Source organism: Myodes glareolus, chromosome 7, assembly GCF_982192425.1.
Source record: "Myodes glareolus chromosome 7, mMyoGla1.1, whole genome shotgun sequence".
NCBI lineage: Eukaryota > Metazoa > Chordata > Mammalia > Rodentia > Cricetidae > Myodes > Myodes glareolus.
Genome location: NC_142032.1, coordinates 7,834,786 through 8,090,062, shown reverse-complemented (window position 1 = coordinate 8,090,062; position 255,277 = coordinate 7,834,786). Strand labels below are relative to the sequence as shown.

The window sequence follows — 255,277 nt, the reverse complement described above, 5'->3', positions numbered from 1 at the left end:
ACATTCTTAATTTGGTTTATCACCAATCCTAGTCACTTTAATCTGCCCACAAGTACTGAGTTTCTCCATTGTAGCTTGAGCTTTACTCCTTTGTGCTGTGATTCTTCCAGGTGTGCCGCTGGACAGCTACACTGCTGGTCTCCTGTGACCCTGGAAAAACTCTTGGTAGAATATTTGAGATTTTCTGTGTGAAATGTTATTTACAAAGGAAGAGTTTTGTTTATTTTTTCCACCATACTTAACTGCTTTGCTTGCTGATATTTCCGATGACTTGAAGTCATTAACCTATGGGAGGATCTGTTTTAATAGGCACTCGTCCATCAATAGAACCAGAGCACCAAAAAAGCCGCTTCGAGTCATTCTGATTTCACAGAATCTATAGATTTTATATGTTTAGTCATTACTGATACTCATGGCTTAAATGAGTTGGGATAACAATTTGCTATGGGCTGGATGCCCCCAATCTGCAAATCTTTAAATATTAAAAGTCGTAGATGCACATATAACTGTGCGTGTGTGTGCGTGCACACACGCACGCTTTCATGCTCCCGTGCACATGAGAGGTCAAACAAATTTGTGGAGTCTGTCCTCTCCTTACACCTATAGGTGGGTTCCAGGAATCAAGCTTGGGGTGTGAGACTTGTACCTTTATCTTGCTGAGCCATCTTGCCAGCCCCAAACTCTCAAACTTTGTGGGTGGCACGTTGGTTCCCGAGAAATTTAGAATTTGGGGATATGTTTTTTGGGGAACTTGATCTGGTACTAGGCACTAACTTGGGTTTTGTGCACGTATTCCACCAGTGAGCTATATATCCCTAACCCACAATCCCATCCTCAGTTATGTGACCACAATATGTCTGAGCATCTGAACCTGGGGTTTTTATTTATTTGAGTGGGAACTTAGCTCAGGTGCACAAGCTAGTCTCAAATTCTTGTTCAAGTGACTCTTCTGACTTGACCTTCACAGTAACTCAGACCATAGGTGTGTGCCGCTGTGCTGGGCCTAATGTCACGAAACCCAGGAAATCAGTAAATCAACTGTGAGATTAGTTAGTGAAAAGTATAAAAGTATTTAGAAATGGGAAAAGGCAGAAGCTGATTTTCAAGTGATCTCTTTAAATTAAGCATCATTAAAGGTGGTTTTCAAGTACTTGTTTATTTAAGGTTTATTTTAAAGGGTTTTATATATAATAACATATATATAATATTGTTTATACACAGACATTATTGTTATTATATAAGGGGGTTTTCTCATAACTCTAGAAAGAACTAATTCTCCATTCAGTTCATAAGAGCTGGTGTTCTGGAAGGGACCTCACTGCCCAGACTAACAGTCCTAATAGTTCTTACAGATAGATCACTGCAACAAGCTGCTAGCTTCACAGAGGAGTGGACCGCTGCCTGTAGGAGGGTCCTTCTACCTTTTTGAGGATTTCCTTTTCTCTTAATTATTTTTAAAAAGATTTATAATGTACAGTGTTGTGCCTGCATGTCTGCTTGTGTGACAGAAGACTCCATTATGGATGGTTGTGAGCTTGGGAATTGAACTCAGGTCCTCTGGAAGAGCAGCCACTGCTCTTAGCGTCTCTCCAGCCCCCCTTTCTCTTTAATGCTGCGTCATTGGGTAGCATTGTGCTGTTGGGAGGGTGGAGCCCTGGTGCCTGTGCCTTTAATTTCACCTAGAAAAGGTAGCACCAACAGAATCTGTTTTAGTAGCTTTTCTAGGAATGAATGTACTATGTATGGCCTTGGGGTTAGAATGCATTTAGTTCCAGAGTTGTTCTAGTTTAAAACTTTTATTTTCACAGATGAAGAAATTTGAAGCTGAAATCAGGGAAGTGACCCAAATGAATACATAAGCATATTTAGGAACTAGATTAACCAGAACTAACTAAGCTGTGGGTTCCCTTCTCTGAAGCTCAGCATATCTGTGTGGTGTTGGTTGATACTGCACGTTACACAAAGGCAGGTTTTAAGGGTGTAGATTGTAGCCACCTTCAGTTTGTCCTTTCTCTCTCTCTTTTTTTTTTTTTTTTTTTTTTTTTAGGGACGCTCAGGTCACTTTTCCCCATGTCTCAGGGGGACGGGGTTACTCTGAGCTGCCAGGCTTCTGTGTGGAAGGTGCCAGTGTTCTCCATAAATCTGCCACCATGTGGCCGTCAGTCTCTCTTCCTAGAGACAGAGTGTCTGCTGGGTGCAAGAGGCCTTGTGGCAGCCAGTAGCTACACAGGATATGAGGAGGCAGCATGGAGATTAGGTTTGCAAAGAGAACGTGGATATATTTACTCTGTCACATTGGCACACTGTGGTATGAGTCCTCCAGGGACATGGATGTTTGAACATTATCTTGGATGGGTTCAGTGGAATTGAGTATCTGCAAGCTGATTACCAAGCACATCTCAAAAAGCAGTGATACCGAGATCTCTGCCTGCAATTATTCAGCCATTAAAAATGATAACTCAGCTGTTAAGAGTGCTTGTTGATAGGGTTCCCGGAGTCCACATCAGGTGGCTCACAAAACATACCGCTGTGAAAAACTGAGCCTGAAGGTCACGGGTTTAAATTATTTGGGACTAGTGTTATGGAGCCGTTAATGTGTAATGCAAAGGTCAGTGCTAGCAGGCAGAGGTTGCTGGGAGCAGTTTCCAGTCTATTCTGCCTCCCCAGAAACCATGGTTTCCTCAGCTTTGTCGTGTTGGCTGCATTTTCTCAGAGTCCTCTAAAACCCAAGTTATTTCGCCCACAGCCACTAGAGGGGGCCCTTACTACATGCCATCCCCTCCTACTTTGGGTCTAATTTTTTTTCAGACTGGCCCCTTGCTGGAGTTGCAGAAGTGAGGTCAAGGTGTGGTATAACTGAGACCTCAGGGGCAGCGCTTTATGAGCTAAGTGTTAACTGCTTGCAGCTCACTCATGAGTTGAATGCTTTTGGGCAAAGGTGCCCAGTGTTCGCAGGTTAGGTCACTGTTCCGAAAACAGCACAACAGTTCGGGTGCTAGGAAGATGGCAGAGCAGAGGCTTTCTTGTTTGTTCTTCAGCTTGTGCCTTCTGAGTCCTCATTTAAGCTCAGAGAGGTGTCCTGGTTCTTGTTTCTGTCTGTAGCCTGGCATTCCTAAATCAACCGTGTTCCCTGGTGGCTGTGGTGGGAGGCAGAGGTGGATAGACTATCTGTCTGAGTTGAAGGCAAGCCTGGTCTACATAGTTGCAGGTCAGCCAACCCTACATAGAAGTGCCCTGTCTCAAAAAAGAAAAAAAAAAAAAAGGAAAAAAAAGAAGAAAGAAAAACCTAAATAAGTAAATACAGGGCCTAGGCTGAGGCTGGAGATAGAGCTCGGTGGTTAAGAGCTCCTTTTGAGATAGGGGATCTCACAATGTATCCCTGGCTGGCCTCCAGCTCACAGAGATCCACATATCTTCTCAAGCATGGGGATAAAGGCTTGTGCTGCCATACCTCCCCACTCTTTCTTTTTTTACTTGCTCTACAGAGGACCTGGTTCGATTCCTAGCACCCACAGCTCACAACCACCTGAAATTCCGCTTGAAGGGGATTTGACATCCTCTTTTGGACCCAGGAACTGTACACAGATGGATATGCAGGCCGACACCCGTGCACATGCCTTTTAAAAAAAGGAATAAGGATTCCCTCCATGGGAAACCTTTCCAGAGACGTGTGTGCATGTGTGTGCCAACCTAGTCCTGTGTGAGTGCCCCAGCTGCAGTCACAGTGGCCTCAACTCGTTTTCTAGAATAATGACTGTTCTGAACTTGTGAAGTTTGTTTCTGAGGAACCCTGTGGAGGAGAGATCGCTAACGCTGTGTGTCAAGAGGGCTGCTTCAGTGACTTTACCCTCTGTTTTTCTCATGGACACACTTCTAAGATGCCTGTATTTGGTTAGGGAGAAAAGATGTTTGGTTAGAACTGATTTCTTGCCCACTGGGGCTGAAGCATCAGGATCCAATCTTTCAGAGTGGTGCTGTACTGTCTTAATGGATGTGAGCCAGCCTGTGTACTTACACGGTAAGATGGGCTTCTGTATTTCATGAAAGGGACGGACTTTAAGTGGGCGATGGTAGCCCCAGGATGCTGAAGGAACCCTCATCCCTCAGTGGGGAGTGGCTTGCCATACATGCTGAGAGTAGTGGGGCAGAGAGCAGAGCCACAAGGAAAAGAGAGGGTGTCTTGGGACAGCTGGTTTCCAAACTGGTGTTGTGTATGGAGCTTTGGTTCCTGCTGCTGGCCTCCCCTCTCCCGGAAATGCCAAACAACCAAGGCTCCTGGGGAGTTGAGGCTCTTCCACAGGGTGCCTTCTCTCCGTTGGACCCTGTGCTGTGGGCAGTGAGCAGGTGGGAAGGGTCTTTGGCCCTGCCGCACCTTCAGTTCCTCCCATCTACCTTGGCCTTGTCTCTTCCCACTTAAAGACAAAGGTTGTACAGTGGGCTCTGCGACTTGACCCCTGCGCCTGCCGCTTAGAGCCTGACTTTCCTGAGCAAGCTTAGGCTGAGCTCTGACTTGCAGCTCTGGAACAGGACTCGGGTTCTACCCACATCTGTCGTCCGCCGCCCCTCCCCCCACCGAGATCTATTGTAATTCACCTTGTAGTGAGCGTGGTGGCACAAGTCTATAATCCAAGATCTTGGGAGGTGGGAAGAATTCAAGGTCATCATCAGCTATATAGCAAGCTCAAAATAGAAACTTGGGACATTTGAGGTAGAGGGTAATTGGGGGGGGGGTCAGCAGAGCTGAGAACAGTTCCCGATTGTCAAGGCGGGGGCTCGAGAGACAACCTGGGTTGTCTACAACACTGTCCATTCCTGAGACTTCCAGTCTCTTAAGACAGACAGGGATGGAGGAAAGGTGGGACCGAGCTCTGGTCCGAGTGCACCTGTGCTTCCCCTCTGCTCTTCCCCTTAAAAGTCTTCTCTTTAGAGCGGACTGTTGGGTGACCTACCTTGTAGTTCTGTGTTGGGTGACGTTTCACCGTTTCTTGGTTTTGACACTTTAATTCAGTCGGTGTTTGGGAGTAATTCTGCACTTACATACACTGTGTGGTCTGTCCGGGCAGCCCTGGAAGACCTCTTCCTGTTTTCCAAAGAGAGGAACTGAGCCTCCCAAGCCATACAGAAGTCACCCTAAAAGACCATGCCACTTCCAAGTTCCACAAGATGTGGCTCCTCTCTGTGGATGGGTCAGCTCAAGCAGCACTGCCGCTTTCCCCCAGTGCCTTCTCCCGCAAACGCTTGTTGCCGTGATTCACTCTGGCCACAGACCCAGGGAGGGTGGGCAGCTGGTGACGGATAGGACTGCAGATCCTTGCTGATGCTGTAGATGGGCAGGGCACACATCCTGGCCCGTTAGTTAGCAAAGCAGGAAGGTTTTCATCTGAGCCTGCTGCGGTTTTTGCACTTGGAGGGTTTTGCTTTGGATCTGGAATGGTCCCATGGGCTTAACTCCTGTTCTGTTCCCTGGTCTCCAGCTGTGCCCTGAAGGGGTGAACCCTGAAGTAGGGTGAAGTCACGGGAGGGCAAGTCTTTGAAGATTATAACATTCCTGCTTCCTGGTCCATTAGAATGTGAACAGCTGCCCTGCCTCAAGCTCCTGCCCTGACAGCCACTTTACCCTGCCTGCCCCTCTGAAACTGAGCTAAAATAAACATTCCCTTCCTCAGTTTGTCTCAAGTATTTTAGTCACTGGGATGAAAAGGTCGCTAATACAGGCCTTGGAGAGATGGCTCAGATGTTATCACTGGCTACTCTTGCAGAGGACCACAGTTCTGCTCCCAGCACCCACATACCCACATATGGCAGCTCATGGCCACCTGTAACTCCAGCTCTGGGGATCGGGCACCCACATTCACAAGAACATACCCATCAATAAAAATTTATTTTTTAAAAAAACTGATTTTTAAAATACTTATTTAAATAACTAATACACTGGTTGGTGAAGTGTGGTATCTGTCCCCGCGCCCCCCCCCCCCCCCCCCCCCCCCCGCAAGGCCTAGGGATTCATAGGTAAGCCTGACTAGCCACGGGATCTGTTGGCCTCAGCATGGTCAGGCATACAACCTTGGCCATTAGAGCAAACACTGGTTGCAAAATAGAAGAAATCTTTCCAGTGGTTTCTAGAGCACTGTTGCTAAAGCTAACAACTCCAGCCAGCGTGAGCCTCTGGCTGGTGTGAGCCTTGCTCAGGAAGCCACAGTAGCCTTAAGAATCTAGGCTATTGGAGGAGTGGCCTTCATTCTTAGACCAGATGGCTCTGGCCTTCGTCCACTGTTTCCATGTTTGCGGGCACACCGTCCTCAAGCCCTTACCAGTAAGTGACCTCCACCCCACTAAATCTTCCTTTTGCCTCCTAAGGACTTGGGTTGGTCTCTCAAAACTTTTGATGGAGACCAGGTTTTCCTTTTTTTAATATGTTACTTATGTGTGCGTCTGTGAGGATAATGCACTGTGTACTGGTGTGTGTGTCTTCATGCATGCGGATGCCAGGAGCGAGTGTTCAGTTTGTTCCATTGAGGCAGGTCTCCCTGAATCTGGGGCTCATTGTTGCTCCGCTGGGCTGGAAGCCAGCAATTGCCCTGTCTCCACCCTCCTCGGAACTGGGGCTACAGGTATTTGTGGGGATGTTCTACTCGTTAAATGATTTTTGGGATTTGATCTGGGTTCTCATGATTGTAGGGCACATGCTCTTAACCACTGAGCCATCGGTCAGCCCTGAGACCAGGTTTTCTTATTCACCTCTCAGATTTAGAAGAAAGTCCAGCAAAGCAGGGTGACTGATACTTTGCCTTCCCACTTGTCAGCAATGACACGTGTGGTTTTGCTGTTCCTCCAAACATGCACACACCCCTCTACACTCACACACCTGCCCATTAACCACCACACCTTGCACGGCACTACCCAGGGCATAGGCGCACATCCCTCACTCAAGCATAGTCCTTACCATCCATGGTAGCTTCAACTTCTTCCCAAGTCTCACCCTCAAGAGTCCTCCCACCTCAGCTCCACTTCCCAAGATTTGAGGTCTTTATTGAGGTGCACTTCTGAAAGAACAATCTCAACTGCAGGGATTGTATGTCAGCGATTTACTTATTAATGTTGGGGACCAGAAGATTGATCAAAGTTCTATAGGACGATAAGGCTACAATCTCTTCTCATTGACAAGAACCATTTCCAATCAACAGCTCCTTTTACTGAGTCCAGATTGATCAGGAAATAGTGGATCAAACAATTATCTTTCAGGAGGTCGGGGTGGGGGAAGGGTCTGCTCCCGGTGTCTGGTTATAGGAGTTTGTGGTATAGATGTGCCTTGCTTCAGGAGGTTGGATGCTTTCTAAACACACAAAGCCGTTCTGAAGTACGACATGGAGTAAGTAGCTGCTGGGCTCATAGGAATGGCAGACAAGGAGGCCACAGGGTTCTTTAGGCCAAATGTAGTCCGACAGGTGAGGGATGGGGAAGGGAGGCCAATGGTGGAGAGAAGGGGTTACCATTTGTGCCAGAACAGTGCAAGAGCAGGGGTTGATCGGGAGATGGAGTTGTTAAGGATCTGGAATAGAAAATCTATGATAAATTGATTTTTCAGATAGAGAATCCTAAGTTTAGTTTAAGACAAGACCCAAAGCCCCCAAACTAAGTGAAGTAGCCCATGGTTAGTTCATCTCTGTGTCTCTTCATTCTGTAATGCATGGGAGGCCTGAGTGGGAGGTGGAGGTGCCGCGTGTTGTGTGTGTGTGTGTGTGTGTGAACACACTGGGCGGGAAGTAGGTGACGGTGCTTGCGTACCTGAACTAGGTGGGAAGTAGAGGAGTGGATGGGAAGCAGGAGGTGACTTCCTCGGCAGCAGGTGCAGAGCCCAGGCCTGGTACACATCCGGAGAAAGCCACTGTGGGATTCCACACATCCCCACGGCAGGACCCTCTCCAGCACCAGCGGCTGAGACACCAGGGAACGAGCTCAGAATGGGTGGCATGATGTCAGCAGCTGGCAGGGCCTTTGACAGATTTGAGCTCTGCTTCCATGTTCCCAGGAAAGACGGGTCCCTGCCTTCCTGTGGACTAGAAGGGGGAGGGGCGATGGGGGCCCTGGGTCTGTAATTGTATCAGAGACCATGATGGTGACAGCTGTGGCAGGGGCCTGAGGAGGGGGCTTGAGCTGGTGAAGAGCGGCTGGCTTAGTCCTCATTTATTTTCCTGGGGGCAAACAGCTTTTGTGGGGCTTTGGGACCTCACTCACAACGCATCTCCACCACAGTGTCTACTGTGGCCAGCACAGCCTGAGCAGCAGGCAAACCCCCATGAGTAGAGAAGGATGGGCTTTGGACCTCGGTTTTGTTGCTTGTTCACATGGACTTGGGAAGTTTGCTAAATCTGTGTCCCATTTCCTCTCTGGCACCATGGAGACATCACACGAGTCTGTCTGCAAAGACAGTTCAAGAATCAAGACTTGAGGGGCTGGAGAGATGGCTCAGAGGTTAAGAGCATTGACTGCTCTTCCAGAGGTCCTGAGTTCAATTCCCAGCCACCACAGGTAGCTCACAACCATCTGTAATGGGGTCTGGTTCCCCTTTCTGGCCTGCAGGCATACACACAGACAGAATATTGTATACATAATAAAAATATTAAAAAAAAAAAAGAATCAAGACTTGAGGGGCTGGAGAGATGGCTCAGTGGTTAAGAGCATTGACTGCTCTTCCAGAGGTCCTGAGTTCAATTCCCAGCCACCATATGTGGCTCACAACCACCGGTAATAAGATCTGCTGCCAACTTCTGTCTGTATCCAGGCAGACCATTGTATATATAACAAATAAATAAATCTTAAAAAAAACAAAGAATCAAGACTTGAGTAAGAGTAAACTTCCAGAATGCAGCACTTATTCCATGAAGCTGTATTCTCCACCTGTGTGTATGTGTGCACGTGCATGTATGTGTGTGCCTGTATATGCCTATGTGTGGGTGTCCCTGTGCGTGCCTGTGTGTGTGTGTTTGGCCATCTAAGATTTAGCGTATCATATTTGTAGTGTAGGGAAAGTTGTTTTGTTTTTAGTTTTTCAGGCAGGGTCTCTCTCTGGCCCTGGCTGGCCTAGAACTCATAGAGATCTGCTTCTGCCTCCTGAGTGTGATTAATGGTATGTGCTATTTTAGGGGAGGGTGGCAGGGGGTGCAATTCTAACAGAAGGGCTTTTTGTTTGTTTGTTTTTGTTGTCTTTTTACAAATCCAGCTAGAGTTAGGTCAGCCTAAGAAAGCCTTGAGTAAGGGGAGAAATCCTGTCCTCTAAATGATAAATAAGCCAAGTAAGTAATTCAAGCTTAGAATGAGTCTAAAACCTGGGAGTATATGAGCTCACTCTAGAAAGAGCCCAGCAGTCAGCTTTTCAAGATAATTATCACACTGTGTCTATTTTTGTGTGACAAATGGAACCAGAACGCAGATCAGAACACCCAGCATCTTATCACATCTGTGATTCTGTGGGTCAGGGATCTGGGCAGGGCTCAGCTAAGTGGCTCTTCTCAGCATGTGGCGTCAGCAGTGGTCACTTAAGTGTGACTGAGTTGTCAGATGTCCAAAGTAACTTCACTCTGAGGGTTGTCAGGCCACTTAGAAGCCTGGCCAGGCCGGCAGCACAGGCAGCCAGAGAGAGCAAGTGATTTCTCCGACAATGAACTGGATTTACAGAAGAGCCCAGAGATGCAAGAGCGCTAATGCATGGCTGAGGTCCGGGCTTCTCACGACCTCGCTAGGAAGTTCCAGATTCTCACTTCCACCTCACCCAGTTGGCCTAAGTCGCAATGCCCAGCCTTGTTCCTGGGATGCGGTGCGGAGCCAAATCTCCGTGGAGGAACAGCAGACATTTAGCGGTCATCATTAACCCAGTATAGTTACCCCAAGAGAGGACCATTTTGTTTGTTTTGTCTTGGGAGATAGGGTCTTATGATGTAGTCTAGACTGGCCTTGAATTTGACACCCTCTTTCTGGGCCCCAGAGTGCTGTGTTACAGCTGTGTGCCATGCCTGACTTCAAAACGTATCTTAGCAAAGATTTTCTGCTTGTAAAGCCTTCCTAGTGGCATCCTGGGGGAGTAGAAAGAGTCCTGCATTGGCCGTCAGGAAGCCTGGGTTCCAGTACAGCCGACCATCACTTTGAGCAAGGATTTCTGTTAGCTGGGCTGGGAACACACAGGGAGACAATACAAATATTCCCGAGTTATATGTCTCAGACATCATCTCGTGCCTGTTCTTATTGCCGTGACCTTGGGCACATCACATCCCTCCTTAGTGCCCAAGACGAGGAGGTTGGACGTGATCCTCTTGCCAGCACCCAGCTTCCTGGGTTGGGAACTTGGCGGCTTAGGATCCTGAGAGAGACGTCCTGGATGTACGCCGCTGGCCAACACTGGAGATGTGGAGACAGACATTCCGGGCCTTTCTTCTTTAGCAAGGTCACAGAAAAGCAGCTCTACGAAGCTCGTTTGGCACATGATTACCTACTTAGAAATAAACTCACAGGAAGAGAGAGACTTTTAATTTTCCACTTTTCCAGAGTCCAGGGACAGGAATGGGCCTATTGGAAGGAATTCTGTTCCTTTCTCAGGAACACAAAGCCTCACTTGTTCTGTAACTCGTGTGATAGGGATTGGGGAACTGCACACCCAGCTAAGCCAACAGGTGTGGCTGCCGTCCATTGGCTCTGTGTCGGTCTTTCTACCTAAGAGGTCCTCAGTAGGCAAGCAGTCCACACAGAGTCTCCGGAAAGCCCAGCGCACCGCAAAGGTCCGAGCCTCCTCCCGTCGGACCACCCTGGTGTGTATTCCTTCGGGTGTTGGTGCTCCAGGCTATCGGGAGGAAAGAGGGAGGCAGCCAGGCTCTGGCCACCAGTGGAGCTGGGGGAGGGAGAGCAAAGAATATTCTGGCCAGGGTCCAGGGCTGTGGGATTTACAATCATCCTGGGGCCTGTAAGTACTTCAAGCGGCTTTTTTATTTTGAGGCCATGAGTAATTGAGCCAACTGTGCTCTGTCTCCCACAGCCTGGCCCTGCCTCCTCCCACTCACAAACACACACTCCTTTACACCTGTTACACACACACACACACACACACACACACGCACAGAGCCACCTGTACGCAAGTGGGCCCACAGGAGTTTTGTGTGGAGGACTTGTGATCTGTTACACAGGGATGCGTGGCGCGTTGGAGTGTTCTTCTGGTGCTACCTCATTTCATTCCAACACCAGCTCCTCGAGGGGGCCTTTGACCCTGTCTTTGTGGGTGTGATGGTTAATCATAATTGCTTGCCAATCGGAATTAGCTAAAGGGCACTCTGCTGGGTGCTCCTGTGAGGAATTTTCTTAATCAGATTGGTCTTCGAAGATCCATTTAACGATGGGCAGCTTTTCCCGGTGGCAGCCTAGATAAAGGAAAGGAAAGAAGTTTCTCGCCCGCTCGCCTCCACTGTGAAGGCGCGTTCTGTTCAGTTGTTCGCTCTCCTTCCTCTATGTCCCTTCACTGATGTAAGGACCCAGCTTCTGGCTTCCAAAGCGTGCTGAAGAACCCTCTGGACCTTCCTGGCAGACTGGGACTGTGGAGGCATCTGGTCTTATGGGCCACCAAACAACCAGCAGGTTCTCTGCCTCTCCAGCGTGAGGCAGTCACTGTAGGACCACCCTGACCACAGTGTGTGTGTCTATAATAAATCCCCCTGCCACAAATATTCATTGTCTTGGTTCTGCTCCTCTAGAGGACCCTGACTAAGGGTAAAGGGGGTAAAGGAGCTGATAAGCCAAGGGGAAGCGAATTGCCTACCCAGAGACCCACTGCTAAGGAGTAGCCAAGAGGGAACCTAGGCCCTTCCGGATCCCTGCCAGCTCAGGTCCCCTGCTGGCAGGTGGCAAGGCCGAACTTGCTGCTATCATCTCCCTTTGGTATCTGGTAGGGAAATTGGACTTAAGACAATTATATGTCATAAAAGATGGGTAAATGCAGCAAATTAAAAACAAAACAAAAAATAGGTGATGGTTCATCCCCTTAATCCCAGCACTTGGGAGTTAGAGGCAGGCAGGTCTCTGAGTTTGAGGCTAGCCTGGTCTACAGGTCAAGTTCCAGGACAGCCAGGGCTACACAGAGAGACCCTGTCTTGAAAGAACAAAACAAACACTACAACCCTCTGTGCCCCCAAAAGCACATAATCATCAAAGACTCAAAGCTGTGTCAATATTAGGCACAAGGCCAAGCTCCATAACGTACAAAGCAAAAGGGGCTGGCAAGATGGCTTAGCAGGTAGAGGGGCTTGCTGTCATCCGCGATGGCCTGGGTTCTATTCCCAGGACCATGTGGGAGAGGAGAGAACCAGCAATAGTTCTCTGGCCGCCACGCTCTGTGCTCACACACAAACATGCACAAAAATTCTAAATGTCATTCAATTCCCCCCCTCTTTTTTTTAAGGTAAAAGCTAATACCCAATTTTAAAATGAGCAAAAGATGAAGACCGAATTTAGGGAAAAAAGGCATAGCCCAGCATGGTGACTCATGCCTCTAATTCCAGTCCTTGGGAGACAGAGGCAGGGCTACACAGAGAAACCCTATTTTGAAACAAAGCAAACAAACAAGGGGTTCAGATAAATCATAGGCAACACAAGGAGCTCGAATGAGTGACACAAGCTAAGCTCCCTATCCGACTGGGAAGCTGCAACCACACAACTTGAGTTTTAAGAATATGGGTGACAGGTTTCAACAGGTACTTGGCAAAGGCCGAGACCCACAGAGGACTCAAACAGAAACCCCGTGTTACCATTCCCCGCCTACCAGTGTAGCCAAATAAAAGACTCACAATCCGCCACTCCTCCCTCATCTATGAGTTCATTGTCTGTGCTTTTGGATACGTGCAATTAATTGTGATCTGAAAATATAAAACTGAAAACTCTAGAAATAATAATTTGTAAGTTTGAGATTACATGCTTGTAACATGTCTGTTGGGGGTTTTCTGTCCTGCCCGGTTTCCCACAGCTGTTTAGCCCCAAATAAAATCATACAGAGGACTCCATAAGATTATAAACTGATTGGCTCATTAGCTCAGGCTACTTATTAGCTCTTATAACTTATGTTAGCCCATTATTTTTATCTATGTTAGCCATATGGCTCAGTACCTTTCTCAGTGGGGCAGCTTACATCTTGCTTCTCGGTGGTCTGGGCAGGAATGGTGGAGGGAGCTTCCTGCTTCCCAGGATTCTCCTGTTCTCATTGCATCACCTCTACTTCCTGTCTGGTTTTCCCGCCTATACTTCCTGCCTGGCCAATCAGTGTTTATTTAAAATATGATTGACAGATTACAGACAATTCTCCCACACCACATGCTGTTCTGAGTAACAGGAAATGTCACACGGTCTTGTACCCTCCTGTCTCACAGGCAGATCCTCCCACTGTGCTGTCTATGGGGTATACACTACCCCACTTTTGATTCACCAAGCAGCCATTTTGGTTCTCAGAGGGACTGTTGGGTGTCCCCTGGTGCTCCAGTCACTCTTGTTTTACTTAGTATTTCTAGCTCTACCACATTAGGAGTGACGATGGCAATTTGGACACACCCAAGAAAAGCCTGAAAGTGCTTCCTTTAAGTTGAAAGTTCTCGAGAAAGAAAAAAAAGTCTTTCAAGGTTGCTAAGGTCTGTGGTGAGTCTGACTCTTCTATCCGGGGAACTGTGAAGAAGGGAGAGGGCGTTGGTGTCAGCTTCGCGCTCACACCTCAGCCTGTGATTGCCCTCCCCCCAGCATGTGATAAGGGTTTAATTAGAGTGGGGAGGTCTTCGTTTTCTGGCTGGAAGACAAGAATGGGAAATGAGACCCAGCTGGTGACATTGGGAGGCCAGAGCGACTTCATCTCTTTTAGACTGTGCCACCCATCCTGCATCCTCACGACATTTGTGTGCTCTCGGAAGAACCAGTTTCACCTTTACTACAACTCTTGGTTATGGTTCTGTTATTATCATATCTATTTTTACACCTAACCTATAAATGAACTTTGCAGTATGTATGCGGGGGTGGAGGCGTTCTGTTTAGGGTTTAATACTCCTGAGGCTTCAGCTACCTCCTTGGTCCTTGATTGCATCCTCATGCATGGGGAGGTTGCTGTAGGTGGGAGCTGTCACAAAAGCAAACCTCAGAAGGTGGCCAGGGCAGCAAGGGGGCCTTGCTAAGCCTGACAGAGTCTAGAGATGGTGCAGGTTAGCCTGGTCGTGTTCCTGAGGTGTGCAGGGCCACTTCTGCTGGTCCTAAGCAGGACTTCTCGATTACCAAGGTCAATCACATGGCCATCAGAACATTTTAGTAGGATCATCAAAGGGAGCTGGCATCTGCTAGCAAGTTCTAGCATACAGGAAGTGCTCCCTCTTGGAACACAGAGGACTTTGGGGTTCCTCTCCTCTCATGGGTGTTAGAGAGGTGGACCTAGAAGTAAGATCATCTACTCTTGGTGAGGTGAAGGGGCCCTTTATAAGTTCCTCCACGGTGCCAGCTTGCAGAGCCCAGGCTTTCTGACACCCAGTTCCTAAGGGTGCTAGCCTTAATGTGAGAGTTTCTATTTCCTTCACTGGGCCCCTTAGCACCAGGAGCCAGGCAAGTGGGTCAAGAATGGGGCCTCTTCACTGGCTGCACAGACATCCCTGGTTGTGTGTGCTCGCCAGGGGAAGGCTGACCCTGTGACCACTTTTCTGCTCCTGCCATTGAGGTCTAAGCAGATAAAGAAAAGTCACAATCTCCAAGTCCACATAGCCTTGATCTTTAGCTTTGTGTGGCTGGGCTAAGTTCCCTCTCCTCCCAGGCCCCGGCTTCTTCATTGACAAACTGAAACCAGTGGTGCCTGTCTCAAGCATCCCTTACGGTTCATTCAGCTGGCATTTGCCAGTGCTTGCTGGGGCTAAGTCGTTTTTAAATCTTGGCTGTGCCGCTCGTTGGCTGGGGAATCTTATGAAAACTTGCTTTAGTATCTCCTATAGTGTGGGTCTGGTGAATTAGTTCAACTGCAGGTGTCTAGAAGCGACGTCTTCCTTCTCTTCTCCCTCCTCGCCCTCCCCATCGGTCCTCTTTTTTAAGGTGCCAGGGGAGAACCCAGAGCCTCGCTCATGCTGCACAAACACTCCCACTGAGCTCTACAGCCCGCCTGTATTTTCGGTTTTGGAAGACATTCTCACAGGAGGTCGGATTGGGAGGTAGCAGGGGGCCCTTTTTCAGTCCTTACAGATATCAGCTGAATTTCCTCAAACACATTGTATGTTTCCTCTTCCTCTTTGAGAGTTCCAATCATGCATTCATTTTTCTAATTCTATCCTTCTTTCCTTCGCTCCTTCCTTTGTTCCTTCTGTCCTTCCTTCCTTCCTTCCTTCCTTCCTTCCTTTCTTTCTTTCTTTCTTTTTTTTTTTACAAGGTCTCATGGATTCCAGGCTGGCCTGGAGCTTACTATATAAGATATATAAGAATGATTTTGAACGTTAGCCCCTCCTGCCTCCACTTCTCAAGTGCTAAGATTACAGGCATGTGTCACTTTGGCCGGTTGTATGTAGTACTGGACAGAACTCCACCAACTGAGTTATCTCCCAACCTTCCTTTCCTTTCTGGATTTCCTTTCAGTTTCTATTGCTCCTATGCCTTCGAGCTCACTCGCCTTTTCTCTCATAATGTCCAGTTGGTCATAAGTCACATGGCATTTATTGTCTTAGTCGTTGTACCTTATCTCTCTCCAAGTCCTATGTGAGGCTTCAAATGCATTTTTACATCTCTGTTTAATTCTTTGAACCAGTGGGATGAAGTTAGGACCTTCATTTCCTGTTCTCTACTAATCCTGACAAACGTGTCACTTCTGCACTTGGCTCAACTGGTTGGTTATTGTCCTCTTTGTGGGTTGTGTGTTTTCTGCCTCCACCCGCCTAGAAATCCATCAGGTGGGTGTCAGACACTGTGAACTTTATCTCTGCAGTGAGTCCTACAAGACTTGTTCCTTGGAATCATCCTGATTCTTGATGCTTCTGGGATCCAGGGTGGGGCTCTGTTTGATTCGTTTGATTACTCCTCACTGGAAAGTCAGGATCTTTCTTTCCGAGAATTCTGTCCAGTGCTTTGTGGGTCAGTTTTCCCAGTCTGCCTAGTGGGATCGGGCTTCTGTACAGTCCTGAGTGGGAGGTAGACTGTTCTCTCTAGTCTTGTCGGACGGATCTGCCCAAGGAGCCTCTTCTCTCGCACTCATAGGTTAACTCTGTTGAATACTTCAGGGGCCATCTATGATCCCAGAGTTTCTCCTTCCATGCCCTCTAGCTTTTCAGACTGCCAGCTCTGTGTCCCCACCTCAGAGACTTTACCGGGCTCCACTCTAATGCCCCCAATCTCCTAGTTAGCTTCAGCTGTCAACTTGACACAGCCGGTTATGTGAGAGATTACCCTGATCAGTTGGCAAATGGCAATGTCTGTGGGAGATAGAGATGATGTCGGAGGCCCCGCCCACTGTGGGTGGTACCATTCCTGGGCAAGAGTGTCCCGGTGCCTGAGAGAGCAAGGCAGTGAGTGAGTTGCTTTCTTCCAAGCTTCTTGCTCTGCTCCTGCTTGAGCCCTGACTTCCCTCAGCGATAAACTGTGACCCGGAAGTGTAAGCTAAAATAGCTCTTTCTTCTCAAAGTTGCTTTTGGGCATGGTGTATTACAAGAAGAAAGTAATTAGAGCGCACTCCCTGGATAGTGGTGCAGAGACCTCCTTACGGCATTGAGGTTTAGCAGTGATGGGCTCATCCACAGTACCTCCCATTGTTCAAGGACCCTTGCTCTTTGGTCCCTCGTGTCAAATGTCTTACGCCCTATTGCTCTTTACAGCAGAGGCTAAATCTTGTCCCTGTTATTCTGTGTTGACCACAAACAGAATTCTGATTTTTGTCATTTTGCTTACATTATTAATTTGTTCTTTTCATTTCTCACATCTATTTTTTGTTATTCTTTGGAGATACATACCTACATGCATATATACATGCATGAGCAGCCTCAACACATTATTGGATAATTTTGTCAGATAGCATTATTTTATTTATATTAAATCATCTTTTCTGTAGTTTGATTTTGTTGGCTTTCTTCATTAGTGTTAAATTTCTTTCTCTTTTTTTTTTAGATTTTATTTATTGTTATATGTTTGTAAGTATTTACCTCCATGTATGTCTGTGCACCACCTGTCCTTGGAGGCTAGAAGAAGGTGTTGTAACCCCTGGATGGTTTTGAGCTACCATGTGTGTACTGAGAATTGAACCAGGGTCCTCTGGAAGAGCAGCCAAGGCTCTTAACTGCTGAGCCATCTCTCCAGTCCAGGGCTAGGTTTCTTTTCTGTTTGTTTGTTTGTTTATTTTCTGTTTTTTTATTTCCCCCGAGACAGGGTTTCTTTGTGTAACAGCCCTGGCTGTCTTGGAACTCTTTCTAGACCAGGCTGGCCTCGGACTCACAGAGATCTGCCGGTCTCTGCCTCTCAAGTGCCACCGCCCCCTAGCTTAGATTTCTTTACATGCTTAAAACTGTTGGTTTCAGGCTCATTTGGAATAGCTGGGGAGAGATTTACTGTGTTTTCAAGCACAGACTGGTTTTTGTCATCTGCGTGATTCCTAGGCTTTCGGAGTGGCGGTGGTACCCCAAAGTCTGAACTCGCAAACCCACCTTTAAACTATGTGTCCCAAAAGCCAGGCTCTGAGAGGACCCGGACCCTTGTTCTCAACCCTAACCCCGCTGTGCCATTTCTTCAACTGTATGAACTTCTCTGAGACTCAATTCTCACCTCTCCAAAACCGGCACGGTACTCTCGGAGGTTTTGGGAGCCTGAAGCAACGTGGCTTGCCCGTAATTGGAACAAAGACAGGCTGTCCCCTGCAGCCTGAACGAAGGGAAGGAAGTTGATACTAAACCAACAGGTGCAGAGGAGGCCGCTGGACCTTGAAAACAAATGGACTGCTGAGTGTTTACATTGATCAGAACGCTGCCTTAATCCATCTCTGTCTGTGTTCTCTGAGGGAGTGGGCAGAGCGCGCAGAGGCAGGGAATGCGCGCTATTTCTGGAGGCAGAAAGGGACTAAACGAGCAGCAGTAGTCTTCCTGGGGCTGACCTGTTACTGTGCCTGGAAAGAGAGACCTGTTTCTTTCTCAGCCCTGGGAGACGGAGTCGGAAGCCCCTCTCGCCGGGATTCAGCCGGGCGTGTGTGGGCTGAGGCTAGTGGAGGATTTAGGCGCTTGGGGTGGGAAGCAAGAGCTAATTTTGGGCGAATGCCTCTGGAGCCCTAGGGAGGATCAAAGGGTGCTTCTTCCTGCCCCCGATCTAACCCCATTCTGGATATCACCGACTCTGAGCCCTTTCTAACCAGGAGCTAACGCGATGGATTTGTTTCTTTTATTTAGTTGTTTTCTTCCGCTTCTTCCCCACCTCCTCCTCATTCTCGGGTTTATTTTTACATTTTGATTATATGTTTGTGTGTGTGGGGGGGGGGTTGCACATGTCTAGTGCCTCTGGAGGTCAGAAGATGTTGGAGGTCCATCCTGAAGCTAGGATTACAGCTGATTTCCATATACAATCCACGATATTTTTCACCTCATTGACCTTGGTACAACTTTCCTTTCCTTTGGCAGGTGTGACGATTAAAACGGCTTGGGGAGGAATGGGCAGTAGTCATTCAGGCTCTTGAGGGAAAAAAAAAGCGCATGCCTTCCCAACCATATGGGGCTGCAGGGAAGAAAGGCACATGGCTTCCCAACCTCATAATTCGGCGTTTGCTAGCACCCTCTGTGCTGTTAGGAGCTGGTCCAGGAGCTTGAGGGAAGAAAGGCTCATGGCTTCCCAACCTCATGGGGCCACAGCCAGCGAATGGCAACGACCAAACAGGTGGGAACTGCAGAGCTCTGGGCACTGTGGGAACAGAGAGGAAGCCTGCCCCACCCTGGTCACGCCTGAAGGACAGCTGCCAATTAAGACAGAGGAAGACAATGCCAGAAGACGGAAATTATCTGAATGGCCACCAGTTGTGCCATATGCAAAACCTATGATGGCCTTTGCGTGTGAATCACCAAGACATTTTTAAATTTATTTGTTTTTGAGACAGGTCTCATGTATTAAAGGCCGGACACAAACTCATTGTATAAGTTAACATGACCTTGAACTTCTGATCTTCCTGCCTCCGACCCTCAAATGCTGGAATTACGAGTGTGTACCACCGTGCCTGGCTTGCAGGATACAAGATTCACACACAGGACTTTGTGCATGTTGTAAACTATCACCTGAGTTACATCCCTTGCCTACGTTTTTTGTTTGTTTAAAGGGGGAATGATTTGTTTTTAATTTTTAAATTTTTATTTTATCTGTATTATGCATCATGAGTGTGCCTAGTGCCTGTGGAGGTCAGCATAAGGATCCAATGTCTGGAACTAGAGTTACAGACAATTGTGAGCGCCGTATTGATGCTGGGAATTGGACCAACGCCCTCTGCAAGAGCAACAAACGCTTTTAACCACCAAGTTGATTTTCTAATCTTTCTTTTGTTTTTGTGTTTTTAAGACATATTCACTTGTAGGCCAGGCTGATGACAAACTCTACGTGGTCAAGGATGACCTTGAATTTTTGATGGTCTAGGAATTAAATGCAGTGCTTCACGCCTGCTAAGCAAGTGCTCCGCCCTCTGAACTGAAGCCCCAGTTCCAAAGGATTTGCTTGGCTGTGGGAGCCCACAGAAGTGGATCTGCTCCATTTTGACCAAAGGTCAGAGAGTTCAAGCCTGTTCTTGCTCCTTCAAGGTTATGACAGGAGATTTGACCCAGAGTGCGGCTGCCTACAGGATGCTTTGACCTAGGAGATGGTTACTTGGTGGTTTGAGTATTGAGAAGGTGATTACTTTGTTCCTTGCACCTTGGAAAAGAAGCCTCTTGCCTTCCCCCTCCTATTTGAATTGGGGTTTATTAAAGCCTATGAGAAATAAATGTGGGCACATTCAGTATTCACTGGGTTGACCTTCTGACTCTACCCCGTGTCTCTGTCTTTTCTTTTGCATCTCTGTTTTTTCTACTCTCCATTTCTTAATCCTCACGCTTCCCTCCAAGCAGGGGTGAGTAAACTGGGCAGGACCCTGCTTGTTCCCCAGATGTGGGATATAGCATTTGGACTCTAGGCTTCACAGATCCCAGCTCATGGTCACTGGGCTCCAGTGTTCTGAACTGTGGTGATGAGGAACATGGTAATGAGGAACGCAAGGTTGCTTACTGCACCGTGGGCAGGAACAGCATGAGAGTGGCCACCAAAGAGCCTTAGATGGATCTCCAAAGACCCTGAGTTGTTACTCCCCAGGAATAAAGGTCTAAAACAGTAGTGCTTGTGCTGTGGTGGTGGTAGTGGTGATGCTGGTGATTGTGGTGGTGGTGGTGGTGGTGGTGGTGGTGATGGTGGTGATTGTGGTGGTGGTAATGAAAGACCCCTGGAGCTGGGAGACTCTCACTCAAGTCTTGGGATAACACAACCCCCCAGGAACTCACGAGAGACTGTCCTTGCTGCAATCACATGAGGTTTATTGACAAGACAGGAACCAGTGCACTGGGGCCTGTATTTAAGGGAAGAAACCATAACCCAAACACTCAAAAGTGGTAGGGAGGGTGTCATTGGAAAATTCCAAAAATATTAGTGATAATCACAAGGGGGTAACTCCCTGTTTCTCAAGATTATTCTCAAGATTATAGTCTAACTTTATGGTTAGCTAGTTCCTGGAACAGAGTCACTGAACTGGCTAACCTAGATTTTTGGTTCTTTTTTCCCTGCTAGATTTTTTTTTGGCTCTATTCTTTCTGCTAGAGGTGTCTGAATTTATCTGGGTCTTTCAGTAAAGACTGTGTTGGAGGTAATATCTTCATTGATTAAGCTTTTCTTCATGGGTCAGATAATTTATAAATATTATCATTATTATTTTGAGATGGGGTCTTATTATATTCCATACTGTGCTTGAACTCCCGGTCCTACATCTGGAGTGCTGTCTTTCACCTAAATATGCTTGTGATGGGTCACCATGCTTAGTTTATATATAGGAATCAAACGCAGGGCTTTATGCATGCCCTTTAAAAAATGACCTTTTGCTGACCGGTGGTGGTCCACACTTTAATCCCAGCACTCGGTAGGGTAGACAGAGGCAGGTGGATCTCTATGAGTTCAAGGTCAGTCTGGTCTATAGAGCAAGTTCCAGGACAGGTTCCAAAGAAACCCTGTCTCGAAATACAAACAAACAAACAAAAATTGCCTTTTAAACAATGGTCTTGTGTAACCCAGGCTGGTCTTGAACTTGATACATAGCGAACTCTGGTTTTGAACTGTGCATTTTCTATATCTACCTCCTGAGTTATGGGATTACAGGCATGCACCATCACACCTGATTGGCATGCCCTTTCCAATAAAGGACTTTAGATAGCATACAGTGAAATATCCTAACATGGCTGGAGCATTTAAAACGTGATATTACTATGTGGGACTAAAACCCAGTAAGTTAACTGTAAGCCTGAATTGGTCTGCTGTTTCCTGGGGTAGAATGCTGAGCTTCCTGGCAGTCATGGCTAAATGGAGGTGTTGTAAGTTACAAAACTACTTCTGTGATGGTTGATAATGACTGCAAACTTGTCAGCATCTAGAATCCCCTAGAAGACAAATGTCTGGGCAGGTCTGTGAGGGTTGTCTAAGATCGGTTAATTGAGGGGAGAAGACCCCTACCCTCAATATAGGGGACCTCTGAGCAAGATGGCCATCTAGACTAACCCTGTAGAGCTCTGGAATTGATTGAAAGATTATGGGCCCAGTACATACGTGTAGCATGAGGGCCGGCTTGTTGGGGTATCTGTCCCGCCCAGTACCCCACAACCGGCAAATCCCAAAGACAATCATACATAGTCTACATTAGGTTATAAACTGATTGGCCCATTAGGTCAGGCTACTTATTAGCTCTTATAACTTATGTTACCCCATTATCCTTATCTACATTAGCACATGGCTCAGTACCTTTTCCAGCGGGGCAGCTTACATCTTTCCTCTCCAGAGGTCTGGGCAGAACTGGCAGAGGGAGCTTCCTAGAATACTCCCAGTCTCTTTGCTCCACCTGTCTGGCTTTCCTGCCTATACTGCCTGCCTGGCCAATCAGCGTTTTATTAAAATATGTTTGACAGAATACAGATAATTCTCCCGCACCATTTCCCTCTTTTTTTTTTTTAAACAAAGGAAAATACCCATAATCCATTTGTTGGGAATGTGGGCGTAGTATTTCAGGCTACTTCCTGCTGGTTGGGGACGCTGATAATCTTATGGGGGACTAAGGAAAATTATCAAGTCCTAACTGGAGTATCCTGTGAGTTTGATCATCTCAGGCAGCAGTCCTGAATCTGTTCTGGATGTAGAACTCAGGCATCCGGGCCATCTGTTCCTACCGGAGATTTCTCAGGTGGCCTCCCTTGTTCAAATCTGATTTTTCTTAGCTCAGAATGAATCCACAGCCTCTCATTTTCTGTGGAAACAAAAGCAAAATCTCTTCTCCAAAGTAATATACCTGTTGACTTCAGTTTTGAAGCCAAGGTATTTTCAAAATTCCTATCTTGGGTTAGTTCAGCAGCATTTATAAACAAAAGTCCTTTAGCAGCTGTTGTTCCTTTCTCAGCATTCAAACAATTCAAGGAGAGCATAATAGCATACAGTATCAAGATTCTCTGTGTATTTCCCATCTTTATGTGGCTTTATTTTAACCTCTATTTCTTTTATTTTTTCTTTTAACTTTTGGCTTTTTGAGACAGGTTCTCTGTATATATCTTTGTCCTGGAACAACTCTGTAGACCAGGCTGTTCTTGAACTCACAGAGATCCCTCTGTCTCTGCCTCCCCAGTGCTGGGCTCAAAGGTGTATGCTACCACACCTTGAACTCAGAGATCTGTTTGTCCCTGCCTCCCAGGCATTGGGATTAAAGGTGTGTGCTACCACACCTTGAAGTCACAGAGGTCAATCTACCTCTGCCCCTTGAAGTCACAGAGGTCAATATGCCTCTGCCTCTCAGGCATTGGGATTAAAGGTGTGTACCACCACACCCAACTACTCTCTTTCTTTCCTTTTAACTTTAAGAACTTTAACTTTCAGCTTGCATATATTTTTAACACACTGTAAACCATTTAGAGGTTTTCTTCAACTTTGAATCTTTCTTTTACTATATATCTCTCTTTTTCTGACTACAGAAGTCTTTAAGGAGAGGATGAAAGCTGTGGCTTTGACGGCTGGATCCAGCCCATTCCTTAGCTTTCCAGCCTTGTGGCTGAGGTACTGGCTGTAGCCATGTTTATCACCACAACTCTACATTGTTTCAAGGTCCCTGCCAGCAAGCAAGCTGCAGCATTCTGCTCACAGACCACACTCAGTCAGACTGCCTACCTGAAAGAGTCAGAGTTTGCCCTGGCAGGACAGTCCAGAAAGCCGGCATTTTAAAACAGCGCAGCTTTTATCCTGCTACGGCTGAAAGCTGAAAAGCATGCGGTCAGCTTTTTATCAACACCGGTTAAGTGTTTCGTGGCAGGACCTCTTAGTGAACTGCAAGGTTTTGCAGCTAAGGCTGAGTCAGGAAGCCTCTCAGATGAGACCACTTGCTTGCCTCTCGCAAGCAGAGCAGACCCGAGAAATTGCTGCTACCAACAAAACATGCTTTACTCTATTCTTTCCCAAGCTTTCTCGAGCTTTCTGTGGATTCAGTTATCCACGTGGGCGCCATATGTAACATGAGGGGCCAGCTTGTTGGGGTTTCTGTCCCGCCCAGTACCCCAAAGCCGGCAAATCCCAAGGAAAATCACAGACGGGACTCCATAAGATTATAAACTGATTGGCCCATTAGGTCAGGCTACTTATTAGCTCTTATAACTTATGTTACCCCATTTTCCTTATCTACATTAGCACATGGCTCAGTACCTTTCTCAGCTGGGCAGCTTACATCTTTCCTCTCCGGTGGTCTGGGCAGAACTGGCAGAGGAAGCTTCCTAGAATACTCCCAGTCTCTTTGCTCCACCTCTACTTCCTGTCTGGCTTTCCTGTCTATACTCCCTGCCTGGCCAATCAGTGTTTTATTAAAATATGATTGACAGAATACAGATAATTCTCCCGCACCACATACAGTGGGAAATGATGGGAAAAGACACCCGGCATCAACCTCAGGCCTCTGTGCACACAAACATCCCCACACATAAACACAGGCACACAGACTCAGGCACACATGTGTCTTCACACACACACACAAAGAAGATAAAATCGGTGTGTAATAGGAGAGTTTGGTGGTACAAGTGGCCACTGGCTGGAATCTCTGGGGTACCAGCATCCCCAGAGCTGTAGGGTAGTGTCTGCTCCCAGGAGAGGTGCTGCTCTCTGCCTTGGCAGGTTGTCTGTGCAGCTGCAGGTCCCGGCCCACACTGAACGAGTGTGGCAGCTGGTAGCAGCATGCTGATTTGCTTGGTTCTGCCCTCCCTCCTGGTATCATTTCTTGCTGTAATAAAACCTTTGCTTTGATCTGCTGGGATTTCAAGTGTTTTATTTGCCACCCCTGAAGTCATGAAAATGTCTCGGAGGAAAGCTTTCAAACGCCCTCAGAGACATAACGCGAACTGGACAGGCAAACAGCACCTCTGCTTTTTGATGGAACAACTCAATACCATAAAAGTTTAGTTTTCCCTAAGATGATATTTGACTTATTATGTATTTCACTTAATGGGATTGTTGGGTTTTTTGTTTTTCAGGACAGAGTTTCTCTGTGTAGCCCTGCTCTCCTAGAACTAGCTTTGTAGATCAGGCTGGCTGCGAACTCAGAGATCTGCTTGTCTCTTCCTCTTGAGTGCTGCGATTAAAGGCATACACCACTGCCACCTCATTTAATGAGATCTTAAGGAAGATGTCCTTTTTTTTTTTCTAGAAAAGTTGTTCTGGAGCTTAGATAAAAAAATACACATACACACACACACAAACATACACACATATATATGTATATCTCCGTCTCTTGATATATACTTATATCTGTATAGTATATATACTTATATCTATATAGTATATCTATATAGTATATATACTTTTATCTATGTAGATATATACTTATATCTATATAGATATATACTCATATTATATGTATATCTAGAGACGGAGATATACATATATGTGTGTGTACATATAAGCATATACCCATATATATATGTGTGTGTGTGTATATATATGTATAGATAAGTGTATATCTAGAGACGGAGATACAGAAATACATCTCCCTCCCCAAAAGAGCTGTGAGGAGAGGATTGTCAAGCAATAGATCATGTTATAAAGGGTCTATAAATAAAACTGGTAAATGCAGAGACTATTAGAATAAAATGGAAAGTCCAGAAATAGACATAAGTCCACTTGAAATTCACCATCGGATAAACAGCACATCTGAGACATTGAAAGAAAAGCTGCTTCTTTAACAATTGCTGTGGGGACAACTGGACAGTCATTTGGAGAAGGTTAAAACTGGATCCATGCCTCACACTGTACACCAGAATAACTCCAAACAGACAGACATCTTAGTGTGAAAATAAATCACATAGACACTAATGGAGATGTGAGAATTTAAAAAGATAGTTTTAATGGGGGAACTTCTGTAACTCTGACTCAAGTTCCAAATTCAACAACAGTGAGAAACCAATGAATTTCCCTACATAAAAATAAAATGGGCGTGGGAACAACAAAGTCAAAAGAAAATGAACACAGATTATCTATAAATTCTGCTCTTCCTGATGTATAAAGAACTCCTAAAATTGGAGGAGGAGAGGCTGATAAAACAGTTTTCACATTATTCAGGAGTACTTTTAGAGACAAGTTCACTGAAAAAAGATACGGGATTCTTTTAAACCTTTTTGTGAAAAGAGAAATGATTGGAGGGAGGAGTTGAGCTTTTCTTCAGTGTTTTCCTTCTAAACTTTAGATTGGGTCTCTTCATATGGGTTAGGTTGATTTGGAATTGGTAACCCTCTTGCCCAGTCTCCTGAGTGCTGGGATTACAATTATATACCATTGCACTGTGTATATAAATTCTTTCTTTACAAAGAGAAATCAAATAATAAGCTCAGACCGATATAATTAGACAAACATTTGGAAGGAATGGAAATGATCATTAATAAATAATAAAATGATTATTGGCGGATATCCTACTTAAATGGTTCCAAATTTTAAATACACTATTTGGGAGGTTGAGACAGCAGGAGTTTAAGGTTAAGGGCAGCCTGGTCCATTTAAGGAAAATGCTGTCTCAAAATTAAGAATGTTGGTGACACAGATCAATGGTACAATGCTTGCCGACCGACACACACAAGGCCCTAGGTTCAATTCCCAACACTGACAGAAACAAAAACAAAAAACCAAAAAGCATCAGTGGAAGGCTTTCAGTGATGAAGAGGGAAGACAAGACCCACTGTAATCAATGAGACAGCTGACCTTAGATGGAACAAACCAGTAGGAAACACACATCTCCTACATAATTTTCCTCTGTGGAAGATTTCATTTTTATTTTTAATTATGTGTGTGGGGGGGGGTATGTGCACATCTGTGTGTGTTTAGGTGGAAGAGGAGGAGTTACAGTAATTGTGAGCCATGCATTGTAGGTGCTGGGAAATGAACTGAAATCTTGTCGAGAGCGGTCCCTACTCTTAACCACTGAGCCTATCTCCAGTCCCAGTCTTGGGGGTTTTGATGCCATCCTGGGTTTGGAGGTTCTCTGAGAACCTTTGGTTTTCATGAATGAACAGTCATGGTGTCTACAACTTTCTTTCAGGTAGAAAAAGAAAATGGGGTCGGCCGATGCTTGCCTAGTATGCACAAGAGTCCTGGGTTCAATTCCTGGCAGCACAAATATTGGTCATGGTGGTCCATGCTTGTAATCCCAGTGCTTGGGAGATAGAGTCAGGAGGATCAGGAGGACGAGAAGTTCAAGATTATCCTCAACTGGACAGCAAAGTCTGGAAGCCTGGGCTTGGTGAGATCCTGTCTCAAAAACAAAAGATTATCTGAGTATTTAGGATACAAAGCATTCATGCTTTAATGATGATGGTCATAACTCATGCTTAAAAATCTAAATCTTGAGCAGGTGATGGTGGCACACGCCTTTAATCTCAGCACTCTGGAGGCAGAGCCAGGTGGATCCCTGTGAGCTTGAGGCCAGCCTGGTCTACAGAACAAGTTCCAGGACAGCCTGGGCTACACAGAGAACCCGTCTCAAAAAATCAAAAACAGAGTCGGGCAGTGGTGGTGCATGCCTTTAATCTCATCACTCAGGAGGCAGAGGCAGGTGGATCTCTGTGAGTTCGAGGCCAGCCTGGTCTACAAAAGCTAGTTCCAGAACAGGGTCCAAAGCCACAGAGAAACTCTGTCTTGAAAAACAAAAAACAGAAAAACAAGACAAAAAAAAAAAAAGAAAAAGAAAAGAAAATCACAAAAAAGCAACAACAAAAACACTGACTCTTAACTTTTTGCTACTGGGGAAGTCATCTGGCTTTGTATTATTATAAAAACCAACCTTCTGAAAATGGTTCTGTGGGCAATAAGCACCCAGCAGAGTGAAGGTTGTAATGTGCCCGAGACTATGGATGGAAAGAAAAGACCCAACAAGAGGAAGGAAAGTGACTTTACTACTGTGCCTTACTTAGCTAGACTGTGTGAGAGCCTGTGTATCTTTTCTTTCTTTAATTCTTAGGGAAATGTTCATTGAAATGTACAGATGCATGCAGACAAGAAAGGACCTTACTGCACAGCCTGACTGATTTCTCCAAAGTAAATGTATCCACAACCACCATTCAGTTCAAGAGGCAGAACTTTCCAGAGCCCAGAGTCTCTCCAGGACTAAGCCTGGGCTCAGTCTGAGGATCACCCCATGCATGCTTTTTTTTTCCTGTATACATATTTATTTCATCTTTTTTTTTAAATTTCAAATATTTTTATTGTGTGCCAAGTGTTCTGAAATGCTTGTTGCTCTCTGTCCTTTGAGCTCCGGGCACACCTGCTATGACAAACCCTGGGGACATGTTAAACTTATTTTTCCAGCTAGAAACAGAGTCTAGTCAGGCCCAGAAGCTGCTCACCCTGTAGGCTGAAGATGGATACCCCAATGTAACAAAAAACTTTTTGTGACTGCAAAATGTCTCCAGGCAGCAAAATGTCTCTGCCAATTCTAGAGGTTTGGAAGTTGCTTACGATGCACTTCCTATTTACTTAGGTAATATTATATCCTTCTGGAGTCTTTGATGGAGTTAAAGAATAGGTGGTTATAGTTTTCCTTAGTTATAATAAAAAATAAAGTAGATATAAGTATTATAATACTTGCTTGATACCTGTTTTGTTATATGTAATTTTATTGTGTTCTAGTTAAAACTTTCCTTTTTGTTTAAACAGAAAAAGGGAAATGGTGTGGGACGTTCTTCTGTCTATGTGTTGCTTTTATTGGCTAATGAATAAAGCTATTTTGGCCATGGCTTAGCAGAATAGGGCAAGGTGGGAATTCTAAGCAGATAGAGGAGAAGAGAGTAGGTAGAGTCAAGGGGAAGCCGTGGAGCAGCCACAGGAGACAGACACTACCTTACTGGTAGGCCACAACCATGTGGTGACACAGATTAATAAAAATGGGCTAATTTAAGATATAAGAGCTAGCTATAAATATGCATAAATAGTATTGCAATTAATATAGTTTCTGTGTGGTTATTTGTATCTGGGTTTCTGGAAGCGAACGAGCAGATTCTGTCAACAAGGAAAGTCAAGAAATACAAAGAATTCAGGTAACACTCATTAGCTTGATGACAGTGGCAGAGCCAGGACCCAGACCCAGGTCTGTGGGTTCTTTGGTCACCATCAGTTCCTCTGACGACATTCCTGCTTCTCATTTGCCTGTTTTCTGTGACGTTGTCTTTTCACCCAGGGCTTGTACATACAGAGGTCACCCAGAGGAGGAGGGTGTGATATTTAATAACCTTTCTCTCACAGGAAGTCCATGAATCACAGGAAAATCAGTCCACAGTGGCTTTCTGAGTCCCACCAGAAGCCAGGTGACACTGGCTTGTTTCTTCTTTTAACCCCTACAGTAACCCCATTGTTTTCTGAGTGGGTCTCATGTGATTGAGGCCTGCCTCAAACTCCCTAAGTAACCAAAAATGACTTTGAAATTCTAATTCTCCTGCCTCCAGCTCCCGAATGCTGAAGTTTCAGGCGTGTGCCACCACACCCGGCTCTGTTTCTTTAAGAAGGTGACACAGAGGTCCAAAGGGGCAAAGGGACTGACCTACTAGCCCGTAGGTGTTTCTGCCACCGTCTGTACAGAGAGGGCACCCCAGGGTTTTCTGTGCCTGTGGGCTGCCCAGGGATGATCAGAGAGATTATGCCAGGGAACAGCATTCCTCCAGGCCAGTTGCGTGGGTGCCCACTCTGTGAGGTCAGCACATCACAGGCTCTCGCTGTTCCTGGCCACACGCTGGCATGCAGAGGCCTCCGGTGTAGTCTTCCATAATGGTCACCTGATCCCAGAGCTGGTGGGCACACAGCCTGAAATGTTTATGCTCTGACAACCAACTGGCCTGACAGACAGACAGGCAGGCAGGTGATAAAAAGGAGACAGGGAAGGCGCTGGGGGAGGGCTGGGATGAAGGAATCACCTCTCTCCCAGAAGCACTGATTGCCGGGCTGTGGCCTCTGAGTGACAGTGACATTCTCCAGGGATTAAGCATGTAGTGTGGAAGTCGGGTCTCCCCAGGGGGTGCAGAGCCCTATGGAACTTAAATCACGCAATTAGCCACCAGCTGGTATTTCTCCCACATGCATGTCATGCCTCCATCGCTTCCCATCCTCCTCCTACCCATGAGAAATTCCGTAGTGACTGACTTTTTAACACAAATCCATGCTGGACCCTGCCTTGTAACCAGCAAACGAGAGAACGTCTTTTCTGGCTCAACCACACCTACCTCAGAGCCCTGTTTGCCCAGGAAGTCAGATCCAGACAAGTCTGAGCTCTGCTGAATTCTGAGACCGAGCCACCGGAATTCTGGACTCAGCCTGCACTGGGGTTTGTTGCCAAGTCCTGAACAAGTGGCAGAAGAAAGCACTGTACCCCCGCTGCTAGAGACAATGGTGCTTTTGCAGGAGGCAAAGATGCTGATGTCACTGGTATGGGATAACGGCTTTTCTGCCAGGGACATGGGGTGTGCCCTGCGCTCTAGGACCTGGATTTCTGGACTCCCAACCTGCAGCCACTTTGACCACAATAGAGTACCTGCGCGGGCTGATCAGAAGACAAAGGGCCTGGTTGGTAAATTCCCAGCCAATGAGATGGAGCTGGAGCTCTCTCCCGCAGCCAATGAGAGATGTTCTCTGAGTTGTTAGGCAGAAAAGAGTCTAACATGGGTCATGTCCTCACCGGTCCTCAGCTAAAGTTCCCTGCCTGTCTCCTTCACATTCAAATGTGCATCCAGTCCCATGAGTAACCACATTATTTTTAAACAGCATCTTCAGCCAGTCTCTCCTGTTCGTTGTTGTTTCAAAGAGGTGGTTCTCTGTGAAGCCGGGATGGAGCTCTCCATTACTTAAAACATCTCCAAGGATGACAGGGAGAGGAGCTTGGCCAACAAGTAATGCTGCCGCAGGGCCTAGACCAAAGAATCGATGAGGTGGCACAGACAGCTGGGAGGGTCAGGACCTGAGGGCAGAGAGAAGTAAGCTGAGTCCTAGGCTCCCATTTTGCCAGGACTCCTTACGCAGAATAAACGCTCAACTCTGAGAAGACCTTATTTATATCCACCAACCATTTGCCCCTGTTCCTTTGGTTGTTTCTAGCTATTGCCACCCTGAACAACACCAGTCCATTCTCCTCAAAGTATGGCTTTGACCCTGGCTACATAGATACTCAGAGAATGTTTCCTGTGCTGAAATGTAAAACTATGTATTTTCAGTTAGCATACAAAGTGTCGGGTTTCACTATGGTGTTTCCATACTTGTCAGTCTTTGCATCTTGCCCACATTCCTCACTGTCCCTCCCTGGGCCTCCTCCTATCCCTCCTCTCCAACCTTGTGGCAATGTTATTAGACAATTCCAGCTCACACGCAGAGAGTGCTGCAGCTTGCGTTGCTCCTTGCAGCAGAGAACGTGGAGGTCTGAGTCTCCCAGCCTTGCTGGCTCTGGGAGCACAAAACTTGCCCATCTGCTGGTTTGGTGTACATATCGTAGGGGTGGCGCATCTGAAATGGTCCTTTCTGCGGAGGACTGACTGCATCAGCCTTCAAGGTAGGTGACGTCCCCTTTGAGTCCAGGACAGAGTGTGACAGAGATGCAGAGTGAGCACTGAGCCTTAGCCTTGGAGCTCAGCATCCCAGAGACCTTGCACACCAAGCTTCTCTGTCTGCAGGGTAGTAGCATTAAATGAACAGGCATGAGAAAAGAGAGTCTGAAACCCAGTAATAACTATTACTCAGGCTAACAATACAAGGCAGAGTGCCAGGGTCAGAGATTTTGAGAATGGTTGAGCCTGGAATAAAAGAGACTGGGTTTATCTCCCCCCCCCTTTCTACCACCTCCCCAAGGTTGCTTCATTTCTTTAAATGTTCCCAATACAATTTGGATACCACCTACTAATTTACAGGTTTGGGGAGGTCCGTGTGGCAGGTTGAATCGCAGTGCAGTGGTGCTGCGCTCTAGGCAGTGGAGGGTGCAGCAGCATCAGACAGTGATCGCTCAGCTCACGTCCATTACCCAGGCAGGTGCGGAGAAGGCTGGGGGGGGGGGGGGATGAGATTTGATGGTGGACAGACCTATCAGTGGTCTTGCTTCTGCCCCTCCCGAGCTGGCTGACCTTGAGCAAGGTCCTTACAGCTGTCTGAGAGACTCAATTTCCTTGGTTGTAAAACACAGGCGATGCCAGGGTTGCTATGGGAAGGCAGCAATGAGACCACGTCACAGCTATCTCCTGTTAAATGTCCATGCACAACAGAAGCTCCACTGCCTGATCTCGGTGGGCCGAGGAGGGCAGGACGCCTCCGCAGAGGGGAGCAAAGGGCTGCCGCCAGCCCTCCCTTGCAGTCACACCCCCCACTGTGAAGAGGATGACTCAGCCGTTCTCGTTTACTGACCAGGAAGCACACTCATAATGGATGGTGTGTGTGTGTGGGGGGGCGGTGTCAGGATCCTAGATAATTACCTTTGTTATTTTGTTGTTGTTGGTTGTTGTTGTTGCTGCTGTTGTTGTTGTTGTTACTTCTGGACAAAAAGTGAGGAAAAGCAAACTCATCCCCAGCTGTCTAGTGTGTTTGAAGCTTGACTCGGAAACTAGAAATGCTGTTCACTATCACCCCAGGCATCTCTGGGGGGATCTGGCTCCATTAACTTATGGCTCCTTCCTCAGCGCTGTCCCCCAACTTCTGCTCTGCATCATAAATGACAAATATTAGGCTATAATCATGGAAATAGGATTTCTGGGAAAAATGCCTGTGAATCATGTCCCCCCCCCCCAACTCACAGAAAAGAAGCAAGAAAATTCCAGTGAGTGTTCAATGTCCCTTTGCTCTGTTGCCAGGGTCTGCACTTTTGCAACCCCTCCCCCATCTCTCTCCACTCATTCCCCTAGGGAGGAGTCCATAAAATTTCACGTTATTAAGTCCTTAATAACAGCACTAGCATGGCTTCCACTCGCTCATTTTCCCGGGTTTTTAAAAATACCTCGTTCAAGTCAGCTAAGATTGGACTGTAGAACCACACCTGTAAAATACCATGACTCTAACTCCTCCTGCGTGCCACAAACAGTATCGCTACCTCTCCCCGTAGTAACCTGGAACCAGAGTCTCCTAACTCCTACTTTACTTAGCTTTTGCTAGCTAACCCTCAGAGAGGACGCCTCTCCATCCACAAGCTGGTCTGTCTCCGTGACTGCAACCCCCTGCCAGAGCTCTCAGAGGAGTCTCCGGCAGCATTTCATTCATTCTCATTTCAAGAAGAGCTGCAATGTTAGTTTTAGTTAATTTCCCTCCAGGGTCAAGGGAATGTGTGTGTGTTGTGTAGAGCAGGGAGGGTTAAGATGGAGTGTTTGGAAGCCCAGTCAAGGGTTCAGAGAAAGAAATCAATCACAGAAAACTGGACAAAACTTGCTGGACGCATGTCCTCAGACAATGTGCTCTTGACTCAGAGGACCAGCAAGCAAGCAGTGTTTACTTGAGAGGTCCCCCCCTCCCTTAGCTGTGTGAATTGTGAATGACGTGATGTTTAAGAATACAAATACTAGACGCCAGGCAATGGTGGTGAACAAGAGGCAGGTGGATCTCTGTGAGTTCGAGGCCAGCCTGATCTTGCCAGGCTGAGTTTCAGGACAACGAGGGCTGTTGCACAGAGAAACCCCGGCTGGAAGAAGGAAGATGAAGAAGAGGAGGAGGAGGAGGAGGAGGAAGAAAAAAATACTAATTGTTATTGACAACATAAGTTTATACGACACACACACACACACACACACACACACACACACAGAGAGAGAGAGAGAGAGAGAGAGAGAGAGAGAGAGAGAGAGAGAAAGAGGGAGAGTGCTCCCTGCAGAAGTAGGCAGTTTCCTGGTAGGTAGGGGAATTGACGAAGAGCCAGGAGGGAGGGGGAAAAATCATCTTTCAGAGAATTCAAGTAATTGTCAGGTTTGCGAGAAGCCGTCTTTACAGTTTCCCGGTGTGTGCAGTGGGTAGACAGGACTTAAGGCGGTGGGGACAGCTCGATGCCCTCTGGCTTGTGAAGCACGGAAGAGGAGCTTGGCTGCCCGCATCCATGTCTGGAACACCGGGGAACCGCACCCCAGAAGGAGCTCGGGGCATCCACACCCCCGGTCTTTGCTCAGGTACTAGGAACTGCTGGACCAGGTGTTTCCTTCACGCATGTTATCTGAGCCTGCAGCTGCCCTGTCTTCAAAGCCTCACTCTGTGGGGTGTGCACAGCTGCGACCCTGGTGCACACAGGTGTCTGGCGCAGGCGGGCTCGGGGCAGTCAGTGAGCAGAGTCCGTGAACTTTGTCCTTCTCATTCTTTAAATGTCGACGGGAGTCAATAAATACGAATGAAACGTCTGCCTGGTTTTGTTTTTGTTCTCATGGTGTGGGGGGCGGTCTCAGTAGGTGAAAAGGAAAAAGAAATGAACCCACCGCAACCTCATCGGCTGCCTTTGGGACCCCCGAAGCGGCAGTTTGGAACTTCTGGGTCTGATAATCTCAGCCCCGAGATTGCTGTCCCACCCATCCACCCAGGGAAAAATGTGACGGGATCGGGTCCCTCCAAGTGGCACTGGCAGTGCTCCAGCCGCAAAAGGATGTCAAAGCCTGGGGCGCGCTTTGCGCTGGCGATGATCGCGGGGCTCAGTAGGTGCCGGTCAGGCTGTGCGCTCCGGAAAAAGCGACAGGGCTCGCGGAGGGTGACTAGCGGGCCGGCGTGCCACCCTCTCACGCGGGTGTCGCGCTGCGGAGCGCCTGGCTGGCCACCCCGGAGGGCTCGCGGTGACTGGCCGGCTGAGCGGTGTCCCAGCTCACTGCGCCTCGGGTGGGCAGGCGCAGCTGTTTCGATCACCCTGAGCGCTGCAGTTCCTGGGCTCCCCTCGGCTCCCGTGGGCCAGGAGACGCCCCCTGTCCCTGTCCTCCACCCCCCTCGGTAGCCGCACCAGCGGGAGCGGCGGGAGGAGGAGGAGGCGGCGCCGCGGGGACTGTCTCCTCCCCGTCCCTCGCGTCTCCTCCCCGCGCCACCGAGAAGGACAAGGGGACTGGGCACAAGGACCCCGGCCAGGGAGCTCCTGTGCTCCGGTACCGCCCCTCCCGTGCGCTCTTTCGCTGCGAGCCCCGGCCGGTGTCGCCGCGCATGGTACTGGCAGCAGCCATGAGCCAGGACGCGGATCCCAGCGGTCCGGAGCAACCCGACAGAGATGCCTGCGTTGTGCCTAGTGTTCAGGGGGGCCCTGCGCCCCAGGGCCAGCGAGGGATGCAGCCCCTGCCGCCACCGCCACCACCACCGCCACCGCCTCAAGCCAGCCTGCCTCAAATTATCCAAAAGTAAGAGGAAGAAGGGAGCAGGGCCTGGGTACGCCTGGGACACACCCCAGGGGTCCCCTTTTGTGGCTTCATTTTTCATTTCCTGCTAAACTTTGCTCGCCTCTCTGTGTTTGAAGTGTTGTTGGTCCTCTGGGCAGGGTCGGTGTCATTTTGGCTTTGCTGGTGAAATTAAATAGAAGGCAGTAAGTTATTCGGGGGGAAAATAATTTCTGTTTTTCTGTATGCTCTCTTTTCTTCTCTTTGGAATGTTACCGGATCTTTTTAACTAAATAAGCTCAAAGTTGGGGAAAATGGCCCAGAAACTCTTTTTCATCCTTCTGGTCCTTAGAGACCACTGGAATGTCAAGCGTGAGAGTGCGCTCCTAGCGAGAGATGTCACCACTGAGGACAAAACCACCTTTAGTGGAGACAACTAGAGACTTTGGGGCAAAAGGGAGAGAAGGCCTGTGAAGGGCGCGCTTGGCTTTATCTAAGGGCAGGGCCCTTGCAGAGTCCTCAGCCGCAGAAGGGCGAACCTTGTCGTTTAGGTTGAGAATTTTTCTCGTCTGTTCATAGGCTGGGTGGTCAGGGGGTTCCAAACCTCTTAGTCTGTCTGGCGAGTGTGAAAGTAAGGCGCTGGCGTTCTGTTTTCTCCATTCCTTAAAAGTTTTGTTTTTGAAAGTTTGAGGCCTAGAATGTTGGATTATTTGAAGGCTCGTTATTTTGTTTAAGGTTTGGTCAGCCTGCGACAAAGTTCTGAAAAATGGTTTAAGAAAGACTGCTTCCACAAAACCAGCCGGCACTCAACGCATGTAAATTCAGGAAAACCTGCATGGGGAGCCAAAGGTTTTTAGATTGGCTCTGCTGATGTTGGGGATTATGTAAACTCATTGTGATGCTCTAAGAGGAACAACAAACGTGGGAATGTAAATGGAGGCAAATATGAATGAGTTTAAAAACCGAGTTACATAAGAGAAAGAGTAAAAATCCAAGTTTGCCATTAATAACGGTGGAGTCAGGTTTCAGGACAAAATGGTTCCCTGTCTGTCGGCTAGTCAAGTCCTAAAGTACTGTTTTGCCTAGAAAGCTTTGGACCTTCAACTTGGATGTTTCACATGACTTTCAGCCGCTTGCAATCTGCAACTTTTCTCAAAGCGAAAATATTTCCTAACGTTGTTCTTCCCCCTTACTTTGCAAAGCGTTTCACCAAATCCTAACGATTCTGTGACTCTTTAACTGAAGATTTTCTTTATTTCAAGTTTCTCATCTGTCCTCGACATAAATATAAATCAACAGAGAAAAGCTATTTAAATCTAAAGTTTACTTCCTAAAACCTCCAAGTTGATCGGTTATCAATCTGAAACAACTTTCTCCGAGAGCTAGTGACTTGTATACTGAAATCAGCCTGCATGCTAAATTTATCAAAACTGCTTTGTTTTTGTAATCAGCCTGCATTTCCCCTTAGTTTGAAGTAGATAAAAACTCAGAACTTTGTATTCCCGGGGCGGGGAACAACTTCATAGATGGCTGTTTGAAGTATTACCAGGTAGAGAAAATAAAGTCAACTGTAGAAATGGATAATTTAACATATACTGTGGTTCCTTCATGTAGTTGATAATGTATATCATATATTTATTCCACCATTTGGGAAATGCTATCTCTGGAATATGTTGTTTTTGAAAGACAAGAGGAAACCTTTCAAAGATGGCCCCTTCTGCTTGTAGGCCAGCATGGAGTACCCATGACCTGGTGACAGATCTGTGTTCAGGGACAAGGTCCAAGGCGGGTGAATGTGCCCGTGGGATTTGATGTTCGTGCTCTTAGATTTCAGAGCTTTTCTTTATAGGGATGATTTGGGGTTTGCGTGTCCCTCTGTGCCCACAGAAATTCCGCTGGAACGGTGCGCCACACGGCGTGAGCTTTGCAGGCCCATCTGTAATGCGCTGAAACCTGAGTGGGCTATTTTGAAACTACGTTTGCATAATTTAATCTGGGCAACCATTTTTATGCTGTTCTGAGGCGCTGTTTGCACCAACCATCTTTGAGAAGGGTAGCGGATTGCCTGCCTTTGGATGAAAATGAGTTTTCTGTCCTCGGACTTGGAGGCATTTGTGAACTAAGTGAATCTTTTGACTTTTGTAGTTAGTTCAGTGAGGTCATTAAGTCTTCTCCAAGTTCCGCTCTCTTCCAAAATGAGGGAGACAGCAATCCTGAGCTGCGTGACGTTTAGGGATTACGGGAATCTTTTCACCTTTCAGGTCTGCGTTGGTTGATTAGCAATGGTTTTCATTTTGAACGAGGTCAATCACACTGGTAAAACCGCGGAGAAGATGAAAACAGGTTTTGTTCTTATGCTTTATGTTGGGTCCTAGAGCTGCACTTAACTAAAGCAACACTTGAGATGTGGTGATGAATGACGGGCCCTATGGTTGTTTGTTTTCCTGGAGTCTTTGGGCCACTTGGGCAGGTTGCATCCCAGCGCGTCTGTGGAGGCCTTCTGTTGTGACCAGGTGTACGCGGTTCTCTTACTGTGTGTTCTTAGCTTTAGTTGAGTTACAGCCATGCCCTTGTTGCTCCTGTCTGTCCCTGACATGAGAAGTGTTACGATCTATCAGGCGGTTTACAATCACACCAAACTAGGATCTGGGGACATTCTGTTTTAAACATCAATCCTGCACGTTAGTCAATGTGGAACTGTCGTTGTATTACAGAAAGCACTATCTAAGCCCATCGGGAAACAAAAATATAAAAATTCCTTAAGAAAAGATTTGGGACGACTTTAGGAAATCAAAATAATTTGAAGACTAAAAAAAAAAAAGACATGGATTTATTTTTCATGTCAGCAGAAGAAAACGATGGTTTTTGGTGAATGTTTTTTATCAGCATTTATATTCTCAAATGTTGACGCTTGTTGCTAGTTTACCTCCAAAATTTATTTTAATTGTGTGCTCTAAAATTGAAGATAATCTTTGATTTATAAGACATTATAAACATTATTGGACAACAGACATTTAAATTTTAGATTACAAATCTTTAAACTTCCATCAGAGCAAGGACAGAGTTGCGGTTGTGTGACATGTGAATGCCGGTGGACAGATGGGACTGCAAAAGCTCCGACTAAGTCTAAGGAAAGATACCAAATGCACATATGTTTATCAAGTAAATCACAAAGGTGATTTTCCTAAATTATTTGACTTGTTGCAAGATTTTCTTATTAACGTGAGGCATCAGACTGTGTGTCCGAGTGTGAATGAGCTACTTTCTACTTTCCGCGTCACATTCACAAGGAAATAAAACCAACTGGCTTAGCGTTTGATAGCTAGCGTCGCCAGCATGGGAGTGTTGCTTTGTGAAGACGGGGTCCAGCCTTGAATTCCACTTTAGTGTTTGCCTAGCGCTAGTCTGCCGCTCTCTGTGTTCCAAGGCTAAGAACTCAGAAAATGTTACAAGTAGCCGCTGCAATAGCAGACAATAGACAGCCTCCATTTTAAGGGAGCTCCATGTAACGTTTAGGGATACATGATCTGTAACCTTATGTGATACGGTTAGGGATACATGATCTGTAACCTTATGTGACATCCACCCACTTTGATGGGCCTGCTGATAATTCTGTCTACGACCAGGGGAGAAATTAAGAACTTGTTAAAAAGGGTTATGACCTCGGACGTATTTGGTCCTTTTCTGGAAAGAGGACGGAATTGCTAACACCTGTGGCGGTTTCTAGCATCCATGTGAGCTCATTTTCTAGGGGAAATCACAATACACTTGTAGAAGGAATTTTGGAAATTTTAAACACCATCTTAGACTACATGGAAGACAAGTATTTGGCAGGAAAAACATCTGTGAGGATTAAATCAGCCCAGGCAGGGGAGAGAGAGCAAAGGCTGAGTTAGCGCCTCGGAGTCCCTTCTTCTCCAGACAGCCTCTTCAAGGGATTGTTTTTAAATGAAATCTTACTGGAAAGCTCCCCTTCCCCCTTAAGTGCTTCTAGATAACACGGAGGGCTGTGTAGTTCTTAGTTTTTCTCAAATTGCCTAAGAGATCAGCATTATGAAACAGAACAGGATTTCCATTAGTCATGGTAAAGGACTGTACACATGGTACACACTGGCTGCTCAAATGCCCGTGCTGGGGGTGGGCGAGCAGGAAAATTTGATTTTTGTCTTTAATTCTTCTATCCACCGCATCATTTATTGTCACTTTAGAAGTTTATAAAATGATTTAACTGGGGCTTCTTCTGTCCATTGGAAGGAAACTCTGGCTGGTTAAAAAATCTCTTCACCTGCCCCATTAGTCTGGGGTTGGGGGTTCTCAGCCAACATGGCAAATGACCCTACATTATCCAGTTTCTCTCTCTCCCCTGATTTATTTTTCCTGTGGCTGTAAGGTTCTTGATGGTAGTTTACATGGATTTCTCTTCCCTGGCCACATGGCCAATCCTCAAGCACACAAACCAATATGATTGCCATTTACAGCGTTGATAACACAAATACACAAACATGCTGGTAACCCGTTGGGTGTCATCAAGAGATAGGAATTAAAAGGGGCTACCCTGACTGTGGACACTAAAGCTAGGATAAGCCTGGGCCAGTGGTGTGGGAGATTTGCAAGGCAGACCCTAGGCAAGGGGTACTGTAGAGCCGGGGTTTTATTTCCCATCCTGTGGTGATCTTGTTGGGGATGGCCTGACTGACGTTATTTTGTAGATTTTAACAAAGTTTCTATAGCTCCATTTCGGGTCGAAGGGGCTGCTGGGAGAATCTGAGTGATGAGAAGTTTTCCCGAAAGTAAAACGATCTACAATACAGGATTAGAGCAAAGACAATAATGAACAGTCAGCTGGAAACAGCATGTGGCATTTCCTCCCCAGTTAATGAACAGGGGTGATCTTGGTACCAAATATGCCACCATGCCTCATGTGGCCTGTTCCCACCTGTCACCGGCAGGGACTTCCTGATTTTAATTAAGAAGCACATTTTTGAATCTGGAATGCACACTGGATTTCCAGGCTACTGGTGGGCTGAGCCGGACTGGCTCAGTGGGTGGTCATTTTTTACATTTCACCCAACTGGGATGCTAGGGAAGTTTCAGTCTTTGACACGGCTAGCTTGGAGACTACCTACCATCGCCCCCGCTTTGAGGAGGAGGTTGAAGAGAAGGACACCCCCTCCACACAAGTTTTCTTCCTGTGTTTCAGATACTTTACAAATACCTAATACATAAAGCCTTCCTCAACTGCCACAGCTACTGCTGGATTTTACAAGAGAGGTCCCCTGATGCTTTACAAGGCATGTTTCCATCTTGCCGACAGCAGACCTGCAGGGTGTTGGCACACACTGATACTAAATGTGCTTTGTGGGTAAGAAGGGAGCAGCGAGGCGCCTTGCATAAGGACGTGTTAATAACTCGCAGCTCAGTTTGCAAAATAAATCTTTCCATATGTTCAGACACCAAAGCGGGGGGTCATGCATGTGTTCGGGAGTGCCGTTATTCCATCAAGACCGCTTTCACGCCACTTTCCCCTCTTTAATGTGGGTATTTGCGTTAAGGATGGACCAGGACCATTTGCTTCTGTCTTTTTTTTTCTTTCTTCCTTTTTTTTTGCACCTGCTTTCTCGGGATCACATTTAACCCGTCAGCTCTCAGTTGCCGCTTTCTGAGAAGACTCTACTCAAGGCTACCTAGACAGTACAAATGTTTTTCAGCATTGTGCCTTCTCTGCAGAGTGGTTCCTAAATATGGTCCTGAATTTCCTGAGTTAACTCAGGCTTTTTAAACAAACAAACAAACAAACAAACAAACAAGATACTACATCGCTTAGGATACCCAGAACTTACTCTATAGCCAAGGCTGACCTTGAACTCCTGACCCTCTGGCTTCTACCTCCTGAGTGCTGAGATTCTGAGCATGTATCACTATATCTCGGCTCATGAGACCCACTTTTGAGCCTGACCTCTAGTGTTTGGAATAGAAAAGATGCACGTGTGTATGGGCTCTCTCTCTCTCTCTCTCTCTCTCTCTCTCTCTCTCTCTCTCTCTGTATTTTTTCTTTAAATTTCTCTTTTTTTAGGAGGGGTTATTTATTTTTAGTTTAGCACTAAGCAGATTGACTTATGATCAACCTAACACCATTGAGTGTTTCTGTCTAAGGTCATAGAGGAAGAAAAACCCTGACCCGGGAGTAGGTGACCTGGACAAGCCAATTAACCTTTCTAATCCAGCCTCTCTGGGGATGGGGAATGAAGGACAGCTCTGTCCTGACCAGATTCGGTGGAAAATATTGCTGAGAGATCATTAATGTAGATTCCCTTCCTACCCACCCAGTCCCTCATCTGACAAGGAGTTTGTCCCACTTTGGTTAAGGTTTAGCTGTGAGCATAGGCACATAATCTGTGAGGCAAACAACAGCCATGGGAAGAGATCCTTTCCTCAGCATTTGCAGAAATATTTGCCTCAGTGATGTACTTTAAAGTCAGAAGAATGCCAATGTTAGTGAAAAAGAGGAGGTTAAAAGCTGTTGTCTTTAATCTTTAAAATGCAGGTTACAAATAGATTATTTTAGATTTTGTTAATGATTAAAGTGAATCTTTGGGCTTTGGGGGCAGTGGGGTTCAGGGGCTCACACTTTGTCTGGACTGGAGGTATTTCACACAGGCAGGAGGGACTACATTCAGCAATGGCATTGGTTTCCCTGGGACAGATGTAAACGTAAGGGCAGGGGGAGGGGCTGAGCCCGAACGCTCAGTGGGGATGTGCAGTGCAGTCAGTCTGCAAGGCTGTCGGGACCCAGGCAGTGCTCGACCTGATAAAACTATTGTTCATCTTGTAGAGGTTATGATTGTCTCAAAATTATGATTATCCCCAGGTTTTCATGTGACCTCACTAACCACAGACCAGAGAAATGTTCCCAGTGTCTCAGAAAAGACATGGGTGCCTCAGCCGGAGTCATGTCTTCCCATCAGCTAGGAGAGGGCAGAGCTATGTTTGAAAAAGTATGTGTGTGTGGCGGGTGTATGCTTGGGAGCCCACGTATGTGGAGGCCTGAGGTCAACGTCAGGTGTTTTCTTCAGTCTCTCCCGACCTTAGTTTTGAGACACGGTCTCTCACTGAACGTGGAGCTGAAGGTGCTGTCAGCTAGACTAGCTCTCTGAACCCTGGCTCCAAGTGCTGTGGTTACAGATGTGTGCCTCTGCCTGTTACACACAGGAACTGGCAGTCCGGACTCAAGTCCTCAAGCTTTAGCACCAAGCACTTTGCCGGCTAAGCTGTCTCCCCAGCCCCAGAAGACAAGCTTTAGCCTTGCTTGGAAAGGGTGTTGAAATAGCTGGATGTGGTGGCGCACGCCTTCAATTCCAGCACTTAGGAGGCAGACAGAGGTGGGTGGATCTCTGTGAGATCTGGTCTACATAGTTAGTTAGTTCTAAGACGGCCAGGTCTGTGTAGTGAGATCCTGTCTGGAAAAAAAACAACCAACCAAACAAAATCTTGGAATATATAGTTTATATGCATGCATAGAATGAGCCAAAATCTTATTACTGAGAAGACAAAAAACTGGAAACTGCCCAAATATTTCTTATTTGGGAACACAAATTATGTTTTTACATAAATCTCATTTAAATTTTATATGTACATATTTAATTTTAAGACAACAGAATGAAAGTCTTATAAAGTGAGTTCCATATATTATTAACTAGAGGAGCATGCTGGTGTGCACTTTTAATCCCAGCATTCAAGAGGCAGAGGCAGGAGGATCCATGAGTTTGAGGCCAGCTTGGTCTACATAGTGAGTTCCAGGGCAGCCAGGGCTACATAGGGAGACCCTGCCTCAACAAACAAACAAACAAACAAACAAACAAACAAACACTGTGTGTGGATCAAGAGGGTCAGTGCTGACAAGGCTGAGAAAAAAAAATCTCGAGTGCACACGTCCAGATGGCAGCAGTGGCTCTGGCTCTCGACAACACAACTGCAGTCTGTGTTTTCCTTTTTCCCCGTTTCATTTTCTTCTTCAGTTGAGTGTATGTATTCTATCGCAATTAGGAAATGCGCTGCAATGATGCCCCCTTAAAAAACAGCAGGGAATTTAATTGAATTATGAAAGGCCACACAGTGAGGCAGTGGTCACATGGGGTGCAAATCCCTAACTCTATTCTTTCTGTCTTCTGTGAGGATATCTTTTTGTTACTGTGATGAAGGAAAGAAACGAAAGCCATCTGTGATCTAACCCTTATCTGACGGCTCCCAGCTGTTACTCCCTCCCACCTGACTGAGAAGAGCAGCGTTCTGGTGTGTATCTCCTCGCTGAGTCTGGATTCCCTGTCTCTGGTGAGGTGGGCTCTCTCCAGGGCATCTCATGTTTGCTTCCTGCCAAGCAAAAGCCAGACCTTGCATTTTCTTCTCCACTTGCTTCAATATTACTTCATTACAGGTCCTTAATAGTGAAACCTAAATTTCTGGATACCTTTCATACCCAGGAACACTCTTCAGGCTAGGCTGTAAAGAGGGACTGTTGGGGACCATGTTCAATAAGTTAGGGGCATGGGGATTAGAAAAATAAGTAAAGAGTATGAAGGTACGAGTGAAAATAAAAAGCAGAAACAGGATAGTATTGGGAGGGAATTTCAGTGACTACTGGAATCACCGCATTTAATTTTCCATATACTTCTATACCCCAATACAACAGGGGGAAAAGACAAAAACCTGCTCTAACATGATCCAGAGGACAATTGGAATAGTTCCTTGCTTCAGAACTTTGAGCCATCAAGCAATTCATCCATGAGAAAAACATTCTATTGTTTAGGCAGTGAGCCTACCTTAGACCAAGTAACCTGAAGGCAGCCACTCCCAAGGTCAAACCTCCTATTTCAAAAGAAGTGTAAGTATGCTTGAATATCCTGACCGTTGGTCAGGGTGGAGAGGATCTACCTGTATGGGCCATCTTAATGTCAAAAAGGCAAAGTAACCACATCCTAGGTCAGGATGTGTAGCCACATATATTGTCAACAACTCTGAACAAGCTAAAACTCTCTGACCTTCAGACAAGGTGGAAATAGGCTTACATTTTTGGTCCTCCACATATTTTTCCCTTTTTATTAATTTTAATAGAGCCTAAGCTTCCGCTACAGGACAGATGATCATGTCTGCCTTAGGTGGACACTTTTCCCTTTTCCAGACTTACCAGTCTTTGGAACATGCATTCCAATCATACATGCCCATGTCTTAGGTGCCTGGGGCGGGAAGGATCATATCCATCTCTGACTGCTGACCTCTGTAATCGAAGGGTTAAGGGAGACACCATCTCTAGGTGCTTTGTGCCTTTGAGCCAATTTTTTTGTCAAGAGAGTTTAAGAGTAACAGGATAATCATGTGTAGGCAGATAATGCTTTGTGATACACATGCTCCTATGACTTCAGTATCTCCTAATTAAAGGAGTGGAGGATCACCGGGGGTGGGAATGCCCCTTTGAATTGGTCTAGGCTGCTTCTTAACAGTTTTCAGCTGTATCAAAATCTAAATTTATCTTTAAATCCAAGAACTCATCGGCAATGTCAGTCTTCTCTTAGACAAGTCTTAATCTTTTTCTAATCAGAACATGTTATCATGAACTAAAGTTGTTCCAAACATTAATGGTTAATATCATAATTCTAGTGTGGAAATTAACAATAAATACACAATTTGTCAAATCATAATTTTCTTAAATCTGTTCTAATCAAAGGACAAGAAAAGGTTTCTATGCTGGGTGGTAGTCCAACTGCATTGTAACTATTAAGTAACTGGCCCAGTCTGTGAGCGGCAGAAAAACCTTTAGACTACGCTCCTCATCTCTGAAGAGAGGCTTCAGTCACTCTTTGTAATGAGTCTTTTTCCCCCAGAGGGGAAAATTGAGGACTCGGTTCTCAGGTCCTTTATTTCAACAGCAGATTGCCCCACATTGGGGCCAGTTTGTGCCAAAGGGTTCCACAATAGCCTGGAGTGGAGTATAAGAAAGGCTTATTTATTTGGGGATAAACTCACCGTAAGGGTGACGACCCATAGTCCTTCACATGTGCTGGGAACTGGAACTGAACCCAGCAGAAAAAAGTGGCCGTGCATACTTTTCATCTACATTTATAGTACATGGGACTACATCCAAAGTGGGCTGGTATCTTAAAGGCTATTGGCTGAAGGAGTTCCCACAACAAGGGACTCTATAATGTATCAAATAATACTTACTATTTGAATTTAAAGTGAGCAATACACACTTTACTTCTCCCTTCCACAGAGAAAGGAAGAATGCCTATTGTCATTTGGGGCACCCCATCTCTCTCTCTGCTGCAAATTTGTTTTAACAAAGACATGCATTTGAGTATGCTATAGTGTAGTTTGCTTTTGGAGGGAACATTTGTGTTCTTGTTTGCTCTTATGTATTTCTCTCTTCTTTCATCCCTCTTGAAATATTGAAAGTACTTGCATCGTCATATTAGCATATCTAAGGAAATTAGTCTCATAAAATATTTCTTTCTAAAAAAATACATTGTGTGTCTGAGTGTTTGAGTGTATGTGAGTGTGTGTACATGAGTGTGTGTGTGTGCACATGTTGCTGGAGATTGAATCCAGGACCTAGTACATGCTAAGCAGATGATCTACTATTGAGCTACATCTCCAGGTTCAGAAAATGTTCAGAAAATTGTCTTATAGCTGGCTTGGAACCCCCTCCTCCATTGGGTTTACAAATGCATTTACTTACATTATGTGCCAAGGCTACCCATTTCTTTCTTGGAGTATGACCTGGCTATCACTCTGGTTTCATGTGTAGCGTCGAGGTAGGCCTTTTGGCAAAGGTGCACTACAAGTGATTGGTGCTCAGCCAAGATTGTCGGCATGGCTTGGTGACGACCACTAGGGACTTTCCCTTTCTATCTGACAAGTACCTGTGAGGCGGTTCCCTGAGGTCCCGTCGATACCCTGTTTTCCAACACCTTTTAGTGGTTTTGTTATTTTTAAAAAAGGTTTGTTATCCTTTTTAAAAATTTGTGTGTATATATGTGTGTCTGAAAGTATAGGTTCCTTTGGAGTCCAGAAGAGGGTGTTATATTCCCTGTAGCTGGAGTTTTGGGTGGTTGTGAGCAGCCTGGCATGTGTGCTGTGAACCAAACTTGGGTCCTCCCCAAGAGCAGTATGTGTCCTTAACTTTAGAGTTATCCCTCCAGCCCTGGTTTTATCTTCTAATTTGACCAGATTTTGAAGAAATTCTGCCTGTGAAATATGTGGAATTAGAAAGATAAGTAAGTATTCCTTTTAGAATAGGTGAGCTTGGACCCAGACTAAATCAGGTGGCTTGGAAGATATGATTTCAGACTCACAGAACATAGATGCTGTCTTGAGCCCTGGGTGTTCTAGATCTGACTTCATAGGCCTTACTTCCCACAAGGAAGCTTTTTTATTGATTGATTGATTGATTGATTGACTGATTTTGTGATTAAATATGTGTGTCTATATTTGCATGTGGAAGTCAGGGGCCAACTTGCTGGAATTGATTCTCTTTTTCCACCATGTGGGTTCTGGGGATGAAACTCGGGTTGTCAGGCCTGGCAGTAGGTGCCTTTGCCTGCTGAGCAGTCTCACTAGCCAACCAGGGCATCTTTGTGATACTCATCCAAGGTTTGGTGCCAATGGAAGCCACTAGTGTGATTTTCATTAGGTTATGAAATGTGTTTTTCGGTATTTTCTTGGAGGTCTTGGCTCTGTGTGGAAAACATTTATTTCTCTTTCTTTTTCATTTCCCCTTCCCTTTCATTCCCTTTTCTCTTCTCTGCGAGCGAGCATCTTGCTTTGCCACCCGGGCCCATGGCAACTCCCCCTGCCTTACTCTTAGCCCCTTTCTGTAAATAACTATATGAAGGTGACTTTAAAAATGGGCTGGTGACTTGCCCTGCCCTGGCTGAGTCAGGGGCTGGCTGTGCACCACCCTGTTCAGGTCTCTCAGATTTAAGTTACAGTCTATTTTTGCCTGTTCTGGTTTGGAATGCTTGTTTTCATACACAAACCGCGAATGGGAGGGGATGTGGTAGGGAGTAGTGAAAGGAACGGGGAGTGTGCCTGTGTGTTCTGTGTTCAGCACTGCCACCACTGGCCCCGGACCTCAGTGTTCTCCTCTGTGAAAGGGGACAGCAGCAGTAAAGGAAGCAGAAACACTCTCATAGGGCGCTTCTTATAGGCTGGCTTCTTCTCTAAGTACTGGATGTGTTTTAAGTCCAACAATAATGCTGGAAAATAAATACTGTTATTCACCCCATTTTACAGATAAGGAAACTGAGTCACAGCTTTATATAGGAATACTCAGAGGAGAGCTAAGAAAGAAGTATTTAGGCAATAACCAGTGGAGCATAGCTTAGAATGGAGAATCTTGTGCAACTTTACATGACCTTATACCCCCCGCAAAAAACAACCAAAAAAAAAAACTTCAAAAGAATTTATAAAAAATATTTACCTCTAAAAAATCTTCAAAATAATTTATAGAAAAATATGGCTGAAATAAACTTGCAAGTAGATCAGATTTAATCTGAGACAGTGATCCAGATTAAAGCTTTCTTCTTTCTTTCGCTCCCATTTCTGTTTTCTTTTTGTAGGCTCTACCTTTTGGTGTAAGGTGGAGTCCACATCTCAGTTTAAATTCCGTGAGTAAACCCAAGCAGTACTGGCTGTCCTGGAACTCACTCTGTAGACCAGGTTGGCCTCGAAATCACCGAGACCTGCCTGCCTCTGCTTCCCGAGTGCTGGAAATCAGGCGTGCGCCACCACCACGCAGTGGCCTGATTCACTGTCTTATTCTGTTTGCTCTGCACGTCAGGCAAGACCTGAATTTGATGCCTGTAGAGGGAATGTACACACTCCTAATCCTCCCAGCATGTGCTAAGATAATAACAGATATGATAGTTTGATTTGTAAAGTGAGCATATGCCAAGTTCTACCAGACCAGTTTTGAACCAATTCAGAAAACCCGGATTCAGCAATGATCAAAGTGTCTCGGACTCCTATTAATAGCAAAAGGAATTCCTGACTTGAAACCTGGCACATGGCCCTGGGCGCTTCTGCCAGATGAGCGTCTTGACAGTCTTTGCAGACACGATTGCAGGTGTTCTCCAGCCTTAGGAGACCGCAGGCAGTGAAGGGACAGCCAGTAGAATCTGTAAGGCAGACAGAGACATGCAGGAAGGTTTAAGGAAAGGCCACAGAAGCAGCCACTTCCTCCTTTCAAGCTGAACTTTTAAAAATTCCATGGTTTGGAGGTGCAAGGACAATTTGTAAAACTTTAGACATTATCCCTCAGTTCTAGGGGGGCAATGATGGAAGTACATTAAACTGCACATAAAGTGTTCATCCTCAGCTGCCAAGTTCGAACGGCCAAGATGAGAATAAACACACTTACTATCCTTGGCAGTTTCTTCCTGATGCCTTGTAATTTATCCTAACATTTTTCTGATCCTCTAACTCCTGAAACCACTAATTCAGTTTATATTGTAGATTAGCTTGTATTTTCCTAGAATTTTATGTAGAATAAAAAGATATATGTACACACACATGCACACACACACACACACACACACACACACACATACTTTGATGGCTACACCCTCTTTTACTCATCAAAACTATTTCCTTTGGAATAGTTCCTTTGCGTTTGTCTTGTCTTCTGTTTCTATCACAAAACAAGTGGAGACACATGCTTTATGAAGATAAAAGAGTTTTATTTATATCTAGAGGTAGAAAGTCCATGATCTAGAGGCCATGTGAGTCTGGCTTCAGGTGAGGGCCTCCTTGGCTGCTTTGCCAAACAGAAGAGACGTGGGAATGAAAAGAACAGCCCGTGGAAGACAGTGAATGCAGGAAGTGGCCTCGATTCCTAACAACTTGTTCTTGAGGTCTCGGGAGAACTTAATTTAACTCCTTTGGGGGAATGACCCCCAATGACCTAAATACCTTCTGCTAAGCCCCGCCTGTAAGGGCTTCACACCAAAACTGCCGCACATCCCGAATGACCAAGCACCCAGCACATGAAGCCATGAAGAGCAAACCACACCCAAACCATGGCAATAACATTTACCCTTTAACTATTTTAAAGTGGCATCAGGAACATTCATGGTGTTGTGCAACTCTCAGCACTATCCTGTTCCAGAACATTTGTGTCACTTCTGAGGGACACTTGGCATCCATTTCGAGCCCAGGCGTGTCCAATGCACAGCTCGAAGGCCCGCCTGTGGCCGAGAACAGCTATAGATGTGTCCCAACACAAAACAGTCATTTTTAGATTTATTTTGGTGGCTTGATTGCACAGCTAAGAGCGTTGACTGTGTAGGTGACAAGTGCCACATCACAGGGTCAGAAGCCTGCACATTCCTAAGTTAAGCAGTTATTTTTCACTCAGTGATCCCAGCACCTGAAAATCTCTGCCCTATTTTCTGCTTCTGTGGATTTGTCTATTCTGTATGGTTAATGTAAATCGAATCATTTTTATCTGATTCCCTTATGCAATGATTTCAAGATTTGTCTGTCTTGTGTTATGTATTGACTCTTTATGCATTTAATATCAATAGTGCATTGTGTATTTAGATAACATTTGTTTGTATATTCATCTTTCGAGGGACATTTGGGTTGTTGTTGCCTTTGACTATTATAATAGTGCTGCACTATTAATGTACAAAGTATTTTCTTTTTCCTGTATGTGTGTGTGGGGACATGCATGCACGCATGTATGCACATGCATATGTGTGTAGGTATGTGTGGAGGGTGAAAGTTGTTTTTGTCAATCCCCGCCTTAGTTTTTGACACAGGGCTTCTCACTAAACTCATGGATTCATCTAGACTGTCTGAGCAGAGAGCCCCAGGAATCTCCGGCCACTGCCTCCCGAGCTTTGGGATTACAGAAGCGCTACTGTGCCTAGCCTTTATGTGGATGCTGAATGAGAGGCCCCGTCGACACACACGTTTGAAAGCTTGGTCAACAGTTGGTGAAACTCTTTGGAAAGGAACTGGAGGTGTGGCCTTGTTGGAGTAAGTGTGTCACTGAAGAGTAGTGGGCTTTGAGGTTTCAGAAGCCCATGCCGGGCCCTGTGTTCTCTCTGCCCGCTCCTTGTGGATCAGGGTGTAAAGCTCCCAGCTATTGCTCCAGCAGCATGCCTGTCTGCTTTCCCCCACAGTGATCGTGGACTACCCATCTAAAACTGTAAGCAAGGCCCCAGTTAAAGGCTTTCTTTCATAAGACTGCCTTGGTCATGGTGTCTCTGCACAGCAATAGACCAGGGACTAAGACACGGCAAGCACTTTACAGACCGAGCTGTTTTCCCAGCACCTGGTGCACAGGTGCTCCAGGTGAGCAGCCTTTCTTCTGAGTATGCATTATGGAGTGGAATTAATGAGACATATGATAATTCTTTGTTTAGTGTATTGAAGAACCTCCCAATTGCTTTCTAAAATTCTGTGCCATTTTACACCCTTCCCATCTACGCTCACATTCATTATTTTCCTTTATTGTTATTTTTATGGCTGTTCCAGCGTGTATGGAGTGCTATTTCTCTCTAGTTTTGATGTATATTTCACTGATGACTAATGTGCTGCCTTCTTGTCATGTGGTCACATGGTCATTGCCCATTCTTACATCTTTAAAGAAGTTTCTAGGCAAGACCATCACTCATGTTTAAGTAGAATTGTTTATACTTTTGCTGTAGAGCTGTATGTGTATTTTGTAAGCTCTGCATACTTTATTCTTATCAAATATATGATTTTATAAGTATTTCCCCCACTTGCTTTGGATTTTCTTTTAGTGTAATGATTTTGAAGTTCACCTATGTGGCCAGTATCAACAATTTGGGTGTTCTGGGCTGGGAAGTGGCACAGTGGTTAGGAGCGCAGGGACTCTGCCAAAGGCCATAAGTTTTGTTCTCAGGATCCTTGCCAGGTGCCCGTGACTGCCTGTGACTCTGGCTGCAGGGATCAGACTCCCTCTGCTGGCTTCTGTGGGAACCACACGTACACAGACACACACACACAGACACACACACACACACACACAGACACACACACCATCACCACTGACACGCTCATCTGTTTACAGACTCAGGTTCTCTACAGTTTGACAGCTGGTAAAACAAAGCTGGTTCAGAACATCCCTTTGCAGAACGTCACCTGTACTTCACCTAGACGTCGTCTTGGGTAAATATCAAGGCCAAATGACAATTTTCCCTTTTAGACGCATCAATATTATATGTGGTAATCACTTTTTGGATGGAATTTCTTTGAACTGTTTCCTGACATCTTCGAATAAAGCGTATTAGCATAGCTCGTCAGGGTGCTCAAATCACACTTGCATTTTGTCTTAGTTTTTGGTAATCGGTCCCTCATTAGCTTAGTCCTTTCTTCTGTTGACGAATCTTCTAATATTTTCTTCTTTTGCATGTAAGTGTTAGCACAGAAGATGGAGTGCACGGTGGCTGAGGCCACAAAGACACAGAAACTTCGGCTGGAAGGGACCCAGAAAATCATCTAACTCTTGTTTTAGAGAAGAAAGCTGGGGTCAGTTAGATGACTCAGCCGGTGAAGGCATTTGCTGTCAGGCTGATAACCCAAGTATGATCCTCAGAACCCACATGGTGGAAGGAGAGATGACTTCTACAGGTGTGTCATGTCATGCGTGTATACAGACAATCACACACACACAAACATGTCATACATGCACAAAACATGTATACAAACATGTCACACATGTACACAACATGTACACAAACATGTCATACATGTATACAACAAAACATGTATACAAACATGTCATACCTGGACAAGACAAACACACAGACTCATACACAAATACACACACCCTCAATAAAAACAAATTAAAGAAAAAATCTAAGAAAAGAGACTGGATTGTCCAACAGCTATGCATCACTAAAGGCATTACAGGGAGCAGGGACGAGGCCTGTGCCTGTGCGGATAGTTTGACGTCCCCAGCCTGCAGGTTCTGCTGGGGTGATGCCAGCACTGTGCCCTTGTGGTGCTGGAGCATCTGCAGGGAGCTTTGGTTCCTCCGGGTCATCCATCTTAGTCCTCTCACAGCCCTGGGAAGTAGGTGGGGATTCGGGAAGGCGGAGCAGCTTGGGGTGCTCTGCTGTGACTGGAATGTCCCGGCTCAGAGCCAGGATCCAGACTGTGCCTGCTCCAGTGTGCTCCCTCCGCCCTTTCTATTGGACCCCACTGCCCTTTCTTTGCCCCGTTACCCACTTATTTTAGGCTTCCAAACTTCTTTCACTGGACAGGTCTGAGCGCTAACACACACACATGCACACACACGCGCACGCACACTGGAGTAACCCTCATCTTGTTCCTTGCTTGCTTCAATCACGTTGCTGCTGTGGCGACTGGTGGCTTGCGATGACCCGGAGGTCGAGTTCTGGTCACCGACCAGGCCTTCCCAGAGCAACTCTTACTTGGTTCAGCAGTTCTGGGCTTACAATCCCATTTACGTGTTGCCCTCAGTTTCCCTCTGCCTACCTATACCATTTTCCACTCCTCAACTGGAATATTCTAGTTCATTCTTGAGGGCTCTGCTTAGTCCTCACCTCTTGCAGGGAGATTCCCCAGGCTGCAGTTTTGTAAGATTCGTCCATAGAGGATAAGCATGGTTGTTACCACCAGGGACGTCTTAACCCCATGGCATTAGAACTTCAAGGACAAGGTAGGTGTCTGTGACAAAAGCCAGCTTTGTGAGCCTAACCTAGCACACTGCCTATCGCAAGACGTTTCTCCAACACCGTCACACAGCTGTAACACGGTGCCAGTTCTCTGTGTGGCCTTGTCCTACAGCAGATCACTGTAGCATGGTGACAGCTGGCCTGTGCCAACTGAGCCTGAAAAACACGTCATTGCTTCTGTTTTCTCAGCGAGACCCACTCAGACAACCACCCTATTCAAGTTGCATCCCAAAGCAGGACACACCTTAATCCAAGCACTCAGGGCAGAGGCAGGAGGATCTCCCGGAGTTCAAGGCCGGCATGGTTTATATATAGCAAGTTCCCAGCTAACCAGGGCTATATAATGAGATCCTATCTCAAAAACAAACAAGCAAACAAACAAAATTGCCACCTTAAAAAAATTTAGTTATTGGTTTGCTTGTGTTATATCCTCTTTTGGTTTCTTCCATATAAATTCTACAGTGTTGGGAATCTTATTGAGAGATTTACCACCTACCTCTACCCCAGCACTTAAGGATAGTTTCTTGGGTCAGTGAGATGGTTCAGTGGGTAAAAGAACTTGTAAACAACCCTAAGACCTGCATTAGATCTCCAGGTTTTATATGGTGGAAAGAGACTTCATCATGTTGTTACACACACACACACACACACACACACACACACAGAGAGAGAGAGAGAGAGAGAGAGAGAGAGAGAGAGAGAGAGAGAGAGGAAGTAGCAGAGAGAAAACAAACAATGATAGTTTCTGTTGCTAGAAGGTTCTCACTGAATCTTTCTTCTTCTTGGAGATCAAGTTTGCCACCTGACTCTGTCTTACCAAGACCCAACTCTATAGTTGCCGTTCTATCTCAACTCTATTGGTTGAGATCTGAGCTGTGGATTTTTGTTTTGTTTTGTTGTTGTTTTTTTGAGCTGTGTTTTTTGTTTTTGTGATATTGAGTCCAGCAGGCCTGGGCTCAATCTCTTCCAAAACAGAACAATTGCACGGCCAGCAAATGGGTACAAATAAATTAATTCAGCCGTTTTCTCCCAAAATTCTGCCAACATCTTTGAGTACGGATATGAAGACATTTCAAGAATATATTATTAAGAGGGAAGGACACTGTATTGAAAGTCTAGGTAGCTGGTTTGAGAAAGTGAGGTGGGGAGATGAATGTATATTCAGAATTGCTCCCACCAGAGCAGCAGTTTTGCAAGCCCATCAAAGCTGAGCTGAGCAGAAAGATCAAAGTCTGTGCTCTATCTGATCTGGCGTGAGGAGGCAGCGGTGAGAGGAGCTGAGGAGATGATCTTCAGCGGTGTGGTGTGGAGAGGAGCCAGCTCTTGGCTGTGGCACCATTACATTCCAAACCAAATCTGTATTTTGTTAGAAAGGATGCAAGGGGATTAGGGAAGGGAAAGGCAGTCGGAGCCCCTCCCAGCCTGGTGACCTTCCAGGTTCCTACCCAGGCAAGTGTCTGGATATTTCATATGGGGAAAGAGTTATTCACGAAGTGCTGACCTGGGCAGACAGGGTAGAGAGGTGAAGCCTCGGGCCTAGCCTGGCTTTGTCTCAGAAGAAAATCCCCAGTGATGAGAGCTGAATCAGATGGCTTTAACCAATCTCTTTCAGTGATTGGTTTTATAAAAGTAAATCTAAGGAGGAACATGGCACAGTGGGTAGAGATGTTTGCCACCAGAACGATGACTTTGGTCCAATTCCTGGGGCCAGCATGGTAGAAGGAAAGATCCAGTTTCCACAAATTGTACCCAGATCTCTATACATGTGCTATGACAGGAATGTGGATGTACATGTATGTAGTAAGAGGAAGAGTGTCCCACCGCCTGGCTAGCTTAGGCCCTGAAATAATTACACAGAAACTGTATTCATTTAAACACCGCCTTATATTATATCTAGCCTCTTCTTGGCTAATTCTTATATCTTGATTCAACCCATTTCTAATAATCTGTGTAGAACCACGAGGTTGTGGCTTACTGGGAAAGATTCAGCATGTCTGACTCTGGCGACTTCATGGCGGCTCTCTCTGCCTGCCTTCTTCCTCCCAGCATCCAGTTCTGTCTTTCCCACCTACCTAAGTTTCTGCCCTATCAAAAGGCCTAGGCAGTTTCTTTTTTCAACCAATGAAAGCAACACACAAAGAGAAGAACCTCCCGTACCACATGTGTACACGTATACGCTTTCAATGTAATAAAAAATTAAAAAAAATGAAAATCAGATTATAAAACACCTTCATGGTGGGAATGTGAAATGACCCAACCCCTCTGTGGGAGAGGCTGGCAATACCCAGCAAAATTACACGTGTGCCTTTGCACAACCATTCCTATTTATAGGCACTACCCCAGTACACACAGGCTGAAGCAAGGGACAGTTGTGCACAGGGCTCTCCACATTACTGTTGTGAAAGCAGAGGCTGGATGTGAAGGGGAAGAGATTCCGTGTGAGTGGGAAGGGGGATGACCCAGAGTGAGGGGCGAGTAGGGTCAAAGCGATGTGCGTGTAGCCACGTGTGTGAGCTGTGAAAGCGATGTGCGTGTAGCCACGTGTGTGAGCTGTGAAAGCGATGTGCGTGTAGCCACGTGTGTGAGCTGTGAAAGCGATGTGCATGAAGCCACATGTGTGAGCGGTGAAAGCGATGTGCATGTAGCCACGTGTGTGAGCGGTGAAAGCAATGCTTAAAAGACCGGGAAACAGCTCAAGATGCCCACCAACGCGTACATTGCTACTCTCCTGCCAATGTTGGAAATGGAATGTTGGAAAGTCGACCCGGAGGAGAAAGAATTCATTTTGGCTTATGGTTCCTGAGGGATAGACTCCATCATGGTAGGGAAAGTGGGGCTGCGGGAGTGAGAAGTGGACCTGATCACACTTTTATCTTCATGCAGGACCCAGAGAGAGAAAGAGGGGGGGGGCAGAGAGGTAGATAGAGAGACAGGGACAGACAGACACATATACACACACAGAGAGAGACAGACAGTCAGAGGCAGAGAGGGACAGACACACGTACATGCAGAGAGAAAGACAGAAAGACAGACAGACAGAACATGAGCAAGTGTTTAGGCAAAGCTACAAACTCTCAAAGCCCACCTCCAGTGATGCACTTCCTCCAGCAAGACTGCACCTTCAAAAGCTTCTGTAACCTTTCCAAACAGTGCCACCAACTGGGGACTAAGTTCTCAAATACATGACCTGTGGGGGACATCCTCATTCAAACCCTCACATATTGGGGTGAGTGGAGAAGGAGATGTCAACACTGATGCTACACGGAGGAGTGGGGACCCATCTGACACACGGTGGCGACAGAATGGTCGCCAGGGTCTTCTGTGAAATGGGAACAAGACTCAGAAGGGAAAGATGCTTTTATTTAAGGAACATATATTGGCTCAGGGTTTCTACTGCTGGGTAGAGACACCATGGCCACAGCAGCTCGTATAAAGAAAATCATTTGATTGGGGTGGCTCGCTTTCAGTTCAGAGGTTTTGTCCACTATTGTCATGGTGGGAAGCAAGGCATCATGCAGGCAGACATGGTGCTGAAGCTGAGAGTCCTACATCTTGATCCAAAAGCAACAGGAAATGAACCATCTCTCTGGGTATGGCTTGAGCGTATATGAGACCTCAAAACCCGCCTCCACAGTGGCACACTTCCTTCAAAAAGGGCACATCTACTCCAACAAGGCCACACGTCCTAATAGTGCCATACCTTTTGGAGACCATTTTCTTTCAAACCACCACACATATTTACTTGCTAACATTTAAGAAAAATAAATAGAATAAACCAATTAAAAGGTTACCTATATGCAGAGGGAGGACATGGGTGGGTGGGGTAGAAGCTAAACTTCTCTGAATTTATTTTGTTTTGTAGATTTGACTCCAGAATCCTACAGATATTTTTGTTAATTATAAACAAAAAGGTGAAAAGGTGATCTCACAAAATAAAAAACAAAATTAAGAAAAACTTGGGTATCAAGTTCAATGGATATTATTTCAGATAAATTTAAATTGCAGTAAGTTGATGATATAAACATAGCAGAGTATATATTTGTGTGAGTGTGTTGGTATATGTTTGCGTGTGTTTGTGTGTGTGTCCGTATGTGCACACGGAGAGACCAGAGGTGCACCTGGGTTTCTACCTTCATCACTCTCTATATATCTGCTCGAGAAACGATCTCTCCCTGAACCAGGAGTTCACTGTCCCTAGGGTCTGCCTACAGCCCTCTCCTAGCCCCGGGGTCACAGGAACAAGCTGCCACACCTAGTGTTTGTGTGACTGCTGGCTTCTGAGCTCAGGCCCTCATGTTTCTATAAAAAGCATTTTTCTCACAGAGCTGTCTCCCTAGCTTTAGAATATATGTCAAGGGAAAGATGAGTGGAGGTCTGGGGCTGTTTTCAGTACTGTTATGATAATACTGACATCACCACACTAACCCTGACGAAAGTGTGCATGTGTATATATTAGTGATTATACACATATACTGACATCACCACACTAACCCTGATATATATGTGTGTATGTATATATATATATTAGTGATTATACCTGTATATACATATGTATCCATACAAGATAAATAATTGTGTCTGCGTTGTTAGAAGCCAAAACATTCAATTTTGAATTTGCAAAAAAGAAAAATCAGTTTTACAATCAAAGATACAAAATGAACAATTCCTTACTGTAAAATTGGAATTGGAAATACTCGTATATACCTCTTTTGGACTTTTTCTTGAATAAATATTTTCTAGCTCTGTCCCCTGGACAGCATACAAAGGTAGAGGGAACACCTGTAACATCCAGACTCTGGCATTCAGATCAATTTTCCACTGAGGGCTGATTTCAGGTCTGGGAGAGAAAACAAACAATATCTTATCTTTTACCAGAACACAGAGAAACTGTCAAATATCACCGTGTCTTTGTGAAAAGGACTCAGGCTAATGCTAAGGGGCTCCAAGACTGCCCAGTATTAAACAATCTGAGCACTAAACCAAGAGTGGATTGGCAGGAATGTGCCCCACGCCTGACTCACTCGTAGCTGTAATACCGCTGTGATTATGCTGAAGATTGCTATACTCTAGAGTTATATAGTAGTGAAGAGATGAATGATGTATTTAAGTTCCTCTTCAAAATAATGGAATGGGGTGGAGTACGCTGGAAGTAGAAGTAAGCACGATTAGCCTCAGGATGATAGGTTTTCAAGCTGGTGATAAGTCCTTAGGAATTCATTATACTTTCTCTGCTTTTGTATAGTTTGAGAATATCCATGATAAAAAATTAAAACAAGACTCCAGCTGAGGCTGCAGCTGGTTTTCAGGTGTCCCGAGTGCACAGAGCTGCGCTGTGGACATACACTTCCAGAGTCATCTGGTCAGTAGGAAGGTTGGGACCCTGTCTTTGTCATTTGTTCCTGGGATAAAACACTGACCAACAATTTAAGAGACAGAGGGTTTCTTCCGGCTCACAGTCCGAGGATGCATGCCATCGAGGCCAGGAAGCAAATGTAACCAGAGCTTAAAGTTACTGGTCGCAGGGTATTCATAATCAGAAAGGGAAGAGTGCTGAACCGCGTTAGCGCTCAGCTTCCTCTCCCCACGCACACAGCCCAGGGTCCCAGCCGAGAACCGGTCTGGTCCGTCCGCAGTTCAGATGGATCTTTCCACACCAGTTAACACTGGTTGAGATAACCCCCACACGCACGGCCAGAGGCTCATCTCCCAGGTGAGTCCGGATTCGGTCCAGTTGAGTGCTAGGACCGACTGGCACAGGTTCTGACTCTCCACACCTCCCAGACTCCACAGTTCAGGGCGTTTCTCCCAGTTCTGCAGAACTTACGCTTTTCTTGGGTGTCGATTTTGCTGGGTTGTTTAACTTGAGGGTTTCTGAGGCCAGTGTTCTGCATCTCAGTTTCTCCAGTCACCCCCATTCAGTTATTTGAAGGACGGCACGAAACGATCCACATTATGTTCAATAGTGCGTGAGGGTTAAGGCTGAATTCTTCAGCAATGAAAGACAGCAGGTGGGGCCTGGTGAGACGGCTCAGTGGGAAGGGCACTTGCCGCGGAGCCTGATTAGGCAAGTTTGAACCCACATGGTAGACGGAAAGAGACGACCCCACAAGTTGTCCTGGGGCCAGCTGGGACTTGTATATATCCCTCATTCCCCAATAACTGAATAAATTATATTTTAAATGTAGAAATGCAGCTCACAAGGACCTGGAGAATCCCAAAGGTGCCTGGGAACTGTGTGTTTGGAAGTGTCTTGTGACTTGGACATACTCAGCCCTAGCCCTACTTGGGACTTACTTGCCTAAGTGTGGAATTATGGCTTAGCACTCTGAGGGAGACAGTTTTCCCACCCGGTCTCCTCTGTTTTGCGCTGTGACCTGACTGGTCCCTAAAGGGTCCCCGGGTGGGTGGGTGGGAAGTAAACAGCATGGGGAGACTGGAGGCCAAAGTGACTTTGCCATCCCTAGAGTCAGGAGGAGGCAGCCGCTCACCTTTTCCAGGCAAGCAGCAGTCTCTCCCCAGGTTTCTACCCGTTTCCCTCTTAGAATACTACCTGGTTCCCCCACTGCCACCCCCACTAAACCCCAGTCCACACAGGGCTCTGAAACCTTGGCAGTGGGGACGATTCCACATGCCCTTTAAGAGGTCCTGGCCCATGCGCTGCTCACCTGGGAAATGCCCAGAAGTCCTGGCCTGTCACTGTTCACAGACCCAGTGACAGGAGACCTTGAGCTACTGTCCCCCAACACATGTGACCTGCCCAGTGGTGGGGGGCTTGGGTGTGAGTGAGCTGTAGGCCCGGGGAGGTGAGGCCAGAGGGAGCCTTGATTTATGAACTGTCCAGATTTAACTGAGGGCACAGCACTTTTATTAATAGAACATGCTGCATTTCCTTTTTATAAAAATATGAAGATCATCGCACTCAGGAAAATGCCTGGTGACTGTCTGTCTTTAGGGCATGCTGATCACCAGGCTAAAATTAAAAGTGAAGTCAGGCCCTTCTTGAGTCTATTTTTAACTCAGTTTAGCTTATGAATATGAATGTGAAGGCTTTCTTTAGATCTCCCTTCACTAAATTACTTACATATGCCAAGCATCTCTGCCTGGAATCCTGAGCATGGCTGGGTAGACCCAGAGTCCCGAGCCCCCCCCCCCCCCCACTTTCCATCCCCTCCCGGAGGGTAGGAGCCCTTAGCCGTTCCCCTTGTTCTGGGTGTTTGTATTCTGCACTGGTAGTGTGTCACTTGTTCTGCAGAATAGATAAGGTATATTCAGCCCTTATACTGCGCTGTGTTTGATGCTTGCCTGTGGAGTTGGGGCTTCTTTTTCTGGGAAACTCCTACTTGTTGGGTGGCCACTTGGGTTGAAGGAGAGACTCTGGGCTGTAGACACGACTCGGTCATTCAAGCTGAGAGTGCCCATGGTCCTGGCTGGCATACCAGGGGAGACTGGATGACAGGTGGGAAGGGAGGGAAAGAAAAAAAAAACAAACCTGGCAAGAGAGTTGGTGATGAGCGATGAGAGGGCTGGGGGAACTTTAAAAGCCTCAGCAGTTCCCTGCGGGAGCCTTTTTAACACCTGCCCTTGGGGGACCATAAAGGAGGCAGAACGCAGCCAAGGCTCAGTCCGGACAAGGGTCTTTTGTGGACTTCTTACAGCAGTTTCCCCTGGAGAGTTGATAAAGCGTTTAAACAATGTATTGGTCATTATAAATCCAACCTGTGCTTGTTATTGTTTCTTTACATTGAAAAGCAATTTAAACACAACAGCTTATGTAGGAAATGTATCAATTAGCTCAGGGTGAGTCCTTCTCCACGTTTGTATACTTGATTACATATCCAACCCACGTAGTCCCGAACCTCTGAAGATGGCGTGGTTTAGGCTGGACATGGCGGCGCGTACCTAAAATCTCAGCCCCGGAAGGCTGACGCGGGAGGTTTAGGAGCTGAGGTCAGCCTAGGCTACATGGGAAGATTATCTAAAGAAATATTGTTTAAAGATACATTATTCTTAATTACAGATAAAAACTTCCTTCAGTTTTCTCCTGAGCAGCATGAAAGATAAGCTGGCTAAAGAACAGGTTAATTTAAAATGCTTAGCCCTGTGTGGTGGCTTAGTCCTATAATCCCACTTCAGAGGCTGAAACAGGGAAGATTGCAGAAAGCATGAGATCAGTTTGGGCTACATGGTGAATTCCAGGTTAACCTGGGCTGCAGAGTAAGATTCTGTCTCAAAAATAAATAAAGTTTAAAAGTTGGGAGTGGAGGTGGATGCTTGTAATCCCAGCTACTGAGGATGCTGCCTGATCAGAGGAGCAGGTCATCTCGGGCTATCTACTTGTGAAGGCTCTGACTCAAAATATAAGCAAACAAAGAAAGACGGTTAGGAATATAGCTCAGGGTAAGAACAGTTTTCCTATCCCAATGCCTTCTTGGTTCAATTCCCAGCACCATACTAAACAAACAAACAAAGCAAGTAATTAATATGTAAATGACTGAAGTAATATATGCTGTTTGCTTTGCTAACCTGTGGTTGTGGTTGGTGCCCACGGCTGGAGAACTGTGAAAGTGCTCACAGAGCAAGGAGCATGGGATGGAATGTGTGCGCACACATGTTCATCTGACTTTGGGGCAGAGAAGGGAGCACGAGGCGGAATGTGTGCACACACATGTTCATCTGACTTTGGGGCAGAGAAGGGAGCAGGGGGCGGAATGTGTGCACACATATGTTCATCTGACTTTGGGGCAGAGCAGGGAGCATGGGGCGGGATATGTGCACACATGTTCATCTGACTTTGGGGCAGGGCAGTGGTATTTAAACAATAAACACCTTCTCGTATGATCTCCATCTTCTGTTAAAAGTGTTCATGATGGAGTATGATGTGCATCAAGGCCATTACCATCTGTCTGAAAAATATCTCAGAGGCTTTTGCCTGTCGTTCAACAAGCCAGTTCCTTACATGCCTTAATGTTTCTTAAAAAAAAAAAAAGCCTTTGGGTTGAATTACATCACGTCGGCTCAGCAGACTGGCTTCAGATCTGCGAACCTCACACCTTCATTCGGTTGCAGTAAATTTTAAGTCTGGCTCTCCCAGCCAGACTGGTGTTTTGGGGTCCACTAGTTAGTCAGGGTGGCGGGGGAGGGGAAGGTGTGAGAGCCCCAGCCCTTAAGTACACGGTGATTGGTAGATGCTTTTCTGGTTTCAGGATGAAACTTCGGGCTTGGTGGTCAATGGACAAACTCCTGTTCAGAGCTGCGGAAGCAGCATGCCATCTCTCAGCCTATTCTGTTTCACACCACTGAGGTGTTCCTGATTGTTCTTATTGTCTTTCCCTGGGTACTCAGCTTTGCCTGGTGACTCTGAAGATTTCTTTCTTTGAAAGCCTTTAGCTTCACATCCGTCGATTGTTCCTGTTAGGGGAATAGAATTTTTGTCTGTTTTATTTATTTTTTCTTTGCTTCATCTTGCCTTCTTAGAGGATCTGAGGGTTTGCTCTCAGCCTGGACCAAAACAGTGGCCTCAGCCTCTCTGGTCTCTCTAGGGACCTTGGCTAGCACAGAAAGGTGGGTAAGGAGGTGAAGAACGTGTCCCTGTAGGTCCTTCAGAGCAAGGTCTCTTGAGCTTTTCATCCACCACACTTTTCACAAGAATTTCTTCCATGACTGGAGCAAGCTGGTATGTGAGATAGTATATAAACCAGACGTGGGAGTAAGCTATAGGTTTATTCCTAATAAGCAATTCCTTTGCATACATTTAATTTTGCCACTTACTAAAGCTGAAAGCAAGTTTTTGTAAACTAGTGATATGACAGCTTATTTTTACATAAAGAATTAAATCCTGGCTAAATGTTTGAGACTGTAGAAGGTAGACTATCTTTAAAGGTTTTCAGAGTTGACCAGTATTTTGATGTTATAATAGCTAATATTGAGAATGATGTGTCTCATTAATGTTTATTATACAATAGCAGACATATTTCAGGGCTATTTCAGAAATTGCTGGGAATTTTATTCTAATCCCAAACCAAGATTTCGTTAACTTAAAAAATGAAACTCAAACAGCAAGTCAAGTAGAAGTTACTGTTTTATTTTTAGTGTATTTCCCCAAAATCTTTTTAAAATTAAAAAATATAATTTTCATACAATTATTCTGATTATGGTTCTCCTCCCTCATCTTCTCCCAGACCCTTCCCACCTCTCCTCCCACTCAAATCCACATTGTTTTCTCTCATTAGGAAACAAATAATCACCTAAAAGAGATAAAATAAAAACAAACATGAATAGAACAAAACGGAGAACCTAAGCAAAGGCTCAACACACACACAGAGACAGGGAGACACATACACACTAACACACAGAGACAGGGAGACACATACACACTGACACACAGAGACAGGGAGACACATACACACTGACACACAGAGACAGGGAGACACAGACACACTAACACACAGAGACAGGGAGACACATGCACACTGACACACAGAGACAGGGAGACACATACACACTAACATACAGAGACAGGGAGACACATACACACTGACACACAGAGACAGGGAGACACATACACACTGACACACAGAGACAGGGAGACACATACACACTAACATACAGAGACAGGGAGACACATACACACTGACACACAGAGACAGGGAGACACATGCACACTGACACACAGAGACAGGGAGACACATGCACACTAACACACAGAGACGGAGACACATGCACACTGACACACAGAGACAGGGAGACACATACACACTGACAAACACAGAAATCCCAATAAGTACAAAATTGAAAACCATAATATAAAAGCAAAAGACCTGTAGGATAAGGATAAAAAAGCCCAAAGTATTATGAGATAGAACGAATCTTCAAACATGTCACTGAGTTAGTTCTGTGTTGGCCATTCACTTCTGGGCATGGGGGCCTCACCTCAAGAGAGGTTTGTATACCCAGTGAGACTCTATTGGAGAAAACCAATTTTTCATTTGTGGGTGGTTATCAGTTGGAGTTATCCCTAACCTCTGGGTTAGAGACAGAGGCTTGTGTCCTTTTCCACTCTCAAATGGGACCCCCCTCAGACCCAGACTTGAACATGCTGCCACAATCTCTGTGAGTTCATATGTGTGTCAGTTCTGTGTTTAGAAGGCCTTGTTTACTTGATGTTTTCTGTCCCCTTTGGCTCTTATAGTCTTCCTTCCTCTTTCATGGAGTCCCTAAGCCACAAAAAAGGGAATTGATGGAGATATCTCATTTAGTACTGTGTTCCAAGGTTTCCCGCTCTGTACATTGTCCAGCTTTAGTCTCTGTATTCATTCCCATCTACAGCAGGAGGAAGCTTCTCTGATGATGACTGAGAAAGACACTGATCTAGTATAACAGAATACTGTGCTCCTTCAGCAGAGCAGTCGTATTTAGTTTTACTCTAGGTCTCTCTGGTCTATCTAATCCCTGGTTCTTGGCCGCTGGATCAATATTGCGAATGGGCTCTAGCTCATGGAATGGGCCTTAAATTCAATCAGGTAGGGGTTGGTTAGTCACATAGCCCTGAACCACTATTGCCCTATTGCATCATGCATGAAGGTCAACAATGTAGATTTTAAAGTTTGTAGTGAGGTTGATTGTAGTCAGAGGCTGTTCGCTTGTTCCTGGCTGCTCAGACCCTAAATAATCACACAGAAATTATATTATTTGCAATACTATTTGGCCAATAGCTTAAGTGTATTTCTGGCTAGCTCTTAAATCCTAAACTAACTCATTTCTATTAATCTGTGCATCACCACAAGGACATGGCCTACTGACAAAGTTTCAGCAGCCTGCGGTGGCTACATGGCTTCTCGTTGACTTGACCTTCTTTCTCCCAGCATTCAGTTTAGTTTTCTGCCTAGTTCTATTCTGCCCCAATCATAGGCCCAATTAGCTTCTTTATTAGTTAACTAATAAAAGCATCACATAGACAGAAGGACTTTTCACTTCATCTCCTCTTTTCTGTCTAAATAAAAAGGAAGGTTTTAACTTTAATATAGTAAAATTGTATGCAACAAAACAGTCATCAAGCAAGAATTATAGTTACAGTATTTAGTCCATTTACATTTGGCAAATTAAGGAAAATACTCTATCATCTATCCTATCTTTGTGAGTCTAAAGTTTTGTATCTAATTTATCTTTTATCATAACTAAGGAAAACTATAACTATAACTCTCTATTCTTCAACTCCATCAAAGATCCCAAACGGATATAAAATTACCTAAGTTTACAGGAAGTGCATTGTAAGCAACTTCCAAAACTTTAGAATTGACAGAGACATCACACTGCACAATCACCAGAAGTTCTATATCCTTGGGAAATCCAACTTCAGCCTAAAGGCTTATAGTATCCAACAGACTTTTCCATGAAGCAGAAAGTTTCAAAGACAATTTCACCTATATTGGCAGTTTGTCAGTCACTTTCTTCTGTGTCCTACAGAATGTCTGGCAGACTCTTTCATAAAGCAGGAACCCTAAAGGACCGTCTTACTTTTAGACAAGATCAGCAGTCATTTTTCTGTGGGTCCTGCATGTCCAGTTCATACAACATAGCATCAAGCAGTCCAGGCAAGAGCAGTTTCTTGCCCAAATGGCTAACAAACTCTATAAGGAGCCTCTTTGATGCTCATTTTCCTCTTGAAGTAATAGGTGCTGCCAAGATCAGATGTGTCTCATAGTCATGAGAAGCCCTAAGTTTTAAAATTTTAAATGCTATAGTCTGTCTTTGAAAGGTTTGAAGAATACCTATCTAATTGAAATATATCTCTCTATATCTAGAAAACCTAACTAACATGACTATAAGCTTGACTATTATAGATAATTATCTATTAACCTATATTTTTAAATTATACATTACATTTTTAAATGAGCTGCATAAACACAATACCTTAATAAAGAGCAGAAATATATTTAACAAAATTGACCTTAAGTTTGTATCAATAAACCAAGATTCATACCAATTCAAAGTATTCGACTCTATATCATATCCTCCTTTATATGTAAGCAACATTTATATATAATATTTGGGAATTTGGGCATAGTTCTCTCTAAACTGCTTTCTGCTTTTTACTGGGCAAAGTATTTTTAGGGTTCATGGAGACCTTTCATGGTCTTGGTCCATCAAACCACATTAATCTGCAAGGAATCCACAGGTTCTCATCCTCTGTGGAAACAAAAGCAGAATCTCTTTTCCAAAGCAACATATCCTTAGACTCAAATTTTGAAGTCAAGATACCTTTAAAATATATATGTTGGAATCACTGAGCAGTCACAGAGGACTCAGCTACCTCCCCCTCAAGACCCCTCACTTTCCGATGCTCCATACTCCCCCCCCACCTGCTTTCTACCGCAGCCGCCTTCTGCAGGCTGTTTCCACTAAGGAAAAGGAATTGATTGTGTTGTTTGTCGGCTATTCAGAACCTCTACTCTTTCGACCCCTTTGCTGATGCAAGTAAGGGTGATGACCTGCTTCCTGCTGGCACTGAGGGTTATATCGACATAAGAATCCAACAGAGAAACGGTAGGAAGACCCTTACCAAGAGTCCAAGGGATTGCTGACGATTGCAATAAAAAGAAATTAGTGAAGGCATTTAAGAAGAAATTTGTCTGCAATGGTACTGCAATTGAGCATCAAGAATATAGAGAAGTAATTCAGCTACAGGGTGACCAGCACAAGAACATATGCCAGTTCCTAATAGAGACTGGGCTGGCTAAGGACGATCAGCTGAAGGTTCATGGGTTTTAAGTGCTTATGGCTCTCTGAAGCGTAAGTGAGGAAAGTGAGGATTTCCTTATAATGAGTAGAATTTCCCTCCTGTCCCTTATCACAAGTTTAAAAACCTCACAGCTTGTATAATGTAACCATTTGGGGTCTGCTTTTAACTTGGATGAGTGTAACTCCTTCATGCAATAAACTGAAAAGAGCCTATCTATATCTATATCTATATTGATATATATCTATATATTATATGTTGGTTTAGCTTAGCAGCCCTAAGAATCAAATATCTCTCTGTAGTCAAAAAATTTAAAGAAAACATAATAATATACATAATTCAGACTCTGTGTATTTTCCATCTTTATGTGGCTTATTTTGCTTAACTCTATTACTTTTTCTGCAAGTTTAATATTTATTTTATTATCTTTACTCCTTTAATCTATGACTGTCTGTCTCTTTAAAGACTTTGTTTTACTTTCTTCTATATATTTTTCTTCTCCCTCTCAAGCCTACATACATTTATCAAATACTGTGACTCATTTAGAGGTCTTTTCCATCTGAATTTGTCTTTATTGCATATCTGTAATTATTTTCAGACCAGGAGTGCTTTTAAAATGGTAAGCAGCTGGGTTCCAGTGGCCCTGGATGCCACTAAGCCTCTCAGGCTTTCAGTATGGTGGAGGTACATCACTGCTGCCTCTGGGACATGCTCTCCTGCCTGTGCAGGCCTAGCAGACTTGATCCTGTCACATGCCTATGTGCGGGGGTGGGGGGAGTACTGAGCCATGGGCATGGTCTCAGCTACTTTCCTCCTAACCCCGAGTGGACATACAAGCCCCGGGGCCCACAAACACCATTCAAGTGCCCCATAGCCAAACCTCCCCCAAGAGAGCTGCTTGTGCTGGCAAACCAGGAAGCTGCCACTGCGCTTTTTTTTTCTGCTAATGCTGAAGCAGAGAGACCTCTTTTAAAGGAGCCTTGGTGTTCCTGTTTGCTGCCAACAAACAGAGCCTTTCTTAAAAAAAGAATGCTGCTAAGCTTTGCTCTTTTGTGTGTCAGTGTCTAGACTTCCTTTCCAAGTTCTCTCAGGTTTTATGTGGATTTAGCTGGAACATGCTGGTGTGCCAATCTGTAGTTGGAGGCTGTTCATTCATTCCAGGCTGCTCAGACCCAAAAATAATCACACAGAAACTATATTGTTTGCAATACTGTTTGGCCAATAGCTAAGCGTATTTATAGCTAACTCATATTCTAAACTAACCCACCTCTGTTGGTGGAGCCTGCTCGTTCGTTTTCCAGTCACCCAGACATGAAATAAACACACAGAAACTATATTAATTGCAAAACTGTTTAGCCAATAGCTGAAGTGTATTTCTAGCTAGCTCTTACATCTTAAAATTTGTATTCTTCTGTGTATAGGCCACGTGGTTGTGGCCTACTGGTAAGATTCAGTCTGGTGCCCGGCGTCTGTCTCCTGCATCGGCTGCATGACTTCTCTCTGACTCTGCCTTCTTTCCTCTTGTATTTGCTTGGAATTCCCACCTTACTCTATTCTGCTAAACCACTGACTGAAACAGATTTATTCATTAACCAATAAAACAACACATAGACAGAAGGACTTCCCACACCACATCTCCATTAATCTGCACATCACCACAAGGTCATAGTGTATTGGCAAAGTTTCAGCAGGCTCCTGCGGAGGTGTCTGTCTCCTGTGGCAGCTACATGGCTTTTCACTGACTCTACCTTCTTTCTCCCAGCAGTCAGTTTAGTTTTCCTGCCTAGCTCTACTCTGCCCTGTCATAGGCCTAAGTACCTTCTTTTTTCATTAACCAATAAAGGCAACACATACACAGAAGGGCTTCCCACACCAGTTGGTGTTTATCTTTTTCCGTTGGTGATGTGCAGAGTATTTCAACACCCTGACCACTAAGGGTGAAGTCTCAAGAGGGGCACCAGTTCAACTTCTCTATATCCAGCGAGGTGTATAGGTGTGGTCTCAGCGACAGGGCCCCATCATCAGTCTGCAGAGAGCAACCAGCCTTGGCAGTAGCCTGGGTTGTTTGAGGATTACCCTGGGGCCCCCATACCAACAAATTTGATTAGATATAACCCATTCCCAGAACTGGAGTCTTCATTTGGTGATGTGAATGTCCAACAGGGGCTCCATCTCCTCCATTATTTGGTGATGCCATTTAAATTACCCGCATCCATGTTTATGTTTTTAGAAGCTCCTACTGTATTAAGTTTCCATACAACCCCTCGAATGATTCTTAATTTTGGTCAAACATCAGTTTTTAAATCAAACATTATAACACGATTCAGCCTGTGGTGGTTTGGAAGAGGCTTATCTACAGAGCCAGCTAATCTTTTACTTCAAGCCTCCAAAACTGTGAGCGACATAAACCCCTTCTGTGTTACCCACCCAGCCGTCAGTGGTTTGTTACAGCCACAGGAACCCCGCTGTGACAGACTAGCTATAGTACCTACCTTTTAAAAGTTAGTATCAGAAAGCCGCGAGCACGGGGAAAGGGCTGAGAGCATTGCTTGCCCTAGTATTGTGCTTGTTAAACAAATATATTTCTGTAGATCAAGATTTAAAAAAAAAAAACCCTAATAGAATTACCACCTCCACACATCTTTCCTCAGCCTTCTGCGTCCCAAGTGCTGGGGTTACATGTATGAACCACCACCCCTGACTTCCTCTAAGTTCTTTTACTAGAAAAGATAAAAAAAATTAAGTGTTCATTTATAGAGACATGCATTCATATCTCTTAGGAATTCTTTAGGCTTAAAAATTTCATTTATTTTTATTTTGTGTGCATGAGTGTTTTACAGGCATGTGTACCATATGCGTCCTGGAGGCCAGAGGGGGGGCGCTAACACTGGAATTGAGGTTGTAAACCACTGACTCATCTCTCCTGTGTTGCTTCTTTATGCTTTTGTACACAATCTTGGGTCAGCAGGAGCAGATGTGCTGGGACATGCATTTTTCTTTCCTTTTATCATGTATAGGGTGTATTGCCTGCATGTATGTCCGTGCACCGCATATGTCTCTCTAGTGGTGGGAGCAGAAGAGGGCATCGGTTCCCCTGGAACTGGAGTTATAGACAGTGAGCCACTCCGTTGGGGGCTAGGAATCGAACCTGGATCCTGTGGAAGAACTGTTGGTGCTTGTAATGCGGGGCCATCTCTCCTGGGACACGTATTTTGATGAGGAATTCAATTTAGCCCTGTGTGGAGGGACTCCTTCCTCTCTTGCTTACGGACTCTAGTCGGAGAACTAAGGTTTCAAGATTGCTTCCACCTGGGCGGGTGCCTTTGGTTTCTGTGAGCACTCTGAGCCGCTTGTGCCGCCTAGAGGGCGCTGGCATGACTGCCCCGATGAGACCCGGCTGCCCTTGTGCCTGGAGGGAGAAACAGGGGCTCAGCCCCCTGCCTGGGTCGGCTCCAGCCCTTCTCGAAATTCCAGACGTTTCTGCTCAGCTGATATAGCATTTCAACCTTGATAGGTGCTTAAAAACTGGAAACCCGAGAAGCCGGGGTAGAAGAGTTGGTTCTCCGGCTTGGTTCCAACGCTCCAGGACCCCGCATGCCTGTGAGCTCTGCCAGTGCATTGCGGGAGTAGAGGCGGGAAGGGATCCACTTTGCTCCTACCCACAGTTGGAGTTTGGGGGTGTCGCTGCCCTCCACTCCTGGCCCAGTCGTCCCTTTCCAAGATGCAGGCTCAAAATTGACACGAGTTCAAAGCCCCAGCCCTTCCAGACGGACCTTGGGTTTGCACTCCATCCTTTTTGCTTTTTCCTCTCCCAAATAAAGCTCAACTCGTGCTTCATGAAAGCAGGCTCTTCAAAGTCAAATGCTGTTTGGCAAAGTACTTTTCCCCCGCCCCCTCCCAAACCGACCGCTTTTGGTGTATAAATTAGTTTTCTCCTTCCTCAGTTTTTGCTGTGTGTCGTCACCCCCCCCCCCCCAACACATGTGCAAGTGTGGGTATGCAGACTGCAGATCGTCCCGAGAGGACGATCGGGAGGTTGGGTCAGCCCGCAGGTGCTCTCCACATTTTGTTTAAGACTGGGTTTCCTGGAACTTGCCTGGAACCTGCTGTCTCCCCCACATCTTCCATCTCTGAAGCTCGGGTGTGTTACAGTGTGTGTGTGTGTGTGTGTGTGTGTGTGTGTGTGTGTATGTGTGTGTGGTAGTGGTGGTAGCAGTGCTTTGTTAGCAGAATCCTAACACTCACTCCTGCAGTTCCTACGCTGGTTTCAATTGTCCTATATTAGCTGGATTTTGAATTTTGCTTTCTGCCTTAACTTTGTTTTACAGAGGTACACACTGTCTGTGTAATATTCTGTCAAGTATATGAAGCTATTCCACAGTTGGACTTCAGTGTTTTTCTTTAAAATTGTTAGGGACTAGAAAAATGGCTCAGTGGTTCAGAGTACTTGCTGTTCTCCCAAACAATTGGTGTTGGGTTCCTGGAACCCACGTCTAGTGTCTCACCACCCTCTTATCTACATACACACACACACACACACACACACACACACACATGAAATAAATGAATATAATATTTTTTTGAAAGAAAAGGCTAGTCAGCAACCCCCCAAAACTGTGTCACGTGTGGAAAACGATACTTTCGTCTTATGTGACTCAGACTCACAGGTTAAAGTTAAAACATTTGTCAACAGTTCTCTTAAAGGACACCAGCACAAAGGACCGCTAGAGTCACCTCAGTCCTGGGAAAGTCAATTGCATGTGTGGGCATGCACATGCCTCTGTGCATTTGTGGAAGTCGGGCCAACCTGCAGGACTCAGTGGGACCATGTGGGTCTCGGGATGGGGCCTAGTTTGTCCGGCTCTGGGGCAAACACTGCAGACTGAGCTATTTTCCCAGCCCTCAGCAGTGTCTTTCTAAACACTGTGAGGGAAAATTCATGGGGAGACTTTGCCATGGCAGTGCGAGGACCTGTCTCCCAAGGCTGTTCTGGTATTGATATCTATCTATCTGTCTGTCTATTTATCTAATTGCAAGCATTAAAATGATCACTGCCTATTTAGATAGATAGATGATAGATAGATGGATAGTAATTGGTAATTTTTTGAAAGTACAGGCCAGCCTACAACCCCCAAAAGTGTGTCACATGCCCTTGCATGTTGGTGTCTTGCCCAGGAGGAGAGGGCCTCTCCCCAGGTGCCTAGTTGGGCTTCACTAACAAAGAATTTTGTCATGTGGGGTTCATCTGGGAGTTGTGTTGGTGTGATGGTCAACACTAGAGCCCTGCTTCCCAGTTTTTACGGTCTTGGCTCTCCCGCTCACAAGCCTTGCTTACAGTGGTAAACTCTTGAAAACTCCTTGATGTCTGCTCTCCTCTCAGGTCTGAGAAACCAAGTGACCTACAGCATAAACCAGTTCCAAGCATCATTTTAGAACCAACCTCAATTCACGGCCATTTTCAAATGTTGAGCAGTCTTGGGTTATGTCATCTAGAGACAGACCTTTTTGTCATGGCCGCAGAGCTCAGTGTGTGTCCCAACTTTCTGTGGAAGACTTGGACACTCTTTGGATTGTTGTTGAGTCTGCTTAATCCAAATAATTTTAAGTGCTTTAGGCGAACTTCATCTTCACACGCTGGTGATATTGTAGACATTAAGATGATCTCTGCCGAAGTCTTGGCACTCATGCACAGTCTGGTTTCTCTGAGACCGTTAGTGCCTGTGTTCTCAAGGTTCCTTCTTCATTTCATCTGCCCTCTTGGAATTTGAAATAATTTAGGCTAATAACCTTAGAATCCTCCCACAAGGAGACATGCCTGTTTTATATGGGTGTGTGCCTGTCCACATGTACACACTAGTTTTGTGTCATTGACTGGGGAGGATATGGAAGTGTCTCATATGGACCACGAGGACCTTGTTACTAAGCTTCACAGATGAGGCGAGCAAAGCTCTGGCATGTTTAGTGACTTCCGTAAGGATTAGAGTTCTTGGTTCATAGGGCATAGTTGCTTGCTAACGATGTTCTTAACTGCCAGAATTGTGGAATACAAATTGTGTATTTGAACTCTGGGACTCAGTATTGGGGAAGATGGGGGAACATGGAGGTGGCAGGGTTGGAAAAGCCAGGAAGCAGGGAGAAGGTTATGGACAGACGGAAGCAGTTAGTGAAGTTGCCTTGTGTCTTACTATTCTATTGTGAAGAGACATCATGACTAAGGCAACTTCTAGAAAGACACATTTAATTGTGGGTGTGCTTACAGTTTCAGAAGGTTCGTTTATGATATTCATGGAGGGGAGCAGGGCAGCAGGCGGGCGGATGGGCATGGTGCTGGACCAGAAGCTGAGCGCTTACTTCCTGATCCACAGACAGGAAGGAGAAAGAGTGGGGGCTGCTATGGGCTTCTGAAAGCCCCATTATCACTTCTTCAAAAAGACACACTTCCAACAGGGCCTCTTAATCCTGCTCAAAACAGTCCCGCTACCTGGGGACCAAGCATTCAAACACTTGCAACTATGGGGTCATTCTCACTCAAAACACCACACTTCCAGGGGAAAATGTGGTAAGAAAAAGAGAAACAAAAAGCCTCCTTTGGTGATTAGGGTTTATTATATGATTGTGTTGGGAAAAAAATAAATAGGATGCTGGCTTAGGTTTGTGTAGAGACTTCCAAGTCAAAAAAAAAAAGGCTTATCCTTGAAACCACCACAATCACCTTCACAGTTACCACCACCTCCACCACCACCTCTACTACCACCACTACTACTATGGCTTACAAAGTGTGGTTCTAATATAAATCGCACTTTATGGGGTCCTCAAACCTTCTGAAATGGGTAGTTCCTATGTCTACTTTACAGCACAGTACCTGGACTATGAAGAAGTAACTTGTAGCTGATATGTGGCAGGAATTGGGTTCAGATGGACTGGTCAGGCGCCTTGTCACACAAACCTGAGTGCAACTTTGCTGATGTCACCTACTGGTTCTGTCCTGTCTTCCAAGGTCTCTGAACTTGTATTTCCCCATCTATCAAAGAGAGATAAGCATCTTTGGGAGGAAATGATAGCTGGTGTGGGCTTGTATTCCTCACATATATGTAGGAGTCCATGAGGATTAGAAGGGATAAGGGAGAGGCTTGCTTCAGGAAGGATTTGCTTGGCAACTGCCTGCAATAATAATGAGTGTGGATTTTAGGCGTTGGATTCCTTCCAGGGTCTCCACAGAATGGGTTATACCTTCTGTCTGTCTTTCTGCAGCACTCTAAGAACTGAATCCTTTTCTCTTTGTCTTCCAAAAGTTGGAGGGTAAACCCAGGACGCCGCCATTGTCCTGAGATTTGGCACAGGCTCTGGCACCACTTGTGCATTCCAGGGGCTCAGACGGGGATCTCCTGAAGGGATCCATGTCCTCTGGCTGCCAGTTCCTGCTTCCTGTTGGTGCTGACCATAGCTAAGTGCCCTGTGTCTCTCTGGAGAGACCCAAAACAATACTCTCAATAGTCTAGAGTTCAACAGTGCAGGAAATGACTGTAACCAAGATGTTTAAACAAACATAATGGAAAAAAGTAGCGTTTAGCCATGCTCCTAGAGGAAACGGCAGCTAGCCATGCCTGTCCCAGCAGCAATGACCAAAGCTACCAGGTGCTGCTCACACTGAAGTCCTGTGCGTTCCAGAATGTCTAGGTGACATTCTCTAGTTGTAGATTATTTTCCATTTACATTGCTTTATCTAAGAATTTCAAAATCCACAGAGGGCCTCACAGCGTTGGTTCTCAAGCTTCCTAATGCTGTGACCCTTTAACTTGAACACAGTTTTTTGTGTTGTGCCCCCAACCATAAAATTATTTTCGCTATTTCATAACTGTGATTTTGCTACTGTTATGACCCATAATGTAAATGTCTGTGTTTTCTGATGGTCTTAGGCGACGCCTATGAAAAGTCGTTTGCTCCCCCAGTGGTCAAGATCTATAGGCTGAGGAAGACTGGTCTATAGAGAAGAACACGTTCTTGTCCTTGATTGTGACGAGTTTATTTGTTCTTTTTTTCTTTAATATTTAAGGGGGTGGGTGGTGGCACATATACAGAGTTTTAGGTGTGGCGTCAATAGTTTCCCTCTACCATGTAGGGATTGAATGCAGGTTACAGATTTGGTACATTTACCTGCTGAGCCAGCTCACCAGTCCATTTTTCATATTTTTCATATTTTTTTAACGAGTACATTTCATTTGTTTAAGTTTTTTACATTATTTTGTGAGTGTGCATATGTGTATCTATTTGTGTATGCCTGTGTATCATATTGCACATGTAGAGATCAGAGAACAACATATTGGGGGCCTGTTCTCTTCTTCCATCATGTGGGTTCAGAGGAGTTTAAGTCCTTGGACTTGGGGGCAAGTTCTGTAGTCCACCGAGCAGCTGCGTCACCCACACAATAGATACATCAGTGTGTAACAGTTCCCTCTAAGATTGAAACATTCCATCCTGCAGGGAACTCCTTGAGCAGGCAGGTGAACAAGATAACTTCAGGAAATCCCCGAAACTGACCAGATTCACTAGGAGTAAACAATAGAAGGTGAGAGTCCATCTCAGACAAATGAAGATGGGAAAGAAGACTGTGAGAAGACCAGCTGCCCGGGAGAAGCTGCCTGGAAGAGGTTTAGACCAACTGAAGCACCTGGAAAGAACACCCACCAACTTGCTGAGCTGCTTGCAGGCTGTGCAGTGTGCTCCACGTTCCCAGCTTTTGTGAGCTGTCACCAACAGATGGGTGGGCTTTGGTGGTACAGCTGTCTTTGAGTCATTTCTGCTCCTGCAAGTAACACGTCTCACCCATATCCTGAAACTTCAATATAGCTCATTGCTTCACCAAATAGGACTTCGGTTGTATCTGTACTGAGGTCTGTTGTGGGCTCCCTATTTGGGGTGAACAGATGTGTATTATGTCTTCCTCGGAAAATTTTTGTCACATGTAGCATCCTAAAACACATGGTTTTAATGGACTTGCATTTCGTGTATCTTAATGCAATATGCATTTGTTCTAGAATATTGTTATCAACCTGGCTAGTAGAATAATGGCTTTTCAATTCACTTGAAACAAAGGAGCCACCCACCCTGGTGGGCTTGCTGCTTCCCAGCTAAGCCAAAGGCACTTCATTCTTGATTCATTTAACACCAAGAGAAGTGTGTTAGTGTTATATTACAGAACTTTTCCTGGGAACACACAACACATACATCTACTTACCCCAGATAGAGAACCCACAATAGAGCAAAGTATGGCTATCACCAAAGTACGACTTTGAGCCAATGATAAGTAGTCCAGTGGATTTGGGCAGAAATTCTGGCTTTCAGTTTTCTAGTCTATACAAGGAGCCTCCAGGCTGGGAGTGTAGTTCAGTGGAAGAAAATTTGTCCCAAATCTTCAGGACCACAAGAAACAAACAAACAAGTGAATACATAGAAAGGAAAGGGAAAAAGGGAGCTTAATTTCTGCTGGCAAATGCTCCTGTCTTCCTCCCAGGGTCAGGACAAGGGTGAGAAGACATTAACGTGACTGGTACAGTGTCTACTGTGCTGTAATTGTTTGTAAACATTGTTTGCTGTCTGCCTTTCCCTTCTAATAAACATCCTGCCTTCTGTTAGTGGTGTTCTTTGGCAGGGCATGTCCCCTCACTCCTTAGCTTCCTGTCTGGTGTTTGCCCCACAGCAGGGCTCTCAAAGTCCCTGTGCACCATTGTGTCCTCTCAGAAAACCAGATGGAAAGACGGGCAGCTGAAGACTGGAGGGCTATCTATGTGTTTGCAGTTGGGCCTTCTGTAGAGAGGCGTGGCTAGCTCCAGGCTAGCTCATGGCTAGTGTGTGGCTGGCCTGCCTTCCAGAATCCCTGGCTGACTGAGGCTTGCTTCCAGCGGTTTCTCACTCAGGCAGATCAGCCTGGTGCAGATGTCTCCAGAGTGGGTCATCTGGTCATTGTCACTCACAGCTCGGGTCCTCTATTGCCACAGGTGGCAGAGATCTGTCTGTCTCTAGATTAGCAGTGTTGCCTCTTACCTCCTCATCTGAGCCTCCTAGGAAGGGGAAAGTGACTCGAAAACAATTACTTAAGCTAGTTTAAAAACAATGAAACTCACAAACTTGGAGTCATGGCCTGTCAGTTGGCACCTGTTGTCACACAGGCTGCTCTGGAGGGAAGCAATTAGGATTAGTTTGCTTAGCACAATCCTAAAATGTCCTCAGTGGGGCAGAAGCCAGGGAGTGGGCGGTGGGTTTGCTTCTAGGATGTGCACCTCCTTCCAAACAGAAGTGATGAAGGAATCTTCAGAGTGGGGAGGGATGGCTCCTGTTAGGTTATTTCCGGTCCAAGTGACTCATTTATGAGTTGCCTCCTCTTCCATCTCCAGAGACAACAGCCGCTGGCAGGTTCATCCTCATGTCTGGGGCTGTGGCTTTCAAACTGGGAGGAGGAGCTCAGGCCATGCGAAGGGGCCAGGAGCCTCATCTGCTCTGAGTCTCTACATGATGGATAGCCTGAGTCCCGTGCTTAGCTGTGAGTCAGGATCTGCCAAGGGTTGGCCAGCGCTGGGAGGGAAACACACAGCTAACCAGCCCAGGCTCCTGTGCACTTCCGTCACCTGGGGATGGAGGGATGGATGTTGGGGAGCCAGGGAGACTCCCAGCCGCCTTTCCATGGCTCAGTGTGGCTGTGCCTTTGCCTTGATCCCAGCTCTGCCACTTCTAGGCAAATGTGATCCTTGACTGAAGGAAGTGGGTGGTTCTGGAGAGACGCTTGCTCAGCTGCTACTTCCAAGAGCTACAAAACACATCTCTTCTTTCCACTCTTCAAATTCAAACTCTGTACCCTCCCCTCCTTTGAGAGAGGGTCTCATGTAGCTCAGGCTGGCCTCAAATGATAGCCCCATAGCTGAGGATGACCCTGAACTGATGCCCCTACTTCAGCCCCCGAGTGCTGGGACTACAGATACGTGCCACCGTGCCCGATTTTGTGGTGTCAGAAATGAACCCAGAGCTTCTCGTTTGCTAGGCAGGTAGCAGTTTACCATCTGAGGGCCACCCCGGCGGTCTGTAATTCTTTCCATCTTAAATATTGAGTATGTGGCATCCTTCTGCCCTATGGGTACCTGCTTGCTCTCGCAACACACCACTGACCACACAGTGACAGACTTTGAACAATGACACAGTTGCTGGAGACATTTTACTCCGTTGTCAGGACTGCCTGTAAAGGTAGTGACAGACCTGGCCCTGAGTCCCAAAGACAGACTGCCTCCCTCTGCTATCAGATTTTATCTCATCTGCCATGGGTCTGCCCTGATGTCCCCTTCTGAGACTTCCAAGAGCATCTTCACATGCCACCTACTGTTAGCCCTCAAGAGGTGGCACGGGAGAGACTCCATGCAGGGACCCCAGCAGCGATGTGTTTAAAAGGCATCCCTGAAGCGAGGGATGCTCACTGCCACTCCTGCCTGCCTTCGGGCACTGGTCTAAGTGTTGCTGACATTGGAATTATTTTTAAGGTTGCTTTTAAGCCCCATGAACACAAATCTTGGAAGGTTGGTGGCCGAGACGACAGCTGCAGCTGCCGGGCTCAGAACAGGCTGACAGGCCATCACAGCTATTTTTTTTTTAACTTCTTACTTTGAAATAACTTTAGATCCCAGAAAACTTGCAAAAGACAAGCGCTCCATAGAGTTCCCATGTTCTCAGTGCCCACGTATCTGTGTCTTGTATAACCATGATATATGTATGAAAACAAGAGGGGAATATTGATACAAGCCGGTGATGAAAATCACACTGAAGACATTTCAGCCTTTGTTTTCATTTAAAAATCTTTCTACATTTTCTTATTTGTGGTGTGTGTGTGTGTGTGTGTGTGTGTGTGTGTGTGTGTGTATGTTTTGTGCAGTGTGTGTGTCAGAGAAAGGGAGGAGAGAGAGAGAGAGAGAGAGAGAGAGAGAGAGAGAGCACGCATGGGTGCTAGAAGCACATGCAGAGGTTCGAGGACAATTGCAAACTTCAGCTTTCTCTCTGCCATGTGGAGCAGGCGCCCTGATCCCCTGTCTCACTAGCCCAGGTCTTCCTTTTACGTCAGAATGTAATCCAGGGTTCCATCTGGTATTGGGTTGTCCTGTCGCTCCGTCTCCACTGTGTGAGAACTTCTCAATTCTTTCTTCTCTTTGTGACCGTGACACTTCAGGAGATTGACTTGTTATTTCATAGCCAAAGGATCAGCCAACTCTTTCTATCAAGGGTCAGATAAGTGTTCTGGGCTTTTAGGTCACGTGGTCTCTGTGCAGCACTCACCTTCCCGTGTCCTAGCAGAAAATCAGCCTTAGATAAGATGTGGATGAATGACAGGCTGTGTCCCAATGTGACATTGTTTATGAAAAGGGCGGAGGCTCAGGTTTGGTCCTCAGCCTGTGATTTTTCCTGCCTCTGTTGGAAAAGCTTCTTATGTTTGAGTTGGTCTGGTGTGCGTTTGCACACACATCTGTGTTAAGTACTCGGTGAAGGAGGTGTTAGATGTAAAGCTAAAAGTTGCAATTTTTCCTTTGGAATCGAGCGTGTTTCCAAGGGGATGTATAGGACTATGCAAATGTACTGTTTTTTTCAAACTTTCACCTGATAATTTTAGCGTCCTTTAGTGGCACTGAGTCAGTTACCACTGCTATAATGGATCGCTGGGCCTGTCATTCCTTCGACAGTTGCTAATGTCAAACATTAGTTTGCTAATGTCAAAACACAGTTGCTTTGTGTTTTGTTTGTTTGTTTGTTTTTTGCTAAGAAAGAGCCATCTTCCCTCTCACTGTTTGTCAATGTCACATCAGTGTGATTTAGGCATCGCCTTTGCATTTTGGGTTATGCTCACAAAGTCTAAAGTTTTGGCCTCATCTAATTTTTGTTGTGAGAGAGGGTCTTCCTATAAAGGCTTGGCTGGCCTGGAACTCTCTAGGTAGACCAGGCTAGCCTCTATAAGGGCCTGACTGGCCTGAAATTTTATGTAGACCAGACGGCCTCTAGACTGCTGGGATTAAAAACATGTGTCACCATGCCTGGCATCTTGTCTAATTCTTCACTACCTTCTAGATTTCACACTTGGTATTATCTAGTTTCAGTTTTGTGGGCATTTGGTGCCTCAGACCTAATTAGTCTGCATTTCATTAATTCAGATCATTAATGACAAGGGCTGGGTTTGTAGCTGAATGCTTCTGTACTTGCTCAGCAGGCAAGGTGCTAGATTCCATCCCAGCAAGAAAACAAACAAATAATCATTAATAGCAAAAGGCAGGTTTTTTTTCCCCTCTTCATAGCACTGGATAGGTGGCCTGTACCTGCTGTCCGCCACATGCAATGAGGGTGTTTGTCAGGGTGGTGAAGGTGTCCGTGTTTGTCAGGGTGGTGGAGGTGTCCGTGTTTGTCAGGGCGGTGGAGGCCGTGTTTGAAAGGGTGGTAGAGGTGGCTGTGTTTGTCAGGGTGGTGGAGGTGGCCCTTGGGCTTCACGGCTCATGTTGCAAAGAGTTGTAGAGGGTGCCTGTAAATTCTGTCCGATTTGACTAGGAATGTTCTTGTCATTTTGTTGACTTAAGGGGACCCTTCCTTCAATGCAGTCGCTCATTGCCAGTCTAAATGATTTGTCAGCCAAGGCTTCCAACTCATATTTCTGAAGCACATTGACTTGTTTTAGAAAATGCACTGAGTATGTCAAGTTAGTTTTCTAGAAGAGGAGAAACTTCGAATTCTCCAAAAAATTAAAATGATTACTATAGTGAGTCAGGTGTGGTGGCACACACCTTTAATCCCATCACTCCAGAGGCAAAGACAGAAAGATCTGTTAGTTTAAGGCCAACCTGGTCTACACAGCAAGCTCTAGGAGAGTCAGGACTATGCAGAAAGATCCTATCTCAAAATAAATAGATTAAAAAAAATTACAATAGTGACTACATGGGTGATTCAGTGACTAGCCAGAGAGCACAGACTGTCTGTTTTGCTGGATTTCATGTCATTTTTTGAAAATGTCTTCACTTAAGTTTCTGGTCAAGCAAGTTAGACTTGGTGGTGCTCTATTTTAATCCCAGCACTCGGGAGGCAGAAGTGGGTGAATCTCCGAGTTCAAGACCAACCTGGTCTAGGACATCCAGGGCAACACAGAGAACCCTGACTCAAAAAACCCCCAAAGAGCAGAAAACCAAAAATGAAGCATGCTTCTGGTCGAGAAAGCAGGAAAACTTAAGGCACACTCTGCGACAGATGGCGGCGACAGTCTTCATTTCGAAAAATTTGAATTCATTTTCTTTTTGACAAACATGTAAGTAAACTCATTGTCTTTTAGAGAGGTCCACGGAATAGTGTTCCCACAATGTCATTTAAGAAAAAGATAGTCAAGAATTTGTTATTTATCACACACATTGTTAGGGAATCTACAAAGATGGCGAACCCCAAACACAGCCCAGCAGATAAGAAGAACTTGGAGAACTTCACTTTGTGCTCACTTAAGATTCAGACCCTTGTGCAAGACTGCTTAATGTGTGTCCTCTTCAGTCACTAGACGTGTGTGTGTCCTCTTCAGTCACTAGACATGTGTGTGTGTCCTCTTCAGTCACTAGACAAGCGTGTGTCCTCTTCAGTCACTAGACTTGTGTGTGTCCTCTTCAGTCACTAGACGTGTGTGTGTGTCCTCATCGGTCACTAGACGTGTGTGTGTGTCCTCATCGGTCACTAGACGTGTGTGTGTGTCCTCGTCAGTCACTAGACGTGTGTGTGTCCTCTTCAGTCACTAGACAAGTGTGTGTGTCCTCTTCAGTCACTAGACGTGTGTGTCCTCGTCAGTCACTAGACGTGTGTGTGTGTCCTCATCGGTCACTAGACGTGTGTGTGTGTCCTCGTCAGTCACTAGACGTGTGTGTGTGTCCTCATCGGTCACTAGACAAGTGTGTGTGTCCTCTTCAGTCACTAGACGTGTGTGTCCTCGTCAGTCACTAGACGTGTGTGTGTGTCCTCATCGGTCACTAGACGTGTGTGTGTGTCCTCGTCAGTCACTAGACGTGTGTGTTCTCATCAGTCACTAGACATGTGTGTGTGTGTCCTCGTCGGTTACTAGACGTGCGTGTGTCTTCAGTCACTAGACGTGTGTGTATCCTTATCAGTCACTAGACGTGTGTGTGTCCTCTTCAGTCACTAGAGATGCGTGTGTTCCCTTCAGTTACTAGACATGTGCGTGTCCTCTTCAGTCACTAGACATGTGTGTGCTCTGGAACATGGTAGACACTCAGGCAGGCTCTTACTAGGAACAAGAAAACACACTTGATACCTCAATGGCCTTTTGATAGAACTCACCCATCTTGTCCATTTGTAGAGTCTATGAAAAGGCTGATTAATTAATTTTTAAAAAGTTCTAACAGAAAACCAGGCCTGTTACCAGGAACTTGTTTTACCAAGTGTTAGCATTATAGTCAAGTCATGTGCTCACATTGGATGCAGACCTCTTGTGGGTTGGGGCCCTGAAAACAATCCCCTGCTCTAAAAAATGTGGGTGAGACAAAAAGAGTTGTATACTATCTGAAAAGGGGGGCAGGGCCGCAGCTTGGCTGACAGGGTGCTTGCCTAGACGCACAAAGTTCTAGGTTCCAGGCGCAATGTAAACTTGAGCTTGGGAGATAAGTGTTTGTAGTTCCATGGGAGGTGCAGACAGAGCTTCACAAGTTTATGCTCATCCGCGGGCCATAATGAGTTTGAGAACAGCCTGGGTTACAGGAGGCTTTGCCTCACATGTCAACGACCACAGCCACCAAGCAGAAACCAAAACCCTGGAAACTTATAGTGGATCTTTACATTTTCTTTCTTATCTCTTTTTCAGCCATTTTTTGGGGGGGGCAGGGGTGGGAGTTGTGGTGGGAATCAAACGCAGGGTCTCTTCATACCAGGCAGGTACTTTGCCACTGAGCCAAGTGCCCAGGATCTTGGCCTCCTGAATGGCCTTATGTCAGGGCAGGCAGCCCACCTGGAAAGACGTGGAATTGGCTCCTGGGTAAACCAAGTGGCATTGATCATTACTGAAATAAGGCAGCGGGATCAGCTTTGGTTTGGGAAAGTTGTCATGTGGGCCTTTATTGTCCTTTCTGGTGGTCATGATCACTCTGAACATGGAGTACTTTCCTATGTGACCTTATCGGTTCGTTGTCATCTTGCCCTTGGTGAGCACTTGGAGATGAAGCTATTTTGAAAGGGCTATCTGCTGTATGTTCACTCCATCAAGTGCTTGGTGTTGTTTCCCTGAACTGCTGGAGGCCACCAAGATACGGCTGAAAGGTGTCCTGTGCCCTTCTGAGTGGTGGGTGATCTATTTTTGACTGGTGACAAATCTGTGTTTCGTCAAGTCCAGTCCCCAGGACTGTCTGGTTGTAGGCCTTTTGTTGACAGCTGCGTCGTTGAGAGCGGTCATGAGGTGGCTGGAAGATAGCGCTGGCATTTAAACACCGAGATAGAAAGGGTACAGTGGAATGCATTTTTCTGGCTATTATGGTTAGTAAGTTCCTAGTAGTTCCTAGCAAGAGGGAAAGAAGCTAGACGAAATCTCTGAGAGGGTCAACATGGCCAGCTTAAGACTTGGAAGGCTGCGAGGGAGGGACTTTCTACTCTTGAGGACTTTTAGTGTTTGCAAAAGGAAATGGGAGATGAAAAATGGAACCGAGGCAGCCTTGAGTTATGGGAGGTAGAATAGAGCTAACACGATCAGTTTAGGATTAAAGGCATTTTTTTTGCATGTAGTATAAAACATAAATTAAGCCTCATCCATTCATCGCTGCATTTCCATAACGCTATACACAGATTCTCTGTTTTAAAAGCACAACGGTCCAGTTGGTGTGCAAGAAGCGCTTCTGAGAGACCACTGAAATTCCCTCCGGTACCTTAGTCAAACCCTATGTAGCTCTAGTAACCACAGACTTAGCTGCACACGTAGGTCCAGCGCCTTACCTCTATGATGTCCTCAGCCAAAATGGCTTGTTTGTTTGCTGTGCTGAGGATTGAACCCAGGGCCTTATGCATGTTAGGCAGGCACTGTAGACTGTGCTGCCCCTGTTGATTTATTGATTGATTGCTGTACTTGGAATTGAATTTTTACTTGCTGATGTTAGGCGTGCTGTATTCATTGTCCAACATTGTTTGATTGATTGATTGAGTGATTGATTGCTGTACTTGGGATTAAATTTTTACTTGCTGATGTTAGGCATGCTATATTCATTTGCCCAACTTCAATTGATTGTTGATTGACTGATTGATTGACTGCAGTGCTGGGAACTGAACCCAGAGCCTTTCTATGTTAGGCAAACAGCTAGCATTAAGCTTCATCCCCAGTGCTTTGCTTATGTTTCCTTGCTTCGGGGCATTAGTGCTTGGATGGATGTCACCAGCATTCTTGCCTCATCTACACGATGGAGCAGGTTTATTATTGGCCTCACAGGCCCATTTAGAAAGTCCACTGTACAATGTCCGTGTATTTTGTAAAATCTGTGATGGAAATTATTGTTCCAGGCCTTTCTTTTGGGCCATCAATCAGTTCCCAAATCATGACATGGAGACTTAGTTTTGATGGCTTGGCCTAGCTTAGGCTCATTTCTGGTTAGTGCTTTTAATTAATCTGTTTCTCTTTATGTATGTTTTGCCTCAGGATTTTTTTTTTTTACTTTCTCTTTCTGTATATCTTACTTTCCTGCTGTCTCTAAGTCTGGATGGCTGGTGGCTGCCTGGCTTCTGACTTCAGGCCTCTTCCTCGTTCTTGCCTCTCTTCTTCTTCCTCTTGTTTTCTCTCTCTCTCTTCCCCTTCTCTCCCCCTCTCCTATTCTCTCTTCCTTCAGCTCCATCTATCCCTCTCCTGCCTAGCTATTGGCCATTAGTTTTTTATTAACTCAATCAGGTGCCTTAGTCAGGCAAGGTGAAACAGCAACACATCTTTTTGTAGTTAAATAACTGCAGTAGAAACACATTTAACACATCTTTACACAGTTAAATATTCTACAACAAATTAGGGCTTTCATGCCCAGACTCCACTTTCTTCTATTTATTTACTTAAGGTAACTAGTGACATTTCCTCTCATTTTTTCTCTGTTTAAGGTTATGATTTACACAAACACACACACACATATACACAAATACAAACACATTTTAGCACAGAATGTCTAGGGTTCATACTCTGAAACCTAATTAAGAACCTTTGGTATTTAAATTTTTTTAGTTAACATACAAATAAATGAATTTTATTATATATTTCCATGCATGTCTGTAGCCAGTTCTTTCTTTTTATCACTAGCTCTCTAATAATGACATTGAGATTTTCTTATTAATTATGAAAGCTTGACCTTAGCTTAGGCTTATTCCCAACTAGCTCTTAAAACTTAAATTAACCCATTAAATTAATCTACACTTTGCCATGTGGCTTGTTACCTCTTCTCAGTACTATACATCCAGCTTCCTCCACATCTGGCTGACAAATCCCCCACTATAGTAAGGGACTGCTTGTATGTTCCCGGCTGCCCTCAGCTTGTTTGTTTCCTGGCTGCCCAGACTCCTGAAATAAATACACAGAAACTGTATTCATTAAATCACTGCTTGGTCAATTAAGTGTATTGCTAGCTAGCTCTTACATCTAGAATGAACCCATCTCCATTAATCTGTGTATTGCCACATGGCAGTGGCTTACCGGCAAAGTTTCGGCATGTCTGTCTCTGGTGATGACTCCATGGCTTCTCTCTGACTCTGCCCTTCTTTCTCCCAGCATTCAGTTTTACTTTTCCCCACCTAGCTCTGCTCTACCGTATCATGGGCTCAAGACAGTTTATTTATTAACCAATGGTATTTACAGCATACAGAGAAGAACCCTACATCATATCCCCTTTTCTGTTTAAATAAGAAAGGTTTTAACTTTAACATAGAACAAACAACAAAATTACAACAAAATTCTTACATTAAACAAGAATTACAGTTATAATATTTATATCAACTTTATCTCTTATCATATCTAAAGAAAACTATAATTTAACTATGTATTCTTCAACTCCATCATAGACTCCAGAAGGATATAAAATTCCTAAGTAAACAGGAAGTGCATTGTAAGCAACTTCCAAAACTCTAGAAATGACAGAGATATCTTGCTGCCTGGACAGTCACCTGAAGTTCTCCTGTATCCTTGGGGCATCCAGTCTTCAACCTGTAGGCTCATAGTATCCAGCAAACTTTTCCATGAAGCAGAATTTTTTTTTTTACCTTGTAATGGCAAAGTCCATCAGTTGCTTTCTTCTGTGTCCTGTAGAATATCTGTCAGATTCTTTCATGAAGCAGGAACCCCAAAGGACTGTCTGACCTTCATTAGGCAATTTTAGCAGTCATTTTTCCATGGGTCCTGCATGTCCAGTTCACATAGCATACCATCAAGCAGTCTAGACAAGAACAGTTGCTTGCCCAAATGGCTAACAAACTCCATAATGTTCCTATCTCTGCCCCAAAGTCCCTCCTATCCTCTCCTGCCTAGTAACTGGTCATTCAACTCTTTATTAAACCAATAAGAAGGTGCCTCAGGCAGGTGCAGAAGGACAGAGACATTTTCACACAGTATACAAAAAGATTATTGCAACACATATATGTCATTATAGTTTTACTTGCCCTCTCCTGTGCCTCCTTTCCACTCTCGCTCGCTCCTTTCATCACTAATAGCCCTGTGCTCCCCTTCATTTTCAGGTCTCATCCCATCACCTTTTCCTGCTTTCTTTTCCTGGGAGACCCCTTTCTCCTCTCACAGGTCTGCTTTTCTGAATCTGGTTTATTTTAATGTAGCGTTTTCCAGAGAACCTCTCATTTCTACCCACTTTTCCTTATGGAAATTACAACCTTATCTGATAGAATTAGGTTTCTTCACTTGACATTTCCTGCTTGTACACTTCTTCCTGACACCTCTACTGTATACTTTTTTATACCCTGACTGTATACTTACTCATACTCTGATTGCATACTTCCTCACACCCTAACTGTATACTTTTTGACACCTCGACTGTGTAATTCCTCACATCCTGACTGTATATTTCCTTACATCCCGACTGTATACTTCACACCCCAACTGAATACTTTCTGACACCCCAACTATGTACTTCCTCATACCCTGACTATATACTTTTTGTTGTTTCTGTTGTTTGATCTTTCTTTATCCTTCTTAAAATCAAATTATGTTCATTAATAAAAGTAAGTACATGTGTTTCTAGTATTAAGTTATCTAAAGCAAAAGGAAAAGTTGAGCTGTGTGGTTCCACTGAGAAGGTAGTAAGATATTAAAATGTGCATATTAAGGGAGCCCAAGCCTTCTCTCCCTGTCCATATTTAAAATGTCAACATTCCCTCAGAGGGTTGATTTTATTTTCTTTTTAAAGCAATGAGCCCATTCGATGTGCCTCCAATCATCCGTGAGGTATTTATAGCAGATTGATTAAGTCAGGTCATGTGGCAGAACACTGTAATCATATTTATGGTCAATGATGGTTTTACACATTATTAGAGAGAAGTGCAGTTACACCAAATTAAATGGAGATATCTGATCCAGACATCAGTTCAGTAATTTCATGGGAAAAATCATCTAAATGGGCAAAAAATGTTTTGTATTAGCGCTAGTGTGATGGTATTACAAGGTTTTCCAGTGACTTGAAACAGATTGCACAAGGTTTGCCAGTGATTTGGCACACATTGTGGATGAGTGTTTGAAACAGAAGTTTCATGTTCTTGAGGAACAGACCCAAGGCTAAGCTGGGAGCCTCCACTCTTCCCCAGTGTTGCACCGTGACCTTGGGCAGGTCATTCCATCACTGGGGCACTGTGAAATGCAAGGGACTTCTCAGTGTACGTTACAGGAGACGATGCCTTCCATGTTAATGTATGCTTTTAATGATAGGATTACTGCTGGAAAGGTGTGTGCAATCAATGTTTAGCACATTCAGAAAAGGTGCAGAAATGGATGCTCACTCTTCCGACCAGCCCTCAGGTTAAAAACAACACAACTCACAGAAATGCAGATCTTTCATATTCTTCTACATGCAAAAGCAAAAAAAAAAAAAAGACTTAATAACTTAGGAGTAGAGAGTGGGATAGAGGTCCCAGGAGGCTGGGTGGGAGTGGGGAGAAGAGACACATACGAGTCTGGAAAACAGGAACCTAAATGCTGCAAGGAGGGGCATTGGCTCTACAGTTTGGGTGGTGAATACAGTCTGGGGCAAACTGCTGTACAAGCCAGAGTAATTAGAGTTCTGCTAGTATTTGAGGGATTAGAATATGAACGACCCTGGTTTGATTATTACATGTTATATATATGGATTAAGCTGTGATGCCACACCCCATAATTAAGCACAAATGGATTATATGTCAATTAAAATTTTTATGAAGAGAGAAAACATTAGCTTCTCAGGAGTCCCTCTGTTCCGAGACACACACACACACACACACACACACACACACACACAGACACACACACCGTGAGGATGGCCTCTTTTTCCTTTATTATTATTGTTGCATTTATATTCATAAATATATAAATATAGCCTGCTGAGTCTGTTTAGTGTTGCTTGTATGTATATGCCAACTTTATTAGGACAGAATATGCACAGCCATATCTAACTCAGAGGCACTGAATGCACTGTGTTCTCACCTCACTGTTTTTACTGACCCAACAGACTGTGGCTCTCCACTCCTCTCTTTCCCGCCCCCTGCTGGTCTCTATTCTGTGGTCTCCATGAAGTCTAGGTATCTCATTTAAGTAACAATTGTGTAATATTTGTCCTTTTGTTTATGTGGCTAGTATAATTGAAGATATGTTTTTAGGATTCATTAGTATCATAGCATGTATAAGAATTTCATTTGTGCATGTGTGTGTGTATGCGGTATGTATGTGGTGTGTGTGTGTGTATGTGTGTAACAGTTTGTAGTAATTTGTTATAGATGAGCAAACTGGTTAAGATAACTTGTTAATTTAATTTTTAGCTTTTAAAAAATTCCAAGCTTTCTTTTTTTAGATTATAAATCCATTTTTATTGGTCCCAAGGTATAATAAAGTGAACTGTTTCAAATACACACAATAATATTTTTAGTGTTTTAAGGTAAAAATGCATTTATGTATGGTGAAAATTGCTAGCAAATCTTAAAATAATATGCATCAACATTTTGTATCTATGAAAGTTTCGAACACATATCATTTTATTCTGTTTACCCTCTTTATAAATGGGAAAACTGGTTTGGATTTTTTACAGAAGGTGGTAGTGAATTTTGACTCAAGTCTGAAACTTTGGTTTCCTATTCTGACATTCTTGATTTTCTATTTTTTAATCATAACTATAAAAAATATGATTGCTGAGAAATAGAACAGCACCAATAGCTTGACACCCCAGGCCTATTTGTTTTACTGCATGGATATACTATATTATATGCATGCTTTTATAAAACATGAATATATTGAAGATATTTATATAGTTCTTAATCTTTGAAATAAATGTTAATATGGTTTAATATAGATTATCACCTCTTAAACTCAAACAGCATATCAATCACCTGAGGATCCTGTTAAAATTAAAATTCTGATTCTACAAGCCTGAGACAAGACTCCTAATTCTGTATTTTTTTAAAATTTTTTTAATGATTTTATTGAGCTATATATTTTTTTCTCCGCTCCCCTCCCATCCTATCTTCTCCCCTTCTCTCCTCTTCCATGGTCCCCATGCTCCCAATTTACTCAGGAGATCTTATCTTTTTCTACTTCCCATGTAGATTACATCTGTGTCTCTCTTAGGGCCCTCATTGTTGTCTAGGTTCTCTGCAATTGTGGATTGTTGTCCCATACGTTTTATGCATGAAGCAAATGGCCGTGTGCTTCTCTCCCCTTAATTTTGTTACCTTGGTGTGGTTATAGTTATTGATTTTTTAAAAAGTATTGAATCATACTTGCATTCTGGGGATGAATCTCACTTGGTCACGTCCTTAGTTGTTTTCTCATCCATGTGACAAGCCACCTGATAGAAACAGCTTCAGAGAAAAGGGTTTACTTTCACACAGTCTGAAGGGATGCAGTCTACCACAGTGAGGAGGACATGGGGGCAGAAGCAAGAATTCATCTGGTCCCATCCATAGCCGGAAGCTTGGGAATGGTGCTGCCCATATTCAGGGTCTTCCAAACGCAATTATTCTACTCTAGAAAACACTCCGCAGATATGTGCAGATGTTTGTTTTCAAGATGACTTTAGAACCTGCCAACCTGACAGTCAGGATAAACCATGCCAGTCAGGGAGTAAACTTTTGAATAGATTGTCGAATTCTGCCTACAGCATCTTAGTAATGACTGTTGCATCATACTTGCAAGAACATTTGCTGTGGAGTTTTCTTTCCTCCCAGTGGCTTTTCTGATCTTAATATTAGGATTGTTGTCCCCAAAGAACAAAAAAGGGCTTCTTTATCTTTTCCTGGTTTGTAGAGGACCTCAAGAAGGCTTCGTGTTAGTTCTTTGTTGAGACATTTATTTTTATGCATGAATGTTATATGCATGAATGTTATGAACAATGAATCTTCATATTCAATGTTATCCAGAAGAGGGCATCAGATTCCATTATAGATGGTTGTGAGCCACCATCTGGTCACTGGGAGTTGAACTCAGGACCTCTGGAAGAGCAGCCAGTGCTCTTAACGGCTGAGCCATCTCTCCAGCCCTCGTGTTTGTAAAGTGTTTTGTAGACTTCATCATTGAAACCACCTGGCTAGCTGACTCCTTTTACTGGAAGGGATTTAATTATTGACTCAATTGCTTTGTCAGAGGTCTTTTCCTAGCTTACACTTCTTCATGGGTCAAGTGCAGCAGATCATATATTTCTAGGTATTTTGCTTATTTCAAGCACGAACATGAAGATGACCATTGCTATTATTTATTTGTTGAGTGCTGGTGATGGCACGTAAGGCTTGAACGTGCTTGGCAGATGTTCTTCCACTGAGCTAAATTCTTAGCCCCCAAATGACCATTTTAAAACTGCATGGTTGGTAGATTAGCTACTGTTCTTTGTTTTACTGAATTACCTTTCTTGTCTAAGAATAAACTCATTTTAATTGGCATATTATTTTTTAAAGTAAAGTATCAAGGAATATGAGGATTTTGTTTATATAGATTATCATTAATACATATTCTGGTTTTGCCATATAGCTAGTAATGTATTTTGCCCATTACAAATAGGAGAGCACATATAAATTTGTCACACTACATATGAACTGTTTTCACATGCTAATGGCATAATTTATGCTTTAGTGTCTCTGTGAAGTTGTTGGTCGGCTATCATTAGTGATTGATAGCTAGCCTCGCTTTTGGTAAACTAGCTCGGTTTTCATGTGATCCAACCTATTTAAATCTGTGCAGTAGAATGAACCAGTGATATATTTGGCTCAAGTTTAAATTTCTCAAGTTTCTTTTCAGTAACTGGGTCAGAGAGTTTGGAGAGGCAGAAGCACCTATGTGGGAGGGGTTTTGTGCCTTCCCTTCAGGCTGGTCCTGTCAATTCATCTGACCAGTGTTTATGGAGTACCCTACCATGTGCCACATTCTTCAGTAATCAGGATCCTCTCCATCTAGAAGAGACTCACACAAAGTAGGCAACCTCAGCAGGAACCTTAATCCTCCAAAGAACAAGGCTCTGTTATCACAGTGTGAGGCAGAACACGTTCATCCTGCTTTCCCTGACAAAGTGAGCCCATCCTCAGACACTGCTGCTTGGCTCGGCGAGGATGGCCCTTGTGTTGGGAGTTTAAGGAGTCCTCTCTGTGGACAGAGGCCTGGGATGAAGCTGTAGGTCAATTTGTGCCTGGACCTTGGGAACTTTCTAGAAATTGTATGTGAAGACTGACCATTGCCTCTAGAGAAGAATATGAGACAAAGTGGGGATCCTTTTTTTTTTTTTAAACCACAGCAGGAGGCTGGAGTCCAGCTAATTCAGGGAAGAAGGAGTACAGAGGAGGAATTAAGAGGTTTGAATTGCCAGTAGCTCTAATGAAGTGATCCGCTGAGGAGAGGCTGGGTTAAAATAGTGATTTTCAAATCACAGGCTTGTCTCCATCCATGGGAGAACATGCTTTGTTATTCTGTCACACAGAGCTGAGGGGTTTTAACTTGAGAGTTATGACGATTCTGAAGCACGTTCTACCCATATGAGGAAAGAATAGGACCTAACTGAGCCACTGGCCTCCTACAGTGAGTCAGACGTGTCAGGAAAGGCCGGGATCGCCGTATCATTGGTCCAGGCCTTATACCTCCCCTCCCCATGGTGTCACATTCTAATGAAGAGGCCACAGATGAATTTTTTTCAGGTGTTATTATTTCAAAGGTTTTAAAACTCATCCGCACATGATTGAATTTCATTAGGATATCCTTAGCAAGAAAGAAGACATCCTGGGTGCCAAAGTTCTGAAGTTTTCTGACCCCTGCTGAGTGATGACCCACAGTCTCCTGCAGCTTAACATAAGGGCTTTAACTGCGTTGCAGACTGGAAGCCCAAGGTTGGAAATTTAACATGAGATAAATAATCAAATCTCGGCTCCCACAGGTGCAGAGGGCATAAATAATCCAAGCGCACACTGCCCTGGCATTTCATATCATGGGCCATTTAGATTTAATGCCCAGGCATTCACTCGTAACTGAATACGTCAGAATGCGCCTCCTGCCAGGGAGAGCAAGGCTGCTATTTTCAGTGCGGCATGCTGGTCTGCTGGAAGGCTGCCTCCACCCTCTGGCGTGGCTAGAGACCCTCTGATTGGCTTGGTTTCTGAGAAAGTTCATCGGTCCCCTACCCAGTACAGAGGACAGAACCTATAATGGAGGCCTCCTGTGACTGAATGAAGGGATGGTCCATGGAGGCAGACCCTAGCAACCCGAGACTATGGAGAAGTGGGTGGCACGTTCACTGATGGGTGTGGATTTCGAAATCTTTCTTCTCAGAGTCATGTGTTTGAACCTGAGACCATGTGAGTGGCTGGAAGCGGGTGCCATTTTCTGTCTCACCAGCACGTCCTGTGAAGGACACTCAAAGTAGTGGTTTACTTTTTGGGAACCAAAGGGGAGACCGTGACTGTTGTCTGCAAGTATGTCCACATAATTTGTGTGTTTGGCACACGCACGGTCTAGTGAGTTTGTTAAGTGAACCAATGGGCGAAAGCCAGTGCCCCACGATGCTTCTCTGTCCTTCCAAAGCAGGCTCATGTCTTGCCAGTGTCACCGACTGGAGGTCCTTGGAACAGCGGCAGCTGTGGCATGTGATAGGTACTTGGAATGCAAACTCTAAGGTCCTGCTCCCAGGCCTATTCACCTAGCTCTAAGGTGGGCCCAGGTGTGCTTTAACAAGCCCTTTGGAGATGCTGGTGTCTGATGACGTCTCGGCACCATTGATCTGAAGTGCTTTTGTCCAGAGAAATAATTTAGGAATCATGCATGCACACACACATATACCTACTGCTCGTGATGGGTGGGAAGCCCCACAACTGGCTGCAGGAGAATCAATCAGTTCTTAGATGGACAAATATTCTCCATCCCCTACTTCTCAACCAAACTCAAGCTCCTCCTCAAGCTCCGCCTCCTCCTGAGCTCATGTTTCTAGATTCTTTGCTCAGGGAAGCAGAGGTGGTCCAGGGTGAGAGGCATCCTTCTGTTTACTGCTGACAAGAGGAGCCTGTCAGATACCTGCTGAATGCCCTTCTTGTGCAGACAAGGGCTGCAGACAGGACAGTTAGGTCCCCAAGGCTTCAGAGCTCCGAGGGAACGTCACCTTGAGGGTGGCTGGGAGTGAAAGTGGCGCTTACAGTGTCCGATCTGGGAAGGTGCAGCTGGGCCAAAGACATGCCTGGGCAGAGGTGGTGGTTAGGAAAGGCTCCCGAGAGAAAGTGCCGCTTAGACTGTGCCCTGTGGTACGGTCACGGTGGCAGCAGGGTGGTAACAGGAAGGCAGAAGGGAACTGAATCCAAGGGGACAGCTCCACGGGACACAGCTTTAGTAAAGTGGTTTCTGTAGCCCCTGGGGTGGAGGTGAGTGGGGGCCTCTTTCACTTACTTAAAAAATTATTTTGCTTAAAAATTATTTTATGTGTATGAATGTTTTGCTTGCAAGTATGCCTTTGCATCACATGCGTGCTTAGTGTCCAGGGAGGTCAGAAGAGAGCACTGGGTACCCTGGAAATGGCTGTGAGCTGCCATGCCAGTGTTGGGAATGGAACAGAGCTCTCAACCACTGGGCCCCCACTCCAGCCCCCTCTTGTTTGCTTTTACATGGAGTCATAACTACACACTGCCAAGCGCACAACTCTCTGGCTTGTGCCATGAGGGAGGCTGGGACTTGTCTTCACCCTACAAGCACGGCACAGCTCAAATGCAAGCCTTTCCTGGCCCTGGGAAGACTCGGCCACGTCTGTAGTCACCTGGCCTTACTCACCTCCATAACCATAAATTAATTGGGGTCTTTTAGGCTATAAGCTTTTTGAACCCAACTTGTATCCTTAGAACCCAAACTTACCAGGCAGGCTGACTATGGCTTTAGATTATGTAGTTTCCTTGACCTGCACGGTATGTGTGTGTATATATATATATGTGTGTGTGTGTGTGTGTGTGTGTGTGTGTGTGTGTGTGTGTGTATTTTTTAAAAAGCATGTTGCCAAGACGGGTGTGGTGGCAAAGGCCTTTAATCCCAGCACTCGGGAGGCAGAGTCAGGAGGATCTCTGTGAGTTCGAGGCCAGCCTGGTCTATAGAATGAGTTTCAGGACAGCCAAAGATACACAGAGAAACCCTGTCCCGAAAAACCTAAAACAAAAGCAAAACAAAGCAAAACATGTTCCCCACATTTAAAAATGGAAGAATTTCACATAGCATTCAAATTGTGTGCCACGGGGATGGGGCTGCAGCTTAGCTGATAGAATGTGTGCCTAGCATGTACTACTAGGACCTATATTTGATTTCCAGCAGTGAAGAAACTGTATGTGGTTGTACATGGCTGTCATCACAGCCTTTGGGAGGTAGAGTCAGGGGGGTCAGAAGTTCAAGGCCACCCTTGACTACCTATTGAGTTTGATGCCTGCCTGGGCTTCATTAGAGACTCCCTCCCTCCGGTGAACTCACCTGATGGTACTAGGTAAATACCCCCTGGCAGTAGCTAGGCTGCGATCAGACAAGGCCTGCCCCTTAAAGGTAGGTGGCCCTTCTTATTGATCTCTTCCCCTCATTTGTCATGGCTTACTGGCAGTCAGCTACACCTCTATCACCTTGCCTGGTCCACACAGACCTGTGGGTTTGCAAACAACTGTTTCTATTATTGATTTAGGGTTCCAGCATGGATGAAGGTATTGAGGGATTTGTCTTCGTTCATTCATCATCATTCATTGAGTGCTGGCTACAAATGCAGCCAGATGAAGGTGTGGCATGAAGGTGTTCACATACAGCAGAACCAATGTTTGCGAGGTTACCATGCAAGTGACCAGAGTGTGGAACAGTCCCATGATGTGGGAGGTGATGTATGCTGTAAATATGTATTGACCAATGTTGCCATTGGTTAACAGAGAAGCTGCTTTCAGCCAATGGCTTAACAGAGTAAAGTCAGGCTGAAAGAGATTTATAGAGAAAGTAGGAGGAGTCAGGGAGAAGCCATGTAGCCGCCCGCAGGAGACAGATGCACTGGAACTTGCCGGTAAGCCACAGCCACGTGGTGATACACAGATTAATAGAAATGGGTTAATTTAAGATATGAGAATTAGCCAGAAATACGCTTAAGCTATTGGCCAAGCAGTGATTCAAATAATATAGTTTCCGAGGGATTATTTTGGGTCTAAGCGTCCGGGGACAAACCAGCAGCCTCCAACAACAATCCCACTCTGTAAGTGGCTTCTTAGGACTCCTGGGAGCACCCTGCTGCCTGCGGCCTGGGCGCTGACCCCACCTGGGTTCTCAACAGCCATCACGGATCCTTCCCTTGGCTCTTATCCCATCTCCACTACGAAGCTTCCCCACCCCCTCCTTTCTTGTTGGTGCCACCTCTGATCTCTTATTAACACATCCGCACCACTAGCTCACCCCAACTCATGCATTCGCTTACATGCAAGAACAAAAATTCCGTTTTTAATTTTTAACTTTGTGTTTTAAAAACATGTAGAGGATGTTTATGCTTGGTATATCTGTGCCTAGTGTCCACTACGGCTAGAAGAGGACTTCAGACCCTGGAGCTGGAGCTACGAGCTGTTGTAAAGGGAGCTGGGAATCAAACCTGTGTTCTCTGAAGTTAGCCACTGCTCTTGACCCCTGAGCCCTTTCTCCAACCCTAAAGGTCTATTTTTTAAGGCTAGAGCTCACATGGCCTCTGGGAAGTTCTTGTTTGTGTTTCTTAATGCTCCACACAGCCCCAAGCATGTAGCAGGCCCCAGGAATGCAGGCAAGGGGCCAGGGATGAAGAGAGCTCCAGAGGAGGCTTCAGGGTAGCCTAGAGGAGAGCAATTAGGAGGCCTCCCAGCCTCTTCCTAGTAGGTCTCCTCCACAGAGAGCCCGAGGGGAAGCCTGCATGTCCCCCGAGGACCCAGAATCCCTACCAGAGAGTTGATACCCTGCGAGGAAGGCACCAACACAGGCCTGTCTGGCCACAGGCATTCCAGCCAGTGCCATGCAAAGTGTCACCAGCCTTCTCCACTTTCAGCCTGACAGAGCATCCCTTGGAGTGGCAGGGGAAGGTTCACTGGAGGCAGCTTGGAGCTGGGAAAGGAAGGTGTCATTTTGATGACCATTCTCTCAGCCTTCTGACACGCTCCATTGAGAGTCTTGGGCACCTAGCTCTGTCCCGCTTTAGCTTCTGACGCAGAGATACTGATTACTCAGAGCAACTCGGCTGCAAACGACACCGCCATGCTTTGTAACACAGCCTCCTCCAGCAGTGCTGTAGACGCTGGCCAAGGCTGGTGACCTTTTCTTAGGGGACCTCTGTTCCCAGAGCAGCCAGCCAGACCACTGCCCTGCAGGTGGGGCAGCAAAGAAAGAGCCACCTCATCTGCTGGGGTTCTGTTATATGTCACTTGGTGTGTAGGGTTCCAAGAATGACTTGGCTTCTTGACAGGGAGCATGACAGAATGTCAGGACCTAAGCTAATGTTAAATATGTTTTGCCCAGCCAAGTCATGCACAGGCAGTGATAGAAGCCATCGGTCATTCACCATGCACCATGTGGCAGTGGGGCTCCGCGGAGAGGCCTGGTGATGATGGAGATCCAGCACACCGCGGCTTCTCATGCAGAACATGGGGTTCTGAGAAACAAGGGGGCCTCTCTTTACAAAAGGCGCATTTTTAAAACACGCACTTCCTGACCTCTTCCACCTCTGACCCCTCACCCGTTTTGTTCCTTCTTCCTTTCTCCTACCCCCGTTATGGTTTCTCTCTTGTGCCTCTGTCAGCAGCACCAGACGTCCAGGCGGCAAGCTTGTCTAGGTTTACAGGAGCTATGCCGTCCCCCTAAAGTCCGTCCTGGAGATGACAGGCTAAGGAGAACAGACTGTTTCACGAAAATTTTAGCCTCGGCCAAGTTAGGGGGAGTGATATTAGTAACTATAATATGATTATTGGGAAATTCACTGTGGGAAAGCTGTATGGATTAAGATTAAGACGTGTTTAGCTGCCAACAGAAAACTCAACAGTCTGTGGATTAGAGAGACATTTGACATTTACTTAGTTACTTAGTGGGATGGCTGGAGACAGATGCCACAGGCTTGGTTTGTAGACTCAACAAGATCTATAGGGACTCAGACTTTCTACCCTTGGGTTTCATGTCTGGAGTCCCCTCTTCACAGACAGTGAGTGACATAGGATCCAAGGGCAGCGAGACACTAGGAACCAAAGCAAGAAATAAGGAGTTCCGGGGAGCTCTTATGAACGGGCAACAAAAATTCTACCTTCTCTGGGAGTATTTTCAGACCTGTTGCAAAGACCCTGGCATGTATGTATGTATGTATGTATGTATGTATGTAGGCAGCATGTGTGTAGAAGGTAGAGGATACCTTTCAGGAGTTGGTTCTCTCATTCTACTTGAGGGTTCCCGGGATTGAACTCAGGTTATCGGGTTTGGTGGCAAGTGCCGTCTCACCGGCCCAGAAAATGCCCTTTCTAGATAAACTCAGGACACAATCTTGACTCACCTGGGCTGGGACATGGTGAAATGGGCCTTCTGTTTCCTTCTCCCGATTACCAGCTGCACCCCAAAGGGTTCTTCCTCAGCCACTGGTTGCAGAATTGAATTTCTTGTGAGCTTTCTCCAGCAGACTTCCCAGGTTGGCTTCACTTTCTTCAACTGTCCAGTCTAGGTTCAACTGAGAATCCCTACACGTTCTTTCCTTAAAAACCAGGAAAGGCAGATTGTTTGACCATACCTCCAACTGGCACCTTGCGTCAGCCTGAACGGCGAATGGTGTGTAGGTCTCATCAGTTACCCAGCAGGAACTGTGTGAGCCGGAGCCCTCAGTATTAGCACTAAGGTACAGTGCCCTTCTGGTTGGGAGTCTGCTTTTGAATGTTTGATTCTAGCCCTCGTTGGTCCTGTCACAGGCAGCGATTTCTCTGCCATGGCGGTTTGGGTTTGCAGATGCATGTCCACACATATTGTGCCACCCTGTTTTGGTGGGAAAGGGAGGCAATGATTTCATGGCAGCTGCCTTTTTGATGAATGTTCCCACGTCCACATACACAGGCCATGACATTCCTGCCTTCCCCACTCGGTAATCTGCAGGTTTTGTGAGCCAGGCTGCCTCACTACAGACCTGCCCTGGAATGCCATGTCAGTCCAAGTGCAGTCCCCAGAGCCCATGTCAGCAAGGCGTTTGCAAGAGCCTGTGGGCTTGAGGCTGAGATAGTGGAGAACTGGGGGGATCTGTTCTGAGGGCATGAGTGCCAAGAAAGAAATAGCCCTGAGCAATAAGACTGCAGGGCTTCAGGGCTGCAGGGCTGCAGAGCTGCAGGCTGCAGGGCTGGGGCCGCTGTATCAAACATGACACCTTCCCTCTGAAACATGCCCCTAAAGGTGTTCAGCTTTTGTCTCAATTCTCCAGTCTCTGATAAAGTGTCAAAAGGATTCACATCTCCTCACCACACACACACACACACACACACACACACACACACACACACACACACACACTCTGATTCCTTTAGAGTCTGATCGTGTGCTGACTCCCTTCAGAGCTGGGAGCATGGAGAGTCTACAGCTGACTTTGCCCTGTGTTCTCCTGGACTTTGCTGCTCTGCAGGAGCTGCTGTCAGGGTTAGAGTTCCATCCACCTGTCTGCCTAGGTGAGATGCAGATGTCACAGCAGGGAGAGTTCTAGGACCCAGCCCTCTGCCATGGGATCAGATTCCATCAACCACTCACTGTCAACCCCTGGGATGGGCTGCTTAACCTATCTGCACCCCACTTTGTACACACCCCAGATGGGGTTAGTAGCTAATAAGTCAGTGTTAAGTATTTAAACTGGTACCCGGCAGTTAATAAGCATCACAGAAGTGTTTAATAAATAAATTTTGGGTCAGGGATGTAGCCCAGTTAATAGAGTAATCGCCTAACATCCATAAAGTCCTGGGTTCAATCCCCAGCTGTGCATTGATTGCTGTAGGCCTGTAGATTCCGTGCTGGGGGGAGGGAAGCAAGAAAATCAAAAGCTCAAGATCATCCGAAGCCTCAAAGCAAGTTAGAGTCTAGCCTGGATTCCACGAGACCTTGTCCCAAAAATAACCTTAAGAATCAGAGGTTTTCGTTGTTGTTGTTTTTGACTTAGTTCTTAAGTTCTAATTGGATTTCTTTGCTGGGATGGTCATATATTGGGATTCAGTTGTATAAAACAATTTAGAGATCTTATGTACATATATACATTTACACAGCCCCTCCCTGTGATGTCATTTTGAAAACTGTAGTATGCTTTACGATGTTAGCATGGGTGCAATCCTCTCCCCCCCACTCCGGTCTCCCAGCACCTACGCTCATTTGTATTTAGTCTTGTATAATCTTATTCCATGTTCCCCTCTCCAGTCAAGACGCTGCCCAGCTCCAGCTCACCAGGGTTCCTCATGTCACCCTCTGTACCCAAGCCCACTCCCATCCCCCAATGATTATTCTGATATCCACCTCTCGGATTTTATGATTTTAAAATGTTGCTGTCAAAGGAGTGGTACAGTATATAAGCTTTGGGACTGGCATTGTGTATGGCTATGTGCACATTTGATTGTGTGTACATGTGGAGGCCTGAGGTCAACTTTGGATGTCTTCTCTCAGGTCTGTCTGCCTTGTTGTCTGAAGCAGCATCACCCCGCAGTTAGCCTGGGTCGGCCGGTCAGTAAAACCCAGGGGTTCACTTGGCTCTGCCTCACCAATACTGGGATTACAAATTCATGCCACCGTGCTTAGTTTCTTTATGTGGGTCCTGGGAATTGAACTCAGGTCCTCAAGTGTAGTTGGCAAACAGTTTACTGACTGATCCATCTTCCCACCCCATGGAGTTAACGTCTTTAAGATTTACTTGCCCATGTTGTTGGGTGCGTCTGCCACGTTCATTCCTTTTACTTGTTGATGGGTTTACCCATCTGTCCAGTGGGTTTTCCATAGAGTATATACAATCCAGTTTGTTTACCCGTCTGCCCAGTGAAGGTTATCTGGACTCTCTGATTTGGGGCCATTATGAATAAAGAGGCTATGAATACTTTCATACTGGTTTTTGCAAGGATATACATTTTATTTCTCTGGGATAAATGCCTAAGGATGAATATCTTGGGTTTCATGACAATTATACATTTAAATTTACAGTTTAAATAAGTATAAAATAATAGTTGTTTATTTAAGTATGCACTGCATTAGTTACTTTTTGCCTTGCTGTGACAAAATTTTTGACAAATCGACTGAAGAGCGGGTTTATTTTGGCTCCTGGTTTATAGGAACAGTTAGCCTTTGCAGGAGCGTGTGGTGGCAACAATGTGAGGCAGCTGGTCATGGCGCAGCCCAGTCAGGACTCAGAGAGGCGAAAGTCAACATTTTGCTAGCTTTCTCCTTTTCATGTGGTCTGAGACCCCACCCTTGGAACAGTGCCCATGTTCAGCATGAGGCTTCTTATCTCACTTGAACGTTTGTAGAACCTAGGTTCGTCTCATAAATCCTGCCAAGTTGACGGTCAGGATTAACTGTGTATGTGTATCACGTATACAGCCCCCTCCCCAATTGCAAAACACAATAAAATACAACAAGCAGATGTTATCATGGCTGCAATCTACCCACCCTACTTAAATCTCTCTCAACTCACCCTTGCTCATTTCTATGGCATTTTCTTTATCCCTATATGAAATTCCCTCCACCAGACAAATTAACCATTCAGCCCCACTTAAATTCTGCAGATGTGGGCATACATAATACAGTTGGGCTCTGTGCTATAAGGGCACACAAATGGCTGCCAACCCAGTCGGAAACAAAAGCCATAGACTGGGTGCAATCAGATTATAGAAGGCTTGAAAAAGCCCAGGAGATTAAAGGGGTGAGTGAGGGAGGTGAGGGGTGAAGGAAGAGTAGGAGTGTGAGAAGGAGTTGACAATGTTGGCAGCCAGTGTCTGAGATTGGGAATTTGACGGTCCTTTGTATTGGAGAAAATTTCTGAAATATTTGAATTTGAAGAAAAGTTATATAATTTTTGTAAACAAGGTGTTTGTTTAAAGCAAAACATTCCCTCAAGTTTTGGGGCTCTAACTTGGCACTTCTTGAATGCTGGACAGGCGCTGTACCCCTCAACCCAAAGCCGTGGTTCTGGAGATGGAGTTCTAGAAACCGTGAGCTTGCTGTTCAAGCTCAGCAAGAGCTGTGCTGGTTTAGACACCCAAGCCAACAAGGTATTTCTCTAAGAATGCTGAGGTGTGGTGTCTTCGAAACTTCTAACACTTTTACTATTTAAACATTTTATCCGGAACAGCATGTGGTGGCTCATGTTGATCCCAGTACCCGAAGGCAGAGACAGTCAGGTCTCTGTGGGGTTGAGGCCAGCCTGGTCTATATAGAGAGTTCCAGGCTAGCCAGGGGTACTTGGTGAGACCCTCCTTCCTGTAAAAAGCAGCAAGCATACAAGACCCTCTGGAGAGAGTACTTTTTCTGATTGCTTCCACTGCCCCACTAGTGTGTAAAGGTCGGGAGGTCTGAGAATTTGGGGACTGCTATCAAGCCCTGCCCATCTGTCGCTGTGCTGACTTTGGTCTGCTTCTTTACATGCACAATGGTAATGCTTGCTGTAGGCTGGTGATGTGATCCGCATATAGTACCTGGAGTGGGCGCTGGAGGGTGGAAAGTCCTTAAGAAAACAAGCTGTCTCCTTTTCACCTGCCATAGGTAGTACCCATGCGTCTCTGGGATAGCCTCATAATCTGGAAGGATCTTACATATCTCTGGCTAGCTTCAGACCTCGGGATGTCAAGTCGTGGAGCTGTATACGTGTTAGTCACTCCTCTGATTTACCTCAGGCAACACAGTGATTCTGTTAGACATTCACTAACTCCAAGGGAAAGCCGCAGACACCAGCCTTTGGAGATGTGTGCACCAGAGTCCGGTCTGGGTGGAAAGAGCTGTTTCAGAAATCCTGAGCTGGGAAGGGGAGGGTGTCCCAAGCCAGAGAGAGAGTTGAAGGGCAAACCCTGGTAATAGGAGTGGTTCTCCTCGGCTGGGGGTGCCAGGGTGCTGCAGCTGTTACTTGCTCTGGGAGAGGCTGGGTTGTAGAGGAGCCCATTACCGACCACTTCTCTCTTCCTCTGGCCTGACCCTGCTTCCTCCTCCTGCCTCTCATAACAGCTGAAGAATGTGGTCCAGGCCTTTCAGTGGCCCTTGAGAGCCCTTTACAGCAGTTAGGAAGGAATTCTTGGTATTCTCATCATGTTTAGAAGATTATATAGGACACAACTCAAGCTGAACGGGAAATGAGCTTAAATGCCCCCGAGACTCGGGATGGTTGCGTTCCTCAGGCTGTAAGACGAACTTGCTACACTTTAAGGGACCAAAGAACATTCTTAATTTTATGCAGTTTAATCTTGTCAATTGATAAAGTTTTTTTTCCTTTTAAAGAGGAGTCTATTTAGTATGACTTATTGGAAGTAATTTGAGGGAAGTGCCTTTTAATTTAAAAATTTGGAAGCATGGTACAAATCTAGTCTACAAAGGTTATTTCTGGTGTGAGCGATCTCAGATGTAGATCACGAGACATAAAATGGAGCTTAAGTTTTCTTCTGCTAACCTGATATCAGAAATGTACTGTAAATATTCTATAGCATTAGCTGCATGGCCAATTCATTTCAACTGGAAAAAACATTAATAGACATATAACTTAATCAGGGCTAAGCTACAAATGCGCTTGCAAGGTGCTTTGCCTGGTCCTGTTGCCACCCTGCCAACTTGCCCCCTGAATTCTTACAACAGCAAGAATTGTTTTTGCAATAGACGGAGAAGCAAGAAGCAATAAGGACTCCAGATTTTGACTTAGATTCTAGACAGCAGCCTTGAGGATTTTGGAACCCAGAACTCCTATCCCTGAAGGCAACCACAGGACAGTAAGTGAAGTTCAGGACAAGCTTTGTGATGGACGGGCAGCTGTTTGAGGGTGGCTCGGATTATTACAGAAACATTCAGTGGGTGTTCATAAATTTAGGGAGGATGTGGGCCCAAGACCCGGTTTTATATCAGGCATAGATGGAATTTTATTTCATTATAAGTCCTGGGCTATCAATAGTTCTTTCTTTCTTTTTTTTTTTTTTTTTAAACATTTTTAAAGCATGTCTTCCTCATGCTTTAATCTCAGGTCAGAAATGGGGCGTTGCTGGCTCACACCTCAGCTTGCCTTTGAACCAGGACAGGGCCGTCCTTCTGAAGCAGGGTCAGGTTCAACGTGAGATAAACGGCTTGCGACTCTAAACCCGTGTTGACATGTCATCTGCACCGGACAATGTGGCGTTGCTAATGCTCTCCTGCTGCTTGTGAGAAGGCCAGGATTTAAATGCTGGGATCTGTAGTCAAAGAGCCAGGGGATGATCCTGGAATTTAGATGCTGCATTCCTCCCATGGAGGGGGCAATTCCACAGCAGGTTCAGCACAACAGAGTGCACACACGGCTCATCTGTGCAAAACCTAGCAAAGGAGACAGTGCGGCTAGCCCACTGTAGTCTTACAGTCTGCATCTGTGAGCAGAAATGCTTTGGCTAAAGGGATGACTTAAAAAAATATTTGGGGGTCTGGAGAGAACACCCAGCGATTACAGCACTGGCTACTCTTCCAGAGGACGTATTTGGTTCCCCAAATCCACATAACAACTCACAACCATCTGTAACTCCAGTCCCAGGGAACTTAACACCCTCTTCCGGCCTTCGCAGGCACCAGGTAGGCCTATAGTGCAGGCACGAGCTCCAAGAGTCCCAGGTGATGGAACTGTGGAGAGAAAGGCAGGTGACACAGGGGTCAGTCAGCTGGCACTGCCATCACTGGAGGAACCTGAAGACTCTTCACGGGAAAATAGTCACTCAGTGTCACCTGGGGGTGGGGAAACACACAGGTTTTTCAAGCTCTTGAGAGAGGTGCTTGGGAGGAAGAGGCCATGGAGGAGTCTCAGGATGGGGGTCTTTCTGTGAGACTTGAAGGGACAGGTGCTTAGGGGAGACCTCAGACTTTCTCTGCAGTCACTGTTCTCTAGCAGGCCTGGGAGAAGCTAGGAGGGAGGGTCTGGAGTGGGAGCTGTGGAAAGCACAGATCAATGTCACTTCTTTCCCGGAAGCCTTTTCCACAGCCACAGCTCTCTCTGCCTGATTTTTGAGGGGGAGCAAGAGCTGTGTGGCTCTGGTGAGACCAAAGTTTGGAAACGAACTATGCTGAGTCTTAGAAATCTAGGCAAGGTTGAACAATTGGAGGTGTCTGGACGCAAGACCTGGGTGACGCTGACTTTAGAAAGCTCTTCCCAGTGGGATGGGGGAGAAGTTTGTACTGTCCACAGGGGCAGTTCTGGAAAGCTGAAGGCATTCTGTCATATAGATAAAGAATTGAGGTTCTCCAGTTAGCTTGCCCTCTCCGTTTGGTCCAGGAGAACCATCCACTAAGCCACACCCTCATCTCACAGTAGCTCCTAAGAGTCACTGGCATCTGTGCAGGGCATCAGCCATCCCATGTTCTCCAGCTGTGCTCTTTCCTTACCTCTGAGGACACTGAATTCCTAGACAGGGATTAGCCTGCACGTATGTCTGTGTACCACATACATGTTGTAATCATAGAGGCCGATAGAGGGTGGAATCTCTATTGTGGGTTGAAGCATGATTAAATGAAGCACGATTAATAAAAACTCAGGGGGCAGAAATTGGGGTTCAACCTGAAGATCTGAAAAGCAAAGCAGCCAGCCACTTGCTCGTAACTTCAGTCTGAAATGGTGATCCTGCCTCCTGGAATCTCAGGAGACTGCATCTGAGCGCTATCTCGCCCTGGTCTTTTTTCCTCCCTATGACTGGGATAAAAGGCATACACCACCTGATTTCTATGGCAGCTAGGATGGCTACTGGGATCAAAGGTGTGTGTTACCATAATCTGGTCTGTAAGGCTGACCAGTGGGAGTGTTTTACTCTCAGATCTTCAGGAAGTCTTTATTTATTCAAATACATTTGAAATGCACTACAGTGGGTGCTAGGAACCAAACCTGGGTCCCCTGAAAGCGCAGCCAGTGATTTTAACCACCGAGTCCTGCTCTGGGACCCGGTCTGGTTTGCACCTTTTCTTTTCGCAGTTCCTCCTTTGCTGTTGTGCACTGGCGTGCTGATGAGCCACAGCAGGGCTCTTCCCAGACCACCTCATAGGAAGCTTGGCATTGTCTTCGAAAGAAGAATTATCTCAACACTGGCAACAGGAACCTCGGAAGAGGTGAGGGGACCCAGCGAATCACACTTTCTGTCTTCATGCTTTTGGGTTGCCACGAAGTCGTGTTTTGTGTTGTTTTGTGTTATTCTTACAGCGGGAGATGATGCACGGGTTAAACAAGGCGCACTGCTCCAGTTAGATTCCTGCTAGTTCATCGCGTGGGTTGGGGCAACACACAGCTCTGCCCCTCGTTTCTGTCATTCTGAAGATGATACGTGTAAATGCACATGTGTGTTGGAAATTATTGTAATACTTTGAACAGAGTTTAAGCTACAGGCCAGTACTATTTGGTAGCTGCTGTAAGGGTTGAAATGTGACGTGAGGAGACTCTCTCCAGATATTTCAATCTGTGTTGATTGAGTCTAATGAAGATTGTTCTAGAGACTCCAGTAATTACTGTCCTTTTATGTCATACATACATACATGACTATATCATTCTATTTGCCAGGAATCTTGTATTGTCTGTGAGTTCCAGTGCATTTGTCAGTGTTTCTAAAATGGTTGTCAGTCATCTCATCTTTCCCTGTACGTGTTAGGAATTAGGTTCCCTTTCCTTTAGTGCCTGAGTTTCCCCTAGAGACTTGTTGGAATATTTCATTTGTTCTGCTTGCTGTCTCAGTTCCATGAACTTTGGAGATTTTCCTGTTCAAAGCATAGACTATGAGTAGTTTACATAGAGGCTCAACTGACAGGGAAGATGCAGAGGTGTGTATGTGTGTGTGTGTGTGTGTGTGTGTGTGTGTATGTGTGTGTGTGTGTGTGCGTCCATGTGTTTGCCATACCCAGTACGGTAAAGATTGGTAGGAACTGGCGTAGACATTCTTTCTGTGAAGGTCTGCCTTACTCCTTACATTTGTAAAGCACCAGGTGACTGGGCTGTCTTCGTTGTTTGGATTCAGGATGAAGAAATGTTGGTTGACTGTATTAATGACAGGGTTGCCTTGCCTGCGCCTGTGTTGGACACTTGCACCCATGTAGCTATGTTTCAAATGCAGGTTTCTGAGGACTGTGTGGTCCTGCTGCATTCCCTTTACACACCTCATAAAGACCGAGCTGGTGAAGGTGAATACAGGGAGTCTGGATGGAAGCCCCCACACCCTCACACTTTCCTATCCTTTTAGAAGTACTCCTGAGACCTGTTTCATTTTTTCCTTTGTGTCTCATAAATATCCTGCTGCCGTCATCTCCCCCTGCCTCCCTCCCTCCCTTACTCTAATAAAATTCAATCTGCATAATCATCCAGGGAGGCAAGATGGCTTGTGGGTAAAGGTACTTTCCTCCTTCCTAAATTCAATTCCCAGGACCACATAGTGGAAGGGAGACCTAACTCCCGCAAGTTGCCCTCTGACCTCCACACACACACACCCGTGGCTCACGTGTACTCCCCTTTCACACGTAAATAAACAACTGTAATAAAAGGGTAATCTACAGAAACTAAATGAATGTAATGGGTTCCTTTCAGTCCTTGGATGACAGACTCAAGTAGCCCCTTCACATACGCAGGGCTTACTGTCAAAATTGTTAAAATGACACCCTTGTCCCCTGGCAGCCTAGAGTGGCATCAAGCCAGGCTTTGAGGTCCTCACAGTTTCCTCGAACCCCACTTCTGCCATACCGGCAGTATAGCCTGGGGTTATAATTTCTGACCTTGTCCCTTCGATCTGTAATGGGTTATATTGTTGCCTAGTCTGCCTCCCCTCTGTGTCTCCCTTCTTCCTCTGGTTTGGGTTCTCTTGGGGGAATGCCTCACTTGTTCTGCATGGTCCTATGGTGCCTGTCAGTCATGGAGTCCTGCTTTTCCTCACCCGTGGAGTGTGTCAAGATGGGTCCTCCTGACTGCCTGTGGGAGGCGTGTCATTCGGAGACATTCCCAGACAGTACTTCTTCAGAGAAACAATTACTTTTGAATTAAGGTTGCTCTGTAGAAAGATAGAAATCTTGAGAATCCAGCAGCTTTTGTTTGCCATGTGCTGTTTTCTTGGAGAATGAAGAACGGGGGAGCTAATGAGAGATGGGCAGGGCCCAGGCATGGCTGGATTGCTCAGGACACAGGGGCCCAGGCATGGCTGGGTTGCCTCAGGACATGCCTGGCTTCTGGAGCTAGGAACCAGAGTATCCTTTTGGTCTTGATGGCTTTGGAGAAGGTTTCTGTCAGAGTCAATTGGAAGAGCTCTTATGTAGCATTCCAGCCTTTAGATTTTGCAGTGTTCATATCTTGTAAGTGATGGGTGAGTTCATAACTATAAAGAGAAAAATACTCTCGTTTTTCCTTAGAAGTCTCAATCAGTAAGAAGGCTGGCTGCCTTACTTCCAGCCCCTTTCCTCTGTATTCACATCCACATGTATGTATACATGTGTGCTTTCTTTAATTTTAGCATTTAGAGTTGTAACTCTCATTCATTGCTGCATAAATCATTTCCTTATATTTTTTGTTTTTTGATGAAAGTACATAGTTCTACCCCATTCTTATCAAGTACTCAGAGATTAGATAACACAAATACTTCACTGAAATAATCCAGTCGATGGGCAGATATTATTGGACCTGCTCCCCTCACCCCCATTACAATACTAAGAAATTTGTATGTTTTCTTACACACATATGGAGACGGCTCACAGGCCACCTTCTAATAGAATGAGCCAGCCTTGCATTTAGATTCTGCCAGGCAGTATTCCAAAGAGCTTCCCCGAGTTGAAGCGGAGCCCACTTTAATTCTCCAACCCCCACCGTGTGAAAAGCATGAAGTCGTGTGTTCTGAACATAGATGAGAACACACTCTCCTCATGGCTGCTCTCCTTCCCGCTGGGACAGAAGGCCCAGAGTAAGCAGCTCAAGGCAGAGGGGGCTTAGTTTGGCTCACAGAGGCTGAGGCGCACTCCATCGTGGGGAAGAAGACTTGACGGCAGAGCGGTTTAGATCTTGACTGGTGGCAGCTGGCCCCGCTGCAGGGACTGACAGGAAGCAGAGGGGTCATTGTGGACCCAGAGGCAGGTCTCCCTGTTGGGAACCATGTGCTCAAACTCATGAACCTCTGTGGGATAGTTCATGTTTGCCTTGTCCCTTGTGTTTCCTGTTCTGTTAATTCATACTCATAGTTTCTACTCTTAACAACGTGGGTTAAATTTTCCTCATTGATCTGGCTAACTTCTCTGTGTGTTACGGGTCTCAATGCTGTACTGTTGTTGGAAATATTTTCTCATAGATGTTGCTTTTTTGGGTATTTTGTTTTTTAATTAATTATATTTTATGTGTATGTATGTACACTATATGTCTGCAGTTCTTACATTAAAGTCAAAAGAGTGTGTTGGACCCACTGGAACTGGAGTTATGGGTGGTTGTGAGTTACCATGTGGATGCCTGGAGCCAAACCTGTGTTTTCTGCAAGAGCAACAAGTATTTTTAATCATTGGGCCAGCGCCCCGGCCCCTTTGTAGAAGGGGCTGCGGGCAGGCCTGTTTTTTGCCTCACCCGGCTCCTGCACAGCTAGCTTAGTCCCAGAAATAACAACACACAAATTGTATTTATTTAAGCACTGCCTGGCCCATTATCTCTAGAGAGTTAGTTGGTCCTATGGTGCCTGTCAGTCATGGAGTCCTGCTTTTCCTCACCCGTGGAGTGTGTCAAGATGGGTCCTCCTGACTGCCTGTGGGAGGCGTGTCATTCGGAGACATTCCCAGACAGTACTTCTTCAGAGAAACAATTACTTTTGAATTAAGGTTGCTCTGTAGAAAGATAGAAATCTTGAGAATCCAGCAGCTTTTGTTTGCCATGTGCTGTTTTCTTGGAGAATGAAGAACGGGGGAGCTAATGAGAGATGGGCAGGGCCCAGGCATGGCTGGATTGCTCAGGACACAGGGGCCCAGGCATGGCTGGGTTGCCTCAGGACATGCCTGGCTTCTGGAGCTAGGAACCAGAGTATCCTTTTGGTCTTGATGGCTTTGGAGAAGGTTTCTGTCAGAGTCAATTGGAAGAGCTCTTATGTAGCATTCCAGCCTTTAGATTTTGCAGTGTTCATATCTTGTAAGTGATGGGTGAGTTCATAACTATAAAGAGAAAAATACTCTCGTTTTTCCTTAGAAGTCTCAATCAGTAAGAAGGCTGGCTGCCTTACTTCCAGCCCCTTTCCTCTGTATTCACATCCACATGTATGTATACATGTGTGCTTTCTTTAATTTTAGCATTTAGAGTTGTAACTCTCATTCATTGCTGCATAAATCATTTCCTTATATTTTTTGTTTTTTGATGAAAGTACATAGTTCTACCCCATTCTTATCAAGTACTCAGAGATTAGATAACACAAATACTTCACTGAAATAATCCAGTCGATGGGCAGATATTATTGGACCTGCTCCCCTCACCCCCATTACAATACTAAGAAATTTGTATGTTTTCTTACACACATATGGAGACGGCTCACAGGCCACCTTCTAATAGAATGAGCCAGCCTTGCATTTAGATTCTGCCAGGCAGTATTCCAAAGAGCTTCCCCGAGTTGAAGCGGAGCCCACTTTAATTCTCCAACCCCCACCGTGTGAAAAGCATGAAGTCGTGTGTTCTGAACATAGATGAGAACACACTCTCCTCATGGCTGCTCTCCTTCCCGCTGGGACAGAAGGCCCAGAGTAAGCAGCTCAAGGCAGAGGGGGCTTAGTTTGGCTCACAGAGGCTGAGGCGCACTCCATCGTGGGGAAGAAGACTTGACGGCAGAGCGGTTTAGATCTTGACTGGTGGCAGCTGGCCCCGCTGCAGGGACTGACAGGAAGCAGAGGGGTCATTGTGGACCCAGAGGCAGGTCTCCCTGTTGGGAACCATGTGCTCAAACTCATGAACCTCTGTGGGATAGTTCATGTTTGTCTTGTCCCTTGTGTTTCCTGTTCTGTTAATTCATACTCATAGTTTCTACTCTTAACAACGTGGGTTAAATTTTCCTCATTGATCTGGCTAACTTCTCTGTGTGTTACGGGTCTCAATGCTGTACTGTTGTTGGAAATATTTTCTCATAGATGTTGCTTTTTTGGGTATTTTGTTTTTTAATTAATTATATTTTATGTGTATGTATGTACACTATATGTCTGCAGTTCTTACATTAAAGTCAAAAGAGTGTGTTGGACCCACTGGAACTGGAGTTATGGGTGGTTGTGAGTTACCATGTGGATGCCTGGAGCCAAACCTGTGTTTTCTGCAAGAGCAACAAGTATTTTTAATCATTGGGCCAGCGCCCCGGCCCCTTTGTAGAAGGGGCTGCGGGCAGGCCTGTTTTTTGCCTCACCCGGCTCCTGCACAGCTAGCTTAGTCCCAGAAATAACAACACACAAATTGTATTTATTTAAGCACTGCCTGGCCCATTATCTCTAGAGAGTTAGTTACTGACTAACTCTCATATCTTGATATTAACCCATTTCTAATAATCTGTGTAGCATCACGAGGTGGTGGCTTACCGGAAAAGATTCAGCATGTCTGACCTGGTGGCTGGCTCCATGGCGTCTGCCTCATAGCCCTCTTCCCATCATTTTGTTCTGTTTACTCCGCCTACCTAATTTTCTGTCCTATCAAGGGGCCAAGGCAGTCTCTTTATTGACCAATGAAAATAACACAATAGACAGATAACCCTCCTCCATCATTTCCCCTTTTTCTGTTTAAACAAAAAAGAAAGGCTTTCATTTTAACATAGTAAAATTACATATAACAAAACAGTTATCAAGCAAGAATTACAGTCACAATATTTATAACTATATCTTTATCATAATAATGGAAAACTATAACTATGACTATCCATTTTTTAACTCCATCAAAGACTCCAGAAGGATATAATATTACCTAAGTAAAATAAAAATAACACAATAAACAGATAACCCTCCTCCATCACCCCTTGGTTTTAATCCAAATGGTTCTTCTTTTATTTGTCCTCTGTGCACATGTGTGTGTATGTGCATATGTGTGTATGTGCATATGTGTATATGTGTATGTATGCATATGTGTGTGTCTGTGTGTGTATGTATATATGTGTATGTGTGTGTATGTGTGCATGTGTGTGAATGTGTGGTTTGGGGCTTGATGTGCAAAAATGATCAGGTGAACTTTTCTAACTTTTATAAATTCTGATTTGTTACTCTTTTTTCTTTATGGTGTCTCGAGAGAAAATGTTTTTCCTAACCTGAGTTAATTTCCCCTTTGTTTACTTAGTTTTTAATTCAATGCTGCCATCTTTCTTTTAGTGTCTTCAGCTGTGAGCAAGAACTGTGTGGGTGGCGGGTGTAAGGTTCTGCCCCACGCCCCCTCTCTCCTTAGTCTGCGTTGCTTTGACAATCACACGGCCTGAGTAGCTCTGAAAACAGACATCTCCTGCCCCCAGTTCTGGAGCCTGGAGACTGAGATCAAGCCTGGCAGATCTGAAATCTAGCGACATTGTTTGGAATCGGTGTTTCTACGTTTTTGAAGTCTTTGTTTTTGTTTGTTCAAGACAGGGTTTCTGTATAGCTTTGAAGCCTGTCCTGGAACTAGCTCTTGTAGACCAGGCTGGCCTCGAACTCACAGAGATCCACCTGCCTCCTCCTTCCAAGTGCTGGGATTAAAGGCGTGAGCCACCACCGCCTGGCAGTTTTTGGAGTCTTAAAGAACTGAAAAATACACATAAATAGGAATGTAGCAAGTTTTAATTGAAGAGACAGCACAGGATACGCTGCAAGCGTTCCAGGACAGGCTTCAAAGCTACAGAGAAACTGTCTCAAAAATACCAAAAATGAAATAGAACTCTCAGCTCCATCTCCAGCACCATGTCTGCCCGCACACTGCCATTCCACACCATGATGATAGTGGACTAAATCTCTGAACTAAGCCACTTCAGATAATTGTTTTTCCTTATAAGAGCTGCCTTGGTCATGGTGTCTCTTCACAGCTTGAGAATCCTGTGCCCATCCTGCCATGGTCAGGTTACCAGCTATTTCCTGGAAGTGCTCAGAACCACACCTAATCTTTGTTGTCCTAGGAGAATTATACCTGTTTCTTCTATCCACAAATATGGAATTCAAACTTAATCTTAGGCCACGCACCCCAGAGTCATCTGGAGTCTCATTTTCCCTGTCCCCATCTAATCTCTCAGCTCTTCCTAAAGACACAGAAATCATTTGACCATGGGAATGGACAGACATTCAGTGGTTAAGAGCACTGACTGCTCTTTCAGAGGACCCAGGTTTGGTACTCAAAACCCACATGGCACTCACAATGGTCCCAGGGGATCTGATGCCCTCATCTGGTCTCCGCAGGCAACAGGCATGCATGTGATGCCCAGACATGCATTCAGGCAAAACACCCATCCACATACAAATAAATTAAATTCAGTTTTTACAAAAGAACCTGACCATGTCTGCTAGCATGCAGGCACATCTTGGCCCTGCGCCTTGGGAACCTGGCACTGTTTGCCACCGCTCTGTGCCTGACAAGCAGCCCCTTGACTGTATGTAGGTGCAGAGGTCCCCTTAAGAGACAAGCCCGCTCTTCCTGCAGTTCTGAAGAGGCAAGCTGGTCTCTCTGTCTCGCTCTTCCCTCTCCTTTACCATTCTCTCAATATACTCTGCTCACAAGCTCTGTCTGCATGGTGTGTTTGTCTCCCGCCTGTGGCCCTCACCTGTTAAGCTCCCACCCCCTGCCGCTGTATTCATAACAGCTTCTCTGTGGTTTCTCTACCCCTCACATCCTGCCTCTGTTCTCTCCCAGAGCAGTCAGAGTGCCTGCGTGCCCTCTGCTCAGAATGTTCTAGACCCAGAGGTGTTGTCAGAGCCTGTGAGGTCCTCTTGGCCCTCTCCCTCATGTCTCCTTATGTCATTCACAGTCCCCCTCAGTTCTCTTCCCACCGGGTCCTTGCTGCTGCGGTCTGGAGCAGCCTTCCTCCCAGGTACTTCCTTCAGCTCCTCTCCTTTGCCCCGTATCCAGAGGCCGTCCCTGGTCCTGTGTCCCAAGCAGTGCTCCTAGTCTCTGTCATTCTCTGTCCTCAGTTTTTCTCTGATTCATTATTCATTAACCTGTCTTTCTTTCTTCCTGAACTGAGATGTGATTTCCGTGAGAAGAGTGGCTTCTTTGATCCCTGATGCTGAATCTCCAGCAGGTACAGCAATTTCCAACTTATAGAAGCCTCTCACCCATTTGTTGAATGAATATAGAAGTGCACCCCGGGTTCATTCTGATATGAACCCAGCTTGCCATTAGAACCTCTGTGACCTTCTGGGGTCCTCCACAGAGCGGGCAGTTTGAGCATCCATTTTGCGGACTGCTGCTTCCTAGTGGCCAGGTTTAGTTCGCCCGGGCATCATCACGCCAACTATAAATCAACACAGCTCAGGCTGTGCCTTTTCATGTGACCAAAGGGCACATCAGCGAGATCTTCAGCAGCTTCCCAATGGTGTCATCTTCGCAAACAGCCTGTGGCTTGCGACTCCAGTTTTGCTTGTGAAAGTGTCTCCCCACTTCTCAAGAAATGTCTTAATGACGCCTGGCATGCTGACCTCCACACAGGCTCATTTCACCACGCTGTGAAATGGAGCCCTAAAAATAGGCAGGATGGCAGATGAAGGCAATTTATTATGGAGCGTCCTCCTCACTTCACCTACAGCCCAGAGCCCAGAACACTGGTTGAGGAAGTGAAGCCCTCAATCAAGCTGGAATGAGGCGGTACTAACTCCCTGGCACTGCCCTCCCTCCACCTCTGACCCTTGCTTTTTCTCTGATTTTGAATAATTTTTTTTTCTGCATGTGCGAAGGGTATAATGTAAACCAGTTAAGTTGATTGCATAAGAAATAGCTTTCTTGGGGCTGGAGAGATGGCTCAGTGGTTAAGAGCACTGACTGCTCTTCCAGAGGACCCGAGTTCAATTCCCAGCACCCACATAGCAGTTTACAACTGTCTGGAGATCCAGTTCCAGAGGATCTGACACCTTCACACCAATGCACATAAAATAACGTTAAATAAACCATAAAAAATAAAAAAAAAAGAAATAGCTTTCTTTCAACGACAGCATCACCACAATGGAGGTTGCTTGCCTCTTAGTACTATCATGTTTAATTATGGCTGTCATGTGAGATGTCATGACCTGATTGATACAAAGATGTGTTTCAGTCATAAGGCAGGCATTTCATAAATTAATTTTTATATTAATATTTAATATTAATGTTAATAGGCTTTATTGCTTAGAACAGTTTTAGGGCCATAGCAAAATCAAGCTGGAGGCGTGCAGAGTTTTCATGTCTCCACTGCACACACGTTCTCTCCACTAACAGCCTCCTCCACCAGAGTGGCTAATGCTACGGTTGATGCTCCTACAGCCACACAAGCTTATCACCAGTATCACAGTTTGCATCCGTGTTCTCTGCTGGTGGTGTACGTTCTCTGAGTTGGACAAACGCCTGGTGGTGCCTGTCTGGCGTTATAGCGTCATGTAGGGAGTGCCAGTGTTCTATGGAGAAATAAAATTTTAAAATTATTTATTTTTATATGTATGGGTGTTCTGTCTGCATGTATGTTTTTGTGTACTACATGCGTGCAGTAACCATGGAGACCAGAAGAGGGCATTAGATCCTCTCGAACTGGAGTTGGCAATGGTTGTGATTCACCGTGTGGGTGCAGGGGTTGGAAATGGGCCCTGGAAGAGCAGACAACTGCTCTTAACCACCGAGCTATTGCTCAGGTCCTGTCAAATTAAATTTGAATAAGACAAGGCATATGTGATTATGCTTTCTTTAACATGTTTTGACATACATGTGAAACTAAAGTCGGAGTCCTCTACTACCTCCAGTCTTGGGGTGTGCCCCAGAATTATTAGTCAATACCTTGTCTGCGTCTTTTCATTTGCACCCCAGGTAATAGTGCCATAGCACTAAAGATGGCTCTTGTACTGTTGACAAAGGGGGCAGACGTGTGTTAGGGCTGTGCTAACATAGATCCCCGATGAAGTAGGAAGGAAGTACATTCTGTTACAACCAGCTTCCCTGGGGTATTAGTCAAAATGCCATTCATCTTTTAAAACATTTTTAAAGATTATAATTACGTTATTCCTCTTTTCTCTTTCCTCCTTCCAAACCCTCCCATGTCTTCTTTTTCTTTAATTTTTATGATATATGTATATGTGTATACCTAATTATATGCACACAGCCTGCCCATCCCGACAATGTTATTTGTGTGTATAGGATTCCAGGAATGACCATCTGGTACTGGATGACCAGCTAGGACTCTCGCCGTGTACCCACTCTTAGTGCTCCTTAGTTACCTGTGGTTCTTTGCTTAGGATTAAGACCTCATGAGCTTTGACTCTTCCATTGCTACCATGTCCATTGGTTTCAGGTCATGTTCAGGAAGCCATGCTGGCAAGACTTTAGGCGTGTAGTTTTTCTGACATTTCTAGGAGACAGAATCGTCCATCAAACTTCTGTGGCTAGGCTTCTTACCATCTTCCTGCCCCCTCTTCTGCAATGATCTCCAAGCCTTAGGTGCAGGGCTTGTGTTGCAGACGTATCACCTGGGATCAGGCTCCATAAACGCACTTTGATCAGTTCTGGTTTTCCATAATAGTCTCTATCTGTTGCAGAGACATCTCTTTGATGAGGGCTGGGAACTACACTTATCTGTGATATAGAAATTGATACTTAGAATGCAGTCAGGAGTTATGCTGGCTTAGTAAGTCTGTGATAGGAGGCTCCCTTCCAAGATCCATGGCTTTACTAATCCTGGGTAGTTGGTTCCAGGTGTGATTTCCCTCTTGTTGAGTGAGCTCCAATTAGGGAGTGGGGAGGAGATAAGTAAAGAAGAAGGAGAGTAAAATAACATAGTAAGGATGTCTGAAAAGTCATGAGGAATCACGCTTTAGGTAAGTTACTTACTTACCTAAAAATACCCATAACACTTTGTGTTTGCTAGTTCTCTGTCAACTTGGTACAAACTAGAGTCATTGGGAAGAGGAAACCCCATTGGGAATATGCCTCCACCAGACCAGCTGGTGGGCATTTTCTTGGTTGATGATTGATTTGGGAGGGTCCTGCTCTTTGTGTGTGATGCCAATAGTGGGTGGTCCTGGGTGCTATAAGAAGGTAGACTGAGCAAACCATGAGGAACAAGGCAGTAGATAGGGTTGCTCCATGGCCTCTGCATCAGCTCCTTCCTCCAACTTCCTACCCTGTTTCAGTTCCTTCCCCAACAAGGTTGCTTTTGGTCAAGGTGTTTCACCACAGCAATGGAAACCCTAAGACACAAAAGTAAGTCAGTGTATTAAATATATGTATATATAGTTTTATTTTCTTGGTTTTTTTTTGAGACAGAGTTTCTCTGTATAGTCCTAGAACTTGCTCTGTGAATCAGGATGGCCTTCAACTCAGAGATCATCCTGCTTCTGCCTCCCAAATGCTAGGATTAAAGGTGCGTGCCACCACGGCCTGGTTTACATATATAGTTTAAATAAAATTTTTCCATCCGGGATTGACAGTGTCCCCTTCAAGAGCCACAAATCGTCTAACAAAACGTCCCAACCCCAGGCCTGAGAAGCTGTATTTGAGTTGTTGGTCAGGGTTGTCCAAGACACTCACAAGCTAGGTTAGCAATGCTGCCCTCGGTTGCTCTCCAGAGGTAGAGAATAAGTCTCTTTTGCTGAAGACACCATGCACTTTAGACACAGGGTCCAGAGAACCTGAGCTGGACCTGACCCCCCCTGAGAACTAGCTTTCATGGTAACAGAAGGCAACCTGCAAGCTTCCAAAAGAGGGAGGCAACCAACAGTCCTACCCAGCTATGATGCCTGTGAACCACAACGACCCACATGGAATGATAAACCTAAGGGTGCAGGTGAGCATGCACACCTTGGGTGACCAATGGTTCTGTGATTGGACTTGAGGCCCACTCAACAAGAGGGAAACCCTTCACCTTTAAAATCATATAAATGGTCTGACGAGACAGCTTAGTGAGCAATGGCTCTTGTGAAAACATGAGGACTTGAGTTCAAATCCAAGTCTGACATAAAAAGCCGAGCATGGCTGTGCATGCCTGTGACCCCAGTATTGGGTGACAGAGACACACAGATCCTGACTGTGGACTGATCAGCCAGGCTAGCCAAATCAGTGGTTTCCAGTCCAGTTCAGAGACCGGCTCAAGGCAGTAAGGTAGAAAGTGATGGAGGAAGATATATAATATGATCCTCTGATCGCCACATGCATGCACACGAGTACATGCATCTGCATACACAACACACACACACAAATAAAATTATAGGAACCAGTAATTTTCATAAATTAACAGCATTGTACATACACTATCAGTAAGTCAGTCTAGAATATTTTCATGCGCTAAAGGAAACTACACACTGAATAGCAGTCACTATCCCCATTCCCTTCTCCCTTATTTCCTGGAAACTATAACTTATTTTCAGTCCCTATGGATTTTCCTCAACTAAATATTTCATATAAATGGAATAATGCAATATGTGGCCTTCTGTAGGTTTAGCATTATGGCTTTAGTATTCATTCCGGTTGCAGAATATCCATATAGTATTTTTTCTAATTAATAATTGTTAATATCCCACCACGTAGACAGGCTACATTGTGTTTATCAGGTTCCCGTGGATGGATGGCTGGATTGCTTCCATTTTGAGATTCGTATGAGCTATGGTGCTCTGGGCATTCACGTGTAGTTTCTGTGTGCCTGTGTTTCCAGTGTTCTTGGGCCTTCGCTCAAATGTAGAGTTGCTGGGTCACGTGGTAACTCTACGGTCAGTGTTTTGAAGGATTGATAGAAAGGATGGACCATTGCACAGTTCTGCTGGCAGGGAACAAGGATTTAGCACGTCTCTCTATTCCTGACACACTGTTGCTCGACCTTGCAGTTTTCGTGGTCTGAGTGTCTCCGAAGGACGCTTTCTCGCTGTTTTCACACGTTTTCTTAATGACCGATGATGCCGAGCGTCTTTCTTGTGCCTACTGATCATTTGCAAATTTTCTTGGAGACATGTCCATTAAGTCCTCTGCCTCTGTGTTGGTTGGGCTGTTTGTCTCCTTACTGAGTCTGTTTCCCTTTCTGGAGGTGGCAGATGAAGAGAGTACCTCTCGGATCTCCCCATCTGGCTCAGCCTTGGGAGCTTTGCTTTGACTGCAGGCTCCTCTGCATTCCTGGGTCTAAATAATGCAAGTTTCATTCATTTGTAGCCAGTATGGATGTGCCAGATACTCCACAGGCTCTACTGCACTAAAATAACTTTGCAGCCTGTCAACATTTTGTCATGTGTGTGGGAGGAGCTCTGGAGCCCCGCCTCTTCCAAGGGTCTGATGGCAGCTGATGGTTACTGGGAGGGGTGTCATTTTTTTTAGTGGTAGCCACTGATTGGCCACTCATGTTTAGTAAATGATTCTCTATGCATGCTCATGCAAGCAGCAACCCTAATTAAACTCTTAAACTCAGTGGGACTCTTCATCTGCATACTCACACAATGCAATATATACATACATACATACTTATGTGTGTGCATACACACACACACACACACACACACACACACACATACATGTGCACCATGAAAGTAGGAAAGGGGGTTGCTGGGAAGTAGAGGGGGTTGGGAGAAAGACAGGGAGGTGAATGAGACAGGTTAATGGGTTGGGGGAAATTCATCACATGCATATATGAAATCATCAAAGGAGGAAAAAACAGACAAAAGAGAAAAAGACATAAACAAAACAGCTGCAGAAAAGGAAATTCAAGTTTCCGTTTCTAGAGCAAAGTTCCACAGTGAGAGATGAAGGCAGACCTGCTGACTTCTGTTCCCTTCTTTACCAACAACATGGGGAAAACAGACCAATGTATTCCATTAGCTGAGGCCTGTGAAGAATACACTTCTCTCTGGGCTGGTGGTCAGAAGCCGAGGCTAAGGCTTCAGGTTAATGATGTTTCACACATTGCTGTCCAGCCTAACACGGAGACACCTGCGCCAACAGGCTGCAGGTTGCTCAGGCTGAAGCCACAGGGACTGGGAACTGTAGCAGTGGAAAGCCCTTGTGGATAAATCGCCTCTTCCTGGTTAAAGTGGGGAGATATAGATGCTTGCAGAGGCCTCATTCATATTACCTGTGGGTCTAGAGTGTGAGGTTGTGCGGTCGCGTGGAATTGTTGTGTTTCTGGAGAGAGAAGAGGAATCCTAACAGACTGAATCCCTGTCGAGTTGGGAGTGGAGAGATTAGGGTTGAGAGTCAGCCTGCTCCATGTCCTATGGGACTGTTGGCTTCCCCAGAGCAGTCACCAGAAGCTGCCCAGCAATGTCCCTGCAGCCTCGGGTGTGCCGGGTCACATTGTTGTCCGCCAGCACTCTGGCGTTCGTAGTCTCACAGAGGGTACATTCTTTCTTTGTAGCCAAAGCAGATATTTTTGCTGCGTGTGAACCATCTGAGGAGTGAGAATGGCAGGCGGAGAAGACAGGATCATCATTATCACCGAGAAACATTTGTCAAGCGCCTACATAAGTGCACAGGTTTGCCGAGGCAGTGCCCAGCAGCCTTGGCTGTGCTTGGCTGCGCCCTTCCTGGGAACTTGACCTCTCAGACCCCATGTGTGTGCCTAGCAAGTGCATGTGGTTCCAACATGAGGCCCAGTCTGTCCTCAGGAAGTTTAAGTTTTGTGGGTGGAACAGCACACGTGAGCCACCAGGCAGGGTGGATGGTGATAAATGCTGCCTCTGAGCTGTTAATCAAGTGGCAAACCCCATCTGTGAACTCGGGCAGTCAGTGTCCATCTCAGCAGGATGACCATCTTGATCCTACGCAATTCCCAGATGTCTTCCTAGTCAGCAACATTGCAGATTTGCCAGATCTAGGCAGGTCAGTGGCCCTAACATATTGGGGCTAGAAATCCTTTTTGGAAGCTGGTGAACATTTTAAATTTCTACCTCAGAATTTCTTTGGAATATACACCTCTGCAATCTCACAATTCCAATTCCTTGGTTTATATGAACATGCTGAAAAACAACCTTTCAGGGGCCTGTAGATTCATAATACTATTTTCAAGAGCTTATATCTCAAAGGGTTTAAAATATTTTTATTGATTCTTTGAGAATTTTATGCAATACATTTTGATAATATTCACTGTTCCCAACTCCTTTCAGATCCACCCTGTTGCAGGGAGGAGACGCTTGTTCGTCCCAGATGCCCGGCTAGCTTAGCTATGAAATAATCACACAAAAATTGTATTAATTAGATTACTGCTTGGCCCATTAGCTCTAGTTTCTTATTGGCTAATTCTTACATCTTAATTTGACATATTTCTATTAGTCTGTGTATTGCCATGTGGCTGTGGCTTACCAGCAAGATTCTAACTGATGTCCATCTCAGGCGGAGGATCCATAGCTTCCCTGACTCTGCCCTTTTTCCTCCCAGCATTCAGTTCCGTTTTTCCTGCCTGTCTAAGTTCTGCCCCATCAGGTCAAGGCAGTTTCTTTATTCATTAACCAATATAAGCAACACATAGAAAGAAGGACCTCCTACACCACCATCCCTTCTTCATACCCACAAAACTTATTCTCTCGTGCCATCCACATCCTCTCTCTCTATCTTTGGTCAACCTACCAAAGTTAAAGAAAACTGACTCTTGGCTCTCAGCAGGTACCAATGTCCACAGCTTCTCAGCCTGCAGTGGCACCTTGTTCCTGCCTCTGTGCTTCATTGCATCCGTACAAACATGTCGTTACAACCACTGTCCTGTGTGCACCTGCCCTTCTCCACCAGTCACTGCCATCTCTGGCTCTTACACTCTTTCCTTTTCCTCCTTGAAGGCCCCTGAGCCTTAGGGTAGGTGGACTGGGATAGCAGCCATCGTAATGGTGTTTGGTGTGATACTGACCTTCTTTTGAGAGCTGAACATCCAGTCTCTTCTCTGTTGACCAGTTGTGGGTTTTCTGAGTCGCCATCCACTGCCAGAAGACTCTTCTCTGCTGTGGGTGAGGGGTGTGCTGAGCTATGAGCAGAGCAACGCTGTAGTTTTAAAAGCCCCGGATTGACTCACATCACCCTTATTAGAAATATGTTTTCTCAGGACTGAATAGATGGCTCAACAGTCAAAAGCACTTATTGCTCTTTCAGAAGACCCAAGTTCAATTCCCAGCACCCACATAAGAGCTAACAACTGTCTGTTACCCGAACCCCAGGGGCTCTGACACCCTCTTCTGGTCTCCTAAGGCACTACATATGCTTGGCACATAGATATAGGCAAAACAACCACAATCATAAGGTCAAAGGTCAAAATACTATTTTCTCAGTTATTTCTGTATTAAAAAGAAATCATTTCTTCTGGGTGCCCATCAGTTGACTTAGGAAGCACTGTGGCATGGGATTGATCCAGTTGTTTGTGGAAGCACGGATGAGCTTGGAGGGCATTGTGTTAACTGAAACAAGCCAGGCTCAGCAAGACAAACTCTGCATGAGCTCCCTCAATAGGGGGAGCTGGAAAGCTGATCTCATAGAAAGTGAGAGTGGAATTATGGCCACTGGAGGCTGGAGTAGAGAGGAAAGAGATAGGGGGGGGACAGATAGCAGGTTCCTAAAATCCAACTGGACTGGAGGTGAGTTGTAATAGTCCAGAGTGACTACATTTAACTATTTCAAAGAAACCACAAGAGTTTGACTTTTCTTAGCGGAAAGAGATGGTAACTATTTGAAGTGATAGAAATACGAGTCAGACTTATGTGTGTACAGTGTTTGCACACATAGAAATATTGTAGCGTAAATCTAATCATCACATACTGGTTTAAATTTGCTAAAGATGTTTACTAAATGCCCATTGTAGCCACACATTATTTAGGTCCTTGGACTCTAAGGACAGAAAAGCAACAACGACAACAAAAGCCATCTTATTGACCATATTTTTCTTCCTGCTCTTTCACACACTAAGAGAAAATAAAACTGCAGTTGCATAAAGTATACCTATTATTTTTTAATATAAAGCAAGGTAGACAGGCTTGTATTTTAAACATGCTATATTGCCTGGCTTTGTATTGAAGGGGTTCCCAGTCCACAGAGCTGGGTGCAGGGAGGGGACAGTGTTAAATCCTCCACTCTTGTAAAACTAATTTAATGGCACAGTGCTGGGCGGCGTGTGTGTAGAAGGCTGAGGGCATTGGCCATGCCAGATTTCTGGAGGCGGGAGGCAGGATTGACAGCCACAGCTTGGTCCCTGTGCTGGGGTGGAATCTGCTGTGTGTGCAGCCTCCTTCCTGCCTCCCCACCCCATTCTGGCAGGCCATGCAGGGCAAACAGACACCCTCCCTGTCTCAGGACAGATGTGTGTTGGCTGCCCTATTTGCTCCCTCTCTGGGCTCTCCTCCCCCTTCTCCCTTGACACACCCCTCCAGGGCCCTCTCGGTGGAATGTCCTGTCCCAGGAAGCCTTGCATCACTGCTGTCCAGCCTTATGTTCTTGGTGGCTGCTTTTGCTCTGACCAAGAAAGGGCTGAGGTTTGGGTTTCATAACTGCTGTGGGGGAATCTGTTATCTGTCCTATGTGTGGTGTGTCTCAGGGCTGGAGATGCCACCCAGCACCATTGTATGCTCTCCCAGTTAAAGCACTAACTCGGTCAGCATGGGACAGGTCTTCTCCTCACTATGCCACTCCAAGGGAAGACTGAGATGGGCCACTGAGTGTTCAGGTGACTGTTGACCGAGGCTGCAGCCTGGAATCTATGTCCCTTTATTTACCCATTGGATGTGAATTATGGCCGCTCACTGTCCTCATCTGTGAACTGGGAAGAACGTGAGGATCATATGATCTTGAGGAAGGACTACAAAGTCAGGGGTCCCAAGATCACCCTCCCACACAAACTGAGAATTAAGGGTTCCCAAGACTCTACTCACGGGTGGAATCATTAGGAAGACCTTCAGACCTGACTGGAAACTGTTGTCTTCAGTTATTACCCACGACAGATGAGGCAAAGGAAAGGATGCCAGGCGGCAGAGCCCTGGTGAGCTCTGCGCGAAGCTTCCAGTTGGCTTTTTTCAGTGGCTTCACGCCAAGTGTTAACATCTGGCTACAGTGTGTGGCTGCATGGATAGGGTGCTACCGGGCGAACCTCAACCTTGGGTGGTTTTACGGGTTGGCTCATATGGTTGATGTCCTTGAAGCTGACCTTATTTTCAGCCCCGCCCCCACCAGGTTCTAGTTGGTACTGCATGGCCTTCCTGCTGTGTCCCAAGGTAGGACAGCCCAAGGGCCTAAAGATCACCTCCCAGAGCTAAAGAGGGCAAAGGCCAGGCCTGTCTCTGGGTGACATTCATTCTTTCCTGGGTAGTGAGGGTGTGCCAGACTAGGTGGACTTCAGGGGATTTGTGAACCATGAAGAGGGCAGACAGACGTCACCTTCCCAATTTACAGGTGAGCGGTGACACCGAAGGACACTTCCTGAGTCAGCAAGTCTCAGGATTGAGTGTGGGGATAGAGAGTCTCGCTGGGTATCTTCCCACGTCCTGCAGACCTGAGTCACTCTATTGGTGTAGCCTAGTAAAAAGCTGGGCATGGTCCCTGGCTGGATCTGGTTTCCCACCACATCCAAACTCTGTGACTTTCTGTGACTTGGACCATATTTTTTTTCTTCCCAGGACAGGAGCACTCAGGAACTAGGTAGTACTAGGATATGCTACTGTAGACAGGATGAAAGAAGAGGCTGTCCACAGACAACACTGATGGTGTAGAAATGCCATCTCTGGCTCTGTTGATGCCTGAACATCAGAGGTGGGGATCCTCTGCCGTTGGCTCTCTATCATGTCTCCTGTTACCCAAGTTTTCATGTCTTCATTAGAACTGGCTATGATCCTGCAACCTCTCTTTGTTCCCAATGACTCCACTATCGACCAGAAACCAGAGACCCATGAGTCGCCATGGATTCCTCCCTCACCACCACCTCTGCCCGTGGCATGAGAGCTTACTAAGCTCCTTTGTAGATTAGACACCTACTGGGAGCTCTGGAGTCTTCTCCTGTGCTTCTGTTCTGATATTCATCACCTGTGGGAGTCTACTGGCTCCCTGCTGACTTTCCCATTCCCACTTCCTTGGAGGAGAGGCCTTCTGCATCATTCACTGCAGGTCAAGGGGCTGGAGCAGGGTTGCCCTTCACCCGGCCTTAGCATCCAAAGCAAAGCTCAGCAGTTGGGCCTGCAGGCCTGTCCCCAGGTCACACGCATGCAAACCTTCTAGCTGTGATCTAAGAGAAGAAAGAGAACCTGCACGGAATTGAGCCCCTGAAGGCTCTGGAACCTCAGTAACATGGACATCTAGCCACTGCTCTTGAGGGTGGACCTGGTCTTGCAATAGGCTTACTTTTATTTGGTTTGTTTATGTGTAACCAGAAGTGGTTCAGTAGCTCCTTATTTATTATTGTTGTATGTGTAAAACATTGGGTGCCAGTCTTTAGGCACTGTCTAGCTTGCGTACTTATTTTTGAAGCAGGAACTCTCGCTGCCTTGGGATGCCCGGATTAGGCTGCACTGGCTGGCCAGTGAGCCCCTGGAGTCTACTTGTCTGCTCCAGCCTAGCCCTGGGGTGACAAGTGTGTGCACCATCACGCTCAGCTTTTGTTTCCACACGGGTTCACACAGGTCCTAGTGCGTGCAAGGCAAATACTCACCAACTGATTTATCTCTGCAGCTCCTACCATTTTTCTGAGTCAGAGTCTTTAGCCTAGACTGGCCATATGAGCTTGGGGACTGTCCCACTGCACTGGTGACCCTAGTGTGCGACCACACCCAGTTTCAACACCCAAGCCTCAGGCACCCCACACTGGGCAAGTACTCTGCCAGCTGAGCTACATCATCAGCCCCAAGTAACTCTATTTTAATAATTTCTCTGTGTATTTTCTATTTCAAATAACTTGGCTAGTAGTGTGGTGGCTTTGGTAATGTCCCCCACCCCTGGAAAGAAACATAAACTCCCAGGCTCCATTTGAGGCAGCAGAGAAGAGCCTTCTTTGTGGGACTAGGAAAGATTTTCTGTCTCTTCAGCCTCAAACTTCATCCCCAACTCCCACTGTGACCAACTCCATTTCTGATCAGCTTGGGTCTGGGCTGCTGGGCTAGCTAATAGCAGGCCTCTGGCTATACTGGGTCAGTTGCATTAGCCACTGACAGGTATTGGCTGTGACAGGGACATCACTTGTAGGTAGATTTTTCTTTCCTGCCAGTCAGTTCTCCAAGAACCACATGGAAACTCAATATTAATTATAAGTGCTCAGGCTTGTTACTAGCTAACTCTTACATTAACCCATTTATGTTAATCTACATCCTGCCACATGGCGTTACCTCCTGTTTTCTCTCTGTGTCTATCTGGAAACTCTTCTGACTCTGTCCTTCTTCTTCCCAATGTCCTCAGTCTGGTTCTCCCACCTAACCTCATCTTATCCAGCTGTTGGCCAGTCAGCTTCTTTATTAAGCCAACCACAGCAACATATGATTCACATAGTGTAACAGTCCCTGGTCTTAGAACCTTGTGGTGTAATCACAACTCTGCTTGGAGAGCTAGAATAAAGTGTATTTTAAGAGTTTATGATAAACAGTTAATGTTATCTATATTTCTAAATAGTGAGAAAAGATCTAAAGAATTCTGGGAGCTCTCTGAAAGCTTTCCCGTGCTTTATCCCATCTGATGTTCTTGACTTCCATCGGAATGAGTGGATACATATTTTGTAGGTCATGAAGCCAAGGTGCAGGGAAGTTGAATGTCTTTCCAGTAGGTATAGAGGATGCTATCCGAATTCATCTGGTTTTACACTCGGATCAGCTTTAAGGCATAGCTTGCTCCTCCCCTCACGTTCCCTCAGCTCTGACCTGCAGTTTTCACTCAGCATTTGTATTGTCTTTAATTTTATTTTTGTTAGGTGTCCTGTGGGAAGGTAGCAGCTTCTTTTCACTTGAGAGATTCATTGGTGATCCCTGCTGTGTGTGTGTGTGTGTGTGTGTGTGTGTGTGTGTGTGTGTGTGCGTGTGTGCACCTGTGTGTGTGTGGTGGAGAGGGGTCCAGGCCCTTTCTTATTAAGAGGAGGCAGGGCAGAGTGACTGAGTGCACACAGCCTGGACAGGGTTGGATTCCCTGAGAGATTTTACCACTTGCTTTTGGATAACATTGGGAGAGTCTTCACCCTCCCATCCTAAATGTCTCTGTGCAGAGCAAACACAGGTGAAATGACAAAGAGGACAAGAACCAATTGTGTCTGTCAGTCACTGCCACGCACAGTGCCTGGCATACGGTAGCTTTGCAGAGACCCAGTGTGGCCTATGGGTGACGTTCCTCTTCTAGGGGTCTTGAGAATGGCATTGCAACCCCTCAGAATCTTCAAGAGAAGGCACTGTGATGAGACCATAAACAATGAGATGGGACATAAAAGTGATTTTGGACAGAGAATAAAAGGAAGTTATTCTTTATAGCATTGTTTTCAAAGTGTCCAGGCCAGCTGATCTGACGTTACTGGCAGTAATGTGTCTGCACAGCCTGTGGTGATGCTGCAGAAGTTTGTGGACCATGCTTCAGAATTAAAATAAAACCTTAATTGCACTTCAAACATGTTGAGATGTACACAGAGCTGCCGAGGAAGATATGTGCACTTGGACGAGAAAGATGGAAGAAGGGGCCATGGATATGAAGATTCGGTTCTACTCCCAGAGAGGGCAATGAGTCCATGTTGGCCTTTCATCTTGTGGTGGAACTAAGTGGCCAGTGTGTGGGTCAGAGAAGCTGAAGAAGGGGACATGACCTCAGTTTCACATCTTCTCACTGGGGGAATTGAAAAGCCGAAGGGTAGGAAGGTTTTCTGGTTCCCAGAAGGCCCAGTGTTTTCTCCCTGCTAATGGCAGCAGCCCCCTTGCTCTTGTTATGGACTCCAGTGAGGTAGCCTTCTGTATTCGACTTTTACCCACTTTGTTGTTAGGATGTATACGCCCCTCTGGTGTCTCCAACAGCCAGGACCTTCTCAAGGATCATCGGCTTCTGATTCAATGTGAAATCTTCAGTGCCCACTCGAGCAACTAGCAGCACGCTCAGTGTTTGCTGGATGAACGAGTGACAAGGTGACTCAGCTGGATAGCGGAGGGAAAAGTCAGAGCTTGCAGCTTTCAGCGTGTGTGCAATAGCCAAGAGTCCCCATGGGGCAAAGCCGATCACACCTCACCTCACACCCTGGTATGAAACAGTGGTAATAAATCTTGAGCTGTAACACAGCATACAGATTTTTCATCTCCTGCCTGCTGCATTCCGACTTATCCCACAACTCAGTGGTTTAAAACAATTTATTATTTCTCATGATTCCGTGGGTTACAGCTTGAGTTGGCTTCGGATGGTCTTGTAAGCTCACTACTGCCACTTTGGGGAGCAGTTGACCCAGGGGCTGCTGATGTCATCACAGGTCTGCAGTCTCAGAAGCACCTGAGACAGAGGGGCCACCTTCTCTCTCACCACTTTACTCTCAGGGGCTAAACTGGGCGAGCCAAGGCAGCAGTGGTGTCCGAAGCAGGACACCCGAGAAGCAGAGGCTTGAAAGTTACACAACTTCACTTCCTGTGCTGTCCTTTACAAAACTTGACTGGGATGCTGGTCCAGATCAAAGCCAGGGATGTAGGCTCTCTTCTTTGTGGGAAGAGCTTCAGAGAATTTATAGCTACCTTGAATCTACCGGGCAGTCATTCTTCTCATTACAGACATTCTCCCGATTAGCATTCAGTACAAGTGTGTTTAATTAAGTACAGCCTTCTGACATAGCTTTAAAGGGTGACTTAATGCTTGGCTCTCAAATGGAGTGTTCTCTGCTTTATTTAATTTTCCATTTGGCCACCAGATGGTGACATTGTTCAGCCTACATGGAATTCAAGGACAGTACCCACTTCCACCCTAAAATACCCTGGAAACCATGGAAGCCTTAAGGCATTGCTTGGGTCCTGCGCCCTGGCTCCTGCCTTGCATCCAGGAAGGCGAAGGCTCGCTGCTCTCTCCCAGTCACACCGCCTCTCCCCTCCCTCCTGGGGAGTCTCCCGTTAGCCATGTGGTCTTAAAGCTGGTGGAAGTTGCTTCCTTTCAGCCTCTCTAGTCAGTGATGTGAAGTGCTGGTGCCCAGCTTCCTTCCCGGACCCATACCTGCAGATAGCACTTGCTGCTTTTCCTTCCAATTCTTTTCGAGTTGGTTTTGTTTATCTTGCACCCTAAACCCCTGAGCCAGAAGTGTAGGGAGTTTGTACTCCCAAACCGCAAGTGTTCAGCCTCCTCCAAGAGTCTCGTGTGCTGTACCTGGTGGACCTGGGCTGGGGAGGACATCACCCTGCTCAGCTTTTCTGAGCGTCATACCTGAGCTCAGACCTTCAGTGTGGGGAATCAAATGTGCCTGTTTTCAACTTGGTAAGCAAGTATTAGGCCTAGGAGAGGGGTTTGCAGTGTGAAACAGCTAATTTTTCTCTCTCAGTGTTGAAAATAACCTTTAATGGCCAAACCCTGGATTTTTACTTTTTTTCTAACTGTTAAAACCATTCTTTCCCGCCTATATTTGAAAAATAAATAAATGTTGTTCCTTAAAACAAACAAAAAACCAAAATAAAACAGAAAGGAGAGGCTTACAGTGATGGCTCGGTGGTTAGAAATACTTGCTACTCTTGCAGAGCACCCACGTTTGACTCCAGCACCCATATGATGGCTCACAATCATCCATAACTCCAGTTCCAGGGAATACGATGCCCTTTTTGGACTCTGAAGGCAACAGACAAGCAGGTGGTGCATAGACACACATGCAAGCTCACACACATAAAATAAAAGTAAGAAAAAAATTTAAAGGCATAATGTTACCTTAAAGACACACACACACACACACACACACACACACACACACACACACACGGGGGGGGGTCCTGTGATTTTTGCTGCAAACATCCCACTGCTGTGGAAATAAAGAAAGATTCATTGTAATAAAGAAAGCAGTATTGGCTCACTCGTGACCTGCGCATTGAAATTATAGCTACTGATTTCATTATAATGGCATTACTAACTCTATACCGTGTTTTCCTTATGACCTGTGTGAGTCTTAATAACAACGTTGTGTGTGGGAAGTGACGACACTTGACTCAGGCCTGTAGTTTAGCCCATTGTATTGCACCAATGACAATTTCCTGGTTTCACTAATCTGACTATAGAAATTCCCTCTGACCTCTAGTGTTTGCATTCTTAGCCCCTGTGAATGCCTGGAACCATGGATAATTCTGAACTCTCCACTGCATGTTTTCCTACACATAATACATACATGTATACATACATACATACATACATGTATACATACCTATGATAAAACTTAACTTAAAACACAAGGGATCAATAATAAGTAGAAATAAAACGGAACAATAATTACAAATAAACTCCTAAAATTGCCAGTTCATCATCCTTGTGTTTTGGGGACATTACTAAGCATGTTGTGGTGGCCCAGGAGTGGGTCTGGTAGTCGAGACTATGGGAGGGGGGCAGGTAGTATATGCACAGCGGCTATGCCGCGTGGCAGGTAGTATATGCAGAGCGGCTATGCCGCGTGGCAGGTAGTATATGCAGAGCGGCTATGCCACATAAAGGGCTGGCTCACACTCTGGACGGGGCAGTGTAGGATAGCGGGGCGTCCATCATACCACACAGAGTTGTACAGCTCAGACTTCCAGGTTGTTGATCCTGGAGTTTTCCATTTGATGCGTTCAGACCAGAGCTGTGAGGGTTAGCACCCACTGTCTTAGCAGAATCCAGACTTACCTGGGAGATGGGCCTCTTGGGCATGCCTGTGGGGAACCTGCCCTAACTGCGGCTGGAGTCGTTCTCTGCCTGAGGGATCTTTGGACTGTATGAGAGAGTTAGCTGAGGGTCACCAAGAACTCACCTCTCTGTTTCTCACCTGTGGATGCATCGTGACCACCCACTTCAAGCTCCCTCTGCCTTGGGTTCTCCTAAGGGGCAGTCTCGTGGACTGTGAGAGAGATAAACCTTGTCAGGTATATTATGGCTTCAGGGTTGTGGAAGGAGGAGCGGACTGTACCTAAGAACCACTGGGGAAGGCGGATGGCAAGGACAAGACCGCCTGGTCCCTTGCTGAGAGTTCTCGAGCATCCACATTTACTTTGGACTAGAAAGGGACAGAATGAAGAGAATGGGACTTCCTGAAATGGCCTCTGATGGCTGTGCATCCCCAGTGTTTTTCGTTGTCATTTGGAGAGAAGAGAGTTGAATGTCAGTTGAAAAGAAAACATACAAAATACATATTTCTTCCTGCAGTCGGCCTTCCAGTGGCCCTAGCTTCTCCGGCTGCTTCAGATCCCAGAACGCTTGCCTGCTGGGACCCTGGGCTGCCATGGTGCACTGACTCGAGCCCTGGGTGAGTGGGTGTGTGGGGGACACCCTTCCCCTGCATGCAGAGCTCTTTCTGCTCCTGCATTCAGACCCCCGCCCTTGAGAGAGCACTTCCATCCTGGGAGCTTCATAGGAAAGTGTTTTTATTCCTGTCCATTGATAGGAAAACTCACTCCTGGGGTTTGTCTGAGCCTCAGCAAAGGGATGGGTGGAAGGATAGAGGGAAGACTGTGACTTTCTCCCTTAACCCAAACCTTATTAGCGCATATTAATAGTTATAAATAATATGTTTTAGTATGGTATTTCCCACATGTGTAAAGCGTGCTTTGATCACATTTACCTCCCACCCTTTATGGTTCCCCTCTTCTTCTAAATACAAGATTCCTCTTTCATGTGTATTTCTCTTGTTGGTTCTTAAATACCCCAAGAAAAGCAACTTTTCCATGTGAACTAACCCTCATTTTAACTTCACATATTTAAACTCTTTAGGCTGTATTTTCACATGCCCATCTTGTCTGACCTGATCTATTAAAACACCCCGTCTAACATTTTCCTATGGCGTGCAGTATCTGAAGCAGAGAAAAGAAGTTTCCCTTGCAAGCATTGGGAGAAAGTGGTGTTAACTTTGTTTTCCATTGAAGGGCACACAATGGGTGGCAGTGGGGTTGCTTGTTCTGTGGCTCAGAGGAATTTCCTGAGATTGACTCACTGACGGAAGAGTTGGTTGTGTTTTGCCAACCAAGACCAAAAGCAACGTGAGAACGTCTCAGCTAAAATGCAAGGAAAACCGGGAAACGTAACCAGCGTTTAACATGCTTTTCAGCTTCTGTGTGCATGAGAGACAGGTCAGTCTCCTCCAGGCAAAGTTCCCATGCCATAGCCAGCTGTGGTTCCTACACAGCATCAGACACTGAACAGCAGCCAGAGGGTGACCACAGACAGCCATCCTTTTGTGACAGCGTGCGAGCCATGAGACTTCTGGGAAGGAGGGCTGCCCAGGCCCAGATTACTCTCAGAGGAGGTGTTGGGAGAACATACTAGGCTTGGGATAGACGTTGAACTGGAGAGCTCTGTGTAGGCCCCTAACATTGCACTGATGAGCTAGGCTTTCATAATTCCTCTCTCAGTTTCTGTACACCTGACTGGTTATTTATTTATGTCTTCTCTGCTCGCATTTCGGGACTCTGATTTTTTGTGGTAAAACACCCGTAAAATAGACCATTCTAATCATCTTGCAGCATTTAGAGAATTACATGCTATAAGACCAGCCACTATGTGGTTCTGGAACTTGTTTTTAAATTCCTCTCTAAGGGGACCCTGTACGCATTAAACAACTATGTCCTCTTCTCCAGCCTGTGGTAACCACTGATCTGCTTTCTGCCTGTCTCCTTGGATTTTGCTAGTCTGGATAGTTCATGGAAACGGAGTCGTACAGTAGATGGTGTTCATGCATAATGGGTTCAAAGTTGAGTCATGCCGTTCAGTCTCTGCTTCTTGAAGCGTCACTACATTGAAAGGCATTGTGGGGCAGGAATGAAAGAGGATGAAGCTCAAGGACCTTAAGGCACTCAAGAAGAGAGGTGTGCACCCCACTAATTCTGGTATTAGCCAGCAACAGGGGATGCAATTCAGGCCAGGAAGGTACATATATGTGGGTGACCAGAGTGACTGACCTGGCGGCCTGCAGGGAGAGGAAGGGAAGATGGGTGCCAGTAAATGGAATACTGTCTGAGAACACTGGGCTTGGCACGGGGAGTCACTGAAGATGTGGAGCAGGGGCAGGGATGCGCTGCAGCATGGTCTTTGGGAAGCACTCTGGGGGCTTCCTTGAACATCGGTCTGGAGTGGCGGGTGAATATTAAGAGATGCTTGGAAGGATGCTGCAATAACTCAGGAGTCTGCAGTGGGAAGAAGGTTTCATCCTGTGTGGGGCTGGCTGTGTCCTGAAGCCAATTGTAAGTGATAAAAGGAATTTTAACAGCCTGACAAAGGAACACACTGAAGATCACATGCATTGTCAAAGGAACACACTGGATGACACCTGCATTGATAAAGGAACACACTGGAGGACACATGCATTGACAAAGGAACACACTGGAGGACACATACATTGTCAAAGGATCACACTGAAGGACACATGCACATACATTGTCAAAGGATCACACTGAAGGACACATTCATTGTCAAAGGAACATTGACAAAGGACACATGCATTGGTAAAGGAACACACTGAAGGACACCTGCATTGATGAAGGAACACATTGAAGGACACATGCATTGACAAAGGAACATACTCAAGGACACATACGTTGGTAAAGGAACACACTGAAGGACACCTGCATTGATGAAGGAACACACTGAAGGACACATGCATTGATGAAGGAACACACTGAAGGACACATGCATTGACAAAGGAACACACTGAAGGACACATGCGTTGACAAAGGAACACAATGAAGGACACATGCATTGACAAAGGAACACACTGAAGGACACATGCATTGCCTTCTCAGAAGAGCCCAACTGATCGTGTATCCCATTTTCTCACTCACCCCTATGCTGAGAATGTTCAGTCTACAAAGGTGGCTCAGTGGCTAAAAGTGCTTTCTGCCCAAGCCTGACAACTTGAGTTCAGATGCTCATAACTCTGCTAAATGCCAGACTCCGTAGAGTAGGTGTCGGCACTCACAGGATACCCCTCTGGGGTGATGGAATGCGGAAAAGAGAATTGCCCATCTCAAAAAGGAGGAAAATCAGGGACTGCTCCCTAACAGCTGTCCTCTGCCTTCCACAGACACACTGTGTTGTGCATATGCCTGCACCCCACCCCATACACATCACACATACACACATGGAAACAAATAACCGCTTAGGGATTTTCAAAACTGAGTCTTGATAAGTTCCTTCGGTGACCTTGAGATTTTCCAGGAGTTAACCTGTTCCCTCTCCCGTGTTGGAATAGAGCTCAGGACACTGTCTTTGTAGACGAGGTTCTAAGAGGTTGAAGGATTGCCCAAGATGACAGAACAGTGAGTAGGAAGGCTGAGCCTAGGTGCTCTGATCTCTGTTCCTCTGGTCCAGGCTTTCCTGTTTCCCACTCGACCTTTGTGGGCTTTGTTGCTGAGAATTGAGCGGCTGCCTCCACTGGCTCTGATTTTACCTCAAATAAGCCATATTGATCCTGTTTTTCATCTTTCCAACTGTTTGCCTGGACAAGCTGAGGAGAATTTCAAGGTGGTAGTGTCAGTGTCTTTGAGATGTGCCCCCCAGTCATCGCTCCTGCTGTGGTAACTAAGAGTTAGCCAGTTTGCACTTTTTCCACCCCGGCCAGTGTTTTGAACAATGCAACAGAGGACAGAAGCTGTTGGAGTGAGCCCGAGCAGGAAGCCAGTACTGGAACTTTGCTTTTCTCTTCATCAGCACTGATGGAGTTCCTGGTGGTTTTGTGTGCACAGCCTCAGGGGGATTGTGCTGGCTACATTCCCAGAAATTGTGTTCTCTCTGAGAAGCCAGAGGTGTGTGGCATTATTCCAGATGAGTCATGTGAGCGGCCGCCTCCTTTATCTGAAGTCCCTGATCTGTACAGAGGAGCAGCTTCTTGTTGAGAAGTCAGTGACCCATGTGAAGAACCATCGAATCCCTCAATTAATTCTTGTTCATACAAGACAAGCAAGGACGAGGGAGGCTCAACAGAGAGTGGTCAGATCCCAAGTCCCTGAAATAATTTGCTGTTTAAAACCCCAAATCTTCCTGCCCCCAATCCTCTGAAACCCCAGAGCCTGGCTAAATGAGCTACTGCTGCTACATTAGACATCATTAAACTTAGCCCAGGATAGCTCTGTGTTTAAAACCCTTAACTGAAGCATTGCTCATTTTGTGTGTATGCACTGTGTCTCACATGTAGAGTTGAGAAGACTGCCAGCAGGTGTCAGTTCTCTCTGACTGCCTTGTGGGTTTCAGGGGCTGAACTCAGGGCTGCCAACTTGGTGGCAGGTGCCTTACCCACTAAGCCAACTCTCTGGCCGTAGCTGTGATTTTAAATCAGTGGCTGAGACCGTGCCCTTCAGTAATTTACTTAGACTCAACTGGGTTTCTTTTTCTGTGTTCCTTTATGTGTTGTTTCTGGCTATTTGAGATTAATTTTTGGCCTTACACTTGTGAACTTCTTGCCTAAACCTCCCAAAAGCAGGAGTTACCAATGTGCACCACTTGGTTTATAATCGAGTTCCTACAGAAAAAGTGCTAGATCTTTACCTCACAACATAGACAAAGACATAGCTCAGCCGAGTGAAAATGTGCAAACCAAAATCTTAAACTTATTAGATTATAATTATAGCAGAATTTTTTTATGATTTCAGTGATTAAAAAGAATTTCTTGTGAATAGATAAAGAAATTCATTCATCCTCTCTCTCTCTCTCTCTTTCTTTCTCTCTCTCTCTCTCTCTCTCTCTCTCACACACACACACACACACTCCAGAATATTATATTTTTTAGCCATAAAAGAATGAAACTGTCATTTATAGCAACATAAGTGAATCTGGAGGACATTGAGTTGGATGAAATAACCCAGACATAGAATGGCGGATGTCACATGCTCTTCTTCATTTGTGAATACCAAAATGGTTGTGAAGCAGATCAGTAAAAAAGATTATTGAATCTACTCTGAAAAGGAAAAGGGAAGATATAGATATGATGAAAAGGTAAATCATTCAATCTACTTTTAAAAAGCAACTATGTATGTTGTATACAAATTTTGTGTATTGATACAAATTTGAGATTAATTTTGTTAAAATATACTGTACATTCATTTCTAATTTTGTTCAAGATATTGTACCTATGTAACTCATTTAGCAATGTAATGTAAATTTCTAGTCATTGAAAATTATTATTACCAACTTTTCAGAATAATAAGGAAATATAGATTAGTAGTTAATTACCTAGTATAATAAAACTTGTAGTCATATTAGGCACGTTTTCAAGGTCGAGCAAAGATATATTTTAGATTGACAGGCCTTCTTCAAATGCTTCTACAGATCTACAGAATATGGCCTTTAAGATGTTTTAATAACATAGGCTCTTTTTTTATGACAATGAGACAGGTCTGCTCCTGGCAGCACCAATCTTCTTCAGAGAAGATAATGGGCATCAAAGAAACTCCACATGGAATTTACTGACTTTGTGGCAAAAGTAAGACACTGGGGAAAAAAATGCTCCTGCTTTGACTGCTGACAGTGTGCTGCCCTAATTAGATAAGCAGGACACAGAAAAGTCTGTTGGATATGCTAGGCCTGTAGGCTGAAGATGGCTGCCGCAATGCTACAGAGGAACTTTGGGTGACTGTCCAGGCAAACGGCTGTTTCTGTCATTACTCACATTTTTTGGAAGTCACTTGCTTGCCCTTCCTGCTTACTCAGTTAATATTATTTCCTTCTTAGGTCTCTGAGGTAGTTGAAGATTAGATAGTTATAGTTTTCCTTGTTTACCAGACACAGAAAGCAAGTTATAATAGAAAATAAATTTAGGTGTAAGACTTTGAACTCACCAAGATAAGATAGATATGAATATTTTCTCTGAATTTGTCAAATGCAAATGGACTAGGCATTGTCAATGTATTTATTGCCTATATATGTATTGCATATAGTCATTTTACTTATTGTATGTAGTTATTGTACTTATTGTATATAGTTTTCTTGTTTTAGAGAAAAAGGGGAAATGTAGTGGCATTTCACTTGTACTTTAATAAATGAAACTTGACTGGGATCAGAAAACAGTCACAGTGGCCGGCCTTATAGACTAGGCAGCAATAACACACACCTTTAATCCCAGTTTAAGAGAGGAAGGAGACATAGACACAGGATCGCTGTTTCAGACTGAGGTCGAGATAAGGGCCAGTGGCTGGTTGCTTGCGTTTTGGATTTCAGGCAAGCTTTATTTATTAAAATAGAAGTGAAATGCCGCTACAGGGTTGACCTCGTAGAGATTGGGACTAGCGGGACTAGGGTGTGGCTCAGAGACAAGGGCTCTGCCTGACGCGTGCAAGACTCCAGGTCTGATCCCTAGGACTGAAAATGACACACAAAGAATGAATTGACACAGAATGATGGTGCTGAGTGGTAGAGCCTCTTGGAGGCTGCTGTGCAGAGGGGGAGAAAATGCTGAGAAACATGGGCTGGCGCTACCGGAGCACAGGACCAAAAGCCTCAGTTCTGAGAAGTCTTCCATCCCACATCAGGGCAACTGCAGTTAACAACAACTTATAGTGTACTGCAAAATAGCCAGTAAAGAGAGTTTTGAATGTTTACAACACACACACACACACACACACACACACACACACACAAATATATTACAGGCTTGACTACGTGGACATAATATGTTCTCTGATTTGATCGTTGTCCACACCGTACCCCAGGAATGTGTATGTTTATATGCCGATTTAAATAAATAAAGATTTACAAACTCTACTCAGAAGAAGAAAAGTTGATAAGTTTGACTGGGTTGAAATGTGGTTATTTATGGACCACAGTGTACGATTATGGCCTAGAAATATATACTTCAATGTTGTCCCTGAATGTGAACGAGGAGGAAGGACAGGGCAGGGACATCGAACTTTGCCCAGCACACTGAAATGTCACATTTTACAGTTGCTTAATCTGGGTGATGGGAACAGAAGAATAGTTATAGACCTTTATTTTATTTATATCTAGTATTTTTTCAGCCCAATGAATTGGGCGAGCATCTAACACTGAGCTACATCCCAGCACTGAAGATTGTGTATTTAAAACATTTTCCAATGAACCAGAAAGCCACCACCAACCCCCACCTGCTGCACAGAAGCTGCTGTGTAAAGGGAAATGGTCAGGCCCAAAGACAGACTCTGACCTTAGCATGGCCATGCTTAAGCCGTGTCCATGTCCCTGTGTCCCAGGGGCTTCTTGCCATGGAATTAGAAGCAGGAGAGCTGGACGGATGAGATGATGCTCAAGCCCCTCTCCTTTCCTGTGCCCTATCCCTTCCTCCCTGCAGGAGTTGGAACTGTTTGAGGGGCAGCAAAGGATGCAGCAGGAGATGCAGTTTTCCAAGCAGCAGAGAATTCAGCTTGAGCGCATGGGAGGGGATTCTTGCATCACACTCTTCCGGAGTTTCTTACTTGACAGGCTCTGCCTGGCTTTGCTCATGCCCTGGTCTTGACAGGCAGATCAGCTCACCTTGCAGAGATAAGAGTGCTCGTAATTAAGAAGCACAGCTTTTTAATTAGTTGGATCTGCCCCTGCTGACAGGGACCTGCATAATGGACTCCATGATTGTAGGGTCATGAGACCTGGCAGAGAGCCACGGAATATACCCAACGATGACGTGTGAGGAGGAGGGGTGGGATGACTGCCTACAGGGGTGCCAGTGTTCCAATCAAGGTGAGTCTCTGGTACCCAGTAGTTTGAAGAGGGGGCTCTTGGAATTTTCTTCTCACCTAAAGCCCTGCTTGAGTTTTCTCATGTGTGTTGTCGGTCGGGCTCCATGTCTCACCTGCCCACAGAGAAAGGGTTTTGAAGAAAAGGAGGGCGTGGCCTTCTACTGAGGCTGAGCGTGTATAATGATGCTGATCACTGCTATCAGTTCCTGCAGCGAGCAGGGCCAGCACGTTGGTTGTCTTGAATAACTGGTGTGCATGTGCGGATGTAAACGGACGGGATATGGGATGTCCCTTTGAACTGTTTGGGATGTTCCTGCCAAACTGGTCTGCTTGCTGGATGGCAGGAAAATCAGTGGGAAGGCACATCGTTTCCTAATGGCCCCTCTGTAAGTGTGTGTGTGTGTGTTGTGTGTGTGTGTGTTGTGAGTTTATGTATACCACATTTATGCAGAAGAAGGCCTTCAGTTCCCTGAAAGTGTAATTAAAGGTGGTTATGAGCCTCCACGTTAGTGCTGGGAATTGAACCTGTGTTCTCTGAAGGAGCCATATGTGTTCTTACCACTGAACCATCTTTCTAGCCTCTGCCACCTTTTTTTTTGAGACAGGACCTCTCATTGGTTTGAAGTTCACAACTCAGTCTAGGCTGCCTGCCAGTGACCTCAGGGGTCTGAATGCCTCTGTCTCTCCAGCACTAAGATTACAAACACAGCCTGCCTCTTTGACATGGGTTTCAGCAATCAGACTCTTGGTGCTTATCCAGCAAGCACCGTGCTGGCTGAGCTACTTCTGCAATCACAGAGAATGAGTTTTAAGATACTCAATTTCAAATCTGCCTTGAGAAGGCGTTGTATAGATCTGATGGGGTATAGGCGAACACAGCATATAGCTTACTCTTTCTATCATACGGGATGAAGAAGTCTCTCATTTCTCTAGCATGGTGATTTCCTAGTCTTCCTCTGTCGTTTATGTTTCTTCGTCACTTAGCTCTTCTGTGATCTGAGAAATGAAGGACCCTTGGGGACTCCATGCCGTTGTCATGACATTGTCTTGTAGGGTTAACCCATTGCAGCTCTCTGTGACTTGGACTATAACCAGGTGTGGTGGTGTGCACCTGTAATCTCAGCATTCAGTGGCCTATGGCAGGAGCATTAAAGGTTTAAGGACAGTCTAGGCTACACAGCAATACTGTCTTCTAAAAGGAAAGTGGCAATGTTTTAAAAGCCATGGTTCCCTAATTGACTTTGTAATCTTTTAGCTCTGCCACTAGATTACTGGCGTGTTTGAGGAGAACGACCTCAGCTAAGAATGCAAGTGACAAGTGTAAGTTTGCACAATTAAGAGTGAGCAAAGGACCCAGGAAAAGTAGGGATTTGCCAGAAGCCAGTGTGTGCTTCCTGTTTGCAGTGACCTGTGCTGAAATCTTATGATTTATGGAAACTGTTGGGAAATTATACAGAAAATTGGCAACAAGGAATGTTGCTCTCGAAATCCATTTCCTATGAAGATAAATCTGATTTCTTAAAAAGTCTGTACAGATTTAATTCTTAAGCCAGTGTTGCTATTTGTGTCCGTCGCCCCCACCCCCGCTGCTTTACTAGGTACCACATGGTACCTCCCCCCTCTCAGACCCTGTCCCCTAGTCAGGCTGTTCCCGGAGGCAAGGAGCATCTCCCTGAGCTCCTTTTTAGCTACATTGTTTTTGACAAACATCTCATTGGGAAACCAAATGCAAGTCCAGGCCTGAATGTAGGTCCTGTCAATATTAATTCCCATTGTCGAGGCATTTGTGTTGCATGATTGCATAAATATTAGGGAGAGTCTTGCAAAAACACTAGTAATTATACACTCAAGCATTTGTGGTCACTGATGGTCTTTTTTTTTTTTAATATGTAGAATTCTTAGCAGCAAGAGGAGGCAGACTCAATTCTGGGTTGTCTCAGTACAATAAACACTGAGAAATCTTTCAGTGTTTGTGAAATATGAGTATGTGTGTGAAAGGAATAAAAATCAAATTTGGGAGAATGCAGAGATAGCTCAGAGATTAGAAGTACTTATCACTCTTACAGAGGACCTGAGTTTGGTACCTGGAATCCACACGGGCTCATAATGGCCTGTAGTTTCTAATTCCAGAGGATCCAATGGCATCTGCTGTCTTCCACAGATTCCGACATGCAATGAATGGTGCACATAATCTTACACAGGCACACACGCACGCATACACACACACCACACACACAGAAAGAGAGAGACAGAGAGAGAGAAGGAGGGAGGGAGGGAGAGAGAGAGAAAGAGAGAGAGAGAGAGAGAGAGAGAGAGAGAGAGAGAGAGAGAGAGAGAGAGAGAATATTCTTTTAAGAATAAAATTCAGAGACTAGGGAGATGGCTCAGTGGATAAAGTAATAACTGTGGAGCGAGCACAGACTTGGCATGGCCCTAATGCCCACATAAAAGCTGGGTGGCCATGGCAGTCTACATGTAACTCCAGTACTTGGGAGGCAGAGAAAGGGGGTCCTTTGGACAACTTATCTAGTTGTAGCTGGATTGGGCAGCCCTGTGTTCAGGGAGACACTCTGCCTCAATAAATAAGATGGAGAGCTGCTACAGAAAAGACCTGAAGCAAACTTCTGACCTCCGTACACATGTGCACGTGTACCCATACACATAAATAAGATGGAAAGCTGCTACAGAAAAGACCTGAAACAAACTTCTGACTTCTGTACACATGAGGGGAGTTGGAGATCTGAAGAGCTTTTTGATGTCAGACATGGAGATCCACACTTTGAAGTTTGCCCAGCTAGCTTTTGGTCTTGTCTTGGTCCAGTATTTTCTCACTATGCTTCTTCCTTACATTTGGAATTATAATGTATATCCTGTGTCATTTATGTTGGAAGTATGTAATCAGCTATTTGATTTTGGTTTTGCAAGGGATAAGTGATTGCATGACTCTCAGAAGAGACTTTGAACTTTAGACTTTTAAATAAGTTTGAGGCTGTTATAGATGATGTGGGCTTTTGAAGTTGGATTGGGTACATTTTTTGCTTTATGCTATGGCTATCAGCCTTTGGGGGTCAGGGAGTAGAATGTGGTGGTTTGAAAGAAAATGGCCCCCAAAGGAAATGCCACTTTTAGAAGGTGTGGCCTTACTTGAGTAGGTGTGGTCTTGTTGGAGGAAGTGTGTCACTGTGGAGGTGGGCTTTGACTTCTCATATATGCTTAGGCCATGTTCCTAGGTAAGACCACTTCCTGTTGCCTATGCAAGATGTGGAACCTCTTGGTGAAGATGGTGCTCAGCCACCTCTCTAGTGCCATGTTTGCCAGCACACTGCCATGTCCCACCATGATGCTAATGACTGAACCTCTGAATTGTAAGTGAGCCACCCCAATTAAATGTCTTCTTTTATAAGAGTTGTCAAGGTCATGGTGTTTCTTCACAGCAGCAGAAGCCCTAACTAAGACGGAGAGTCTCATCCATGACCCATGACTCTCTAATCCCTAGTAGCCGACTATGTCTCCAGTACCAGGCAGGATTTTCCTTCTGTGGAGTGGGTCTCAGGTCCAGTTAGAGAGCTATTGGTTACTACTGACATATGAGCGTCACAATCATGCCTCAGGGTCATCGTGCGGTATTGGCTGTGTTGTTGGTCTTAGGCATCATAGCTGAGTGCTACTATGGATTGCTTCCCTCCCTTGGAGTCCTGTGTGACACCTTCTGGTACCATGAGAGCTAAAACTCAGAGGAGGCTTTGAGGTCATCTCTTCAGGGTCTTATGTCTGAAACATGTGGTGTCTTCATCAGTATGGACTTACCCCTAATACCTGGTAGGTAGCCCAGGGCTATGGCAATAGTCCTCTGACCAACAATTTGAAAGGGAGCTTCTCATGCTTGGTATTGGGCTATTGTTACATAGTTTATGACTCTTAGGGTGAGCATTAATAGCCCAGGTAGGTAAATTTTATTTAAACTTTATATGTATGTGTATACATATGGATACTCATGTATTATACATAATTTTAGGTCAAAAAATAATATGATTTCTTTTGACTTTTTTTCAGACACCCTTTACTGTTATTTATCATCTTTTTTTTCTCTCCTAATGTATTTATCGCTCTAACCGTTCCCAACAAAAGCTCCTGTTTCCCATTTCCCCCTTTAAATCACTTGTACCATGGTTTCCCTCTGTAGTGCTTTGCCCATGGTCTCATTTTGCTTCCTGGTTTCTGTAGTTACATCAGGCTGTATACTCATGTCTTGGTCAGTGTTCTATTGCTGGGAAGAAGCATCATGACCACAACATCTCTTATAAAGGAAAACATTTGGTTGGGACTGACTTACAGTTCTAGAAGTTTTGTCTATTTTCCATTTAGTCCATAGGGAGCATGGCAGCATGCAGGCAGACAGAATGGTGCTGGTAAAGTTAAAAGTTCTACATTCAGATCCACAGGCAGCAGAAAAAGAGAGAGAGCCTCAGGGCCTAGCTTGGGCTTCTGAAAACCCAAAGCCCACCCCCAGTGACACACTTCCTCCAACAAGGCCATACCTACTCCAATAAGTAGTGCCACTCCCTAAGCATTCAAATATATGAACCTATGTGGTCCACTCCTGTTCAAATTGCCACAACTCACATCTGGAGATTTGGAGCTAGGAGCCATGAAAGAGACAATAGGTAATGTCTGACTTTCTGAGTCTGGGTTACCTCATTTTGCACAATCTGTAGTTCCATCACATACCCACCTGCTTCTGCCTCCTGAGTGCTGGGATTAAAGGCATGTGCCACCACCCCCTGGAAAGATTTTTTTTTTATGAGCCATTTTCAGCAAAAGGTGTGGATCAGAGAATCCAACCCATCACACCCACCCTCCTGGGAAAAGGACATTCCATTTCTACCGTGTGTGATCATGTGCATGTGTTTGATATTTATATTTGTCCTCGGGAGATTCAGAAACTTTAGAAGCAGAATGGTCAAGGGAATGCAGGGTAACAGATTTGTATTAGTTCTAAGAGGTTTGTGGGGGAAACTGATTGGGTAGACTTTCAGGGATGTCCAACATTACGACATTGTGATATGACGCTGTCATCTACAAATGTGTTGGGTTGAATTCATAGCTATCCTGACAGGCACAGGGCCCATGGGCTCTGGAGTGGTCATGCGTGATAGGCCTTCTCTGACTACTTATTAGCATTACAGAACTGAAAAGCCCATTCTGCTCAATGCTATCTGCTGTGTTGTAGAGGGTTAACTGATTTCTTAACCAGTAAGTTTCATCTTGGTCTTGAAAAAAGAGACACCAAAGGAAAGCTGCTCTTAGCTGGGCATCCGGTCTCTCAGCCTGGCCCTCAACTGCCCTGGGGCTGAGCTCTGGTCTCTTCAAGAGTGACTGGCTGTAAGGGCAGCTGGCTCAGATTTAGGCATATTACTCAGTGCAGTCTTTTCTCTTGCCCTGATCTTTAACATTCCAACGTGTGTCTGTGACTATGAAGGTGGATTCCTGCCTCTGGTCATGACTTAGGGTACATCAGCAAATAAGTTCAGGCCACTCCTGGGTTTGCTAGTCTCTTCTTTGGCCTCTCCATAATGTCATGCTTTGACCAGTTGGTGCTGGATTTTCAAACTTTAAACTCCAAATGTCAGGGCTGGGGAGATCAGGCAGGCCATAAAGTACTTGTCTTGCAAGCACGAGAACCTGAGCTGAACCCGAGAACTCACGCAGTGCTGTGCATGGCGCTTGGGTTTGACATTCTGGGGAGGCAGCAATAGACGATCCTTGGACCTTTTCGGTCATCTACCCTAGATCCTGTCTCCAACAGCGATGAAACCCAGGGCTGATGGTGCTTGAGGAATGGCAGCTGAGTTGGTTCCTTAGACCTCCATCAAATGCTCACACACATGAACAGACTGATAGACACATGCACAATGAATTTCTAATGAATTAAATCATGAGTTTATGACTGATTGTTCTCTGGATTCCACATTTAGATGGAAATCTCAGAGACTACCATGGACCTGAGGAAAAGCCTGCAAGTCATTTGTTCACTCAGGAAACATTTTGTAGGCTTCTTTCTGGAAAGCTCCAAGCCACGTATCGAGAGCCCTCTCCTCTGAGTGTTTACAAGTCTAGGCTTCTGTGAGGAGTGCGAGCAAGACCTCCTAACAGAGAAACTGAGGGGCCCCCAAGAATGTTGGGGAAGTGACTCGGCTGTGATGTTGGCCTCCCTTCCTTTCTCACCACTCAGTGCACACCCTTCACATCTAGGCTTCACCCAGACAGAGGGAGTCTGCACGTTGGTCAGGGGATAGAGGCAGAGCTGTGCTTCTGTGCTTAAGACTCAAAGTGGAAAAATCCTGATGTTCTCACCTTTGTTTCTGCTGCCTCTGACCGGAGTTGGGACAATTTCTATGGTCAATTCATGAGGCAAACATCAGAGCAGACCCAATTTCCTGGACATTGTGATCAAATGGTGCTGGAATTCAAGTTAATAAAACTTTGGAGGCTAAGACATATCTCCTTGCCAATTCCTTCAAGGCTCATTGCCCTACAGCGCTCCTACACAAACAGGGTTCACGTGTTTATTAAATAACACTGGGGAGGATCAGCTAAAACACTGAGGAACAATGGCTGGGGGGTCTCTAAGAGGAAAACAGCTCAGAGTTAGGTTTCTTTCCTCTACATGGACTGAAGGGCACACTGACAAAGCTCCAGCTGCCCCCCCTTTCCTTGGCAGAATAGGGGGCTGTTTAGCATCTAGCCCTTCCAACTTCCTTGATTGTGATGGTGCCTCCCTCGTTTGGTTCATAGCATGGATCCCATCTGTTTTTGTTTGGCTTTTTATTTGCTTCTTTCCCTCCTCCCATAGTTCTCTGATAATGTGCCTGAGTATTTTGATCCCAATTAAAGATGACTGTTATACTTAGCTAGTTATGCAAGTTCGGTGCCCTATGGCAGACACATGGTGTGCATTACAGTCTTCACATCCTTGAGCCGTGGCGTTTAGCTGTGAGGATTGTGTCTGCTAAGTGCCATACTCTAGCCGGTCAGATTTTCACTGAAGTAAGTCCTAAGGCAAGCTTGGAGCGGGGTGGCTACTCTGAGGCTATCAGAAAGTCCTACACAGGAGGCAGTGCCAGCCTTACACTTAGACTTTACCCCGTCTAGTTGTGTGTTCGTGTACACACACATAGAGGAAAATGGAGACCGTGCTTACAGAGTGTCGCCGCTTTGTTAGAGAGGATCTTGCTCCTTTGCAAAAGAAGGGAGGAAGACAGTATTACCTGCTGGGCTTGGACTGAGGGTGGTAGGGGTGGCAGGCGACTTGGGTCCTGGAGGAGAGCTAGAGAGCCAGTTTTATGCTCCTACCTCAGCATGCTCATTCTTGGTAGCATCATAGGCTTCTAAAGGGTCTATGATCAGGTATTATCTTGGTCCATGGAAAGATAGGCCACTGCAATGACTGATGTCAATCACAGAGTGATGGATATACCCCACTGTGACTTATTCATCAAAACTGGTGTCTCTTCCTGACTTTTCTTTTCGTTGTTGTTTATTTGAGACAGGTTCATGTAGTGGGCCTTGAACTTGCCATGTGGTTTAGGATGAGTTTAACTCCTGGTCTTTTGCCTCCATTTGGCAAGCCCTAGGATTAGAGGCATGCATAACCACACCCAATTTATATGGTGTTGTGGATCAAACCCAGGGCTTTGGACATGCTAACCAAGTACTCTATTAGCTGAGCTACATCTCAGGTCTGAGATGGATCTTGTTTATTCTTACTTTCTTTTAACATTTGATTCATTTATCTCTGTGCACACATATGTGTGCATGTGTATATCTCATGGCACATGTGTGGAAGTCAAAGGGTGATTTTCAGGAATCGAGTCTCTCCTTCCACCTTGTACATGCCAGGATTTGCCCTCAAATCATTGGGCTTGGCAGCGTGTGCCTTTCCCTGCTGAGCCAGCAGCCCAGCCTGTTGTTACCTATTCTTATACATGCATCTACAAGAATGCATACGTGCCAGGTACTTTGTTAGGTATTGGACATGGATCAGTCAAAAAGACAGGCAAGAAGCCTGCTCTCGTGTGGCTTGTATTCTAGTGGCAATCAAGCACAAGATAAAATAAGAAAAAAAGATAATTTCTTTCTGATAAAATTATCTTCAGGAAAGGGACAGAGAGCAGCCACATATCCTGCCTTATATTCCCAAGGGTTGGTTTGCTTCTCTGAGAAGGTGACCACAGCACAGAGGTCTGAGGTGGGTAGAGTCAGTCACGTGACAATCTGAAGAAGTTCTAATAGAGTTCTCTGAAGGCTGGAAATGTCCCGTTTGATGTAGGTGTGTTGGCTGTTGAGTGCTTGAAATGTGGCTAGTGCCATAGAGAAACAGAGCTGAAAAGCATGTGTGTGTGTGTTTGTGTGTGTGTGTCTCCCTCATGTGCCTGTGTGTGTATGTGCAGAGGGTAGAGGTCCATAGAGGATATCTTCATCTGCTGCTCTCCACCTTAATTTTCAAGTCAGGGTCTTTCATTGAACCTGGAGCTTAGTGATTGGCTAGGCTGACTGGCCAATGAGCCCCAGCCAGGTTCCCTGTGTCTGTATCTCAGCACTGGGGTCACAGGTATGCACCTCCATACCTGGATTTGTGTCTGGGTGCTTTCTAGGGATCTGAACTCAGGTCCCCATGCTAACATAGTCAGAACCCCAGCCTTTGATATTAATGGCATAAGCAGAAATGTATCTGTGTGGCTATAGATGTTCTAGTCGATGGTGAAGCTCCAGCATGGGAGCAATTTCTACGAGGGTTCTGTGCGTCTGGCCAGTCTGCAACGCCACAGTGAGACTTGTGCCTGCATGTTACATTCCTCTGTTTCAATAGCAAACCTGTAAAATGTAATGATCTTCCCACTCCTGTTCTCTGGGTCCCCAGGAACCCACAGAAGAATAAGACTTAGCTAGATGGGAATTGAGAGCCCCATGCACCAACGACTCAATTTCCTTTCTTAGGCTAGGCTTGTGCCCACACTGTCTGATTCACCACGTTGATTTCCTCCACTAGTGGGCTGTAGCTGACCCTTGTCCACACAGGATACAGACACAGCCTTTCTGAAGGCCCAGCTGTGCATTCTGGGACAAGTCCTGAGTTTGTTTTTGCTTGCACACTGGGTCTTGTACCTGCCCTCCACCACTACTCTCTCAAGGTCACACTGTGTTCCATTTGTGTCTTCCCACCCACCTTGCAGGGCTGAAACTTTGTTTTTTTTTTCTGGGGTAGCTCTGCTCCCCATTGATAAAGATGGCAAGGCCAGCTTTGAGTTTTAAAGGGGGGCTGGTGTTTAAAGATGGCTTAATGTAATTACTGCTTTGTGTTGAAAGGGTTAAGTAAGAGAAAGGAACGAGAGAGGAGAGAGGAGACTAGAGAGAGAAAGAGAAGAAGAGGAGCTGCTATATTCCCAACACTTAGCCAACAATTGGGTTATTCTAGGTGCTCCGGACTTCTCCTAGTCAGAGGCAGTGGGAGACTGGGGAGGGCCATGCACACTCCAGCTCTGCTCCCACTCCTGGTTTTTCCTGGGGCTACCCTGCACGTGTGGGTGTGTATGTGTGTGTGTGAAGGGGCGGCATGCCCCAACTCTGTTCCTAGTTTTTCCTGGGGCGCCCCTGCAGGCACAGGTGTGTTGGGGGCCCAACAAGCTCCAGCTCTGCTCACCAAGCTCAGACAGAAGGGGATTCTGCTTCAGCAAGCGTCCCAAGAGAAAACAGAGACAGGGAGCCAATCCTGGCTCCGTGTACTGAGGATTAGAGGGGGCCCTGCTACAGAGCCTCTAATCCCGGGCTGGCCTGCGGTCGTCTTTGGTTACTATTCTCCTTGCTTGCATAATCAGAAGAAAAACATTTACGCAGTAAGGCCCTGACCGTTATTTTAAACTGAGCAAAGGGGATCAAAATGTTCAACCTGAGACATAGCCAAGTCTGCTGCCATGGGTTGAGTGTTACCCCGACTACTACCCTTGGTCCTAGGTGACTGTCAAAAAGAACCCAGACCAGTGGTGACAGTGCTGCTCTGAGGTGAGGGGACACGGGGGAGAGTGCAGAGCTGTAGAGAGCAAGTTTAGTGTGCAGCAGGATGCTGATGTCGCTGACCCCTCTGGGGGAGAAGTCTGAGGTTACAAACTATGCTGACATCTGCTTCCTTTTGCAGTCGGTCCTTTTAGACCATTAGTGTGAGAGCCATCTGAATCATGTGATGGGAATGACCTTCATGTGGAGACCAGCATGCCAGTGTCTCACTTGGGCACGCTTACCTACACAGACTTCATTCTTAACTTTTAGCATCTACTTCTTAAGGTGTCCCTGCTGTGAGGAAGGAACCAAGTCACTTTCCTTCGGGAATTCATTTGGAGGCTCCATTAGCCAGATGGGATGGAGCAGTATTAGTCTAACCAGACCATTTGTGTTGTAAACACATTTTTTAAATGAAAAAAAAATGTATTCGTTAAGGAAAAATCTAGAAGTTTTTGGGTTAGAAAAAAGAGAGTGGAAAATCTACCATTTAATCTTTACTATCTATTTGATAAATTTCCTAAAAGTAATACAAACCAAATGTATTATGTATGTGCATGTTATCGAATCTAACATTTATACTTCTATTTTGCATAGTGACATTTTATGTAAAACATAGTAGTATGAGAATAATCTCCACAGATTTAAATGTCTACATTGTGTCCTTAAATTCCTGTGGACTCAACACTTGGGTGTTTTGAACCACAAGGACCTTGGCAGTTTGCTAGAAGTCTCCAGTGAGTGGGTGATGAAACCAGACTTAGCCCTTATCGTACATCACCAAGGTGACCATACATCATTATGGTCACTGGTCCTCAACCTCCTCCACCCATGGGCTCTAGTTAACGGTTCTCTCTCCTACTTTCCCTGAGAACCACTACTGCACCTGGTACAGGACACGCCCCCAGGGCTAAAGGCAAAATTGTCCTCCTCTATCATGGCAGCTGGAGAGACCAATAACATCAAAGTGGATAGCAGGATTTAGGTGAGCCAGTTGACCAGGGATGTAGCTCAGGGTGAAGCACTTGCCTAGTGCAAAGAGTGATCACAGTGTTTAAAGATGTGAAAATGAAGGGACTGTGGGAGACAGGAGGCATGATGTCATGACATTCATGTTCCATATCGCCCACTGTTCTCTCTGTAAATGGAGACCAGCATTTGTTTCCCAGCCTCCCAAATAATCACACAGAAACTAGATTAATTGCAACATTGCTTGTCCTTTTAGCTCAGGTTTTTTTATTAACTCGCTCTTACATCTTAAATTAATGCATAACTATCAATCTATGTATTACCATGAGAATGTGGCCTACCAGTAGGTGTTTTTCTCCTTCAGCACCTACATGGTATCTCTCTTCCAGCCTGGCTATATTCTCCCCTGCCATAGGCCAAAGCAGCTTTATTCATTAGCCAATAAAAGCAACACATATACAGAAGGCCATCCCACACCATCTCCCCTTTTTTTGTCTAATTAAAAAGGAATCTTTTAACTTTAACATAGTAAAATTACATATACAAAGATGATGTGGGATGCTTGATGGTATGCTGTGTGAACTGGACATGCAGAACCCACAGATAAAAGACTGCTGAACTTGCCTAAAGGTGAGATGGTCCTTCGGGGTTCCTGCTTCATGAAAGAGTCTGCCAGATATTCTTCAGGACATATTAGAAAGTGACTGACAAACTGCCAATAGGCAGAACTGTCTTTGAAATTTCCTTCTTCATGGAAAAGTCTGCCAGATACTATGGGTCTGTGGGCTGAAGATTGGATGCCCCAATGATAAAGAAGAACTTTGGGTGACTGTCCAGGCAGAAAGATGTCTCTGTCATTTCTAGAACTTTGGAAGTTGCTTACAATGCACTTCCTATTTATTTAGGTAATATATCCTTCTTGGGTCTTTGAAGAGTTGAAGACAGGTAGTTATTGTAATAGTTTTCCTTAGTTATGATAAAAGATAAGTTAGATATAAAACTTTAGACTCATAAAGATAGGATATATGATTTAGAGTAATTTCTTTTATTACCAAATATAAACGAACTAAATATTGTAACTACAATTCTTGCTTGATAACTGTTTTGTAAAACCTTCCTTTTTAATTAGAAAGAAAAGGGGAGATGATGTGGGATATCCTTCTGTATATGTGCTGCTTTTCTTGGTTGATGAATAAAGCTGTTTTGGCCAATGGCTTAGCAGAACAAAGCCAGGCAGAAAATCTGAACAGAGATACATACAGAGAGAGTAGGCAGAGTCAGAGAGACACCATGTAGCTGCTGAAGGAGAAAGACACTAGAAAACTTACTTGTAGGCCATAGCCTCATGGTTATACACAGATTAATAGAAATGGGTTAATTTAAGATATAAGAGCTAGCTAGAAATATGCATGAACCACTGGCCAAATAATGTTGTAATTAATATAGTTTCTGTGTGATTATTTGGGTCTGGGAGGCCGGGAAACAAACGAACCGTCTCCAGATACATCTCTCCTTACTTTATGTGGCACAGTGTTGTTCCCCCAACATTTCATTAACTGAATTTCAGTGTGCAATGCTGCCTGGGGTACCTTAGCCTCTGGGGACGAGGTAGGACCATGCAGTTAGAAAGACTCATTCAAAGCATGGAATTTGCTTCTGCTGGGACTCACACTCCAGAACATAGATCAGGACACCCTGTGAGAGTCAAGTCACACCCAGTGTATCACGATGGTGCCCTCATTGTAGCAGACACTCACAGCGCTGTCACAGGATGATTCCTTCTTCCCCTCCCTGTGGTTAGCCTACCCCACTGACTTTTCTCTGAAAAGTCTCCTTAATGACAGATGGGCCAGAGCTGCTGTTTCCTGCTTTGGGGGTTGAGTTAGCGTGAAGTGCTTTTCAGAGAAAACCCTTATCCCAGGGACGGTTGGGAAGGGCGCCATGTGAGATCTCCAGGGCTTTGGGAAACCTAAGTCAGCAAGGGACCTGAGGCCTGGGCAGAGACACAGATATGTGGCCGATTCTCATAGGTCATGATCTGGGACCAATGGACTTAGGTTTCTAGGGCTGAGTTAACATCTGAGATTCAAGCAAGCCTGGAGCAGCCTGTGAGCTGTGGCTAAATTAGGAAGAGGTACCCCTAGGCTCGCCTAGGAACTTGACAGGGGCTCTGGAGCAGTTGGGGGCAGGGTGCGGGGCTCTGGGGCACAGCTGGATACAAGCTGTGCAGATGCACACAGCCTGTTCTCCCTCCACCTTGTCAGCCTTAGAAGCCCATCATCTGTGGGTTTAGTCGTTCCTGGCAGCAGGGTGAGCCCCTGTGTTCACACCCCCATGGCTGGTAAAGACAGGAACCTCAATCTTCACCCCCCCCAAAGGTTCTAAGATAATGAGCTGAGCTCAGTAAACACCCACCACGTTGTAAGCTTGTTGAGAGATTTTCATCTAAAGCATATTCTGCTGTTTGCTTTGGGAGGGAGTTGTAGTGAATGCTGGCTCCCTTGGGTGAACATCAGCCCGATGGGAATGGTGATGGCCTCATCTCACCTGGAGGTGCGCTAGCAGGTTTTAATTCCACAAATCACATGGTGGTGTAATTTGGTTTGATGATTTAAATGCAAGATTTTTTTTGAAAGAGCAATTAAAATTGGCAAGAGAAAGTGTTTGCTGGAAAGAATAGCAGGTTTATAAGTAATTGACCACAGAGAAGGTGAGTGTAGGGTGTCAGCAACGTCTTCCCAGGGAGGGACTTCGGGGTTCCAGGAGGTGGGTTGTGTCTTCTGCAAGGTGGCTTTGAAGACCCCAGCCTGAGAGAGGTTTCCTCACCGCAAGCACTGTTGATATTTGATGTCCCTGGTCTCTATCCCAGGATGCCACCACCTGTCCCTTCTCCTTCTCCCAGTCTGACAAAAAAAAAAAAAAGTATCTGGCCATCTTTGTAGGAGGGGATGGTCACCTCCAGCCACTGCCTAGAGCAATGGAGAATTCGTTTTTCCTGCTGCAAGGCACTGAGTCACTAGTGCACAGGAAATAGCAGGCTTTCTCACCCTATCCAGTGCTACAGAACTTAGCAGGCAAGTCCAGAGAGTGTGGGTTTGCTGGCCGAGTCAGTGTTCTGGTTCTTGTGAGTGTCTTTAGGACTACATTGCCGTCTGTGACTCTAAAATCTAGAAAAGTAGACAAACAAAACAAAACAAATCGTCATCAGTAACAGCAACAGAAATGGGGACGTGAACCGGGCCAGGAGGCTTTGGAATTTTCTTAAAAATGCAGCGCAGGCTTAGCCTAAGACTGCCTCCTTGAGGTAGTCTCCCGAGACCTCTGCGTAGAGCTGGCCTGGGTGTTGGTATGTGAAGAGGCTGAGAACATGTGGCATAAACGTAGACTGATATTGTTTGCCATTTACACTCAGCGTGTGTAATGCGGTAGGAATGGCTCTCGGCGGCATGTGACCCTCCTTGCAGACGGTAGGCAGTGCCCGGGACGCTCTTTCTCTTTCGCTGGTTCGCTTGCTCATATCCCACCCGCAGCCCCCCTCTCCTCTGCCCCTTCCCAGACTCGTGAGAGTTTAAGTGGATGGAGGCTTGTCGTGGCTGGCATGCGGAAAGCGGGTAGAATGTTGTTGGAATTTCCTAGGGAGGTACATGTGCGACACCCAAAATGACCCCCAGCTTCTGTGGCCGCAGGTCAGCCCTTCATGCCAGGTGCCCTGGGCTGTTTCTGAAAGGTAAGGTCGCATGACATCACTCTACCTTTCCCCAGCCCAAGGCGGGGGTGGGGGGACGCCGTCAAGGGGTTTGTCTTATCCTCCAGTCCAGGCGGCGCTTTGGACCGTGTTCTTGGCGCAAACTGTCTGGGCATGAGTATGCGATTTGTTGGGATCTCCACACCCTCTTGTTTAAAAGAATTTTAATAAATTATTCCCAAGGGCGGTTTAACATGTGACCTCAAGCTGCACCTCATGACCCTGTGGTGAAATCAGCAATCCGATGTCAGTAAGTCTGGAGGAATCAGATTGCGCTCTGATCAGACCTGAGAGACTGAAAGTGGACACGTTCAGAACCCCGAAACCTTAGGAGCGCTGAGGATCTCTTTGGTTGAGGTGTCTGGGGCTTATGGATGGCGTTTTCCGGCGATGGAATATGAGCAGGAAGGTGTTTGAAATGGTCGGCAACGTTGAGTACAGACTCAGACCCATTCTGACCGGGGAGGCGAATGCCATGGTAACGGTTTAGAAGCTGGGGAAATTTCGCCCCGAGACACTCTCTTGCGAATTGTTTCTAAGCACCCCTGAAGGTGGCCTCAGTGGGAATTTTAGCGACCTTTAAGGAAAGTTTAAAAATTTAAGTAAAACGATATTAAGAATCTGCAAATAAACAAGTGGGTGCTTAAAAGTCGGCAGTGAGGTTCCAAGACATATTTGGACATGGGTGCTGTGATCTCTTAGGTTCCAGCACAACCAGCAATGACTCACCTTATTTTTTAACTGATGTAATTAAAATTAGCTTCAACGCCCCGGTGGAGGAATACCAACTTTCTGCTTGAAAGAGTGTAACAGAGGGCTACACCCATAAAACAGCCTGAGAGATTATCTTGAACCATGGGATTTTTTTTTGAACCTTAAAAACATCGAACAAATCATTAATTAGCTTCACTGTTGGTTTCTGTCTTAAATGCATTAGAACCTTTTTTTTCCTTCCCTGTCTTTACTCCCACCCCATTTTTTTTTTTTTTGCAAGGATATCAGGAAGCTGAAGAGGGAGAGCTGATCTCGCCCCTCCCCCATGTGCGCACACCAACAGCTGTTGTGTATGATTTTGTGGAATCTGATATTTTGAACGAAATGACTTCCTTACTTTCCATAGTAATATAGTAATCAATTTTACCATAGATGGCTGTGTACATGTCAAGCGTGGGCTGCTCCCAATTAGCAATGCATGGGATGCATGGGGTGGAGGGCAGAGGGAGAGAGGCAGTTTCAAGTAAAAAGAAAGCCAGCCTTCAAGTTTTACCCTCAGGCAAAACAGTTTTCAATCTGCTCGGATCTTAAAATACAGACTTGGTTTGTGTTGCTCTGGAAAATACTGTGAAGGACGGTGGAGGTGTCAGAGATGGGCCGTCCTCTAACCGTGGCTGCTTCGCTTTTCATCTGTGCTCTGTGGTAGCTTTCGTATGATCACAGCTCTGTCTAATAAGAGAAGATAGACACCGCTCTCTTATTAGAGGTCACCTAAGTTTATGTAGAGGTAACCTAGGTTTAATATTCTGAGCCTTGCAAAGTACCTAGGTTTTGCAGGTGATACTCAGAAAGGGATGTGCTTTAAGTTACGACAAATTCCTGTTCACTTTGGGAGCCGTATACTTTCCCAATATACAGTTATATAGTTTATCACTCAGGTTCTGACCTTATGTTCTTCTCATGGAGGCAGCAGAATTTAAAGGAATTAGGCCACATATGTATTCCTGACACACACCTGGTACTGTCACCAATAGCCGGTTGTGCTGAGATCTGCGTCTCCATCATCCTGAAAGACAGTTCTTCCTAGTCTGCACTGGGCCATGTGGGCAACTGGAGTTTGGAAGATTGTAGACTACAAGAGATGCCTTTACAGTACTTCTAATTCAGCCTTTGCTTCATGGTAGTGCCTTGGGCAGCTAACACCCAGGGCTGGGTCCCGGGGTAATAAAATTCTTCAGAGGCGAGACCCAAGGGTCAGTATTTTAAAAAGTCCTTGATTCCAAAAGTGCCACCAGATCTTGAGAGATGACAGCTTTGGGAAAACCGACTTTTTTGTTTTATTTTTTGAGTGTTTTTATTCTGAAAGGCAGAGATTGACAATGTTGACTGAGTCTCACGGGGCGGGAGTGTTAGAAGATTAATTGCTTGTGTTTCTTGAAATGACTTTTGCGGCGCCTGAAATCTGCAGAAAGAAACCCCTTCTAGGTGTGCTGGTGTGTCGTCGGTGGAAGGGGCCTATTAGAGAGAGAGACCGAATTCCCCGCCCTCACCGTCTTCTTGGACTCGCACAGTATTTCCTAAACTATCCCAGCGCAGTGTTCTCAAGGCCCAGCATCAGTATCACCTGGACTTGCTAGGGATGCTGACGTCCAGGCCTGCCGGAGGCCTCCAGAGTCAGAAGCTGGGCAAGCAGAACCCGGCACCCAGCACCTGTATTCTGAGTTCTCCTGGAGTTTTGCAGAGTTTGCGAATTGCTGCTGTCATGTGTAACCTGAACAGTGCCCTGTCATTAGCCTGTCCAGCCTCTGAGGTTTCACAGAGATTCCTGCCTTGTCCTTAGCTTTAAGTGTATCAGTTAGTTTCCAGGGCACGTAGTTCTAGGGCAAGACCAGCTAGCTGGAGAACATTTAAATGAATCTAAAATTTTGTTTTAGTTTAAAATGGACTTGAACTTCATAACAATCTTGTGCATTCACGCAGAAAGTTCCGGCAGTGTCCAGGACTGAAAAGAGAGCTCGGAGAACACAGGCCCCTTTCTGTGCACACGGCTCATCTCCGAGTCATGTAGATTGCACACATTTCCTTGAATCACACGCTGAAGTGGCATTTTCTTCAGATTCAGCTAAAAGGGAAAATGAGAAAACAAATCTGTTAGTTGAATGTTTTAGAATTTTATACTTGATGTGGTTGGTGGTATTAACATAGTTTTGACAGTGATCAAGGATTGATTTCAATCCAAATTCTCCCCAGAGATTCATCTTTCAAAGCTTTGTGATAATATACATGCATGAGCTATTTAGCTGGAAAAACAAATTGAGGATGTGATTTGTAACTGTTGTCTGTATGTTCACACATGGAACACTGTGTCCATGGAAAAGAAATGTTAATTAGGTCTACATTTCTACCTGTTGCTGGGTACTTTGGCACTGAATGGGTCATGTAATATCTGCTTTCAAATGATCACGGGGTAATGGGGAAGCCGGATAGCTGATTCGGTGTTCAGTTTTGCGGGAGGGCGGTAAAGGAATGGAGAGTGGAGGGTCTTCTGGAGCACCCTGTGTGGGAAGTGCGAGAAGGCTGCCTGGACAGGTGGGCTTCGTTGTGGAGCCTGGTGCTTCTCCAGGGGCATGGGCAGGTGGGTTAGAACACACAATGGCACGGACAAATCAGTGCACTTTGACTTCTACTGGAGCGGCGTTGCCTAGAAACCCCGGACATTTAGCTCGTGTTTATATGTACAGGCGAACAGTTTGGCTTCTTAGGGACCTGAGCATTGAAACTTTCACACTTTAGAATTAAGAAGCTTGCTTTTCCTCTCAGCAGCCCCAGCTGCCTCCAGGAAAAGTGTCTCAGCTGAGAGATCATCGTATCTAATGTTTCTGAGAAAACTGGGATAAATGTCCCCTAGTCCCAGAGTTTAGACCAATTTCTTAGATTTTAATCTTTATGAAACAAGTGAAATTCTACCTGAAAAACTGCATCTCAGACAAACCAATTCCAGCCCTGAAGGATCCGGGCTCTTTGCACTCTGAAAGCCCAGAGCGGGCTGGACAGACCTTCCCAGAGAGGACTGTAGGAGGCTGGGGCTTTTCGCTCACTAAATCTTCTGAGTTAGGGAACTGCTGTGCTGGAATGCTTGTCCCGGATTACAAGGGTAAAGAAAATGAAATAATTTCATACGGCCTGGCCCGCAACACAGGCATCCGAGCCAAACCTTGTGCAGATGTTACAGTGGCTTTTTCAAAGGTCTCCCCGGACCCCGGCAACAGCTAGTCTGTGGAAATGGTCATCCCACTCGGCAAAGCACCTGCATGGCCACTTTGATCTCTGGGCGCTCTGTACAGCAGAGGGCATTATTGTATCTGTGTGACAGATGAGGAAATTGAACCTCACAGTCATCGGATTTCAAAGGTGGAAGGGACCTCAGAGCCCTTTCCTTTCATCCCGCTTTCCCAGGAAAGTAGACTGCCCGGTGGACCCACAGGGAGTAAATCTTGGTCTAGGACCAGGTCTGGGCCATCTACTGTTGCTTACTAATTTTCAATCCATTATAACTGTGCTCAGTCCTGAAAGAAACTTAAGATGTGTGTGTTTTCTTGGGAGATTTTATCGAAACTAGTCCTACATGCTGTTTTATGAACACACACATGTAGAAAAAGATTCATGTTTATACTTTTACATGTAGACAGATTCAAGCATAAACTGGTAGACATACAAACCATCCATAATTGTCTCTGGGGAAATGAGGGTGGGACTGGACTGGGCCACATCTTGAAGGGGATGGCAGCATATATGGGGGAGTTAGACAGGGTCTCGATATGTAACCCAGGCTGGCCTCAAACTCTCCCTCCTCCAGCCTCAGCCTCTGATGTGTTGAGATAACAGGCATGTGCTGCCTAGCTTGGCTGTGTTTACATATATGTACCTTTTATAAAAAAGGTTTATTTGAGTAAAAATGACTATAATGCCATCATTTGTTCATGGGGGAATGGACAATGATTTTGTTAGACTCTTGCTACTTTTATATTTCTGAAATTCACAGCAAACATGCATATTAAATAAATCTCTTTCTTTAATAATTTTAAGTCATAAGCCAAGCATGGTGGCACATGCCTTTAATCCCAGCACTCTGGAGGCAGAGACAGGTGGATCTCAGTGAGTTTGAGGCCAGCCTGGTCTATGTAGTAAGTTCTAGGACAGCCAGGACTACATTGAGAGACCTTGTTTCAAATAATAATAATAATAATTTCTTTATTCTTTATTTATTGATTTTTAAAAGATAGGGTCTTACTATGTAGCTCTTGCTAACCTGAAATTTACTATATAGACCAGGCTGACTTCAAACTCACAGAGATTCACCTGCCTTTGCCTTCTGAGTGCCAGGATTAAAGGCGTGTGCCCCCACTCCTGGTTCATAATTCTATAAAATAAAATATATTTTAAAGAAAGGAAATTGAGTAGCTGTGGATGCAGCTCAGTGGCAGACACACACCTCACACATGTCCACACACTGCAAAATAAAAAAAAGATCTTAAAAAGAAAACAATAGGGTATGAAAGAAAAAGACTAGTTTGCTTTTCTTAGTGGTGATGTTGGCCTGATTCTCACATACTTTCAGGCATGTCCAATCCAGCCCTTGCCGACCACATGCAATCCCAGGATAGCTATGAATGAAACCCAGCACATGGGGAGATAAGAGTTCCATGTTTACCATGTCACCATGCCAAAAGCTTGGGCACCCTTAAGGTCTGTCCTCCGTGGCACTGGGAGAGTATGCTATTTTCTGCATGTGTGGCCTTATCATTTCTCTTGTGTACATGCTGAGTTCTAATTGCTCAGGGAGGAAAGGCAGTCCCCACCCCTAACAGCCATAAAAACCACTAGGTCCCTTTTGTGAGACTTACATGCTGTCTGATAAGAGTGGTGCAGTGCACAGGGGACCAAAAGGCTGGAAACTGGATATCAAAGTCGTGTAGGAAAATAGGGCCAAAAATACAGTTTTAGAAACTCCCTTTAGTGACTATGTAGACAGAGGAAATATTGGTCCTATAGTTAAAAGACCTTTAGTTAATTCCGTTAGTCTGTGGATAACCTCCGGTGGCTCACTGTATCCTTTCTGGTCTTGTTCTTTTTGTTTGTTTTTGAGACAAAGTCTCACTATATAGCCCCAACTATGTTCAAACTCTCAATCCTCCTGCCTCAGCCTGGGTGCTGGGATGACAAGTGCTTACCACCATGCCTGACCTGGAGTCTTCTTAATGTAAACAGGAAATGGTCACATTTGACCTTACTACCCTTGTGGTTCTGGAGATGGGACCACTAGTGTGTGTGTGTGTGTGTGTGTGTGTGTGTGTGTGTGTGTGGTGTATTAACCCACAAGTGAAAAGCACAGAGCCAAAGAGCAGGAGGATCACTGTTGATGCTATGAATCATCTCGAGAGCTGTCACGGTGCTGTGACTCACCCTATGGTAATGTGGTGGCAAAGGCCCAAACATGGGTTAGCGGCATTGACCCGGTAAGCTTGAAATTAGTCACAGACGCCTAGCCAGTGATGATCCAGCAGAAGCATTGTTTGGGAAGAGAATGAGCACCAGCCGTGTCTCCGAGGAGAAGACTCCGCTGCCGAGTGCTGCCGCCAGGGCTGTGGGTTCTAGCCATGGCTCTGCTCTATCCAGGCGGATGACTGGGGTTGACTCATGTATTTCACCAACTGCTCTGGCCTTTGCTCTCATCCCTCTGTTGGATGAGTGGGTTGTGACCAGGAGATGGTCTCCAAGGCTTCTTCTCACTCTTCAAGCCTATGGTATTTAGCTAGGATTTGAACTTGCAGCCTGCACAGCCCCAGGATCACCATTACCGGCATCTTTATAACCTGGTATTTAGGGGCCTCCCCATGTGCCGCATGGTGTGATCCCGTTTCTGAGAGCGTTACAGTAGTAAATCCCACCTTTAATTAACACACACTCATGCAGTTACTTCAATTGTTACGGCAGTACAGACAATGGGTACCAATCCAATCAGGGCACACTTAGCTTTTCTACCTTCTTGCCTTTCTTTATATTTGGAATCCTTGTCCTCTTCTTGTCTAGTTCTCCAGCCTGTTCTACAAGAGCTAGTTCCAGGACAGGCACCAAAGCTACAGAGAAACCTTATCTCAAAAAACCATTGATCAATTGTGAATTACAGTGTTGTAGAAAAATGGGGGGTGCTATGGCATTTTCACCTGGGGGGTATTGTTGAGTTTCTCTGTACCCATCTAAATTTTGGATATGTGTGCTCAAATGGAACTATTGAGCTGAAAATTAAAGATCAAGGAGATATTTAGTTTCCAGGAGACAGCAAAGGCCTAAGCCCCTCGTTGCAAATAATTGGATTAGGCTCTTCTATCAGGAACATCCATCCACCTGTGGACAGAATCCTCCTGCTCGGCCGTCACTCTGCTCACCCGGATCATATTTTGTATCTTAGCACAAACAAAGAAGGAGCATATTCATTACACAGTCTGGAAAGTGAACTGGGCTTAACCCAGAGAGAGTTTAAATCTCTGAATTGTTCTCTCAGAAGCCATCCCACTTGTGAACAAAGTTGGTTTTGTTGGTTGGGCACCAACACACTTTTGACTTCTGCTGCTGGGTGTCTAGACATCACCAGGCAAGAGCCTAGGACTGAGCTGTTATGGTCTCAGCATGGATCTTCAGCCAAGCCCCTGTTGTTTGCAAATCCAACCCTGCCTGGCTTGGTTCACCCAACCACTGTTGCACTATCTCTGCAGCTTGGGCCCCACCCGGCCCCTGCTCTGCCCTTCCCAGCAGCTGTCCACCCCTTGTCTTCTGTCCTTCTTCTCTCCACATTTACATCTCTACATTTCAGCTTCCTTCTTCTCTAAGGAAGATCTGTCTTTGTTGGCAGAGCTCCCATGTTGCCTGTACTGAGGACGACAATGATAAGGATACTATTGGCAGTGATAATACAATGGCAGAAGTAATAGCAGCAGTGGTCACTTGCTGTGTGGTAGGAACCGCGCTAAACCCTTTATGCACCCATCTACTCTCAGAGCAAGCCTGCAACTTTAATGATGAGGACCCCAGGCCTTAGAAAAGCTGAGTATTGTTCCAGAGACACTAGCTTGTAAGAGGTAAAACTGGAATTCATACACAGTATGGTACCAACTGTCAAACCTGTATTTGCCTCTGAGCAGAGCCCCTCCCTCTCACTGTGATGCAGTCACATAGGTATGATTGACACGTCATTGGTATGACCGAATCAATGAGTTAACTCATTTTACCCCAACCCCTAGTGGCAATGAGAGCATTCAAAGATGTGATACTCCCCATACAGAGGACTATGTCCTAAAAGGAGTCTGTTCCCATTACATGGGAAATGTCCTCCCCAAGAACGTTCTGCAGCATGCTATGGCAGCGCGGAGCCTGGCAGTTTCCACAGTACTCAGAGAACAGTTTACCTTTAGGGCCCTTCAATTAGAAGCGCGTAACTTAAAAAAATGGGTATACAGCTTGGGAGGCTGAGGCAGGAACATCACTGCAGATTTGAAAGTAATCTAGTTCTCCACACACAGCACCAAGCCAACTAGGGCTAACGGCTAGACCTACCTCTAACTACATAGACAGGGGCGCGGAGGTGCAGGGAGCGAGCCTTTTCCTTTCTCACTATTACATACTCCCCTGGTGGGACAGAAGAGACTGTCCATCCTTTCCACACGGCAGGATGAGAAACCTCTACAGTCAGGTTTTCCTCCATATCTCTTAACCTTCCCCATCATGAGGTTGGCTAGTTTGACTTACCCTTCCAGCATCGTGAGGTCGGCTAGTTTGCCTTTATGTAATATTTTAGTTTAAAACTCTTTAGGGAAATGCTGCTTTAATTAATTTTTTTTCTAAGCAAACTACTAGGTTTTAAGTCTAATTATACACTGTGAATTTGTTGTAGCAGTTAGTGCTCAGAGATAAAACCTTCGGCTGGGACCGTGGAGCTCTCCCAAGTCTCTTGATAAACTAGGGCCTGCACGCTCAGCTGCTGCTTCTGTGAGTGGGGATCAGACTCAGGGAGGGCATCTGATGGGCACTGTCATTCTGGGTGAGGGGCACATGAACAGTGCTGTGTACTGCCCGGATTCTGCATTTGCTGGGGATGGCTGCAAACAGCACAGCCACACATGGTGTAGACAAGAAAATGTGCATCAAATCCTGTGACACCCGTTCTCTAGCAGGGGTGACCTTGGCCATTGCCTCTGGAGCTTGGGGGCAGGGGCTCAGAAGACCAGCTAGCCAGGCATCGTGGCACATACCTTTAATCCCAGCATTCAGGGTGTGGGGCAGAGGCAAGAGGATTTCTGTGAGCTCAAGGCTGGTCTGGTCTACACCGTGAGCTCTAGGGTAGCCTGCACTGTGGAGAGACCCTATCTCAAAGGAAGGAAGGACATGCCAGCCAGCATCCTGTGTTTTCCCAGGTCTTAGGGGATGCCTTGCAGGCATTGCGTGTGGCAGGTACCTCTGTGCCCCTCTGAGTGACGGCAACGGGGTGACTCGTGCATCAGGGTGGGTAATCGCAATCAGTCACTCAAGGGAGAGGAAGGTAGACAGTCCTGGGCCTTAGTTAGGTTTTTCCAAGCTAAGGCGATTCTCCCACGCACCGAAGGTTGGATGATCCTGGTTCTCACTGAGGTGCCACCAGCGGCCACCTCTGTGACATGGGACAAGTTAACTTTTGTGTGTGGGGATAAGGGATTGAAAGTGCCGAGTCCTAGCATCCTGCAATCCCAAGCTTTCTCTGTTTGCTGCTGTCCTCACGAATAAGGTGAGCTGGCTTTTAAGAGTCCTCTGTGTCAGGGTGCACCATGTAGCTGGGTTGGTAAAAGAAGGGGGGCACTCCAAGATGAAATTTTAAGGCCTATGTGGAAGCAGGAAGGTCCAGCCTCTCTAATGGACTGAACCCCGAAAGTCATACAAAGACATACTTATTGTTACCTGAACTATTTCCTCATACCAAGGTCCCTAATCTAATTTACATGTCTTACTGAAGGACAGCATCACAGGCCCTCATGACTTTGGTTCTTTATTATGTATCGTTTGCAATACACAATAATACAGGAGCCTCAGGTGTGCCTGGAATGTCTTGTGACCAAAGTCATGGGACGGCACGCCGTGCCCCTTCAGTAAAACAATTCTACAAATCGTGGAAAATAAACACTGTTTTGCACAAGGATTCTTCAAGGTCAAGAAAAAAAAAACAGCTGTTCCTTCTAACATCTATCCCAGGTACACTGACTCTGCTCGGTCCCTACAGCTCCTCTGGGGAGTTCTTTGGTGGCCTTAGCTTCCCAACCTCTTAGATGGTCCCCTTATGTCCTCTGTGCTAGCCAGGCTCCTAGCAGGATCTGTCCATCCCCACAACACCCAGGCGGTCCCCAGGCTCACCCCAGCTTCTCTAAGCAGAGTCACCCTTAGTCTTGGGTGTTGGGGAAACCGTAGTCATTTCCTGTTGGCGCGGCAATAAAGAACCACACGTTTGATAGTGTAAGGCAATATAATTTTATTACATTTCTGAAAGTCAGATTCTAAGACCAGCCTCAGTAGATCTAAAGTCAAAGTGTCAGCAGGGCTGCCCTCTGCCCAGGCTCTTCAGGAACTTCCCTCCCCCTCCTTTTTTGAATTTCTCAAGGGTGTCTACGCTGTTTGGCTCACAGTCTTGTCCTCTACTTCCAAAAATACCAGTACATCGTTTTCTCTTTCTCTGGTCCCTGTTTTCATCTTCTGTCTCTGACTCCTGCCCCCCTCACGTTTGTGATTGTACCGAGCAGGCCTTGGTAACATCCAGGCGATCTTCTCTCAGGCTCAAGGTCCTTCATTTAATCACCATGTAAAGTCCTTGTTACCATGAAAGGTGACTCTCATGGGCTCTGCAGATTAGAATGTGAATGTCTTTGCAGGACCATGATTCAATTATCTATCCAATTTCTCTTAAAAAATAAGAAAATATTTACTTATTTTTATGTGTGTGGGTGTTTTGCCTACGTGTATGTCTATGTACCATGTGTGCGGAACCCTCTGGAGCTGGAGTTACTGAGTGTTATGAGATACCATGTGGTTTCTGGGCATTGAACCTTGGTCCTCTGTAAGAGCAGCCAGTGGTCCTAACTGCTGAGCCGTTCTCCAGCCTCCGTTTGGTGTCAAAATCTAGTCTTAGAGAGGAGTGTGCTGAAATGCCTGTGCTGTGGCGGGTGGTGAGTGACGGTCACAGCTCGTCAACACCAAACTCCATTTAGGAGCTGTGCGCTCCTAAATAGTTCAGAACTCCATTTTGAACTATTTGAGGTACTTTATCCACATAAAGCATATTCTGCCCACATCTCCCAACGGCCAGGTTCGATAAGCCACAGCCATTATCTTCTTCCTTATTTTGTTCCTGGCAGTTACCACAGCCACCCAAGTGTGAGGCAGTCTTCTGGGAAAAATCAAGAGGCTCCAAGACTCACTGCCCCCCACCCCCACCCCCGGAGCTTGGTTCTTGACACAAATGAAAAAGAGTAACAGAGCCGTCTTCATCTGGCTCTGAAATGTGTTTGTATTAGGATTTGAGTGTGGGTGTGCCTCGTGTTCTGGGGACTCTTCAAACAGAGCAGTAAAACCTTGAAATAGACACTCCAAGAACACTGTAAGCATATAAATGTTGTTCGCCCGCCCCTCTCTCCCTCCCTCCTTTTCTGCCTTTTTCTTTTGAGACAGAAGACTCAAATCCAGTCTATCCTCAAACTCACGTACTCAATACTAGCCTTAAGTTACCTGCCCCTCTCCTCTCTACCTTTTCAGTGCTGGGATTACAGGTGCCTGGCTAGGCTATGAACCCTTCAGATTAAGAATTTTAGGACTTTTGCCCCATTTCAATAACCATTAATCTTTTTCCCATCCAAGATTTTGGTTTAAAAGGGCTATTCTGTGTGGATGATTTGTGTGAAATCACTTCTGTGTGAGGTTAAGTAAAACTGGGCACAGTGAGAATTTGCAAGACAAAGCGGAAGCTGGAAACATCTGGTTCTTGGTCTGCTTGCGTGCCAGATCTAAATGGTGTGGTTCTGGTCTGCTTGTGGGCCTGATCTGAACGGTGCAGTTCTGGTCTACTTGTGTTCCTGATCTGAACAGTGCGATTCTGATCTGGCTGTATGTTTGTTCTGAACTATGAGGTTCTGCAGCCTCCCATATCTGACTGACGGACCTGCTGCTCGGGTGGCTTTTTTTAGTGGGAGATGGTTCTTCCTCACATCGCCTTTCAACAGCCAAGAGGAGAACTCCTACCGAGCACTTACTCCAGCCCAGAATTCAAGTTTTAAAAACACAGCTGACTTCTCTGGGGAAAACATAGCCAACTTTGTGCTCCTCTGGTCATAGAAACCACATTGGCACCTCATTAGCGCCTTGTTTGCGAGGACAGTCTGTGTGGTGGACAAGTCTGGGGGAAGAAGAGCTGGCCCTGTGCTGGCAGGTTTGGGGGAAGCTGAATCAGCCTTCTAAGGCTCAGTAGTACACAAGTTGTAATCACGCATCTGACGGGACCATCCCGCCTTTCGGTTCATCTTGACTTCATCAACAGTTGTTGGCCCCTCCCACTCTGTTTCTGCTGGGATTGGTGTGCCACCCAAGCCAAGGGCCCTGCAAAGCTTGGCTGCCACCTGCACAATCCCCAGAGGGAAAAGACCCAGAATACCATTAGCATCCTTCCCCATATCTTAAAATGCAGCCAGTCTCAGAGCCCAGCATGGTTGCTAACTGGGTGTCTCTTAAAGAACTTGAAAAAAGTTTTTGATTCCTCACACAAAAGGGAAAGGGGAAAAAAAAATCTGGCATGGCAGTGTGTTTTGTTCTTGTACTTAAGTGTGGGTGTGGCTCGTGCTCTGGGATCTCACTTCAAACACACAAGCAGCCCAGGAGGATGCACACATAGTGCCCAGAGGGTTCCACTTTAATTGCGGGGTTGGGGTTGGTCCCACAGGCTGAACACTCTTTCCTCAATGACAGTGAGTGTTCAGAACTCTATCTTCTTGCTTTACACAATTGAGATAAAAATGACCTATCCGGTGTGCCCCCTGAGAATGCACCAAGTCCCCAGGGGTCACGGGAGCATCACCCGGGTGAGCATGCATAGTCTCTCTACCTCCTCCCAGAGAAACCTAAGCATTCCTCAAAGGAGCACTGGGGAGGAAGGTGTGGCGTGCCACACCCTTGTTTGTCTGTCCTTTTCTCCTCACCCCAACCCACCCCCAGCCTCTTTGCCTCTCTCTCCCCACCTCTCGCTGCCTCCCTCTTTCCCTCCCTGTTTCACTGTATTCAGCTTTTACTGCCCAGTGCTCGTGACAGGGGAGACTGAAGGACACAGCTGTGTGTCCCTTTGCAGCTTCATCTTCCTAAGCAGATTGATTGTGCAGGCTGCCTGGTCCGTCAATCCAGACTTCAGATTTCATTCACAACCCCGTTCAGATGCAGCAGAATTCCATTTCACCGAATCTAGAACACATTTCCTGGTTACATTGGCTTCCCACAAGGAGAACTTAAAACCCAGAAAATATGGTTTGCCTGAAAGCCTCAACTGTGGACGCCACATATACCGGCTTCTCTGGGAAAGTCTGTCCCATGTGTAGACAAGGCCATTCCCGGTTTGCCCAGAAACGCAGTAGCCACCTGACACGGGGCACAAGAAAGACACGTGGCGACACGTGGCGGGGCGGGCTCCTCCCACCTCTCATAAGGTTCTGTGAAAACTGACCAACACCTTCTACTTCAAGTTTAGATCCTTTTCATTTATAATATTTTTGGTCGTTGCACATACTACTTCTGTGTACAAAGCTGTCATTATTTTTGGCTCTGGACTGAGGACTAGGAAGAAAATGTGTATCGTCAATATGTATGCAGTTCATTCTGTGTATGGTTTTCAAGCCAAGAAGCATATGGGTTTTCTCATATAATTTAAGTGATAATTTTTTGAACCAGTGATTTTTGCCAAATGCAAGATGTTGCTTATCAATGGCAGTGATGAACTCATCATCATGGGAGTGGAGAGCAAGAGCCAAGTGGGGAGTTAGCATGTGGGGAGTTAGCATGTGGGGAGTTAGCATGTGGGAGTTAGCATGTGGGGAGTTAGCATGTGGGAGTTAGCATGTGGGGAGTTACCATGTGGGAGTTAGCTTGCTGGACTGGTTTTTATTTTGTGCATGGAACAGAGCACAGACTCTATAGATACTTTATGTATTATTATTATGAATTATGGGGCAGGCGTGTGCGTATGTCGTGATGCCTGTGGAGCTCAAGAGGACAGCTTGTGAGAGCCAGTTCTCTCCTTCCACCGAGGGACCTGGGGATCGAGTCAGGTGTCAGGCATGACAGCAGCACTCACTGAGGCATCTCTCTGGTCCTGGGCAAAACTTTCTGAATGTCTTAAATGTTTCAACAATAATGTATACATTCAAAAAGTAATTGAAAATGGTTACTTATGTTTTGTTATATAGATATATCATAACTTACTCTGCTCAAACTATCTCCCTATTATTGGATGTTCTAATTTTCAGCCATTAAATAGTATCATAGGGACATTTTCAATGATCAAGTTTTGCCTTGGGATGTATTTTCATAATTGAATTATTGAGTCAGGGACTATGACAGTAACGGCTATGTATTACAAATCACCTTTATCAACGATATATGATACATTATGTCTTTGTCTATGTTTTGTTCTTTTGAGACAGGATCTCACTTTGTAGCCCCTACTGGCCTGGAACTTGCTATTTGGCTAACCTCAAACTTGAGACATCGTTCTCTCCTGGTCTCCTACAGCTCTGGGCTACCTCACCCGGCTGACATTTTTTTCTACCTTATCTCTCATCTGTTTGTAATCTTGAAGGCTTTTGTAGTCAAGTGTTTGTTTGTAATGGTTGCTTCCAATCACCAGAGAGACTGACCATTCTGCCATTATAGCCTTTTGTACTGGAGATTTGGGCGTTTCCTAACGTGTCAGTACTTGTTTGTAGGATCTATGAAGTGGGGTCTTCTTTACATGGGGGAAGGGGCCACTCACTGAAGCCTAGCAATGCATGTGGACCTCTTATCTCCTTACAGTGCTGCCAAGCTCCTGGACAAGGGCCCCTTCTCAGTCAGTAACCAGAACCCTCTGCTCCCTTCGCCAGCCAGCCTCCAGCTGGCCCAGCTGCAGGCCCAGCTCACCCTCCATCGGCTGAAGCTGGCACAGACAGCTGTCACCAACAACACAGCGGCCGCCACGGTCCTGAATCAAGTTCTCTCCAAAGTGGCCATGTCCCAGCCTCTCTTCAACCAGCTGAGGCATCCGTCTGTGCTCAGTACCCCACATGGACCTACTGGGGTTTCCCAGCATGCTGCCACCATACCTAGTACCCGATTTCCTTCCAATACAGTTGCCTTTTCACCCCCTAATCAGGCACGAGGTCCGGGACCTTCTGTAAACCTCCCCAGTCAGCCCCCCAATGCTGTGGTGGTACACCCCTTCAGTGGGGTGATGCCTCAGACCACTGCCCAGCCGGCAGTCATCCTGGGCATTGGAAAGGCTGGGACAACCCCAGCTACTGCGGGGTTCTATGAGTACGGCAAAGCCAACCCGAGCCAGGCCTATGGTTCTGAAACAGAGGGTCAGACTGGCTTCTTGCCAGCCTCGGCCTCGGCCACAGCATCAGGTAGTGTGGCCTATGAAGGGCACTACAGCCACGCAGGGCAGGATGGCCAAGCTACCTTCTCTAAGGACTTCTATGGACCCAATGCCCAAGGGTCACATGTAGCATGTGGGTTTCCAGCTGAACAGGCTGGGGGCATGAAAGGGGAGGTTGGTGGGCTGTTGCAAGGTACGAACAGTCAGTGGGAGAGCTCCCCTGGATTCTCTGGCCCAAACAAGCCTGACATTGCAGCAGGACCCAACATGTGGCCCCCGCCTGCTAGCCAGCCCTATGAGCTCTATGATCCTGAGGAGCCTACTTCAGACAGGACCCCTCCTGCCTTTGGAGTTCGGCTTAACAACAGCAAGCAGGGGTTCAGCTGTTCCCGGCGGAGGGCCAAGGAGGAGCAGACGGTGCTGTCCGTGAGACCTCTGCAGGCTCAGGAGCTGAATGACTTCCACGGCGTGGCTCCGCTCCACCTGCCACACATCTGCAGCATCTGTGACAAGAAGGTGTTCGACTTGAAGGTGAGGCACCCGAGGAAGGCTGGGCCCCAAGGGTTGTCACCAGGGTCCTTTAGTAAAGCCATAGGTTGTAGACCCCAAAGGAATTTCAGAATTACATCAGGGCCCTTTCCCTGCTTTGAGGCAGGTCGGAGATCTCTTCCCCTACGTAGATGAAAAGCAGAGATCTCCTGCTCCCTTCGAAGACTTTTCCTCTTTGTCCATTCTAGAAGCTATAGCCCCTTCAACATAGATGTCACACTAAGTTTGAAAGAGAGTCAAGGACAAAAGATCAGTTCTCAGGTTGGGAGCAGATAAACCATTAAGGAAGACTGCCAACTGTATCGTTTGGAGGGAGAGATTTCTGAGGCTGTCCCTCCCCCCCACCTGGTGGTGAAATGCTTTGCACTGCTGTGAATGAGAACCCACACAGTAGAATGTTTGCTCCAAGGTGGACTGATAATGCAACAAAATATTTCAAAATAATAAAATATATGTAACAGCTGACATACATTAAACTCTTTCCATATGCTGCGGTAACCGCAGGAGGTAAACACCGGGGTTTGGTTTTTGTTCTTGCCTTACTGTGTTCTGAGACTGGGTCTCACCAGGCTCTGGCTGATCCTGGGCCCATTCTATAGCTGAGGCTAGCCTCGGCCTTCCTGAAGGCTGGGGTTATAAGCACGGGCCTCCATGCCCATTCTATAGCTGAGGCTAGCCTCGGCCTTCCTGAAGGCTGGGGTTATAAGCACGGGCCTCCAGGCCCATTCTATAGCTGAGGCTAGCCTCGGCCTTCCTGAAGGCTGGGGTTATAAGCACAGGCCTCCAGGCCCATTCTATAGCTGAGGCTAGCCTCGGCCTTCCTGAAGGCTGGGGTTATAAGCACGGGCCTCCATGCCCATTCTATAGCTGAGGCTAGCCTCGGCCTTCCTGAAGGCTGGGGTTATAAGCACGGGCCTCCATGCCCATTCTATAGCTGAGGCTAGCCTTGGCCTTCCTGAAGGCTGGGGTTATAAGCACGGGCCTCCATGCCCCGAGAAGGTAGATGCTATCATTATACTCTTTCCACAGATCAGACATTTTAGGCCCAGACATAGATGATGGGACCCAGACTGGAGAGTGACAGAGTAGGGATTTCATTATGGCTGTGGCCTGCCTGAGTCAGTGTCACACCAGCCTGTCCCAGAGCGTAATACAGTTCCTCCTTAGTGGGAATCATAGCGCAGGGTGTCATGTCACCCAGATACGTCTCTGGGACTTGAGGGAGACGCACTTCCCCATCTCCAGTGTGGACACAGTGATGGCAGTGACCCTAGCAGGTGCTGGAGGTCTTGGTCTTACTATACCGTAGACCAGAGAGAAGTGGATGGCGTTTCTCTGTGGAGGTCAGGAGTCTACGGAGAGGAGACAAGGGAATCTGACTTCAAGTCTGCGTAGTCATCCCAGATGGATATAGGGAATGCAGATGAGGGTTGACTAAAGAGACTGAGAGTTGTATAGCAGCAACTGGGGTGGGAGGCGGAGGATAGAAAGGGAGATGAGGTGTCTTTGGTCCAGCTTCTGGGTACCCAGAGCTCCCTGCCTGGCTGGTAGTAACGATCCTTATCCTCTGCCCCCACTCCCACCCCTGCCTCTCTGGTCTTCTCATCTAGGACTGGGAGCTGCATGTCAAAGGGAGGCTGCACGCCCAGAAATGCCTGCTCTTCTCTGAAAGGTGAGCGCTCTCCAGACGGTTCCATGCATGTGCTCACCGAGTGCTCACTGAGCACTGCTGGGGATTCTGGACTAGGTCGGGTGCAGGAAAACTGCAGAGAACCCAGCAGGGAAAGAAAGCCCGGTTCTCCAGGAGCATCCACTTAATGCAAGCCCAGGAGCTCCTACTGCAGGCGTGACTGCCAAGCAGAAGGCAACGCTGGAGGGATGGGAGGCGTGTGCCTGTCGCTGCCTCTTGGGCACGTTGTATTGCAAATGGAACAACTTGGGGAGACCTCTCTGAGGATACCTCCTGAGGGGTGACTGTATGGTGTGGGGGAAGCTTAGTCCTACGAAACAGAACAGGACTTGGAGGTTTGAAGGCTTGCCGCTGTTGTGAACCTGGGGGATAGATATCAAGTCTGACCATCCCAGACAGACAGGAGAAAGAGGCAGGCAGGGCCAAGTCCCAGGTCCTGGTCCCTGGGCTGGTGTCAAAACTTGGGCTTTTTGTTTGTTTGTTTTTGTTTTTGTTTTCCTGAGAGTGTGATTGGAGCTGGTAGGGGCTTGAAGGAGGGAGCGATGCACACAGGACCCTCAGAACAAAATGCTGGCTGCCATGCTAAGAACAGATCCCGGGGTAAAGGCCTACCGTCGAGGTCAGATGAGGAGGAGGAGTGTCTCTGACCCAAGGATGAAGAGCAGACAACTGCAAGGCCTCCCGTCGTTCACAGTGACTAAAAAGTGAAAGCAACTGGGAGGTCCATTAGCCAGGAACCCATCAGCCAAGTGTGGACTCCCCACACATCCCACACAATGCATGCCACTTAAGTCTTTAAAGGGAGGAAATTCTGACACACATAATTTTGATCTGTAAACTCCACTCCCATGAAGCTAAACCGTCTGGGGTTGGTGGGAACGGAGAGTGGGTGTTTCCTGGGCACAGTTTCAGTTTTATAAGGGGAAGGGTTCTGTGCCTGTATTTAGTGCCCTTAAACAAGGGTCAAGCAGTACATTCCGTGTTTCGATACCTTACCAGGGTTAAAAGAATTTTTACCAAGGCCTCCCTTTTCTTTGCTGTGGTAAAGCTCATCACAGTCTTACAAGCAGCAGTTAGCACATTCACAATGGTGCTGGTCTCTAACATCCACCTGTCCCTCCCCACCGAAGCCCCTGGGGACCAATCTGTTCTGCTTATGGGTTTGCTTCTCAAGGACATTTCATGTAAATGCACTCCTGTAGCCTGGCTCTTTAAACTTACCATATCTTAGGAGGCTCATCTACATCATATCACATAAACAACAGTTGCTTTCTTACATACCGAAAACTAGGTGTATCTAGTCATCTTTGGATGGGCATGGGAGTCATTTCTATGTTCTCCATGGTGACGAAGGCTGTGAGCAGCCACACATGAATTTTTATTCATTTATTTTATATTCTTATTTTATTTACACCTGAGTATTTTTTCTTTCATTTATTTATTTATTTAAAAATATTTTTTCATTTTATATATCAATCACAGGTCCCCCCCCAGCCCTCCGCCCATTCCCCCCGCCACACACACACCCAATTCCCCATTTACTCCTCAGAAAGGGTAAGGCCTCCCATAGGGAGTCAACAAAGTCTGGCATATCAAGTTGAGGTAGGACCAAGCCCCTCCCCCTACATCTATGCTGATCAAGGTATCTTTCCATAGGGAATGGGCTCCAAAAAGCCAGTTCATGCACTGGGGATAAAATCCTAGTCCCACTGCCAGTGGCCCCACAGACCGCCCAAGCCACAGAACTGTCACCCACATTCAGAGGGCCTAGTTCGGTCTCATGTAGGTTTCCTAGATCTCAGTTCAGAGTCAGTCAGCTTCCACTAGCTCAGGTCAGCTGTCTCTGTGGGTTCCCCATCATGGTCTTGACCCCTTTGTTCATATAATCCCTCTTCCCTCTCTCTTCAACTGAACTCTGGGAGCTTGGCCCAGTGCCTAGCTGTGGATCTCTGCATCTGCTTCCACCAGTTACTGGATGAAGGTTCTGTGATGATGATTAGGGTGCCATCATCTGAGTACAGGGCAAGGCCAATTCAGGCCCCCTCTTCACTATTGCTTAGGGTCTTAGCTGGGGTCATCCTTGTGCATTCCTGGGAATTTCCTTGGGGTCAATTTTATTGCCAGCCCCATAATGGCTCCCTCTGTCAAGATCTCTCTTTCCTTGTTTTCTCTCTCTGTTCCTCCCTCAACTTGACCCTCCTGTTCCCTCATGTTGTCCTCCCCAGTCCCCCCATCCCCCCACCCCTCTCCACCCCCCCTTTACTCAGGAGAACTTATCTTTTCCCCCTTCCCAGGGGCATCCATGTATGTCTCTCTTAGGGCCCTCCTTCTAGGCTACACCTGAGTATTTATTGTAGCTTTTTTCAATTTTGGGGTATTTTATACATCAGAGCAGAATTTGGGGTCATATACTCGTTTTTGTTTAACTTCTTGAAGAAACTGACTGTCTGACTCTCCTCTAGTGCTGGCCTCCGGTGTATTCTTGCATCAGCAGAGGGGACTCTGTGCTCCTCCCCAAACAGCACAGCTGCTTATAACCCCACTGGAAATGAGGGTAAGTGGAAGGGGCCTTCAGACGGCAGCTTTCAGCAGAGTTAACAGTCCTCAGCTTTATATTCCACCGATGAGATCCAGGACTTCCGAATATGAGCTTCCTGTGTGTGCACAGACAGGACTTCCTGGATATGAGTTTCCTGTGTGTGCACAGACAGGACTTCCTGGATATGAGCTTCCTGTGTGTGCACAGACAGGACTTCCTGGATATGAGCTTCCTGTGTGTGCACAGACAGGACTTCCTGGATATGAGCTTCGTGTGTGTGCACAGACAGGACTTCCTGGATATGAGCTTCGTGTGTGTGCACAGACAGGACTTCCTGGATATGAGCTTCGTGTGTGTGCACAGACAGGACTTCCTGGATATGAGCTTCGTGTGTGTGCACAGACAGGACTTCCTGGATATGAGCTTCCTGTGTGTGCACAGACAGGACTTCCTGGATATGAGCTTCGTGTGTGTGCACAGACAGGACTTCCTGGATATGAGCTTCGTGTGTGTGCACAGACAGGACTTCCTGGATATGAGCTTCCTGTGTGTGCACAGACAGGACTTCCTGGATATGAGCTTCCTGTTCATGTGTAGACACTCCAACCCCAAGCATTGACAATATTCTCTGGAATATTTCAGACCCTCTGCTGTGCTAGTTACAGCAGGCCCAGAGGTGTAGTCCTGCCAAACACTAATAAGCATAGCAAGAGACAATTTTCAGTTTTCTCTTATCACCTGTGAATCGTGTGTGTGTGTGTGTGTGTGTGTGTGTGTGTGTGTGTGTGTGTGTGTGTTGAGGCAGGGCCTCCCATTGGTCTGAAGCTCAACCAGGGAGCCTCAGAGAGTCTCTTGCCTCTGCCTCCCCCACACTGGAATTACAGGCAAACTCTATCTAGCATGTCTGCAGTTTTGTGCAGGTCTAGTGATTGAACTCAGGTCCTCAGGCCGGCAAGGCAGGCATCGACCAGCCATGCCGTCTCCCCAGTGATGAATTCTAAAGGTTAAGTTTGTGACTTTTTTTTAACCTGGTATCATTTGTCATTCAGATTATGCCTCAAATCTTGGAACACCGTATGCAGCCATTCCAAGGGTCTTTGCTCAGTCAAACCCCACCTTTCCTTCGGCTCCCTCAGGGACAAATGTGAGTACAAAAGCTCTTCCCCCGTTTTCCTCATCGTCCCCAAAGTGTTCACATCAACTGCTGTGTCTAGCCCAAGAGATGCGAGCTGGGATGTGGCTGGGTCTTTGTGTCCCTAGACAGAGGCCAGGAGGGGTTTCAGCCACCCTGCTGGTGTGGAAACACAGAAAACATTCTTGTGCAGCTGCTTGTTTATGGAGACAGGTCTCACTGTGTGACCCTGCCTGGTCTGGGGTTCACCGTGTAGTCCAAGCTGACCGAAACTCGTGGCCCTCCTGCCCGAACTTCCCAAATGATAGAATTGCAGCCATGAGCCACAGGATCGAGCTTTCTTGCCATATCTTCCAAAAATCAAAGATACTTACTGGCTAGCATTTTATAATTTTTTAGGGGGAAAGTCACATGCTTTTGTGTTTTAAAAAATTCTCAATTAAAAAATGCATTGCTGGGCATGGTGGTGCACACTTTTAGTCCTAGCATTTGGTAGCCTGAAATAGGCCTGTTTCTATGAGTTCAAGGTCAACCGGATCTACACAGTGAGCTCCAAGCCAGGCAAGGTTACATAGTGAAACCCTGTCTTAGCATAGCCCCAAATTACTTATGTGTGTGTCTGTGTCAGTGCAAGGTGTGTGTTTCCAAATGCCCACAGAGGCTAGAAGAAGGCATCAGGTCTAGGCCTGAAGTGACAAGGCAGTTGGGAGCCGCCTGATGCCAGTGCTGGAAATCAAATTCAGGTCCTGTGGAAGAACCTGAAGTGCTCTTAACTACTGAGCCACCTCTCTAGCCTTAAAACAATTTTTAATATTTTATTGTTGTGGATCCCTTTGGCTGAGAGTGTGATTCTAAAATTTGAGCCTGAGGTTGGAAGTGACAAGTGGCTCCAGGTTCCTGGTTCCTGGCTCCAAAGGGGACTGCTGTTTGTGTGTGTGTGTGTGTGTATGTGTGTGTGTTATATGAGGGTGTGTGGTATGTGTGAGTATGTGAGTGTGTATGGTGTGTACATGTGTATATATGTGGTGTATGTGAGTACGTCTGTGTATGTGTGTGTGTGTAAGTGTATGTGTGTAGTATGTGAGGGTCTGTGGTACGTGTGAGTATGTGCGTGTGTATGGTGTGTACATATGTGAGTGTGTGGTATATAGGTATGCGTGAGTATGTGTGTGTGGCATATGGTGTGTGTGTATGGTGTGTATGTGTGAGCATATGTGGTGTAGCCTGTGAGAGCCAGTCCCCAGTCTCCACTTCCCATCTCGATTGCGGAGTTCTGGAATATAGATACAGCCTACCACATCCAGCTTTTGGGGTGGGTTCCCAGGATCGAACTTGGGTTGTCACCACGGCATTTTCCTAGCTGGGACATCTCCCTGACACGACACTGACTTTGGTTGTTTGACCTTAGTTTTGTTTGCGATCTCTGTAACGTGCGCTTTAGTCCTTCAAACCCTAAGGCTTGTCTTCCTTTGGCCCCAGTTTAGCCCCCTCTTTCTCTCTTTGGCTTCTGATGTTTTTCTGTTATTGACCTTCTGCATGCCATCAAAACCTGTTGAAAAACAAAGGCCCGTGGCCAAGCCCTCCCAGAGGGCGTCTGGTGAGCGTTTGAGCCGCTGCTCCGCTTTTTCAGCCTGTGCTGAGAGCAGCTGTGGCCTCCTTCTCTCTTCTCACAAGCTCTGTTGGAAAGGTCTCCATATGCTGTCCCCTCCACATGTTGGCACATCTGTATAAAACATCAGAAAAGCAAACTGTGTGGTACAGCTTTTAGGTCAGGAGTGAGTGACAGGCATGGCCAAACACGAGGAACGGGTTTCTATTTATCCAGTGTTGAGCAGAAGTTCTTTAGGGGAGAGTTCTTGTCTGCAAGTTCATGCTTTAGTCAGAATGGATTTGGTGGTTTCTGTCATTCATTTCACCTCTTAGAGCCATGTATGGATCCAGGTAGCCTTGGGTCAGTCCCAGGAGAGTTCGTGGCTTTAATTAGATCTGTCCCTTGCCTTCAAAATCAAGTCACTGGTTATGTGATCTGATACTCTGATCCTTGCCGCTCACTGTCCCCAAGGAGTATGAGCCATCAAGGTACCTTTGTGCCATATGCCGGGGCGCTCACTCCAGGCACTGAAAAAGAGGGTGGCCATGACCAAGCTGGGGGAGGCTGGATTGGTGACAGGTAAACTGAGGTCAGAGCTTGCACACTCACTCCCCCTGGAGGCTTGGGCACAAGATAAAGAACTGGTATCATTTGAACCCCTTATGGGGGAACTTAGAAGAGGCTGTGAGAGCCATGGGCAGGGCAGTTCTGAGTTTGTCCCAGATTTCATTCCTACTCTCCCGTGATGACCTATGAGCCTATGGCCTTGGAGTCAAGAGACCTAGATTCGGGTCTCAGTTCTGGAGCTGGCAGCCATGGGGCCACAGGTTCTATACAGCTTTACTTCTCTACATCTCCATTCGTTAAACAGGGACAGCAACTCTCCAAATGATGACTTTGAGGGGTAGGGAAAATTGCTAGGTTTTCACATGGCTTGCAACTTATTCGTAGTGTGCCTTACATCTTGGCACATCATACGCGGCCTTCTAGTTCAGTGCCCAAGACTGAGCGTGAGGTTTGGGATGGACCCCAGAGTGTCCATCACAGACATGGATGATGTATGCAGCAGAGCTTGGTACGTGGTCCTGTAAAGAGCCAGCAATGGCTGTTGATGGGCAATGAGTCCTTCTGCCCACATGAGCTACCTGGAATGGCTTGAAAACCGCTTCGTGCTAGCTGTGACTCTGCCCGTTCCCCTGTCAGTGTTCTCCTTGCATGGACCCACCAGATTGCCACATCTGCTTCTCTTTAGATGATTTGAGGTTCCTGTGGAGCCCTTTAAAATTATGAACATGCCGGGCAAACATAAGCCATGTGACAATGTGCATTGATAATGGTTCTGACCTTCTGTGCTATCCAAAAAGATCCCTGAGAACTACTCCCCCTAACTGGCTGGAGGTGGGGAGTTTTTAAAACATCGTGCTCTCTACCCAGGCAGCTGGGAAGAGATGGAGACGCCTGATGCCATCAACTACAGCTCACATTTCTGTTGCGCTTAACATGTTCTTAGCCTTCTGCTCTGTGTTAGTTCATTTTGCCCTCCAGACAGTTCCATAGGTGGGTACTATTATTGCCTCACTGTGTAGTTGAGGAACTGGGGCCAAGAGAATTTAGTACCTTTCCTGAGGTTACGGTGCTGGAAGGCGGAGGTGATTTAAGGTTCAAGGAACCTTGGATCTGGGAGACCCACTCCTCACCACGGAGCAACACAGGCGTGCTTCCAGGTTCTCAGGGGGTTCCCTTTGCAGTGATTCTTCTTAGTGAATTTCTCTTCCTTCTCCCTACACCTCCCCAACAAGCTCTCCAGGAGGAGAAGCTGAAGCAACCTTAGGGGTTCAGGGACTTTCCCAGCTTTGGGCAGCCATGGAACAAGGTAAAGATTCCAGTAATATGGAGCATCCGGGTTCTCCTGCACTGCAGCAGCGTCTCCCAGGATGAGCACGGGTCTGGAGAGCTTCCTGTAGATCCCAACAGGAGGGGAGGAGCATCATTTGCAGGGCTTTATCACTATAAATTTTTATGATGTCTTGCTGGTTGCATGAACCTCCCCAGGGATATCTGAGGGATCGAGGACTCTCTCCAGCTCCTACATTGCCAGTACACAATTCACTGGAGTCCTGTCAAATGCTGGTGGCCCGTTAGCTCATTCTGCCAAGTGGAATCAAAGGAAGACATATCTCTCTTTTGGGAAATCTGAAATGCAAAAACACAGACAGCAGAAAATAAGCCGACGAGTTGAACTGCCACTGCAAACTCTTCCAGCCGCTCTGTGAAGGCCCAGGGCAGCCCTGCGGGGAGCAGTCCTCAGCTGCTGGCCGCTGCTTGCCGCTGCTGGCCGCTGCTTACAGATACCTCCAAAGACAGCGAAACTCACTGAGGGTGGCGAGACTCTGCCAGGCTCCAGCATCAGCTCGGGAACTTCTTTTGTGTAGCATGCATTTTTCTTTACAAAATATATGCTTATTGGGAAAATTCAAAGTGACAATCCATCTCAGGGATCCCATGGGGGCTACGATGCGTTCGTCTCTGCAATCGTGTGCGGTGCTTACACCAGGGCCCTTCCTTTCTGAGTCCATTTACATTTCTTTCCAGGAACAGATTCTGTTGCGCAAAACCAAACATAACCAAGACTCTGTCACAGTGGGACCACTGTTGCTTGTGGGACAACAAAAACGCATTGCTACTCTGAAAGCTCTGTTTCTATGCAGGAAATAAAGTGGCACAGGGCCGATGGACTGGGAGTGCAGAACATATCCGAACTGCCACAAAAGCCCAAAACTCCCTCAGAAACCAGCTGCTGCTACAAACTGGCCGCAGCTGGGCTGAATCTAAGCTCACCTGTCTCTGCACGAGGCCGACTCTTTTCCTCTCCATATTTATTTTGATAGAGACAGGACATTGGAGTGACAGATGTTTGCCTTGCTAGTGGCATGCAATTTGTTAGCATCCCCAGCCCCTCTCCCTCTCTTCAGGGTCCCCAGACATGGGTGTCGCCTTTCACTTAGGCTGAGCTACTTGACAGAGAGCCATGGCTTCTCCTTGGCTGTCTGAGTCGTCATAAACAGAGTAGTCAGGTTTCCAGAGGGCTATCAGGCTGCAAACAGGTTTCCTGCACCCGCTAGGGGCATATTTTGTCTGCGTGCACCTGTAATATCATGTGAGTATTCGTAGGCCCGGTCACATTTACTGGTGGTGTCACAGATGGCCCTCTGGGGTTCGGGATGGTACACATCATTTTAATTTTGCTTTTTCACCAATATCCTGTATTCCAGGCACTCATAAATAAGGAAACCGAGGCTCAGGAAAGCAGAATGTTTGTAGAAGGCTCCAGGCTTCAGGCATAGGTTGTCCCTCAGATTGCTGGCCATTTCTAGAACACTTGTCTGTCCTGCTAGGCCTTCTGAGTCCACGGCTCAGAGCACGGCTTTCCCAGTGTCTTTGTGCGTGAGGATTAGTGAGACCCACACTGACTGTCCCTTTCCTGTTTCTGTTCCAGCTCTGGCATTGCTTCTGTCCCTTTAGCCCAAACCACCAGCTGCGTTTTCAAAGACTGATACCAAGGAGATAGGGGACTTGGGTGGGTTTTATTTTCTGGGTTTTAATGTTTTCTTGTAATAAATCTTTATTGTTTTTCCTTTTGTGACAAAAGTAATACAGCATGATATGGAAATAATTTTATCACTAACACATTTATGACTAGAAACTCTTACTTTGCAAAGAAAGCAGGAGGCATGCTACATTTGCCACAACTTGTGTATGTAGGTAGTTTAATAAGTAAAGATCACAGGACACAGTTTATTTTACCACATTTTTTATGTAAAAAAAACTAAATTTAGTTTTTGAATTTTTTATGTGTATGGGTGTTTTGCCTGAATGCGTGACTGTGCCCTACATACATGCCTAGTGCTCATGAAGCTAGGACAGGGTGTCAGGTCCCCTGGAACTGTGAGCGGCCATGCGGGTGCTGGGAATCGAAGGGGTTCTCTACAAGAGTGACCAGTGCTCTTAACCACTGAGCAATTTCTCCAGCCTTGTCTTATTTTCTTTTTGAGACAGGGTCTTACTTTGTAGCCCTGGCTGTCCTGGAACTCACTTTATAGATCAGGCTGGCCTTGAACTCACAGAGATCTGCCTGCCTCTGTCTTCTGAGTGCTGGGACTAAAGGTGTGAGCCATCACGGCCTGCTAGGCCTCCCTTTTTATGTATTTTATGACTCTAAAGTTTATGGGTATAAAGTTGCTCAGAATGGGAACAACCTAAGAGCCACAGACAAATCCTTGACCCCAATAAAAGTGGTTTTACTCCGCGGCAAACCTAGCATGCTTGCTAAACTGCTTGAGAGCATCCATGAGAGCTGCATCAGTGTCTGCTCCAAGTTAATTCAAGATACACAGCTGTGGAAGCCACACCCATCTCTGTCTGCCGTCCTGTTCAGAGCCACCACCGTGAGGTCCTTTGTCTCTCATTCTATGCATCTAGCACACAACCAGCAGAGGCCCTGAGACTCTGCCATATGAAATGAGGTCACCCAGACACATCCAGCTGGAGCCCAGAAATCGTCTGCTGAAGGTGGAATCTACAATCTGTAGCTGCAGGAAATACTTCTCAAAACCTCTCTGACCCATAGGTCTCCTGCCCTGAGCCATATCCTTACTATAATTCTGAGGTATTTGAACAGAACCTCTTTGAACTCACACACACGGCCTGTTTCTACCTGCACCGAAAGGCACTGTAAGGCCTCAGAACCTTCAGCCACAAGACGGTTTGCTCTTTTCACATTTCCACCCAGCTGTAAAAGATTTGTGGGTAAACTGAGAAGTCTGGGATCCAGCTTTAGAACCATTAGAGGCAGCGTAGGGCAGAAGAGCAGCCCCAGCGTGTTAGAATACACAGCCTGAGCTACTGATCCCTCACGGGGCCAACCGAGGTCAGTGCCTCTCCTAGCTGGTGAAGGATGGTTGTCCTTTCAGCTTGGTAATTAGGGTTTTGGTTACAGCCCTGACACCTTAGCTCTTTTAGAGGTCTGACCTTGGGCTGGAAAATCTCAAGTGCCCTGTCACATGTGTGTCTCCTGGATCCCAGCAGCAGAGCCGGGTGGTGGGTGTGAACTGAGCTCATCAGCACCTCACAGCCAAAAGGCAGGCTGGTGAGAGCCAAGCATTTCCTTAAAATCCATCTGTTTCTACCTCAGAGATCCTCTTGGGGAAAAAAAAAAAGATACTTTTTAATATATTTCCAAGTGATGCATAAGGCACTAGGTGCTCCCGTAGGACGCTTGTCAGTGTTCATGTCTCCCTTCTCCCCTGCCGTTAACTTCCCCCTCCTTTCCTGTGTTTCGCCATCGGTCTTTCTGTCTTTCTGTCTGTCTGTCTGTAAGTCAGGCATTTTCTTCCCTGAATCATCATTTAGGAGTAGCTTGAAAACACTGTTCATCTCGACTTCCTGAGAATTGGGCTAGTCTCTCACTTCCTTCCAGCCACACTCTTTCCCACACCGAGGCCATCATAGCCCCTCCCCCTCCATAGCAGGAGGGAGTAAGGAGACCAGCGTTTGTTCAGGAGCCTGTGGGAGGCTAGACACTATAGCAGAGCACTTGACTAACGGTGTGGCATCTCCTCTTCTCAAGCAGCCTTTGGAATCGGTTTTATTCTCCTGAATTTACAGACAGGCAAACCCAGGGCTAGAAAAATCCAGTAACTGGTTCATAGTTAACTACGGGGGTGCAGGGTTAACCATCAATCCTGGTCCCACCATCCTGCCTCTGGTGCCTGGTGTCAGTAAGGCATGCACTAGACATAGGAATGTCCCCTAGAGAGACCGCAGGTACACGTGTCACCTCAGGCTTCTCTGGCACATGGCAGCCATCACTCCCAGAGCAGGGCAGCTGATAAACATGGTACTGGCCCCGGGAGTGTATCAGCATTGCCATAAGGCTAAAATCACCAGCACCACGCCGAAAAGTGAATCGGCCTGTGGACACGCGTGGCTGAACAGCGGGCCATACCTGGGTGGAAAGGGCCGGGTTTCCTGTTTGTTCTGTCATGGGAAAGTCCTGCACTTTAGGGCTTTGTTTGGCAAAGCTTCCAGGAGGACTGGAATTTTCAAGCTTAAAGATACAAGGCAGAGTTATTTCACATTTGGAAAGGACTTTAGAGACACAGCCACCTCCCTTGGTCCAGGTATTGGGAAACTAGTGATAGAAGGGAAATGAGCTGGTTACACGCCTAATCAGTAGCTGGGTTGGGACTTGAACCCAGGTCCTCTGTCTCCTACATTCAGATTATCATTCGTCAGGAAGTATCCAGATTTTATATTATTATTATGATGATGATTATTATTATTATTATTTTGTTTTGGAAATACTTTTACCCGTCAAAGTTAATGAGTTACCTAATCATCCCTTTTTACTAATCAAAGACACAGAAACATCAGTCAGATTGTTTCCTGATCATTCTAAACAATATTAAAAGAAAAGCTTGGATGAGTTAAGTCTCACCGGGCCCAACTGACCAGAGAATGATCCATGCATCCCCTAGGACCAGAATAAGCAGGGAGCAGCATCCCGCAGTATAGCAAGCAGCAATTCTGGACAGGAAGGAAGGGAGACCCAAAGGCGTTTGCACAGGTTGATGGCATTGGCCTTATTTAAACCTGGGCTGCCTCGTGTTCGCTGAGACCCAGCTGTTACTCCTAAGTTAGGTGTTCAGTTATCTTACACGCTAAGTTAGAGTACAGTGCTGCCTGAGAACCTGAAGTGTGGACATTCTTAAGCCCTATCTAGCCAGACACCGGCTGACCAGAGTGAGCACAATGCCGTTCTCGGCTGTCAGGACGTCCACGGTGCTGCTGGGCACCCACTACCACATTGCAGGAGCCCGCTTACCCTTGGTTTTACCTTGTGCAGTTTCTGCCACCCACGGCCAACTGAGGTCTGAGAAGATTAAATGGAAGATGCCAGAAACAATTCATAAGTTTATTTGTAGGTTTTAAGTAACTTTTTATTATGGTATGTTGTTATAATTGTTCTAGTTTATAAGTGGTTATTATTAATCTTTTATTATGCCCAGTTTATAATAGATATGTATGTGTAGGAAGAACTAATGTATACAGGATTTGGAATTGTTTGTGGTTTGGGAACTCACTAAGAGTTTTGGAAGGTGTTCCTTACAGATAAGGGTAAGGCACAGTATCATTAACTCCAAAGGCCATTTAGGGCTAATTAGCGGACCCAAGCGGGAATGGCCACAGAGCATCCTGCTGCTGGACCAAAAACTCTTGTGATTGTCAGAGTCCTCAGGGAGCACACTTTCCTCTGGAGGTGCCACCCAGGGACTTCCCAGCTTCCCTCTGTCTCCCTCTTCCCCCGGCCACGCCCTCTCCTCATTGAGATCTTCCATAAGGAATAGGGCGAATAATAGACAAGTCTATATACGACGTTTCAGGAATAGAGCAATAATACTGATCACTTCACCTTTTTTATGAATCAAGCATGGCAGGAGTCTAAATTGCATTTAATATCTACAAAAGAGGTAGCAAAGAATTAGTTAGGCTGAAGTTTTCTAAATAAAATACCAGCAAAATAATTTAATCCATATAAACAACCTGTCTTTCTAACAGCAGAGGGTTTATCACATCTGAAACCAGCAACCCTGAACAAACCGTGATTTTCATCTCATGGCTTCACTTAGAAAATGATCAAGGAAGGGGTTTGTATTGGAGGTCTATGGCTGAGAAAACCAGTGTCTTGGTATCTGGTTGGGAGGCTCCAAATTGAGATAATTAACTAGAAGAATACTAATCTTGCATAGCATCTAAAGAATCAATGAAAAGTCCATTACTATTTCTGACTGAAGTGTGGGGCAGGGGTCAAGGATTGAGAACTTTGAGAAGAATTTACCTCAGAGCCTTTGACAGAAGTCTGTAGAATGAACAGGTCTTTGGTGACTGGCAGTTTGGGGGTTTGTTCTTTGGGATGAGTCCTGTGTATTCTACTGGGCTCAGATAGAGGCCTCTTAGATTGTCCTTTCAGACCGAAGTGAGGACATAATGGGAGGGATGCTGCTTTTTGTCCCTGGTCACTAGGCAACTGGACAGGCTGGGAGAGAGATTGCCCAGAGTCACCCTGCATGTCTGGCTGCTGTGTTATCCAAGCACGCGTCGCTCAGGCTAGCAACAGCAAGGTCATATGAGGCAGAAGCGTGCAGCGCTGAGAGCCCACCAGGCAGAGTGCCCAGGCTTAACCTTCACGGTGTGAAGTCAGAGAACTAGCTGCTTTGCTCTGCTTGGGAGTTCTGCTGGATCTGCCTCAGATTACCCCAGTGGGAGGTCACAGTCCTAGCTTGTAAAACCTACCCTCCACTCCTCCTCATTACAGAAGGGTTCAGCCTTTGCTGCCCAGGCTCAGACACTCCCCCATGCAGGGAGGTGCTACTCCTGAGGGGAAGGGGGTGCTCCTTCTGAGGGGAAATGTTCCCCTTTGGGAAAATGCTTGATGTAGGGACACCATTGGAGGGTGGAGTCTGGAGGGGCACCTGAAGCTTCTCTAATTCAAGGTGGAACCATAAAAGAAAATGATAATTGAGTCTAATTGTCCTCAACCCAGATGAGACAAAAGAGGGCTTTTCAGCAGGTTTCCCCTAAGCACCAGCCCCTGTTAGGGATGAGGGCTGCATTACTCCCTTTCTGTTACCTCAGCGGAGTCAGAGACCACAATTAGCTACTGAATTCACCCTACGGTGGAGAAAGATGACTGTGATGTAAGCTGGGGCACTGGACTGTTTGCTGGGGTTTGAAGGCTACGCCCTTCTCTCCCACGGTGGGTTGGTCTCCGCTTCCTGGTTCCTGTGCTCCTGGATGTTAGGGCTGACTAATCTTGGACCAAGGCTAATCCGTACCCGTCCTCCAGTAGCTTGAATTAGACATATGTCCTGGCTTGATTGCAGTGTTCCTTAGATCTGGTTCGGGTCTACCTGGTTGGGAGGGAGGCGGGTTTAGAACCCCAAAGTTTGGTCAGAACAACCCCTTTTTTATTTGCTGAGAGTATCCGGCTGTTGAGCAGGTTTTTGTTTGAAGAAAGGATCCCCAAGGCTGAAAATGTTTTGAGAAGCTGCTGCCACAAACCACACATCGGTGCCGTGAATATCTGGGTACCCATATTCTGTTTCCAAAAACCTTCCTGTCAACTTTTTCATCTAATGGAACTTTTAAAATTGTAAACTGAGCGGCATAAGGACTCTCCAACAGGCTGAGCGTGTCCGTCCCTGCTCCCTGTCCGGCTCTGCTTCTCTGAGGGTAACCGGCCTGGGCAGGTTGATACTCGCCCACGCCTTGCTCTGTGTTTGCTGATAACCCTTTCAAAATTTCACTGCAGACAAGCCACAAAATTCTAACATTCAAAATTGTAGAAGGGAGGATAATTAACTCTTAGGTTCCTGCCACTCACCTCCAACAATTACTCTTTATTTTATTTTACCCCAAATCTTTATTTTACAGTATTTCTTTTCTCCCATTTCCATATAATTTTGCCTTCCAAAAACAATATTATCATATCTGTGCTGACTTGCAGCCTGTTTTTCCCCCGACAGTTTGCCTTAAAAGTTTCCCTTATCAGCGCATCGGCTTCCTTTTAATGCCTAGGAAGTTTCCCCTTAGACTCTAGAACCATCATTTACTTAGGCATTCCCCAATTGTTGGATATGCAGATTGTTCCCAAAACATTCTGTTACTCCATAAAGTATTCAGCAGATACCTTGTACACATGTACCTTTAAATTGATTAGTTAATTAGTTAATTTTTAATTAGTTCATTAATAATTATTTTTTAATTAGGCTTTCTTCCAAAAGTGGGCTCTTGGGATCATGGCCTCTGTATGTTTTAATTTTTATTTAATATTGAGAAAACATATCTTCAAAGAGTGTTACAATACAACTCCCACTAACAGTATATGGACGTTTTTCCTTAGCTGTTCTCCAGACTTGTATATTGCTATTCACTGGACACAGGAGCCCTTTTGTAGCTAGAAGGCAGAAAGCTGGCCCTTTGTTTATCTGTGAATGTGTTTCTTTTTTGCGTTGGCCTTTATAAATGACCATTTGGCATTATCTGGGGGAAGATGGCCATCCGGGATGTTTGGACAGGGTAGAGTGATGTCCCTTGGAAGGCTCAGCCCTGCCCTTTGTCCCAGCAGTTTGCACAGAGGACCGGCGCTGGACGAGTGGTGCACATCTGCAATCTCCCGGAGGGCAGCTGCACTGAGAATGACGTCATCAACCTGGGACTGCCCTTTGGCAAAGTCACTAATTACATCCTCATGAAGTCGACGAATCAGGTAGGCCCCCACGCGTGCACGCTGCGGGACAGATGACATGCCACAGGGTGGCGAAAGGAGACTGTAGACATCCTCTAAACAGAAAGAGGTGAAGCGCAGCTGGCTCCTTCGACAGGGCACAGAGGGTTATGCTGGCTTCGCTGTCCAACAATGCCTGATTGTGCCAATGTAAGCCTCTGTGAACTGCCTGGAAGAGAGGGTGTCACTTTAGTATGGGATGCTCCTTAACGTAGAAAAGCTAATTGGCCTCCAAATAAGACCTGACAGACTTCCGATCTGTGTTGCGCATCTCCGGAGCTAATACTACAGTTCCAGTTTCTAAGCTGGTCACTTCTGATCGCCTGGGTGTGGACCCAGACAAGAACTGCCAGGGAGGAGATACTTTGAATTGTTGTTGGTGTCCACATGTGAGGTCACCGAGCAGAAGGGCACACGGGAGCTGAACTCAGGAGTTGTCTATCAGAACACCAGGGGAAGATGATGGGTGTCCTGTGCTATAACTCTCAGCCATATATATATTTTAAACAGAATCTCTCACTGAACCTGGAGTTAGGCAAGCAACCAGCGAGCTCCTACAATCCTCTTGGTCTCTGCCCATCCACAGCACTGGGGTTACACTTCACTGTCACATGGCTGCTGGGATCCAAACTAGCCCTTTATGGTTATGCAGCAAACAACACTGAGCCGCCTCTCCAGCCCCCTTTACTTTTGCTTCAGTGACTTTTTTTTTTTTTTTTTTTTTGCTTTGTAAAGCTAAAGAATCGGGGGGAGAAGTCTTTACTCAGTGTGGGGATGAACTCTAGAGCTGGAAGCCTCAGCGGACCTTCAGTGGTCTCCATTCCTCAGCCTGGAGATGGGATATTCATTGTGTGTTTGTCTCAGGACTTCTATGTTGAGTAAATGTACAGAGTTGAGTAAATTTAACATTAAGGCAACACGGCTACCTAGATTAATCAGGTATTTTCCCCATTTGAGAATTGACAACTAGAAGTCCTGAACATTTAGATCAAGCAAGATACCTTAGAAAAGTGGGTGGCATCATTTGAAATAAAACCCTAAGGAGTTCTGCCTTCTTTGTCACACATACTTCACAAGACTCAATTAGAAAGAAAGCCGTGTACCCAAAATTAACCAGCAGAGAAAGAGGAGGATGAGGTGATGTGGAGGGGGAGGATTAGGGGCTCCCAACAAGAACTCCCTCGTCACAGGCAGAGTAGGCTGGAGGACGGTTATTATGGTAAGAGTTGCCCCTACAGAAGATAGCTGTTGTCCCCTAAGTGTAAACTGATGGATTGAAGTGTCTTTACTCTACTGTAAACCTCTCCAGAGGCACCAGCATCAGCCCCCTCCATTACAAACCAGACATAAAACTCTGACAGCCACCGTTTTGTGCCAACAGCTACTGGGAGAATGGGTGAATCCATTAACATGGTTTGCTAGAAACTGTAGACACGGAGTGAATAGAGAATCCTATTCTTCGTGTTTATCAGAGCAGTTCAATGAAGATGGGGAGACGCCGTGTCAATGTTCAAACAGCTAAATAAAGAGGGGAGACGCCGTGTCAAGTGCTCTGGGCTTCTTCCTTCTAAGCCACAGCAGCCTGGCCATCCTTTGAATCTAGAGACTCGTAGGCCTCCGAGTTTTCAAATGTATTTATTTTTAATGTGACAAATGGGAGCTCACGCAGCCCCCTGGGCTTCTGCTTCTGTCTTCTGACGTTGCCACCACCAAATGGCAGCCCAAGGCCACGTGCACAAGAGCCCACGTGGGAATTGAGAGTTAATGGGCCCTCCCTTTCCAGGAGGCCTTCCATAGGATGATGTAACTCAGGATGCACATACACAATTAAGAATAGTGTTTGGTAACCATGGAAACAAGGATAGGAGCCATCCTGTAATGAGCTCTTTTGGTGAAGTTACTAAAAAGTTCTCTTTGAATTCATGGGATCAAAGAGAGTTCTTTCTTGTGCTAATTTTTTTTCTCTTTATTGAGCTATAAAACAGATCCTCCTAAGTGCATAAAGTGTGCTTGTCTTCATGGTTCAGCTCCACTTATTCTTTTTATATATGTTTAATTATAATTAGCAGATAGGCCCAGATAAAGGACATTTTCAGAACATCGGGTTTTCCGGTCAGCTCCCCAAGTCCACTCTAGAAGGACCTGTGAGTCCAGCTTATTTCCATTGATTACGTCACCTGTCCTTAGCGTTGTCAACTTGGAATCCTACCTGGTCCTGATTTGTGTTCAAGGTCATTAAAGTCAAGTCCACTGTCTGTCTTACTCCCCACTCCAGGCTTTTTTAGAGATGGCTTACACAGAAGCTGCCCAGGCTATGGTCCAGTACTACCAAGAAAAGTCTGCTATGATCAATGGAGAGAAGTTACTCATTCGGATGTCCAAGAGATACAAGGAGCTGCAGTTGAAGGTACAGCATTCTTTCGCTCAGTCAGTCACTCAGCAAGCATCAGCTGAGCCCTCTTGCACGCCAGGTATTTATCTAAGCAGTGTTGGTGTAGGAAACCTTAGGAAACAACAAAAAGATTAGTCACTGATCTTGAGGATACCACTTAGAGACGGACATGACAGTCATATAAAAGAGGAAACTTCATTGAGGTACGTACAGGAGGAAAGGCATGCTTAAGACCAGTCGGGAGCGAGGGGGATTCTGGAGTCTGAAAGGAGAAAGGAAGGAGAGGAGCTGTGTTTGGATGAGGATAAGTCCACCCTTAAATACAACTTCTTGGTGGATTCAGACCTCCGCTAACACTGTCTTCCGCCAGCTCTCCTCCATCTCTTGTTCTCTCTTTCATCCTCCAGAGGCATCTGAAGCCGTGTAAGTCCTTCTAGGAAACCCTTGTCTGACTGGACCACTCTCAGACTCAGATGCATTCAGCCCAAAGTAGGCGTTGGCTTCATTTTAGCTTCTTCTGTAGTCTCCTTTTCTTTCCTTTTTTTTTTCTTGAGGAATAGTATAATCTACATAGAATTAATTAGTTGCAATTTACTATTAATCTTGAGTCAGATCTCATACACGTCATAAAAGCACCAAAAAAATTAAGAAATAAAATATGGACAATACCCAGGAGTCCTTGCGGCTGTCCTCACACTTCTCTCTTCCGGCTCCACTCCCCTGGCTCTGAAGATAATCATTTCGGTGTCGTTTCTTTAGCTCTCCCCCCTGCTCTGGTCTCCCCGAGTAGTGGAGCTTAGTTTTTTCCATTCTTAAACAGTATATGAAGGGAATCCCATTTCTTCCTTTACTGTTTAGCATTTATCTTCCATGCCTATTTCCATCGTTCTATAAAATGTTATTGCGAGGCTCTGTCATTTGCTTATCTCCCTCATGGACAATGGACTCCAGGTTGCTTGGAGACATAAACGTCAGTGCTAATCTACTTGTCAAATCTGTTCCCGTGGTCCAGATGCACATGGATAGGGTTGGAACTGTTAGACGGCCGGGCAGGCTCACCCCAGCTCTGCTGGGTGACAGTGAGCTGTTTGCAAAGCGCTTTGTCACGGTCTGACATTCTCCTTGTAGAACAAGAGACTGCAGTGGTCCACATTCTTGTTCGCCCTAATTAGTCTGACTTTTAAATTTGGGTGTGGGGTGGACACAGTGTTCTGGTTGACCACAGTTTTATTTTTTAGTTTCTTGGTGACATTAGGTTGAATGCTTTTTTCCCATGTTTACTGGTTCTGGCTTTCTTGGTGGCAAGTTTCTTCCTAAGTCATCTGCCTGTGATTGTCTTTCATGTTGTGTCTTCTGGTTTGCTTTGCTGTTCTCTTAACTGGAACAGTTGGTCTGTTTGGGTTTACTATAGTTGTTGCCATATTGGTGTTTAAACCCACTCTCTTATTTGATGCTTTCCACTGTTCCACCTAATTAGGTTATTTTTCTAGTTAATTCCCATCTTTACTTGGGTCCAATTTGTTCACAACTCACAGCCCCTAATTTGCCCTTAATCTTGAGGGTTGACACCAGATCACAAAGGGTAAGGTTGCTTCTAGCAAGGACAAACAGTTTAGCAAGCCAACATATGCAGACATGGAAAATATGTCAGCCTCTCACCCTAGGCCCCTCTCTGCTCTGATCTTATTATTGCCTCTGGAATTCCTTCCCAAGAGTTCTGCTTCAGGCCCAACCTGGATTCTTTCTTTGTAATAAAAGCATGAGACAGGTGAAAAGCCCCACCCTGTTCTGTACCTAGCTGGTTCCTGTTTTCCCCTGAGGGCTGGAATTAAATTTCTACACTGAGTTCCCAGTGTAGCTTGGGCCTCCCAATGAAATGTCATAAGACTCGAATTAGGGCGAGCAACAGTAGTTTCTTAAAGTTCCAAAGCATAGTAACACTCTAGTGAGGGAGACAGTCCGGGGTGGTGCGGAGTTGTCGTTCAAGACATCACGTGGTCTGAGTCTTGCTTCCAGCAAATATTCCCTGAGTGCCCACTGTGGGTGGTAGCTGAGCTGGTGCCATGGCATGGTGGAAGTAAGCATGTGAGGAGCTTAGTCTGATGGGAGGAGAGACATGGAAACAAAGAACCAACAAACACGTGACCTATGCCAGGCTGGAAAACCATGGCACCGTCCTAGGCTCCACCCCTTTCTGCTTCGAGCCAACTTGCTTAACCTCTGTGAACCTCAGTGCTTAGATTAGCGCAGGACTGAACTTGAGTTCTTTGATTTTAAGCAATTTTCTTTTCAGTCTCACAATCACTATTCTCTGAGGTGTGCAGGGCGGATAATCACAGTAATTATAAGAGCACATCATAATGTATGCCTGTAATTGAGTCCTGCTACTCCGAGACAAGTAATGTATTAAGCACCCTTCCATACATTATCTACTTTAATCTTGACGTCAGTCCTGCCAGACAGGTATTATAATCTCACGTTTACAGATGAAGATATTCAGTCTCATAGAAGTTCTACAACTTGCCCAAGATCGTAGTTACTAGATGATCCATGTTAGCTGGGTGTGGTGGCGTTTGTCTTTAACCCCAGCACTGGGGAGGCAGAGGCGGGTAAAACTCTTTAAATTCAAGACCAGGCTGACCTTGTCTTGTGAGTTCCAAGTCAGTCAGGGCTACTCAGTGAGAGTTTGTCTCAATAATACCAACAACAAAACAAATAAAATCTACAAATCAACAAAACAAAACAAAAAGCAAACAAAAGCCCCTGAGACTACTTTGGGTTTGCAGCAGATGTGATATATATCACATTGTGAGGTTTTCCACTATCCACATGAAAACACAAAACAAAATGAAAAAGTAGACACTCGGGTCTTTTTGTGCTCACCGCCCCCAGACAGAATGCTGGACAGACAGTATTCTGACAGAGCTCAGCGTGCATCAGTCACCAGGGCTCCTGCCAGAATCATTCAGATTTTGCAGGTCTGCTGCAGGCTATGATTCTGCATTTCTATGCTGTCCCTCCTGGTCCTCATTTGAGTGGCAAAGGCCTAGTACATACTGTTTTCTGACCTTTGCTATGGGTTTTCAGTTCCTCATACAGTTTGTCATACTGTTCCCCTGGGTCATTGTGACCTTCATTCAGTATATTCCAACTGTGTAGTAATAGACTTTATGGTCCCTACATACACACACACACACACACACACACACACACACACACACACACTGCATGTAGCAGAAACTTGTGGCAATTAAGCCTGTTGTTGTAGGTGAAAGAAGGAATTTCTTGGCACACGTCCATGAAAGTTCAGGAGTAGCTGGCTTCAGGTCGAGCTGAATTTTGCACCCAAATGAGATCAAGATGTTGTTTTTTGTTCTGCTTTCCACTGTCATGGCTCTGTTTTCTGAGTGCTTCATGGGATGGCTCCCAGCAGCCCCAGGCTCTCTCCTCTAGATGGCGTGGGCAGCCGCCTGTAGCTCTAGCTTCAGAGGCCATGTCTTGTCTCCTTCAACAACAGAGAAGTAGGCTACCCTGATAGCGCTCACAAGACCTCTGAAAGCCATTCTGATTGGACTAACTTAGCACATGTGCCTGTGCCCGAATCAGCCTCTGTGGCCAGGGGGAGGCTGTGGTGTGATTGGCAGGGTCGTGTGGGGTAGGAGAATTAGCTGTGCTGAGAGGGGGTTTCCAGGAAGAAGCGGAATGGAAGGAGACTTACAGGCTGGGAAGTCCAATCATGTCAGAAACAACGGGGGCCACATTAACAGAGCTTGGCTCTGATGAACTGCAGGCTCACATAGAGGATTTCAGCATCTTTACTAGACTTTGGAGGCTGGGCCGACATCTGCAGAGCCGACAGAGGACCGAGCACCGCACCCTGTCCCAGCAGCTTTCGTAGGGTGCCGTTTGTCATGCCCCGAGGCTTTTGGTGGATGCCAAACATGTCTCGTTATTCTGCCTTTCTAGGCATAGAAAGTGAGTTCTCCACATTCAATAAACCGTGACCCCAGGCTCTGCCAGTTGGAGGATGGAACCAGTGATGCTTTGGCAGGGTTAAGACTCCAACTTCTGGTCCCTCTCTGTCAGTAGCAAGCACTTTCCTGGGATTGCCATAGGCTTAGACTCTTGTCGGGTCTTAGAAGCAGCAAGATGTATGGACAGAGAGAGCTGTGCTGGTCTACTGTGTGGCTCTTGATCAGCATCAATGTCACCATAGAACAGAGGAAGAGACATGACATCTGAGATTTGCTTCAGAAGGATTTCCAGGGTGGGAAAAGAAAGCCAGAGTACAGATCTCATGAGATTAGACAGGATTCAGTATACATTCGTTCTATATTTTTGTGTATTCAAATTTCCTGTAATAACAAGGCATCCCCAATGTCATCGTAGACTGACTTTTTCTCTTTCATTTCCACTTTATGGAATGATGACAGTATTATGACACTTGCACCCCAAAGGAGAAGCACCTGAGTGTTTTTTGAGATGACCACACTGGCCGCCCTGCATGGGGGCTTTGCAAAATCTGTCTCCTTTATCTGCTGCCCCACAAAGCTACACTCCTCTTCTTATTCCTGCTTTCCTGGGTCTGAAAGGAACAACCAGGAAGGTATTAAGTTCCAGAAGAGTAGAAAACATTGATGTAGATAGAAGTTTCTGTCCTGCCTGATCCTGTAGCCATTTAGTCCCACAGAAACACACAGAGGCTTATATTAATTATAAACTGGCTGGTCGATTAGCTCAGGCTTATTATTGACTAGCTCTTATAAATTAAATTAATCCATAATTCTTATCTATGTTTAGCCATGTAGCTTGGTACCTTTTCTCAGTAAGGCATTCTCATCTTGCTTCTTCTGCAGTCTGGGTGGTGACTGTGTCTCTGCCTTTTATTTTTCCAGAATTCTCCTAGTCTGGTCACCCCACCTATACTTCCTGCCTGGTTAATGGCCAATCAGCATTTTATTAGCAATATGAGTGAAAGATCTTTACAGTGTACAAGAGCATTATCCCATAGCACATTGATCTCTAAAACTTTTTACAAAAGAAGCCCCTATCCAACCCAGTCTGGGAATTTTAGTGTGTTCTGAAAAGTTTCTCAGTGTGGGGACATATTCTTATCTGCTGCCTGCTTCAGTTGTCCCAGCACAAGCCACAAATTTGAGGCCTGGAATTTGCCTCTTAGATGATGCTTGTCTTGTCACATAGACTTGATTGATCCTAGTGGCTCCCATTATGTTCCTAAGCCCCATCGTGTGTTCTGTGTTGGCTGCTTGAAAACAGTGGGCAACTTCTAGGGTAAGGCAGAAAGACATTCCTGTCTAGGATGAGTATGGGGTAGAAGGAAAGATTCGGAGCAGGAGCGATCCTCCCAGCCCCGGACCAGCCTTGGCGTCTTCCCGACAGCCTTGGGCTCTGCATGGTTTGGTGACATTCTAGCAGATATGGATGTTCATTCTGGGCACCCTGGTTACTTGCATGCGGCATTGCACATACTTATAAAGTATCAGGTTTATATTTTCTGTTGAATACAAATGCCATTTGCCTGAGTTGCTCGGCATCCCTTGGATTAGCTGACCCAACTAGTACAGAATTTCTGGGTCTGAACCTTTGGTTTTTCATGTCTCAGAATTAGATTCACTCTCTTCTTTTTTCCTTCTTTCCTTTGTGTCTACATCTGACAGGTGACCCCGTCCCTGGCTTGAACATTTTGCATCTTTCCCCTGTGTTCCTAGGCTCTCCGAAACCACAGACAGCCCCTCCTCCATTCTCACCTTTACCAGCTGCTTCTCCCAGGCCTACCCCTGACTGTAACCCTAGCAGATCAACAGCCATGCCTTCCTGAGAATGTAGATATCCAGTCTCTGCCCCCTAGACCTGGATGGCCCAGAATGAGATACATGATGTTCACTAGTGTCTGAATGGCTCTGAAAGTCCTCGTACGTCACATAGAAAAAGGCACAGAATAAAAGAGCAGTTGATTAACCTTTGTAATAAAATTCTTTATCAACATTTGACATGGTTAATGGAGAAGTTGTTTTGTCTTGGTTTGTTTTCTTTTGTGGCAGGGTTTCTCTATATAGCCCTGGCTGTCCTAAAACTTGCTCTGTAGACCAGGCTGGCCTCAAACTCAGAGATTCACCTGCCTCTGCCTCCCAAGTGCTGAGATCAAAGGTGTGCACCTACCCAGTTGTAATTGAGAGTTTTTTATTTTTTAATACCTGCTTTATTAAGGTTTAACTCACATGCCTTTTTTCCTGGACCCTCAGCCTTATTCTGGTCCTCCTCATGCTCACACCCCTCACTTTTGGGATCAATCCTTTTATCTTTCCTGCAAAATGTATCATTTCCCCTTTAGTGGGCTGGGCAATAAACAAGGCAGGCCATAGCTGCTTCCCACTGACAGCAGCAGCAACGCTCTCTAATAATCTCTCTGACTTTGTCTAGAAACCTGGGAAAAATGTGGCTGCTATCATCCAGGACATCCATTCCCAGAGGGAGAGGGACATGTTCCGAGAAGCTGACAGGTGAGGCTCTGGGTCTTAGGGCAGAGGCCTGGGGGTTAGATTATCTTCTAGCTTCTGGTTCTTATGGGATGTCTTGGTTAGGTTAATACTGAGATGAAACACCATCACCAAAAGCCATGGGGTGAGGAAAAGGTTTATTTCACTTACACGTCCCTAAAACAGTTCATCAGCCAGAGTGATTGGGAACCTGTAGCAAGTCTTTCTCTGTCCTGCCAGCCAGTTCCCAAATCATAACACGAAGACTTATTATTAATCATGGAAGCTCAGCCTTTAGCTTAGGCTTGTTTCTAACCGACTCCTATAACATAAATTAACCCATTTCTATTCATTTCTGTGCTGCCACATGACTCATGGCTTTTGCCTCTCCTCCAGATGTCTGGCTTCCTCTGTGTCTGGCTAATGGCTCCGCCTTCTTCTTTTCAGTGTTCTCTCTGCCCCAAATCCTGTCTAGATATTGGCTGTTCAACTTTTTATTGAACCAGTGCAAGTTATACATCTTCACAGTGTATGAAAAGATTATTCCACAACATTTCTCCCTTTTTGTCTAAATAAAAAGGAAAGGTTTTAACTCTAACACAGTAAAACTATATATAATAAGAACAATTATCAGGTATTATCTAAATAGAAAGGAAATGTATTAACTCTAATAAATAAAAGTATTTATAATAAGAACACTTATCAAGCAAGAATATTTCAAGATGTCCAATGCATCTTCATTTGACATAGAGAAAATACTCCATTACCTATCCTATCTTGATGAATTCAAGTTTTATACCTAAACCATTTTATTATACCTTGTATTACCATCCTAAAAATATCTTTTTAGATAAACAACTTATGCCTTTATGTTTTTTTTTAACTTTATAACATTTTCATCTCTTGTGTAAGGTTCTTTTTTGAACTTGGTAACAAGAAAAACTATAAAAATATAACTATCTAGTCTTCAGTCTCTACTAGAGACCCAAGAAGGATAAAATGTTAACTGAGTAAACAGGAAGTTCAGAGAAAGCAACTTCCAAAACTAAGAAACAGCAGAGATATCTGGTTGCCTGGACAATCACCCTAAGGTTCTTTTGTAATATTGGGGCATCTTTCTTCAGCTTACAGGCCTAGGCTATCAGACAGACTATCAGCAGGAATTTTGAAGGACTGACATGCCTTATCTTGGCAAAATTTAATAGTCTTTTTCTGCATGTTCTTCTTGTCCAGTTTATACAGCAAACTGTTAACAGTCAAGGCAAAAACAGTTTCTTGCCCACATGGCTAGTTTTGCCACATTGAAAGTGAACTCCATATGGAGTTTCTCTGATGCCCATCGTCTTCTCTGAAGTAAATTGGTGCTGCCAGGGGCAGATGTGTCTCATTGTCATGAAATGCCCTATATTAACAAAACATTTTAGACTTATTTAAAATATTTTTAGGTCTTTGAAGTGTTTGAAGACTACTTATCTATCTAAAATATATCTTTATATATAGGTATGACCTTGAGAACATACTTAACATGACTACAAGTTTGATTATTATAGGTGACTAACTAATAACCTACATTTCTTTATTATCACAAATAGTTTGTAATAATAACTTTCAAGGACTAGAAATTTATATTACATTGTTAAATGAGCTGCATTACACACAATATTGTAAACAAGAGTAGAAATGTATGTACAGTATGTTCTAACAAAACTAACAGTAAATTTGTACCAATGTACAAAAATCTATACCAATGTAAAATATTCGAGACTAGTGGTTGAAGCTGCAGGGCGATTGGTAAAGAAAAGTCCCCAGATTATCTTGATACAAAATATACAGCTTTAATAAACAGAAGTAAGACTTACAACAGCTTACACCAGAATCCAACCATCCGTCTGGATGCTAAGTTTATAGGCAGGCTTTTGCCTGAGGGCGGCACGCCCCGAAAACAGAATATGATTGGCTGAACTCCCCTATCAAGTGGTTGCTCAAAATTGGACACAACAAGCCACCATTTTAGCTCATTTTTATACTTTATCACCCATTTCTCTTTGGAATGAGATCCCTGGATCTAATCTATGTTCAGGGATTTTTTTTTTTTTTGACCATGAACAATAACAGTTTCTAACCAACCTCCCTAAATGATGACAAACATCCATAGCCCACTGAATGACCCAAACCACGTAACCCACCTCTTGGAAATGTGGGTGTTGTGTTCTCTAGACTACTTCCTGTTGTCTGGGGGTTCTGAAATCTTTGTGGGACCTGAGAAAATTAAAATAATGGTCATCCTGTCTAGAATAGTCTTGTGAGGCTGGACCTTCTCAGCCAGCAGTCTTGAAGCTGTTCTGTAAGTAGAACTCCAAGGAAACTGCAACAGAGGCACTCTGAGAGGTTGGATCACCTGGGCCACCCATTTTCATTGGCATCTGTTCCCCTGCTCTGAAAACACATAAAGCTATGAAAGGTATGAGAAAAGATACCTTTCAAAGGTAACGTATGTATCTGTATTAACATAGTATGGACTGTGGAACCTATCCAACCAAATATGATTTTTGTTTTATATTGGAGCAGGTAAAATATATGTCACCTGCCTTGTAGTTTCTGTAGGTTTATTCCTTTATATCTGTAGCCAGGACTTTCAGGGGGTTTCCCCTGATCAATTCTGATCCTCTTTAACCTTGAACAAATCCATAGCCTTTCATTTTCTATGAAAACAAAAGCATAACCTCTTCTCCAATGCAACATGTTTTTTGACTTTCATTTTAAAGTTAAGACATTTTAAAGATATTTAGGTTGCTTTAATTCGGCGTTTTTAAAATCCAGTGTCTCTAAGCAGCTATTGTTTACCCATTAACAATAAAAAAATTATAGTCAACAAGACACCAAATAGGATCCAGACTCTGTGTATTTTCCATTTTTATATGGCTATTTTTCATTACCTTATTTCTTTCTTTAAAGACTATTAGACTATTATTTTATTTTTAAACTTTTTTTTTGGTTTTTCGAGACAAGGTTTCTCTGTATAGCTTTGGTGCCTGTTCTGGAACTAGCTCTTACAGACCAGGTTGTCCTCAAACTCACAGAGATCTGTCTGTCTCTGCCTCCCAAGTGCTAAGATTAAAGGTGTGTGCCACTACTGCCTGGCATTTTAAAACATTTTTAATGGCTGTCTATACTCTTTTTCTTTTTTCTTAATCCTATGCACATTGTAACCTGTAATCCAAACACACTGTAACCTGTGTAGAGGTTTTCCATCTGCATCTGCTTTACTGCCTATCTGTAGCCTTAGTTGTCTGCATGAGCATAAACCTTAAGCCTCTGTGCAGCTTGGCTCATGGCCCGCTGATGGCTCAAGCCTGCAGGCAGTGGCTGGGAAAAGCATCTCTATGCACTGTGGCTTCACGAGAGACTGTGGGACTAGGAAACCACATTTGGCTCTTTGTGTGTTTGGAATCTTTAAAAAAAAAAAGCTTTCTCAGGTCTTACATGAAAATACGTACCTCCACAGTGGATGGCATTTGTAGCAAGTCTTTCTCTGGCTTATTCTTTTTTATTATTATTTTATTTCTCTCTTTAAAGACTTAATTATTTTTAAATTATTTTTTAATAGTTTACCAAAAGTAGTGAGCCTTTCTCTATCTCCCAATTTATGACATGGAGACTTATTAATTATGAAAGCTCAGCCATTAGCTTAGGCTTGTTTCTAACTAACTCTTATATTTAAATTAATTTATTTTCTATTAATTTATGTGCTGCCATGTGGCTCATGGCTTTTACCACTCCCCCGCATGTCTGGCTTCCTCTTTCTCTGGCTGGTGACTCTGCCTTCTTCTTCTTCCAAGTGTCCTCTCTACCCTGAAAATCCCACCTAGCTATTAGCCATTCACCTTTTTATTAAACCAATCTGAGTGATGCATCTTAACAGTGTACAAAATGTTTTTCTACAACAGTAACTCAAAAAAGGCAGGAACCTGGAGGCAGGAGGTGATGTAGAGGCCATGGAAGAGGATGCTTACTTGCTTACTCTCCATGGGTTGCTCTGGTTTCTTATAGATCCCAGGACCACTAGTCCAGGGATAGCCCCACCTACAATGAGCTGAGCCCTCTGCCATCAATCACTAATTAAGAAAATGTCTTACTGACCTTCCTACAGCTTGATCTTATGGTGGCGTTTTCTCAAGTAGGACAATCTCCTCTCAGATGATTCTAGCCTGTGACATAAAATTAGCCAGCATGGGAGATATGAGTTGTAATTTGGCCTACCCTTGACTCCGATCCATCCATCTGGCCTTCTAACCCCTTCCTATTCCCCCCATGTTCACACAAAAGGTACCACTCAGGTTAGATGGGCACATGTGAGAGGCTGGACTTCTCTAAATAGTCCTCTTGTTGGAATACAGCAACTGAGAGTTGACATCTGGCTCTATGGGGGCAACTGTACACTTTCCTGATACATCCTGGGTGTGCTTGGTGGTGGCAGAGATTCGACTTAGAAGTAGTTGCTTCCTGATTTTTCAGGAGCTGAATGTAGGTATAGAAGTAAGAATGTAGCTGGGGTGGGGGTGGACATCTGATTCCTTGAACATTGTTTCCAGATACTAAATGCATGTGACTTCCCAACTAATTTCTTTCAACTGGCTTTTGTGACCCTTAAGATGGAAAAACAAAACTAGGCCTGCAGTATCCAGAGTGGCTACAGGGGGTGCTCTAACCTAGCTGTAGAGGACAGATGTCCAGACTTCCCAAGTTGGCTAAGAGACTGCCCTAGCCCATAGAGGTGTAGCTCTATTGAAAGTGAGGGATAGATACATTGTTGCTCTACATTTGAGAACCACATGAAGCTGTTCCGTCTTTTTAGGGTATCAGGTGTGTGATTCAGGTGATCTGCTTAGTAATCAGACTTCAGAGAGCATGCGAGTGTTCAGGATAGGGATTTTTATTTGTTTGATTTTTTTATTTAAAATGATGTTTACTTGGGGTTTTAATGGTGTGTAAAAGGGCAGATCATGGCATCTGTAGTTATGTGGCAGTATAGAGTGTGGAGACTATTGAAACTTGGCTCTGCACCTTAGGCAGATCCACTTCCTGAGGGTGTCAATGTCTTCATCTCAGATTTGAACAGATCTGAGTTCTGAAACCTTTTATAATCCTTAGATGTCTTCCTGATTTTCTGTTCTGTGGATCTCTGAGCCTGCCTCCTCACTCCTACCATGACCCCACTTCCTTTCCTAGACTCTATACTACTTATAATGAGGTCTAAATGAGAGGAACAAAAGGAGGCTAAGTCACCTATATTCTGATGGGGTCCAAGTAGAGGAGTGTCTTCAAGTCTTAGAAGCAAGCAATATTGGATCTGGGTTAGGCAGTGTCTCTGAGGGTGGACATGGCAACCTCGTCCCTCTACTCGGAGCCCTCACCCTGTATATATATCCCCAGGAAAAGACTCTCCTGGGGCCTGTACCCCTGAACAGAGAAGGAGGACTGAGCCAAGCCAATATAACCATTCTCCCCAGCTCCTAGGAACAGACTGTAAGGGAGGGGGCAGAGAGTGACTTAAGAAGAAATCCATACCCATAAGTCAAGAGGGAGGACAGGCTCGTTCCTGGCCATTCTGAGTAGTGCTGGGTTGTGACTTGTGACCGGGAATGCCCAGGTGGGTAGGTGGTTCCAGGGATATCTCTGAGGGGACCTGTGTGTGTCTACATCTGGGTGATGTGGGGTATGGGTTCTGCAGCTTCTGAACACTGTTTCTTCCCTTCCTCCCAGATACGGTACAGAGCGGCCAAGGTCCCGAAGTCCGGTGAGCCGATCACTCTCCCCGAGATCGCACACACCAAGCTTCACCTCTTGCAGCTCTTCCCACAGTCCGCCAGTCCCCTCTCGGACTGACTGGGGCAATGGCCGAGACTCCTGGGAGCACTCCCCCTATGCAAGGAGGGAAGATGACCGAGAGTCTGTTCCCTGGAGGGAGAACGGGGAAGACAAGAGGGACCGGACAGATGTTTGGACACATGACCGAAAACACTACCCCAGGCAGATGGACAAAGCTGAACTGGATGAGCGACTTGAAGGAGGGAGGGGCCACCGGGAAAAGTACCTAAGGTCAGGGTCCCCCAGCCCGCTCCATTCTTTGTCCAGCTACAAAGGTCGGGACGATGGCTACTATCGAAAGGAACCCAAAGCCAAGTTGGACAAACACCCAAAGCAGCAGCAGGAAGTACCAGGAAGGTCCAGGAGGAAAGAAGAGGCCAGACTACGGGAAACTAGACCCCCTCACCCAGAGGACTCGGGCAAGGGGGATGAACTGGAACCCAAGGTCACTAGGGCCCCTGTGGGTGCCAAGTCCAAGCAGAGTGAGAAAAGCAGAGCCAAGAGACCTGACAGAGACCAAGAAGGAGCTGATGACAGAAGAGAAAGCAGAACGGCAGAGAATGAGGTAATGATGTAAATGTGACCCTGGGGAAGGTATGACGGGCCCAGAGGAAAATCCCAAGCCTCATATTGATGATGAGCATGCATGGAATGAATGAATGTTCTTGACTCTTTGCCACATGCAGGGTGCTGTGCTGAGGACCCTCGATCAACTATATCACTTACTCAAAGCAGCCCTACCAAATTAGTGTCATTATTAGCACAGAGGAGGAAGGTAAAGCACACAGTGTGATGCCCTTTGACCAAGGCGACCAGGTTGGGACAGCCAAAGTAGTAGCTAGTGATCGGGCTCCAAGTCCCACATGGACCTTGTTGCCTTTATTAGCAGTTAAGGAGAGATTTGATGGAAAGGTCCTTTGTAGTTCTGTGTGCCCAGGGTGGAGTGTTCCTGGGTGTTGGCACCCACAGTTACCCAAGGGAGATAAGATCTTTGGTTCATTCTGTGCACCTGCCAAAAGTATCACTGAGCTGGAGCTCCGAGGACAGGTGAGGACAAGTGGCCGCCACCCCCTAAATTATACTTTGAGCTCAAGCATGGTGAGCTTCTCCAGATAAAGGACTTTAATTTCATTTTAATAAAGGCCCATTACAACCAGCTGGCACATATAGCCAACTTGACTTGCATTCCCTTTTAGCTGAGGCCTCCTATTAAATATGGGTGTGATTGTAGAGTTTTAGGGATTTTCATAAGAAGCTGAATCCTTGAAATCCCATGTGCATATTTTCTAGTCACCTGACCTAGGAGTTGGTGACAGTCCAAACAAGGAGTCCAATTCTTAATTCCATGAACACTGAAGAGTCACTTTGGGCTGTTGTCCAGCCTTCATTCCCCCATGTTTGGGAGAGGAGCCAAGTGGTGGTCTAGGCACAAGAAATCCAAGGGGAATAGGACATAGTGCATATATGGCGAGGCCGAGGTCTCACAAACATAAAATAACCTGCACATGATAGAACCCAAGTTGGAATTTACAGTGGATCAGCAGCTCTCTGTAGGCAGTTAACAGCGCAGAACAAAAGCTGCATGTAGATGGTATTTGAGCTGGGCGTTGAAAATGGGCAAAAACCAGTTTGATGTTCTTGGTAGGAGCTGCAGCAGGCAAAAGTGGAAACAAACAACTGTTTTCAAGAGTATCCAATGTGGCTGCATTTCTAGGACATATTTAAAGATTCTATTTCTAGACATAAAATCATGATTCTGCTAGAAACATGCGAAAGATTATTATTAGCTCCTGCATTACATCTTAGCCGCATATGATGCAAAGTCAGCTCAAAGGAGGGGCTAATGAACAGGCAACTTATATAAGCAACCAACATAGGGATTTGCGAGTGAGATGTAACTGGTGTCTTCCTCAGGACCCAGGGAATCAGCTGCATCATCACTGGATAGAACTCATTTGCATCTTGATGAGTAAGAAGCGTTTGCATCAGGACCAGTGATCAGTTTTCAGCACAAATGTAAAATCACGAAAGGCATGACCACCAAAGAATCTGATACCTTAGAAGGATTCAGTAGACAAATGCCTACCATTCTGTTAGGATGCCAGGCCTGGGCACAGATCTCTAATCCAGAGAGGTAGACCGAGGCAGGAGGATCACAAGTTCAAGGGCAGCCTGGGCAACTTAGTGAGACCCTGACTCACATAAAAATGTGAATGGCTAGGATGAAACTCAGTGGTGGAGCATTGCCTAGTTATAGGAGGCCCGGATTCAACCCCCAGTTAAATAAATATTAAGTAGATAAATAAATAAAGGATGGGGGTCTTACCAGTAATCTTTTCTTTGTCCATTTCAAAGTCTGCCATATTTTCTCAACTGGCCAAACAGGAGCCGCACAGGAGGTGAGATCAGAGAGGTGGGTGTGGTAGACTCACTTGTGCCCTGTTGAAGACTCATGCTGGGTTCTGAGAACCTGGTAAGCCAGTTGGTATTTTTAAGAAGAAGGTACACTTTTTAAAACTATACGCCTGGGTTCTGTGTTTGTGAATTCAACCAACCACAGGTTGAAAATATTTTGGGAAAAAGTTTTGTCTCAAATGAACATCTACAAACTTTAAAAAAAAATGTTATGTCTAAAGAAGACAATAGAATAGCTATTCATATAGTGTGTGCTTAGCACTAGGGATAAAAAGTAAACCAGAGGTGATTTCAAGTTTCTGCCGAGGAACTGTGTGGGTTACAGGCAAATATGAGACCATTTTTTTATAAGTCCTTTTATGTAAGGGCCTCAGGCACCTGCAGACCCTGGCATGACTCTGGAACCCCCACCCCAGGTACCACAGGGCAGCTGTATTTGCTCAGAAGTAGTCAAGAAGTTGGGGGTGTCTCAGTATCTCAAGGAAAGGCCAGCAGGATGAGTTGGTGAGCCTTTGCGCATGATTCCCTTGGCACGGAGTCTCCCCTCCCCAGAAGTCTACTCCGCTTGTTCTTAGCATCTTTGCCTTTACTTATGGCTGCTGGATAACATCCCAACACCGCACCCCACTTCTGTCTCCTCCTGCCTTTCTGAGCTCAGAGTGATCTGCGCACCCAGCACTTAGCATCCTCATTTAACACAGTGTCTGCCCTCACCCCACAACCCCCAAACGTAATCTCCACAGTGCAAGAATCTCTTGTGTTCACAGCCTTGTCTCTGTCCTTGGAGCAGAGCTTGGCACCCAGTGGGTGTTGAATAAGTATCTGTGGAGAAGCAGTGAGAGGCACAGGCCTGACTCCTGAGAACCAGGCCACACTGGTCTCTGGTGCTCTTTGCTAAGTAGGTATGGATCATCAGGCTGTGATAGGGTCTCACTGAGCTTGTGCTCATGGCAGACCCTCTGAAATCTCTACAGGGGGAGAAGCCCTGTGTGTTTCTCAGTGGGAATGGGCAACCAAATCCAGATCTGACCTTAGAACCCCAGAAAGAAATCAAGTCACTGAGAAAGGATAAGGGAAAGAGGTTCCGGTCCATCCTTCTAGAAGGGAGGCGGCAAGGACTGCAGATGAGTCCCAGGAAGCCAAGCTGGGCGTGGTGGGATGAGGAAAGCCAAGCAGAAGGTGGGGACTGATGGAGGAGGCCAATCACTGCTCAGCTCCATGCTGAGGGCAGCCCCTCCCCCTCTTTAGAGCCACACCCAGCTCTACAGATCTGCATGGGGTCTCCCAAGCTTTAGAAAGTCCAGGGTGAGGAAGTCGGCTCAGTGGTTATACTGTTTCATTGCAAGCATGTCTCCAGAACTCAGCTAAAGCTGGATGTCGTAGCGTGTATCCTTAATCACAGTGCTCCTATGACGAGATGGGAGGGGAAGACAGGAGAATCTCTGGAAGCATATGAGCCAACTAGTATGGTCCCAAGGCAAGCAACAAAGATGCCTTGTCTAAAATGAGGTGGAAGACGAGGACCAATTCCTGAGCTGTCTTCTAATGTACACATGCATACAATATGTGCAAATGTACAATATATGCCTTACACAAACATGTACATACACATAATCATGTGGGCGCTGTGCACGCGTGTATGCACATACATACACAAGAAAATGGGTAGTCTGAACCACATATGTAAGTCTCACACAGCTAGAAGCTTGCAGTAGACAAAGTAGACAAACCCCCGAAGATGGGAGGAGCAATCTCGAGGAAGAAATTGAAAAACCGCTTGTGCTCGGTTCAGAGACCCAAGCATGCTGAGACTCTCTGAACACTCTGAAGAGGCCCAGTCACTCTTCAGGTGGACAGAAGAACACTGGGTGATGCGAAGCAGGAGAGCTGTAAGATGATGTCAGGAAGTGCAATGGATTCAAGGCTCTCTTGTGCGATTTGGAGGAAGACTGCATATTTGGGGAGTGGAAAGGAAGATCAGACAGAGGGAGCAACTTGTGCAAAGAGTACTGTGTGGCTGGAGGCCAGTGTGGTTGGAACAGTGTACTACATTAATGTACTGGGAAGGGAGATGTGTTTGTCCCTGGGAGCCGTATTGGGCAGGGCCTTGTGTGCAGATTAAAGATCCACAGTCCTCAGTGAAAGGCGAAATAAAGGAAATCTTCTGACAAGAAAGTGCACGGGGGTTTTGATTCTTTTTCCATTTTAAGATCCTTTTGGATTGCCTTGTAGAAAATAGAGGGTAGAGAGAGAAGAGATTGAAGCTGAGCAGATTTCCTGGCTCTGGTGGCAATACCTGCGCACCACCGTTGAGACCTACTGCCTTGGTCTGTGAGGTGGGGAAGTTGGGTATGGATTCTGTTGGTCTCTTACCCAGGAAGTGTCCTTCTCACCTAGAGCTGTCTGTAGGGCAAAGAGAAACCCGGAAAGCCTCCTCCCCCTTCCCCTTCTTAGTGGGTTTTCTAGCAAGAGGCTCTGGTTACATCATTAAGTCTGCCCTTTGCTCTCCAAGCTTGAACAGATGAGATTGTCGACTGCATTGACTAGGAGTATGTCTGTAAGAACTACTTGTCAACAACAGTTTATTTCCATACGGAACGGCCAGGGATGATTTATGCAAGGCGATAAAAATAGCAACAATGTAAGTGGCCAACGTCTGGTGGGAGTGGGCTCTAGTGCCTGGAAGGACAGGGGTAGCTGCTTTGCTTTGTGCACAGAATACTTGAGGAAAGCTCAGAGTGGATTCCCTTGCTTCTGCTGTCCCTGTCCAGTAATAACCAGTTATACCAGTCAGCCCCCAGTTCCTGCTCCAATTGACTCCTTATCAGCTCAAGGGTGTGTGTGTGCTTGCAAGTAATTAAAATCAGAACTTTACCTCACACCAACCTCAGTCAAGAACGTTGATAAAATACAATGTCCCCTGTCCCAGAGGAGCCCAGGGAATAGCCTTAACTTGATTACCAAGGGGAAAGTCATAGGAGAGTAAACTCGAGAAACTTCTAAACTGAGAATTAGCAAACCCCTTCTTTCTTTTGGAAATTTTTATTTATTTGTTTCATGTGTATTGGTCTTTTGCCTGCATATATATCCAGAAGAGGGCATCACATTCCCAGGAACTGGAGTTACAGACAGTTGTGAGCCACCACATGGGTGCTGGGAATCGAACCCAGGTCCTCTGGAAGAGCAGCCAGTTCTCTTAACTGCTGATCCATCTCTCCAGCCCCAAAGCTTAAACTGTAAATTTGCAGGGTCGGTGAAAGGGATCAGTGGTTAAGAACGTGCACTGCTCTTGCAAACAGCCTAGTTTGGTGCCCAGCACTCACGGTGGGTATAGTTTACAAGTGCCTATAATGCTGGCTCCATAACAGCAGATGTCTTTGGCCTCCATGGCTGCTTGTACTCACATGCACACACGCACACACAAATGTGATTTCAAAATTGTAAAATATGATGTGGATTGCAGATCGCTGCCCCTGTGCTGTGTAGCAACCCAACTCTCAAATCAAATCCCTGTTTTCAGTTGCTGTGATTCCTAGTTGTGGGTCACCAGCCTGAGGCTCGAACCAGGGGATAATAGCAGGAAGGAGGGAGTGTGCTTGTTTACAGCTCCAGTTGGGTGACAACTCCCTTCCTGCACATAAGGAGATAAAGTGAATAACGTGTGTGTGTGTGTGTGTGTGTGTGTGTGTGTGTGTGTGTGTGTGTGTTAATGGAAAAATGCCTTTGGAAGATGTCACCATAGTGGCCAGGGTCTTGCCTGCCTATGTCAGGTCACTTTTAGATTCTTATAGTCATCCTCACTGCAAACCCTAAGGTGGCCAGGGATTTCTCTCCCTGAAAGTCAATGGGCCAGCTTTCAAAATGTCTTTCTGTTTATCTGTCTGCGTGAGTGTTCAACTCCTTTCTGAGCCTCAGTTTCCCCAGCACTGTGAGAGATCGGGGGAGAAGCAGGCAGACCTGTATCTCTCTCTCTCTCTCTCTCTCTCTCTCTCTCTCTCTCTCTCTCTCTCTCTCTGCATTCCCTCTTCTCCTGCCCCTGCCTCTGCTCACTCTTGATCCTGTTTACTGTCTTCTTCCCCTGTTAGACTGGTACTGAGGAACAAGAAGGCACGGAAGCAAGCCCTCTACCAGCGGGCAGACAGCAGGAAGGGACGGAGTCCTCTGAGCCAGAAAACACGAAGACAAGGAAGGTAAATTTGCCCCCATCTTGTTGGTGGTGCCATGTATTAGCACCAGGGACTCAGTCACATAAGTCAGTCATGCCTGACAATGGCTGCGTGGAAAGTGTGTAAGTCTCCACAAGTGCTTCCACCAATGGCCCTGGCGCTTCCTAATGGAATGGCTCGGTGGAGGTCTTTAGGTGTCTTCACTGGGGAGATCTTCAGCCACGTGTCTGGGCTCCGCCTCCCTCTCCAGTAACTTGACTGTGGGGCAGAAAGAAAACGTATGCCCAAAAAAGACTCAGGTTTCAGAGCCAGGCTCCCAAAATAGGCAGGCCCCTTAGTGGGCTGGGGACACAAGGACTCAAGCTGCAGGCCGGGCCACAGCAGGCCCAGACCCTGAGATCAACAAGATACATTCCTTGTTTTGTAAAGATTCTTTTTACTGAGTTAAAAATCAAAATCCAATTACCGTCCTCCTGGGCTGGGCTTCCACAGGCAAAAGAAATGTCCTTGGATGACAGCCAGCTTCATGCCTTTCCGGTCAGGGGAAACTACCCTCCCGAATCTGTGTGCCAAACCATAGGCTGCTGGGAACTCCAAGTGCAGAAGGGCAGCTGTGAGCGTGGAAGTTGCACCTTTGCTGAGAGGGAGGGAGTTGGGAGGACGTTTGTGAGTGGTTTTTCTTTTAGTGATGTCCACACACACACAGAAACAGCTGGATAAGTGTTTAGCATTTATAGCTTATTCATTCAGAAACATTTACCACATACCTGTTACATAGCAGGGGTAGGTAATCTTTGTGCATTTTTTTTTAATTTTCAAAACACATTTATTTGTGAAATCATTTGAAGTTGACCTGCATAATTTCAACAATTATTCACTGAATAAAAAAATCTTTGTAACTTCAACAAGAGCTTCATTGGAAAAAAAAAACTTTGTGTCATTTTTAAACATGGCAGATTGAGCATCAAGGGCTTATTCTGAAGCCTGTGCCAACTTGGATGCCGTCTTGAGGCTAAACGGATAGACTGAGACTTGAGGGGCTCACATTCCCTAAGTACCTAGTAAAGGCTTCCCAAGGAGGAGAGCAAGCAAACGCCCAGGTCTTTCTGGCCAGGGGCTCCTGTAGCCTGTGTAAACAGCGTCTGGGTGAATATCGTTAGCCACCATCTGATGCACATCCTCCGTCCTCATACAGGAACAAGACTGGGAGAGTGGCAGCGAGGCCGAGGGGGACAGCTGGTACCCCACAAACATGGAGGAGCTGGTCACGGTGGATGAAGTGGGGGAAGAAGATTTCATCATGGAGCCGGACATCCCAGAGCTGGAAGAAATTATGCCCATTACCCAGAAAGACAAAACCCTCCCTGAGATATGTCCCTGCGTGACAGGCACCTTGGGTTTGGACTTGGCCAAGGATTTCACCAAGACGGGGGAGACCATAGGGAACGGGGATGCAGAAAGCAGCTTCACACTGCCCAGACAACTGCTGTCTACATCCACAAGCTGTCCCAATGACACGGACATGGAGATGCCTGGCCTAAATCTGGACGCTGAGCGGAAGCCAGCTGAATGCACGACAGGCCTCTCACTGGAGGGCTCAGATTGCTACGAGGAGGCAAGAGGAGCAGAGGACTCAGATGTACGTCTGGCCCCTGCAACCCAGCAAATGTCTTCCCCCCAGCCAGCAGAGGACAGGGCCCGGCAGTCCAGCCCTTTTCTCGATGACTGCAAGGCCAGGGGATCCCCTGAAGATGGGGCTCACGAAGTCAGTCCCCTGGAAGAGAAAGCCAGCCCCCCTACTGAAAGCGACCTCAAAGGCCAGGCTTGCCAAGGCGCATTGACTGAGGGTAACTACCTTCCTTTCCTCCATGGGTGGTTGGGTTGTTTGGACCACTGCTTTCCTCAGGACATGCAGGCGTGTGCCGACTGGAACAGGCGTACGGGGAGTTTCCAACTCACTTTAAAGCCGAGGCAGAGAGCCATGTGCAGAAGCAAGCCTCTCTCTGAAGGCCAGGTTAGCCTGTTAGAGCTCTCAGGCAAACAGTGTAGAGGAAAGCTGACAGGAGCCACTGTCAGGAGTTCTGAGGAGCCACCTGAGAGAGGCTCGATTTCTCTGCATTGTGAGGTCCCACATAGGCACAGGCGTCTAAGATCAGGTTGAGTTTTCAGATTTTTTGGGGGAAAAGGTTTGGGTTCTTTTTGATGGCTTGCTGCCCTTTCCTGGACAGTGGAGACCACCTGGTAATTATTTCCTTGATGGAGGGGTGGGTGAGAGAAGATCGTACAGGGAAGAAGGAGGGCTTTGCTGAAGGGCTTGGCTTGCTTCCCTTCTGGCTACCTCAGACCTGTTTTTCTCCAGGGTCAGATAGTGAAACAGGACTTATCCCAGGAACAAGTCTGCCTCCACCGGAGGTGATGTTGTGTCTATGCTCAGCGCTGTGACATCATGAACTAAGGAGTCTAAAATGGGCTAAGCCCTGGCTTCTCTGCCAGATGGAAACAGATCCACCCAGAGCCGGGGAAGGGGGGCGGGTTGGAGGGAGAGTGAGTAGTTCTTAAGACTCCTGCAGAGCACACAACTAGAGATCCATTTTATAGAAAGCTGACAGCTTTACCGAGGCTGGAGGAAAACCCAGGAAGCAGAAAATACAGGGAACGGCAGGGAAAAGGAATATCTCAGCCCAGAGCCTTGTGGGTAGCAGAGCTGGTGGGTGGCCCAGAGGCTTGGGCTTTCCTCCATGTCAAGCTGACCTGAGCAGCTTTTCACCTGCCGGCTCTGAATCTCCATGGAAACGGTCTTGATCAGCCTGCTTGTTGCTAGAGAAACAAAGAGGCCCAGCCCATCTAGAACAGGTTTGAAGAAAGAGCAATGACATTTTCACCTCTCTTTGATCGAGCACCTTTTACTTTGTGGTGCGGGTCTCAACAAGTGCCGGTCTCGGAGTAGTTGGCGTCCGTGTTTAATAGTGCTGCTTCACAAGCACGGGGTGAGGGTGGCATTGCCTTTTTGGCCACTCTGGGCGGATGTCAGCACAATTTCTGCCCTTTAAGGGTTCCTCCGCCTGCAGAGATGCAGTGATACTGGGGGTGATGGAGGATGGATCTTCCAAGTGAAGGCATTACCAGTCCATCCCTGTGTGCCAAGTGCCAAGAAGTGCCAGGTATTATTGCGTGTGGCACTTTTTTGGCAGTGGAAAATGGTCTTAATTATAGCACTTTGGTGCTAATTAGAAGCCCCAGCCTCACGTGATTAAGCAGTCCAAGGGACAGTTCCCAGTCACACAGTGCAGGGGATAGAATTACAGGGACTCTTTGAGGCCTGCTGTGTGTTTCTGGGTGTCTGCTGGGGTGCTCTCTGTGTGTGTGTGTGTGTGTGTGTGTGTTTGTGTGTGTGTGTGTGTGGCTTGTCCCCATCTCCTACCCCACGGGCTCATGTTTTGCAGAAAACTCCAGGTACCTGGAAGTGAAATCTCCGGATGTGAGGTCACCAGAACTCACCGAAGTGGAGCTGAAAGAGCCCCTTTCTTTGCCTTCCTGGGAACCGGAGGATGTGTTCAGCGAGCTTAGCATTCCTCTAGGTAGGTGAAATCGCAGTCCTTCCTGAATCCTAGCTCCAGGAAGTAATAGTTCTCAAGTGACCTGGAGGAGCTCAAGATGGCTTTTGCCATGGTGCTGTCCTTGTTGTTTTTAAGATGTGATGCAATAACCCAGACCTGCAAGACGGTAAAGTCTCTTACCGTTTCTGGCTCCCATAGTAGACCTAATAGCCACATGACTGAACCGTGAATTGCACAGCAGTAAGACTCAGCCAGGAAAGGCCTGTTTCCCCAGCAGGGAAGCCCAGGCCTTGTTTAGGCAGGAAGCAGAAGCCCTGCTACCTCCACTAAAATGTACCCCTTTTGCTGCCATCCTCCTGTGTATCCTTGTCTCAAATTGTCCCAGAATGCCACACTACTTTTCTCCTTCTCGAGGCCACACAGTAGACTGAAGTTGTGGTGCACACCGGTGAGCATGGCGGTGGCACACACCGGTGAGAATCTGGTAACAGTCTCCTGGATTGATGTCTGTGATCTCTGCGTTGACTCTGAAAGGGATAAAGGAGGAGCAGCTTTTCAGAGGGGATGCTTGGGGAAGTTTCTCTTAGGAATGTGACCCAAGGACGTACTAGAAAGTGATAACCATATGGGCACCTAGAGAAGACACCCAGTGTGGGCTTGACCTTTCCATCCAAATGTCTTTATTCCTCTTCTTCTATTTCCTTACTTTAATATGCCATCCTTAAAGAATTAGACTGGAAAAATGACAAATCTTGTTCTTAAAGAACTTGCTGCCTAGTATCTTGCAAAACAAAATTTATGTGTGTATAGTGTGTTGTGTGTGTGTGCATGTGTGTGTGCACACACACACATGTATGTATCCATGCATGTGATATGGAGTCCATAGAAAGATATCAGAAGAACCCTCTTCTAATTCTCCCCTCCTTGTTCCCTTGAGACAGGAGCTCACCTCACCGGTGGCTTTGGGCTGTGGCAGCCAAAGCCTGGGATCTGCCTCTCTGTCCCGAACTCTGAGATTTCAGAATTTTTACCCGAACGCCAGGGATTAGCATTCAGGTCCTCTCGCAAGCACTCTTACTGCTGTTCCATCTCCCTAGCCTTCTCAACACACATATTTCTAAAAATAAAAGACAGGCCTTAGAATGAATCACAATGCTCTCGGGCACTTTAACTGTGGACCCCGATGTTGCAGAACCTGCCGGTCAGAAGCTTCAGCTTGTCCACGGATTCATCCATTTGGCAAGCACTGACAGGATCATGTGGGACCATCCCTTGCACCCTGAGGGAACTGAGAGTGTAACAAGTCCCAGGCATGAACTCAGAATCAAGTGGCACAGCAAACATTAAGAGTGAATCCTGTTTCCGTGAACATGTGTTTTCATTACTGCTTTCCCTCATCGAAAGTGTGAAAGCTTTATATAACAAATTAAATAAAGCAAAGACCCCCTAGAGTCAATCCTAGTGGTCTCAATTGTCCCCCCTCCGAGGATGCTGTCATATTCGATGATTTTCTCCCAACACTCCATGCTCTGAGCAGCTGGTCTTAGGGAGCTCTTGGCGTGTGCAGAGAGCACACTCTTTTGAACCACTGTGAATACCCCATTCTATAATCTGTGCCATCCATTGCTGATCCCTTACTGGTGAGCACTTCAGCAGTCTCCTGATTGTTTGTTTTTCCGTTATGGTCACGTGGTAACAGCTAAGCTTGATTTATTGTCCCCGGCCACCACTCAGTGTTTTTAGTGCTTCGCAGACAGTATTGAACACGCTCCAAGCGTGGATGAAACAGGTGATACCGCGAATTCCTACTTCACAGGTCAGACACTGCGATGCAGTCGCGAGGCTCCTGAGCCGGAGGGGCTGGGTTAGGATTTGGGTTCTAGTGGTGTGTTCTGAGGCTCCGCCCTCTGCCGCTGTCCATATGTGCTGGTTTGGTTCCCTTTGTGCAGTTGCCAGCATTTCTGTGAGACAGGATGCTAGCCAAGCATGGGTGCATTGTGGAGCTGTATATATTTGCATTGGAAATGCTGTAATTGCTACTAAATTGCACTCCAAAAGGAGGACAACAGCTTTCAGCGTCACCTCCAGGGAGAATTCCCAGTCCCTACCTCTTTGCCAAACCCAGATAGGAGTTTTTAATCTTTGCCAACCTGTTAGGAAGAAAATGGTATCTGATTTTGTTTTTATGAAGGGCTGTATTAAGCATAATTGGCATACAATGAAGGACACATGTTTAGAGAGTGTGGTCTATCTGTTTTGACATCCCTATGCACCTGTGCTGCTTTATGGATTTGGATGTACCACACTGTTTGTCTACCTGGTGGTGGGAATTGAAGATGCTTCCAGCTTGGAATGGTACGGATCATCTTCATTCACCTAGAAAGCCAATAGCTCATTGGCTTCCACACTCCCACACCCTCCAGGAAGGGATGCTGCTGTATTCTGTGTTTGACAGGCGAAGAGACCAAAGAGCCTTTCTCAAGAGTACACATTGAGTTCAGGAGCTTGGGATGTCTGTTCCCTGGCCACACTGCCATCTTCCCTTCAGTCCAGACATAGTAAAGAAAAAGCCATTTTTGTGTTGAAGAGCACAGACTGTCCTGGGTTCAAATCCCGTCTCTGCTACTTGATGGCTGGGTGACAGATAGCAGCTTATCTAACCTCTTTGCTTTGAGTTCCTTATCTCTGTGAACCTAGAAAGTGAAGCCTCCATGTAGATTCATTTTGGAGGAGGAAGTGAATGGAGAGTCTTAGTGCCTTCTAGTCACAGAAGTTTTTGAAGGGCTGATGGGTTGTTTGGGATTCATTAGGCCCACCATGCTTCTTCTCGACGGGGCTGCAAACCCTGTACACTCCAGGACTGGTCACTACTGCAGAGAGATTTCTAGAAACATTGAGAGACAACATTCCGGTCCCTGTGGAGAGCACAGAGGTGAAATACAGGATGCCAAGGACAGGGCACCCCACTGGGAGAATGGAGAGGTTAGTCTTGTCAGGGACTGGGGTGTTCATGGCTGGAGAAGAGAGCTCGTGATTCAGGCCAGCACTTTGTTACTCTAGCCAGTGTGAGCCTGCCAAGGCCTGCTCTTACTATAACCAAATAGCATCACTGGCAGAAGGTGAGCTTCCCCTCTCTCCACATGGGCTTTACTAGGATGACAGAGTCATAATTATCCATGCCAGAAGCTATTATTAGGAGGCAAATGCGGCTTTAATGACAGTACTTAATAAAGCCCTAAGAAATGGAGCGCTCAGTGGCTCCTGATCTCACCGTGGCTATGGCAGGGTTTCTCCGGTCCCTACATTTGGGCTTCCTAAGGGAGTGGTGGCCAGCACTGTGGTGCCCTCACAAGCCCTGGGTTGTACTGTCATCTGAGGATCCTCCTGTCTCCACTCATCTTTTCCTAACGCTGTCTTTTGATTACTGACATCGACCCACCCCGCTGGGCAGGGCCTGGGAAGAAAGTTACTGCCAAACCATAGATGTGGTTCTTGGGGCAGCCTTGGGAAAGGCTGGAGAGTGGGTGGAGCCCAACGCTCAGATGCTTGCTTTCTGTGTGCCTAAAGTGATGTTCCCTGAGCGCCAGGCAAGGTGCTTCCTCACAACACCATGTGTGGCATTGTGCTGCCTAGTTTACAGATGAGGAACTCATTCTAGAGAAGTCCAGCAACACCCCTGTGGAGGTCACCGCGTATGTGAGAGTGCGGGGCCTCTCATTCCACTGTCACTGTTGCTTCCAAGCTGCTTCGGTGGCGTGGTGGGAGGCTTGGCGCCAGGGAAATGTCGCACAGCCCCACAGATGCCAGCTGTAACACTCTGGTTGAAAGGAGCCGTGGTTGCACAATTTGGCTCCTGCCTTAGTTTCTGTGGACTCCCTTGAGGTGGTTAGACTTCTCCTGGGGACCGCAGGACAGGGACAAGGAATCCAAGGCCTGGTTTACATTAGAATCCCCAGGTTTGTGTTCCTGGTACAGCCCAGCCATACCCTGCTGCCTATAGGATATGAGACAGGACAGAAGGCAGAGCTCTGATCAGAGTTCATTCTTAGCAGCTTTTCTCTTGGATGTTATGTCTCTGAGGCTTCTGAGGAACAGCAGCAAGCACATACCCGTTTTGTAACAACAGAGTAAAGGTGGTGGGCCTTGCTCGATGCCTACTCCCCAGCAGCAGCCTGGAGCTCGCTCTCCCACCCATATGCCTCTCCAGTGCTCCCCCCACCGGCCAAGTAGGACCATGTGTCCATCCTCTGCACAGAGGGTAAGAGTAGAGGGTGAGGGAGGACATTCAGCCCCTTGGGACAGCTGGACTGAGTGACACTTCTGGGCTTTGTGGCCGAATGCTGAGGGCTTTGCAGTCAGCAGGCAGACAGCTGCACAGCAGAGAGACAGCCAGGTTCCAAGCTGCAGTGTGGAGCTCTGGGCTGGCAGGCTGCACGCCGTCCTTCGGGGCTTCCTCACTTCTGTCCTCCCTCAGAGCCACCGCTTTCCACTAATAAATGTATTGTTATTATTAATTATCACCATCATTATTACTATCAGAATGTAAAGGAGAGTTATATTTACAAGTTTAGGATCTCCTGTGTACTGAGCACGAAGTGAAGGAAGACAAGGACCGGGCTGCGGTTAGGAGGCTTGGGGCGCTGAGGAATGGGTACCTCATCCTCCTCCCTCTGAAAGTTGCCATACCCTCTCCTCCTTCCAGCCCAGTTCCCCAGGTTGTCTCAGCAGAGGGGATGGGAGCAGCACCCCTCCCTCGGCCGCTGTGTTCTGCTCACACAGGGAAGGCTCCTGTCCAGCATGTAGGTCCTGAGTACCTAGGCTTAGCTCCCAGCGCTCAGGAGGCCAATGCAGGTGCATCTCAGTGAGTCTGAGGCCAGCCTGGTCCACCACAAATCATAAGGGGCACATGTTTGCATTACAGAGAGTGGGTAAATTTTCCTTTTATTTAATTTTATTTTTCTTTGATAAAAGTGATCTGAAAACAAACCTCATTATACAGAGAATTTGAGTCCCAAATGCAGAGAGGAGAACCAAGCAGACACGAAATCTTTAGAGAAGTAGAGGCCTTCCTTCCCTTCTCTTCAGAGGCAGGCCCATGGACTCAGACCTGAAAGGCAGGGCGCTGGGCAGTCATTGCTGGGTGTCCTCCACCTGCTTGCAGCATGCCCCTGATGTTCACAAGGACCTGTGAATCGGGTAGGCACTTTCTGTCCCTGGCTGTGTTGTAACTGTGGCCGAGGAGGTGAAGCTCAGAGGAGCTGGTAACTGCCAAAGTCACCGGCAAATGCGCTTCCTAATGCTGGCTGTCCATTCCCCACCCTTCCCCAGGAGTGGAGTTCGTGGTTCCCAGGACTGGCTTTTATTGCAAGCTGTGCGGCCTGTTCTACACGAGTGAGGAGGCCGCCAAAGTGAGCCACTGTCGCAGTGCTGTCCACTACCGGAACTTGCAGGTAACTGCTCGCTCTCCTCGCTGTCCACCTCGTGCGATTTCCCAGTCTCCACTCACAAGCCAGCACCTAGAAGTCTTAGACCTCACTTGCCTCTGACTTGAACTTCCATCTTAGAGGCCACAGGGACTTCCTAGCCCCCTAGCATACCATTTAGACATGCTTCTGTAAACTAATACCTCCTCCCACCGTGTGGAGAATGGCTGACTCTACAGGCTGTCCCACAGACAGACTTCATCCTAAGGGCCTTTTAAACACCTCCCACCCACAGCGTATGGAGCACAAGCTGAGTTCTGCTGGTATTCTCCTGACACACAGTGTCAGCCCTCTCAGCCAGGCCTGGGGGCTTCAGCCCAGGGCGCTTCCTTTTCTCCTCCTCCATGCAGATAACCTTTTTGACTGGAATGAAAACCAGTTCTGCCCCATTACATGTTCAGCTAGCACAAACAAACGCTTGTCACAGGCAGCGCCTGCATGCAGAACTGGTCTAGGCTCTGTGAACACAACAGCAACGAATCCAGACTCATCCCTTGTAGGTTCTGGCTGAGTGTAGGACACCTGGGTACAGGCAACAACTAAGTGATGCCTGTGTCAAAGTGTCACCTGTAGCAGGTACTGAACCCCACATTTCATCCAAGCTAAGACGCCTTGACTAGTACATACCAGTTTAAATGTTTGTTCTTTGTCATGGGGTTGAACCTTTAGATATATCCATCACATGCTCCGCGCCTGCGCCACATCCTCAGCCTGCTATACCAGTTTAACACCAATTAGAAAAACCAGTGCAGCGAACTGAGCGGGGAGACTCTCTCGACTGTCAGATGCACGTTTATTTCAGAGATAGTAATGGGTTTTCAAAAATGTCTTAAAGTCAATGAGCATGCTCCTGTTTGGCATTCTGCCAAGGCCCCCAACAGACGCCCCATCTGAGATGACTGTGGCACAGGCTCTTGGCTCCCTGACAGGTGCACCAGGGAAGTGAACTGGGGTGGACAGTGTGAGAGCTGAGGCAATATCTATGCCTAAAGCCCGTGTAATTTTTGTGATCAAGTCCTGGCACAGGCTGGGTTTTACAGGTATTTCATTTGCTGGTGTGGGGGCAGGGGTGAGCGCTACAAGGCTGCTACACTTTTACAGCCAGAACCAGAGTTTAGCGGTAGGCGGTGAATCAGGCAATAAAATGCTTGGCATGGGCACACGAGGACCTTCCTTGGCACTCACATGGAAGCTGGGCATGGTGACGCATGCCTATAATCCCAGCACTGGGGAGGCAGAGGCAGGAAGATCTCTGGAGCTCACTGGCCAGGCAGTCTAGCCAAATTGGTGAGCTCCAGGTTCAGTGAGAGAGACTCTGCCTCAAAACATAAGGCAGAGTGACAGAGGAAGAGACCTAATATCAACCTGACTTCTCTACATGCACATACACATGCACACACACACACACACACACATATATACATACACTCACATACACACACATATACATAACATATACATATGCATACAAACATATACACAATACATGTATACTTGCACACACATATACATACACACAGATATAGGCATACACACATATATACATATGTATACACATACACAGATATATACACAGATATGTACATATACACATACTACATATACACACATATATACATACACACACATGAGTGTATACACACATGGACACTACATGCAAAATAAATATCCAGAGTTTGAGTCACATGGCTCAATCCAAGAAGGGCCTGGGGCGTTATTGCTGTAGTTTTAGACCAGGTATTCCTCTCATAGTTAATTTTTTAGAGTGACTTATCTGATGGTTTGTTTTTTAAAAGTCATGTGTGTTACTTTTTTACATTTATTTACTTATTTAGTAAAGGTAGGAACACACATACCATAGCGGAGACATGGAAGTCAGAGGACAACTTGCAGGAATTGGTTTTCCCCATCCTCCGTTTGAGTTCTGGGGCTCAAAATCAGGTCCACGGGCTTGGAGACACTGACCCTTACCCACTGAGACATTTTCCTGGACCTAATCTAGTGGTCTTTAAGCAGGAATGCGGACTAGAATTGCCTGCAGTTTCGGAGTACATATGCTAGGTCACATATTGGGGGGCAGCAGTAACATGTAATTTAAAATGAAATGGTTAATGTGAGCATCTAGTTAAGAATCTCAGGTTTGCTTTACCCTTGAGGCCTGAAGCTTGGAGGAGCACTGTAAGGTTCCCTCTGGGCACTGGCTATGGAGAGCCACTGGGCCTGGGACCACATCTCTTGGTTCACGTCACTAGTTTCTTCCTCCTCCTCTAAGTTGATCTTCGGGGCTGGGGATGGCTCCGTCTGGCTTCCCACAAGTAAGAGACTGTCTCTGGCTGTGCCTGGGGTCATTTAAACCTCGTGGTTTCCCGCCTGTAAGAGACTATCTCTGACTATGTTGGGGTCATTTAAACCTCCTGATTTCCCGCACATAAGAGACTGTCTCTGACTGTACCCAGGGTCATTTAAACCTCCTGATTTCCCGCATGTAAGAGGTTCTCTCTGACTGTACCCGGGGTCATTTAAATCTCCTGATTTCCCACTAGGGAGCAGCTGTTCTAGGAACATGGCAGACACACTGTTCTGTCTCTCTCCTGGGGAGGAAAGGGAATGGTGGTCTGGTTTGACCAGAGCAGGAACTTGAGACTGGGCTCACTGGGTTCTGAGAGCTACCTGGTTACAGTCATCTAACCCAAAAACCTCATTGTTGTTCGAATCCTAGTTGATCTTAATAATAAAAACCCAGAGTCAGATATGGGGTAAATGCTGAAAGGTCAGAGAAATAAAGGAGCCAGTCACTAAAGTTCTTATCTCTATGAAATCCTCAGACCCAGGGGGCAAGAGCCTGTCTCTACATGTCCTCAGACTGAATGCCTTGAGCTCCTGTTTCCTCCCCGCCCAGTCATATCCCTTCCTGTCTCTACCTCCCGAGTGTTGGATTAAAGGCATGTGACTCCCACATACTGGGATTAAAGGTGTGAGCCACCACCGCCTGGCTCTGTTTCTCTTTTAGACTGGCTCAATCTCGGATAGCCCAGGGTGACCTTGAACTCACAGAGACCCATTTGCCTCTGCTTCTTGAGTGCTGACCTTAAAGGTGTGTGCCACCTCTGCCTGGCCTCTATGGCTAACTAGTGGCTTAGCGCTGCACTTTGATCTTCAGGCAGGCAAGCTTTATTTGTTAGATCACAAACAAAACATCACCACACTTCATCATTCTTAGACCATCTGCAAGCTGGAAGGGCACGGGGTAACGCGGCACTGATTTTCCTTTGAGTTAGCTGGCGTCTTTTTAAAATGCATCTGCTTTGCGCCTACCCGCCTAGTGTAGACCCAGGAATCTCCATTTCTAAAATGTTATGGTGCTTAAGATTAGACCCAGGGCTTTGAACGTTCTAGAGAAATACCACTGAGCCACACACCAAGGCCAAGAATCTTCATTTTAACAGCCTTTCTGTGAATGTCTAATTCCTCAGTGTGAGAATCTTTGGTCTTTTCTTGGTAGAATTGTATGGCCCCAAGGAGACCCAAGAGTTCAAGCTTACTCCCACTAAGAGAGGAAGAATTCAGAGGCTGCCTTTCTCCAGGGCGGTGGTCTGCATGGTGTTCAGGGCCTCTAGGGCCTAACTCCAGGCTGCCTCCCATTCCCACAGCAGGTCAGCACCATCCCTGTGGTTCCAAGATATACTGGGCATAGGCATTGCCTCAGCTCCTCACGCTGTCCAACCTGAGTTCAAGGTCCCTCCTGTATCTGTCAGGGAGCCAGGAGCCTCTGCCACAGCCACCTCAGACAGGGCTTCCCTCGGGGGCCTTGGCAGAACACCTTTGTCTCACTTCACTCCAAACCGCATGTGAGGAAAGTGAAGACCTGAGACCCACACAGCAGGTGCCGGCTGACTCAAGTCAGGCAACTTACAGAGTTAGGACTCCTCAGGAGGCCTTGAGTGGGGGCGGAGGGTGTCAGGGATACCCTGAGAGGAAGGAACAGGTTGAAGGCGCCTCAGTGCAGCTTCCAGAAGTCTCTCTAAGCCATTGCTGGTCACGGCTCTATGTGCACCCGTGGGGAGTGATCTGACATACCAGTGTAGGCCTCCCTGGGCGTGAAGATGGCAGCAAGCCGCAAAGGACGCACCCGTATGCAGGGTACTCACCCACTTGGGATTCTCGAAGCTGGCAGAGGAGAAGCTAGAACTCTCCAGCATCAGCCTCACCCACAGGCATCTGCTAGGGTTCTGGCTCTGAGTCAGACTGCAGCCACCCCCAAAAGCTAAAGTTTCACAGCAGGTGGAGGGCAAGGGAGACGCCATTGCTCTCACTAGGGACAAGGGGAGATTAAGGACCCCCCCCCCCCAATCCTACAGCAGGTTCAGCTCATGCACAAGCCTGACATTCTCGAGTATTTACCGTGTGGCAGACATTATGCTGGGTGCTGTATGAGGCATGTGTCACTTTTCCACTTATAGCAAACACTGCCCCACTCCCCGACTGCTGGCGAGGTTGTCATGGTTACCCTCACTTCACAGATATTAGGGACATTCAGCCACTTGCCTGCAGAGAGCGTGGATTTGAACCCAGGACATCTGTTAGCTGAGACTGCACGCTTGACCCCTGAACTGGCCTTGACCTTTATAACTGCCAGTCAAGTGCTGTCTGCACCGTTCTTGCTGCTCCAGCACAGCCAGGCCTTCCCCTCATCTGTCACAGCGCTGGTCCCAGATATTCGGAACACAGGCCAGCCCTGGCTGGCTTATTGGCCATAAGTGCTTCTAGCTCTGTGGAGGCAGGCCCCCACTGGAGAGACGGCGTTTTACTTCCAGTCCATTCAGGGGGCTCGAGGCCCTCCCCCATAGCATGTCCTTCAGGATTGTTGGGAATCTCTGATGTCCCGTGGGCCAGTCCTGGACTCCTGCCATCCTCCACCTCCCTTCTTCTGCAGCTCTCCTGGAAAACAGGTAGCATTGTCACGAGGATTGAGTTTAAGCCAGGTAGTTAGCAAGTGCCTGGCAACAAAGAAGGGTAGGGGTGGTTGCTATGGTTAGTATCTCTCCTTCCTGCTTTTCCCACAAGATACTTACATTGTTTGGAAATAGAATGTGGTCCTACTGCCCTAAGAAACACTGGAGACGGGAGACGTGGTCCCCATTTGCCACAGGGTTAGGAAAGGGGTTCTACACCACACACACACACACACACACACACACACACACACACACACCGTGCCACCACTGACGTCTCTCTGCCTGCACTGTCCCTCTCTCCTCCACAGAAGTACTTGTCGCAGCTGGCCGAGGAGGGCCTGAAGGAGATGGAGGGGGCAGGCAGTCCAAGCCCTGAGGAGAGCGGGATTGTGCCACACTTCGAGAAGAAGAAGCTCTGATATTGCCGCGGCCACTGTCTCTGGAAGGAGAATGGGAAGCCCGCTGAACTAGGGCCAGTGTGGCCTCGGGGACAGGACTGAGAACAGAGAAGAAGGAGAGCCAGGCAGGACACGGTGCTTCAGCTTGTTCCCAGAGACGAGTCCAGCCCACTGAGGGTCACCAGCTTCCTGGGGGCTGTTTTTTAGTTTGTTTTTCTCTCTTCTTCTTACCTATCCCTTCTGTGCCAAAGTCTATTTCCTTTACATAAACTCCAACCTCTCAGGGATTGTCACTGGGTTTCAATTTTTGACTGGTTCTGGCAGATCAGTCATGTGGGGCTGGGCCACGCAAGGAAAAAGTCTAACAGTTGCCCTGGATTTAGAGTCTTCGGTGAACCCGAGGTGGTCTTGCAGTCTGGGTCCTGTGTGTCCCAAGGGGGCTGAGTCAGGTTCCTCTCAAGAGGGGTCTCCAATGAATCTTGAGAGGGGTCACCAATGAATCAGTTGGCAGAGGTAAAGCAGTTTCATTACAATTTCCTTCAGTTGGATCCCACCATTTTGAAAAGGCTCCTTTTCTTTTTCAGTTTCTGGCTGGTGCTCTGGCTGGTGCTCTGGCTGGTGCTGGGAATTGAACCCAGGACCTTCTATATTCTAAACAGGTGCTCTCCCACTAAGCTTTCTGCCCCCAAAGCCCTGGGCTTTTGTTTTGAGGCTGATTCTCATGTAGTTCAGGCCTTGCCGTGAAGGGTAATCTTGAACTCCTGATCCTCCAGCCTCTACCTCTTGGGTACTGTGGCTGTAGGCATTGTGGTACTGGAATCAGACCCAGGGCTTCCAGCAAAGAGGCAGATACTCCACCATCTGAGCTGCGTGCTCAGCCCTAACGCACCCATTTTCAGAAAGCCATTCATCCTCAGTTATTCTAGAAAACCACCAGGCTAATGCCTTAAAGTAAAACTATATTAATTTTATGGCGCAAAGAACTCAACATTGTCGAAGCTCTGGGAGGACCAATCCAAACGTCTTAGTTTAAGTATGGGTCTGGGTTTGTTCTGTTCAGGATGGTGATGTTGGTCTAGATTCACTTTATCTAAATTTGAGGTCAGCCATGGCTTCTCCCTATAGCTAGAGGAGGAAATTGGTGTGGGCCAGGGTGCATGCTGGGCTCTGCTGCGAATCAGCCTAAGTCAGCATCAAGGGACTGGCATCTGACCTTGATTCACCCTTGGTGCCTCTACTCTTGAGTACCCTGTATTCGAATGATTTGAAAATGATCCCCCATTGAAGGAGAAACTAAAACACTTGGTTTTCTGGGGACCTTTGGGTGAGGATGGAGGCCTCGCTTATGCTGATTTGGACGTTGAAATGCTAGGAAGAACAGATTCCTGATTCCCGATGGGGTCAGCACTCCCTTCCCATGTGGGCGGAAGGGTCTTAGTGGACACGGGTACTAGAAGACATGAGCTCCATTTGAGCCATAGAATGGACCTGAGGTCAGAGAGAGCCTGGTGCTGTCTCCACGAGTAGACATGCCTACCTGAAGGTGTCCTCCGTGTGGATGGTTTGCCTGTGTGAGTTGCCAGCTTGTGTTCCCAGGTAAAGGCAAACAGACTGGACAGGGATCATATCTTCCCCCCCCCCACCCCATATTGCCATTCTATGGAAGAGCAGTGGAGAAGTGATCTAGCTCAACACCAACATTTTATCAGGGAGGAAACTGAGGCACAGAAAGGAAATGAACGCAGACACTATGATGACCACGTGTAAACGTTGGGGCCTGTGGTTCTGGCCAGGAGAGAACTTGTGGAACCTTAGAAAGAGAGGGAAGAGACAGGCCAGTCTGGAAAGGAGTGATGGGAAGTTGGGACTTCAGGAAGGTGGTATCCAAAGAGTTAAGACTCAATAGTGTGTCTCAGTCCCCATCGTTCCCCTGGTGGGCTCCACAGGTGGCACCCCAGCATTGTAGTCATCAGCAAAGTCTCCCCCATTTCTCAGAAAACCTTTGACTTCTGGGAATAGCTATTGGCCACATCCCTAAATCCATTAGCAGCTCCACCAGAGGCTGGACCTGTATTTTAGCAGAAGCTAGACCTGTACATTAGCAGACGCTGGACACTTTTTCTTTCAGCAGAGTGAGACAGACCTCACCGGCACCACTGGCTCCTATGTTGACAGCATTTCTATGGGAATTCACATGGCCCAGTTCTCAGGCGGGGAGACGGCTCCCTCGATTGTAAGTTGACCTTCTTCAGAGCACTCTAGAGAAGGTCCTCCAAAGGGAGAAAGACAAGGCAGTCTCTACTTTCAGTTACCACCTTCAGTTTAAAGTCACGGATGATTCTATACTTGTGTGTGTGTGTATATACATATATATATATTTATTTTTATATAACTCCATCGGCATGGTCCTGGCACTTTTTATTCCTCTGTGTGTGACATGCAGTGCAGTAGTAAAGACAACCAGGAAAATACTGATTTCTTTTTTTAAAAATTTCTGTTCAGTGTTTCGCCAATCATTTTAAAATGTCTCTCCCCACGGTCGTTCATGAACAGTTGCTGCCTTACACAAAAGATTCGTTTGCATCCTGAGTGGATGTATGGAAGGCCCACGTTCTCTTATGGTCATGGTGAGCACCTGGTGGTTTCCAGGCTGGACTCTCAGGGGCTTGGGTGAACTTGTTAGTAGAAGCTGTGGCCATTGGTGTTCAGGTTTCCCATTCTTGGACAGTCTGAGGGGGTGATCTGTAAGATTATACTTGAACTGGACCAGAGATTATTTTGTGAGTATTTGAGAGAAACAGAACTATTAATTACTTTAAGTTTGAACCCATAAAATAAAAATATTAGAATTTTTGAGTGTCTTAGATAAATTGTCATCATTTTTTTCTGATCTATATAACTGACCCAAAGTGTTTGTTTTTACAAAAGGAAAAAAATGGTTTTTAATAAAGAGAATTTGAAAACTTCCGAGTGGCTGTGTCATGCGGGGGTCTTTCAATAGCTGGTCAGCGTCTCATAGCGCCTCTGTGCTAGCATTTGGTCTCCTTTTGACTTTCATGAGTGTGTGTGTGTGTGTGTGTGTGTGTGTGTGTGTGTGTATGTGTATGTATTGCACATATAGGCAAGTACATGTGGAGGATTGAGGTCAATGTTAGGCATCTTTCTTGACCTCTCTCCATCTTTTTAAAATTTTTTCCAATTATTTATGGAGTATGTGTCATGGTGTCTGCAAAGATCAGTGTAATCTGAATTTTCTTTGGGTCACCAGCTCACAAATGACACAGAGATGCATTATTAATTATGAAGTCTTGGCCTTAGCTTAGGCTTGTTTCTAACTAGCTCTTACAACTTAAATCAACCTATTTCTATTCGTCTATGGACCTGCATGTCCTCTTCCCTCCGCGTCTGCCTGGAGACTCCCCCTTCCTTCTTCTCAGAACTCTCTCTGTCTGGAAGTTCCGCCCATACCTCCTGTATAACTATTGGTCATTTAGCTATTTATTAAAGCAACCACAGTGACATAGCTTTACGTAGTATAATCGAATATCTCCCAACAGTTCAGACGATAATTTGTGGGAGCTGGTTCTCTTCCTACCATGTATGTTCTGGAGATTAAACTCAGTTCATCTGGCTTGGCAGGAAGCATCTTTACCCACTGGTTGAACCATCTTGCCAGCCCTCTGCTTTAGTTTTTGAGACAAGGTCTCTCCCTAAGTCTTGTCCATTGGCTAAGCTTGTTGACGAATGAGCTTCAAGGAGCCCTTTTCTCTTCCTACCCTCTCTTGACTGTTGTGGTCACAAACTTCGTATGTAAGTGCCGGAATCCAAACTCAGGTCCTTATGTGGGCATGGCAGGCACGTTGTTACCAACTTCATCATTTTCAAAGCTCTCAAATATTTCCAAGGTTTGTGCAGAGACCACAAAGCAGGTCCCACTTAGGACTCTGGTTAGAAAACCAAAGAGAATGAAGTTTTCAGTGGCCTAGGGGACCCAGGATGACCCTTCTGGAGTCAAAGAGCTTCTCATAAACCTGTAGCATTGCTACCCAGTGCTCCTCAATCTTTAGTGATTGAACCCCTCTGTCTTGAACCAGGGTCAGGCCATCTCTGATGGCAGACCACAAAGATCTTGTGGTCAGCTCTGTTGTGGACACTGTCTCAAGCAGAGGTCTTTGTGTAGTTTTTTCTGTCAGCTCCTTGGGTCTATTTCCTTGGTCATAAAAGAGAGTGATGATTTAATTACCTCCAGAGTTAAGAGACTTTGCTGAGAAGAACATCTGGTATGCTTCAAGGCAACACATTTCCTTTGTTTTTGCAATATGTAATCTCTACCACAAACTCGCACTTTTAATGGGTTGCTTTAAGTGAAGCTATACCAATCTCCTGGGCCTGTTTGGCTATAGCTTCCAATAGCCTAGAACTTTCCCTGTGCCCTACTCCCTGGTTAACAGTGCTCTTGAGTCAATGAGGATGAGATGGGAAGCCTGGACCCAGAGGGCAGAGTGGGGCCACCTGTAATTACTGTAGCAGATTACAGATCTAAGGACAGTTCCTGTTGAGCCTGTTGTGGCCCCACCCCCACCTCGGTCTCATGATGACCAGCCTGGGGCTGAGCACAGGCCTCTAGTCCCCAGCAGGGCTGGAGAATATCCTTCCTGGGAGCTGCTGTCTGTGCCCTAACTGATCAAAGGCAGGAATGGGCTATTCCTGCCATTGGTCAGGGCCCAGGACGCCTGGGGAGCCCAGTTCCATGTGTCCAGTCCCAGCTTGTTGCACAGCTGAGCTGCACAGCTCTGGAGAATATAACCCATTTATAATCTATGCCATGACTACCCTTGTCTAGGGTCTGTGCAGTGTTGATTCTCTGTTAAGGCCTCCCTCACCTGAGCTGCAGCTGCTCCCCCCAGACCGGGTGTTCTCACCTGCTCTCTGGTGCCCCGTAGCCTGGTTCTGGGTCCTTACATTCAGATGCCACCTTGTGCCACACTTGCTCTGACTGGCTTTTGTGACGCAGAGGCTGGGGTTGCTCCTCATGATGCATTTGTCACTCTTGGATGCTGATGCTGTTGCCTCTGCCTGGCCTAAGAGCTCTGTCCCCTTAGAGCATCGACGGCAAGGGCTGGCTGGCTGCGTAGGCAGTGGTGGGGTGTCCGGGTTCATCCCCAAGAGTTCTCATTTTCTTTTCCACCATGTTGGTCTTAGATAGAACCCCAAGCATTTAAGAGTAGCAAGGCCTCAAACACCCCAAAGTCTTCATTCTTCCTTTCTGGCTCGTTTATTGACTGATTGGATTTTTGAGTCAGGTTCAGACTGACTGTGAATTCCAGAGCTCAAGTCACCTTCCTGCCTCAGTCTCCTCCAGCTACGTGTTCCTGTACCCAGTGTGGTCTTTCTTTCTGCTAGAGAGACAGAGAGGACAGCGGTGGGCACAGAAAGGGGAAGTGACTCACCTGTAGTAACTCAACTTATTAGATTTCAGTCTGGGGAGTGGGGTAGTGCTGGACCACACAAGGCACTATTAAACTATGCGTGGAATTTTTCAGGTCTGACTCTAGCTGAACATTGTCTGTCCGCAAGGTATGGAAGGCAGATCCTTGATCTACATCACCTGGATACCGTCCATAACGACAGACTCAGTCCTCCCATGGGGAGCCTGGCGACCGTCAAGCCTGGGCATTTGCATTTTGTTCTAGGTAGTCTCTAGGGTACTCAGTGCAGGTGGTGTCAGCTGCCTTCTATGACAGCTAGGGACTTCCCCATCAGTTCCTAGAATAGAAGGGGCATTTATCTTACCAGGCGCACATGCAGAGGAGATGAATGGGGATCATTCAGGGGAGTGGGGAGACGACTGTGGGAGACACGGAGGAAGGGAGCAGCGTGGCTGTGGCACATGAGCTGGTGGGAGCCATGGTCAGGTCAGGAGGGGGCATGAGGCAGGGTGAGGGATTTGGTGGGACTCATAGACACACAGCCCCTTTACAAACTTAAATTTTTAAACATGTGTATTATATATTTCGATTATACCTACTGTCTTAGGGTTTGTATTGCTGTGAAGGGACACCATGACCACGGCCACTCTTACAAAGAAAACATTTAATTGTGGTGGCTCATCTACAGTTCAGAGGTCCAGTCCATTTTGTGTCCTCTTGGCGGGATGTGGTGGCGTACAGGCTGATGCGATGCTGGAAAGGTAGCTGCTGCGTGTCGATATACAGGTAACAGGAAGTAGACTGTCTCACTGCGCATGGCAGGAGCATATAGGAGACCTCAAAGCCCACCTCCACAGTGACGCACTTCCTCCAACAAGACCACACTTCCTAATAGTGCCACTCCCTTTGGGGGCCACTTTCTTTGAGACCGCCACATCTATCCTCCCGTTACCACCTCTCATTTCCTCTGAGCCCTTTCTTTTTTGGGGTCTCTTTCTGTTAGTGGTTGCAAGTGTCTGCTCTTTAGCAAAGCCCCTGGAGATGATCGCTCTGGGGAGACTGAAGCGAGCGGAGTTTGGGTATCTCCAGGGCCACGTCAGTGCACCAGGAATACCATGGGTGCCTTTCTTTCCTGCTTTGCATGAGCCAGTACAGCCAGCATTAGCCCTGCTGATTCTTGAGGCTCTCTGCAGGTCACCTGTATGCATTCTAAGGGACTGTGTCCTTTGGCACCTTCACGGAGTTGAAACATAGATGCTGATGTTTTCCCCAATAGATGAAAATGAGGCTTTGCGAGACAAAGTGGTTTGCAAATGGCCAGATAGGCCATGAGCAGGAGAGCAGAACTCTAAGTATATATTTATTTCATATCTTTCCTCCTCTTTCTTCCTTCTTTCCTCCCTCCCTCCCTCCCTTCCTTCCTTTTTTTCCAAGACAAACTTTTGCTCTGCCTTCCAGGCTGGTTTTGAACTTGTGTTGATCCCCCTACCTCAGTCTCCTGAGTCCTGCCTGGCATCACAGGCATGCTTCACCACACTGGGCTTCAAACCATGATCTTAGCCTCCTCTGCCTGCTCTGCCCGTCTCAAGGCCGGCATGTGTTACCAAAGGCTGTGGGCTCTGGGTGCACCATGAATGTGTACAGCTGAGTACACGGCATCCCTTAGCTCTCCTCCAGGTGTTCATGGCAAATCTTTGCATTCAAATTCTAGAAAGTGGTGACTCCATGCCTCCCCTTCCTAGAAAGATCAAGAAAGGACCCCACCTTTCTTGAAACAAGAAGGAAGGGAAGAAGGAGGGAGGAAGAAACTCCATTGTCTTCCTGTTCTCCACTCTGAAGATCTTGCCTGGAGACCTGGGTCTTGTGGGCACAGCAGGGACTAGACGAAAGGAAAGAAGTTCCTGGGGCTGCATGACCTCCGGCAGGGCAGGGGAGGAAAGCACCTGCTCTCCTCTCTCGAGGCCGTGGGGACTTTAGACCTGAAGGTGGTTTCCCTTGGCCCCAGAGCACCCGCAGATTCTTTAAATTGTTTACCTTTCCTTTAGCGAAACCTTCTGTTTCCCTGACACCCCTTGTCAACTGAGAAGCTGCGCAGAGAGCCTAGATACGGGCAGACTAAGCCGACAGATTATGAAACGATCGCTGAAGAAGCTCGGGACAACAAGGATGTGATCTGTAAGAGGGGACTGTAAGCGGCCTGCCATGCGACTGGGAGCAAAAAAAGGAAGTATGGTCTAGTGACTCTCCTTGTCAGAATCTCTGTGGGGATTGCCCTACCTGAGCATGTTCTAGAAGTCCTCTGTGCATGTGCTGCTGGAGGAACAGGACACTGCCCTCCCACCGCTGGAGAAGAACACCATGGGAGCCCCTCTGGAGAGGTCACAAGGGTGTGTTTTCCTCTGTGTTAAGACAGCCTTACTGTCAAGCTAATATTCCAGCAATCAAAGACTCACACCTCCCCAGCCTAGAAAATCAACACTTTGCTTAGGGTCTGCCCAACTTCTCTATTTCATTCTCAGATTCTTCTAGAAATGTCTCCCATTGATGAACTGAGCTTCTGGAACCAATGTCCCTCAGATTCTGGGACCAATGCTCATCAGATGTGGAGGAAGCTGCCATTAATCCTTCACCTGGCTGTCGTGTCTGGCCATAGCCGACAGCAGCGAGCCTGTGTGAGGAAGCTGCCTGTCTGAATTCTGGGAGAACACTTCTCCAGCAATTACTCACAGGGCCCCACGTAAGAGGTGACTACTGCCCACTGAGAGGTAGGGGGTCCCTCAGGTAAGTTCAGACCCTGAAGGGCTGATAAGGTGTGGCCTGCGGAGAGCAGCACTGGGACCCCCTTGGTTTGTCTTCAAGCCCAGGAGGGTGGCTTTCTGGCTGGGCACAGTTCCCTAGGGGTTAGGACCCTTGCAAGCAAATCTGTTAGGCTGGGAAATACAACCGAGGGAGCCCACCTCGATAGGCTGTAGGGGCTGCTTCCCGCCTCTACTATGTCATAGCCCTCATACTCTGAGCCACAGGGTGGAGAGGGACACCATCTGCTCTCAGCTTCCCAGTCCAGTGAGGGATCAGCTATCAGCAGCAGGCAAAAGGCCTCTTAGGGCAGGTGTCCACGGGAGTCACCATCCCGGGGCCCAGCTCTTGGCTTTGTGTGCTCCTGATATGCCTTAACTTGGCCCTCACCACACTCTGCTTAGCTCTGGTTCATATTCACCCCCACTCAGCCCCACTTCCTGCCACCCCAATATGTAGTTCATTGTGATCGTGTTTCACTGGTCCCCAAAAGCCCCTTCTTAGCTGTTTGAGTTTGCCTGTGTTTTCCCTGGGTCTCGCTTCTTACTAGTTGGCAGCTACGACCCTGTTCACATTTTACTCTTATTACTTTCTCTCTCTCTCTCTCTTTCTTTCTTTCTTTCTTCTTCCTTCCTTTCTCTTTCTTTCTCTTCCTCTCTCTCTTTCTTTCTCTTCCTCCCTCCCTTCCTTCCTTCTTCCTTCATTTGTTTTTTATTTATTTGAGGCTGGGCCTCACACATCCAATATTGCCTTGAACTCATTATATATGGAGGATGACCTTGAGCTCAGTTTATATGGAGGATGACCTTGAGCTCAGTTTATATGGAGGATGACCCTGAACTTCTGATCCTCCTGCTTCTACCTCCCCAGTGCTGGAATCATAGGTATGTGTCTGATTTTGTACAGTGCTGGTAGCAGATCGTGGGACTGCATGCATGTGAGGAAAATTAACCCAGCTGAGCTACATCCCCAGCTTTCATGTTACCTCCTGTATAAAGCCTTTCTTGACTATCTCTGGCTTTCCCCACCCACTCCCCATAGTTCTGACTTCCTAGCTGTTTTCCAGGATGCTTTGTATTCTCTCTTGCACACTGGCCTCTCCTTTATATCCATTATCACGTTGCTCTGTGATGTTGGATTTGTCTACAAGCCTAGGAGGGAGACAGAAATCACTGAAGTTACAAGGGCAGGCAACACATTCTGATGCTCTGTGTCTACTACAGGGCCAGGACTTCTAGATGAAGGACTAAATGGCTCCCTTACCCCATCCCTGGGTCCTGCTGGAGCAAAAGAGGCCCGAGCCCCGCTCTCTGCCGAGCAACCAGACACCATGAGCACCTGTCTAGCTCGTGGGCTACAGTAAGAGGGTGGGCCCCGGGAGTACCACGCTTACTCCCTGCCCTGCTTTGCCCATTCGTCCATCTCTAGCTCCCCCTACCCTAGGGCTGGCCGTTGGCTCTGATGGTTTCATGGTCCTGCTCACATAGCCCCTAACTCAGCAACTTTTAATATAAGGTTTTGTAGCCACAGAGTTTGGCTTTCTCAGCAGCTTCCATCTCTCTGTGCCCCCGGGGGCATCCTCTTCTTAAACCTGTTTGACCTTGCTCTGTGTCCCCCACCTAGCCAGGCCCACCCAGTCCCATAGGATCTTCCCAGGCAGAGCTTGGAACAAAGCAGTGTTTGTGACAATTGTGTCAGCAATGGATGGATGGCCTTGGTTCACCCTGCACCTTTGAAACCACACCTGCCTACCCAATGCCCACACCTCCTGGCACCTTTTCCTCCAATCATCTAAAGGGCGCTGAGGAACGGGGTGGGCAGCAGACAGAGTGGAAGAGCCCTGGCAGAGAGAGGCCATGCTCTAGATTGATTGAATTGGTCAGGTGATTAATAATTAAGCCTGTTTTTCTCAGAGACACACCTACACCAGCAATCCTCAGAACCTTGCTGAGAAGAGTCTCTGAGGCTCAGCAGCGGCCTAGTTTGTGAAGCCCTCAAGGAACAAAGCCTCAGAGTCTTGAGGCCTCTGACTCTTCTAGCTAAGGTTTCCACATCCTTCCAAATAAATCTCTCTAAACTGTTCCAAAGATTTTGAACTCTGAGAAACCTTGTTAGGGTGCAGCTGGCATGGCTCCCCTCTGTGGTGAGGGCTGCAGAGCAGACAGGGGCTTCAGCTGCATGTGTTGACACCCTATTTCCCTTTTGAGCTCCTTCCTAGCACACGCTTCCTTTCTTATTTATTCTCCCACTGCCCAGCACCCTGCAAAGGGGAGGGCACACTCAGCATGTCTCTGGCCGACTTCTTGCCTTATGCTATCAGGTGAACAGCGTTTAGCTCAAAAAAGCGGGAACCCACCTGCCTGTCAGGCTTACTGCCCGTTCCAATCATCGGGGAGCTCCTACGTTCTCCCACAGTCCGTTTCCAGCCCCGACATTCCACCCGAGAGACCGAGGACCCAAACTCCAGGGTACAGTAAGATGGACAAGCTAGGACTCCCTCTATTAGTCCCTTGGCAGATGATGCCTCTCAGCTTTGACCTTGCTTTCTCCAAGGTCCTGAGAACACATCTATCTCCCACGGGTCTTTCCCGTCTCCCATGTCTCCTCACAACTCTACATTCTACCACAGTTCTGAAGCCTTCTCCACTGAGAGGAGGCTTCTTTCCTTTTCCCTGGATTGTCCAGACTTTAAGAAAGATTTTATTTACTTAGTTATTCAATGCATTTCGGCATTTACCTAAATGAGTTTATGGGCATCACCAGAAAAGGGAGTCAGATCCCGTGGATCTTGAGCTACAGGTGTTTGTGAGCTGCGCTGTAGATTGTGGGACTGAACTCAGGTTCTTTGTAAGAGCAGTGATTGCTCTAAATTACTGAGCCATCTTTCTAGCCCTGTTGTCCACTCTTTTGTGGCCAATGTTGCTCTAGAGAAAGGGGAATGGCATTCAGTCTCCATGGAGGTTAGCGCAGCCTTCTAACCCGGGGCAAGACCAATCCCCCAACTGCTCTGTTCTTGGCTGAGTCAACCTGGCTAGCACATTGGGGTCATTTCCTGACCTGCCTCTGCCACTGACCGGCTGGGTCACCTGATGGGGCCACTTCTCCCTCTCTTCCCAGAATGTACTCATCCATGTTTAAAAGGCAGTTCTCTTGGTCCTGACTCTCTCCCTCCCTCATTTCAAGATAGGAGTCATGGCCATAGAACAGCCATGTTTAAGCACATGTACAAGTTTGCATGTGTGTTTGTGTGCATTGGTAGTGTGAGTGTGCACATGTGCATGTGAAGCTCATTAGAGCAACTGTCATGGTTGAAGGTTTTACTTCTAAGGACTCCAGGATTCCTGTTTGTTGGTAATACCTCCTCCATCCTTTTGGCCCTCACTGTATGTATCTCGGAGAACCTGCCTCCATCTGCCTGCATCCCTGTCCTGAGCCCAACAGTTGCTCCTCTGGGACTATTCAGTGCATCTTTCCCTTCATTCTCCCTAAGTAAATTCTATCAACCCAGCTCTCCTTCCTCTTTTCTGTTAAGAGAGCAAATTAAAACAGACTTAGAGAAAAACCAGAGGAGGGAGGCTGGGAAATAGCCAAGGATGGCTGAGATTGGCTCCAGGGAGAAGGGGAAGCACAACCAGAGGCGGGGTGGGGGAGAAAAGGAATGGCCCTTCCAGGGAAGGCTACGGTGCTGGCTTATTACATGTAACCTGAGGAAATGTGTAGCTGTGAACTACAGGTCTGTTCTCATATGCCATATTTCCTTTACCCCAAGGCAACATTAGCTTATCGTTTATAAATCTCATTCCTATATTTTGATAATTGGGAAAGAAAATAATACTGTTAACCAAACTCCAAGACACAAACTATTAGTGAGATGCAACCTGTTTCAGGGGTGTTCAAGTGTCCCAGGGGACACGTGCAGTTCTTTTAGGTTAGGATCTTCCAAAGGCAGCAGTGTGCTGGCGATGGATGACGGTGCGGGGCTTCTAGGTCAGTGGAGACTAGGTGTGTGACTTTGCTTCTCCTCTCCTCCTGCCTCACAACACCTTCTCTGCATGCTTGGCATGCGTGGTGGACTCGATGACTAAATCACACTGAAAGGAGCAACAGCATCTTCTCAGGGAGCTGCATCCCAGGCCGGCCTCTCTCACGGTCTCCAAACGCGCTTAGAGTGGCAATCTGAACTATGAAGAGAATACAGGTCTCACAAGCACCCTCACAGCCCCCACCACACCACAGCCTGGACAACAGGGTGATCACAGTGATTTGGTTTCAGTCCCCAGTGTATATTTGGGCTTGTGACAGACATTCTTGGTACCAGCAGAGCCTATTGCTCTGACTATCCCAGGGTCTTGAAGAAATTGTAGAGAGAAAAGAGCACACAAAGAATGTATTTGTGTGTGTGGAAGTGGGGGTGGCATGCAGTCATTTTAAGAAAGAAACGTGGTAGAAATTGAGAACACAGGACCCAGTCAGACTACCTTGGAGAAAAGAAAGTCAGGGGGATTTGTGGTGAAGCCCCACTTCACCACTTAAGGGCTCCACAGAGGAGTCTGAGAAGAGGCAACCAGAAAGTTAGGTGGAAATCTGGGCAAATATGACGTCAAGAAAAGTCAAGGTGTATTCCTGAGAGATCAGATCTGCTGGGCATGGTTCTAAATATAAGCTGGATTGTGCAGAGGGATAACTGGAAAAGTGAAAAGTCTTAGGCAGGGAGCACTGTATTTGAGTGAAAGCCATTTTAAAGCCATGTGCCTTGGGTTATATAATCTTCATCAGTTTGTAGATGCAGGCATGTCCAACCTGGTTCCCATCAGCCATGTGTGTCTAAGGCTGTGAGTGCTGTTTAACACAGAATATTAAGTGTGCTTAAAATATGAAATTTTTGATGGATTTTGTTTGTAATTCAATTATGCAGTTCTTAGATATGAACTTTGTAGATGAAAAAAAATCAGTTTGCAATGTTAAAAGGTTGGGCATGGGATAGGAAGATGCCTCATACAAAGTGCTTTCCAGGAAGAGATGGGGATCCCCCAAGCAACCTGTCTAGCTAGACTAGCCCAAATGACAAGTTCAGCCTTCAAGAGTGAGAATTTGCCTCAGTGTATAAGGAGAGAGCAATTGAGGAAGACACTCGATAACTGAGTGCTGTGGGAAATTATTTTAAGGTATGTCACATTTGTTTATGCTCAGGAACATTTGTTTAACAATGTAAAGATGTGTTGCTTTTGTTTATGCTGCACTTGTTTAGCTCCATGAAGCTGTGTTACTTTGCTTGTCTAAAACACCTGATGGTCTAATAAAGAGCTGAACGGTAAATAGTGAAGCAGAAGACAGGATAGCTGGGGCGGGCAGGCAGAAAGAAGAAACAGGAGGAGAAATCTGAGAAGAAGGAGCCAAAAGAGAAGGAGCAAGTCAAGAAGAGGCCAGTTACCCAACTACACAGCCAGCAACAGAGGGAGGAAGAAAGAAAAGGTACATAGAAATATTCTGATAAGAGCCCAGAGGCAAAAGATAGATGGGATACTTTAAGTTAAGAAATAGATGGGGTAATTTAAGAAAAGCTGGCTAGCAACAAGCCACGCTAGGCTGGGCATTTATAAGAAAGAATAAGACTTTGTGTTTGGTTTATTTGTGAGCTGGGTGGCGGGCCCTCCAGAAAAGCCAAAAGAATCAAGAGCCAAAAAAAGTAAAACAAAACAAAACAAAACAAAAAACATTTTGGCGTTCAAAGTGGGGCTAGAGTAAAAGAATTACAGTAACGGAAGAAGACATACCAACCTGCGGCTTGCACACATGTGAATGTACATCCAAAGCATGTGAACACGTATGCATGTGAACACACTTTCACAAAACAAAAAGTCAAAAGATTACGTGTGACTGCTTCAGCTCCGGCCTTGGAATCCTTTCTGCCATGGCCACCAACCACCCCTAGAGACTCATTGGCATCCAGTTCCTGAGCCAAACCTGACCAAGGTAGGAGATGTGCAAACAGTTGCGCCCACCGTTGCTGATAATTGCTGCAGAAGAAAATGTCAACCTCTGCAAACACACACAGTCTGACCAACATGGGCTCTGGCCTCTGGGTCCTGCATGCTGGGTTGAGTTCACGAGCTCCCAAACTCGCTACAGGACCCAGTGTCCTAGCGGGGTAGGATCCCACCTTGGAACCTTCTCTGTCCTAATTCTCTCCTGTCTAATGCAGGTCTCAGTCTTCCTCTAAGATGGATCTAATCCCCAGTCAGGCCATCTACTGAGCCACATAGACTTTGCCTTTGTCCGAGTGTCCCTTCTTTCTTCATCCTGTGATGATGCCACTGCTCCTTTGCAGAGTCCATTCCTGTAGTTTGAACCTCATGGCTTGGTCTGTCCTATCCTTCTCACCAGCTCTAACCCTAAGCAATAGGCGTACTCCATCCCTATTGACGTGGGAGAGGAACATTTAAAAACTTCTATTCTGAGTTTGCTCGGTTTATGTCTGTGATAATTTGAGTGTAGACTGCAGATCTTTGCGTATAGTCAAAATTAGTTGTGCACTCATATTAAGATTGTGTTTGCTTTTCTCTTTGTTGACGTTTATGCTGATAGAACAAAAGCAATCATGGGAAGTGCAGTGGAGAGCAAAGTCGTGGGTACCTCTGCTATTCTCTGGGAAAGCACTGAGGGTCAAGTAGCTTCGGTTGCTTTCAACAGTGGTGTTACTTCAATAGTTTCCTCTGATACTGAAATGGTCCATCCCGCAGGGAAGCTCTTCATAATTCAAAATGGCTTCAGGAAGTTCCTGAAACAGACTGAGTTCAGTAAACTGCTCCCTGACAGAGAAAGCAATAAAAGCCGAGAGTCCTCGTCAGACTGAAAGAAGCAGAGCTACAAAGACTCAGGCAAACCAAGCTGGAAGGAAGAGTCTGAGATCAGACAGGCTTTCTGGAAGAAGCAGAAACCAGGTAACTGCCTGCAAGAGATTTAGACCAACCCAGTCACTTGGAAAGGACACTCTGCAACATGTTGGGCTGCCTGCAAGCTGTGCAGTATGCAGTGTACTCCAGGTTCCCTGACTTTTTGAGCTGTCACCCATGCTGGGGTGGACTTTGGTGATTCAGATGTTTTTCAGTCCTATCTGCTCCTGTAAAAAAAACCAATATTCTTTACATTCCTCTAAGTAACCTCAATATACACCATTGGTTCACCAAGTTGGAGTTTGGTCTATTGTAGGCTCCCTCTTGGCGTGCGTAGACATGTGTATTACATCTTGCTGTGGAATAATGCTTCTGTACACTGTAAAGATTTGCCACTTGTATTGGGTTAATAAAATGCTGATTGGTCAGTAGTCAGGCAGGAAGTATAGGTGGGGCAACCAGACTAAGAGGATTCTGGGAAGAGGAAAGGAGAGATACAATCATCAGTCAGATGCAGAGGAAGCAAGACAAGACTGCTGTCCTGAGAAAAGGTACCAAGCCACGTGGCTAAGCATAGACAAGAATTAAGGGTTAATTTAAGTTGTAAGAGCTAGTTAATAATAAGTCTGAGCTAACAGGCCAAACAGTTTATAATTAGTATAAGCCTCTCTGTGTTTTCTTTGGGACTAAACAGCTGCGGGACCAGGTGGGACAGAAACTTCCGTCTACAGTATCTTCCCAGGAAAAGTTTTGTCATACAAGTGGTAGGAACCATCAAGAGCTAGGATTTGAGCCATATGAATATTGTGCTGCCCATATGGGCTTTCCCCTACAATTGCAGAGGTCATAGCTACTGGTCCTATAACCTCAGGGTCACATGGATGTATATATCTACGTGAATGTTTTTACTGAGGTTGTCTCTTGTACAACTTACATGACCGTTCACAGTGGTCCTGAGAGCTGTACTTTCCAATCTGTTTTCTGTGACTTGGCGCTCCATGACGCACCTTGTGAAGCAATACTTCAGAGGTTAGGATCTTGAGGATTCATAGATTTGGGGGTCCAAGAGGGGGTTCTGAAATTAATATTTTGAGGGATGAATGTCATAAACTCCAAAAGAAAAGAGGCTGTGTCTGTCTGACTTTCTATATGTCTAAGCCCTGATACAAGCCCAGCCCATTACAGACCTTTGAGAAATGTGTTTAATAATGAGCCAGTGAATGGTAGATGCTTTCACACACATCCCTTAACCCCCTTAGCCAGGTCCCTGCTGTACATTATTGATGTTATTTTACGAGCCTTGGACTCTGCACTGTGGCCAGTTGTCTTCCCCAGTGATGTTTTTCAAGATGCAATGAGACTTTTTAGATTGAAATTCGTTCCCTTAATGGCCAGGACTCAACAAGTACAACTGTTTCCCATTAAATACAGCCTCTCAGAGGCCTCCCTTCTCCCTGTGGTTTAGGCTAAGGAAGAACCAGTGGTTTTGGGTTTTCATGTCGTTGAAAAAGAGCTAACGCTAGTCTTGGAAATGGAAAAACCCACAGGAACTCTTGTCCTCCCATTCTGGGATGTTGAGCAATAGTGAGTTCTCCAGGCAGCAGAGATGTATGCTGTTAGGTGCTTTTCTGAGCTCTCGGGTTTAGCTTTGTTTCCCTCTTGAAGAATTTTGTAAAAAGTTGAAAGTTTTGGGGTTTGGAGAGATGGTTCAGGAGTTAAGAATGTTGGCTGCTTTTCCAGAGGACCCAGGTTTGATTCCCGGGACCCTCGTGGGAGCTTACAACTGTCTGTAAATACAGTTCTGGGAGAACTGAAATCCTCTTCTTGCCTCAGTGAGTACCAGGTTTACACATGGTGTGTAGATATACATGCAGGTAAAACTCACATATATGTAAAATGAAATAATACATTTTAAGTGGGAGATTTTAGGGGCAGAGATAGGAGAAAGAATCAAAATAACCTCATCCATATTATTCTTGAAAAATTGGCAGATTAGTTTATCGCCTGAAATCTAAAAATTATTAAAGAAAAAAGGAATATTTTATGATATACATATTATGTAAAACTCAATTGCCACTTTCAAAAGTACAGTATATAAAATCTTGTTACACACACAGATAAACATTTGAAGTAGATTTTAATTATAAAAACATTTTGAATCCTAGCTAGGTCAAACATTGTTCTTCACAAAGAAAGTTAGCTTTTCTCATTAGGAGACCTGTATTACAAAAAAAACAAAAAAAAAAACCCAAAAAACTATACTCAATTATTTTTATGCTTTTAAGCCTATCTATAAAATCTCATAGAGGGCTGGAGGTAGATATCACACAGTAGAATACTTGCCTTGTATGCACAAGCCCTAAGTTCACTCTCCAGCTGCACACAAACGGTGAGGGTATGGAGGCACATGCCTGTAACCCAGGTCTCAGGAGGTGAAGACAGTAGGGTCAGATGTTCAGGTTCATCCTTGGTTATATATTGAGTTCAAGAACAGCCTGTATTATATGAAACCCTTCTCTTAAAAAAAAACTCACAGAAATCTGTTTTCTCTTTTTTTGCTTTTAAAATACCTAGATAATAAGATCATTTTTTTTTGTTCTTAAGACCCACAAAACCTAAAATATTTACTAATTACTTGTTTTTGGGGAAACTCTGCCAGTCTCTGCTTAAGTAGATCATCTGCAGTGTTTTCAGAGGTCCTGTGTGGCAAGGAAGACGGGCGTGGAAAGAGATTCATCCAGTATTTGTGTAGCTCTTGCAGGAAGTCCTGTGGGTTCTGCACAGAAACATAACATGGTCCCTGTCTTTGGGAGCCTCTCCCGGGTAGGATGCTGGACACTGCTGAGTCCTCACGTGCCTGTGGGTGGGTTGGTGACCCCTGTCAGCTTCGGGACTTTAAATGTGTCAGCTTGTCATTGGGTCATCTGGGCCAGCGTGTGTCTTCCCAGAAGCACTCTGCTGGAACAGTTTCGGGTGTACAAGGAAGACAGGATCAGGTGAGAAGCATGAGACCAGCAGAGAAGACGCCAAGTCCAGAATGTCAACCAGGATGGGGTGGCACTGTGGTATTGGTTCAGGCAGGAGGCCAGAGAATTAGGCAGAGGTAGTGCAGCTTAAGAGAAAAACGGTGTGGGACTCAGCAGCACGGCCTGGCCAGTAGTTTTCCTCCGTTCTCTAGAGAATGGCTGAGGACAATGGCTAATGGCTCTGCTTCCTGGGCTCCAGTATATCCCAGTACAGCAGGGTGCAGGGTGGCCCTCTTATGCACAGTGTACAGGCATGCCTTCTGTCCTGTGGGCATGCTGCTGCTACGGCCCTGGCCTACAGAAGTGTGTGTGGCAATCTCTTTAGGGCCTCCCAGAAAGGATGAGGGTAACGGCACAGACATTTTTCTTTTCTACTCCCAGCCCCAAATGAGGAAATGGTTCACAGGAGAAACAGTGTTCCCCGTGCACGGGAGCCATCACCCCTTGGTTCTGAGGCAGCATCATTTGGGTGTCTGGTTCCCTCATGGGCTTCAGTTTTGCAGGTAGAAAACCTCACCCAAACTGGGTAATGTTTTCTCAAGGGAAACATAGTCTTGAGAGAACATCTGGGTGCCTCAGTGACCACCCCAGCACCTGTCCTGGAATTCTGAGACTCCTTTAACAGGGATACAGGTTAGAAGAACATTACCAAGGACATCATAGCTCACCCCGTCCAGAAGGCACTCAAGAAATAACTGCATGGCTGATTATAGGGTGACTTCTGCCTAAACAGGTCCTTAAGAGATGAGGCAGGATATTGTAAGCTATTTTTGCTAACCCACCCTGGGAGTAGCTTAGCAATATGGGATGAATTTAGGCTTGGGGTTTGGGGCATGTTTCCTAGATTCCTTGTTTTGCCACTTAGTAGTTTGTTACTTGGTAAGTGACAGCTTGGTGTGTGTGTTTGTGTATGTATACAAGCAGCACACCTGTCTGTACTCCCTCTTGCATGCACGTATACATCCACAGGTGTGGGCATGTGGAGGCCAGAGGTCAACACTGAATATCTTTCTTTATCATTTTGCATATTTGAAAAGATACATTCTGTCCCAAACCTGGCGTTCACTGGTTCAGGCAGACGAGTTGGACAGTCAGGCCCTGGGATGGATGTGTGCTGCAATGCCCAGCTTTTATGTGGGTGCTGGGAACCCGAGCCCAGCTCCTCTCGCTTGTGCAGCAAACCCTTTCTCCTCAGTGCCATCACCTAAGTCCCACAAACGATAACTCCTCTACATGTCAGCAAACGTGTTTCTAATGTCAAGATAATGACTGAACCTATTAAGGAGATAAGTAAGAGAAATCCTTCTCTTCTCCAACAACTCCTCATCCCAGACATGTCGCTTTACTACTTTGCTTCTAGATCCTTCCAGACTTTTCCCAAGGCTTGTATTGACACAGTAGGTAAATATAGACATTTTTATAAAATATTTCTGGTCTGACACATCTACTGTTTCTTTGTAACAGCAGATTATATGCATCACTTCAAAGTCCATGCACACAAAACACCCTTCTCATTGACTAAATACTATTTCCTAATATGGACATGTGATAACACAACCTACTGATAAATGTTTGGCTTGTTTAAAATGTTTTTCTATTATAAATCTTGCCAAATGGACAAATATGTTTGTGAATTTGTGTTATTTCAATCTTTCAAAAGTGGTATTCCTGGGTCAAAAAGTAGATGAACTTAAATTCTAGAAGAATCTGCCAAATCTGCCTGTTCTCAAGAGTGTTGATCTAAACTCAAATTAGCAGTGTGTGAGCATTCATGTCTATGTATCCTTGCGAGCACTGAATTCTATTAACTTTTAAGCTCTTGTTTTCCCCTGACAACAGTGAATTTGAACATCTGTGTGTCTTAACCATTTGCCTTTTCCTCGGAATTCTTGGTTTATATTCCTCACCTATTTAAGTTGGGCACTCTTTGTGTACTAAGTGTGGACATCTGTACACACACACACACACACACACACACACACACACAGAGAGAGAGAGAGAGAGAGAGAGAGGGAGGGAGGGAGAGAGAGAGAGAGAGAGAGAGAGAGAGAGAGAGAGAGAGAATGTTCTAATCCTCTAATCCCCAAGAGGGGATGGGAGTCAGAGTCAGAAGGCACTGGGTACCAAGAACCTCTGCCTGATGAGAAACATTAATCCCCCTTCTCCTGAAGGCTGAAACAATCTTCCCCAAGGCTGGCCTTTGTTTTTAACGTATCTGCCCCTATCTTTCATCACGCAGGAGTTCAAAATGTCCCAGTGTTCAAATCTGCTTCTGAGTTTCCTGTCTTGCTTAAGCAGCCTCCTCATCCTCACATTGTGCAATTTGTTTCCTGAGCTTTCTTACAATATTCTTGTAGATTCGTTTATGTATTTGCATATCTTTAGCACACAGGAGTTTGTATTTGGGAATACATGAAGGGTTTAAATTGCCTGTATAATCATAGTTTTATTGTTTCCCCTCTCACCTTCTAAGTGTATTAGGAAGATGGTTCCTTAATTGATTCTGTTGTTTGGTGACTTCACACACAGACGTAGTGTGTTATTATTTTCTCCCCATACCCTCTGTCTTCTTCCTCCATCCTTATTAAGTACCTGCTCTTCCTCCAGCCTGCTTCTATTACAGGAGACTCAGAATTCCATGGCCGATACCAGGGTGGCCACTGAGGCACCCCACTGTTCTATCAGGGTTGTTTCCCTTGACAAAATGCTACCCAGTTTAGGTGAGGTTTTTCTACCTGAAAACCTGGAGACCACAAGGGACCAGACTTGTCACCTTCTCCTGACCAATCAACCCCACAGGGTTATGACTTCTGGTTTTGTTTTGTCAGCCGCTGGATTAGAACTGTCCGACAGGGCCTGGTGGCATCCTTAGTGGCTACACAACTAAAGGCCACGCTCTTCCTCCTCCCTGAAACTAGCAGTAGGAAAAGCTCAGCAGGGAGGGCAAGCCCCCACCCCGGACATCCTTCTCCACCACTCCAGTCTATTGATAGATTTATCCTTTTATAGACCCAGGGCAGGCATTGCTAGGAGCTCGTGATTGTGGAATTCTCGGTCTTGCCTTGAAGCTGCGGTGCTTTGCAGCCCTTCTGGGAGGTTTTTTTCTTTTTTTTTTTTTTTAAGGCACACTATGATCTTATTAATGCACTTATTTATATGAGTGATGTGACAGCCTGCTAATGGTGGTTATTAATATAAGTGATAGCTGGCTATTTATGATGGCGTTGCAGTCATTTCTAACTTCTTTCTCTTTTCATTTGCATTTTTGTGTTCTACATAAACAACCTTTGTCTATGTGCTGAAATACATTTGGAGAAATGTGTCATGGGGTTGTTTTTATGACCAGGAGCCCTTGTTGGCCTAGGTTGCCTCGTGGTTCTCCAGGGCAGCCCTGGGCAGCTTGGTGCTCTTTGTTCTCAAACACTGGGCTTTGTAGATAGCAGAGGTCCACGCTCAGTAGGTTCACACAGATTAATGACAGCAGATCTGCTCATTGAACTTAGGTGTTTAGTCTGGCCACAAATCTTATTTCCTGATCCGCCCCCACTCCTCCCAGAGTGGGTAAACCACATGTGTTTGGGAGGAAATTCACCTTCTAAAAACATCAGTAAAGGTCAAACAGATTTGCACCCCGGGCCAACTGATAAATGAGTATACTCATTTGGAACATCCTACCTGTTTGCAAATACAGTTTGGCACTAAGATGATTGCCCATCGCTGCCCCAATTGTTGACTTGGTTTGCCTTTATATCCTTTGAATAACTTCTCTGACTTTTTACACATTCCCCGGGCCACAGTTGACCTGCAGTCAGCTGACACAGAGTGACTTCTCAGTCTCTGACTTTTTACACGATTCCCGGGGCCACAGCTGACCCGCAGTCCGCTGACACAGCTGCTTCTCAAATCTAGACATCAGCACTCTGGAGAGTGTCCCCTTTAAATACTCACACTTTAAAAATTGGACATATTTGAAGATAATTTGTTTCCCAAAATAACATTCTGTAAAGCGTTGCCCTGTTAAACTCTACAGGGCCACCATCCGAAACGTCCTAAAAACCCTTATAACAATCATTCTACTAGGATGGCCCAAGTGACTGACACATTTGTCCCAGGAATATCTATCTGGTCCTGTTGCATTTAAGGTTCTGCCTTCTTCTCTACAGTTTGTTTTCCTCTCCTTTGTCTTTTAGCATCTTGATCAATAATCAGTGTGTTTATCTCTAGCAGTCAAACTCATGGTAATAATCCCATGTCAGCCCTGGTCGGAAGTCTGAAAACCAAGCCTGTTGTCAATACGTAAACATGGAAAGCAAGGCCTCCAGGAGCAAAATAATAGGACTCTGAGCAAAGACTGAGATGATGGCGTCATCTCTCTTGCTCCTTCACAGGTCTCAGGGGGTACTTTCTTCCTGGTTTCCACACTGATGAAATACTGCACTTTATAGCCGAAAGAACGGATGCCAATGAGACATGGCCTGGCTACAAACACAAGGTGAGCGTGTGACAGATAAAGCATCCTCAATTCCATGCTTGGCTGGAGCAGAGCTTCCTAGGACCCTTCCTGGACCTTTTTTTTTTTTTTTTTTTTTCCAGTGGCGTAGGTCAGATATAGACCCTGTCTCTAGGAGGCTTAACAAGCTCCATGATGCACCTGGATCCTTCTGCTGATGAAGCAGGACTGTATCATCAGGGATTGGAGCTTTCCAAATAGCTGTGTTTCCCACCAGAGTGCGGGTTTGTCGCAGCTGGGTCTTGCAGGGAACTGTTCAAGCTTTTCTTCTTTAGACAGAGATGTGCTAAGGGCTGCACAATTCAGACCCAGATGGCAATCAGCTGCAGAACACCTCGTCCCGAACACACACACACACACACACACACACACCCTTCCCATACGAACTGAGCCAGCTGCTTCTCACTGACACATCCTGTCCCCAAAGCCTGAGAGTTAGGCTAGGCCAAGTTGCTGGGGCAGCACGGGCCCCACAGGACTGTGTCTGCTAAGACGTCCTTGTACCTGAGCTGCCTGTCTCCAGGCCTGTATGCCTCTCTTTCCCTATACGGAGAGATGGCTGACAGAGAGCAGAGAGGAAAGAGGCCAGCAACGAGCAACAGTCACAGGCTGCTGCACATTTTTGTATTTAGAGTCCTGAACTATTTCATTCAGGGAACAAAAACCCATTGGAACTTTTATTTTTAAAACAAAAGGCTCCACCCTGCTCCAACTCCCATGACCCTGAGCTGCTAACCATTGTCTCTTGTGTCCAAACTATCTCTCGAGATCCTGAGAGATTAGCCATGGCTTTCCTTCCCTCCGTTCCTTCCTCCCCAGATGGAGTCACCCTCTCTGCTCTCAGCCTTCCTAGGCTTTGATCTGTCCCCTTTAAATGCACTTATCACTCCTAACCACACATGATACTTATTTTTGCGGGTTGTATCTTTCCTGCTGGTCTAATCTATGTGTTCCTTAAGGGCAGGGCCTCTGCTTATCTTTGCGCCCCGAAGCCTTAATATGATCTACATTGTGGGATGCACAAGAAAGTGTTGAAGTAAACCAGGAACATAACCACAGGGCTGAGTTCACCCTTAGAGGTGCAGTCAGGCATCCAAATTCCCCACTCCAGGAAGAACATTTCCACTCTATCCTGCCCAGAGGACACTGTAGACAGGGACCTCCATGCCCTGTGCCTCAGTTTCTCCAAGACAGAAATCCCACGCTGGACAATGGATAGTCAGTGTGGTTACCCTTCTTTTATAGCTGAGGGAGCCAAGAGTTGACCAGGAGAAGCCTTTTTTTTTTTGTTGTTGTTTTTTTTTTTTGTTTTTTTTCTGAAGTCAGGTAGAAGGTGTGGGAGCTGGAATTTAAATGAGGCCCTCCCTGACACAGAAGCCTATTTTTTCTCCCATGAAGGAGCCATAGCCCAACACCCAAAGGTTCAGCTGTTTTGCTGCTTTCCCAGAAAAGGGCTCTGGCAGGCCAGGCTTGGAAGAGTCTAGGCACCCAGACAGGCAGCAGCTGGCGGCAGTCCACTCCCGGCTCAGGGGCCGGAGAAGCTGTTTATGAACTCTGCCTGTCTGAACCCTGGCAGCCCAGCTACCCCAGCTGGGACTTTTCACAGACGACCCAGAGGGCAGGTAACCGAACATCACATAGAGCCTTTGTCTGCAGGGCATGGTGTTCTCCAGTGAAGGTTTGTGTTGGCCATGCTGTTTGGCGGGGGAAGTGGTGGCCACCAGCTTTTTCTGCCAGTGAACCTCTTGCTCCAAGAGAGCAAAGGGGAGGAGTTGGGGAGCTTGGGCCAAGCAAAGCCTAAGAGGAAACATGGAAGAAAAATGGTCTGGGCTGTATTCAGGGCAAGGGATAAGGAATTCCTTGAGGGCTTGAACTGGGTTTTGTGTCATAAGACTGCAGAAGACAGTAGAAAACTCAGTGTTGATAGGCGACTTAGGTCCTAGCCCTGCCTGTTACTGTCTGGGTGGGGATAGGCAAGTGTTTCACTTCGCAGCCTCGGTTTCTTATCTGTTGTACAAAGAGGACAACAGCAGCGTTTCTCGGGTTTGGTGAGGACACAGAGACACTCTGTAGTGTGCTAGGCACGTAGCTGTCGAGAAGTGGCAGAGTCCCTTTGAAAATTTTAAAGTGTCCCCTTGGTTGCTAGATTTATGAACCAATGAAAAGGCCAGTGCTGCAGAGAACACCCACACCCACATAATAGTGTCCATGGACTACGGACTGAAACAAGGAAACAAAATCATGATGAATCGACCCGCATTTAGAGAAACTCAGGTCCAGAAGCAGTTGAGTGGAAGGCGATCTGTTCCCAGTTAGGGAATGAACAGTCAACGGAAGAGCTGTAGAGCTGTTGCTTCATAAATGTGCTCGTGTGTGTGTGTGTGTGTGTGTATGTTTATGTGTGTGTGTGTGTGTGCATGGCATATGTCTGTATAGTGTGTGTAACTGTATGTTGTGTGTGTGTGTGTGTGTGTGTGTGTGTGCATGGCATATGTCTGTATAGTGTGTGTAACTGTATGTTGTGTGTGTGTGTGTGTGAGAGAGAGAGAGAGAGAGCATGGCATATGTGTCTGTATAGTGTAACTGTATGTCATGTGTGTGGGTATGTGTTTATCTGTGTGCACGCACATGCATGTGTGTGTGTTGAAGAGTGTTATGTCTGTAATAAGATTGTAGAGACCTTTGGTAGTTTTCACTTTCAATGCTTAACAATGAAGAAAATGTTTATTATGTAAATTATTACTTTTGGCATAGGCATATCTTTTTCTTTTCCTTCTTTCTATCTTTTCTTTCTTTCTTTCTTTCTTTTTTTTTTAATTTCTCCCAGTGGGTCCCAGATAAAGAAAGTGAATCTCAGAAGGGTAACTTGCTTATGTTCAACTCCATTTTCTGAGTGAGGTGACCCTGGACTTGCCTGACAACTGCAGCATACTGTCTTTACCTCTGAATGAAGGAACTCCTGAATGCAAACAGACTTCAGGTTTTGCTCTGCATCTGCTCTTCCATGAGCTTTTCTTGTGGCGAGTCACCTAAGTAACTGTGCTCTCTTTCTTCTGGCTCCCAGGCCCACCACTTCCTGTGCAGCTCGTTGCCACCCTAGATTTATTTTTGCCAGCTCTTCCTCTGAGGCAGGCCTCACCCCAGTGACGCAGGCTCACTGGTTGGAATAAGACTGACTTCTGGGCTGAGCCAGCGCATTCAAATCTGCCTCAGCCCAGTCTGCCTGGGCGTGTCAACTTGATCATAATGCTTGGGATCCAGTGTGGCTGGGGGCCCTGGAGAACCTCAGTTTCCTGCCATTCCTAGGCTGGGGCTGAAGGAGGACAGAACTTCCCCAGGTCTTCTCTTTGCATGACCACAGCACAGTAAAACTTCAGCTGCAAGCGCTGATGGCTGCCTGCTCTGGTTTTTTTGTTCATTTCTTCTGAAGAGCTCCCTGCAGGCCCAGCAAATGACAGGGCTGCACTGGACCAAACCAGGAAGTGAAAACCTAAGGACAGCTCCAGATAGACTCTTGCACATAAAACAGAAACTTTATTAGCTTTTTCTTTCTCTCTTTCTCTTTTACCAAGCATTTGTTGACAAGCACCTACATCACCAAAGTCTGGTCTTTAAGAAATCCACAGTTCCAATGGCAGAATCAATGTGAAAACAAAAAGCTGAGCCCAGAGGCCAGCATGAGGCTACACAAGCAGATGATGGACCCTCTCCACTCTGACTGAGCCAAGGGGAAATTATTCAACTAAGGGCTCAGTCAGTATTCAAGAAGTAAATACCACTAGCAAGCAAGCATCCTTATTTACTAGGTCTCACGAAGTGTCAGGCCTCCCACTAAGAAGTTGACAAATATTACTTTGTTTAATTGGAACAATAGCCCTAGTTCAAAAGGTGTGGTAATTATCTCTGTTTTCAGGAGACTGAGGGCCAGTGGGTGTGAGGTAACTGGCTCAAAGTGAGTATTTTATTTGTTGAGCAAAGTTCATCTGGTAAGTAGCCCATTTAGATTTCATAAGGTAAAGGAGTCAAGAGAAGATAAGATGAATGTTTTTTAAAAAATGTTTCTTGTGCCAGGTGGCGGTGTGGTGGTGTATGCCTTTAGTCCTAGCACTCAGGAGGCAGAGGCAGGCAGATCTCTGAATTTGAGGTCAGCCTGGGCTACAGAGTGAGTTCCAAGACAGTCAAGGCTACACAGAGAAATCCTGTCTCGAACTGCCCCTGCCTCCATCACCCCCCAAAAGATTCTTACATGAGGTGGAAGCAGCGCCAAGCCCAGCCTGCTTGGACATGTGGTCTTCGCTGGATACTAGGCCACATAAACTGCCACCGCTGTGTCTGGGAAGAGGCTCTTCGATGGAACATGTCCTAGCTTGTCGCTGGCCCTGCTCCCTCTAGGCCTGCAGCCTCTGCTTTTAAGTAGGTCGTCCCCTTGCTCTCCACCTGCAGAAATTTTATAAGGGCTTCCTGGGCTTAGGATTCAGAGAGAAAACGTAGTCTTAATGTACTACCCGAGGCTACTTCCCCACTGATTGTGCAAGAGCTGGAGAGCTTTCACAGGCACTACTTAAAAGTATTCCCAGGCCTCTAGTATTCCCTGGGAAAGCCACTGTCAGGGCTGTTACTGACTCAGACATCTTTGAAAGATAGCTAGCGTCAGCATCCCAGCTGAGAGGGGAGGCTCTTCTAGAGGGTAACAACATTTGTGGGAATAGCGGACCCTTTGGAGAAAGTGGCATTTGTCTGTTAAGGTCATGTGGTCATGCTTGGTAAGTTTGATTTCAAAGCAGTTGTATAGTTTCAAAGAAACCAGCTCCATCATTGTGTGTGGCCACTAGCCAGTAGGCCAGTCACCTTTAAGCTTATGGTTTTGGGTACAGGTATTCACCACCACAGGTAAAGTTGACAGAGCTTTGTAGTGTTGGTTCCTCTCGGTTCTATTGCCTGTCTTGTCTTAAAGGATTCTTAAAATTTATTTTTAACGTGTACGAGTGTTCTGCCTGTGTGTCCAAATGCGCACCGCCTGTGTGCCTGGTGTCAGAACCCTGGGAACTGGAGTTATGTACAACTGTGAGCTGCCTTCTGGGTGCTGGGACTCAAACTCTGGTCTTCTACATAAAGATCAGGTACCCTCTCAAGCAGTGGTTCTCAGCCTTCTAATTCTTCAACCTTTTAATACAGTTCCTCATGTTGTGGGGATGCCAACCATATTATTTTCAGTGCTACTGCATAGCTGTAATTTTGCTGCTGTTATGAACTGTAATGTGAATGTCTGTGTTTTCCGATGCTCTTAGGCCATTCAACCCCGAAGGGATCACGACCCACAGGTTGAGAATCCCTGCTCAACAGGTTGTTTAGAAGAAGGTGACTTACAGACAAAACCTGCCATCAAAGCTCCTGGTTGTAAATGTGTGTAAATACAGACAAGGGCTGGCTCTTAGGTCATCTGCCAACTCAGAGTTTATTTGGGAGGGTTAGACAGACAGCTCCACGGTTAAGAACGCATTCCTGAGTTTGGTCCCTGATGACCACATCAGGAGGTTCACAACTACCTCTAGCTCCAGCTCGGAGGGGCCCCGGCACTATTTTCTGCCTTTGTAACCACTCTGCTCATGCGTGTGTATACACAAAAACATACAAACATGCACACTTAAAAATGGAAGTATAAAGAAAAGAGCATGTGGATGGAGACCTAGGGCCTCGCATGCAAGGAGCCTCAGACACAGACCTGGAAACCACACCAAATTCCATCCTCTTAAATCCATGTTTTCCAGTGTGAGTTCTGTAAGACATTAATAGGAAATGTGCACCAAAGAGTGCTAGGATCAACAAAGTTCACCCAACCCTGGGCTATGGAAAATCTCACAGGCTTCCTAATAACACTACTTTTCCTTGAATGAAGACGAGCAGTCTCCTAGCTTATTGCATCCCATCCAGCACCTTTGGATGGGAGAGCATCCATCTGCAGGGCACGCTTCCAGAGGAATCAAATGATGCTTCCTTTCCAAAAGCTTCATGAACTTTTAACAATAAGTTCATGGGTATTGTGGCTGTGCCTTTTGTTTAGGAAACTTTTGGAGATTCAACTTATATTGCTGGCATATTGACACGGGGAGGTAGTGGCCATACATAACAGAATAACTATTAGGGTTCTATATTAGGAAAGTTGGCATTTCCACTGTTGTCCTAGACGTCACAATTTTTAAAGTTGTGGTTTCTTAAAAGGTGCTTTGTGAGGAGGTAGACTAAAACCCACAACTCCAATCTCAAAAGGGGATAAGAGAGAATTTATTCTGGAGCCCTAAGTAACCTTGAGCTGAGAACACACATTTAGGTTACTGTTAATACCATGTTTTATAATGATAACAGTTTCATGGGGTTTTTATAGTAACATAACAAAGGTACCTCAGGCAGGCAGGTGACAGGGAAGTAGGGAGGCCACCGCCCTAGGAATTCCATGCTGTGCTCTCTGCAGCTTTGGGTTGGTGGGGAGTGAGGGGCTTGTTTGTACATTCCAAAGCAATTACCTAATAATCACAAGGATCTGAGGTCACACAGAGGTGGGCCAACGTGGCCTGAGGCCTCTCTCCAGTCACTGAGGTACTAATTGGTTAGTCAGCCTTGGACAGTCCCCACTGTAGGGGCAGCTGTTGTCCCGGGAATGTCACATGGCTTGACCTTCAGAGGACAGGAGAACATGATGGCACGTCCTGGCAGAATGCTCATTCTGAACATAGAACCAAATGTTATGCTATTGCCCCAGACTGGATTGTGTTGGTGATATGATTCTTTTTGTTATCTTTTAAAAAATATTATGAAGCAGCTGTGGCATCAGATGCATATTCATAATAACACCTGCATAAATTTTAGGATCTTTTTACATCCTTTGAAGTCCACCAATAAACCATTGACCTAGATTACTTGCCTTCAAAGAGAACTATCTAGAACACCACACACACACACACACACACACACACACACACACACACACACACACACGGTCAGAACATTGTCCCCTCTGCAGCTACCTTTCTTTATTTTGCATTGTTAGTTCCCAGAGGGTTGCTTGTTGCCTGCTAGGTCCTGTTTGGAGAACAACTTTGTCTATTGTGCTGAAGGGCTGCCAGCTATGTTCCTGGTTAGGCTCAGCTGCAGAGTATGGGGATTTTCTGGAGGTGTAGTTTAAAAATGTCAGACCTAGTTTTCCTATTTGGAAGTGGTCCTCCTAGATTTTGGGAAAGAGGAAAAAGGTGTACGTGCATGTGTGTCTGTGCATGTTTGTGCATGTGCGTGTGTGCGTGTGCGTGTGTGTTGCAAACAGAAGGAGAGATGCAAACAAAGAACCGTGTGGGAAAAAGCAGGCAGCAGCAGGCAGCAAGACCAGTCAGTCAGTCACTGGCACTTCTGTGCTTGCCTGGAGCCAAACTGCACCCTTTCTTTTGCATTGAGTTTTGGTTTGTTCTCTTGTCATCTGGGCAAATTGTCCTCACTATGCCATTTGCCATGCCCTTCCACTATTTCTCATCTTCCACGGAGTTGACATCATTTCTGTTATAAATATTTAATAACACAGACTACCCTGTAGGGCTGGGGGGTGGGGCTTTGCTAGCTTGTGGATCCCAGTTCTATCTGGGGCACCCACATACAAAGCCCGGCATGGTGATGTGAGTTGGTACTCCCAGCACTGGGGAGTTGGAGACGGGAGGACTTGGGACTTGCTGGCTAGACATCTAGCCTAATTGGTGAGCTCAAGGCCTATGAAAGACTTTGTCTCAAAGGAGATGGAAGACATTCTTGAGGATAACACTGTGGGTTGTCCTCCAGCCTCCACATGTATGCATACACACATGTAACCACACACACACACACACACACACACACACACACACACACAAATATGCATTAGAAATATCATTCATTTCTGGCTTTCCCCATTCTGTGATTTGTCACTAATTTTATTTTTCTGTTTAAAATAAATAGAAGTTTGATTAATTCTGTTAATTAACTTGAATTTCTTTGGTGTACCTCTCTTTCTCTCTCTCTCTCTCTCTCTCTCTCTCTCTCTCTCTCTCTCTCTCTTTCCCCCCTACCCAGCATCCCTCTGCAGCCTTCTCTGTTTCCCTTGTCAACTTAGCTCTTTTAGTCACAGCTCCAGAGCTCCAGGCCATTCGTTACTCTTTGTTTTCTACCAGCAGAAAAAGCCTCTGATTTCCATCCCAGGTTCCCTTGACACTGCTCGCCTCACACTGGGTTTGGGAAGCCAGCAGAAGCTGTGTGGACACAGAGAGCATAGGGGCAACTACGTGTGCTCAAACAGTCAACGGAGAAAAGAGAGGGTTAATTCTGAGACACGAAGCCTAGCTAAGAACCCAGTGCTGTAGAAGAGTGCAGAGAAAGCCCCAGAGATGCCATGAGAGGAGCCCGACACCAACCGCCTAAGTAAGTGTAGGTGGAGCAGGGTTAGTCAGTTCAGGAGAACATGGGGCTCCAAGACCTATTACTGGGAAAGGCCCAGGTGCTGCGGCTTCACAGGCTTGGGAGTCAGGGCAGGTGTGGGAGATGTGTTTTCTGGGGTTCCTCATCCCTAGCTGAGCTCCTTTCTAACTTGTTAAGGGGGTAGGATTGGCTTGGTAAATAAGTCCCACAAAAGATGGGTCCCACAAAAGTCTCTCGGGGGCTGACCTGAGTAGAAGCGTCCTCGTCACCCAGCACTCCTTGGTCTATCTGTATGTGCTAAGATGCTGCACCTGCATGTGCACAGCAAACTTGTGCTGTGCTTCCGATCATACCACTCTCTGCATCTTGAAAATGTCGATGAAGTATTTTTAACGTTGTGCGTACCCCCTACCCTATTCCACCCTGCATCTCCACGTCCAGGGCATTAAAATGAAATGGAATCAACTGATAGCAGAAGGGGCTGGGGACCAGGTATCTGACTCTCACTGAACAGACTCAGGCAGGACTGAGCTGCAGAAACAATCTAGTCCAGTCTGGCTTCCAGACATCCAGAGTCTCCCTGTCTATATGATTCCTCCTCCAGAAACAATCTAGTCCAGTCTGGCTTCCAGACATCCAGAGTCTCCCTGTCTATATGATTCCTCCTCCAGAAACAATCTAGTCCAGTCTGGCTTCCAGACATCCAGAGTCTCCCTGTCTATATGATTCCTCCTCGACCTGTGTGCTGAAACCTTATTTTCTTTTCTGGCTTGGATTCTAACTAGTTACGAGGGTTGAACAACTCACTCAGTTTCTCTGGATCTGTTTCTCTACTTATCAAATGAAAGGCTATTCCCAAATTTGCTTTCAACATAAAAATTCCATGATTACTGGTGACCTACTTAAGCTTCATCTCTGTCACCTCTGAAGCACAGAGTCTTATCCACACCACTGGGAGGTGGGGGAAGTGTACACAAGACTTCTCAGGAAACCTTAAAACAGTGCAAACATCAGCGGTCATCACTACGATTCTTTTTGCAGCTTCCTCTTCAGGTCGTGTTTCAAGTCTTTCACCATTTGTGCTAATGGAGACCTGGCCTCTAGTTGAAATTCCTAAAGTCTTGACTTCCACAAAAGGAGACCCAGCCTGCACTGAGCAGACAGTGAAGCGGATGCAAATGACAATCTCACCTGCAAGGTCTCTGGAAGGAAGTGGGCAGGATCTACTTACACCCCAGAAAGATGGCTGCTTCTCAGCTCCCTGTAAGGGCTTACACAGTGCTGCTGGGAATCGGAGCCCTCAGATCGCAAATGTGGCTTCGTCAAAAGCCTGAATGGCTCTGAAGAGCTCTGCAGCTTCCTGCAGAAGTTGAGGAGTTTTGCCTTTCACCTGTGTATTTCTAGGCATTTACTCATGTGATCTCATTAGCATGCCAAGCCTAACTTGGCCTCACTCTCTTCTTTGCCTGCTTATGGAGCGGCTTCATGCAGTTCCCTGGCTGCCCTTGGACTCATGGGGAAGTCCTCTTGCCTCTCTCTGCTAACTGCTGGGATTAGGGGTATTGCCACTATGCCTGGCTTCAGCCATCACTCTTGCCTTTGGGATGGAGGGAAGTTGTATTACCAAAGCCTTGCCTCCGGAGACAGACAGCTCCTAGATTGAGTGTCACAATTACTTTACCTCCACCTCTCATTGACTCCTTTCAGACATTAGAGGAAAATTCCATCCCCTCTTGCTTGTCGCTCCCAGGACTCCCGTGGTGTGACCTAAGGTTTCTGCACAGCATCTCAAGGCGCGAGAACACAAGTGAATCGAGACCTCTTGGAGTCGGCCATTCCTTCTCTTACAGTCCGGAATATTGGAACATTCGATTGATCTGGGGATCAATCGATTGAGAAAGTGAAATGCCCAAAGCAGTACAGTTAGGAACAAAGTCAATAACGTAAAAGCAAAACTTAGAAACTCTACTAATTACCCTTCTCACAAACCGCAACAAGCCAAATACACCTTCTCTGGGCATCTTAACAGGGCTTGAGCCAGAGGCATACAGTGATATATAACGGAGGTATATAATGCCCATCTACAGCCAAGATTCTGTTGTCACTTCCGAGCAGGTGGCTTGTCCTAGATTATTGCTGGTCTTTTCTTTCCTGGAAGGAGTTGTTATGAAAGGGAATGGGAGCTATGGTTCCATTGTTCTCGCATGAATGAGTGAAGAGGAAGGGA

General features: G+C 46.1%; 1 protein-coding gene, 2 long non-coding RNA genes and 1 pseudogene across 4 annotated transcripts; 2 read left to right on the top strand and 2 right to left on the bottom strand.

Moving 5' to 3' along the window:
* The first annotated feature begins 34,850 nt into the window (after positions 1–34,850).
* Rbm20 (RNA binding motif protein 20) lies at positions 34,851–224,933 on the top strand. 2 transcript variants are annotated; one of them, XM_048423877.3, is made up of 14 exons: positions 34,851–35,081; positions 167,828–168,920; positions 170,549–170,610; positions 173,091–173,182; positions 174,217–174,311; positions 186,077–186,217; positions 188,511–188,642; positions 195,069–195,148; positions 200,888–201,557; positions 207,493–207,597; positions 208,769–209,420; positions 211,017–211,151; positions 216,459–216,580; positions 221,877–224,933. In XM_048423877.3, the coding sequence occupies exons 1-14, from the start codon at positions 34,891–34,893 to the stop codon at positions 221,985–221,987; spliced, it is 3,681 nt and encodes a 1,226-aa protein (XP_048279834.3). In that variant the 5' UTR covers positions 34,851–34,890; the 3' UTR covers positions 221,988–224,933. The 2 variants fall into 2 exon arrangements, with proteins under 2 accessions (XP_048279834.3, XP_048279835.3); XM_048423878.3 differs by lacking the exon at positions 34,851–35,081 and adding an exon at positions 152,756–152,974.
* On the top strand, positions 35,372–66,547 carry LOC125393442 (eukaryotic translation initiation factor 1 pseudogene; annotated as a pseudogene).
* LOC125393409 (uncharacterized) lies at positions 165,660–171,409 on the bottom strand. Its single transcript, XR_007229802.3, has 3 exons — positions 171,241–171,409; positions 168,713–168,892; positions 165,660–166,222 (listed from the first exon to the last, which is right to left on the bottom strand). It is a non-coding gene; the product is annotated as an uncharacterized LOC125393409 (long non-coding RNA).
* LOC146893682 (uncharacterized) lies at positions 216,985–227,348 on the bottom strand. Its single transcript, XR_015003333.2, has 2 exons — positions 226,889–227,348; positions 216,985–221,551 (listed from the first exon to the last, which is right to left on the bottom strand). It is a non-coding gene; the product is annotated as an uncharacterized LOC146893682 (long non-coding RNA).
* Positions 227,349–255,277: the final 27,929 nt, after the last annotated feature.

Bases quoted from the DNA above. Each gene is read 5' to 3' on its own strand.
- Rbm20 (XM_048423877.3), top strand. From the start codon at position 34,891: ATGGTACTGGCAGCAGCCATGAGCCAGGACGCGGATCCCAGCGGTCCG. The intron at 195,149-200,887 runs GTGAGGCTCTGG...CCTTCCTCCCAG, and splicing joins ATGTTCCGAGAAGCTGACAG to ATACGGTACAGAGCGGCCAA. The intron at 209,421-211,016 runs GTAACTACCTTC...CATGTTTTGCAG, and splicing joins CCAAGGCGCATTGACTGAGG to AAAACTCCAGGTACCTGGAA.